The sequence below is a fragment of the Bombyx mori genome, chromosome 14, assembly GCF_030269925.1.
Source record: "Bombyx mori chromosome 14, ASM3026992v2".
Taxonomy (NCBI): domain Eukaryota; kingdom Metazoa; phylum Arthropoda; class Insecta; order Lepidoptera; family Bombycidae; genus Bombyx; species Bombyx mori.
In genome coordinates, this window is record NC_085120.1 from 8,484,252 (window position 1) to 8,728,267 (window position 244,016).

Sequence of the window (244,016 nt, forward strand, 5' to 3'; positions counted from 1 at the left end):
AAACTTTGTAATAACGTACAAAAAATAACATATTTTTGAAGTGAAAACTTCTTTAAAATCGTTGCGATTTCAAACCGGATGCAACGGAAAAAACGACAGGTAAGAGACACAAATACAAAAATGTGTAGGATGAAGCCAGCAAAGAATGAGACAGAAATATACATACTATTTAATACAGCGCCATCTGTGAGATTTTTTAATACTAACGTGTGTATGAAAGCTCTTGTAGTGAATTTTAATTTAGGATTATACGTGAAATTAAAATATCAATTCACAGAGGGCGCTACCTTACAATTATTTACTAATAACAAAATTTTACATATACTTAAGACGTTTAGGATAATTGTATTTTAATTTTGGAAGGTTTCATTTCTACCACGTGTGAATTGCACACATTTTGTTTTTTTTTTATCATTCATTGACCACGATCTCAGAGCGTTCGTTTGCGCAATACACTAACTCTTATGCAAACAACCGTGAATGAAGTGTACCACAATGAGTTCGCACGTTACCGTGGGTTGTTACCCAACCTCCAGTTTTATTTTCTTTATACCTCGAATAGAACTTAAAATTAATATTTTTATAATAAGAAACTTCGTTCCTATCCGCTGTCCCACGACACCACACATTTTTTTTATTGCTTAGGTGGGTGGACGAATATACGGCCAACTTGATAGTGAGTGGTTACCGGAATTCATAGATATCTACAACGTAAATGCCACCACTTACCTTGATACATGAAATGTAAGGTCTCAGTTTTTACAGTACAGATTCCTTAGTCTTAAATATTAGATTGGCTTGGATATTCCATTAAAATGCAAGGCTATAAAGCACAAAATATCCACTATTGGCGTTTTTCGATAGAATTGCGTTCCGGTCATAGTTCTCGTCGGACCCGTCGCATGCGACTAAGGGCTCTACGAGTAAATTAACCCTGAGATACAGCTGAGTTTTTCGCCGGATCTTCTCAGTGGGTCGCGTTTCCGATCCGGTGGTAGATTCTGCGAAGCACAGCTCTTGCTAGGGTTCGTGTTAGCAACATCGTCAGGTTTGAGCCCCGTGAGCTCACCTACTAGCCCGGTGACGCTGACATGTTCTCTGAAATAGACTCTCAGCTTAGGTAGGAAAAAAAAATTGGTGTTTCTCGATAAAATTGCAAGATCGAAAAAGAACAACTCGATTAAACATCAAGTATGTAAATACAGTTATTTACACAACTACAAAGGAACACTCAGCTCTTGCGAAACAAGAAATTACTAATGAAGGCCTTAACAAGTTCACGTGTTTGATTCAGCACGAGTTTGATGCAGTTATAGTCAATGTTCTATAGTAAATAAATTACCGTTTCTACGGTACTGTGATATTCATTCGTCTATGGAGAGTTTGTTTCATAATTTATTTAAGAATGAATTAAATCGTGGCACGAAGACTTTGAGTGTAGTGTTCACAAGAAGTAATGGTTTAGATTGCATAGATCTTGAAGACCATACGTAGGTGTATAAAATTTCTACAAGCAAGAAACACTTAGATGGTAGGGCCTCTTGTGAGTCCGCGCGAGTAGGTACCACCACCCCGACTATTTCTGCCGTGAAGCAGTAATGCGTTTCGGTCTGAAGGGTGGGGTAGCCGTTGTATCTATACTGAGACCTTAGAACTTATATCTCAAGGTGGGTGGCGCATTTATGTTGTAGACAACTGTATCCGGTAACACCAGCTGTGAGTTCGTCCAAGCATTAAGGCAAAAAAAGGACTTCGATTCTCCCTGTGTTTGGTACCGTATGTTATATATGAAATATTCCTAGCAATTGCTTAGGATGATTTATCTCTCGTTTTTACCATAGCACCGGTTGTCATCGGAGCAGATTTCATCCATATTAAGTAGAACCACTGCGTTTAAGACAGTGTAATGTTTCTTGTTTTTTTATTGCTTAGATGGGTGGACGAGCTCACAGCCCACCTGGTGTTAAGTGGTTACTGGAGCCCATAGACATCTACAACGTAAATGGGCCATCCACCTTGAGATATAAGTTCTAAAGTCGCAGTGTAGTACAGTCGTCGGTTCTAACTGAAGTAATACTTAACTGATTACAAACCCCTTAAAAGATGAACGCATGCATAGACTACTCGACTTTACTAGAAGTAGAAAAACTTTGATTGAAGCATAGTTAAAAATTTGAAGCCAATCTAAAAATCTAAATAGTCTTTTTTGATTCTGGTGGTATGGTGATATTTACCACTACACGCCCCATATTACACTAAATTTGAAAATGAAATTGGTCTTAAATAGCTTTCTTACATGTTATGGTTTTTACAAAATTTCACATGCACCAAATTGTTACTATCTTTCAAAATTTGCATAAAAATATCATCTAATTCCCATGTTATTAACAACTGCCACCTCGGAACAATTCTTCGTTATTAGAGGTTATTGAGACAGTTTATATAAAAAATTCTCACGTAAACCAGTATACAACTCGGACTATTTAAAATCGATTGATGACCGATTAGCTCTCCGCTGATTCCTGCCCTGACCTCGTGAGATCTCTCCGCGATTAAACACCCTTTGTCCATTCACAGTTCACCGAACCAGTATAGCACCTTCGTTAACGAAGTCCTAAAAATAAATTAAGCGGAAACTTGGACAAGGTTTGGTTTCCAGTGAAAGCATCTAGCGATAACCAGACTTTAATGGCGGACATAAAGACAAGCTATCTGGTATCAATCATGGATATGTCAGTTAAGAGGGACATTTTGAGATATCGCGTCAATTGTAATCATTATTATTGTTGATTTCCTCCTCCAATTAAAAGTTAAATTAGGCAGTAACTATCATTAAGTATTATAATTAATAAGCTCAGAAAGTGTATCGTGAAGGAGACAGAAAGAGGAGGAGAAGAGAGAGAGAGAGAGAGAGAGAGAGAGAAGGAGAGAGAGATAAAAAGAGTACATATCCGTTTTTTTATCTAAATAAATTCTGAAAATGATACCGCAGATACGTAGGCGTGTTCCATTATTAGCAATATTCAAAATGATCTATCAAAAATAGACCAAACTTTTTCTCACATTATTAAATGATAAATAGAACAGATCGTAATATGAGGTGCAATCGACAAAATACCCCCAAAATACCCTTAAAATAATAGGGTATTAAAATACTTAAAGCCGAGCGAAGCGTTTATATTAAAAAAGTTATTCAGTGGAAATGCGTCTTACAATTCCGGTTCAGTAACGTAAATACTTTTCAATCACGTTTCGGTTCGTATCCGGCTATTCGGGACTCTACTGACCGGATATGATCCTTCTACTGACCAGACGATTCGCATCCGACCGTTGCAAGTATGATTGAAATTAACAATATACTTAAAATTACTATTTACTGAACCGTTATTGTGTATTCATAATAATAAGTTACGGCACAAGTAAGATAAAAATAGTAGAATTTCCATAATGCTGGGAGTCCTCAACAGAGCGGTACTTCACCGCTGGACAAAGACTTTTGCTTTATAAAGCACAAGTCCGACCTCGCGTGGGGTACTGCTCCCATCTTTGGGCCGGGGCTCCCAAAGACCAGCTTCTTCCATTTGACTCCATACAGAGGAGGGCCGTTCGGATTGTCGATAATCCCATTCTCACGGATCGTTTAGAACCTCTGGGTCTGCGGAGGGACGTTCCCTCTGTATTTTGTACCGTATGGAGTGTTCTGAGTAATTGTCCGAGATGATGCCGGCATCTCGTTTTTACCATCGCACCGCCCACCACCGGAATAGAGTTCATTCATACTATCTAGAGCCACTGCGGTCATCCACAGTGCGTTTCCAGAGGTCTTTTTTGCCACGTACCATCCGGCTATGAATTGAGCTCCCCTCCACGGTGTTTCCCGAGCGCTACGACGTGTCCTTCTTCAAACGGGGCTTTTCCAGAGTATTAAACGGTAGGCAGCGGCTTGGCTCTGCTCCTGGCATTGCTGAAGTCCAAGGGCAACGGTAACCACTCACCATCAGGTGGGCCGTATACTCATCTGCCTACAAAAGCAATAAAAAAAAAGTTAAGTAAAGATACCTTGTAATTAAAAAAAAATAACATTGTGCATGAACGCACCTGTTGAATACATGATCTGGACGTTTGTTCCAATACCTGTGATGTCAAATATTATATGAATGCGCAATCTAACGCAAAGTTAGGTGAAGTGACGTCACACAATACCGTTTACCTCGCACATCATGTCTTTTATTTATTACATTGCGTGGTAAAATGGATCAGGAAACACGTGTTTTTTTTTATGTGGTCTTATCAGGAGTCAACAGCGTTCTTCATTGGATACTACTAAAAGCAGAGTATACCAATAATCACCGAAATATTTACCGTAACATATTTTATAGGCGTATATCCTAAGTATGGCCATAAATTTTGTGGATCAAGTACTATTTTATGCTTAGTTAATTTTATTGAATGGAAACATTTTATCACAGTATTATTATATTACTAGCTTTTGCCCGGGACTCCGTCCGCGTGAAATAGTTACTTTGGCATAACGCTAAATTTTACCCCCTACTTCATTTACGTAGAAAGTGAAAATATTTTTGAATTATAGAATGTTAAGGAGCCATTTAAACCCGTACTTTGAAACATTCTTTATTGGTGCTCCACTTGTATTGGTCTTACCGTGATATATAGCCTATAACCTCCCTCTGTAAATGGGTTATCTAACACTGAAAGAACTTTTCAAATCGGACCAGTAGTTCCTGAGATTAGCGTGTTCAAACAAACAAACTCTTCAGCTTTATAATAATAGTATAGATTGTTTAAGACATGCTGACGATAGATCATGAACCGCTTTTAAATCAGTGGTTACTGGAGACCAATAAAGAGCATGCCATCTGCTACTAAGCAATGTAAGAGTTAAAGCAATAATCTCTATTTTAGAACGATTACTGTTGCTGATAACTCTATTTCTGTAATCTGACGAAGCGTGTTGCGGATAATAACATGTACTTAGGTTAGAAATATTATGTTCTTTTTTTAGCCTATAGCCTTCTTCAACAAATGAGCTATCTAACGTTGAAAGAATTTTTCAAATCGGACCAGTAGTTCCTGAGATTAGCGCGCTCAAACAAATATACTCTTCAGCTTTATAATATTAGTATAATAGATTTCGTTGTTTATATTTAGAATTCACGTACACTAATTGATTTATGGATTTTTTATTTATTTATTTAATGTTTTGTAATCAGTTTGACTTCTGTCAACGAACAAAATGTGTTTCCATTCTAGCGTTTCGTTATTACAAAATCAAATCTCTCTTTACAAAAACGACATCTGAAAACAAAATCAACGATAGCATCCTAAAATGAAACATTTCAAAATTTTACAATTTCGCTTTGAGCTTTCCACGTAATTCTTTCACGTTTGTAACTGACATCTGTCGGCCGTTATCGAACTTCTGACATTTTATTTCGGTTCAAAGTTTAATTTTACGGATCCGTTTCGGTTTTCTTAATTTCGAATATTTCGGATGGTTCAATTTTAGATTGTGCTTTTGGAATGAGACATTAGTAAAGTTTATTGAAGTCGTCAATCATAATAGTCTACTAGATGCGGACGTATAAGCAATTTATCCTTCATATTTCTCTGGTACTCATTGCTTTATTGTAATTGGTAATTATGCTCGACTTATTTTCTTTCCTAAACCATAATTTGTATCTTGAGATGAACAGGTACGCTGTGTATCGTTTTATCAAAAAATAAATTATGGGTTCTAGTTTTAAGGATAAAATGGTCACTATTCAATTCAATGTAATTACGACTTAAGTGATTACGAGCGTTGACAACCAGTTAAAGTCAGATAGACTAATTTTTTTGCTTAGATGGGTGGTCGACCTCAAGGTCCACCTGATGTTAATTGATAATCATATGCTATAAACATTAACAACGTAAATGCCCCCACTTACCTTGAGACATGACCTCTAACTATTAGTTTTGCAGCACGGCTCCGCGACCCTCCAAACCGAAACGCATTACTGCTTCACGGCAGAAATAGGCAGGGTGGTGGTACCTACGCGTGCGGTCTCATAAGTCGCCCTACCACTAGTACTACGATCTAAACAGTAATTTATTGATTATAGCATTAAGTATTTAATTAACCATTTATAATATAACAAAAAGATGTTCCCAACAATTTCGTTCCTACTTAAAAAAAAAAATTCATAAAAAAGGAATATTATATTTTTCCCGCGAAAAAAGCGTTGCTCCATAAGTTACGGGTTCATTTGTAAATTCGTTGATACGTAAAATCATGAATCAACGAATACACTGTCATGTTTATTATAGCATATACATATTCCCGGTGCTGCCCGCGTTATTTTATGTACCATGACAAAATATATAGCATGTATTTAATTCAGGCGATAAGCTCATTCTGTGCGAAATATCATCAAAATCGTCTCTCGTTTTCGAGTTATCAAGTAATAAAAATCGGAAACATAAAATTTTTATTATATTTATGTAGATTCTTAATAAACTATAAAACTAGTTAGGGCAGTTCGTAATCGTAAAAACTTCATAATGCACAAAGTCATAATATTGTTTTAGAGGTTAATGCAAAATACCACCGCTTGCGACGGGATAGTAATTTTTCACATGAATTTTTCATTCGTTTACATGCATGAAGCCGAAATGAATTTCCGTGCCACGTTTACTTTGTCAAGAGATTTAGTATGAACTTACTTATTAACATATGCGGTTGCGTATTTACAGAACTCAAGTGAGTATATTTCTGTGTGTTCACACACTATTGTAATCATCCACATATTACCGACCTACTGCATGTTTATTCTAAAGTTTGGAGTCGAAGATTTCCATAGACACAGAGAGACACTTTCAGCTAATTCAGCCCACTGAGTTTCTCGCCGGATCTTCTCAGTGAGTAGCGTTTCCGATCCCGTAGTAGTTTCTGCGAATTCTCTTGCTAGGGCCAGTGTTAGCAACACTTCCGGTTTGAGCCCCGTGAGCTCACCTACTAGCTCGGTGAATCTAGAATAGCCCCTCGAGGTAGGAAAAAAAAGGTAATACTTGAAGGTAGCCATGTCCTTTCTGGCGATTGCTTCCATAGAGGAGATCGAAAACCAATTCCTAAAACAAGAGAGTCTTTACCATATTCTCGCATTATATATTTTTGTTGCACTGCATAGGCAAATAAATTCCCCACCTACCTTACATCTGATCGATAGAAATAACCCATCTGTTCAATACAATAAGTCTTATTCTTTCGTTCTTCTTTGGAGGTAACTATTAGTCAAGCTAGGGCATTGTTGGCCAGGGTAGGAATGTGCCCATTATTGAAAATTAGACCTTATATCGAGGGAAGAAAGACTATTTGGTTTAAGAGATATTCTTGTAATTTATCGAGTGAGCAATTTAATGTTTAAAATTTGGAGCCAAAAATCATAAAAAATAAACTTCTTTAGCCAACAATAAATGCCCTACCTTGACTAATAGTTTCCTCTAAATCCAAACAATTAGGCTTATTGCATTGAACAGGTTTTCCTGACATCCTCGAAACAAAAAATGGGTAGATAGAAACAAGACAGGATTGAAAGAGTTAAAGCAACATTTCACTCGGCTAAAGTCAATTGAATGTAAGTAAACAGTACACGAAAGTAAACTTCGCTTAGCAATAACACTCGGCACGTATTCGTTCTGTTTATTTACGCATTTTTATATTTCCCTTCTTTATTTATATGATGTGTTGAGTGAAATATTCATTTAACAGTATTGAATAAGGCGTGTTTGGAATTTGTAACATCTAGTTCTAACCGCAAATGTTGCGAGAGCCATTTTGACGATTTCAATTTGATGATGGATAATATTTAGTAAATTGAATTTAATTGACTTAGGAAAAAGGTTTTTTTGCTTCCATTGGGTTTTATTGGGTTTGCATGGGCGAATGAGCAAAAATCTCACCTGATGTTAAGGTTAGTGTAGTCTAGAATCATGACAATCCATAGAAATAGCAAACTTGGTGGTTAGGTGTGTTGTAGGCCCAAGCGGGTGGTTACCACCGTCCTGCCTAGTTCTGCCGTGAAGCAGTAATGCGTTTCGGTATAAAGGCTGAGGAGCCGTTGTACTAAAATAATTAGAACTTATGTCTCAAGATGAGTTGCATTTACGTTGTTAATGTCTATGGGTTACGATAACCACTTAACACCAGGTGTATCGTAAGCTCGTCCACCTATCTAAGCAATAATAAAACAAAAAAACTTCGATACTTTAAGAGAAAGCAAAAGGTTTTCTTTTACATGTATGTGTCAATGGTCATCAAAGCCTATACGAATCACAGCGTGATCGTTGCCATACATTCAATGGAATAGAGCCGAAGTCATATCTCTCCTTTGGCCGGATCGCATGATTGCTTCTTCACTTCTACACCCTCCACCATACGATATATCTATATTATATATAAAAATGAATTGCTGTTCGTTAGTCTCGCTAAAACTCGAGAACGGCTGAACCGATTTGGCTAATTTTGGTCTTCAATTATTTGCGGAAGTCCAGAGAAGGTTTAAAAGGTAGATAAATATGAAAATGCTCGGAATGAAATAAAAATAACAATTTTGTTTTCCCTTTGATCCCACGCAGGACGGATTCCCTTTTTTTGTTTTAAGTTTATTTTATACAAAAGTTTAGGTCTTTTATTTATCGATTGAGGCACTACGAAGTCTGCCGGGTCAGCTAGTTTTATATATATTTTATACGAACTTACGACCCGCTCGTCTTTGAGATTAGATATCACATCGTCTATCTAACCAAGCGTAATCAAAACGAACATCCGTTTTTTTTTTTAATTTACATAAATTTAACAGCGGGACGTAATTCATAAAAAAATCGTAAAAAAAACCCTTTTCTTATCTGTCGTTCGTACAAAACATCCGGGTCCGGACATTAAAGCATAAAGCCGAAATCTGTAGGATTTTTTGACATTATTTGAATTATACTGAGCGCTTTAATCTTTTTACAAGATAAGTAATGGCAATCCTTTTATAGATAGAACGATAACAGAAACATGTTTTCACATCGCATGTTCCACGGGGAGTGTTCTCTTTGAGATGATATCGTCATCTATTTTACTACATCATTATAAGAATTTAAAATCACTTTGTTCTGCATCCAGACTTCTTCATAGTTTAAGCTATTGTATATGTGATCACAACCAAGGCGATATTGTTTTGATTAGAAGGGTTTTTTTCTTACCTGTGCTGATAGCCTTGAGAAGCTATATCAGCGTTACCCTAACGTGTAGGTGAGCTCTCGGGGCTCAAGCCGGAGGTGCTGTTGACGCTAGCCTTAGCAAGAGCAGTGCTTCGCAGACTCTACCACCGGATCGGAAACTGACCCACTGAGAAGTTCCGGCGAAAAACTCAGTGGCTTCATAAGGGTGACTTCATACTCACATACCAGTTGATTTCATGATGATACCAGCGGGGTATAGGTTATCCCTACTAATTGGAACCACTGCGTGTGGAGGATCTTCGGAGATAATTTTTGCAATGTACAATTCGCCTTTTGAAAGGTCCGGTGCTGTGATTTGACCTACTTCAGATGAGGCTTAAAATGTGTCTTTAGCGGATAAGCATTGGTTTGTCTATGTCTATCTCCTGGTGTTGGCTGTCATCTTGAGGAGAGGTGATCATTAACCATCAATTAGGATGTGTGCTCGTCTGCCTACGAAAGAAATATCTGAATTTGAATGACGGCATCCACGTTGCGATGTCTAAGGATTGACCATAAAATCCTTCACCACTAAAAGTGGTAAATAAAAATCTTATATGGTAATTAATATCTTTAATTACATTTCGAACCGATTTTCGTAACAACTTTGAAATTTGAATCAACAACAAACAATAATTACAATTTACCCTGGATGAATATTAATCAGCTTGACCTATTAAGATTAGGTGTTAACATGGCGAATTGAAACTTACAACACTAGGTTAAGGGTTGAATTTGCAATAAATAAGTAATACGTTTCGTGTTAATAATATTTACTTTGATCTAACGAATTGTAAACCTTACTCGAGGTTTTTTTGTGTTTATTGTATTAATTTTACTATTTCTAACGTTTTTAACTAGATTTTCTATTAATTACATTTGCAAAGAGGCAAAGAGTACGACGTTCAATCTGACCTATACATACATCACCCCGCTGAATTTCTCGCCGGATCTTCTCAGCGGGTCGCGATTTCGATCCGGTGGTAGATGCATACGCGATGCAGCTGCCTTTGACCTGTGTGCTTAGGGCGAGCTTTTTAACGTTCTCCTTCGGAGATTCTCGGGCAACTGTTAGCAAATCTTACCCCTCCCTGCTGAGCCCATGCACGCCCATCTGCCGTGGTGAAACTCAAAAGGTCTCAGGGCTACTTCTTTCAGTAATCCTTCCTTCCTAAAAAAAATCGTCTATTTCTTTTGGAACTTGTTACAGAAGATATAATGTGAAACAGTCAGGATTGTGGTACCAGCCTATACGGCCTTGCAATACGCCTTTTTTATTGCCCTTGTAGGCAGACGAGCATACACACCACCTGATGGTGAGTGGTGCCGACGCCCATGGACTTCAGCAATGCCAGGGGCAGAGTCAAGCCGCTGTCTACCACTTAGCGTGAGATGGTGGATTTCGTCGTTACACCATGAACCTGTTATTATAACGTATGGTTTTGATATTCACGAAGAGAAGCGTTATTTAAGTTTCATAAATATATTTATTCAAAGAAAAAGTATACTAAAAAACTGTTAACCATACTTTATCCTGCTCAAATGTCCCATTGAGCCATCCATTTGTAGTTTTAATTCTATTTGGCCACTTCAAACCCTCCACATCAGCATACATGAGATTAACTTGTGCCAAAAAAAGGAAACATTCAGTTAGTTCAAAGAGGAACAACTATTTCTCGCGAATAACTTGTTCCGGTATGAAGATGTCTATGATTTCAGAAATCGTCAAAAAAAAATAAACGCAGTGAACTCGCCTTGAGGACAGGAAGGAACGGATGAGCATAGTCCAAACAGAAGTGCTTCGTAAAGGTCATGACTCTTAGCCCTGAAGAACACTATCCAAAGAGAAGGAATTCGTCAGCAAATCTGCAGTAATTAAAAAGTTCTTTACGAATCTTTTGCTACACAACCATAAAGGCTATTTTCGTCTAACACTGCTTAGGAATACCCTAGTAGGTATAATGCCCCTCAATGGATGTTCTTCGTCTGGTTTAAGTATAACAATATAATAATATAACATATTTTGCTTGTCACTTGTAGCATATAGAAAAGCTATTTTAAAACATTTATAAGATGATTTAGCCCGGTAAGTAGTATAGTTGATGTATAAAATAATATGTGCGTATTGTGTTGCTTTTGTTTTTTTGTAATTTAAATTTCTAAATTTCTCTTCTTCTTCACTCTCTACTTATATGTGATTTTGATTGTGGAAACATATTTGGTTATTGTTTTAGCTATATTTTTTTAAATATTATATGTTTGTATTGTACTGTTTGTTTCCCAAATAAATAAATAAATAAATATGCGTTGTACACACAGAAAGTCGTACGTACCCTAAGGCTTATTGTGGTGCTATTTACGTTCGCAATAAACGCTGATATGAAGGCTTTCATTAACTTGGTGCATGATTTACGGGGCGCGCGCGTGTCAAGGTGAATTCGTAGTTATCTGGTAACTACAAATTTAATATAACTATTTTAGTATGTTTATGTGAATATGAAATTCATGTCCTTCGCTTTTAGTGGGTCGGTGATATTATTAAAATTACTTTTATGTTTTAATCACGGATTTTTGGAACTAAGTTCCTTATGGGACGATGCGGAGGGGTACCTTAACCGGGAAAAAACGTCCGTAACGTAAGATTTTTATTAGTAATTCAGTTCACAGTGTACGACTTAACTTTGTAATAACGTACAAAAAATAACATATATTTTTATCATTCATTGACCACGATCTCAGAGCGTTCGTTTGCGCAATACACTAACTCTTACGCAAACAATCATGAATGAAGAGTACCACAATAAGTTCGCACATTACCGAATGACCGTGGGTTGTTGGGAAACCTCCAGTTTTATTTTTTTTATACCTCGAATAGAACTTAAAATTAATATTTTTATAGTATGAAACTTCGTTCCTATCCAGTGTCCCAAGACACCACACATCTTTTTATTACACTATTTCGGTATTATGTCGTTCAACCAACTGAGATTCCTCATCTCTAAAAACCCGCATCTTAAATTAGACTGAACTCAACTGAGGCTGGCGAAAGCTACAGTGGCCGGTTCAGCGCGGAGAGCATTAATTTTTGTCATCCTACTCTCATTGAAAACTGCACGAACTTTGTGGCACGAACACTGGGCCTCACGGACGGCGGGCCATCCGAAGCCTGTCTAGGCTACACCTCCTATCCCTGGGACACCTAGCTGAGAACTGGAGGTAGAACCTCTTGTGAGTCCGCGCGGGTAGGTACCACCACCCTGCCTATTTCTGCCGTGAAACAGTAATGCGTTTCGGTTTGAAGGGTGGGGCAGCCGTTGTAACTATACTTGAGACCTTAGAACTTATATCTCAAGGTGAGTGGCACATTTACGTTGTAAATGTGTATGAGCTCCAGTAACCACTTAACACCAGGTGGGCTGTGGGTTCGTGTACTCATCTAAGAAATAAAAAAAATAAAAAACTTGGGCAAGGAAAAGCAGCCTTTCATCTCCCAATTACTCTTTTGCAAAATACTTATAGAGCAGCTTTCACGTCACCGTCTTAATTGTACTGTTACGGGGTGGGTCCAGGAGCTCTTTTTAAAAAAGGACACGGCGACTGGCACGGAGTTTATTTTATTAAAGAAGTAGTACAAATGATGTGTGTTTCCGCTACTCAAGCCAAATCTGTTCTGCCGCGCTTTAGCAATATATCGTCTTTATATAGAGACAATGCATTCAAGAATGCCTTAGTCGGCATTATTATTTATATTACGTTATTATTGAGGGGCATATGTAACATCCCCCTCCTTAAGATTCATCGTCACCGATGAATGGTCACGGACGTTGACGTTGAGATAAACTAGAGCGGTAAGTATAGAATTTGGCTTTTGTTTTGGATAACAAAATAGGAAAACTAAAACATACGATACAGGATAAAACAAGTAAGTACTTAAAATAAAATAGTAACTATATCTTAAAGAAATAAACGTTAAGTACAATATCAAAAACACTTAAGTAATTATTAAGTAAAATACGAAAACAGGATATAGTAAGTAAATCTATAATTATTAAAGGTCTTAATTATAATTATTAATTAAACTTATACAATTTATTTAAAAGAATATAATGTATTATAACGTTACTCGACGACGACATTATTAGACGAATTTGACAACATAAGATTTCTCCTAAAAGGCCTAGGATATGAATAGTCTTTTTCACTATTTATTTGCACAGTTTGTGTAACATTATTATGATCGTTTTTACGATCTTTGTTGCATTGATTAAAGATTTGTATACAACAATGAGAATTATGTTTACTTGAACAAAACCATCTACGAAATCTAAATATAAGGTACAAGAAAAACAGAACAGTAAGAGAATAACTTATAGACATATAATGAACAGCATATTTTTGAAAGTGCGAAGGACTTTCCAAATGATTTAATTCTTTTTCTAGGGTATCTAGATGAATACTGGCGTGTAACAATGAGTCTAAATTATTAAGGTTATTTAATTTTAACAAGGGAAGTCTAGCTAAAGTTTTATTTAGTTTTGTACGTTCGCAACAATCATCTTCCAAAATGTTGAAGTTAGCTACTTGAGTTGTTACATTAGAAATAAATGTTTCACTAGACGAAAATTGTAAAGTTTTGAAGAAAGCTTTACAGTCTTTAAACAGGGACATTATTCCTGTTCCTAACAAAACATAATCATAGTTGAGACTATTACTAGAACAAGTTACATGTAATTTTCCAGGCTCAGATTGAACAAATATCCACCTATTTTTATTAAGTTTAAAGAAGGAATCTACGTGACCCCTTAAGAGTTTTACCGAACATGAACTTGGAACCTTATTGACAACTTCGGTTAAGATAACTGTCTCACACGTTGGGTTCGCAAGCGTCGAATACACATTACCTAATTCACAAATATAACACTTTTCACTCACGAATTTGCACTTGTCTAAGTCTTCTAACAGTGAGTAAAGCATACGATCTGTTGTTAATGCCATGTATGGCTTGTTTGGTGCTATAAGTGCATAAGTGTCTGGTTTTGTTAAGTCATAAGGAACTGGCATAGGAACAATATGGTAAAGATTATAGACTTGAGGTAACACGAGGGGTATCTTGATTATAGTGATAATACGATTATTATGATAGTAGCATACTAGTTTAGAAATATCGATAACTTCGTGAATGTTCTGTAAAGATATTGATATAGGAAGTTCGCAATGCTTAGGTAAGTCATTTATATGTTTCTCCAACTCGACATATAATTGATATGGGCTGAGTACAGTCGGGTGCAAAATATTCATTTTACTAAATAAAATAGCGTTGTTTATGTCTTCGATATCGAAAGACAATGCAATGATTATACTTTCTAAGGACTGGAATAAAGAATTAAATTTTGTTTTTATTTGTAATTTATCGTTAGAATTTATAATATATTCGAATGCCGAATTTATGATTTCTAGATTTTTATTTAGACGTTTCTCGTTTTCACTGAATTTTAACATTGAATTATTAAATGTGGAAATTGTAGATTTTATCACATGTATATTATCACGCATAAGATGCGCTAAAGCTTTTTCGTCTGACTGTACTTGGTCGATAGCATCAGAGAACTTGACACCGTCGTTGGAATCTAGAGTGCCAAAGAATGTTTTAAGAACAGAGCCACCAAAGTCGAGTAGCCCACGTTTTGATCTACTTTGTCGACTACTAGTAAGATAGGATACAGATGCAAACTTTTTGATGTTATTATCGTGTTGACTTTGTAATGACGAAATGGCGTTCATGCAATCGAACTGTATTTTGGAGGACTCGAAGTCCTTACAGAAAGAGTTTACTTTTTCAAATAATTGATCTACTTTATCAAGATGAGACTGTATGTTATTAGTATTTAAATAAGTTACAACATTCCAGTTATCATTAGTAAATTTGACGTCAGATAGTCTATCGTAGTATAGACCGGGACTATCTGTTATCTGGGTTATGATTTGATGACTTGTACATAGCACTAAGATGGGCCTGAAAGGGAACAGAAATAGTAATAAGTAAGCATTCGTTTATTATCACCAATAAATCAAATATTGTAAAATAGTAAACATATAAAATAGTAAAAGTTTCAAATAGTTATTCAGTGTAAGATTATTATTATAATTATAATATAATTTTTTTCTTTTTGAGTAAAAGAATTAAGTATGTTCGAAAATAAAGGGATTATTTAAACGAGTTAGCTTTAATAAGACTATAGTGCGTCGTCATTTGCTAATTTTATTTCATCATAATGGTGACGCACGTGTTTACGGTTCATTAATAAGGTGACCGTGTGGTTGCCGTTTATTTTTATGATTTTGTATGGACCCTTCCATACAGGAGATAAGGCTTTGTTTTGCTTATGATGGCAACGGACGTAGACCATGTCACCAATATTATAGGTAATCGGTTTCGAGTGAGAGTCGTAGTATTTTTTTGATCTTTCTTTTGACGACTCTATATTTTGTAAAGCTTTTTGACGGCTGTAATATAACCGGTGATTAAGTGCTCTTATATAATCGCTGTATGTATTAAGGTCGAGAGAGTCTATACTTTTAGGGATGTAGGGTTTAAACCCGAATAACAGTTCTAATGGTGAAAAGCCTGTGGTAGAGTGGATATTGGAATTGTACGCTAGCATTGCTGTTCTAAGATATAAGTCCCATGTATGTTGGTTTTCAACTATATACGACCTAAGATATTCTTTCAGAGTCGAATGACTTCTTTCTAGGGCGCCACAAGTCTGCGGGTGATATGGAGAAGCAAAAATGTGTTTTATTCCGAATAAACGCTCTAACTGCTTCATTACTTCGGAAGAGAAGTTAGCACCTTGATCTGTAATAATGATCTTAGGGATACCGATATGGGAGATATACTTTACTAATGAACGAGCTGTTTCTTCGGCGGAGCATGTGACCATGGGATATGCTTGAGAATATTTAGTGAGATCGTCTTGTAACGTAAGAATGAATTTGAATTTGTTATGGTGTGTTTCGGGTAATGGCCCCACTAAATCTAGGAATAACTTTTCATTAGCTCTAGTGGCGGTAGACGTGATTATCATTGGGGAGCGATTAACTTGGCGCAGCGGTTTGTTTATTTGGCACGATTTGCAATTTTTGACATAGTTTTCTATGTCTTGTCGCATATTTTTCCACCAATATAGTTCTTTTATTCGTCCTAACATACGAGCGACTCCGGGGTGACCTGCAGTCGTGGAATCATGGTGATCTCTTAATATTTTTTTGATTTCGGAAGGCGTAGGATATTGGATATTGTTATGGTAAATATTTACTTTGATTTGAGTGTCATGAAATAGAAACGCAACGATATTGTAAATTTTTGTAAATGACAATTTCGTGTAAGGGTCTGAGAAATCTGATATAGCACATTCTTTTTCCTCGCTATACCATGTAGTTATCATGTCACGGTAACAACGTAAAACATTAAAAATATCTTTATACGTAAACTCATCGTAAAAATGAACACGGACAAACAAATGTGTAAATAAATGACTGGCGTTACCGGTAGAATAAAATGAGTACAGTTCTCTCTCCACTTCACGTATGTCAGGCATAGTTGTGGACATTTCTATGATTTCTGAACAATATGGTACAGACTCATCAAGGTCAATTGAGGTAGGGTAGGCTATCAGCTTACATTTAGCTTTAAGTAGAGAGTCGTTAAATTCCTGAATATTTGTGTTAAACGGATCTTTCGATTGTCGGGACACTTTTAGATATTGTTCATAGGTTTCAGGAGTTGACGGTGACGGTTGCGAGGGCAGTGATGGAGAAGGGACTTTTGTAGGAGGTTGAGTAGGGTGGCTAGGCATTTCTTGTCCAAGAGGGGTTTCTGAAGGGACGGAACCTGGGGCGTTGAAGTCTATGGGGGGTGGTAACGGAGACAAGTCATCGAACGTAAGGGGCTCATCTACTCGAGACTGTTCATCAAGGTATGGGGGTGGTTGTAAAACGGTTGGTTCATCGAGAGTATGAACGAGGTTGCGAGATAAGGAATCTGCGTTACAATTTAACTTCCCCTTTTTGTATTCAATCTCGTAGTCGAATTCTTCTAATTTTAACCTCCACCTAACTAACTTAGAACCGGGGTCTTTGCAGTTAAATAGCCACTGCAAAGGTTTATGATCGGTCACGATTTTAAACTTGTGTCCATACAGATAAGGTCTGAAAACTTTTGTGCCGAAAATGATAGCTAAACATTCTTTTTCGGTTGTAGAATAATTTCCTTCTGATTTGTTCAGGGTTCGAGATGCGAAGGCTATTGGGAGATCTTGACCTACTTCGCCTTGAGAAAGAATAGCAGAAACAGCGTAATTGGATGCGTCTGTTGTTAGTACGAAGGGTTTAGTAAAATCAGGGTACTGAAGGATAGGAGCCGAGGTTATTTTGTTTTTCAGTTCGTCGAAGGCTTTTTGTTGTTCACAACCCCATTGAAACGTAGCGTCCTTTTTTAGAAGGCTAGTTAAAGCTTTAGTAATATGGGAGAAATTTTCAATGAAGCGACGATAATAACCAACTAAACCTAGAAATGATTTTATATCACGTGGAGACTTCGGAACTGGGAAGTTAGTAACACAGAGAACCTTCTTGGGGTCAGGCATTACTCCTTTATCTGAAATAATATGTCCAAGATACTGTGCTTCTCGACGAAAGAACTCACATTTGTCCGGTTGTAATTTTAGGTTGTGTTCACGGAGCTTATGAAATATGTTTCTGAGGTTTTGACAATGAGACAAGAGATCGTGGTTGAAAGCGACTATATCATCTAAATATGTATAGCAATGAGTGCCTTGAAGGCCGCTTAGTACTATATTCATGAGTCTTTGAAATGTGGAAGGAGCATTTCGAAGACCAAAAGGCATACGCGTGAACTCGTAATGGCCCGAGGGCACACTAAATGCTGTTTTTTCGGTATCTTTCACCTTGACTTGATGAAACGAAGACGCGAGGTCAAGAGTGGTAAAGTATTTACTGTGGCCTAGCTGGTCCAGGATATCCGTGATGTTCGGAATAGGATAGGCATCACCAATTGTTACTTGATTTAACTTCCTATAGTCGATAACAATACGCCACTTAGGTTTACCGGAGGAGTCTTGTTTTTTTGGTACTACCCATATAGGTGCTGACCATGGTGAGATAGAGGGTTGAATGATTTTTTGACGTAGCATATCATTTATTTGTCTATGTACTTCCTCTTTATGACACTCAGGGAAACGGTAACTTTTAACAGCGATCGGTGTGTCAGATGTAGTGCGTATTTCGTGTTCAAGAGTTTTTGTACACGTGAGGCTGTCGCCTTCAAGAAAAAACACGTCTGAGAATTCGGAACAGATACTGCGTAAACATGTTTCTTCCTCCTTATTTAAGTGTTCGCACCGAATGGCATCTTGAACTCGTTTTTCCCGGACTGAGTTAAAACTAATTTGGTAACAGCATGACTCGTGAGTACTGTCGGAAGTATTAGACGGAGGGTCATTTTCTAGAATCAGAGACACGGGTTCGAGGGTGAAAGATAGGTCATGTAACCTTACTTCCGACTCAGAGGTATTCAGGACAGACAAATTAATTTTGTTATTTGGTTTAACACTAACTAGACATTTAGAAAAATACACACTAGGATAGTCTACATGCGTGTTTTTTAAAATTAAACCTTCCTTTAACTCCGGGTTAGTAACAGCGCATTCAATAAACATTTCGCTTCTTGGCGGAACGATATAGTAGGGTTGTGACATATGTAACTTGAAACGCTGCGTAGAGGGGCTAAGTATGCCCAGGTATTTCTCTGAATAATTAATAAATGCACTATTTTTGTCTAAAAAATCTGATCCTATAATACCATCGTAATCCAGGTTAACATCTTTAACTACGTGAAAATAAAAAGGTGATAGATTCGATTGGTTAGTTTTTATTGACAAAAGGAATTTGCCCAGTGATTCACAGTGTGAATTTACGTCATTGATGCCTTTGAATTTTATTTTGTGATTTTCAAGAACTGGTAAACAAGGAATACTGGTACTTTTTATAAGAGATATTGAACTTCCCGTATCAACTAATAACGAAATAGGATTCGTGGTATGGGATGTATGAACAAGTATGTAAGGTAACGGTGTGTTTTTATGCTGAGAAATATCGTACACTGTCGGCAAATATTCTTGAGATATCGCCGATGGCATCGTTTGAGGGGTAAGTTGACTGATTGATTTACGAGTAGTATCTGGCTTAGCGGATATCGGGGTTGACTTATCATGTGACTTTGTAAACGATTTAGTAGAAGGCTTGGTAACCGGATTAGTAGACGAATTAGTAGACGAATTAGGAGACGAATTAGTAGACGAATTAGTAAACGAATTAGTAAACGAATTAGTAAACGAATTAGTAAACGAATTAGTGAACGAATTAGGAGACGAATTAGTAGACGAATTAGGAGACGAATTAGTAGACGAATTAGTAAACGAATTAGAAGACGAATTAATTGGCGAATTAGTGAACGAACTAGAAGTAGTTTTGCACGCTTGTGCATACGACCTAATAATTTCTTTGCATTGTTGCGATTTAGTAGAGTTACGTAATTTTGTGCCTGTTTGGTTTGCAGGCAATCGCCTGCACATTTGCGATACCTGACACGTTAGTTTAAATTACTGTCGGTTTTCTCGATTTCGCAACATTTAAAAGGCGAAGATTCCGAGTCAGGTGGAATATGATTAAGCGGGCGATATTTATTATACGAATTATTACGTAAGTTGTTATTGTATTCGCGTTTCTTACATTTCGCAATGTGATGACCTGGGTTTTTACAGTAACTGCAAACGATTTGAGGTGGAATTTTTTGTTTTGTGTCTATTTTTGTTGAATTAAATGAACTAGCTTGTGATGATAATTTTGGCTGTTGATGATGAGTTGAATGAGACTTAGCAACGAAGTTCTGGATTTTTTCCTCTTCAATGGCGATATTAATTGCTTCGTTAAGATTTTTGGGGTTACGACATCGCACCATGTTACCAATACGAGGAGTCAGTCCGAACATAAAAGAGTGTATCGCCAGGTCCTCTGTCATGGCAATACGACCTGATAGGTCTTTTTTTGATGTATTAGAATTATGGATTTCGGTCTGCATCTCGGTTAGGCACGTATCGATTCGTAATGAAAATTCAGACACAGATTCGCCAGCACGTTGTTTACATGATTGCAAATCGAAAAATAGATGACTGTAGTGTTTAGTTTCTCCAAAATTTTGACGAAGAAATTCTCTCAACGATTCGAAGTTATCGAATATTTTATTTGAGCATGCTATTCTGGCTTTTCCTTCTAGCTTTGAAATTATAAATTTCAGTAATAGTCTTTTTTGACTGTCTGATGCAAGATCTAACGCATCCTGGCAGTTAGTCAAGAAGGCCGTAAGGGTCTCCCGACTTCCATTATATGGGTTGATAAAATTACATAGTACTTGAATAGGATATTGTTCGCTCAAGACTATTTCACTTTTAGTAGACATTATTACGAGTATTCGCTTTTGACAGTAACAAAACAGACACTAGCAGAAAGAAAGTCAACTAAAAAAATGTAGTAGTTATACGAGACGAATGATTCACTCACCGCAAGAATATCAGAGCTGTTAACTTCATCGGAGAACGCACGGATGATGGGATGGCAGCAAGGCGTTTGGCAGGCTTATACTGGAAGTCTTAATGTCGCAAACGGCAGGAACCGGCTTAGCAGGAACGAGTCAGCAGGAACGTTGCAAACGGCTTAGCAGGAACGAGTCAGCAGGAACGTTGCAAACGGCTTAGCAGGAACGAGTCAGCAGGAATGTTGCAAACGGCTTAGCAGGAACGAGTCAGCAGGAACGTTGCAAACGGCTTAGCAGGAACGAGTCAGCAGGAACTGGTGCAGTAGGGACGAATCAGCGGCTTGAATTTTCACGGGTACTGGAGCTTCGGGCGAATCTTCGGGCTTGTTTCACAGGAACCAGCAGGACGTCTTATTGGTTTTTGCGTGTTTTTGTCAGGTTGACACCAGCCGATCAATACTGACCGGCACGAGCGGGTATGATGTGGCAGATTTTTGTAAGTTTTTCTTTCTCACGATGTTGAAGATGGCGTTGAAGATATTTTGCAGGTTTTCTTCCTTTACGATATTGATGATGAGAGCAGCGGCAATGAGCGCAACGTAGAATCAAGAGCTCAAGACAATCCGGATAGCCAGTGTAACGTACTGACTATCCCACTTCTGACACCACTGTTACGGGGTGGGTCCAGGAGCTCTTTTTAAAAAAGGACACGGCGACTGGCACGGAGTTTATTTTATTAAAGAAGTAGTACAAATGATGTGTGTTTCCGCTACTCAAGCCAAATCTGTTCTGCCGCGCTTTAGCAATATATCGTCTTTATATAGAGACAATGCATTCAAGAATGCCTTAGTCGGCATTATTATTTATATTACGTTATTATTGAGGGGCATATGTAACAGTACCTCACCGGTTACCAAAGTGACACACGACAGGAAACTTAAGAGGTCTCGATTCTGAAAAAGAAGGTCGTTCTCTCTCACGTTTCACCCTCCGCTTCTTCATCATACGGTACACGCGAAGAAGTAGAGCATTACGACAGCCTGCTATTAAGCATTACCGCCACGATGCTTGCAAGTGACAAGTCGGTGCCGGGAGGATATCAAAAGTGGATCTAATTCAAATCTCGTTTCCTACATAAATGTCTGATATCCTAACAATTACATACGTTATAAATAGTTAACACGTAAAAACAATAACCCACGAAAGCCGTAAATCGCGTTGGTCGGTGGCCATAAAAGCGCTACGTGATCTGAAGGAAAAAATAATAGGAGCTTCGGACTGATATCCACAATACACCCATCATTGTCCATTGAAAGCTTTAAATCAAAAAAGGCTTACCACAGCAATATCTAAGTACTTACAAGCTTACCTTGCAATTATACACGTACTGAAAATTTTAAATGAGCTCACGACCCATTTAGTTTAATACATAGCTATTTTAGCTCATAGTTGTAACAACGTTAGAGCCTTCAATCTTGTGACATTAGGTCGAAATTTGAATTGCATTTTATAATATCACATCTACCCTACATTCCGGAACTGTATGTTTCACAGTATCGGACAAAGTACTTACGTACTCGCTCTCCGTGTGAGCTCACTTGCCTACAGTAGATCATATCTTTAAGTTATTACGTCATTTTACTATACAAGCACGTGCTTCTTTTATTTATAAAAAATATTTTTTGTTCTTTAAAACTAATTTGGTGTCATAAAGACGAAACACGACTGACATCCAATCGCATCGGGACGCCGTTAATAATATAACGACAATAAAAAATGCTAGATCAAACTTTAAAAGTAGTTTCAGCTGACAACTAGAGCCAAAGAAAATATTCACGTTTTTTGTTGTTTTGTATGCAAAAGCGATTAAAATATCGAATCTATACTAATATTATAAAGCTGAAGAGTTTGTTTGTTTGAACGCGATAATGTCAGGAAATACTGGTCCGATTTGAAAAATTATTTTAGTGTTAGATAGCCCGTTTATCGAGGAAGGCTATACTATTTATAGCATCACGCTAAGACCAATACAAGCGGAGCACCAATAAAATATAATGTTTCAAAATTGGGGTTTTTATTCCCTTTTGAGAGCTTCCGCTGCGTGCGCTGCAGAAACGGTTAAAGTTTCGCTAAATAATTTATGACAAAATTGTTCCCCTTTAAAAGATCTTAAAAAAGTCCGCAACAGCATATGTTAAGATTGGCTCACTTTAACGTTTTTTATGCTAAACAAATTTGTTCTAAAACAAAGCATTATTTGTGAACTATTCCACGCGGACGAAGTCGCGGGCTAAAGCTAGTTATTTATAAAATACTCTTATTTAACGGGTTCTCCGATGTTCTTAATTCTATTAAGTTCAATATACATGCAGTAGCATTCAGTAGCATTCACCCTTGGTGTTTCCTGAGCGCTTCCTGCTCTTCCTTAAACGATATTTGAAATGGCTAATCAGCGGTAGACAGCGATTTAGCTATTCCTCTGGAATTGCTGACATCGATGATCGATAATTACTACCCACTAAACTTATGTCTATTGTCAATATTCCCTTGGTCTATTTTCGAATGCTATCAATTTACCAAACATAAACCCATACAAATTAATAATTACTAAAGTTAAATTAACATTATTTATTATTATGTAGACTATTTTCAACAACCAATAAATTCAAAATCAAGCTTTTTAAGACCAAGAAAACTCGAAAGCCAATTAAAAAGTTTCGTAAACTGTGTAAAAGCTCGATAGGTTGTCTTTGTTACTTGGAGATTTAACTTTAATTATAACGGTAATCAGACGCTTGTCCTGCAAACTTATGATTTAAAGCTTTTCTTTCTCCTTTTGATCAGTTTTCTTTTACGCTAGTTAGGTGATTTTAAAGCAAAATAAATTGCTACAGATTCTGAGAACAAAGCTTCAATAAAAGAACAACATCGCTATTATTTTCTCTTATATTATGCTACCGGCAAAAATATACGACGAAAGAAAATTAACATAATATAATCTGTAAGAATTAAATAAAATAACTCGGGAATTAAACTAGAAGTTTTGTTATATACAGATGCCACTAAAGCAAAGAGACAAGTTTTTTTTAATACGCTTTTATTAGCTTCAGACGTATGTGTGTATGTTTGTAATGGAATCTTTGAGCATGATTTTGACCCCCTTCAAAACGTCGGATTAACTCGAAATTTTGGTATACTTATTAAGGACCGACAACAATTGATAATTAAAAAAAATTTTCAAAAAATATTGAATAAATTCAAATTAAACTAAAAAATAAAAAAAATATAATAGTTTAAAAAAATAACGAAAAATCCAACTAAAAAATAGAGAATAAATTTTAATAAATTTGAATTAAAAATAGTGTAAGAAATAATGATTTTATTGTTAAAAAAGCGTGGGGTGCATGGTATTAGTAGTTATAAATATTTTATGAACAGATATGAGCAGAAGGGTTATTTTGATAATATCCTGAAAAGCACCCCACGCTTTTTTACAATAAAATTATTTTTTCTTTTTAGTTTGATTTTCTATAAAAGCGTATTTTGTTAGTTTTTTTAAACTATTATTTATTTAGTTGGATTTTATATAAAAACGTATTTTACGTTAGTTTTTTAAACTATTATTTATTTAATTAGAATAAGTGTGGGAAAAACTGAAGCCACAAAAATATGTATATGAGCCTACCGGTTGGCAGCAACATCTTGTGTATTTTTACGGATCCCGTTTGCTTTCTGGCTTAAAAGTGTAAAGTGTGTCTGTGGTAAGTCCCATTGAGACTTTGACTCCATGACTCCCCCCCCCAACTGGAACACGGCATTCACATTATCATTTTGTAATCGCCAACCCATTTCTGTACTGGACTGTACCCGGCGGAATGTTCCAGAACATCAGGTGCCGCAAATGGTGGATTATTCCCGTAAATTACACCCGTAATTAGAACGCGACTAATTACTCTAGTCGTACATGTTTCTTGGTTGCACACGGCATAATTGAAAGTATGTCGTTTCTGTAATATGTAAATACGGATAATATTTAAAATTCTTCATCGGCCATCATTATTTAAACGTCAGATGTTTTTTACTGCCCTTGTAGGCAAACCAGATGGTGAGTGGTTACCGTCGCCCATGGACTTCAGCAATGCCAGGGGTAGAACCAAGTCGCTGCCTACCGCTTAATACTCTCTAGGATTAGATCATCATCATAAATAGGGGCTATAATGAAAAATTTGAATAGTTGAAAAACTGATCACGGTGAATGAATTACCTTAGTAATCCATTGCTTAAAATGAAGTCGAAGTGTGTAAAGGTAATTTTTTACTTGATAATACTATACTATTAAATAGTTTAACTCGATTCATAATTACATTTTTAAATTACACAGTCAAAAATTATCGGAAGTGGATTTTACTACAACTAAAAATAGACTATAGCCCAGTATTTACGTGCAAAACAAATATTCAAATACCGATTTATGTTCCTTTTTTACGAGTGTACTCAAAGATTTTCCGCCTTGACACACAAAAGGATTTCGTCATATTCCTACGTGGTGGGTATATCTCAAAAATAAAATTCAAACGACGAACATCGAATATGTACGTACTTGCAATTGTCGTTAAGGAAAAACCATTTAAGTAGGAAACGCTGTATCTCTATATGCTACTGTGTGGACGAGATCGCAATATTTTGGTTTATGTAGTATTATTATTCCTCGAAATCTGACATATTTCTTCCACGTGGTGTTTCGCTTCAGGGTTCCCTATCAGTGAGTGCGTATTTGCGCGGATTGCTTGTGGATTGGATTTTAGGGTTACGTGGTTATTTTTAAGCAAGGAATACAAGAATTATTTTTTAGTTCAAAATTGTAGTATTATTTTTCTGATTACTGTATTAGGCTTAGTCCATATGGATCCAATAAGAATGGATGGATAATAACCAAGAATACTACTCCATTTTTTTTATTTGTATAGATGTAAACCAATACTTGGTATTTGTATCGAGGTAAACCAAAACCAATATACAATAAAAATATCGAAGTTTTTAAAATTGGAGACCCCCAGCTCAAGCCTGGAGCTTGATATTCAAACATTATACCAACTGTACGACATCCGATAATGTATATGGAACAATAAACATCACAATATTAATATCACCCATACAATCTTCCTGCGCATTTATTTTATTTTGTTGTATAATCCTCAATCTTCTAAAATCTATTTTACTTAGAGTTCGGTCTGCTAGAAGAGAATTCGTGTAAGAGTAGAGCTTATTTTTGTAAAAATTAAACGTATTTGTTAAAGCTTTTCAAGCTTTTAGCATGGTAATCAGCTGATGTATCTGCCATTCTAAATATGACAGTGTCCTTTGGTTTATAATTTTATTGACCAATGGATGAACACATTGTTTGATAATAATATGTAAAAGAGTCAAAAGCAACTCCTTAAGAAAATGCAACCTGTTTCATTGTATCCAAATTACAAATCTCGTGTGAGTGAGCCTGCTGAGTACGTCCAGTAAAGAATAATATAAATTTTGTTGAGAAAACGGAACCCAAGTAAATATACTTTTACGATTTCACTACAAATAGTAGTAATTCTTCGAATGTGTGTTCGAATTGTTCGAGCCTCCCCTTTGCACATGTACGTACTATATTGTATTATACTATAATTGAATACATTGTTATGTTTACGTAAAGATGAAAAAACAAATGAAGACCAAGTTCAGTAAGTTTTCACTAGAAGAATATGTACAGTGGCTTGAAAAAGTGCTTGGAAGGTATCACGAAAAAAATTATACTTAATAACGTAATACCCACGATTCCACATAATTTAATTATTTATTTATTTGTTCGTAATAATTAGATTCATGGATACATTCAAGGTATTTGTGTAGCTGACCATATGCATGCTTATATGGTAGGCACCGACTTGGCAGTGCTCCTGGCATTGCTGAGGTCCATGAGCGACGGTAACCACTTACTAGCAGGTGGGCCGTATGTTCGTCTGCCAGAAAAGAGAATAAAAAAAATGGTTATAGGTAATTCGTAAGACAACAGTAACTTTCTAGTGTATTTTTAGTAATATTAGATAGGCTGCCTTCGAAGTGTCTTCCCATCTATCACAAAAATAAATTTTACATTTTCTTCTTTGGATAAAGCAATTTCATAATGGCAAGAATCATATTAAATTATTTTAACTAGAATTTGTTTTTCATTTCACAATAAGTACACATGACAATAGTCCTTCCGTAGTTTTCCATGAAAACATTACCTTTGATATATTCTTCTAAGTTACCTGTTATAAAAGCATTGAAATCCGGCCACACTCCGCTGTGATATTCACAACGTTAGTTCAATGAAAAGTTTATCAAACAAATCTTATCTGTTGAAGAATACAATGAAAATGTAATCGGCCAAATCTCTCGAGCTCTTCTCGAGTAGTTTCGTTATACATTAGGTAGTTCATTTTTTAGTATATAGATATAGATCGGATGATTATATCAAAACACGTAACAACGTTATAGTCGGATAGAGATTTGCAAAGGTATATATTATCTAGACAGTCACGAACTAGGTAATATTGATAACTACTTTGATAGATCATTACTAATGTTCTTAATAGTAGCACACCGCAACATACCTACTGTATCTTTTTCAGAATATCTCTAAAAAAAATGGATATCTTGAAGAGATCGCTTTTAACGATTAAATTACCTATTTACCTGCGTATTGAATCTCTCTCTCTCTCTCTCACTCTCTCTCACTCTTTCTCACTCTCTCTCACTATCTCTCACTCTCTCTCTCTCTCTCTCACTCTCTCACTCTCTCTCACTCTCTCTCTGGTTATATTGTGAACTCGCACTGATTGAGACTTTCACTTTGCCTGGTTAAATCTATAATATCTAACAGCCACTTAACTGCATATGAGGCGGGAGTTGAAGAACTACAATCAACTTATTGTTCTGAATCAATGCATATGCAAATTCACCTTCTTACTCGAGAGTTGAATGATTGTGACTCACTACAAATAAATAGAATGGGATTGTTATCTACGATCATTGGGCGTAGCGATTCGTAGCGGCGTGCGTAGCGTATTCGTAGAGCATGTGTTGTGAAAATAACTATCGGTTTTATTCGTTACAGAATTTAGGTATTCCCGTTTATCTCTAGCATCTGCTTATTTTTCTTAACTCTCCTCGCTTCACCACTTCGTCGCTTATCTTTACTCTGATAATTTTTCACCTGAGTGGCACTGATCTTTCTTCTTAGTGTACCAGTTTTAATGTATAGTGTAAGCCTATTCGCGTGGGTATTTGATAGGTGGTGTAGTCGTATTGCAACACAGTGAACTCTTCTGTTCTTTGGTCCAGAGCCAAAGGTCTACAGGCCCTTTCAGCTTTACTAGGACTGGAGGGCTGACACAGACTCAGCTAGGACGAGATGCTAACAGCTGACCAAGCGCCTCCAAGCGAGACCTAATATGGGAACGGAACCGCGATACACTGAGAAGATCCGGCGATAGATTTGGTAGGCTCTGGTGTATAACCGTAGATGGTAACATTTTTTTAAAGTTCAAGTGCTTAAACAAACGTCTTTGGTTATAACATTATATGTATTTATTTCGTGATGTTGTACAAGAAACTAGTTAGAAAATTGAAACACCACAAAGGAGTCTTCACACTGCCGGAGGCTTAAAGCCGTTACATTCAAACTTCGCGCTTTGTGCAAACTGTACATGAAATTACCGCTCTGTCGCTCTCAGCTTTTGAATAAAGGAAAATGAATTTAATATTTTCACTCACAAATATCAATTTTCCTCGCCCTTTAAGTTGGTCGTTTGTCCTTTTGGATCTGACGTTAAGGACGTTGTTTTGTGATAGTCTTGTCTCTGAGTTCAAAGCATATGTGAAATGTTGGCAAAGTTATCTTTGTTCGTTCTTCAATATTTCAACAGACGTGACGAGGCAATTAAAGTGAAATGGAATATTTCGGAAAATAAAGTAATTATTTATATTATTTATAGCCACTGATATAAATACATAAAATTATCTAAAGAAACGTATTCTATTGTAGCATTGAACATAGGTCACACAATATATACATATCATGTTACAACTGCTTAGATTGGAACATTCTATATGATCATTTGTCATCTAATATAAAGTGATTACAGAATTCTCTTTCCGATTATTATCAGCGATGAAACGGCATTTTTTTATTGCTTAGATATGTGGACGAGCTCAGGGCCCACCTGATGGTAAGTGGTTACCGGAGCCCATAGACATCTACAACATAAATTCCACCACCCAGCCACCCATCTTGAGACATGAGTTGAAGGTGACACTTCTAACAGTACAACGGCTGCCCCGCCCTTCAAACCGAAACGCATTACTGCTTCACGGCAGAAATAGACAGGGTGGTGGTACCTACCCGTGCGGACTCACAAGAGGTCCTACCACCAGTAATTACGCAAATTATAATTTTGCGGGTTTGATTTTTGTTACACGATGTTATTCCTCCACCGTGAAGGTCAATCGTGAGCATATATGTCTAGTACGTATTTCATTGAAAAAATTCGTACCTGCCGGCTGGATTCGAACGCAGATGCACCGCTACATAGGAATGCACCGGACGTCTTATCCTTTAAGCCACGACGACTGGCTTTCGAGGACTCAATGTTAATTTTTTTTTTTACAACAACGAGAGGCAAACGAGCAAGACGGGTCACCTGATGGTAAGTGATTCACCGCCGCCCACGGTCACCAGCGTTTACGCCAGTGCGTTGCCTACCCTTCAGGTAAGAATATGCTCTTTTCTTGAATAACCCAATGTCGCAGTTGTTGGGGAAGACCGCTGATGGCAACGAATTCCAGAGATTTACTGTGCGTGGCAGAAAACTGTTTTTAAAACGCATTGTAGTGGAACGCCAACCATCCAGATGGTGCGGATGATAGTTCCGGCGAGACGATCGGTTGCGAAAATCAGCGGCTTCTATTAAATTGAACAGCTCCTCGGAACACTCCCCATTGTAAATATAATAAATGATATTATTATTATATTTGAGCTGTTCAGATTGGAACATTTTATATGATCATCATTTGTCATCTAATATTAAGTGATTACAGAATTCTCTTTCCGATTATTATCAGCGATGAAAAGGCATTTCGAGAGCTCAAGCCACGACTATTTGAAATTGCTGAAGAACTTACTTGTTTTTATTATGTTTTTATTGTTATTTCACCCAAGACGGGGCTGGTATTTTCAATGGCAATTTCTCGTGTCTGTATATCTCTGCCATTTTGGTAACAATAATTGCGTAATCACTTCAAGGTTACATCGGACACAATACGACGAGGACTAGCGTTTGTTATCCGCAGCGAAGACACGATGCCAATCTGGAAAAGTGCCAACGCATTTCGTTATTGGAAAATAGAGTGCCTATCTGTGGCTATCTGTTTTAGGTAACGGAAATAGTTAAGTTTGGTAACAAAATCTATTGCTAATAGAACCTTTTTTTTTTTTATAGCTTAGATGGGTGGACAAGCTCACAGCCCACCTGGTGTTAAGTGGTTACCGGAGCCCATAGACATCTACAGCGTAAATGCGCCACCCACCTCGAGATATAAGTTCTAAGGTCTCAAGTATAGTTACAACGGCTGCCCCCTAATTGCGTTTCTCCTGCTAGTGATTAATTAGCGTATATGATGGCTGCGAGATATGATTTCCGGTCAATAACTACTGAAGATATTTAGTGCTAAGAGCCTAGATGATGTTATTTCATTAAGCCTTCCGTTCATAGTGTATGATTTTTTTTTTATCGCGATTTAAAATGGGTACTTTTACGCAGCATTTAAATAGAAAAAAAATAAGAGGTTCTTAATTCGGAACGTTCAGGATGAGTTCGTTGTCCGAATTCCATAAAAGTCAAACTACCAAAACTTTTAATTCAATTTAGGTAAGCGTTAATGAACTCTAGTTTTTCTTTAAATTACGTAAAGTCGTACAAATATCCTTTTATATACACAAAGATCGAATGTTATATACCAGTCAACCGTTCAAACCTAATCTACAAAACTATGGGCTTGTTTGTGTTCCATAAGTTCGTGTGTCATTTACCCCAATTTAGTCGAAAGCTTGTATGACTATTAGCACTCGAAGGGAGGTATGCTTAGCGCTAATTACAAGGAAATGTGCCCGGGCTTGAATAATTAAAATCGGGCTTTTTTATTTATGAGTAAATATATAGCTGGGAACAAATCACGCACGATCATCCGGACCCACTTAGGATTCCTTGATTTATGCATACCAGAGACTGACATACTTATATACGTTTTAAATATAAACATATATCGATAATAAACACCCAAATAAAGAGCAAACAAAGTTGTTCATCACACGAACGTTTGCTCGACATGGGAATCGAAGCCACGAGTCAGTCATATTTATATTTTACTGGCTCAGTCCCGCGATGTTACCCGTGGTTATTATGGTACCGCGGGTGACGCTGCGGGGCAAAGCTAGTCGAAAAAAAATGTAGCCTAAGCTACTCCTTATATCATCAGCTACCTATCCTAGTGAAAGTCCCGTTAAAATTGGTCCAGCCGTACCAGAGATTAGCCGGAACAAACAGACAGACAGACATACCAATACATTTTTACTAATGCATTTACTAAAAAGTGGTTATTTTATTATTACAAACAGACACTCCAATTTTATTTATTTGTATAGATTACTTATGAAGTAGTTACTGAAACCCATAGATATCATGACCGGATACCACAATCCAACTTGACATATGAAGTTGAAGTCTATACAGCATTTTTAATAGCTATCCCACCATTGAAACCGGAACACATGACTGCTTCGTGGTCAAATTAGGCAGGTTAGTGATACCCTAGACATGCGAGCCTGCAATGCAGTCTGGTAGTTCCAAAAGGCCAGTTTATTCTATAATAGTCAAAGAACTTTACTATCCATTGACCGGTGAATTCTTTAGTTCCCTTTTATAACACTTGTGGGTAGATATGAAGCGATGCTATTCTAATATATAACATAACCATTTCAGCAGGACTCGCTTACGCTCCAAGCAAATGCAATCGATAACTATAATGAATACTCTCTCTCTACTTCTCTCTCTCTCTACTCCTCTCTCTCTCTCTCTCTCTCTCTCTAGTTATCTCTCTCTCTCTCGTATACTTTCCGGATCTGTGTTACAAAACAAAAATAATATCTACGACACGCGAAAGAGAATACTAACTATATTATAATATAAATTTGAATAACAGCCGAGTCACCGGTGACTTAGTTTCAATGCTCAGGCTCTCCTCTAATCGGACCCTAAGCACACAATGCCACAATACACCGAATGAATGGCATTGTGAAGGGTTTAATTCAGCCGACACCTAGATCCGGTCTCGGCACAATAGAAATGGGATTTTCCAGTTAATGGGAACGTACGCTGCGCTCGTTAAGTTAGGCCCGGAATTTTATCATTTGCTTTTCTGAACTCTTTAGCGCTGGTTATACGTTAATTAATAAATATCAAATTCGTTTATTTGTTGACGAACATTTTGACGTGACAACGTCTTATAATTCGATGGAACCGGCTGCACGCAAGAAAAAACATGACTCATGCGGCGTTACCTGCTTCGCTCTGAGGCGTTCCATTTAAGGCTTGAAGTGCAAGCGAGAGCGCGCAACAAGCGGCAAAGAGGCACAATCGGCCTCCGCGTTTGGCAGCGTTCGACATCTGTCTCTCTCCTACTTGAATGAGCGATGCAACTGCGTGGACAGCTGCTTTACAATAATATATTTACAAGTTTTCGTCAAGTATGAAGTTCAGTGAAAAGTGAATGTGGTGTCAATTGTGCATACAAAATAACTATCAAACAAATAAAATTAAATTTTTCTTTTGAAAAATGAAACCATTCCATCAGTATTTTCTTATGACGTTGTCACGTTCAACTATCGTCAGTAAGCCGACTTTACAGAGAACCGATTTTTTGGAATTGGGATTTGGGATGGTATGGACATGTGATGAGACGAAATGAAAATGAGGTTGGTAAGAGAAGAGGTTGTTAACTATGAATGTGGAAGGATATAGAGGAAGAGGTAGACCTATGAAGAAATGGATGGATTGCGTGAAAGACGATGTGGGTAAGAGGGGAGTGAGCGAAGAAATGGTATATGATAGAAGAGTATGGAAGGAGAAAATATATTTCGCCGTCTCCAGGTGACTAGGAGAAGGGCAGGATAATGATGAATGATGATGATGTTGACGAACATAATCAGTCATTTACATTATATGAGTTTACTCGATAATGGAATAATTAGAGGAAAATCTATTTTTAAATTACTTTTCTATTGCCCGTTTTCGAACGAGATAACCAGTCTTGATAATTAACTCTCTGATCAAACTGACTGATCAAATTAGAACAACAATGGGTGGTGGTCAAATCTGCACCTTCAATGGCACGACGACCACTATGTCAAGAATTCTATAGACTGATGATGTCATAATGATGATGAAGTTTCAACAACCAACCAACATTCGAAATATGGGTCCATCCAAGGGTGAAAAAGGGTCATTAGATCGCCTACCCGCAAATGCAAAAAAAATAATCTCAACCAATATTTCAGTTCTAACACTTCCGCAAACGCACAAATTAAATGAAGGAAAGCTTTCAGCACGCAAAACTTCAAACAAAAGCCATCAATCAATGTTTAAAACAATCTATTGTAGGCGTTTCGCTTCAAAAAACTTTTGTTTAAAAAATAACATCCGTTATCGACAGCGGATAGTTGTTTTTTTGTTTGTTGTCGACATATCGTGAAGCGGAAATTTACACGCAAAAGCCCATATGTGATGTTTCATGGCTTTAGTCGTTTTCCAAGTATTTCTCAATCAAATCAGCGTTTAGTTTTATGCTTTACATATTAATTAAGCTTGAATGTACTTTGTGGATTTGTAAGCACTTGGAATCGTCGATGTTAACACTATTAATAAATTGACAATAGGCAGCCTGCGTATTGGCGTCAACCTATCTATTCCTTCAGCGAAACTGACAGGCGTTTCGGGAAGAAGTGGTGGTTTTGGAATGAAGTTCCTTATGGGAGGGACAATGGGGACAATGCGGAGGGGTACTCTAACCGGGAAAAAACGTCCGTAACGTAAGTTTTCTATTAGTAATACACACAGTGTACGACTTAACTTTGTAATAACGTACATGTAACATATTTTTTTTATCATTCATTGACCACGATCTCAGAGCGTTCGTTTGCGCAATACACTAACTCTTATGCAAACAACCGTGAATGAAGTGTACCACAATAAGTTCGCACGTTACCGAGTGACCGTTTGTTGTTGCGAAACCTCCAGTTTTATTTTCTTTATACCTCGAATAGAACTTAAAATTAATATTTTTATAATAAGGAACTTCGTTCCTATTCGGTCCGACACCACACATCTTTTTTTTTAAAGTAGGATATGGCGTTCACTTTTTAATGCATTCCTTATGTTACCGAAGGAATTAATAGAAATAGTATTCTAGGAATTCGACCATAATCAATGATGATCTCAAGAATTAGATTTACTTGATTTATGATATCGTCATTTGGCATTAAAAATTTGAAAAAATCAGCCTTATTCCAAGATTTTGCTATAACATAACTCTAGTTTTCGTTCACAGCTACTAACAAAAAAAGTTTGAAACCCTAAAATAGCATTACTTTCTGTATTTAAACACTTAATCTTCTTAATAAAGAAGTATGTAAGTATTACACTTCCATGAAACAAACTGTTTATATTTAAAAAATATTTTGTACGGTTCCGTACAACTTTTTTTTTTTTGTTGCTTAGGTGGGTTGACGATCTCACAGCCCACCTGGTGTTAAGTGTTCACTGGCCCATAGACATCTACAACGTAAATACGCCACCCACCTTGAGAGAGTTCTAAGGTCTCAGTATAGCTACAACGGCTACCCCACCCTTCAAACCGAAACACATTACTGCTTCACGGCAGAAATATGTAAGGCGGTGGAACCTACCCGCGCGGACTCACAAGAGGTCCTACCACCAGTAAAATCATGTTAAAAATCCTTTAATCAGACCAAAAAAAGATAAATTATTGGAACGAAGTTCCTTATCGCGCGTTGTGAAAGGGGGCTAGACGGAAAAAATTCTTACGAAAAGTTGTCACGACACATTTTAGATCCGTCATTCTGACCAATCAACGTGTAGGCGCTTATCGCGTGACATTGCTCGTATCCGATTGGTCCGCGTAATGAGTTTAGTTCATAGTATTGTTTTTTTCTTCTTCATAATGCCGTAATTTATTATTATAACTTAAAAAAAAAATACAATTCCTTCACTAATTAATCGAAAGGAACTTCGTTCCATCCGGGTGTCCCTTGACACCTCTGAAGTTTTTTTTATTGAATATTTATAATAAATATCTACTCAAAACTTAGTTGAATCCAAATATGTTTCCTATTATTTGTAATATTCCTTAACAAAAACCATTATGATTCCTTTGTTCTATTCAGTGAGTGATGGAGGCGGTCGCTTTTTCAAACTTGTTTGTTGTTTTCTGTTCGGAGATTTAAACTTGCTTGATGTGAATACAAATTGTTAACTCCGAATTGTTGAAACTTTGTCCGCTCGGCAAAAATATAGTAAAATTTTTGCCTGAATTTAAATGTATTGTTATATATGTAATAACATCGGATATTCAGATCCGAAATGTGGTATCTTTCTTGCTATTCTTTTTTCGTTGCTTAGATATAATGTATGTATGTAATTTTTTTTATTACCCTTGTACCTGATGGTGAGTGGTTACCGTCGATCGTGGACTTAGCAATGCCATGAGCAGAGCCCGTCCGGCTACCGAAACTTATAGATATCAACAACATAAATGACGTCACCTACTTTGAAATACGAGTTCTAAGTCTCAGTTCTATTGTACAAGGACTGCCCCGCTTCAAACAGGAATGTATTACTGCTTCGCGGCAGGAATAGGGGTACTGGTGGTGCATCGACATGACGCCCTACCACCAGTCGTCTGATTTGAAACCAAAAAACAGCTGATGAATGAATAAAATTGTTGTCATGGTCTTGAAGAAGTCACATTTTGTAGTTGTTGTTTTTAACTTCGACAATAATTTCGGAATAGCCGTGATCTAAACTACAGATCGCCAGACAGTTCCAATATGGCATTAAAATACCGCAGACAGATATATTTTTTTCTAAGAAAATACATATCTAACGAGTCTTCTTGAAGGAAAATACAATCGTACAGTAAAAATGTAACGTGCTAATTTTATAAATTTTCTTATTTATTTATCACGGTTTTTATTATTGTGAGCCCACGCAGTGCTAAATACAGATAAGCTGCCTATTTTCAGCGCGAAACAATTCACGTGTTTTCGATTGAAAGGTGAAAGAAACATTTGTTATATTACACAAAAAAATTACATTGACCTTTCAGGGTTCATTTCTATGGAAGAAAGTAAAATAAAAAAAACACTACGCAAAAAACTGTTCGCACCTTCTTTTTTTTATTGCTTAGATGGGTGGACGAGCTCACATCCCACCTGGTGTTAAGTGGTTACTGGAGCCCATAGACATCCACAACGTAAATGCGCTACCCACCTTGAGATACAAGTTCTAAGGTCTCAAGTATAGTTACAACGACTGCCCCACCCTTCAAACCGAAACGCATCACTGTTTCTCGACAGAAATAGGCAGGGTGGTGGTCCCCACCCGCGCGGACTCACAACAGGTCCTACCACTAGTAATAAAAATTTGTTTAATCAAACCTAAAACTCAATCAATTTCAACAACACTCAATCAACAAATCAATCAATTTCAAATCTAATATGAAGTTATACGTGTTATGGTAGTAGAAATGTTAAGAATTTAAATAACATTTAGAGACTAGGTATAAATTGTTCATACGCGTTAAAATTATTTGCCAAATCTTTATATATATGTATATTTATTCTGTACGTGTGTTTGTCACTAAACTACTCTAAAGCGGCTGGACCGATTTGAATGATTTTTTTGTATGCACTTGGGTGGCACCCTGGATGGCTTAGATTCACAAATCAGCCCGGCAGATGGCGCTGCAGTCGGTGTATAAGTTATTTATCTTTCCTTTATATAATTTATATGGCAAAACAGTATTTGCCGGGTCAGCTAGTATAAGCATAAAATCATTACAATTTTAATACGCTTTTGTTAGCTTTAGACGTATGTTTGCTTGTAACGGAATCTTTGAACATGATTTTGACCCCCTTCAAAACGTCGGACTAACTCGAAATTTGGTATACATGACTGATGATGGACATGATGATGACAGGACTGATGACAATACAATATTAAAAAAAATGAAAAAAAAAATTGGGAAATTTTACATTCAACTAAAAAATTAAAAATGAATAATAGTTTAAAATAACTAACAAATTACGCTTTTATAGAAAACCCAACTAAAAAATATAAAATAAATTTAATTAATTTGAATTAAAAAAAGTGTAAAAAAAAATTATTTTATTGTAAAAAAAGCGTGGGGTGCATGGTATCAGTACTTATAAATACTACTAAGGTATTTTATGAACAGATATGAGTAGAAGGGTGATTTTGATAACATGTTGAAAAGCACCCCACGCTTTTTTACAATAAAAAATTTTTTTCTTAACACTTTTTTTAAATTCAAATTTATTAAAAGTTATTTTGTATTTTTTAGTTGGATTTTCTATAAAAGCGTATTTTGTTAGTTATTTATTACATGTGAAATTTATATTTCGCGGGAGTTTCATGTTGGTCTGTAGCCTGTTACCGATATTTGGTGGGTACACAAACATATTTAGTCTACTGCGCAGAAAGTGTAGGTAAACATTTCATACCCAGGACGAACGAAAACAGAAGCTGCAACGTAATATTGTTCCAAAGCAAACAAACGCGGATGTCATTTGATGGTTATATACATATATTATATAGTGCTGTTTTGGGTGAGTTTACTTATGTTGAACACGTAATGGAATACACCGATAATCTGAAGTCGTCGTGGCCTAAAAGATAAGACGTCCGGTGCATTCGTGTTGAGCGATGCACCGGTGTTCGAATCCCGCAGGCGGGTACCAATTTTTCTAATGAAATACGTACTCAACAAATGTTCACGATTGACTTCCACGTTGAAGGAGTAACATCGTGTAATAAAAATCAAACCCGCAAAATTATAAATTGCGTAATTACTGGTGGTAGGACTTCTTGTGAGTCCGCGCGGGTAGGTGCCACCACCCTGCCTGCTTCTGCCGTGAAGCAATAATAAAAAAACATGTCTTAATATTCTGATGTCACTGCACTCTGGGAATACCACCACCCCGCCTATTTCCGCCGTGAAGCAGTAATGCGTTTCGGTTCGAAGGGTGGGGTAGCCGTTGTAACTATACTGGGACCTTAGAACTTATATCTCAAGGTAGGTGGCGCATTTACGTTGTAGATGTCTATGGGCTCCAGTAACCACTTAACACCAGGTGGGCTGTGAGCTCGTCCACCCATCTAAGCAATAAAAAAATAATAGCAGAAAGTTAGAAAGCACGTTAGCCCGCTGATAATTCAGTAGCGATAAGAAGCTGCTACTTATCGATACCGCGCTAACACTGCATATACCTAAAGTTCAAAGACAAATAAAAACGAAGTTAAGACCATATTCAGAAGCTCATCCTAGAAAATACATTCAAAATTGAAATCCATTCCGACATTATACATTCGCAACGAAAACCAAATAAACTGTAATCTAATTCCATTTACCCTTATAATCCACGAAACAACATACAATCTAATATCTCTATTATTATGAAGCCATTTTCAAATTCACACGAACACCTGAAGGGTTTCTAATAATTACACCGTTTTCAACAAAACGTGAGATCATTCCTCTGTATATAGTGAAGCGCTTTTAAACTTACACACAAACGAGCACTGTGTGACTCTGTGTTGAAATCTTCTTCCACATGCCGTGAAGTTGGCGGTAGTTGGAAAACTACGCTATAAAATATAGCCCGATTCATTTAGAATGCATACCGTGTTCCACGTCGGAGTTCTGCGTTCCAAAGCGTTTTCCCTTTGCAGCATTAATTATTGAGGTAAACTAAAATTTCGTACAAATGCCTTTAGGATTCATTAGTTCGTTGTTAGTAATTGAGAGTGGACTAGTTTTTCGTCGGACGTTACATACACATATTTCATTATATTTGGCAGTTATAGTTAGTAAAGTTTCTAAAGCAATTTTGATAATCCGATTTTTAAGGATTTGTATTTTGTAATCAAAATTTCGATGGATATCATTTGAGTCGTCTATTATCAAAGGTGGCAATCTGTGCATTTGGACAAAAAATTTTTATTGATATGTCAATACAGATTGATTTGAATATAATCGTCTCCTTCAAAGAATACGGTTCAAAACCTGCATTAAATAAAAGTTAATAGTTAACCTGTTATTTATCTAAGATGTCGTTCCGAAGAGTTTTGTGACTGCCAATGGAATACAAAGTCAATAATTCGTTTTTCTGATTTACCAATCATTGTCCAAAAGTCAGATTGCCGGCTTTGATAATAGTCGACTCATTTTATGAAAATGTCAATCTATGATGCACTTCAGTTATATTTACGAGAAGTCCTCGTTTTGTTTCCTCATTCTGTTCTTTCAAAGTCGTCTTGGTCTAAAGGGTAAGACGCCCGGTGTCCGATACGATTATGGCGGTTCTCAAATTCCGAAGTTAGACATTAAATATTCTAATGAAATACATTCCTCACGTTCGTTCACGAATGAATTCCGTGATGAAGAAATAATATCGAGTAATAAAAATTGATTCCAAATAAAATTATGAATTGCGTAATTGCTATAAATCTGAAAGATACGCTTCTAGTATCAAGGTCGATGGTGGCTTTCACCAAATGGACGCGTCTATGCAAGAAAAAGAATCCACAATAGACCCCCAAACTGAGTTTTTAGTGTGAACTAAAACCACCGTTCTTGTAAGTACAGTGTTAAAAAAATCTCTGCAGAACCCTATGCATTTTTTCGTCCTAATTGGACTGGAGGCACTGATGCCAACTAACAAAGTCCAAATACTCGATAAAGAAAATAAATTAATTCCACATTATGTTGGCGCGAGGTTACTAAAACGCCCTAACTTTAATAGGAAAGATGACTGTTTTGTTGAAGTTCCTCTTATACCGAAGATATTAATTTTATCAAACCAATCCCTCAAGGTTCTATTTGTTGGTTCCGTGTAAAATGAAACATAAAATCTGAGAAATAATTTTTATAGAAAAATTGACGGTAGTTAGCAAAATCTTCAATTATACGACGAATGGTCCTATCCCTAGCCGTTCGTGACTATGAAAACTGTAAACTATTCGAAATTTTCCTAAATAATATAACGATAATATAAATAATATAAAGGCAGCGGCTTGGCTCTACCCCTGGCATTGCTGAAGTCCATGGGCGACGGTAACCACTCACCATCAGGTGGGCCGTATGCTCGTCTGCCTACAAGAGCAATAAAAAATATATATATATATATATGTGGGATTTATGAATGGTAGGAAGCAGATTACCGCAGAAATTCACACAAAATAATTAAAACAATCTTAACGTCGTACGATCCTTTACTTCTTCTTTTGACAACCCTTTTCTCATCTAATTTTACTTGACAGTGACATCTATTAATATTATAAAAGTGACATAAAAAAAATAAGAACAATCAGAATCCCACATATATAAGCATCTATTTGCTATAGTACAGTCTCGAATGGTTGATTTCTTCGGACACGTTTCGCGACGAGATGGCCGGTCCATAGAACGCCTCGTTGTACAAGGAAGCGTTGATAGTACAAGACCGCGCGGGAGGCCACCAATGCGGTGGACCGACCAAATTAAAACTGCAATGGGAGGTCCCCTAAATGAGTGCAGTAGAATGGCCTCGAGCAGGGAGAGATGGCGCGACATCGTGAGACGCATCAAGTCTGCCCCTTCCAAAACTACATGACGATCACAACCACTCTGTCAAGAGTGACACGATTGAGAAGAAGAATATAACGACAATAAAAAATGCAAGATGAAATCGTAAACGATGTAATATATCATAGTTTTAAATACGTTTGCGACTCGCTAATACCAAAGAAAACGCAATGTTCTAATGAAATTAATACTTAATTAAAATTTTCACTTAATCTTATCGCATAGATAGAGAAGGGGTAGCCGAATACTGAGACCTTAGAACTATATCTCAAGGTGTGTGGCGCAACTCAAACCCGCAAAATTATAATTTGCGTAATTACTGGTGGTAGGACCTCTTGTGAGTCCGCGCGGGTAGCTACCACCACTCTGCTTATTTCTACCGTGAAGCAGTAATGCGTTTCGGTTTGAAGGGTAGGGCAGCCGTTGTAGATGTCTATCGGCTCCAGTAACCACTTAACACCAGGTGGGCTGTGAGCTCGTCCACACATCTAAGTAATAAAAAATAAAAAATTAATAATCTAGAAATTCTATAATAAAATTTAATTTCGTCCCCTTACCATGAACTGCAATAAAGATTCCAGTTTCATTACTTTCAGTTTAGTGCAAAGAAACCTTTATTAATGTAAAAATAGCGAAAACAATTTATCTTTCTTACGTTTGGAAGGATACTTGCAACTTCATTATTTGGTTGGATCTCAGTTCAAATCGTTAGAAATAGCATTAAATATTAACATATTTTGCATACAGTAACATCAAGAAATTTAAATTAAAATGAGCACAGACATTTAAAATATAATTGAAAAATAAAAATAAAAATAGAGCTGATGAATATTAATTTAATTATGCAGTATGAATATAACAAATCAAAATAATGTAACATAAATCAACTCACACAGTAGAACAAATCTTGAAAGAGGCACAGTTCCCAAGATACTGGCTACGTTACCTCGTTGGACAGCCAGACTCACTCTCTGTGCAAAGTACCAGCCAGCCTTAGCATCACGTGTAACCTCCTTTAAGCGTTTGGAGATTTCTGATGAATATTCAAACTGAAATTTTGTTTAAATTTTACTAAAACTCAGTGCCTATTACTAAGAAATACTAGACAAGAAGCTCCATGGATAAGAGAATGCTCTAGGATACTTACTGCTCTGTGCAGATGGAATGGCGGTTATATAATCTAAATCTAGCTTAGCGGTTACTAGCAAACTGTTCCAAATAAATATGAAAAATAAAAATTGAATGTGGATTTATTACGAAAGCACGTCATAATTTTGCAAAGAACAAAAGAGAAAAAGTATCAAAAAATTGCATTTACATAAATTAAATCGATTATTTTTTTATGGTTTGATGGATGATTAAGGTCCCAATCGACTTAGTAAGATGGTTTTCAGAGGTTTTGGACATCGCAAATCTAATGCCCCCTTGAGACATGAGGTCGAAGACTCAATTGTGTCGTACAACGGCTGGCTCTTCGAAACAGCGCGAATAACTAATCGCGGATAATTATATTTGAGCTAAATTCGAAAATACATATGTTTTTGTTTTTTATTTTTAAGGTATTAAGGCCTAGTGGTGGTTCCCAGGTGGAGCAGAGGGCATCAACAATTAGTCATCATCGCGATTGATCTTGAGCTACGCGCTTTACTTCGGGCCAGTTTAGCCCTAATATTTCTATTTTCTTCATCTCCACCGTCACAGTGCGCTGCCAAGTCTGCTTGGGACTTGCCTGCTTATACTGGGAGGTTCACTCCATCCACTTGTATATATACGCGATATGCTACTATCTATCTATCTTTATTATATTATATATATAACAGTGAGCTGTTCGTTAGTCTCGCTAAAACTCTAGAACGGCTGGACCGATTTGTCTAATTTTAGCCTTGAATTATTTGTGGAAGTCCACAGAAGGCTTAAAAGGTAGATAAATATGAAAATGCTCGGAATTAAATAAAAATAACGATTTTGTTTTTCCTTTGATGTGTCGGACGGATTCCTTTTGTTTGTTTTAAGTTTATTTTATACAAAAGCTTAGGTCTTTTATTTATCGATTGAGGCTCTACGAAGTCTGCCGGGTCAGCTAGTAAAATTATAAAGATACCTGATTAAACTGTATTACTGTAACTATACTTATATGTACTGTATACCTAAAGTTCTATTCATCTATTCATTTGTATCCAAAGACTTATAAATAGACTCCCATTATGAATTAATTAATATGATCCATTTTCCTTTCATAAGGAAAAAGAGAACACATGTATGTACAAGTAAGACATAATAATACCGAAAGACAATTAAGGTTTTCACAACTGACCTATAATTAAACGAAAACTGTGTCATTACTTTGACTTTTTAAGAAGTCGTCGTGGCCTTAAGGATAAGACGTCCGGTGCATTCGTTGTTGCGATGCACCGGTGTTCGAATCCCGCGGGCGGGTACCAATTTTTCGAATGAAATATGTACTTAACAAATGTTCACGATTGACTTCCACGGTGAAGGAATAACATCGTGTAATAAAAATCAAACCCGCAAAATTATAATTTGCGTAACCACTGGTGGAAGGACCTACTGTGAGTCCGCACGGGTAAGTACCACCGCCCTGCCTATTTCTGCCGTGAAGCAGTAATGCGTTTCGGTTTGAAGGGTGGGGTAGCCGTTGTAACTATACTGAGACCTTAGAACTGATATCTCAAGGTGGGTGGCGCATTTACGTTGTAGATGTCTATGGGCTCCAGTAACCACTTAACACCAGGTGGGCTGTGAGCTCGTCCACCCATCTAAGCAATAAAAAAAAAAAAAAAAAAAAACTCCATTTTAATTTTATTAGTTATTTTGATGACACAAACAATTACACCGCACAAATGCTTATACCGCAACCATCCGATACAGACATCGTACAAACAAAAACAATATGTCGCTTGAAACACAATCTAAAAGTCGTAAAACACGGTCCAACTGCAATTGAAACGGTCGTTTTAGCCGGTTTAATCAACTGAACTGTAAGGCCTCGCATGAGTTAAGGACGACATACACTCACACTTTTGGTGCACGATTTTATTTATTTATTTAAGGATTACCGACAGGGTTTACAGTAAGACATAAAATAACATTGACACGTATAGAGCAATCGATAACTGCAACTCTAATTAGAGGCAATCACAGCATGCATTACATTAATATATCAATAGAGAATTAACAATACTATTAATAATAATAATAAATTAAAAACAAAAGAAAGACAACAAGGACAGTAATACCCGAATAATCAGACCAAGGCTGAGGCTGAGGTTCAACAACAACTTTTTATAATTTTGTTCTTGAATATTGGAAGGGAATCGCCAAATATGTCAAGGTTTTCAACTTTTCTAACAAGATTATTATAAAGGTTAGTTAGACGAGGAGTAGGTGAGTGCTTGCCTAGATTGGTTCTGCTAAAGCGGGTGCTGAAAAAAGCAACTATAAAAGCATATATACCGAAAGTCTTAGTTAATCATTACTAGAGGTCCCGCAGTAGCCGAAATTCGACTATAATTAATTGGAATTGTAAGTTAGTACACTATTATGATTGTATTTTATACTTCTATAATCACAAATTACGCCAAGGCTACACTATAAAAAAATATTAATAAAGTCAAACAATATTTAATCTATTCTCAATTTGATCACAGACGTCAAGAAGGACTTTTTGGCGGGAACGCGTGGAGTGAAGTTGTGTGATTTGTTTTATTTTGTCTATTTAGTGTTTCTTCGGGTTTAAATGTGTAATAATGGTGGTTTATTAACCGTTTAATATCTGTGAAAGTGCACAAATGTGGGAAAATGAAACAAAGGCGCTGGACGAAACTTCTCGGGATCCTCCAAAAAGTCCACTGAAAAAATCTTAGTAAATGACCACCATTTTACTGAGATTAGATTTCATCTCATATCATCTCATTTAATTTCATCCCAGTTGATTAATGTCTCAAATTAATCATTTTCATTTCATTTCACTCCATAACATAATTTTTCATAAAATTAAGAATATACATTAAAATAAGACATGACTTAAAGGTCTCAGTTACCAGGTCATAAAATCTCTTAAAAAAAAAAGAAAGACGTCAAGAACAAAAGTTTGACAATAAATAGTATGCATGCGTGTGTGCGTCAAATACATGGTATGTAATGTGTGTGATGTTTTCTTTATTGATTTAATGTATTATTTAAGCATTATTTAAAAAAAATATTAGCATTGTGCACTTCTTCTCTATATTCTCTATAAGTGTAGAAAATTTCATACTCTTCCTTTTAGCGCTTTTTTCGTAAAAAGGGATACAAAGTTTTTGCTTATCTTATTTAATATATAGATTTCTGGAGTCCATCTGAAGATGCGATACTGTCCTTCTAGAACTACTAGATGTTACCCGATTAAACTTACAATACCTTCACTCAATAAGGTATAATAAGATTTTACATTAGTGGGAATGAATATCGTGCTTGTTTTCGCGGTTACGCAGCCATTATTTCTAGAATGAACGTTATAATAATCTTTGTACCAATGCAATTAGTCTGGTTAGTGACTTATTGCTTTACTATGAGACTCAGGACTATTGGTCGCAGTGTTTCAAATGTGTCTTTCCGGTAAAATACCATAACAACTCATGCTTAGACCGTAAAAACCTTACACTTCAGTTTTATCTGAAGTTTCACATCGATATCTATTTGTATATTATATGAATTCTAATAAATAAAAACTATAAGTGGCAGCCCTATTATCACCGTTAGCGTTCACACCCCGACGGAGCAGATTAACTGTTTTCAATGACCGTAAACCTTTTTGCCTTGACTGACCTTCTGAGGATGATGCAAAAGAATGCGAAGGCAACGCGAGACTGGTCTTGTACAAGTTTCTGTAAAATCAGCCTCCTACTATGTAGATGTAGCTTTACCTGCGTGAAAGCTTGCCCGGATTAATTGTGTTAGACTAATATCCGGCCTAAATACCCATCTGGTTAACACGGATCTAGTATGTTTATATTTATTAAGGTCAGAAGTTGAAGATTGAAGTATCTTGTTTGTAACATTTTGAGGATTTCAAAGGGATTCTAAAAATTTACCCTGTGGATTATATTTGATTTTTCGAAAAGTGAAATTTGAACTTGAATTATTTTTACACAGAGCCTGCGTTTGATTATATAGTTACTAAATCAAAATAAATAACTAATAAATAGGTTAATTTATAATATCGTTATAATCACTCACAGAATATTAATAATATACGAAAAGCATTTATAATGGGAGACGATGACTCTCAAAATCTCACTTTAGCTCAAACCAAATATAAGCCTCAAATCAAATAGAAATTAGGGACTTCACGCTGAATTAAACTAACATTATCTACACCCGACTGCACTGCAAAATATAACACGAGCAAGCATCCATTCGCGTCTTTTATAGGCAGTAGTAACAAGCTACTCATTCCATAATTTTATAGATTAGAGTTAAACATCTAATAATTTTATATCGCAACCAGAACTTCCAAAGCCATAGAGCTAAAATCACGTATAGATCTAGCGATAACAAGGTGATTAATCGACTGTTTATTACTTCCAATCTATTTTTTGACATCACATTGTCGTTAGAACATCCCGGGGGCCAAAATTGAAATTTGAATTGAATGGCTCTTTGATTTTGACCAGTGTATTACAACGTAAGCTATTACGATAAAGCCTTGGGAGATCCTTGTGTCCAACAATGGACATCCATGGGCTGATTTTGATGATTTCAAGCATTTAGCGAGAGTCATGCACAATGGCTATCAGCACTTATGTTCAGATAATTCCAGTAAGGTCGGCTGTGTGCCCAATACCAAAAGAAAGAAAAAAAACAAGCCTGTAAATTAAGGTTCCGCAAATCCTTTACTTTTTTATTATTGCTTAGCTGGGTGGACGAGCTCACAGCCCACCTGGTGTTAAGTGGTTACTGGAGCCCATAGACATCTACAACGTAAATGCGCCACCCACCTTGAAATATAAGTTCTAAGGTCTCAGTATAGTTACAACGGCTGCCTTACCCTTCAAGCCGAAACGCATTACTGTTTCACGTTAGAAATTGGCGGGGTGCTGGTACCTACCCGTGCCGACTCACATGAGGTCCTACCACCACTAATAACTTAACCAAGTTCCGCGTAGAAGATTTAAGCTTTCAGCCTTATTATTTTCTACATGTTCTCAATAATCTTGTTACGTTCACATGTAATCAAGTTATCGGAGGCATTCATAACGAGGGCTAATATTCGGGGTCTCGCAAATTACATTTCAGAAATACACCAAGTTGAGTTTATCGACATACGTATCAGCCGATCGAAGTGTATTCTCGAGTGCATTATACGGTCTCTTGGTAATGTATTTTGGAAATAAGTGTATTTGTAAATGTACTTACTTTACCATTACACTGTATGAGTAAATGAGCTTACAAAACGAGTCGACGACATCACAACGCGAACGTGTATCTTAAGACAAGAGGTCGAAAGTCTTAATTATGTTGTACAATGCTTCACTCACCCTTCAAACTGGAACGAATGAATAGTAACAATATGCCCTGCCAATTATGAGTTGGTCGTTTGCGTATCACAGGCAAGCAAGAGGGGTCGTCGTACCCCCTTACGGGGGCACGGAACAGGCCTCGGGGCGAACCCCACTGCCCGGGCAGAAGCTTCCTGCCATGAAAGGCAGGGGTGAAGTTGATGCTGGGGGGACTTTGAGAGGCTATACACTATATACAAGCAAACGACAACAGTCAGTGGGTTTCAGTTTCACCTCTACAAACCTGAGGAGGAGCCACGGCACTTTATTTTGGCGCTCACCCGCTTCGGGATCTCCAGAAGGCGAACCGATTACAGGCTAACCACCAGATAGTTATTTGTAAATAAACTTTATCCTTTCAACGGCTTCAATGTTTTGGTTCTCACAGTTCTTACTTTACCCATTGCTATTCTCGTGTCGTGTAGATATGTTGATTCAACATACCACTGCTGTTATTTGCAGACCAATATCCAATACAGGTGGTAGGACCTCTTGTGAGTCCGCACGGGTAGGTACCACCATCCTGCCTATTTCTGCTTTGAAGCAGTAATGCATTTTGACTTGAAGGGTGAGGCAGCCGTTGTAACTATACTGAGACCTTGGAACTCATATCTAAATGCGGATGGTGGCATTTACGTTGTAGATGCCTATGGGCTCCGGTAACCACTTAACACCAGATGAGCCGTGAGCTCGTCCATACATTTCTGCAATAAAAAAAAATTCATCATATATGAATTTAAGCGACCACGATTTCTTTTTTTTTTAAAAAGATTGAAGTTATTAATTTGCATCTCAAAGATCCCAAATAGAAGAACAAATACTACATGCGAATCCGTTTAAACAAATTTTACAACAAGTATATATCAGCCTTGTATCTCGTTAAAAACCATTTTAAGTTAACAAAGTTATGTTCGTCGACGTGCCGATAGCGAAGAAAAAAAACAGTTAGAGCGACGATAAACAGGACTAATTAACCACAGCATTAAAATTTAACGGCCCCTCAACTGAAGTCGTAAAGTGGCTCATGAATATTGACCACGGGCTTAAAATGACTTTCTTGAAGCAATAATTAGAACGGTAATAATAACTAGGTGGTTCTTTTTATTTGTTTAGGATATAAGATTAGGGACACCGCCGTACTCCATTAAAAGCATTGAATTTTCCACTTCTGCATTGATGAATGAGATCCAACTTTCTATATAATTGCAACGTCTGCTCATCCCCTCAAATCGGAATTTATATCTGCTTCTTGGCAGAAATAGGCGGGCTACCCCCCCTATAAAAAAATAATTGATTGTTTGGGCATTACGTCGACAACATAATACAAACAAACAAGCATAACACAAGCATAGCTTTCCCAGTCAGGTGGTAAAATGGTTAAGACGAGAATGAATACAATAAATATTAAGACTTTTTTTTCCACAGGAGAAAATTGCCGGATTCCCACCCGCATGGCAGGTGGAAGTTGAACCTCACAAAAAACTCCTGCTGCTCCAAGCCGGTGCCCTACTCTGGACCGGGCCAGAGCCCAGTTGGGGCTATTGAAAAGGCGGCACAGGGTTGACGCAGAGCATATAACATCCATCCCGCCGTCCCCCAGACACCGGACCGGCGGCCGCCGGCGACACGACCACCGGTTCCTTCAGTCGGTGGGCCGAGAGACCACCTTGATGGCACCGCGCTGCACCTTCCCCACCGGGGAACGCGGTATGTCATCACCCGGCTTCCTATTACGGGAGAGGGGGCCCCACGCCTGGGTCCCCTCCCCGCATTAAGGGGGTGGAGCTCGAAGCTTAACTTAGACTAAGCACTTAGTCCAAAACAGAACTGTGCAGCTCATGTCTCGTCCATGGTATTTCGGAGTTTAGAAATAGATGAAACTTCCTTCTCAACGATTTCATTGTTGAGATATCCCTCGTTTTATTTACATAGGGCTGGTTTCAAAAAACCTCAAAGCCGTTTTATTTTAGCTTACCCCGGTAAACGAGTTAATCTGAATAAACAGAAACGTTATCATAGCCAGCGGTAGTACGTGACGCTCGTATTAATGGAATTTAAAATTCGGTTTGCTTTCTTACGACCTCCCTTCAGAACCGGACCAATTATAATGATTACTTTACGTGTACCGCAGTACACTTTACTTCAGTGGCATTTCTGTTGTGATTATCGACTCCAGCAACAGATTGCTATTTAAAAATGATGATTCCACTATAGATCTTGCATCTATTAATATTATTTCATTTAAATACTCATATAGCATATGTGAGTCTGCAGCGTAGCCGTTCCACTGGCTTTTTGAATGTTTATGAACTCTGAGTACTTCCACGGTAGTTTATCCACTACTCTTGGCAAAATAGGTAATGTAAGAATGAAATCTGGTTCAAGTTTGTACAGTAATAAATAGAGAAGATAAGTAATTATTACTTCAGTGACTGCCAGTTTGATGCGCATATTTAATAGTGAAATTATTTGAGATGATTCCATCATCTCGTTTTATTATAGCACCGCCCGCAACCGGAGTAGAGTTCATCCATACTACCTGGAGCCACTGCGTTCATCCACATTGCGTTTCCAGAGATCTTTTTTGTCACGTACCATCCGGAATATACCACCATAAAAAAATAAATAAAAAAAAATTGCAGAAAAAGAATTTTTGAATGAAAATTCTTATCAAACTTTTATAACTACGTACCATTAATATGGACAACAAAGTTTGATGTTCCGAAATGCCATACCTCGTATGCAACTCTGTACACCGAAAAGCCATTTGAGAAACACAAAACATCAGCTGTTAAAAATATTGCTATATGAAACAGCTTGGTTGAAAAATTACTTGCAGGGCTAACAGAAAGTTTTGGATAACTCGCACGAAATAAAGATTAATGATAAAAAATATTGACCTTTAACAAGAGAAGCTATTGTTAGCGAAACAAATCCAGATCTACTAATATTTTGTAATTTTAAAAATGTATAATTTCGTACTACAAATATCTGCATCGAGAACACAGAGTTGTTAATAAAGGAACGCTATTCATCTGTTTCTGTACTTTGAATATACATTAATTTTAAAAGGATCAGTCCCTGGATTAACTCCAAAGGGCACATCCGTCACATTTCATCCGGGTAAATACGTACGTAACTATAAAAGTGCCATTAAAAAAGCACTTGTTTGAAGCTCTGTCATTTTACGATATACACAACCCAACACTTAAGTTTTTCAATAAATTTCAAACATTGTAACGGTTTTTTATTATGCCATAAAACGTGTTACCATATGTTTTTGAAGTCAACCGTCTTTTGTTGTTCGCTCGTAAAGCGCGACTGAAAAGTAATGTTGCAACTATACGTATATAACAATTGTGGGTCGTCACTGCATAATTATAACCTTAGCGGAAAGTACTGGTAGTCTTGGAAGCCCGCACCACCACCCCGCCTATTTAAGCCGTAAAGCAGTTATGCGTTTCGGTTTGAAAGGTGGAGCAGCCGTTATATGTAAAAATTGAGACCTAGAGCTCATGGTACAAGATAGCTAGTGGTATTAACCCGGTTAATGACAATGCGTTCCGATGACCACTAACACTAACTGCCCGTCAATCTTAGCAATAAGCAATTTAAGGCATTACTTAAAAAAATACAAGCATCTTCCGCGATTCCTACTGTCATCGGAGACAGTGGATAAATTTTCTATATACCCATCTCATGCGATGAACCTTTTGCAAAAATAGATACCCTTTTTTGGGGATCTTTATTGCCATCTAGCTTCAGTTTCAGCTACCCTAAGTCACTAAGCTCTCTCGCTACGATAAGATACACCGAAGATCCTAGAGCAGACTTTTAGGAAGCCATGTGCATTTTAGCCTATTTCATTGTCTATACGTAAGCTCAGGCTCAAAAATATTTATTTATTTATTTATTTATTTATTTATTTATTTAAGGATTACCGACAGGGTTTACAGTAAGACATAAAATAACATTGACATGTATAGAGCAATTGATAACTGCAACTCTAATTATAGGCAATCACAGCATGCATTACATTAATATATTAATAGAGATTTAATAATACTATTAATAATAATAAAAAATTAAAAACAAAAGAAAGACAACAAGGGCAGTAATACCCAAGTACTCAGACCAAGGCTGAGGCTGAGGTTCAACAACAACTTTTTATAATTTTGTTCTTAAATATTGGAAGGGAATCACCAAATATGTCAAGGTTTTCAACTTTTCTAACTAGATTATTATAAAGGTTAGTTAGACGAGGAGTAGGTGAGTGCTTGCCTAGATTGGTTCTGCTAAAGCGGGTGCTGAAAAGAGCAACGGGGCGACGAGGTAACCTAGATGGCACCTTCAAAGAGAATTTATTGAGGATGAATTGGGAGTCGACAGTACCGCTCATAACTTGATGTAAAAAACATAAGCCTAACATATCGCGGCGATCACTCAATGTTTGCATTTTAAAATATTTAGCCCTATCAACATAAGATTCAACATAATTAGGCGGCCTAAAACGGTACGACATGTGGCGAAGTAACTTTTTTTGAATTCTCTCAATCCTGTTAATATGGGTTTTGTATGTAGGACACCACACAGTGCTGCAGTAATCAAGTTTGCTTCTAACATAACTGTTGTAAAGCAATAGCGTAGTGGAAACCTTCTTAAACTCCTTACCATTCCTAAGTACAAAACCCAGTGATTTGTTCGCGGCATCTATAATTTTGTCAATGTGCTTAGTGAAATTCAGCTTGGTATCAAGCTCCACCCCTAAATCACGAGTCTGAGAAACTTCACTCAAGCATTCCCCTGAAATATGATATTGTGTTGGTATTATATTGCGTTTTAATGTAAATTTTATATGTAGACATTTCGAAATATTCAAATACATTTTATTAATTTGGCACCAATCAACCAATTTATCAATATCTCTCTGTAATAGTTCAGCATCATTCACATCATTTATAACACGCATTATTTTAAGATCGTCAGCAAATAGGTAACAGGTAGAATATTTAAAAAGATTTGTAATTTCGTTGATAAAGATGTTAAAAAATAGTGGACCCAAGATGGAACCCTGAGGTACACCCGAAGAAGCTATGAATGGATTGGAACTGTGACCGTCAATAACAACCTGTGATGGCCTTTGGTTTAGATACGAAGAACACCATCTAAGCAGAGGAACTTCGATACCAAATTGATGTAGTTTTTCTAGTAAAATGCTGTGGTTAACTTTATCAAAGGCCTTAGAAAAATCAGTATATATTGCGTCAACTTGCCCAGAGTTGTCAACGATGACCGCAACATCATCTACGTATTGAAATAAATTCGTATTTGTGGACCGCTTCGTCATGAAGCCATGCTGAAATGGGGACAGCTGGTTTCTTACATGATTGTAAATATGAGTATAAACTAAACTTTCAAAGACTTTAGCAAATGTACAAAGGATGGAGATGGGCCGATAATTAGTTATTAGATCTTTTTTCCCATTCTTATGTATGGGAACTATTAGGGCTTCCTTCCACTTTTCAGGGAAAATCCCTGATAATAATGAATGATTGAATATTAAAAACAAGGGTGTGGAGAGTTGTTCAGCACATTTAACGATAAATTGTGGTGGGATATTGTCTGGCCCCACTCCCTTGGTTAGATCCAGATTTTCCAACTTCCGTCTGACACTGTTAATTTCAATATGAACAGCCCGCATACTACAATTTGTGTCTATCCAGTCAGCATTAATATTGCTGTACACATTGTCATCAGCTTCAAACACAGAAGAGAAATATTTTGCAAATAGATCGCTGATGACATCTACACTGTGACCTTTTGCGTCGTTAAGACTCATAGTGGGTGGATAGTTAGAACTAAAATTACGTTTCTTTTTAATGTGCGACCAGAAGTATTTAGGGTTCTTGGATATTAAAATTTCTAAAGAGATTATATAATCGTTATAACATTTACGCATGACCCTTTCACAATCAGCACGCAAGTAATTGAATTCTATTTTGTCTAACGGATTTCTATGTTTTTTGTATTTGGTATGGTATTTGTGTTTTAGCTTTAACATTTTTACTAAGGATGGTGAGAACCAGACAGGGTAATTTTTATATTTAAATGTGGGTGTAAATGGAACATGACTTTTTATAATATTTCTGATATATTTACATTACTGCAATCATTAAATTCATTATTCCAATTAATATCACTTAACTCATTGTTAATAATTTCATAATTAGCTTTTCGGAAATTATATTTCGGTTTGATTGTATTCTGACTAGTTTTGTTAATAAATACTGTCGTTGCTATAGATATGTCTAAGGGGGGATGCAATTCATCAATATCTCTTAGTGGGTGAGTACATTCTTTGACTGTAACATTATTGTGAGTATTACTGAGAACAAGATCAAGTATTTTATTTTTACTATTGGGAATGTGATTGTGCTGAACGATATCATTAAGTGCCATAAAGTCTATCAAACTGCTATTCATTGGGCAGGTACCATAATTGTTCGGTGTAGTGTAGGACTCATCATCATTAAGCTCCCAGTTTATCCCGCTTAGATTAAAATCGCCTAATATAATCGTGCTACAATTTTGGTCAAAACCTACGCTACATTTGTCTAAATAATTATCGAGAGCTGTGACCGTGACGGGGGGTGGCAGGTAGACTGCACACAGATTAAGTAACTGAACATTTGAATTACGACTTTTAATTTTGATCCACACGTCCTCACAGTCACTCTCCCATTCAAACATGCGCCACGCTACAAACTGTTTTTTTACTGCGATAAGAACACCGCCTCCCCTTCTCCTAAAATTATACATAGATGAGCTCTCTCGGTCTCTTCTAAAAACCTCATATCTGTTGTCAAATACCTCCAAATCTAAAATACTACCATTGAGCCACGTTTCAGTAAATATTATAATATCATAATTGTTTAGTAACAGTTGTTGTTGAATCTCCACAGTACTCAGTCTAAGACCCCTAACATTTTGATAATAACAAGATAAACTATTTAATGAGATCATATTCGTAAGCTGACAAGCGCGAACTGCAACTTGACAAGAAATCAATTTGTAATTAAACAAAAATATTATTATTTTAGACAAGGTCGGGTAAATAAAATGAAGTAAAGAATCAATCAAAACAATACTTAAAATTAGGTGAATTTAGCACATTCGATGAGTTAAGTATAGAATAAAAAATAAAAATAAAATATTTACAAAATACAATATGCTGAAGTGTAATTAAACACTTCAACAAAATCGAGCACATTAAGTTACTTAAGCTTTTAACAAATTCGTTGTTTATTCACTCTAATAGTGATAAAGATTCAACTGATTTAATTAACTTGTATTCTGAAGATTCTGTTTTGCGCATATAGACATTACCGCCTTTGACCCACACGAACTTATAATTTAGGTCCTTAGCTTTTGCTCTAGCAGCCGCATGAACATTTTTCATAGCAGGTGTCAGGTGCTCGCAGACGTAGATAGGACGTCGCTCGCCCGCTATTCCCAGGTGACTGGAGTTGAGCTTGTCAGCTTTGGAAGTAACCCTCTTGTTGAACGTGATGGTGGCAGCCAGGAACTCGTCGCGTACTCTAGGGCAGCTAAACTTGACGAAGACGGAGCGGGGGCGTTTGTTCTCCTTGCTTAACTTGGATGTCCTCTTGCAGATATGGATGTCAGCTTCATTCAAATTATAATTTATTGTATTAGCAAGTTGCTTTAATGTTGAGTTCAGGTTTTCAGACTTAAATTCGGGTATACACTGTATTTCTATGTTGCTTGATCGTGAGTACTGGTCGATCCTAGACAACCGGGAGCTCAAGTCCATAATTGTGGATTTTAAATCTTGGTTTTCAGATTCCAGGATGGTGATTATATTCGTTTTGTCACTGAGATCCTTTTTTACCTCTTCATATTTTACCTGTAAGTTACTCAGAGCATCATCAACACGACTCAGACGATTCAATACTTCAGTGCTTTGTAGGTCGAACTGGCGGAGAATGTTTGCTCTAAATTCATCCAACAAGGTGGACACCTCTTCACGGATCATTGAGCGGAAATCATTTAAGCTCGTATGAGTAATAACAGCGTCCTTCTTGCGCAGAGTCACATGATGTTCGTAAACGTCAGATTTAGGTCTCTTGACCACGCACAACGGACAGATCCACGATGATTTAACGTCAGCTGAAAGGTCTTTGAATTGTTTTTTTCCAGGTCCATCAATACATCCGTAGTGGTGTGGAATCTTGCATTCACAACATTTCAGTACCTCAGTGGCAGCAGCTCGACTGGAACAGCAACCGTATTTATGCGTAGGAGACATGTTTTATTTTATTTTTTGGTAAAGTGACCAGTATCGCCGGATAGCAAGCAGTGCACAAAATCAGTCAAACGTCGCTCAGTAGCGACCTCTTTTGATTGGTAGCACTATTCAGCATTCACCCGATAAACGTCAGTAGATGGCGTCTGAGCATAACAATATTTTGGGTTTTGCAACGAATTATTTGATTATTTTGAATATAATTTCTAAAGATGAATATTTTTACTATCACTTTTCTTTTTCGTCTTAAGACGTACTTGAATGCACAACAACACAAATAACACAACACTGAACTGGTTCACGATGACTTCTAATAATTATTTTGACGGGTAATTAGGTTATTAGTTGCAGTTCGCACCCTAAGAGCTCACAAATTTTTTAATTCCGACACATTATGGTGAGATAACACTTGATGATAAAAAGGGACAATAGTCCTGACTATTCATATTGTATTTAATGTAAATAAAGTGGTTATAATATTTTAAAACTAAAAATTAAAACAGAGAAGCACTAGGTTGATGTTTGTTGAATAAACGTCAACGTCAAATTGACCATATGATGATTGCGTGCAAAATTTACTATTTTGTAGTGACTTTAGTAATTTTAAATGATAAAAATGCAACAACGCTTCGCAAAAGATGCAGAAAATATGCCTTTCTTAAGTTAAAAACGAAATGTGTAATTTCGCACGCCATGCTTACAATTAATATCCTTAAAACATTTTCAATGCCTCGAGCCAGCAGTATGATGTAACTAGCAATAACATGAATATGACTAAACACATATTTGTTCAAGGCGTCTTCGGTCAAGGACGATTCATATGTACATGCCGAGCGTTCCGTCTATAGGGTTAACTCCGCTTTTTTTTTCCACTCCTAAAATGAAGAACCTGGTGGTAGGACCTATCGTGAGTCCGCGCGGGTAGATACCACCAACCTTCCTATTTCTGCCGTGAAGCAGTAATGCGTTTCGGTTTGAAGGGTGGGGCAGCCGTTGTAACTATACTTGAGACCTTAGAACTTATATCTCAAGGTGGGTGGCGCATTTACGTTGTAGATGTCTATGGGCTCCAATAACTATTTAACACGAGGTGGGCTGTCTGTGAGCTAGTCCAACCATCCAAGCAAAAAAAAAACAATAGTCTTTTTCAAGTTGGTGGGTTTTTAGAACTCTATAGATACGTCTGTGAAATCTGCTGAGCTAGTTACGATACGTTTTGTGCATTAAAACTGTTACTGCAGCCATCGATCCTGGTTTGAAAACAGTCGTTCTAAAATAGAGATTGATTATTTTAACTCTTACGATGCTTAGTAGCAGATGGCATGCTCTTTATTGGTCTCCAGTAACCACTGATTTAAAAGCGTTTCATAATCTATCGTCAGCAAGTCTAAAGCAATTTAATATAATTTAAATGAAACTAGCTAAGATTCATTACTTTGGAAAGGCGATTTGAGTTGAGACATAGTACACAGGATTAATTTTTTGATCGCTTACTGAATGGTAGGGCTTTTGGTTTATGTGTGACATTGGGGAATTAGACGTCCTAAGTGTAATGGGTAAATTCATTACATAGGTACATATTTTTAATGAAAATTCTCAATTTCAACACCATACACTACATTAATAATAAGTTGTTTATTGACAAATAACAATTACTTAGTTTACGTACGTGACAACCCTAATTTTTCAGCATTTCTCCGGGTTCTCATCGCTGATATTTTGTTTGTTGCTTCGTTGCCAAATAATAGCACGCACTGTGATGTCATCAGCTGTTTGGTTTCAGGCTTTCCGATAGAATTTACAGTTGGGTAAAGAGACGAAAATTAGAAAAAATAGATATTAATCACATTTAAAAGCTAAGAGCTATTAGTCATTTTTAATACGCTTTTATTAGCTTCAGACGTATGTATGTTTGTAACGGAATCTTTGAACACGATTTTGACCCACTTCAAAACGTCGGATTAACTCGAAATTTGGTATACTTATTAAGGACCGATGACAATTAAATACTTAAAAAATTGAAATTCAACTAAAAAATGAAAAATAAATAATAGTTTAAAAAACTAACAAAATACGCTTTTATAGAAAAATCCAACTAAAAAATAGAAAATAAATTTCTACTCAGGAAATTTCTACTCTACTAAGGATGTTATCAAAATAAATAACCCTTCTACTCATATCTGTTCATAAAATATTTATAACTACTGATACCATGCACCCCAAGCTTTTTTACAATAAAACTATTTTTTCTTACACTATTTTTAATTCAAATTTCTATTTTTTAGTTGGATTCTCTATAAAAGCATATTTTGTTAGTTTTTTAACTATTATTTATTTTTACTACAATTTGCTGTGTGAATAATATGAATTTCAGGCCTTTCGATACATTTTAGTTTTAGGGAGGTAATCCCCTTTTACAATACATTTTCCTTTGTTTACGACTGTAACTTGAAGGCTGTATACAAAATGACATCTAAAATCTTTTAATTTTAAAATTAACTTTTAACTTAAAAAAAACGCAGCAACGTAAACCAAGCCCAAATAGAATCACGAATTTACAACGTTTTTAAAAGGGTAAGGTTTAGTACAGCGACTCGCCCTGGAACTGCGAAATTACCTGTTTGAAAGGAAAAGGGACACTTTTGGACACCACCTGTAATTACACCCGCACAGGTGCTCGGCAAATAAGGGTTTTTTGTAAATTTTTACTTTGATCACCGAAATTGAGAGGTTCAGTCCATAATTTGAAGCTCTCCGGAATATTCTGTAGGGCCAGATTAATTGTATAATGGAATTTTTGGTGAATTTAAAAATGATTTATGTCCGATTATATGAAAACTAGCGGCCCGCCCCGGCTTCGATTGGGAAGTAGAGCACACGACGTAAAGAATTTTAGGTATTTTTTTTACACATTGGGTTACATTATTGTAGTTTCAGTAAGGATCCCTATTTTTTTGAAAATATAATAAATATAGCCTATGTCACCCGGGGATAGCGTAGTTTTCCAACAGTGAGAGATTTTTTTAAATCGGTTCCGTAGTTTCGGAGCCTATTCAAAACAAACAAACAAATCTTTCCTCTTTATAATATTAGTATAGATTAACGCAGGACAGATACTGAATTAACTTCTAGCCTATCGTTTAATCCTGAGTTTATAATCACATAGCAATAAGAATAACTTTGACAATTGTACTGGAATTAAGAAAACCGTGACAGTAAATTCCTTAGGCATTCGCAATGCTACCTTTTTTTTATTGCTTAGATGGTTGGACAAGCTCATAGCCTACCTGGAGCGCATAGATATCTACAACGTAAATGCGCCACCCACCTTGATATATAAGTTCTAAGGTCTCAGTATAGTTACAACGGCTGACCCACCCTTCAAACGGAAACGCATTACTGCTTCACGGCCGAAACAGGCAGGGTGGTGGTACCTATCCGTGCGGTCTCAAGAGCTCTTACCACCAGTAAATAGTTTCACTGTAAATACGATGATTTACGTGATTAATGTACCGAAGTTAGTTAGTTCAATTTGTAATGTATTGCACAACGAGATAATAATTAATTGTACAAGCACGCTCGAAGTAGTTCCGGGCGCTTAAAACGCCGGAATTTCCATTCCATTCATCTTAAGCTCTTGAGTTATTTAGATTGTTCATATATTATAGCCCTTTGCAGTTTAAGCTATCTGTGATAGAGAAACGGGAAGATGAGAAGTTTAATCAATGATATTAATACGTGAAGCAAAAACTTTGTATCCCTTTTTACGAAAACTAGAGGTCCCGCAGTAGTCGAAATTCGACTATAATTAATTGGAATCGTAAGCTTGTACGCTATTATGATTGTATTTTATACTTCTATAATCACAAATTTCGCTAAGACTAAACTATAAAAAATATTAACAAAGACAAACAATATTTAATCTATTCTCAATTTGACAACAGACGTCAAGAACAAAAGTTTGACAAATAGTATGCATACGTGTGTGCGTCAAAAACATGGTATGTAGTGAGTGTAATGTTTTCTTTATAGATTTAATGTATCTTCTATGCATCATTTAAAAAAATATTAGCATTGTGCACTTCTTCTCTGTATTCTCTATAAGTGTAGAAAATTTCATACTCCTCCGTCCGCACAATTTTCGTAAAAAGGGATACAAAGTTTTCTGCTTCACGTATTAATAATAATATATAGATTAAGACGGCTGATGCGTTCGTATTGAGCGATACGACTGTGATGGCGTTCGAATCGTCCAGGCAGGTATCAAGTTTTTTTTATTTCTGAAATACGAACTTTACAAATGTTCCTCAGTCACTTCCACGATGAAGGAGTAACTTCGCGTAATAAAAAGTAAGCCTGTAACAATTCTAATTTACGTAATAACTAGTGGTAGGACACCTTGTGTACTCCCTTGAGTAGGTACCAAAACCCTAATTCTACGACGATAATGCTACGCAGTAATGCGTTTGGGTTTGAAGAGTGGGACATCCTTTGAAGGGTGTAAAGACGTTGTACTATAAAAACGGAGCCCTAGAACTCATGTCTCAAGGTAGGGGGGCGGCATTTACGTTGTTGATGAGCTCCGGTTACCACTTAACGCCAGATAGGCCGTGAACTTGTTCACCTATCTAAGTAGTATTTTTTCAATTAAAAAATATATTTTTTGATAATACACAAAACCATAAATTACTTCAAAGCAATTTGTTTGTCTTTGCGAATCAATACGTAAAATCGCCCGATTTTTTTTTTCAATTAGGAACCCCTGTTTTACCGAATTCAAAAAGGAGGAGGTTCTGTTTTCGTTATTTTTTTTGTATGTCCGCCAATTTCTCCGCCATTAGTAAACAGATTTTGTTTGTTTATTTGAAAGGGTATTTGTTACCCTCGATGTTGGCGCATTTTTAAGTTTAATTGATACATTTCACTCTAGATTTTTGATTATATCGACGCTTGAAAGACAAACGTGACTAAGCGACAATGCGTGAACATTTACAGTAGACTAAACTTGAAATATCTGAAAACAAAATTTATTTTAACGAATCTAGCTGTAGTAGAATCTAGCTAGTAGCTGTAGGATTGAAATGATTTTAATAGACCTAGAAATATATATTTTTTGCGCATCGAATATGGTTATTGCCTATCATTTATGTATAAAGCGGTTATTGTCACTTAGTCACGTTTGCCTTTCAAGCGTTGATGTGTATTTAAAATTACAATTATTGAATTTCATTTCTGTAAACTCGGACGACTTTAACTGGACTAAACAATGTTAAATTCAAACATCTGACTAATACATCTCTCAATTATTTTTTTACCTAAGCATAGCCTTCAAAGGCTATGCCAGCCTAACCTAGGGGCGTGGCTAACACTAGCCCTAACAAGAGCAGTGCTTCGCAGAATCTACTACCGGATCGGAAACGCGACCCTCTGAGATGATTTTGCGAGAGACTCTGTGGGCTGTGTGTGTCATGGGTGTTCTCTCGAATAAGCAATCCAATTTTTTTATGAATCTTTACTTGATGATCGTTAATTCTAATCAAACATTATTTAATTTTTCTAATGTAATTGAATTCTGATGAAAGATGTTTGCAGATCCGAAAGACCAGATCCGCGTAGAAAAAAGTTAAGGCGCATTCTGTTTACTCTTCACGGGTAGAAGCGCCGATGGTGCTCTCATTCAAAGCAAAAACACATACACGACTTATCGACGACGAAAACTCTAAATTGTTCGAAATATCGAGATAATAAATTGCCAAACACGATATTATACCGTAAAAGTGGATTTGTGTCTGAGATTGATTAAATTGATGAAAATACTAAACATTGCTTTGTGGAAAAAAGAAGACGTAATATATAATGACATCTCGTTATCATCGTCCCGCTGAATATTTCAGGATATTTTGGTTCAAGCCGGAACATCAGTGAAGAATGCGTCGATATCTGAGTCTGTAACAGAGTCCGGAAATTGCGATACTTTAAGACATATTTTTTTTGTATTGAAACTAGCGACATCTTGTAGTAGATGCCCCTAAATTTATATGTTGTTAACGTTAAGGCATTTAGTGATATATTTTATATATATTTTATATAGTTTATAACTAAGCACGGAAAATAAAAAAATTATAAATAATACAAGTCTTTATTTGTTATAGACAAATTTATTAAATGTTATCAATTTGTGGTTTCTGAAAATTTACGAAATCCTTCATTATAAATAAAATATAAGATAGCTAATATGTTTTTGCCATCTACAGGAGCAATTAGAAAATAATTGAAGGGAAGCCATCTAGTGGCAGACACCCGTAAACATTTTTGTTGAGTGCTTAAGTTGCTTATCTATAACTAATTTATGTGTATTATCTATGGTCATATTTCGTCAATACCCAATCTATTAGCACGGTCAAAGATATAAGGAATGGTTCTATTAAATGTCATTGTACTCAGTCTTTTTTTTATTGCTTAGGTGGGTGGACGAGCTCACAGCCCACCTGGTGTTAAGTGGTTACTGGAGCCCATATACATCTGCGACGTAAATGCGCCACCCACCTTGAGATATCAGTTCTAAGGTCTCAGTATAGTTACAACGGCTGCCCCGCCCTTCAAACCGAAACGCATTGCTGCTTCACGGCAGAAATGGGCAGGCGTATTGTAGCTTATTACAAGCGATGTATGTCTGCGTTCAAATCCCGCAGGCATGAAATATATTCTTTTTAATACGCTTTTATTAGCTTCAGGAGTATGTATGTTTGTAACGGAATCTTTGAACATGATTTTGACCCCCTTCAAAACGTCGGATTAACTCGAAATTTGGTGTACTTATTAAGGACCGATGACAATTCAATATTTTAAAAATATATTGAAAAAATTGAAATTTAACTAAAAAATTTAAAATAAATAATAGTCTAAAAAACTAACAAAATACGCTTTTATAGGAAATCCAACAAAAATATAGAAAATAAATTTTAATAAAATTGAATTAAAAATAGCGTAGCAAAAAAATAATGATTTTATTGTAAAAAAGCGTGGGGTGTTTTTCAGGATATTATCAAAATAACCCTTCTACGTAATAATATCTGTTCATAAAATATTTATAGCCACTTATACCATGCACCCCACGCTTTTTTTACAATAAAATTCTTTTTTCTTACACTATTTTTAATTCAAATTTATTAAAATTTATTTTCAATTTTTTAGTTGGATTTTCTATAAACGCGTATATTGTTAGTTTTTTAAGCTATTATTTATTGTATTTCATAACCTAAGTTATGGTTATGCTAATAAAACAAAATAGGGAATTTTAAAAACCCCAACCTGATAAGATCACGCTATGCCCCGACCTCTGATTTGCTTAGGAGCGGCTGGGTTACTAATTACTCAAATGGATTAAAACTGGGCGAGCCGTGTTTATGAAGCCGTGTTCACTATTCATATTTACAATGTTTAAGTATTATTGCGTATTATTGTTGAAAGGTTCTTCTTTGTTTTTAGTGGGAAAAACTCTTTACAAATTTTCCACGACGGCGGTGCGCTGGTTCAATATTTTTGAAGGAAGTTTTTGCGGAGGCGAGTATCGCTAAAGATGCACAAAAGAGGGGAAGGCCGAGGCTAGGCTATGAGGAGTAGACGTACCCGCCAACCCGTCGCTAGCTTCTTCCAGGCTGCAGAATTCGACGTCAGTTTTTTTTCGATAATTGTGTGCTTAGTGAGAGTTTTTAACGTTCTCGATAACGTAAAAGTTAACTCATATTTTGTATGGAATGGGATAATTTACCTACGTTTGCCGCTAGAGGCGCTGTTCCAACTGCATACAAAATTGGGTTAACTTTTACGCTATCGAAAACGTTAAAAAACTCGCACTAAGCACGCTGGACTTGTGAAGGATCTCTCACGGTCCGCTCGGTTAGTGGTCTCTAAATGTCGCCTCTTTAAGCCATGGGATCGAAGTGTCGATTGTAATCCAATGTTAATGAATTATTGGCATTTTTTTTAACTTGGGAATCGCTTGACCGTTTGTTAAAGGTGTATTACTTTAGAAAAATCGGTACTTGCGCGCTATCAAGTGAAGTAGCATAGTCGCAAGCTTAAAACTATGTGTAGGTAATTTGTGATTTTATGTAGTTATATTCTGCTCATTTTTGTGTATCCATTGCATGTTTGCTTTTTGTAACTTAATTCTCCTATTAATGTCTGCGTTTTGGTCTGAAATCTGTAGTTCGATATTAACTCGGTGGGCTATAAGTATTTCGTTCTATTATTAGTAATAAAATTTATATGTATTAAAGTATTCTTTAAAATTGAATAAAGACATACCTACAACAGCTGAAAGGTGGGAAAATCGTAGTAATAACTCGAGTTGCATCATAATGTGATAAAAAAAAAGAAAAATGACCTTTATTATCCTACAAATTTTATGCAACAACAAACATAATAGTTATAATAAAAACGTTTGTAATTTAAGTTCAGGTTTACGAATTCAAATACAACTATCGCCATCTATGGTTGAATAGACAAACAAATACTGTGCGAAAAACTATCTAGATGTCGTTACCGGTATGAACATTAAAATACAATAAAATGCCTAAAATCAAATTGTTAACTAAATAAAAATATTGCAAATATTATTGATTATGTATAAGTTCTATTTTTTTAATATTCAAGAGCCGTTCGATGTTCATATTTTGAACAATGCCTCATTAGTTGACCCTGGTTTTACGTCAGTGTGCGCCTGGCTTTTGGCGCGGATGGTCGCTGTTAAAGAGACTCTATTACATTATTCTAAAATATTATAAACATCAAGTATACTGATCGAGTGCTGTAAGGTTTCAGTGAAGTAATATTATTATCATTACATTTTTAAAGCACACTAACGTTTTGTTTGTGGAAAAGGTATGTATGTAAGAGCTTAAAGTGTTTTGTTTTCTGTAAAAAAAAACCAAATTTGTAGAGAAATATTTACATTCTGAACAAGAAAATTTCATAGGGTCACAATGATTTTTTATTACTATAAACATATTTTATTTTGGATTATATTTTTTTTGTTATTGTGAAGTTGTTGCTGAGATTAATGTTATTAGATATTTTTAGTAATCTCGAATTTGTTTCAGAATTGTTACAGTAAAAAAACATGTAAAATTTAAGAATCGTATTTTCAAATAACATTATTTTAAGACAAAACAGGAAACTACGCCATCTAGGGGGCAGTAAAAGAGTTTTCAACATGTATTCTCATCAGATTTATGTTTTAGCGCCCTCTATCCGAGGCTTTTAATTTTTTGGTTTCGCTAGTGATTCTAGGTGAAGTTTTTCACACAATTTCATAGGAACAAACAATATTTTCATTACTTTATTGAATCAAAGCACGTTATATTTTCAGGTTAACAGGTCAAAGCGCCAAGATGGTAAATTACATTCAATTATTTATTTATTTTTATTAATTCAAAGTTACCCGGGTACTGAAAAATAATTTAACTTGACTTTTTGTTTTCAGTATGGGTTCGTTAATTACGCTCTTGAGCTGCTCGTGATAAAAACATTTGACGAAGAAACATGGGAGACTATAAAGTGAGATAATCCTTCTCTAACTTAAAATTACCATAACTTGCTTTCGTATACTGAAGAATCCTTTAGCACAGTTGTGATTTGAAGCACAATAAATCGGAAATGAGACTCAAATAGCGTCACTCTTATATCTACAGAATTTATAGCCACTAAACAGAATCGCAATAATGTGCTGCCAATCATTAAAAAAAATTATTCCTAACTACATAATGCATACTGCTGTACTAGTCGTAGCAAACTATAGTATTGGCTATTGTGAAGTTTTCCTAATCGTATTCTTCTTTATAGGAAGAAAGCCGACGTAGCGATGGAGGGCAGCTTCCTTGTGCGGCAGATTTATGAAGATGAAATCACGTATAATTTGATCACCGCCGCTGTGGAGGTTCTGCGTAAGCATTTTTTATTCCTATCATTATTTTTTAATTATCATCGAAAATTTAGATTGTTAAAGACAAATACAATCGGTTTGTGATTGTTTTAGATAAGTAATTTTGGTAGGCAGCGGCTTGGCTCTGCCCCTGGCATTGCTGAAGTCCATGGGCGACGGTAACGACTCACCATCAGGTGGGCCGTATGCCCGTCTGCCTACAAAGGCAATAAAAAAAAAAAGAAGGTAAATAGCGATTGAGCTGTACATTTTTGGTTTTATTCAGGAGTTTGTTGTAGACAGCGGCTTGGCTCTGCCCCTGGCATTGCTGAAGTCCATGGGCGACAGTAACCACTTACCATCACGTAGGCTGTATGCTCTTCTGTCTACACGGGCAATAAAAAAGGGTATACAAATTTTCAGTCCATTTACTGGGAAAAGGTCTTATCTTTTACCAAGAATGTTTATCTACCGCATTATAAACACTATTGGTCTAGTGTCTGATTGCTACACTTTTTGGCCGAAATACGAACAGCGAAATCTAATTTAATTCAGTCTGTTAATTAAGTGTTCTCACAGACTTACGTTCAGGTAAACGTTTAGTAATGAGAATGATGATAGTGGCATTTAGCATCTGTGGAAGTGCCCAATTTTTAGAAAATGAAAATACTTCGTTGGACGTTCGGGTTCTTCCAAAGAATCTACTAAAATCTCATTTAAACCCCACAGTTTTTTAAGTAATTTTGTTTGATTTAACATTTCATTCCATGTCCAGCTTGAATTAGCTTTTCATTTATTTTCGCTCTGCTTGGTTTTACACAGCAAAGCTTATCATAATTGAAGATTTTATAAATTGGACGCTGGTATTATTGATATCGCAAGTAACCGGTTGCCATGCGATTAAGGAGAAGTACAAAAAATCGGCGGAGCTGCTATAACGATTGTGGGCAAATTTTGCAGCCGGATCCACTGTTTTTTTTGTTTAAGTTTCAATCGGGCTGTAGTGAATGATGCTCATTGAATGTTTATTTTTTATTAGAAATCCCAGCCGACGCGATTTTAGAGTTGTTCGGGAAGACATTCTTTGAGTTCTGCCAAGATTCGGGATACGATAAGATACTTCAAGTACTCGGTGCGACGCCGCGGGACTTCTTACAAGTAACTATTATTATTAGCTTTTTTTCTACCTATGCTGATAGCCTTGAGAGGCTATTTCAACTTCGCCCTAACATGTAGGTGAGCTTACGGGGCTCAAACCGGAGTGTTGCTAACACTGGCCCTAGCAAGAGCAGTGCTTCGCAGAATCTACGACCGGATCGGAAACGCGACCCACTGAGAAGATCCGGCGAGAAACTCAGTGGGCTGTGTCTATGGGTTAATTAGCTCGTCGAGCCCTTCGTCGCAAGCGACGGGTTCGACGAGGACGGTGGCCGGTGCTTGTGGTACCTAAAAGCACCGTTAATGGATCGGGATAATCCGTAATGACCATTCGGTCAACAGTATCGGGTATGTAATTCGTCCAGCTAGCGTGGGATAGCGAAATATATTTCTTACATACCGGCAATTCACCTGTGATCTGTTACTGTGTAGCGGACGCAGTAAATGGTTGTTTTTTTATTATTATTTCACAATACACATTACAATTCATAAATATTTTCTATTCTGTCTATTATAATTTTTTTATACATTTATCTAATAGTAAGATTACAATTTCTTGCCAATTCTTCTGAGTGATAAAACTTCATTCCGGTCATAAATCGATTACAATTGAAAAGCGCTTGTGAATGCTTACTTAAATATAAAGCATTTTTATTTGATTTTATTACTATCTTGCTTATTTTAACGATGATTTACATTTGCTACACGATGTTCTTTGCATCTTGAAAATGTTACATAATTTTTTTTTTGGAATGTGCCAAGGCTGTATTCCCATCAATAATTACGCAATATTTTTTCCTATTTGATTTTTATTACACGATGTAACCTCTTCATCATTCAATCTATTCGTAAAGTGTCATTTCATTTAAAAAATTGATAGATGCCCACGGGGGATTTGAACACTGGAACACTCCTTACGAGTGCACCAAGCGTCTTATCCTTTAGGCCATGATGACTTTCTTAAGCTATACTTGACTTACCTATTTTTTTTCTAACAGAACCTGGACGGGCTACATGATCACTTAGGCACGCTGTACCCTGGCATGCGATCGCCTTCGTTCCGATGCACCGAGAGACCTGAAGACGGGGCTTTGATTCTACATTACTATTCAGATAGGCCAGGGCTAGAACACATCGTCATCGGAATAGTAAAAGTAAATGTTTTTAATTACATTTTTGATTTTATTCTACCGTCACTTTCCGTTATCACCTAGCTTATTTATACTTACTGCATTACAAATTTTCTAGAACCGTTTTTTTTAATTATTATGTCTTGAAATTTTTAATCACTACATGAAAAAGTTTTACTGAAGTATTAGCAGAAACAGCTGCGAAACGGTCGTCACAAATACGATTTTTTTCTCACGCTATGTGATAAGATGTCATAAGAATAATTAGTTAACTGTTCGCTCTGTTGTTACCTACAAAAAAAAACATTTCAAATAACAATTATTTTTCTTTCGTTTTTAAATATGAAGATTAACATCAACACTCATTTAATATTACTTGTATCTTATTACTTTTTCAGACCGTAGCAAGCAAGCTTCATAACACGGAAGTCAAAGTGGAAATCTTGAAGACTAAACAGGAATGTGACCACGTCCAGTTTTTGATCACCGAAACTTCTACGACCGGTCGAGTTTCTGCTCCGGAAATTGCTGAGATTGAAACTTTGTCTCTTGGTTAGTCACATATTGTCTTCAACCTAATCTATTACCAACAAAAGCAGATAGTTTACATACCTACAACACAACTACAAGCTAAATCCGGTTTAGGGCGACTTGATTCAAATATTGCAAAATATGCAACAAAATTTGCTGGTATAAATAAGTGGGAGAGTTTTATATACAAAACTTACTGGTGGTAGGACCTCTTGTGAGTCCGCGCGGGTAGGTACCACCACCTTGCCTATTTCTGCCGTGAAGCAGTAATGCGTTGCGGTTTGAGGGGTGGGGCAGCCGTCGTAACTATACTTGAGACCTTAGAACTTATATTCCAAGGTGGGCGGCGCATTTTATGCTGTAGATGTCTATGGGCTTCAGTAACCACTTAACACCAGGTGGGCTGCGATCTAAGAAAAAGAAAAAAAACCTAGCCCTGAAGAACATATACAATATATCACTCGTTACAATGTAAATTAATAAGCTCAGAAAACATACAAAAAAAAAAATATTACTTAAAATACATAGAAGCCTTAACCGTTATGAAGTAGATGTAGCCACATGTGACGTTGGACAGCATTGTACAAATTATTAAATATGTTTCAATTAAGAAGATTAAAAATTCAAGAGGCTTTTGTTTGATTTTTCTTAAGATATAAGGCTCAATCTTCGCTTATAGCTTGTGAATAGCATTTACTCAACTTCGTTTCAACTCTACTCTACTCAATTACCCCAGACATAGGTAACATAACGTCGTTGTCAAACCAAAATCTGCTATGTGCACTTTTTGAGATATTTACTTTTTGACCTTTTCGTATAGTTCACAGCCCTATCTACCGTATAAAAAATCTGTTGTGTGTCTATAGCTTTAATATTTATCTATAGCTTTCATTTGATATAGTTCTTAATAATTCACCTTCATATAAAATTTTATACGAAAATGTTTTTACTCGTTAATTCAAAATAGAGTTTTTGCACATAGCAGATTTTGGTTTGACAGCGACGATAAGCTTCTCGAGGTTGTAAGAGCCTGTAAATATTGACACTGGATAGCAAAAGTGTGTTTGTAATTTTATTTTTACTGGTGGACCTCTTGTGAGTCCGCACGGGTAGGTACCACCGCCCCGCCTATTTCTGCCGTGAAGCAGTAATGCGTTTCGGTTTGAAAGGCGGGGCAGCCGTTGTAACTATACTGAGACCTTAGAACTTATATCTCAAGGTGTGTGGCGCATTTACGTTGTAGATGTCTATGGGTTCCGGTAACCACTTAACACCAGGTGGGCTGTGAACTCGTCTACACATCTAGGCAATAAGAAAAAGATGTGGTGTCGTGGGACACCAGGTAGGAACGAAATTCCTTCGGCTAATGTAGAATCGACACAATTTGCAAAAAAAAAAATCGTGCTCAATTTTATATAGGTTTTCTTGATTTTTCTCTTAAATTTTGCTGATTACTTTTTATTTAAGTACAGGAAAGTATTTAGGAAATTCAGTATTTTAGAAATTCAGTATTAATAATTACAAAATAGAGAGAGAAGGGATGAGAGAACGAAAAGAAAGAAGGAGAAAGAGAAAGGTATTATACCTACTCGCTTGTGTATACGACTGTCGCGCCTGCGCGCGTCTCATTTAACGGTTTTATTCCACGGACTTTTTCTTACGATTTACTATCACATTTTTTTCACTTCGGTCGCGTAGCAAAATTCCTATCTCCTCCAAGCCTGCCGTAAGGAACTTCGTTCCAAAAAAAATTGAATTACTCTTTAAAATAAAATGAATCATTTATCTGCAGAAGTAACTCAAATTCATACTGCGTCATCCTGTCCTTAAAATGTACCTATTTATATATTTCATGTCATTTATTTCCAGCTTACAAATAATATTATATCTGAAAATGCACGTTGAATTGTATAGAAAAACATATTAAAATTATCAACGATATTTTGCTATTATTCCAGAGCCAAAAGTCAGTCCTGCGACATTCTGCCGTGTTTTCCCATTCCATTTGATGTTTGATCGTGAACTGAACATCATTCAAGCTGGAAGGACCGTTTCTCGTCTCCTACCAAGGATCACCAGACCTGGATGCAAGATTACCGACGTTTTGGATACGGTAAGCGGAACCTATAAAGAATGGATATCATATCCACGGATCAGATGGAGTGTTTGCTTGTGGGCCGTAAAAGCAATAAATATATTTAAATCGTTTCTTATTGTAGGTGAGGCCTCATTTGGAAATGACATTCGCTAATGTTCTGGCCCATATCAATACTGTGTACGTGCTGAAGACGAAGCCAGAGGAGATGAGAGCCACCGATCCTCAGGAAGAGATTGCGTCTCTCCGCTTGAAGGTTTTCTTTTATGATAAACAAGAAATACAGATCCACTCCGCTAAGCGACTGTCCCATTGATGGTTCACTGTCCACTTGATCGTTCTAGTTGAAGGAGCTCATTAATCGCCTTCTCTCAAATTATTACTGAATCACCAGCCATGAGTTCGAAGTCTCAACTATATTATAAATGCAAGAAATACACAGATCTGTAGCAATAATTTGCGTATCGCCAGTCACAATTTAACAGCAATCCTAATATAACCTTTCGTGACATGTACCGACCGAGTTTTTCGCTGGATTTTCACAGCGGGTCGCGATTCCGATCCGGTTGTAGATTCATTCGCGAAGCAGTTGCTCTTGAGTTGTTAGGTCTCCTTCGGAGGCGCTCGGGTAGCTGTTAGCAAATCCCACCCCTCCTGATGGAGCCTTTGCTCACCCACCTGTCCTGGTAAAACTGAAAAGGCCTCCGAGCCACCAGTAATCCTTCAATCATAAAAAAAACATACAGTATCGCTCTGTCTCTTTATAGTATGGTAGCGTTAAATGTTCAACGCAACCTTGTTAGAAGTTACATTAGAAGTTTCACTTCAAAAGGCTGTGTAACTTTATGTTTTAGGGTCAAATGCTCTACATTCCTGAAACGGATGTGGTAGTATTTCAATGCTACCCGAGCGTTACCAACTTGGATGATCTCACGCGGTAAGTAAATCTGTAGTATGACCAGTAAAAATCTTCTTCAGTTGTATTGCGTTTTCAGACTTTCTATGTATTACGTTATTAGAATTATAGACCACGTTTTTTAACGTTCTTATTAGTTTGACCTATAAGTATATACATGTATTTATCGAAATATTTTAACGTCATTTTTACCAACTTCAAGACGTACAAAACTATAATTTCTACATGAAATATCGATAATCATACAATTTAGTCTAATAAATCTCGACTTGGAAAACCAGTATAAAAATGACAATTTTAATTTTAATATTAGTTATTATTATAGGGTATATTTTTAGTTTTTAAACATTTTGTACGATTAGAAGTATGTATATATAACACAAAGGTCCACAAGTATCTAGTATCATCTATATATCTTCTTCTTCTTCTATCTTCTACCTTCTTCTTCTATCTTCTATCTTCTATATATATAAAAATGAATTGCTGTTCGTTAGTCTCGCTAAAACTCGAGAACGGCTGGACCGATTTGGTTAATTTTGGTCTTGAATTATTTGTGGAAGTCCAGGGAAGGTTTAAAAGGTAGATAAATATGAAAATGCTCGGAATTAAATAAAAATAAGAATTTTGTTTTTCCTTTGATGTGTCCCCCGTCGGACGGATTCCTTTTGTTTGTTTTAAGTTTATTTTATACAAAAGTTTAGGTCTTTTATTTCTCGATTTAGGCACTACGAAGTCTGCCGGGTTAGCTAGTTTACATACATTTATTTATTTGTATGATTCGAAGCATGTTCATATATATAGTACAAATGTCTATAACTATCTAGTATCCATTCCCAGAAAATTCTAGACTAGTTAGTAGACTTAGAAATGACAATGCTCAGTGTTCAATGCTATTTAAGTATTTTAACAAACGCTCCATTTGTGTTAGTCGTGGACTCTGCATTTCGGACATTCCACTTCATGACGCGACCCGAGATCTCGTACTCATGTCGGAACAGTTCGAAGCTGACTACAAACTAACGCAGAACTTGGAAGTGCTGACCGACAAACTCCAGCAGACCTTCAGGGAACTGGACTCGGAGAAGCAGAAAACGGATAGGTATTTAAGAATTTAAACATAATTATTGCAATATTCTCGTTCTCTCGTTCTAACTCTAATAGTCTTTTTCTTGGGCACTATCAATACTGTCTAGCTAAAATCAAAATCTGAAATTGAATTCGCAGGCCTGTTCATATATTTTTTGTTGCTTAGATGAATGAATTTCATTAATGCAAAATTTTACCTGCTAGCTTGAAACATAAATATATTCTACTTGTAAACGATCATAGTTAACAGGATCGTTTAACTAACTTGCTGCAACATAAAACTGACACAAGGTCAATGTCCAAAGGTAAATTTGAAATACCCATGGTACAAAATTACTATGGAGATAGAACGTTAATAAAACGAGTTCCATACTTACTCAATAGTTTACCCGAGGACTTAAGACGTGAGCTTATACTTGCTAAATTTAAAAGTTTATTAAAAAAACACTTGTTAAATACGTTGCAACCATTTACGTAAATTAATTGTATTAATATAACTTAATTTAATAATTTATAAGCGATGTTTATATAAAGCGAGTTACCTGTGCAGTCAAACTGCGTAAGCAGTTTTGCGGGGCATGGTTTAAATGAAAGTGTAACTTTTTATGAATAAATATATTACATAAATACATACACATGAATGAGGTGGCAGTCCACCTCATGTTATATGGTTAATGGAGCCCATATATATAAACAATGTAAATACTGCCACCTACCTTGAGATATGAGTTGTAATTCTCAGTTTTTACGGTACAACGGCTGCCCCATTCTTCATACCAAAACGCGTTTTTTTTTGTTGATGCTTAGATGTGTGGACGAGCTCACAGCCCACCTGGTGTTAAGTGGTTACTGGAGCCCATAGACATCTACAACGTAAATGAGCCACCCACCTTGAGATATAAGTTCTAAGGTCTCAGTATAGTTACAAGGGCTGCCCTACCCTTCAAACCGAAACGCATTACTGCTTCACAGTAGAAATAGGCAAAGGTGGTGGTTCCTACCCGCGCGAACTCACAAGAGGTCCTACCACCAGTAATTACGCAAATTATAATTTTGCGGGTTTGATTTTTATTACACGATGTTATTCCTTCACCGTGGAAGTCAATCGTGAACGTTTGTCGTGTACGTATTTCATAAGAAAAATTGGTAACCCACCTGCAGGATTCGAACACCGGTGCATCGCTCAACACGAAAGCTCCGGACGTCTTATCATTTAGGCCACGACGCCTTCAAACTTCAGACGCGTTACTGCTTCACGGTAGAAATAAGCAGAGTGGTTATTTTTACAGTGAAGTGGTACCTGCCCGTGCGAGTCCACAAGACCCCCTACCACCAGAAAACAAGATATAGAAAAAAATCAATATCTCTAAATAAATGTATTGTGAGTCTCCGGTCATCGTTCTCGTCGAAACCGTCGCTTGCGACGAAGGGCTCGACGAGTAAATTAACCCTCAGACACAGCCCGCTGAGTTTCTCGCCGGATCTTCTCAGTGGGTCGCGTTTCCGATCCGGTGGTAGATTCTGCGAAGCACGGTTCTTGCTAGGGTTCGTGTTAGCAACGTCGTCAGGTTTGAGCCACGTGAGCTCACCTACTAGTTAAGGTTCCGCTGATATAGCCTCTCAAGGCTATCAGCTTAGGTAGGAATTAAAAAAAAAGTGAAACCCGCTATGTTTCTGTTTTAGACTTCTGTACTCAGTTTTGCCGATAAGCGTAGCGACAGAGCTGCGTCATCAACGTCCAGTCCCGGCACGCCGCTATGATCCGGTCACTCTCCTCTTCAGCGGAGTCGTGGGCTTTGCCAACTATTGTGCTAGGAACTCTGACCATAAGGGAGCTATGAAGATTGTGAGGATGCTGAATGACCTGTACACAGCCTTCGATGTTCTCACGGATCCGAAGAGAAATCCCAACGTTTACAAGGTACAGTGCTGTTTTTGGAGTAAAGCAAGCGAAAACGGCATGATCTCTAAGCATTTCAAGTCAAAGAAAATAAGGTATATCAGTTAACTGGATAGGTCGTAATAATAGATTATTATGCTCATTTATCCACAACTTACTAAGAAGGAACAGCATAATGGAAGTTCAAATGTTTGGATAAATAATCTGCATACCAATTTTGAAGTTTATGAAAAAGAATAGAAGATTTGTATAAAATATTATTATCAGTTTGGTTATTTTCACTTTAATTAATGCACCTTTTTTTTTACCACATGATTCTCTACACCAACCTTGGTTTCTCATGATTCTCTACACCACATTGTACTTGTGTGCATGAAGTTAAATAAATAAATAAATATAATAGTTCCGGGTTTTTTAGTTAATTTAGAGGTTTTTATTCCAATTTGAAAATCATTTTAAAATGCATAGGTGGAGACAGTAGGGGATAAGTACATGGCGGTGTCTGGTCTGCCGGAGTACGAAGTGGCCCACGCGAAACACATTTCTCTTCTGGCTCTGGACATGATGGATCTGTCCCAAACCGTGACCGTTGATGGAGAGCCTGTGGTATGTTCGAGGACTTCGGGTGTTTTTTTTTGAATACGATTTTATTAGGTTCAGATGTATGTAATGGAATCTTTGAACATGAATTTGTCCCCCTTCTAAACGTCGGATTAACTCGAAATTTGGTATACTTATTAAGGAGCGATGACAATTCAATATTTATAAAAAATATATATTGAAAAAATAGAAATTTAATTAAAAAATGAAAAATAAATAATAATCTAAAAAACTAAAAAAAACGCTTTTATAGAAAATCCAACTAAAAAATAGAAAATAAATTTTAATAAATTTTAATTAAAAATAGTGTAAGAAAAAATTATTTTATTGTAAAAAAGCGGGGGTGCTTTTCAGGATATTATCAAAATAACCCTTCTACTCATATCTGATCATAAAATATTTATAACTACTGATACCATGCACCCCAAGTTGGATTTATTTTAATTTAATTAAATAATAGATGTAGCATTTTCATCGATTTCTGCAAGTCGTCTTATATAACTAAAATTACTTTTATGATTTAATCTCGTCTTAATTTTGTTAATTTTATAATTTTTTATTAAGTATAAAATTTTATAAAATTTTACTAATTAATTGAAGACAGTAAAATCGAATCGACGGGGCAGCCGTTGTCGAAAAATATAGTAGTTGAGTCTTAAATCTTACGTCTCAGTGTTGTTTTACCTTCCAGGGTATCACTATAGGCATTCACTCCGGGGAGGTCGTGACAGGTGTGATCGGTCATCGCATGCCTCGTTATTGCCTCTTCGGCAATACGGTAAACCTGACCAGCCGCTGCGAAACTACTGGCGTTCCCGGGACCATTAATGTCAGCGAGGATACATACAAGTAAAGATTGTTTTGTTGTCTGTTTTCGGGTCTACCTTTTTTCTATTGCTTAGATGGATGGACGAGCTCACAGCCCATCTGGTGTTAAGTGGTTACTGGAGCCCATAGACATCTACAACGTAAATACGTCACTAACCCTGAGATATAAGTTCTAAGGTCTCAGTATAGTTACAATGGCTGCCCCACCCTTCAAACCGAAACGCAATACTGCTTCACGGCAGAAATAGCCAGGTGGTGGTACCTACCCATGCAGACTCACAAGAGGTTCTACCACCACCTACCTGGTTTTGAGTTCAGTAAGATTTCAGTTAAGGGCTTAGTTTTCTAAGAATTAATGTAAGCTATGCAGAATTGACCCTTATGGAGAGCATTGGGGAAGTCTGCATCCAGCAATAGCAGTAGTCATCTTTCGATTAATGATGAGGATTGTTTTTAGATTTTCGATATCACTTTCGTCTGCTTAGGATGTGTTTAAAAAAAAAAGAATTTCAATTCCTTTCGATATTTATTGTGTTTTTAGTTCAAACAGGCAGTTCAATTACTCTATCATAATATTATTAGCATTGTGTTGATTTTAAACATCTTTGCTTTAAAACAAAAAGTAGTGGAGGGTTCATCAACGCAGCTACATGCATTCAAAATTTAATCATCCAATAAATCTAAATACTTCTTCAACGAATCCGGGACGGGTAATTTTTCTATACCGAACGGCAATTCGAAATTGCGCCACAATATCTCTCTCACTTTGCATCTGCAAATGTGCTTCAATTCAACCGGTTTTAAACCACACCTCGTGGTTGGAATCAAATGGTCCTCTAAAATTTCTCCATACTTTTCGAGTGCCAGTTTCCTTTGAAAATTATACCCTTCAGGTAACTCAAGGTATTCAGAAGCGTTTGCGTCGATCGTGAATGTTATCCTCTCAGTAGCTCTCAGAGCTATTTTCAAACATGAAATCAATTCGTATGGATATTTTCTGTTATATTCCAATAGCTTATCTAATATAGATTCTATTGGATTTGTTGATACTTTATCTGCAGTTATCTTAGCGCCGAACCTTAGTAGTATCAGCAGTATTTCCGAAGCTCCCATTTGAATGACAACTCTGACTGGAGAAGCTCTTCCGCAGCTTTCTAAAGGAACGTCTATGAAGCGATACTTTTTATTATCTTCTGTGTATTCCAAACAGGCGTTCGTTGCATGATCTAAGAAGAAAACTAAAGCGTGAATGTTTTCTTCCCTGTTCGAGAAATCCGATTTCCATCCAGCCAAAAAATACGGTGCTGAGGTGCCAAAAATTGCTCCTGGAATGAACAAATATCAAAATAACTATTACGATAACTAATAACGATTTTGACGACAAAATTACGACGAATTTACAAAAACCAAAGTGCCTAAGTATAAGTGCCTAAACATGATTTGTGTAGTTTTTGATGGAAATATGTACATAACTGGTGGTAGGACCTCGTGTGAGTCCGCGTGGGTTGGTACCACCGCCCTGCCTATTTCTGCCGTGAAGCAGTAATGCATTTCGGTTTGAAGGGTGGGCAGCCGTTGTAACTATACTGAGACCTTAGAACTTATATCTCAAGACGGGTGGCGTATTTACGTTGTAGACGACTATGGGCTCTAAAAAAAAAAATTTTTATTTAAGACTAAAGAAAACCAACCTAAAAATATCCTCTCGAATGTACGTTCACACGCGTACAATTCGTCCAATAGAGCAGCTACAGTTCCGTTGTCTTTTAGACCCCAATCAAAGGCCAATTTTATAGCTATATACAGAAGATTGTGATATTTTCCCATAAGACATACATCACCGTTGTCAGATTTCCGATCGTTGTGGTACTTTATCGCTGACAGAACAAACTTTTTACATGTTACATCGTCTGACTTGTTTTGTCCTGAAAATTTTGCAAGACAATAAAACGGTTAAGCTTAAGGTTTTTATTATTTGAACGCAACTTAGATCTTTAATAGTCTTAATTATGTCCTATGCATTAAATTGTTTCAAACTATTTTTTCTGGTAATATGGATGCTACTTTACTGGAAGGGTATCTTGTGAGCCCAAAGGATATGTACCACCACGATATATGTATTCCAGTCATAAAGCAGTTGTGCGTATCGGTATATCTGGGGCAGCCGTTCGGTTTGATATCTGGGGCAGCCGTTGTATTGTAAAAATTGAGACTGAAGGTGGGTAGCGGCATTTACGTTGTTGATATCTATGAGCTTTGGGGAACACTTAACGCCAGTTAGGCCGTGAGCTCGTCCACCCATCTTAGCAAAAAAAAATATTTTGCCAGACACATAATAAAATGAGATTGAACATAACAATAACCCTGGCGCCCAAATGATAAATTTCTTTGCAACGATACTCAATCCCGGCTATTGAAACCTATACTATCTGGAGCTTTGTGGTAAAAATAAAATCAGTAAGCAAGCTACCGAGGAAATCAATATAAAATGTAACACATTAAACTAAAGTGAAGATCGTTTTGATAAGTATTTTATCCTTAATTATCATTATACTTAAGATCAGTATTTTGTAATTCAAAACGACTTGATTCACTTTACGTATATAAATTCAATCAAAAAATAAAAATTCCTTGTTAGTGATTTCTATTTAATAGAAAAACACGAAATGCTTATCTGAGAAGTCTCTGTTGTTTAGAAAAAAAAAAGATGTACAACCTTTAGCACAGCCGTCGATAACAGTATTGAAATATTCAACAAGTTCCTTCCTTTTGATTCTACTGATCAAAGCATCACGATCTAAATTTTCGAAAACCTCTTCAAAATACAATTCCATGAATGCGTCCATTTGCAGCAGATTTATAATTTTCGTTATCCATTAAAAAAAAACATACTTTCGTGAAACATTAAATTTTAATGATCCCAAACTTTAGATGAGTAACTTCATTATTAATTTGAAACTTTCACGAATGTCTGCCAGGTATTTTCTCTTTGTGTATACGTAATTAAAACAATGAGGTCCTATCCAATTTTTTACTAACGAATTGAAAACCTTTTTGCAAATATTAATATACGAATGATACGTTCAATGCAAAACCTCAAGGGTGAATGATGGAAATACAATAAAACAACCCAGTGTTTTCTTTTAGAATCCATTGAAGTGTCCGATAATCTACTTATGTCTGTTGTAGACTAATGAAACCATACAAGATGTCCACATTTATGTTTCAAAAGGCATTGTATTAGATTTTTTGTGAAATAACGTACTGGTTGCTTGGTATTTAAGAAACATGCAGATAATACTTTATGGCTTTTTGATCATTAATTGAAGGAGACTGCTGGATATTTCAAGGTTTGCCATAATTACCTTCACCAAATCGGTGGTCCATCTTGTGGGAGGCCTATCAATGCTGCACGTTTTTTTTTTTTTGTTGCCCTTGTAGGCCGACGAGCATACGGCCCACCTGATGGTAAGTGGTTACCGTCGCCCATGGACTTCAGCAATGCCAGGGGCAGAGCCAAGCCGCTGCCTACCGATTGCAATGCCAGTCGCTTATCAATTAATATTGCGTATCCCAACAATTCAATTTAGGAAATTCTTAATATACATAATAATATCTAGTTCGTTTTAAAGATGATCTTTAAGTTTGATTTGCCAATGCCAATTTCCAAAGTCGTTCATTGTTACAAAAATAAAGTCATTAATTGTTATAAAAATTAGAATTTTAGTTTTAGACGAAGTCTAAAAGTGGCACCTCTGACAGAGAAGCTGAAAAGTGCGCGTTTGGGATGGTATGGACGTGTGATGAGACGAAATGAAAATGAGGTTGGTAAGAGAGTGTTGACTATGAATGTGGAAGGATATAAATAAAGGAAGATGTAGACCTAAGAAGAAATGGATGGATTGCGTGAAAGATGATATGTGTAAGAGGAGAGTGAGCGAAGAAATGGTATATGATATAGGAGTATGGAAGGTGAAAAACTGTTGCGCCGACCCCAGCCGACTGGCCGAAGGGCAGGAGAAATAAGAAGAAGAAGAATTGTTATAAAAATATTTTTGCGTGAAGATGTAATTAATTTAGTGGATCCGCCGCATAAACATAGTATAAATGTATAGAGGGGCCATTTCGCGCCAACGTTATCTTCGCCTTTTCGGAGAACCAAATTATGCTCAGTATCATTTTGTTGTTTGGCCCTATGAGGCTTTAACGAATTATTAAACAATATCGATATATTTTATAGTAACAAAGCCTTTATTAAAGCAATTTTTTTTGGGGGGAATCAACTTAAACCTTCAGACATTGCAAACGCCCGCTTGATGATTATTGGTCACCGTCGCTCAGGGTCATCAGCCAAAAGAACAACGGCTTGTCCACTTCAAGCGTTATTGTTTCTGTATACACCGCGATTTTAATTGCAGATACCTCTTCCATCCGAACGATTTCCTCGAAGGCTGTTCAGTGCTTAAAGACTTCAATTACTCTTTCAGCTATCTCATGCGCGATGACAACCACGATGACCAGTTCGAGCTGACGTACCGCGGTCACGTGACCATGAAGGGGAAAGCCGAACCGATGCAAACCTGGTTCCTGACACGGAAGACGATTAATTAAATAATTTATTACAAAATTCTCACATTAAATAATATGTTTTAGAGTTCTCGTAGACCACATACAATCATTTTGTGTTCGGCTGAGAATAATGGGAAGTGTTTGTTTTTAGAAAGTGATCACGAATCGTCGATATAAAATAAGTACTAGTTTAAAAAAACTAAAAAAATCCCCTTTAATAGAAAATCAGACTAAAAAATAAAAAACATTTTTTAATAAATTTGAATTAAAAATTGTGCAGGAACAAATGATTTTATTGTAAAAAAAGCGTTTAATTCAAATTTATTAAAATTTATTTTCTATTTTTTTGTTGTATTTTCTATAAAAGCGTTTTTTTTTACTTTTTTTTTTAATTGAATTTCATTTTTTTCATTTTTTTTAAATATTAATTTGTCATCAGTCCTTAATAAGTATACCAAATTTCGAGTTAATCAGACGTTTTGAAGGGGGTCAAAATCATGTTCAAAGATTCCGTTACATACTAACATAATAATATAACAAAAGCGTATTAATAAGAACGAGTTACGGCTTAATTTCAATTCATTCTAAAAAGGTAACATGGTAAATAACTGATACATAAGATACAGATCATAACACCTTCAGAATACTTGCAGGAAAAAAAACTGTATCTAACATAATCGAGAAAACTGCTTATCAAAAGTCAGATTAAGAAACAGTAAAAGCCAGAAATCAAACCGTTATTATTATTATTATCATAAATATGTTCATAGGTATTCGTGAAAAATATATAAATATGTGTTTAGAAGTAGTTTTAAGGTTCATTGTCTATCGAAAAATATCATACATTCAGTTTTAGAACAAGAGTAATATGTCTTAGACAAAAATAATTCAGTAGATGTCGGTGTGATCAGCGTTCACATAAAATTATATTTTAATGCGTTAAAAATTTTGCTGATATTCGTAATCATTAAATCAACATTTTAAATATCCACACCTTTAGAATTGTAATCGAAGTAAGATGCTTTGTGCGATTGTGTCTACGATGTGTTATTTGCTTTCGCCAAAAATTCTCAGCTTCCATTAAATTATCTTTTGTATTTACTGTTGAATTTTAAAGCTATTTGTTTATTTGTGATGTAACTCTAGACAATTTAAATAAATTTTATCTAGACTGGAATAAAGGCATTCATAAAAATGCTCCGAAGAGAATCTGCCTACTTTTAAGACCAGTTTGCTTAGTGCGAGTTTTATAAGGTTCTCGATAGCGTAAAAGTTAACCCAATTTTGTATGCAGTTGGAACAGCGCCCCTAGCGGCAAACGTACGCAAACAATCCCATTCCATACAAATATGAGCTAACTTTTACGCTATCGAGAACGTTAAAAAACTCGCACTAAGCACACATTTCTCTTTTAATTGTCGTTACCAAAATCGGTAAACAATTTAAATATTTAAGATAACCAACATTTGCTTTAAGTGCTGCTAATACTTATCACAGCTGCTTATCGTACAATCACTTACGAAGCGCATTCATTACACGCTCCGGAAATGAGTGTCAGCTATTTTATTTGTTGAAAAAGTACGTAAATTCTAAGAGCCGATGTCTCGCTCGGAACGTTTTTCTTCTTTTTTATTATGTAACTGAAAAGTCATTATTCTGAATTTTACTTTGAAAACGATCTTAGGCCTTTCCAGTTTCACCAGGACAGCTGGGCGAGCAAAGGCTCAGCCAGGAGGGGTGGGATTAGCTAACAGCCGCCCGAGCGCCTCCGAAGGAGACCTAACAACTACTGAATCGGAATCCTGACTCGCTGAGAAGATCCAGCGAGAAACTCAGCGGGCCGATGCATGGGTTAGGTTGCACTTAACGAAGTCCCTGAGCCTGCTCCTAGTGTTAGGCGAGCTGAAGGCGTCTAATGTAAGAGTTATTGGATCTGATCGATGCGTAAGGACGTGTCTAGAGCCTTAGGCATTCTCTGTAAGCTTGAATAAATTGTGTTGTGGAGATTTTTAAAATAGCGACATCTATCGATGTTTTGTAGTAATATAATAATATATTGGTAGAAAATGAAGCTGCTACTTACTGCTCATTGAAATTCGTATCATATTAACACCATTGTATCTTCTAGTCCTAGTATTAAAATATATAACTACCACAAATCGGTCTTTCATTTCAGTAAACAAAAAAATCGCAACAAAGCCAAAAATGTGAGAGAAAAGACATTAAATCGACAACAATAATTTCTTAGAAAATATTGCTGTCTAAGAAATCGATTCAAAAGTTTCAAATATCAACGAACTGTCATTAAATCCCAATGTAGAAGTAAAGTAAAAATGTGTCTGGAAGGAAGCGATAACAGTTTGTATGTAACTACAGAAGTTATCAACATCTCAACTATTTTTGCGGCGAAGCAGACATGCGTTCCGATTTGAAAGGCTTTTTTTTTTCATTACTTTTAAGGGCAGATGAGCATACGGTGAGCGCTTACCATCACTCAAGGACATTAGCAATGTTAGGGGCACAGTCAAGACTCGTTAAGACTCGACAAGATTAAAGAGTCAAGACTCTGTCTGCCGCTAAGTACTCTCCACATACCTATACAATATAATTAGAAATTCGACCTCACGCCTCAATGTGGTGCGTTTATATAATATCCACAGGCTCTATTAACTACTGAACAACGGGTAAATCGTGAGATCATTCATTCACTTGTGTAATGAATAGGAAAAATCACCCTCTCTTCCGGTTCATAGCTCATTAAGAACATGAACACAACGCATATTAATTAAATCCTTACCTGATTTAAATTATTGATTTTAACTTCTATTATTAGTAATAAAACGTTTTTTTTTATTGCCTACATGTGTGGACGAGCTCACAGCCCACCTGGTGTTAAGTAATTACTGGAGCCCATAGACATCTACAACGTAAATGCACCAAACACCTTGAGATATAAGTTCTAAGGTCTCAGTATAGTTACAACGGCTGCCCCACCCTTCAAACCGAAACGCATTACTACTTCACGGCAGAAATAGGCAGGGCGGTGGTACCTACCCGTGCGGACTCACAAGAGGTCCTACCACCAGTAAAAACGAATACGGATAATTATGTATTTTAATATTTGAAATAGTATGAAATTTTGAAATTGAAATATAAAAAACGAATTAGCTAGATAGCTTTAAATTTCCTGATAGCTCAATAAACAAGCCCTTTTCATCTCATGACGTTGTGGAATGCTTAAAGACGAAGGGAAAGATCTTACACCGAGCGGGTAATATTGCTCAGTAGACCGACGCCGCGACGGTCCGTTTGGGGAAGCAGAGCTGCCATGCCGGAGATGTGTGACCCCAAGCGTTGATGATCCGGTCGTGGGCTGCGATGAACTGTAGCGGCGTTATGAGGCAGTGAAGTTGCGTGCCGTAGAACCAGGAAGCGCGGTGAGTCGGCTGCGATGGTCCTGTTGAGGCTGCGATGCTGGCTTGCTGTGAGACGACTGTCAATGACGTGCTTTTATCTGCGTGAATGCGGGGATTGTGGTAGCCGAAGTTCTTGATGCGCTGATGATGAATCAGAAGGTTGCGTGTTCACATCTCGTCGCAGGTCACCAGTTTGTGAAGATATACGACAAAGGGAAGATCTTCCACCGAGCGAGTGATATTGCTCGGTAGACCGACGGTCCGAATGTTGTTGTTCGGAACTTGTATATATGCGCTTTATCTTGAAAATGTCGTAAGCGAGATTCAGGCATCTGTCAATTATCTTGCGTTGTATGATGGCTACCCGCCACAGTCCGTATGTTTTTTTTTCTCCTACCTATGCTGATAGCCTTCAGAAGCTATATCAGCGTTACCCTAGCGTGTAGGTGAGCTCTCGGGGCTCAAACCGGGGGTGTTGCTAACACTGGCCCTAGCAAGAGCTTCGCAGAATCTACCGCCGGATCGGAAAGGCGACCCACTGAGAAGATCCGGCGAGAAACTCAGTGGGCTGTGTCTATAGGTTAATTTACTTAACTTTATATTAATACGTGAAGCAAAAACTTTGTATCCCTTTTTACGAAAATTGCCCGGACGGAGGAGTATGAAATTTTTCACACTTATAGAGAATTTAGAGAAGAAGTGTACAATGCTAATATTTTTTTAAAATAATGCATAAAAGATACATTAAATCAATAAAGAAAACATTACACACACTACATACCATGTATTTGACGCACACACGCGTGCATACTATTTATTGTCAAACTTTTGTTCTTGACGTTTGTTGTCAAATTGAGAATAGATTAAATATTGTTTGTCTTTGTTCATATTTTTTATAGTGTAGTCTTGGCGAAATTTGTGACTATAGAAGTATAAAACACAATCATAACAGTGTACAAACTTACAATTCCAATTAATTATAGTCGAATTTCGACTACTGCGGGACCTCTAGTTTACTTAACTTTACGAGTGCTTGGCACGGAACCTAAACTGCTCATCGATTAATAATTATTTTCGGTAATGAAGTCCCAGAGGCGTTTCCGAAGGAGTCAGCCCTATCCGTATGTTACTGTCGTAACTTGTATACCTATAACTATATACAAGCTTATCTTGAAAATGTACTAAGCGTGATTCAGGCATCTGTCAAATATCTTGTGTTCTGTGATGGCTACCTCCACAACATCATCGCCATTGAAGTAGGCTGCTTTGTATAAATCACCCAACCGTTGTTCACAATTAAAAGTATCAATTAACACGCGATGTTAAACAAAACAATATTTTTTAGTTTATCGTAATTCCCAAGACGGTCGGAGAAAAAAAAATAGACATTCATAATGAAAAAAATACTGTTTTTTTTTATAGGTATATACATAAACAAAGACCATACCGTTGTATTATCGAACTGCTAAAAATAATCACCGAAGTGGAATGTTGTCTGGCGACCTCCAACGTCCGCCTGTCGCGATCTCGCCAATACATAAAACGTGTTTATGAATGTTTGATTTCACGAATACTCCGATCGAAACTCGACGGTGATGTTTTTTTTTATTGCTTAGATGGGTGGACGAGCTCACAGCCCACTTGGTGTTAAGTGGTTACTGGAGCCCATAGACATCTACGACGTAAATGCGCCACCCACCTTGAGCTATAAGTTGTAAGGTCTTAAGTATAGTTACTTTTTTTTTCTACGTAAGCTGGTAGCCTTGAGAGGCTATTCCAGCGTAACCTTAACTAGTAGGTGAGCTCACGGGGCTCAAACCTGACGACGTTGCTAACACGAACCCTAACAAAAGCCGTGCTTCGCAGAATCTACCACCGGATCGGAAACGCGGCCCACTGAGAAGATCCGGCGAGAAACTCAGTGGGCTGTGTCTGAGGGTTAATTTACTCGTCGAGCCCTTCGTCGCAAGCGACGGGTTCGACGAGAACGGTGACCGGTGCTTGAGGTACTTATAAGCACCGTTAGTGGATCGGGAGGATCCGAGATGACGTGTTTTGGGCGACGTCGATTGCTTTCCATTCTTTCCGCAGGATCGGGAATGTAGTTACCGGCGGCCACGATGAGAGGGTTCTCGTGTCGTGCCGCTTTATCGAAGTGTGTATAGTTACAACGGCTGCCCCACCCTTCAAACCGAAACGCATCACTACTTCACGGTAGAAATAGGCAGGGTGGTGGTATCTACCCGCGCGGGATCACAAGAGGTCCTAGCACCATTAAAAATGATGTATGAGAGCATAGAGCTCTCACAAATAAATATTTTGCTATATCGAATTACAGTGCAACAATACCAGAATAAAGACAATATTGAATGAATTAATGAATGATTTATTTTATTTCAGACAACAATAAGTCCATATGTGTACATAGTATCATTGAAACATACTTAAAATTAACAAAACCAATCAAAAAAAAAAAAATATTTATTAAAAGTAGTTATCAGTGGAATACATTTCAAATATTCCATTCCACTAATACCTACTTCGAACCAACCATTATTATTATTATTATTGTTTAGTCCGCAAGTGAACCATGGTACAATGGTTCAAGTACCGACAGTCATAACGGTCTGTTAATGCCTTCAGGATGCTGTTAGGGCTGATTATCTTCCTTCGACCTTAGAGTCAGTGAGATACTCCAAATTTTTAAAACAAAATTAATTAAATGCTTAGTGCTTATAAAATTAAATACTAATTGTATTTAATTTCTTTTTTTTTAAACGAACATTTTCTGGTAGTACCTAACTTCATAACACTAAATTGTTCATGAATTTGTCCGCCGTTAATACAATACGTAAAGCATATTATTATTATATTAAGGATACCAATAACCTATTCGTAGTATAAAATGAACGTAAATGCTTAGGTATTTATATAGTCAAAAAAATGTATGAGTTGAATAAACTTTCTCAGAGCCATTCTAAGAATGTTTGCTCACAGTTTCCTTAAGGCGCAACATGTATGGCACCCAGTACTAAATCAAAAAAATCAATGTCAGTAGAATATCGACTACTACTCTTCAAACCGACGATATCGTATCAAAGTTAAGCTCGGAATGGATTCACGTAGTTACATATGTAACAGATGTAGCTTAACAACTAAAAAAATACGCTTAAGTAACAAACCGAACTCACAAATAATCTCCTTTTTTTATCTTGTTCATACTGATTAAGATAATAGAGTGAAGTTATAATATTTTATACTGTCATCGGTTCTTGATGCTTGTGCAAATTTTCAAGTCAATAAAATGTCCTAATAATACTGCCAATAATCTGGACTGCCCAATAATGCAACACCGGACACGTGTGCATGTTGAGCACTCTGGATCCAAACCAGCCTTTAGGTTAAGGTAGTTTTGACGTTAATTTTGAGTTTTGTTTTGTTATTATTCTTTAATTTTTTTGTTATATTATTATTATTATTGCTTTTGTTCTATTCCGAGATTGTAGTTATTGTTTTTATTTAATTCTGGTATACTATATGAAATGTTAATGAATGTAATATGGATGCAATATCTGAAGTAAATGAAATAAATAAATAAATAAAATAAATGCTAATAATGTCTCTGTTACATACATATTAATGACGTTCAAAGATTCCGTTACAAACAAACATACCAAGTTAACATAAGTATGTTAAAAACAGTACAATGCTACTAATCTATATATTAATACGTGAAGCAAAAACTTCGTATCTGTTTTTACGAAAATTGCGCGGACGGAGGAGTATGAAATATTCCACACTTATAGGGAATATAGAGAAGAAGTGCACAATGCTAATATTTTTTTTAAAATAATGCATAAAAGATACATTAAATCAGTAAAGAAAACATTACGCACACTACATACCATGTATTTGACGCACACACGCATGCATACTATTTATTGTCTAACTTTTGTTCTTGGCGTCTGTTGTCAAATTGAGAATAGATGAAATATTGTTTGTCTTTATTCATATTTTTTATAGTGTAGTCTTGGCGAAATTTGTATAAAATACAATCATAATAGTGTACAAACTTACAATTCCAATTAATTATAGTCGATTTTCGACTACCGCGGGACCTCTAGTTTGATTTATAACACAACGAAGTCGCTTTATTATATAAAACAGGCTTCAATTATTTATTCAGTCTCTCCTTTCTTCCCTTCTTCTTCAGCATTGCGAATTGCAGGTCTCTTTCAAAAGCGTCCCCCTTGTAATAAAACTTGTAAATAAGCATTTTGATTTCTTTGGTACAGCAGCCTTTGTATTGATTTTACGTTATTGTGTTTATAGCACCGCTAATGTCAGCTGAACAATGAACTTGATTGCAGCCTGTTTTTTAATATAAAAATCATAGTAATTTCTTCGTTTTTCCGGAGTCTTATATATCACTTTTTTACTGGTGGTGGGACCTCTTGTGAGTCCGCACGGGTAGGTACCACCACCCTGCCTATCTCTGCCGTAAAACAGTAATGCGTTTCGGTTTGAAGGGTGGGGCAGCCATTGTAACTATACTGAGACCTTAAAACTTATATCTCAAGGTGTGTGGCGCATTTCGTTGTAGATGTGTAGGTAGGCTGTGAAATCGTCCACACATCTAGCAATAAAAAAAAAAGTATCAAAAGTCGTAGATATAAAGCCACTTTTACGTTTTGGTCTTGGGTTTTTTTTTATACATTTTATATATAGGGTAAAGCCGAGATAGATGCCCCACTTTTTGAAATAGTCATGTAATTTTGAAAATATTAATTTTATACGAATAATTTCCATTAATGTAGTTAGCTCAATCCTTTATGTTTAATTAGTATACATTTTTTTAAACCTATCAAATACAGATTTTGCAGAAACTCGTTTTTCGTAGAACCTTTTTTTGGAGGATAGATGCCTACCTGTATGGATAGTTGCCCCACCAAGAAAATTCTGAGTAGGATAGATGCCTGCAGTGCAGGATAGATGCCCTTTATACCGTGTAAACGAAAAAACCAATCCAAATATTAAGAAGTTCTATTCCTAACAGAGCAATTGTCTCCAAGAAACATGGGTCATAATAATAAAAAATATTTTGTATTTTTTAAGTCTTTCAATGTTTATAATTAAAAGATAATTCTCATATCACACAAATGATCATAATTAAATTTTTAAAGCGTTAAGTAAGCGTAAGCTAAACTACATTTTTTTTAGTTTCAACATGCATTATCCTATTTTTTTATTAAATTAAATTTTACAAATATTTATTTAACAAAAATATAAATTCTTAATTGTTTATAAAATATTCACATTAAGTGTCAATGTGTACATTGCAAAATCATATTTTTTTAATTAAATTAACACAATACAGATATCTTTATTATTTTGTCAAATTGAAGTTTAACTGGATAGTGCTTTCAATTTTCCACATCTTCTACATCATTTCTGAAAAACACGTTTCATGTAGCTAGTTCTGAAACATTAAACATTGAATCCAGTCGGATTGCGACTTCGTATTTTTATAGTTTTCAAAACATTCAATGCAGATATATTTACATGCGTTTTAGGTTTATCCCTTAGATTTCTTTAGGGGAAAATCTATTGTTTTATTTCCTTTCATTTTATAGTTAAGTGGATTGTCTTCATATTCGCTGCTTGAACTGTAAATCATTTATTTGTGTTTTATGTTTTCGTGCCATATTTCAGCTATATTCTGAAATGGCAGAGTATAGAGGGATACATGCCCCTAAAGGCACCTATACCCCAAAAAATCAGGGCAACTATCCTTTTTGATAAGGATAGATACCCAAATTTTTTGTAAATAAATTATAAACATAATAGCATTTATTTACACCTAGATGCAGACTCAATGAACCAATATATTCATGTAGTAAAAAATATAATGGAATTTTACACTAATTATAAAGTTATACCACGCTAAATATTAACCTTTAAATCTTTGACGTGTTCGTGAAATTCCGCGCGGAGAAAATTACATGCACGAGGAAAATACTTCGTCACCACGCGATTCTCAAATGGTACATAAGGTATATGGTGACTGTGGTTCCTACTTCTTCAATAAATTTTTTGTCATGAGTGCGGGAAGTTAGGTTTTTAGAACATGAGGCATCTATCCCGCTGCGGTATCTATCCAGGTTTTACCCTATTATTTCTGACGTTTAGAAAATTCCACGTTGTAGCTTATATCTAAATAACTATTCACGGTAGGAAGCGGCTTGGCCCTGCTCCTGGCATTGCTGATGTCCATAGGCGACGGTAATTATTCACCGTCAAGTGGACCGTATGCTCCTCTGCATATAATGGCAATAAAAAAAGACACGAACGATTTAAAGATTTATTTTCATCAACCTGTCTTCGGATTTCAATTACTTTGTCCGTTGAAAAACCGGGTCGGATCGCCCCGATGCTTTACCCATACAAGTTCAGAACGAGCTCCTTTAAGGATGTTTTTTTATTTGCTTAACCAAACGTTGAACGGTCAGGGTTTACTAGGTAACGTCAGTGTTCGATTGAAATAAACAATATGTGGTCCATTGCGGGCTATTAATCACAATGGTATTTGGGAAATTGATCGAATTGTGCCTGGTCTTGTGTTTATTATTATTTTATTACCAATCGAATAATATTATCAATCAATACGATTGTTTGTTAAAAATATGTACTAGGTCAATTTTTTTTTTTATTGCATTGATTGGTGGACGAGCTCACAGCCCACCCGGTGTCAAATGGTTACCGGAGCCCATAGACATACAAAACATAAATGCCGCCACCCACCTTGAGATATGAGTTCTAAGGTCTCTGTATAGTTACAGCGGCTGCCCCACCCTTCAAGTCGAAACGCATTACTGCTTCACGGCAGAAATAGGCAGGGTAGTGGTACCTAACCGCGCGGCCTCACAAGAGGTCCAATCACCAGTAATTACGCAAATTATAATTTTTCGGGTTTGATTTTTTGTACACGATGTTATTGCTTCACCGTGGAAGTCAATCGTGAACATTTGTTAAATACGTATTTCATTAAAAAAATTGGTACCCGCCTGGGATTCGAACACCAGTGCATTGCTCAACACGAATGCACCGGACGTCTTATCCTTAGGGCCGCGACGACTTTCTCGAGATCTTTTTTGAATTTAAAAAAATAACAAATCATAATTTCAACTCCATCGAATAAAAGACACATAATCGCTGAAAATACGAACAAAAAAGCAATCATTCATTCAAATGAATAGTTGAATCTGACGAATGGCTTAGGTACGCGAAGAGGACAAACAGACACATGTTCATTTTAATATTCTAACTACATATACATATATCACGGTTTGGTTACGATTTATTTTTTTCTTTGCGAAAATCGTATTATGTCGTATTTATGTAGACAAAATGGAAAACTTGCATCTTGCCTATTAAACGAACTTTTGTTAGGGTGATTTAAACGAACTTTTGTAAGGGTGAAGCAGCACTACCACTACAGCTTCTACAAGAGTATGGTGATTTTTACTAAGCTTTGGAAGCACCTAACGCCGGGCTTCTGCAATCGGTAACGCTTTTACATCAGTATTAAAAACACAAAGACGCAATGTATGCCGTACAAATGTGCACGATCGGCAGCCGATGAGAGAACTTCGAGAGATGTCCGAACTCGTGACATCATTCTTAAGAATCGTTCATACGATTCATAGAACGGAAAGTTTTATATCTTTTCATGTTACCCAAACGAGCAATCGAATTGATTACGTGTTAATTTTTGTTAAGGCAAAATCAAATATTGTTAAACTGAGTTCGTACTAAACAGAATTTAAATGCCAATATTTTTTTTATGTGCCTTCGTAACTGTAGAACATTCTATTTGTTTTTCCTACGTATACTGATAGCTTTGAGAGGCTATTTCAGCTTCACCCTAACGTGTAGGAGAGCTCACGGGGCTCAAACCGGAGTGTTGCTAACACTCCGCCACCATCCTCGCCGAACCCGACGCTTGCGACGAAGGGCTCGCCGAGTAACTTAACCCATAGACACAGCCCACTGAGTTTCTTGCCGGATCTTCTCAGTGGGTCGCGTTTCCGATCCGGTGGTAGATTCTGCAAAGCACTGCTCTTGCTAGGGCCAGTGTTAGCATCACCTTCGGTTTGAGCTCCGAGAGCTCACCTACACGCTAAGGTAACGCTGATATAGCCTCTCAAGGCTATCAGCATAGGTAGGAAAAAAACAAAAAAGAAGGATGCCATGTACACACTCATCCTCGACCTGTCTCGTAGTCTCGACAAGCGTGTACAGCCGGTGTAAGAAATAGCTCGAAGCGCATTGTTGTTATTCAGTAGTTAGTTTTATCATGGGGATAATAATATGCTCTTTTCCTAGCAAGTGGACTACGATCCGATATGTAGATATGCAACCAAAACGGGGTAATTTTTTTTAAATTGTTGTTTGAAAATTGCCGCCACCCACCATGAGTCATAAGATCTAAATCTCAATTGTATAGTGTAACTATTCCACCCTTCGAACCTGAAAGCATTACTGTTGGCAGAAATAAACAGAGTAGTGGTTATTTATCCGTGCGCGATCACAAGTCGCCGCACCACCAATAACATCAATTCTCCCACAAATGATGTGGGGGGAGCGACAATTCAAAAAAAAAAACATACACAAAAACCACTTAAATCATTTAGTTGAATACAAAACTCAAATGTAAAGATTTATCGTGATACTTTTTTTTTTTGGCTGTCTGTTTTATCCATTGCAAAGACTTCAACGCGCGCAAATCATTACACTTCTGTTTAAGAAAATGATGACAGAGACACATTCGAATCATAAAAGTATGTTTGTCTAAAAATAAAATGTTGATACAATATAAGATTTATTTATTTTTATAAAAAAAATGTTGGCGGGTTTTCTTTTTTATTTCTACCGCAGCTTCGGCAACGGAATTATAATTAACATGATTAACCAAGATATTATTACGAAGCCAAGTATTAAAACGATTTAGGACTGCAAAAAATTATATCTCGTGCGCATGTGAAGGCGATCGAGGTGGCAATGTATTAATCTCGCATTCCCAAACGTCATAACGACACGCGTTGCTATTCAAAATGAACATTTATACTGAGCGCGTTAACACCGAAATTGGTACGTATTAATTAAGTTGACAGTGTGAACGGACGTGTCCCACTCATTCGAGAAGCTGACTCAGTACGCGTCAAGCCTCCACCGAAGGAACTCGTGTAACGGTAAATTTTCAAAATTCGAACGTTCAATTCGAACCGGCCAATAGCCATCGTCCAATCCGATTTTTTTGCATACAGAGTGTTCCGTTAGTGTTTATGTGAATCTACAGGGTGCTCTAGTGTCGGATAAAGTGGATATTTGACTCGCGTTGACCCGGTGAGTCTTCATGGTTTTGTTATTTTTTTTTTAATTCTATTTACAGCTAATTACGTAATTTGTATACAACGTGATTTTAATTCTCACGTTCATTAAAAAGTTTGTGTCGTAGATTCGTAGTTGCGAGATTTTTTTGTTTGATTTTTATCTGTTTTTTTTTTTCTTATTCAAGAAATAGTTATGAAAGTTCATTGCCATGTTTTCGTTACTGAGGTATGCATTGATAAAGATGGAATGATATCATAATGTGTAATTTTATGTCACAATAGACCTAAAGAACTTAAGTAATAACTTTACAAAACTTTCATATGTTGTTATAATTTAATAGGTGTTTTATTTTATTTATTTCTCCATCTTATTTTTGATTGTTTGTGCAGTAGAGGTTTAAAACCTTGCAAAAATCTTTTAAAAGTTTTCAATTAAAACTTAAGCATCTAATTTGCTATGCTTAATCCGGTACACAAAACTGTAACAAATTCCAGGTCTGGACGAACATTTGAAATTATAATTTTTTCTTCTACCTGATACTTGCAAAGAAATTTTTATTTGAAATTTCTATACATTATAATTACAATGGAACTATCTTCTTTGACATTTCAGAATGAATATTTCAAACTTTAATTGGTTCTAAGCTCGTAAAGCTTAACAGTTTTTGTGATCATTTCTTAAACATTATTATCTCAAATATTATGATCTCACTATCGAGAACATTAGAAAAGCTAACAGATCGCCCACGGACCCCTAAAAAGTAATCTTCGCCATAAGTAGACCTCTTTATGTTTTTGTGATGTCTGGGCTAATTTCCAGTTGCCATGGCAACAGTTAACAAGTACGATAATAAGATAATGTTATTCCTATTATAATAAATTCGCATTGTTTCAAATACAATGTAAATTAAGAATCTCATTTAAAAATTTAAATAGAACGTGTTTATTTCTGAAGTTCATATTAAAAAACACATGTTTGTACGTTCGTAATATGTGTTGTACACATCATCATAATCATCAGCCTTTATCTGCCCACTGCTGGGCATAGGCCTTCCCCAATGCCTGCCACATAATGCGATCCTCCGCCTTCCGCATCCAACACATAAGAAAAGTTAATTTCTAACTTGGTAAACTTGGAAAATAATTGATCGAAGTAAACACTATTTATTACATAGATCCCACTTCGAATATAAACAATACGAATATCGAGCTTGTTATTAACTGACGCGTGACGTCATAAAATTCTAATGAGCCAAAACAAAACATCGCAAGCAGATTCTCGAACACGTGTCAAATTACCGTAGAACCCAAAACACCATAATCGAATGTAAACTTAAATCCACAACACTAAAGTTGAAGGTCGTATGAACATCACAGTAATTATGACAATTATCGACCGTGCGCCGTTTATCCGTGAGGCCATCTCTGCTTGACCCGGTAATGATCCGCCGGGTACTCTTACGAACAGCATTGTGTAATAAATTCGAACTCACCAAATTGTATTTTTGTTTAATTAATAAAAACATGGCATGTTAGGTTTGTAGAATTGAATGTAAATGTTATGCTTTACTAGTGGTAGGATCCCTTGAGAGTCCGCGCGGGTAGGTACCAACCACCACCCACCAATTTTTCTAATAAATTTTTCAATTTTTCTAATAAAATACGTACTTAACAAATTTTCACGATTGTCTTCCGCGGTGAAGGAATAACATCGTGTACTAAAAAACAAACCCGCTAAATTATAATTTGCGTAATTACTGATGGTGGGACCTCTTGAATGTCTGTGCAGGTAGGTACCACCACGCCGCCTATTTCTGCCGTGAAACAGTAATGCGTTTCGGTTTGAAGGGTGGGACAACCGTTGTAACTATACTTGAGACCTTAGAACTTATATCTCAAGGTGAATGGCGCATTTACTTCGTAGATGTCTATGGGCTCCAGTAACCACTTAGGACCAGGTGGGCTGTGAGCTCGTCCACCCATCTAAGAAATAAATATAAAAAAATCCGCGAAGCAGTCATGTATTCTAGTTTTGAGGGTAGGGAAACTTTTACACATTTCTATTAAGACTGGTCTTTTCTTTATGAAGGAAGGATTACTGGAGTACTTTCCGGTAGGACAAGCGGACGAACAAAGGCTCAGCCAGGAGGGATGGGGCTTACTAACAGCTGCCCAAGTACCGAGACTGGCCTCAGAGAGATGACGTCATTTATACAGATCCGCGAGTCGATTTTGAACAAAAAAAACCCTATTATTATTCATCAACTGTTTGACTGACAAGCAAAAATTTGAAAAACATTTTTAAGTTCCATTAATCGTTGTTTATGGCCTTCAGATTATTTGTTGAATATATAGACAGCCAATTTATGATTCTACTATAGGTAGATATGCTAAAGCCAGCAAACTTAGCGCCGCTAGCAAAAAAAAGATCCTAAAGTTTGTTTATTTCGAAGTGACTACAGATTGAAGCACATTTTTTGTTGAAACAATGTGTGTGTGTACTCGTTAGTGTTAGCAACGTCGTCAGGTTTGAGCCCCCTGAGCTCACCTACTTATTAGGCTACGGCAATATAGCCTCTCAAGGCTATCAGAATAGGTAAGAAAAAAAAATCTAAGAGAAAAACGTGAAGATTAGGAAGCCAAACAGCTGTAATAGTAATAATAGCCCTAAGGACGTCATTACGGATCCTCCCGATCCATTAATGGTGCTCTTAGGTATCTCAAGCACCGGGCACCGTCCTCGTTGAACCCGTCGCTTGCGATGAAGGGCTCGGCAAGTAAATTAACCCATAGACACAGCCCACTGAGTTTCTTCTCGAAGATCTGTGATCTGAGATCTTCTCAGTGGGTCGCGTTTCCGTCTGGTGGCAGATTCTGTGAAACACTGCTGAAACCTCTTGCTGGGGCCAGTGTTAGCAACACCTGCGGTTTGAGCCCCGAGAGCTCACCTACATGCTAAGGTAACGCTGATATAGCCTCTCAAGACTAAGAGCATAGTTAGGAAAAAAAAGTAATAATAAAAATAAAGGTTTTTAAATTTAACAAAACTTGTCTGACTGCGAATTTACTGTATGACGTCATTTGTGGGGTGAAAAATAAATAATGTATTAATAAAATTATAATGATAATGCATCCGTGCCGTTTGACAACGGTGTTCTGTTTCTGCCAATGTGTTGTTTCTGATGCATTTAATACACAAAATATAAAGAACAATATACACAGAATATAAAGAAAAAAAAAACATATAAAATCATCGGTTGTGATGCATGTTAAAATCTGTTATCTAATTATCTGTTTAAAAGCTTTTATCTACACAAATAAATAAATCATTCTAGGGTCTGTTTTTAATGTAAACATATCGTAGTTTTACTTACTACTATACTAAAAAGCGCCTAAGAAACATGTGCTGTACTTTTAACAAAAAAAAAACTATTATCATTTATCTTATCTGTTTATTTAGCAGCATTTTACTATTATTACAGCGCGCTAAACAAAAATTAACCCATGAGACATTGTTGAGAAAATTAAATTCATATAGAGGAATAAATAATACGAAACGAAGCCACCAAAGCTTTGCCAGCAAGGGTTCAGCATTCTTTCAAATTACACGAATATAGTGACTAGGTGTGAAATTTGACTTAGTTAAAATACTTATAACCATTTTTTAGAACGTTCTGTCTGTAACGTTCGGTTGGATATTTCACAACGATACTTGAACTAACTATACTTGAGACCTTTGAACTTGTATCTCAAGGTGGGTGGCGCATTTACGTTGTGGATGTCTATGGGCTCCAGTAACCACTTAACACCAGGTGGGCTGTGAGCTCGTCCAAACATTTTAGGAAAAAAAAAAAAAGATCCAAAATTCGGCTGAAGAAATTCGATTTTTCGCTAAGTTATACAAGTAAAAGTTAAAGTAGATTAATAGCGTAGCTGTAGAGAGAGCCAGCATACGAGGCCTTGGAAAGTAGCTTAGAACGCATTTCTGAATAATCATAAGTTCGACGTGAAAACGTATTCTCGTAAAAATCTGGCCCGCAAAGAATATCCGGTATAACATATTTCATATTGATAAAATAGAAGATTTTCTATTAATTATTTAATTCTTCTATTTTTACTGGTGGTAGGACCTCTTGTGAGTTTACTGGTGGTAGGACCTTTTGTGAGTCCGCGCGGGTGGGTACCACCGCCCTGTCTATTTCTGCCGTGAAGCAGTAATGCGTTTCGGTTTGAAGGGTGGGGCAGCCGTTGTAACTATACTGAGACCTTAGAACTTATATCTCAAGGTGGATGGTGCATTTACGTTGTGGATGTCTATGGGCTCCAGTAACCTCTTAACACCAGGTGGGCTGTGCGCTCGTCCACACATCTAAGCAATAAAAAAAATAACAAAAAAATGCTTCGTCGCTGTCAAACCAAAATCTGCTATGTGCAAAAACTCTATTTTGAAATAACGAGTAAAAAAAACATTTTCGTATTAAGTTTTATATGAATGTGAATTTTTAAGAACTATATCAAATGAAAGCTATAGATAAATGTTAAAGCTATAGACAGATAACGGTTTTTTTTATACAGTAGATAGGGCTGTGAACTATACGAAAAGGTCAAAAAGTAAAAATCTCAAAAAGCAGCACATAGCTGATTTTGGTTTGACAACGACGATTTGCTATTGACAGTACCATAAATGAGCGGACGGGCTAAAGGGAAACTTACCAAGAGCCCATAGGAACAAGAGCACGTGACAACCATGGCAATCTGTAGTAAAGCATATGATATATTTCGTGTAAATCCATTGTTATTGAACGACTTGTAAAACTATTTCGAAGTCTTCGGGTCGCTTTGAAATTAACCTTTCTTATTCCTTTTGTCGGTAAAACGGCCCACCGCGCCGGATGCTAAGAAATCACTGTCGCTTATGTTTGTCAGTCAGTCAGTTAAGTGTAGGCCTTTATCGCATTTTAGTGAGGTTTTCATTATTGCCATCCCAGTTCCTTCGAGAAGATAATCAGCCTTTTAATACGTGAGTAACCTCGGGGTTAAGCCTATTAAAGTATTTTTCCGGTATTCTATACTTCATCGTAACGCGTGAGGTGTGTCATCTGCCCCTATAATATATGCTCTACGAAGACTGTCACTAGCACATTTAACATACAAAATCCTTGGTGAGTAGAATACGACCTCATAAGACCGTACGATCAAACCAATAGACATATTTCTGCCGTGAAGCAGTAATGCGTTTCGGTTTGAAGGGTGGGGCAGCCGTTGGGGCAACTATACTTGAGACCTTAGAACTTATACCGCAAGGTGGGTGGCGCATTTATGTTGTAGATGTCTATGGGCTCCAATAACCACTTAATATCAGGTGGGCTGTGAGCTCGTCCACCCATCAAAGCAATAAAAAAAAAAGCTTTAGACATCTGAGCATCCAACTTATGTCCCGTGATGCAGAAGTTAGACAAGTCAATAAGACATGCTAATAAAACAGACCAACCACAGTAATCTCGTAACAGGTTGATATTTATATATATAGATTGGAAGATAAAACGGTTCTTGGTTGGTATTCGGTTAAGCGGAACGTCAATAGTCCGACTTGACTATATTAACTATTTACTTTGACTATATTAGCTATATTTATTATTCATTCTCAATCCGTAGACACAGCCCAGTGAGTTTCTCGTCGGATCTCAGTGGGTCGCGATTCCGATCCGGTGGTAGATTCTGCGAAGCACTGCTCTTGCTAGGATCAATCGTCGGGGCGAAGCTGAAATAGCCATACTAACAATGAATAGGTAGAAGAAAAAAATATAAATATAAAAGCTGTTTTCGTATTAACCCAAAGAGTAATTGAGATGTAGTGTGCCCATTTTTTTATTTTATTTATTGCTTCGGTGGGTGGACGAGCTCACAGCCTACCTGGTGTTCAGTGGTTACAGGAGCCCATGGACATATACAACGTAAATGCGCCACCCACCTTGAGATATAAGTTCTAAGGTCTCAGTATAGTATAACGCCTGCCCCACCCTTCAAATCGAAACGCATGACTGCTTCACGGCAGAAATAGGCAGGGCGGTGGTACCTACCCGTGTGGACTCACAAGAGGGCCTACCACCAGTAAGGGTGATGTTGCTCTGTAGACGCGGCGACGGTTATTTCCATACCTTGTATACGTCTGCTGGATACTAGAATAATAACGTCTGCACATACGAACGCGTTCCGGTGCGAATTAGTCGTCAGTTCCAGATCGAAGGCAGGAAGGAAGGAATGAATCTGCATAGTGATTGTGTAATTGATATTTTAATCTGAGATAGGTGTTTAATATCAAAATTATTGTCGTTGTTTCATAAGGTAATCTATACTAATATTATAAAGAGGAAAGATTTGTTTGTTTGCTTGTATTGAATAGGCTCCGAAACTACTGAACCGATTTGAAAAATTCTTTCACTGTTTGGAAGCTACACTATTCCCGAGTGACATAGGCTATAATCTTTTTTGAAAAAAATTAAGTATCTTTACAAAAACTCCAATAATGTAAGGTCAAGGTGTATAAAAATTATCTAAAATATTCTTTACATCGCGTGCCCTGCGAAAACTATTGATGATAGAATAAATTAATGTTCTACGACTTTGTAGAACACATTACTATTTACAAAAAGTGTCGCGACAGCATATGTCTAACTATTGTATTGTTATGCCGCAATAAATGTTTTTTTTTATTTAAAAAAATAAAACAACGTCAAATATCGTTAAAATTTTTGTTAAAGACCCGAGCGGAGCCGGAGAGGGCCGCTTGTAGGCTATATATCCACGTATACAAATACATGGAACTTCGAACAGCCACTGTTTTACTTCAGGGCTAGTTTTTGTCATCAATCTATACTAATATTATAAAGAGGAAAGATTTGTATGTTTGTTTGTTTCGAATATGCTCCGTAACTACTGGACCGATTTGAAAAATTCTTTTTCCATTAGAAGCCGACAGTGTCCCTGATGAACATAAGCTACTTTTTTTAATTTTTTTTTTTTGTTTCATGTGTGTTTTAATGTTTCCGAAGCGAAGCGAGGGCGGGTCGCTAGTACGTGATAAAAGAGTAGTTTAATAAATATGTATATTGTTTTTAGCGTCAGTCGCAGCAAAACGTGGATCGGTTATAATTTAGCCAATAAATATTCGCTTGCTTTGACACAAAAATTAAATCGCATACTATAAAACTTAAATATATGTAATAAAATATATTATGTAACAATGTTATATATTAAACATTAGACGTTGAACCGTTGTTTTAAAATAACTTTTGATCTCGATACTGCGACCAAAATATCGTTTGTGACGTAATAAATTAAGAACTGAATTGCTAGTTATATAAAAACTGTAAAATGAATTCATAGTTATATATACCCACTACATGTATCTAATCAAACAATTCATTTTTTTTATTGCTTAGATGGGTGGACGAGCTCACCTGGTGTTAAGTGGTTACTGGAGCCCATAGACATCTACAACGTAAATGCACCACCCAACTTGAGATATAAGTTCTAAGGTCTCAGTATAGTTACAACGGCTGCCCCACCCTTCAAACCGAAACGCATTACTGCTTCACGGTAGAAATAGGCGGGATGGTTGTAATAACTATATTTAATTAGTTAGTAAAAGGTTATTAAGACAACTGTAATGAAACGCATAAGTATTCACACGCGCCATGTTTATTCTGTAGTGTCGTCCCCCGTACATGTCAACCACAGCTTATACCAATAAGTATCTTCACATGACATCTCCCTTTCTTTACTCAAATAAACCTACAAAGTAACCAATTTGAAGTTTTATTTAACTTAGATTCTAACTTAATATAAGACTTGACCCTTTAGCCAACTTGGTTGTTTTACCTGCCTTCCAGACCTTGTTTGCCTTATGTCAGTATTTACATTTTCCAAAGTTACTGACTTCCTATTGCTAGTAGTGTCATTAGACTGTATATTGTCATTGTCACTCTCAATATTGTCATTTTCACTGCCAATGCCACTACTACCAATTGAATCTTCTATATCACCACTGTTATAGTTTCTTTGTCTATTAGAAGAGTCTTTGTAAATATTGTATCTATTTCTTTTAATCACTTGTCCTTGCTCTGTTAGAATATTGTATGCTCTATGATTGTTTTTTTGTATTATTTTCCCCCTAAGATTTTTATTTTTACTATCCCTTATAAACACATTTTGACCCTCTGTAAACTCAATTCCTTTTTGATTATTTCTTCTATCATGATAATATTTGTATTTAATTTGCTTTTTCTGCAAACTATTCCTAACTTTCTTTAATTTATTTTTACCTGGCAAAGAAGATCTGGTAGGTAACAAAGTTACTGTTTGTCTTCCTAAGAGTAACTCATTAGGAGACATGTTAATTTCTGAATCTATAGGTGTGTTGCGATATTCCATCAAGGCCATATAAATATCTTTCTGATCAAAATCACATTTTTTAAACATTTTTTTAACAATCTGAATGTGCCGTTCAACCATACCGTTGGACCTCGCATAATATGGACTAGATTTAACTAACTGAAATCCCCATTCTTTCACAAATTCTTGAAATTCGTAACTATTAAACTGTGATGCATCATCTGTACATAGCTTTGTTGGAATACCCCATCTCGCGAACATCTGCTTTAATGCTAATATGTGACTTTGCGTGGATTGATCCACCATATTTATAATTTCCACATATTTAGTTAAATAATCTACAACCATTAAGTATATATTATTTTTATAGAAGAACATATCAGCTCCTATTATATCCCAGGGTTGTTTCGGTATGTCCCTTAGAATTAGGGTTTCAAATGAATGAGATTTTTGATATTTCAAACATGCTTCACAGTTTCTGATGTGGTCTTCCAGCTCTTTATTCATAAATGGCCAATATAACAATCCTCTTATCTTATTTTTGCATTTTTCTAATCCTAGGTGGTTGTAGTGAATTAAGTTTAATATTTCTTTCCTCAGTGACTTTGGTACAAAAACTGCATTATTTTTAAATATTAACCCATTTGCATAATACAAATCCTCTTTTATAGAATGATAATATTTTAAATCTGTTGGTAATTTTACTTTATCTGGCCATCCCATTTCAATATTTTTTATAATTTTTTGACATTCTTCATCATTTGCAGTTTTTTTTTTAAAATCTTCTAATTTTTGTTCTGTGAATTTTAATCCTTCCGTTATCAAGCAAACATGCAATTCTACATGCTGATCCAAATCTTTATTACATATTTTGTCTGGTAAGCTATTCCTAGACAAGGCGTCAGCTACAAATAATTCTTTTCCTGGTTTATATCTTATTTCCAGGTCATACCCTTGAATTCTCAATCTAAGCCTTTGTAGTCTTAGTGGAGTTTCATTGATTGTTTTTTTAAATATGTATTCTAAAGGCCTATGATCAGATTCAACTATTACATGTTTATCATAAATATATTGATGAAACTTTTCACATCCATATACTATTGCCAACATTTCTTTTTCAATTTGTGCCCATGACTTTTGGCACTCTGTCAAGGTCTTTGACCCATAAGCAACTGGTAAATTATCCTGTAGGAGTACCGCTCCCAACCCTGTGGAACTACTGTCGACTGAAAGAGTCACTGGTTTGTTGACATCAAAGTATCTGAGCACTGTTGCACTAGTGAGAAATTGTTTTATTTTTTTAAAATCTTCTTTTTGTTTGTCACCCCAAATGTACTCTACGTTTTTTTTTAGCAATTGTCTTAGTGATTCTGTCAATTCTGATGTATTTGGTATAAATTTAGAAATGTATGTTATAATACCCAAGACAGTTTGTAATTCCTTTTTTGTTGTTGGCTCTTTCATGTCCACAATAGCTCGCACTTTTTCTGGGTCTGGCTTAAGGCCCTCACTAGATAGGATATGACCCACATATTTAACCTCTTTTACACCTATGACACATTTCTCTTTATTAAACTTGACCCCAGCCTGCCGAGCCTTTTCTAAAACTTGGAGTAATCTTTCATCATGTGTTTTTTTCGTATCTCCCCATACTAATATTTCATCAACATAAGTTACTACACCCTGTATATCATTGAAAATTTCTGAATAACACTTAGTAAATACCTCAGGGGCAGAATTCAGGCCAAATGGTAACCGCTTAAAACAATATCTTCCAAATTGACCTGCATTGAACGTTGTTAGCAGTTGACTTTCTTCTGCTAACAAAATCTGATAAAATCCTTTGTTTGCATCTAACACTGAGTAATATTTGGCATCAGGCATGGCTGAAGTAAGTTCCTCAAAGGTAGGTATTTTATGACGTTCTCTAATGATACATTTGTTTATATTTTGTGGATCTAAACACAATCTAATTTTATCTTGACTTTTTTTTACAATCACCATAGAGTTAACCCACTCAGTTGGTTCTTGCACTTTCTTTATTACATCAAGTTGCTCCAATCGATCAAGCTCATTTTTTACTTTATCTACTAATTTAAAAGGAATTTTCCTTGGTGGCTCCACTATAGGTGCACAATTGTCTGTTAATTTAATTTTGTATACATAGTTCAATTTTCCTAAGCCATGAAACAAATCTTTGTATTCACCAATGTCCTGAACTACATATTCCTTTGAAATATTTTCAACTTTGTTTATTAAACCCAACTGCACAGCAGCTTTATAGCTCAGCACATTAGTAGTTTTAAATTTTACCACATAAAAGTCAAGTACATATTTTTTTTTATTGAATTTCACTATAGTTTTAGTCATACCTACTGTTTCTATAGTTGAGCCATCAAAGTTTTTTAATTTTGTACAAGTTTCTGTCATTTTTAAGTCTAGTTTTTTCACTATAGCACTAGTCAAAATATTAACCTGCGATCCTGTATCCACTTTGAACTTCATCTTCTGTCCTCTCACTTTTGCCTCAACGATCCAGTCCTCTGTATCAACCTGGCCCACAGTTACTGACCCCACTACTAATGAGTCATCACTATCATCATCGCTGACATACACAGCACCAACTGTTCTGCACATCTGCATGTAATGTCCATATCGATTACACTTAGCACATCTCCTTCCAAAGGCTGGGCAGGATCGATGAGAATGCACTCCTCCGCATCTTTCACAATTATTATTCTTCAACCTTACTGATCCTTCTGCACTCTTACCTAGATGTTGTTTATTATTAAAACTGGTTTTATTCTGATTAGGCATTCTGCTTCGAGATTCTTGTTTTCTTGTAACAGCTTCAACTGTCTTTTCTGTCATGACTTGAACCTGTTTTGCAGCACTCTCAGCCACTTTACATATTTTCATGCAGCTATCCAATGTTAAGGTCGGTTCCTTAAGCAATCTTTCTGTTAATTTGGCATCATTTAAGCCTAATATGATTTGGTCTCTTATTAAGCTTTCTTCTAGGTCTGCAAACCCACAGTCTCCCGCCAATTTTCTCAACGTACAGAAAAATTCATCAAAACTTTCTCCATCTCTCTTTTTTCTGCTGAAGAAGACATGTCTACTAAAAGTTTCATTTCCGGGTGGCGAACAATATTCATTAAACTTCTGTTTTACTTCCACATAAGATAACTTTTCTTTGTTCTTAAAACCATTGTATATGGTTAGTGCTTCTGCACCTAGGCAGTGCAAATAGATTGCCTTTTTCTGCTTATCTTTAATTTTTTCATCACCTTCCGTCCCGCTAGCAATCATATAAATATCATATTGCTGTGTCCATTTTTGAAAATTTTGTTTCAAGTCGCCCATGAGGCATAATGGTGGCGGTGGTTTTAACGAATCCATCTTCCGTTTACAACGGTTTACTTCCACTTAGGTTTTTATATTTATCTCAATAAGTTCTTTAAGTCCTCAGCGCCATGTAATAACTATATTTAATTAGTTAGTAAAAGGTTATTAAGACAACTGTAATGAAACGCATAAGTATTCACACGCGCCATGTTTATTCTGTAGTGTCGTCCCCCGTACATGTCAACCACAGCTTATACCAATAAGTATCTTCACATGACAATGGTGGTACCTACCCCTACGGACTCACAAGAGGTCCTACCACCCGTTTCATTTCTTTGTTTCAATTTTTCCGAATACATTACAGCTTTCGCAGCTGCTTACGACTATGGTATTTGGTTCGGAGACATTTGATATCATAACAACTACCATCTATTAATTGCGACCAATGTAGAAGAATTAATTGTCTATCTCTTGTTTTATTTCCGTCCATTTGTTTGTTTTAGCGGTCGGTAATGGTAGTGCGATTGATTCTTTAAAAAAATCTCTAAGCAGAATGACAATGTTCATCAAGTTTTATTCTTTATTTTTATTTCGCGAATGAGCTAATTAATTACCGCCTACTATTGCGTGTGGGCGCGTATATATCAACAACGTAAAAGACGCCACTAACTTCTGTAATATGATACCTAAGTCTCAGTTCTAGAGTATAGCAGATCTTCCCCACTCTTCAAACTGGAACGCACATTCCTCGCGGCAGAAATGCACAGAGTGATGGTACCTTCCCGTGCGGGCTCACAAGATATCCGGCCACCAGTAAAACCATCCCTATAGTCAAGTCTAATCATCAAATCATATTCTAGAATTGTTTACTGCCGTATTTGAAGCGCGGGCTACCTCACGCTATGTGGTTGTAACATTTTGAATACCGCTATAAACCATGAGATCCGTTTACTAATAACAAAATCCAATACTAATTCACCAAGTCGCTTCCAGTGAAACTAAAAACGTAATAAGTAACAGATAGTGACTAACCAACTCATTATGAAGTTAAATTCATTGGTAGTTATTTTAATCTGAACATTAAAATAATGATGTCTAACTAATTCCGTCCGTATCATCTTTTATTGCACTTTCTAGAAACTTTGTCGCTTCGTATTATAACAATTAAACCACTCATGCATTCTTATCTGCTGTCGATCATAAATATTTCTAGTGTTATAAAACTTCAGAAGTGAAACGTGAAAGTGTTTATTTAAGTCCGTGTTATATGTGTTTATAAATAGTACTAGGACAGAGCAGATTAAATATACGCTAGATTTACATATTATATAATTAATATTTCTCTTTTGTGATATTATAATTTTAACTTTGAACTAATTTTAAGTCTTGAAATAGATGTTTTTTCTAATTGTCTTACAGCATACAGAAAAAATCTGTCAGGGATAATTTCCTAACTAAATATAATCAAATTTAGTGAGTTAAATAAAAAAAAATCTAATAAGGGTAGATATCAATATTTTGTTACTTAGTGACAAAGTATTATTCTGGATTTTATTTTTCTTAAAATTACTCATTGCGTTTTTACTTTTCTAATTTCAAGATGTCTACTATTGCACTGTCGATTGCATCTATAATTGAAGTAACATATATCATGTACTTATTGTCAATCAATCAATGTTTTGTAATGATGATCACTTTATTGGTGCAACTAAATATATAAATAAATAATGCTTTGATCATTTTGTGTTCAGTCTTTAAAGGTATTTGCGAACTTTTTTTTTTTGCTTAGGTGGGTAAACGAGCTCACGATCCATCTAGTTTTAAGTGTTTACCGGAGATCATGAATATCAACGACCTAAATGCCGCCACCCACCTTGTAACGTGAATTCTTAGTGGCAGTTTTAGAGTACAAGGGCTGCAGCATCCTTCAAATCGCAATGGATTACGGCTTTCCGGCAGAAATAGGCAGGGTCGTGGTACCTACCCATGGGGGCCCACAAAACTCCCAACCACCAGTAATTACGCAAATTAGAATTTTGAAGATTTTTATTTTTATTACACGATGTTATTCCTTCACCGTAGAAGTCAATCGCGAACATTTCATAAGTACGTATTTAATTAGAAAAATTGGTGTCGATTCGAACACCGTGGCTAAAGTTTTGCATTCTGATTTGATTGATGGGATAATTGCACTGGCGATATTCACGCTGTTATGTTTAAGATTTCCGTTGCCAGCTTAATATCAGGTGGGCCGTGAGTCTCGAAGATCATTGATAGGGATTTAAAAATAAAACGAGCAGCAATTATGATCACTGATTAACAATATGTATGATAATTTTTTCTAGTTCCTTCTTAACATGAAACCATTTTTAACGGACTTCTTATTACTGGTGGTAGGACCCCTTGTGAGTCCGCGCGGGTGGGTACCACCACTCTACCTATTTCTGCTATAAAACAGTAATGCATTTCGGTTTGAAGGGTGGGGCAACCGTTCTAACTATACTTGAGACCTTAAAACTTACATCTCAAGGTGGGTGGCGCATTTACGTTGTAAATGTCTATGGGCTCCAGTAACCACTTAACACCAGATGGGGAAACTTTTATTTTTACGCTGGGGAATCCGTTTACCAATACCCGGTCAAGGGGGGTAAAAGGTCGGCTTGTCGGATTGCGTAGTCTCCATAGAAAAAGACGGGGAAGAGAAAGACCTAGGTCCTTGTCCTTCTCCAATTCCTCCCAGGAGGCTACGCCTTGAAAAAGGCGCCCGAGGTACCCACCCCGCAGAATCGAATACCGCCTAAGCCGTATCGAGCTCACCACACCGGCTAAACGAAACCTACGGTACCACATAGTGCGTGCCGAAACCCCACCTTCGCCAATACCCGTCCTGGTAATAGGACGGGATTTTATTCCCGGGAAAATCTCGAAAGACGTCGTCGAGGAGACACTATGGGCGGCGCACGGGAGCCAGATGCGCCACTCTACCGGACCGACAGTCGAGTACCGGGCGCCCTCGTACCCGGTACATGATACCCGGCACCGGTATACCTACTACTAGTTTAAAGCACTAAGCTTTTGAAACAGTATTTTTGTTTTATCTCATACGAATTCCGCTGCTTGCATACATAAGATCCTTTACTTTAGAACGACGGATGAGATGCGGAATTAGTACTATAGGTTCAACTTGATCAAAGTTTTGGCAGCGAGATGTCTAGAATAACATCAATCCCCCGCAAATCAGTCTCGTACGATGCGTGAGATGACTGAGCCTCTCCGTAACCCAAAAACTTACGTAGAATTACGTCTCCGATTACACTACGCGTATTTTCACGCTTTTAATAAATATTATGAAACATCAACTAACAATGGGCTAATTCGTGAAATTCGCTTTTTTCTCGCTTCATTACGTGTTAGCCATTGTTGTGGGACCCCACCTTCAACACTATTGTACTAGGTAAGCGCGTGTTGTTGAGAAATGAGGATACGTATTGTTGCAATTTGGGAGCGGCTGGATCAACGATGGGAGCTTACGTTCGCTTTGCTAGAGGATACTGAGCGAATCCATCAAACAAAAATGTCACATATAATGTTTGAACTAAAAATGTATGAAATAACTTTCAGCTAGAACAAATTCTAGAGCCTGTTTATTTGCTTACCAGAATAGAAAACCAATAGTATATTTTAAATAGCAAACCAAAAAATAACAAACTTAAACTTTCTATTTTACAAGATTTGTTAATTAAATGGTAATTTAAGCATTACAAAGTTATTTGTTGTGCCTTCTGTTCAATAGATCTTAATTAGTACCCGACATTTACTGGTGGTAGGACGTCTTGTGAGTCCGCACGGGTAGGTACGACTATCCAGCCTATTTCTGCCGTGAAGCAGTAATGCTTTTCGATTTGAAGGGCGTGGTAGCCGTTGTACTGTTACAAATTATTTATTTATCGTATGGCATTCGTTTACACTGCGTGGTTATAATTGAAATTTACAGTTTGTGATTAGGGTTTTATAATTGACGCAGTGTAGTTGGAACCGGGAGATCCTCAGGAGGACAGTTCGGTTGCCAGGTTGTTGCACTATTAGCACCACCCAGGGGTCACGTGTAGGGTAGCGGTGGGTAATCTCCTACGGACGTTATGCAACTTCGACCCCCAAATGAGATCTTAGAACTCATGTGTCTCAAGGTGGGTGGCGGCATTTACGTTGTAGATGTCTATGGGGCCTATGGTATTCATCCAAGCAATAAGAGAAATAAAAAAAAGATACATTAAAGCTCTACCATCGATTTAAAAAAATTTAAATCGTATAATATCATTACCTTTTTTGAACCACCCAAATATCAACGACTTTTTAACATCGCTGGTTTCGTTAACCAATAAGATTACGAAGTTACAAAACCAGCTTTGCCGCCTTGGGAATTATCCGTCTGATGATTTAAGCAGGCGTCATTCACTGCACTTGAATGTTGATTTGTCCACTCGAATACATAGAATAAACCGAACGAGCGCCTAATTAACATGCTGTTTGCCCAATCTTGGTTCTTAAGAGTTTCTTCTTTATTTGGAGTGGGGCGTTATGTAAACCCATATAATTACCGGTATCCCGGCTGTTTAAAATTACTAGAAGATGACCGAGCTTTACTCGGTTTTTTTTTTGATAACGCCATCTTGTCGTGTCTATAAAGCGGTTAGTTGCCCTCAATTAAGAAAAATAGTATTATTATTCGCCAATAGATGTCGGGAAGAGTTGATTATTGAAAACACGAATAAAACAGCATTTTCTGAAAATAAATCGTAGCTAGATCGATTTATCGCCCCCGAAATCCCCTGTATACTAAATTTTATGAAAATCGTTGGAGCCGTTTCCGAGATTCAGTTTATATACATTTAAATTAATATACAAGAATTGCTCATTTAAAGGTATAAGGTATGACCAGCTAACCTAACTCCAACCTTCTTTCTCCGTTGATTTCTGAATAGGAATAGGCGAAGGGGCTTTTTCTGGAATAATTCTAAAGATGAATCAAAAGCATTCAATAGAAGTAGCCAAGATTAAAATATGGATTTTTGATTGATAGTAACAACACTACGTAGATTATTTACCTATTCATATCCGATCACTTAATTTTTATAAATGTTAATATTTTGCACTGTGTCATTGGAAAATACATCGACCGAGTCAATCAGTCGCACGATTGGACACGGTAATTACTGCGGTTTCAGGAAATAGTAACATTTCCAATTCACAAGGTGAATTTACGCCATTCTCTTCCTTACGGTAATTTTAATAACCGCATTTAATAAGGCATTAACTTTTTTGTAGTTTAGGATTAAACAAACCATTTTTATTGCCTATTTTACGTCCCTTACTATCAAAGTAGTATCAACCGAAATATACGATATTTTGTCCTTGACAACGACATTCGATTTCCACGGTAAAGGAACAAAAATCAAACTAGCACAATTTTAAGTTTACGTAATTCCTAGCGATAGAGCGTATCGTAAATTCTTACGATTGGGCACCATTATCTATTAACTCGTATTGCTAAACATTCACGGGTTTCTGTTTGAAGAATGGGATCACATGTTATGGAATACATTCAATCACAAGGTGCATCATTATGCCAATGGATTCCGGTAACCACTTATAGCCAGGTGGGTGCATCTTTGCGAAAAAAGTATGTTGAATAGACCTTCAATACAATTTTTTTGTCTTATAATACGGTTTTTGTAATATAATACTAGTAGAAACCTTTGCACTTTTGTTTGTATTCAAATTAGCTCGGCACCACTGCCAACAATTTTATGAGATTTCTCAAAGTCCAAATACTCGATGAAGAACACAAAATTAATTTCACGTATGTGGACGCACTATGTCACTAAAAAGTCAAGACAAGCCCCTCTCTGATTTTCATCAAATGAATTTCGGCATATATTTTGGATAATCAATAAATTGTATGAAAATTTGCTTAGCAACAAGAACTTCTGAACGGTTCATTTGTTTTATAATTGTGCAGTAGCCAGCGACCTTGAGTGCGCACCGGGGTGATTGACCTCAGCCAGGACTCGAGTCCTCGGTCATCAAAAACCAACGCCTCCGAACGACCGGTCCGGTTCGGTTTCAACTTATATTTATATATATTGTATTAAAGATTCTGTACAGGTTTTTCGGTGAGATTCATCAGTGTTTTTTTTACTAAATACCGCATTTCCTTGGACCTACATGTATGCTTTTGAGATGAGGTGCTGGAGAAAGATGCTCCGTATTCCGTGGACAGTATTTCGGACTAACGTATCAATTTGGCAAGAACTCAAAATCTCCTCGCGGCTGTCATCCGAGTGTCTTCGCAGAGTCCTTGAATATTTCGGTCACATTGCACGGAGGGATGGTAGCAATCTCGAGAGGCTCACCGTGCCCGGTAAGGTAGATGGGAAAGGCCTCAGAGGTGCAGCCCAATACGTTGTTCCAACCAGATCCGCACCGCCCTTGATTCCACATTTCACAACGCCCTCCACACCGCCAGAGACAAGAATAGATGGAGAAAGATCGGGCGTGCGAAGGTGATACAAAATGGTGGTCACGACCCTCAGCAGTGAGGAATACGACGCAAGGAGATCATGTATGTACATATACAAATCTCAATATCAAAATCTGAAAGTCGTATCTGTCTACGATATTCCTGAACGGTAGATGTCATTTGAAACTGATTTCACGGTTTTATCACAATTTTTTTTTAATTTATGGAAACAGATGGTTGTCAACTCAATACTGTAATAATGACGAATGCTTCCCAAGTTATTAGTTAATATTCGAAACGGCGGCAATAATGAAATGAAACAAATAAACAAGAGATTAAAATTTAAAAGTGGTTTTAATCATAATTATTTTTCTAATATACTTAAATTTTTTTTATAGAATTCCCGTCTCCTCTTCACTTATGATTTGTAATACTTTAATCAATTTCATTCATTTTAAGGCCAAATAAGTACCGTAAAATAAAAGTAAATCCAATACTCGCTTAAGGCTTACCACAACTCATAAACATAACTAAATAAAGGCATACTTTGAAATAAGGGATGAAGATGTAATTTTGTTTTCTAAGGACCGTTCCATCCTTTGAATTAGAGCCCTGTGCTCGCGACAGAAGTAAGTAACGGTAAGCTTAGAATATGCTGCGCAGTCCGGAAGCTTCACTTAAATTATACGATATCATCTTTTCAGCTTAGAAGTCGTTAGTGAACCAAAAAAGCTCAAACCGGCCCAGCTGTTTCAAAGCGATGCGATTAATTAAATTAAAATACAGTTTATCTATTATCTTATAGTCGACGATAATTAACATAAAAATTATGTGTTATTATTTAATTAATTTCTTAGCCTATCTTCCAGACGTGGATTTGGCTTGTTAGGTATTTAGTTGTATTAATGGTGTTTTAGCTCAATTACCTTCGGTGGTTGTGATTTGGTAGGTGGTTTTAAATAATGTAGGTACACTCCGTACACAAACACAAACAGTTTATTTAATCACATACACACAAGAAGTTAACAAAGAGAAAGAAGGAGTGACAATCACAGAGATAGGTTAAACAACAACAAACAAATTATCGAAAAATAAATACTTTTTGTCCGAACGATATGATGTGTAAACAATTCCAATCTTTTAACTAACTGCCCTCACACTGGCTCACACATTACACCAATCTCGGTCGTATGACGTAGAATTGTTCGTTTCCATTACGTCGTCGCCTCGTCCGGCAGACTCGTATCTAACGTACATAACGTAAAAGTATTTTGTTGTGTGAATGTATATAGTACATGTATATATTATTGTTATATTATGTGTGTGTAATTATATATAGTAAATTAATATATATTATATATATCTCTCATGTTTATATATTGTATATAATAAATCCAAAATAATATTTAATACTTATGTGGAGTAAGCCCACATCACTCCCCCCCAGCGTCCCGGTTAGGGGCGATAATAATCTGGGAATCGTACCCGTCGTCCCGAACGTGTTATTTTGGATGTAGGAGTTAAAGATGGGCTAGATTTTGGAGACGGCAGATCACGATTAGTAATTGGTGGTTTTGAAGCAGGTAGTGGTTGAGGTATATTCTTCCCTTGTGTACTCCTATCGTCTGCCAGTATGAAAGCGGGTTTAAGGCGATCTACTGAAACGGATACTGGTTTCTCTTTAACCAATATCTTAAAGGCTTTGTCTCCTCTAGTGAGCACCCTGTACGGTCCCGAGTATGCTGGGTGGAAGGGAGGTCGTGCAGCGTCTTCACGGAGGAAGACATGCTGAGTGGACTCCAGTTCTTTATGAATAAAGACAGTGTGCTTGCCATGACGTGAAGCTGGGACTGGTTTCAGCTTTTGGACGATCATGTGTAGGCGCGCCGTGAAATCTGTTACATCGGATGTTGTAGGTGTGCTCGAATCGAAAAATTCTCCCGGTAGTCTGAGCGGTTCGCCATACAGTAATTCGGCGGGGGAGGATTGTAAATCCTCTTTGAAGGCACTGCGAATGCCGAGGAGTGCCAACGGCAGTACTTCGGACCAGTTGGAGTCAGCGTGGCACGTTATGGACGCTTTTAACTGTCTGTGGAAGCGTTCCACGAGTCCGTTGCACGCTGGATGATAGGCGGTGGTGCGTTTATGCTGGAAACCCGATACTTTTGACAAATATTGAAACAGTGCGGACTCGAACTGTCGTCCGCGGTCTGTGACAATATCAATTGGTACACCGAATCTGGATATCCAGCCGGATATTAGTGCTTTAGCCACCGTTTCTGCAGTGATGTCTACTATTGGTATGACCTCGGGCCACCGTGTAAATCGGTCAATGGCCGTCAGGCAATACCTAAATCCCTGGGAGACAGGTAGTGGACCGATTAAGTCAATGTGGATGTTAGTGAAGCGTGCGCGTGGTAAGTCGTAAGTACCTAGCGGTGTATGCACGTGACGGCTTACTTTTGCGCGTTGACACGACAAACAAGATCATGCCCAGTCTCTGCAATCCTTCCTCATCCCGGGCCACACGAAACGCTGAGCTACTAACTTGGCTGTAGCGTTAGGGCCGGGGTGACAGAGTGAGTGAAGACTTTGGTATACCTGTCTGCGAAACTGTTCGGTAATGAAAGGTCTAGGCACCGAAGTGCTAACGTCACAGAATAATGGTTTTTGACTACCTGGAAAGTCCATCTTCTGAAGTCGCAAAGATGAGTTATGAAGGTGTTCGGCGAGCTCTGAATCATTATGCTGTGCTAGACTGAGGTCCGTCAGATCAATTGGAGACTCCAATTCATCCACTCGTGAAAGTGCATCAGCAACGATGTTATTACTGCCTGAAATATGTCTGATATCGGTGGTGAATTGGGAGATGTAGTCCAAATGTCGGAATTGTCTGGGCGAGCAGTCATGCTTCCGTTCGTGGAAGGCATAACTGATCGGCTTATGGTCCGTGTAGATTGTGAAATGTCTGGCTTCTACCATGTGCCGAAAGTATTTGATGGCTTCGTAGATCGCCAGAAGTTCACGGTCGTAAGGAGAATATTTGGTTTGGCTTGGGCTCAATTTCCGTGAAAAATACGCAAGAGGCTGCCACGCTTCATCATCTAGCTGTTGAAGAACAGCGCCGATAGCCGTGTCTGACGCGTCTGTTACCAACGCTAGTTTGGCATCACATTTTGGGTGAGCCAAAAGAGCTGCATTGGAGAGGCTTTTCTTGGGTCTTCGAAAGCCTTCAGAGCGTCGCCGATGAGACTGATGGGCGTGGACCCTTTTACTGACCCAGTGAGAAGAGCGTTAAGAGGGGTTTGGATTTCGGCGGCCTTGGGCAAGAAACGCCGATAAAAATTGGCCATGCCGAGAAATCTTCTCAGTGTCTTAACGTTCTGAGGTGGGGGAAAGTCAAGTATGGCACGTACTTTGTCTTCCAAGGGCTTGGTGCCGCTCTCCGATACACAGTAACCCAAGAAGGTTACTTCAGGAGCTCCGAAAACACACTTGGAAGCATTTATGACCATTCCATAGTCTTTGAGCCTGCTGAACACTTGTCGGAGGTGATGTTCATGCTGGGCCTCGTCTCTGCTAAAAATTAAAAAGTCATCGATGAAACAATAGACGAAATCAAGGCCACGCATCATCTCATCGATAAAGCGTTGGAATGTTTGACCCGCATTTCTTTGTCCAAAGTTCATGAATGGGAATTCAAACATTCCAAACGGGGTGGTTATAGCCGTCTTCGGTACATCCTCTTCAAATACGGGGATTTGGTTGTAGGCTTTTACCAAATCGATCGTGCTGAATACACGACAACCTGCAATGTTATGTGTGAAATCATGTAAATGTCTGATGGGGTACATATCCGGTATTGTGCGAGCGTTGAGTTTTCTATAGTCGCCACATGGACGCCACCCGTTGTCCTTCTTAGGGACCAGATGTAATGGGGACGACCAAGGGCTCTCCGACGGCCTAGCGGTGCCGTTTGCTAGCATCGCTTCAAATTCGGCTTTCGCGATCTTTAGCTTGTCGGGAGCAAGACGTCTAGGCGCACACGACACGGGAGGACCAGGTGTGGTGCGTATATGGTGTTGAGTGTTGTGTGGAATGCTACGCTGCGTACCAGCCGGACGTGTGACTTCAGGAAATTCTCGCGAAAGTAATTGATGGTAATGTGTGTCACCAGTATGAACTTTTACAGACAAAATTGAATTAGATTTACTAGCCAGTGAAGCTGGAGCAGAGAGAGTGGTAGTGTTGTCAATTAATTTTTTACATTTACAATCTACAATAAGGTTATAATACGCCAGAAAATCAACACCTATAATAGATTTGGTGACATCAGCCACCACGAAACGCCATGGGTAGCTACGACGGAGTCCGAAATCCAACGTCAGGTGCACATACCCATATGTGTTAATTGTAGTTCCGTTGGCCGCCATCAGCTTGTAAGAGGTGGATGCTCGACGCTCTTGTAGTTGAGATCGGGGGAAAACACAGAGGTCGCTACCCGTGTCGACCAGAAACTGCATTTTCGTTCCGCGATCTTTGACGAAAAGGCGACCTGGGGTGGTGGGGCAATCTTCCGTCGCCATCACTGATTGCCCGCTGCGTTTCCCGACTTGTAGTCACATGGCTTTTGGCATTTGTGTGCCCTCGACGCGAACTTGGAGTGGTACCAACAAATTGGGAAGCGGCGGTACATTGAAGCTGAACGAGTTGAACTGCGCGAGTTTGACCGGCGTCGCTGCGGCGGGTTGGTTCTACGAGGGTGCCGGGACCGTCGGGTGTGCTCATCGAGTTTGAGCGCGAGGTGCTCGACCATTTTTCTGAGCTCAGCGATTTCGCCCGATACGGTACTGCCAGGTCCAGTGCTGCCCGTTTCTACAACCTGCGCCGACGTTGCTGCAAGCTGAGGTGGGGACGTTATCTCCTGTATGCGATCTGCCAGTTCTGCTAAGTCCTCCAGCCTCTGAGACGACTGCGATGCCAGTACTGTCTGGATGCTGGGCGGTAACCGGTTGCTCCAAATCGACCTCAGGAACTCCTCTGGAACATCCGGTCCTGCTAAATCTTGCAGGTGTCGGAGAAATTGGGATGCTTTCCTGTCACCCAGTTCCTCATGTGTCAGCAGCTGCCTGACCTTGTTCTCGTGCGAGGCGGTGAGACGCTTGATGAGCTCGAATTTCACCTTATCGTACCGGTGTCTTGCAGGAGGGTTAACGATAATATCCTTGACGGCCTTGGCGTGCACGATATCCAAGTTCGTAATTACTTGGTTGAACTTCGCATGGTCGTCAGTTATGCCGAAGTTTTCGAACTGTCCTTCAAGTAATGCGAACCAAATCTCAGGATCGTCCGGTGAAAATGTTGGGACTTTAAAATTTAATTTTCGTACGTCAAATGACGTCTGTGGATCCGGGTCCATGGAAACGCGCTTCGTCTTTGTTCGACGGGTGGTGACGTTTCTCGTCTCTAATTGCGTTTTTGTGGAACCACTGTCGGTAGTTTCACTATCTCTTGACTTGCTCATTATTAATTTTTTTTTTTTTGATGCTCGTAAGGGGTCACCAATTTAGTTGTATTAATTGTGTTTTAGCTCAATTACCTTCGGTGGTTGTGATTTGGTAGGTGGTTTTAAATAATGTAGGTACACTCCGTACACAAACACAAACAGTTTATTTAATCACATACACACAAGAAGTTAACAAAGAGAAAGAAGGAGTGACAATCACAAAGATAGGTTAAACAACAACAAACAAATTATCGAAAAATAAATACTTTTTGTCCGAACGATATGATGTGTAAACAATTCCAATCTTTTAACTAACTGCCCTCACACTGGCTCACACATTACACCAATCTCGGTCGTATGACGTAGAATTGTTCGTTTCCATTACGTCGTCGCCTCGTCCGGCAGACTCGTATCGTAACGTACATAACGTAAAAGTATTTTGTTGTGTGAATGTATATAGTACATGTATATATTATTGTTATATTATGTGTGTGTAATTATATATAGTAAATTAATATATTATATATATATATATATCTCTCTCATGTTTATATATTGTATATAATAAATCCAAAATAATATTTAATACTTATGTGGAGTAAGCCCACAGGTACATATTTGCATAGGAAAATAGATGCCCGTGATAATTAATTCCAGGCATATTATGATTAAAACCAGTAAGCATATGCCCGTGGAAAATAATTCCCGGCATAGTACGATTAATATGAGTAAACCTACCGGGCATTTAAACGGTTAGGCCATCGATGGTTATGTGACGAAGGCGACATCGGTTTTTGTTTTTTACATTATAATTTGTTGCAAGTAACGGCTTTTCATAGCGTGATCGACAATGATCGTTACTGCTTCACGGCTTGAAATCGAACGTGCAACTTTTAATTTAGACTCGGGGTTTGTACCGTATCTTTATGGCATAACTATGGTAACAACGTTTTACGGTAATAATTGAAAAAGAAAAACTTGTCGTCGTTATATATCGTACTTGAAGGGAAGTAATTAAATAAAAAAATTAAAAAAAAAACCAGCGAAATAGTATGGACTGTGAACTCAAACATCTAGAGTATATATACATATACATATAACATAGACATTTAGAAATATAATATATGTGGATATAAATGTATATTATTGGATATAAAGTCAGATATGTTCAAGGAATGTTTTTCGAAAAATTACGCTCATCGACAGTTCGTTTTTGAGTATATTTATCGAATTCGGCCCACGTAGCGTTGACATGATCTTCCACTTTGTTAGCTCCTCTTACCACCGCCCAAAAAAGTTGAGAATACCAAGATAGATTATTACAAATGAATACAAAAGGCAGGACCTTTTGTAGGTCCGCAAAAGTAGCTACCACCATCCTTCGTATTTCTACCGTGAAGCAGTAATGCGTTTCGGTTTGAAGGGTGGGACAGCCGTTTTTCTGTAAAAACGGAGACCTTTAAACACATGTCTCAGGGTGGATGGCGGGATTTATATGTTTTTAATATCTATGGGCTCTGGAAACGACTAAGCAAATCCATCTAAGAAATAACAAAAAAGCTGTAAATAACAGAGAATTTTGGATACTTCTGATAAACAGTCGAATAAAGCCGATAATTAATCAGCATTTAATGATCGAGGTGTATAACCATAAACAGACATGGCGCTATAGATATGATCTCTCGTCGTTGTCAAGCCGCGGCGCGTCTCCGATGCTCATAATAGTCAAAGAGGCTCCGAAGTCGGTTGGTTAACAGTAAATCCATTAGTAATACCCGACTCAGACATGTCTGCATAAAGTCTGAGATTACCAAAGTTCAATGACGCATGTACGTGACCGGCGATTCAGTGCATGTCGCCGGTGCAGAACTAATGGAATATTCTAGATTAATTCGATTGTTTTTAAATTTAACTAGCTGCACCTGTTTCTTGTCGATATTTCCAGACGTCCAGTTTTTCTAGAGCTCGAACGTATTCCTTAGACTTTGTCTAAAATTATGTTTACTCGACTATTACGAAAATTTTAAGCTAAACATATACATCGGTTCGATTGCATTTAATTCTTATTTAAATATTTTAAAATTATAATATAGGTATTCATTTATATCCCTATAGTATTATCTATACATATAAATAAAATTGGAGTATATGTTTGTAATATTGAAATAACCGCTTTTTACTACATGCATATGAATATATATACCGTACATACACCAAAATAACATTTTTCACAATTTTTGTCTGTCTGTCTGTCTGTCTGTCTTTCTGTCTGTTTGTTCCAGCTAATCTCTGGAACGGCTGGACCGATTTTGACGAGACTTTGACTAATAGGTAGCTGATGATATAAGGAGTAATTTAGGCTACTTTTTTTAAAACTAGCTTCGCCCCGCGGCGTCCTGCGCGGTACGACAATAACCGCGGGTAACATCGCGGGACTCAGCTATCAATAATAAAATTTAATGTTTCCGAAGCGAAGCGAGAGCGGGTCGCTAGTTTACAATAAATTTACACGTGCTATACGTTTTCTATCTACTTTTATCTTCTAAAATTGATTATTTTTGGTGAATCTATTGGCCATCGGGAAGATATCGCTTTGAGCGATCAAGTCAATTTTAGAAATATTCATTTAAATAAGTAAGTAATTTGGGTAAGTCAACAAGCTTACTACCCACCGGGTGCTAAATGATTTCCACAGCCCATCGCAACATGAATGCCGACATTCACTCAAAGCAAAGTAGTTTTATCGCAATTAGAATATTTGAAATTTTAAAATATAATAACAGTAAGAGAATGTAAGAAGGTAATAGTCTTTGCTCTGTTTGTCACGATAATTGCGGTTAGAATTTAACCGCTTTGTTCTTCACACGGAGACAGATTCAAATAGTCCATCGTAGTACCAGACGGTATGACTGATGTGTTAGAAATGCAAGTCAACGTAAAAGTTCATGAGCTTCGTCGTTCTATTGAATTCGATAGGAAGACGTCGCAGTTCGGCTGGTTTTAAGTGATGACCGTAAAGATAATGTAGTGAAAGTCTTAATAGCAACTGAAATACAGCTATCTCGATCTTCAGAATGCAGGCTTTGCGACAGAAATAGACGGGATGGTGGTACATACAATTTATGTGCAACAAATTAACGGGCCAATATCAATATTCATATAAGATGTTTTTTTCCCTATTGCCTAAGGGGCTATTTCAGCTATGTTAAGATGGGTAGGTGAGCCTACGGGCTTAACCTGAGAGAATTTGCTAAAACTAGCCCTAGCAAGAGCAGTGCCTCGCAGAATCTGTCAACGGATCGGGATTGCGACTCACTGAGAAGATCCGGCGAGAAACCCAGTTGGCAATCAGAGAAGTAGTAGTTGAAAGTCACCAAAGTCGCACACCTGTGTCACGGGTAATCCCCAAATACAATAGCCTCAGATTAAAGACCTAAATCCAATTGAGAATCTCTAATTCCTAATACATTCTAACTGGATGATTCCGAACAAAAACGGGAATCCAAACAAGCGTGAAAGCCTTCGATATATTCAATTAATCAGTCCCAAAACGCCACGACGAATCAACATTACACCGACAATCGAATAAGACCAATAAAACACGAAGTTGTCATTGAAAATCCGCACAGTGCATTAAATTTTCAACCTTACTGATCACGTGGATATGGCGCTAAATCGCCCGGCGATTACCAACAGAATCGTGACTCGATCATTTTAAAATGAAACAATTTTTAAAAGTTGCATAGTGCAAATGTGTTCGTCAAAATTTGTAATTGTATTCAAAACTGTTGAAATCGTTTGTAATAATCTCTTATTTAGAATTGTAAATGCATTTCTGCAATTTTATTGATGAATTTGATTTCAAGTAACATGAATCTTCTTCTAACGTTTTATTGACATGACCTATTTTATAGTGAATCTGTTATCGCGCGTTCAATGAGACAAAACAATTGACAATTAAAACATTAAGAATCTTAGAGAAAACAGCTTAAAACTTAAAAATAAAGCTTAACGTTCAAATATGCATGACATAATAACCAGAAATTAACCAGGAGAAAAGGTTAAAACCGGCGAGTATATTGGCCCCGTCAAACTATCGTTACGCATCGATGGACTAAAAACCTTTCTTTATCATTCATTTCGCTGTTTCAAGCGAAAGTGGCCACAATAATTTTGAAATGGTCACGTGAAACGACCGCTAATACAGTGTGTTGTCGCCATTATTTCCTTATTAGTAACGGACATATTGTTTTGTACACAAGCTATTATATACGTAATACAGGAAAGTGTCGTATTGAAGTGCTGAATCGTGAAGCACTTCGATGAGGCTTGGTGTTTTCGTATTTAAGTCGCAGTGAAATAAAAACTGATGGAACCCTTGAAATTTCATATATTAAAGATAACTATATAGATATCGTATACATAGAACAGGGTTTACCTGTTTATAAACAGAAATTAATTAACTTTATGTTGACTTTTAAAAGAATATGGATCTATTTACATATCTTTGTGATCGTAACTGGGCATGTGGAGGTATTCACCATCGGTCTTGGGCTTGCGTTTTACTTCGGGCCAATAGCCCGATTGTGTTTTTCTCTACTGGTGCAGTGCATCGCTAAGTCTGCTTAGGACGGCATACTTTCCATTTGCCCTAGAGAATCCACTCCAGGGCTTGCCTCGGTATGTGTATGGGCTCTCCCCTGAAAGTATGTTTGAAGTCGTTGTAGCCTAAAGGATAAGACGTCCGGTGCATTCGTATCTAGCGATGCACCGGTGTTCGAATCCCGCAGGCGGGTACTAATTTTTCTGACGAAATACGTACTTAACAAATGTCACGATTGACTTCCACGTTGAAGGAATAAAATCATGTACTAGAAATCAAACCCGCAAATTTTAATTTGCGTAATTACTGGTGGTAGGAACTCTTGTGAGTGCGCGCGAGTAGGTAACACCATCCCGCCTATTTCTGCCGTGAAGCAGTAATGCATTTCGGTTTGAAGGCTGGGGCAGCCGTTGTAACCATACTGAGACCTTAGAAATTATATCTCAAGGTGGGTGGCACATTAACGTCGTAGATGTCTATGGGCTCCAGTAACTACTTAACACCAGGTGGGCTGTGAGCTCGTCCACCCATCTAAGCAATAAAAAAAAACCTACCTCCTACAAGTCTGTGAGTAACAGTAATAACCCCTTAGGCTACCAGAAATCATGTAAGCAAAAAAAACCACACGGATGAGTACCAGCGCTCTGCCTATTTCCGCTGCGAACCCGTAATACGTTCACATTTAATGGATAGGACAGCCATACAGTATAAGGTACGATTCATTCAGGTTACAAATAATTTCTAATGCTAAAGATGTTTCATTTGATGACGTAGGGTGTGAATGACCGGCCTGCGATCGCCTTTAGTGACGTGATATCAATAGTTTAATATTATTGTCGATCAATCAAATTAATGAGGTTCAATACAAGATCAAAGAAATGGGCGTTGACAGAGAAACATGTTGTCTGGAGTAATTGGCAACAGATAGGACTTTGAATTACCCAGATTCACGGTCTCCAAGATTACGTAATGCGTTCGCTTTGAAGATTATGTTATGGATATTCTGTCTAATGTAATTCTGATAATGACGTCACGTCTCGAGGTTCCGTTACTAATAGGATCAGATACACCACTAACACTAACCCCCTAAATGCATTTACTCACGTCAGAAAGAAGTGGCGACATAATTTCGTCTGTAATTTAAAATGTGAATTTGAATTATCGCCCGTAACCGCCAAAGTATAAAGAATCCGAAACTTTGGTAGTACTGAGAATAAAAAATGCGAGATTGAACTGTAAAGATCCTTTTAATTATGTCCAATCTAAGAATTGGAATCATTATCATTGATTAACTCATGTGCCACGAATGGATGTATAGGTATGTATGAATACAAAAATATATCAATTTATCTTACTACTTACTTATTGGTGTAGTGCACCACATTTTTCTTCATAATATGAACAAAATTTAATTTGTCTTCATTTTAATGAAGCTATTCGTTTTTTCTATCGATATTCGATAACTCTGTGACGTGCACCCGGCCCTACGTTTTACATTCATTCTCCGAACGGGTAAGCAACGAATATGGCTCTTCGATCAACTTTCTTATTTAATAGCTTTCGTTTTTTTTTGTTTCTAAAACCATTTACATGAATTTTTTATTTGTCGATCTCGTGCGACTACATGGCAAAGATATTTTTCGTTTTGTCTCAATTATTCAGTCCAAATCAGTCTAGTCAAATTATATATTGTAACAAAATGACCAACCATTTTTAAAGTCTTTACGTATTTGCAACTTCTCATTTCCTTTCAGATGTTAAATCAAACCAAAGATTGATTAACGAAATACATACACAATGAAAACAAATAAACACTTATTCATTCGGACATTACTTGCTTATTATTCATTTAAAAACAGCTATTGAATCATCTTGAGATCTCTAAAACTATCCACCCGATAGACTTAAAATTTAGCATACCTACTCTTTCTATGAAGGTGCTCGCCAATAACGGATTTTACGTAAATCCTATCAAGGATTGATTTTTTATCTGAATAAGTAGTAGCAACGTAAAGTCATAGTAAGCCTTTATCATGGTAACTATAACAACAACAACTATTAGTCCCGGAAGCCATAGTAAACCGTTGTCATAGTAACCATAATCAGAGAATGACAAACAATTATTAGTCCCGGAAAAAGGCAATATGTTACACTGTTTTAGTATAACAAAATTTAAAACAGGTGAAACCACGCACGCTTAGTCGTCAGAGAAAAGTTATTTGTCAAGTAACTTGTTACTTGACCAGTAACAGTTGTATCGTTTGCATTCATACAAATATATTTTTGTTTGGTTTTTAATTTGAAAATTGTAATAATCAGCTCCTTTGGAATATATAACTAATTAACTTTATGCATATTAAAGTTTCCTAAATTTAAGTCATCGCTTTCTCCTTGTGTAGTTTCCGCAAAACCTCAAAGGCATTGAAATATTAGATGACTCCAATTATGAATTACTATTTTCTTCAGTTTTCATGTTTCGTAATCTTGTTTAAAACAACGTTTGCCGTCTCGAACAGTTATTACAGTTTTCGTATTTGCTGTAATAAGATTACTTTTTATACTAGAGAACTTTTTAATTAATTTGTTTTAGTTTCGTCATAAAACAAAATCACTTTCGATCGATTCAAAAGATCGTAATCGAAATAACTGAGATGCAATGACGTCACCGATGTACAAAGACTCTTTGCTATTTTCGTGGTGAAAGTCTCGATATCGATACCAGTTATCGATACGTTGGGATGCGACACGCAATCGATACGCATGTATGTGGGTCAGTTGGTTTGTTATGATCGGGCTATGAATTTCTCCGTTGTGGTTTCGTTCTAGTTAACAGGTTTGCCTTGAGGCAATCGGTGGAAGGTGGATGGAGTTTTTTCTTAATTATTATTTTGTGGGTAGAACGATAACGTTTTTGTATGCATTACACATAGATAATGATACTGATTCTTTTACATCAATGCACAATGTAAGCTATTAGAAGTATATGCAGGATTTCACAATCTTGCCTATTTCTGCATTAAAATCCACATGAAAAACATAAATCCATACTAAAGTTGAAACACTAGCCTTGCTTTTCAAGATTCCCCCTGAACAGTCCTGTCTGTTCGTTGATAGCAATGAAGAAGCAGGTAATACCAGCGCTTGCTCATCTAATAGTAAAAGCTACACGATCAACTAATGGTTCTCGATATCTTCGCAACGTATTTAACACACAAACATTTGGTTTCTGTTACAAAAGATCTTTTGCGTGTTCGAACGCAACTAGGATTACGATATTGACATTTAGAATTTCGTTAAAAAAAAATTGAGCAAGCTGTTTAATTGGGGGGGAACACGAAATGCGAACTAGGAAGTGAAAAGATAGAATTTTTTAAAAACAAATAAAAGTATTTCTGACGTGTATTCGAAACTGATTTTATGTAAATGGACGAGACTTCAGGTTGCGCGAGATTCGAACGTCAAAGAAGTTTAAATCAAATCAAAATGGTAATAAAATTATATTATATTGTAGAACAGTAAAACATTTAAAAAGTGATGAGCACACAAACTTTCTAGCAGTAAACATAGACCTTAGAGACGGCGAGTTAGCATTACCAACTCAATTATCTGCAACCAAATACATCATATTTCTCAGCCTTTTAAAACTTCCGTAGTTTTAAAGGCTAAGATGCTCGGTGTATCGAGCGATACAGCGATACAGCCGATGTTCAAATTCCATCAAGGTGCCAATTTCTCTAAACACATAGGTATTTATAAAACACGAATTACTCCCACGAAGAACTTTAGTGATTGGGCGTATTGTAAACCCGGACGAGTAAGTATGTGGCTATCCAGGCTATTTTTGTTGCAAAATAGCCAAGTATCCCAGTTTGGAGCGTGGAGAATATATTATACAATACAATTCTTCAATTATATCTAATTTTAAACCCACCAAACTAAATTATCGTATTGTCATCGGTTCTTGATGGGTGTGCAAATTTTCAAGCTAATCGGGCGTTTTAAAGTGCGTAATAATTATGTTCAAAAACCCCGTCACGTACAAACAAACATACATACCAACAAGCTATTAAAAGCTTGGTAAAAAGAAAGAAAATAGGTGTCTTACGTCATTCAGGTCATGGTTATCTATGAGATTCGACGACACCAGGTAAATTTTTTCGCCTGCCCATTTTCTGCAAATAAAACTACCATAAACTATTTATAAACCATTGTGACACAACTTATTGCTTCTTTGAAGGTAGATGAGGAGAAGAAAACCTTAAAACGAGAGAATAAAATTGCTCGGTAAACCGAAAATCCATATGTTATTGTTAGGAACCTTTATATACGCAAGCTTATCTTGAAATTCTCTATCATCTGTCAAACATCTTATATTTTATGATAACTACCCGCTAGATTTCCATTAGGACAATTCCCACGTTCACCCCAATAGAGGTTCCCAGGATATTGTATGATCCATCCATGTGGTTTCGCACAATCTAATGGATGAGTAATATTACAGGCTTTTTATTAGCATGGATGACCAGACGAAGCCACTACCTTTTCTTGAGCTTTTTATTTATTTATTGCTTAGATGGGTGGACGAGCTCGTGGCCCACCTGGAGTTAAATGGGTACCGGAGCCCATAGACATCTACAACGATAAATATCGCCACGCACCTTGAGACATGAGTTTTAAGGTCTCACTTTTAACAGTACACCGGCTGCCTCTCCCTTCAAACCGAAACGTTTCACGGCAGAAATAGGCAGGACGGTGGTACCTACCCGTGCGGACTCACAAGACGACCTACCGCCAGTAATAAACCAGAGCTGTCATTGAACGCCGCAACCTCAGTTGGGTCTTAGGTCGTGTCTTAGACCCCAATGTACACGAAACAATGAGATTACGCCAATGTCAAAACACGAGGCGTGTACTAATTTTTGTTTAGCGAAATACGTACTTAACACCCTAGTAATAATGCTTGACTGCTTCACGGCAGAAATAGGTTGAATATTCGGGTGACCGGCTACCAATACGAGCTCATAATACGCTCTGTCACCAGTATATACATATATATAGCATTAAAAACATGAATGTATGCATCTTTGAATATTAAATCATTTCAAGTGAAGCGTAATATGAAACTCGATAAATATTCGTAATGCTCGGATACAGGTAGTCGTTTCCGGTTCACCGCGTCATAAACGGGAACAAGGTGTAGGCGATTTTATTTTAAATTATTATAAATTTCAAAATTGTTCTAACAATATTGTCGCTTATGTCGTCTTTCTTTAAATGCGTTAAGAAACGTATGCTAAATATAAAAACATCTGGATTGTGCAAGAACAGTCATGACTATTTTTACATCAGCTTGGGTGTTGTAGGACGAGCTCACGGCCCACCTGGTGTTAAGTGGCTACTGGAGCCAATATACATCTAAAATGCCGCCACCCATCTTGAGTGAGACTTGACGAAAGCTCCAAAGGTCTCCGTTTTTAAAAAGCCGAAACGCATTACTGCTTCATGGCAGAAATAGGCCGAATGATGAATAACTACCCGTGTGTACTCCGAAGACGTCCTACCACCAGCAATTATGCAAATTATAATTTATATAATTCCTATACCGCGTAAGTCAATCGTGAACATTTGTTAAGTATGTATTTCATTACATTTTTTTTTACGTGCCAGCGGGATTCGATCACTAGCACAGTCGTATTGCTTGATGCTCGCTGCACCGGACGTCTCACCCTTTAGGCCACGACGACTTCAAAAGTACTAGAATCCCATTGTTTGAAATAAATATAAGCAATCGATAAAAATAAAGGAGTTTCTACATCAGATCTTATCGATATATCAATGACAGACAAATTTCAGCGTGAATATTTTTTCACTAAAAATACATTAAATGATGATGTTAATGACAGAATGATAAATACAGAATAATACCAATGCTACTTTCAAAACTTATACCTAAACTATACGTACAGTATAACTCCCTTCCTAACTTAAAGTTTCCATTCAATTAATTATAACTGGACAATTAAATAAATTCAATTTAAGTTTTTTTCTGTTAATTTCCACGCGAACTTAGAATAAGGAAGTTGCAATTGTTTCAATAACCGTCACTAATCAAATCTAGAATTAAGAAATACTTTGTTTTTTTTATAAACAAGGAAAATTGTACCTTAAATGCATTCGTATAAATTTTGAATTCTCAGAATGCAATCTAATGCAATTCGAACCCGGATAACAAGTCGCTGATTCATACATTCCCAAAACGTCACGTTATCTGAGCAAGGGCGTGACCACTCAAGTGTGATTATGGTGCAAAGGATAGGCGCATAGAGTTTGATTTCGAAAAGCAAGATGTTATTTGAAAAGTTACTATTGTAATATTAAAGATACAACAGCACAATGCCTCGCAGGTAAAATGAGTAAGATAACGCTGGTACTAAACAAAGAGGTGAGCAAGTAATTGTATACAAATGTCAAAAATAGTGTCGCTCATTGTTTTATGTGTTTGTAAAATTCCATTTACGGTAGTATCTACTACCAGTTATGTGCTTGCCACGATTTGACCTGGAGTAGATTGGATTGGTTTTTTCGTCGTCGTGGCCTAAAGGATAAGACGTCTGGTGCATTCGTATGTAGAGATGCACCGGTATACGAATCCCGCAGGCGGGTACCAATTTTGCTAATGAAATACGTGCTTAACAAATGTTCACGACTGACTTCCACGGCATCGTGTAATAAAAATCAAAACCGCAAAATTATAATTTGCGTAATGACTGGTGGTAGGACCTCTTGTGAGTCCGCACGGGTAGGTACCACCACCCCCCCTATTTCTGCCGTGAAGCAGTAACGCGTTTCGGTTTGAAGGGTGGGGTAGCCGTTGTAACTATACTGAAACCTTAGAACTTATATCTCAAGGTGGGTGGCGAATTTACATTGTAGATGTTTAAGGGCTCCAGTAACCACTTAACACCAGGTGGGATGTGAGCTCGGACGAGGATGGAGGATGGGTGGACACTCATCTATGCAAGAAATAAAAAAAAATAGTACATCCAGTCGTTTTGCTATGTTGACTCTCACATCTCTACAATGAGTTGACTCTCGATATTTGTTCGACGAATTAATCAAAAAAACAATTGTTGTGGTGTACCTGTAGCTATCATACAACACAACATATTCACCAGACGACAGATGCTTGAATCACGCTTAAGATATTATCAAGATAACCTAGCATATATACAAGCGTCGTTAAACCTTCCAACGGCCTTCGATTTTTTATGGAATACGCATCTCAATTGTATAATATTTACTAGATATACGGGCTGAAAGACCGCACGGAAGTACATGGTCCTACTTCAAAAAGTTGAAAAAGTGATCACCGCAAATTTTGGTTTAAGTATGATGGTAAGCTCCCCCAAACCCCTCGCCCGAGTATTCGTGACTCCACGAAATAGAACTAGGAAAAGTGAGAAGAGCTTCCACAATTCACACTGTAACCAGACGCCATACCAACATGGTTGTCGGCGACAGCGACTTTACTTCGGCCATCATTGTCATAAGGAGACGGGCAATGTAATAAGAATGATGCTCTACACGAGACATTATTTACTTGCGTTAAACACAGGTTTATTTGCGTCAACTGTTTTTGCAATATCGGTGAAATTATATTGTTACAAAGTCCAATATCTCATCACTTGTACCACACTTGTACACACACGCACACAAAGTGGTCAATGTCGATGAAAGCCGAGACGTGAGTCGTTTTCTAATGTCTTCGAACTGTCTATCTACGCTTTCAAGTTCCCAAGCCTTTGGTAGAAGATTCCCAACAGGGACACATACAGAATGAATTTTATTTAGTTGTACAAATAGGTTTTCTGTGCTGTTAATATGTTTTCTGGTAACGTTATTTTCTTTGGTAAAAATGTACCGACTTATTCTATTATAATTTGAAGCCGTGTCTTACTGTTTATAAGGCTGGGTAGACGCTAAGTAAAATAGATTGAATGTCTATCTAACTCAATATATCATTCATTTATTAAGCGCATAACTTCATGTGTCTTTGACTTTTACCTGTACTAAAAAATAGAGAAGTTTAATTTCGAAATAATTTAATATATCTGAGTAGATAGTCTAAAATTTCACATCATTACCATTTTATTTTTATTTTAGGCAGCAATGGCTCTAAATTATTTTTTTTGCCAATGTTCAAACGCAAAGTATCCGGTCTATTTCTGTCAGTCTGGTAGTTAAACCAAGTTGTTCAACCGATCAACTGATTGTGAAGTCTCCTTGGGCAGGTAGAAAATTTCTAAGCGATTGACGTGGGTTATTGTTATCCCGACAATTTCCGATACGTTTTAGAATTCGTAAGCGTAAAACTAAAAATGTTCAGAAATGCATTGGTCAATTTCTAGAATAAACAGCGGCTCACCTAGCGTTGTATGCAAGATATTTATATTAGACAACTAGCTGACCCGGCAAACATTGTTTTGCCATATATAAGATTTCTAGGGAATTTCTAGTGTAGAAAAAAAAACTAACTTATTGTAAGTGTGTAAGGATGTGGTAAATGAGTGAAAGAGGTATATAGTGCTGTGAACGATGAGGGAATATATAATAAAAATAACAAAACCTCATTCAACCACATAATAACATCATTATAACCAAAAAAAATGTCCAAATAAAAAAAAATGTTAGGGGTGGACAACCCTAATCACTTAGGGGTATGAAAAATAGATAGTAGCCGATTCTCAGGCTTACTGAATATGCATAAAAAATTTCATGAGAATCGGTCAAGCGGTTTCGGAGGAGTATGGGAACGAACATTGTGACACGAGAATTTTATATATTAGATATATTAAAAATTGCGAAAACAAAATTGAATTGATACGATTTTTAATTTACATTGACATTTAATAAAATGTTCGAAAAATTATAAATTTCAAAGGTCATCGAATAGATCGCATTAAAACAGGTTTCTAAAATTTTAATATGATGTCAAGTTTTAGTCGTGATTATTTTCGATGCGTTCATTCGAATCTTCTAGAAAAAAAAGCATTAAACAAATCCAGAATGTAATCACAGAAATGCTGGCTTATTTGAATTTTAATGTCATTAATTTAATGATGTTTTTGTTTGTTTTTCGCAACTCTCAAATATTCAGACAATTATTTTTCAATTTATCAGTTTAAATGAATCATATATTAATAACTACCACTTAGAAATACACAATGCTTCCAACGTTAATATTATAAGTTAAGGAAAGATAGATAGAAGGTAAATATGAGATATCGTAAGATAAGTTGAATACACTACGTCGATAAAGTCAAGATAATTCAAAAATCCGTTCAAAATATTTTAAGTCAGGAAAAAATAATATCTGAGTCGAGTACTCAGATATCATTCAACAATTCATTCAACATCAAAATAGGCGCAATCTGTGGATTTTGATGTCATCACTATTATGACGCAGAAATTAGCTAGACCCAATAAGTTTCTCGCCGAATCTTCTCAGTGTGTTGCGGTGGTAGATTCAGCGAAGCACCGGTCATGATAGGGCAGATGTTAACATTGTGTCTCTGACTGACTCCCGTGAGAACGCCAGTCCAGTGAAGCCGCAAAAGCCACTTGAGGCTACCAGCGAAATTAGGGCTAAGACAATAAATTTGGCTAGCATGAGAAATCAATAGCAAAATTATCACGTTCCTACAATAGTTATCAAAATTCATAAATATAATTTCAAAGCTCTATTCATAAAAATAAAAATGTGTCTAACTTTTCATAATACGAAATAACTTTCTAAATAATAAAAAACAAAATTTTCCTAATTTTCTTGAGTGTTTTACCCTATAGTGCAGGTCTCAATGTCACGTCAAATTGGTTTACCTTGAATCTATCTCACAGTTCGTTATTTGCATGAAATTTGATATTCTATAATTCGAATTCGAAACAAATTCTTTTTGGATTAAGTGGGTCGGGTTGTGTCTTTGTTTGACAGAGATACTTGAAGTATATATTAAATGGCTATGGGGGCTCATTGATAATCTCAAATTGTGTGAAACGGTAGTGGACAGAAAGACTAAACATAATAATGTAAAAAAGGTAATAATTTCGGGGAGAAAACCTAATAAAACTATACTAGTCATAACATGTTTTTCAATGTTAACTTGTAAGCAAATCTTAGGGGTAAATAAATTATCCTGTGCGATTCCTTACATGAAACTATGAACGAATTCATCACGTATCAGATAAGTAACGGATCGATACACCAATAACAATTAACATTGGTATTCATTCAAAAAAAACGATGACTATAAAAGCTCAAGGCTTGTGAAGGATATATAGCACCTTATTTACATGTATCAAAGGTTATTTTAGCACGCTATTATTAGCTTGGTAAGTGTGTATATTTTTTTGGTGTACAACGGAATCTTAGAACGTCATTTTTATTGACGTCCAGAAGTCGGACTAACCAGAACACTAGCACATGCATTTAGGACCGATAACAATACAATAATTTTGTAACTTCGCTCTAATACCCAAGCCGGTAACATCAGGATTTAAAAGAAAAATTAAATTATTTTTACTGGTAGCCACCTCTTGTGAGTCCGCGCGGGTAGCTACTACCACCCTGCCTATTTCTGCCGTGAAGCAGTAATGCGTTTCGGTTTGAAGGGTGGGGCAGCCGCTGTAACTGTACTGAGACCTTAGAACTTATATCTCAAGGTGGGTGGCGCATTTACGTCGTAGATGTCTATGGGCTCCAGTAACCACTTAACACCAGGTGAGCTGTGAGCTCGTCTACCCATCTAAGCAATAAAAAAAACAATTGTTGCTGGTTTCGTTTGCTTATTTATCGAACGCGACTAGCATCAACACGTGACTACCGCCACCCTGAGATCAGATTCGAATCTCAGTTGACATGGAGCGACGTGTGCGCAATTGTTTCACAGCTTCAAGTTAATCAGGAAACTGAATCGTGCATGACCGCCTTTACGAGAATTGATTAGAGCATTTCTTAGAACTACGTACGACCTCATTCGACCTTGACCACGCAACCGATAAATGTCGGCAGACAAATGCTATCAGAATTATAAACATATATTATTATTATGTTAATTTATATTACATGTTGTTCAAGTCCTATTTCGGTTTTTTGGTCCTGTTGTTATTTTATTTTATTATATATTTTTATTATATATTTAAGGCGAGCTCGATAAGATCCTAGGGAGTCTTCTAAATGTCTTCTTGTCTATCTAAAAATCATATGTAATTTAAAAATTCAGCTCAAACTTTTGAATCGTATTCGGTAATTTTTTGAAGCGATTAAAAAGTAATTGACGGCTTTCAATGATTTGCTTGAAAAAAAACAGCAATTAGGTGTGACGTAATTTCTGGCCAAAATGTACAAATAACTAATCAGCGAATACACGAGACAAGCCAAACAAAATAACACGTAGGTACGTATGTTTGTTTAGTTAGGTTATCTTCAAAATGTATTAGAGTCATTTAAACAAATAAATATGTTGGGATTAAAAGTATGTTTGTATTTGCATACTTTTTTATCTTGTTATGGTGACGGGTGTAGATAGCAGTAGTTCACTTAAAATTTGAATTCGCATGGTTAACATAGTAAAAAAGTTTGGTCCGCGGGCGCGAAGATATCTTTATTATCGCGTGAGAATTAGGCCATCAATCAATGTATCGTTCGAATTCCGAAACGTTCTTGAGTGTAACTCGATAAAAACCATTTCAAAACTCGGCTTATTTTTAGAATATTCAATCAAATTAAATTGGGTAATGGCTTTAGGTAATTAATGGCACGTTATTAATGACTTCTGAATACAATAAAACTTGGTAGCAAACGTGTGTTACTTTTTTATGAAGTAAGGCTTACTGGTGGTGCGAAGGCCTTTCCAGTTTCACCAGGGATAGCTGCTTCGCGAATGAATTTACTACCGGATCAGAATCGCAACCCGCTGTAAGGATCCGGCGAGAAACTCAGTGGGTTGTGTCTATGGGCTAGGTTGCACGTCGAACTCTTCGTCGAACGACGGCTTCGACTAGTTCGACTAAAACAGTGACCACAGAACCCTCAAGCCAAACTTGTTCGCCACACCGGTGTTTGCCCGACGTGGAAATCGAACCCAGGACCCCAGGCCCAATGAGGGTTTTAACAACTATACCAATGAATCAGTCAATAAATGAATCGATTTTAATTTCGATCTGACACATGTAGTAGTAATTTTGAAAATATTGCTAGACATATTTTTTAAACTTTATATTTATAAAAAAAAATTGTTAAATAAAAATGCAACGTTTTCATAATGATTAAATCGAATTATGTCGATAATATTTCATCTATTTCATAGTTCGAAGGGTGAGTTATTATAACAATGCTTCGATGTATGATGTGCCTATTACGAGTACACTCACAAACGACCCACACACTACAAAAAAGGTACATAATGCTTTGCTTCACAATAATATTTCGCTTTCATTCGGTTCGGTACCACAATCATATCTTTTCTACAACTAAATATACATAGAGATTAGAGAAAAATAGCCACTATTCAAACGTAATCCTTCATCTAAGTTTAGCTTCATTTCGCAAAGGCATCGGAGTTTACAGAGTAATAGTTATAGGCTTTGAAATCTGGCCCACATTACGTTGCCTCTTGGCTAATCTATACATTTTGTCATCATTCTACTGGGCTATGAATACAGATAGGTACCGTGCTATCAATTTGATCCACAAAGCAATCATGCATTCCAGTTTGAAAGGCGAGACAGTTCTTATACAAAACAATGGAGATTGTGACCTCACGTTTCAAGGACAGCGGCATTGAATTTGTGTGGCTCATAGACACGTAACTCCGCAATCAATCCTCAAAAACAATTTTCAATGACAAAGTAAAAAAATCAATAAACAATTTATCGATACATTTTAACTTAACTTCGATTACGAATGAAATACGCGCAACAATGAAAATGGCGGAAAGCATTATGAAAATAGACCAGTACATGTATTGTGTTGTAAATGATATAATTTATTGTATTGCAAATATTGTTTTCGGCACGTTCATGCGTGACAATGCTACGTTAGCTATTCGGCTTTTGGCTGGTAGGTACTAGTGAATTATTCTGTTGGAGATAGGAGATAGATAGATAGACATATTTTGCTAATAAGCATAAATAGTAATAATATTAAAATTTACCGTTTAGCACTTGACACAGTTGAAGAAAATCTGTATATTATATTTATATATTTATACGTGAAGCAAAAACTTTGTATCCCTTTTTACGAAAATTTTGCGGACGGAGGAGTATGAAATTTTCCACACTTATAGAGAATATAGAGAAGAAGTGTACAATGCTAATATTTTTTTAAATAATGCATAAAAGATACTTTAAATCAATAAAGAAAACATTACACACACTACATACCATGTATTTGACGGACACATGCATGCATACTATTTATTGTCAAACTTTTGTTCTTGACGTCTGTTGTCAAATTGAGATTAAATATTGATTGTCTTTGTTAATATTTTATTTGTGACTATAGGAGTATAAAATACAATCATAATAGTGTACAAACTTACAATTCCAATGAATTATAGTCGAATTTCGACTACTGCGGGACCTCTAGTTTTACAAATTTTACAAAAAATACGAGTGTTTGTAAAGAAAGGTTTTACTTACGCCAAGATGTATCTCAAATGTTATTCGTATCAAATTAAATTTTATTTACTTGGAACAGTATAAAAAACATTTAATGTACAAAGCACGGCTCTTCGCATACCATGTAGTTTAATAATATGGATGTAATATATTATGGATATCAGGAGTAAGCCTGCCACGTAGTGGATCGACGACCTAGTGAAGATTGCGGGATCCACTGGATGCAGACAGCGTAGGACCGGTCATTATGGCGAACCTTGGGAGAGACCTATGTCTAATTTTGGACGTTCGTGACTGGTAATAATGATGATGATGATGAAGTTGTGGCTTTCTTACCCATCCACTTACCGGTTGCCTTTAAATTTTAAAATTTCTAGGTATATTCGGTTTGAAGGGTGAGACAGCCGTTGTAACTATACTTGAGACCTTAGAACGTATATCTCAAGGTGGGTGGCGCATTTACGTCGTAGATATCTATGGGCTCCAGTAACCACTTCACACCGGGTGGGCTATGAGCTCGTCCACCATCTAAGCAATGTTTGCCATGTTCAAAACGTTAAGCCTTTACATCAATGTATCATTGTATAAGATGATTTATGATATTTCGAAAAGTGTGTATCCATATTTTTTAAAATAGCATTTAGAGTAAACAGGGGAATGACCTGCCATATTTCACTGTGCTTAGAGTAAATGGTGATGGCTCTGGTAGTAACCTCCATACACATTGTTTCTTGAGCGCTATCACATGTTATTCTTCGAAGGAGATTTGCGGAGAGTCATTGGCACTGCATTAGGCTTTGGCTTAACTGATTGGTTGTGTTCATGAGCGGTGTGATGCCTGAGGGCTCCAATAACCGCTCAACACCAGATGATCTTTGAGCTCGTTCACGCGGCAATACAAATGCATATACATATTTCATTTAGTGCGTTCGCATTCACTATCTAAAAAAATGTTTACTGTAAAATCAAACAAAAATAAATTATAGTTTAAAAAAACTAACAAAATACGCTTTTATAGAAAATCCAACTAAAAAAATAGAAAATAAATTTTAATAAATTTGAACTAAAAATAGTGTAAGAAAAAATGATTTTATTGTAAAAAAGCGTGGGGTGCATGGTATAAGTAGTTATAAATATTTTATATACGCTTTTGCGTATTTTGTTAGTTTTTTTAAACTATTATTTATTTTTCATTTTTTAGTTAAATTTCAATTTTTTCAAATTTTTTTTTTTTTAATATTGAATTGTCATCAGTCCTAATAAGAAAACCAAAATTTCGAGTTAATCCGACGTTTTGAAGGGGGTCAAAATCATGTTCAAAGATTCCATAACATACATACATACATATACGTCTGAAGCTAATAAAAGCGTATTAAAAACATGCCAGTCGTACTCCCAGTGATAAATCCTTCGAGCACGCATTCGAAATACAATAATTATTCGTCGAATGATAAATGTTGCAACATGCGTCAGTAATCGCTACTTCTTGGTAAAACTGCGCTCAGCGCGGCAGGTCCTACGTGCTAATCATTAATAGTTTCTGCTTAAGTAGTCCGTACGTTAATTACGTATCTGGTATCCCACGATTGCCTCACAGCCCTGCTCATAACGATATCTAAATGGGTAGCTGACTAAACTATATATTAGAAGAGAATTTCAAAGCGTGCTAGTTTTTTTTTTTTTTTAAACAATTACGCCACGTTAACTGTTCCCGTGATAAGTTTGTAAAGAACTTGTGTTACAGGTACCAGATAACGGATATAAATGTAAGATTTTTATTATACACATACATATATTTAATATACATCAATAACCCTGGAGAAGACATTTATATTTATCATACAAATATCTTCCCTTGGCGGGATTCGAACCCACGACCCCCTTGTGTAACGGCCGTTTGATGTGTAAATTTTGTCTAAGCATGGATTCATAAATTTTTTTTGTTCGTTAATAACAAAATCTATTGCGAATAGTCGTCGAATATTGAAACATAGTTGGTTGCTATGACCTAGAATCATTAACAGGGTATTTCTTGAAATGTCATTTTACCCTTAAAATTGTTTCACGCCATAATAATTATATACCAGTGGTCCCTCGGTAGTCAAATTCGACTACAATTAATTGAAATTATAAGTTTGCGAACATCATTATGGTGCTATTGTCAAAGACTATTATTTAATCATATATTTCGCAAAGACTAGATAGTAGAAAAATAATATTAAAGATAAACAATATTAATCTATTTGACTTTGCTTATTCTCAATTTTACCATAGACTTTAAGCAATAACAAAAGTTTCGCAATAAACGAAGAGTATATATATGCGCGCGCGTGTGAGTTTTAAGCATAATTTAAAAAAAAAAAAAACATTCTGCACTCCTTGTCTATATTCTCTATAAGTGTGAGAAATTTCACATTCCTCCTTCCGCGCAATTTTCGTAAAAAGGGGCTACAAAGTTTCTGCTTCACGTATTAATATATAGATTTTTCAAGAACACTTCAAAATATCGCGATTAACAATAACGCAATTCTGTTCAAAGCATCACCAATCTGTATATTGTCGGACAGCCTATTTATAAACAGACAAATTCGTGTCATCAATTCCCAATATCAACAAACAACGTTAGGTCCATTAGTTAAAACGTGAAACGAAATTTTCAACACTTTCGTTAGGCAATAAAGAAATCCCTCCAGCCCACACTACGGAGAAAGTACGTAGTTATATTGTCAACGAACCTGTTCAGTTACGTAATATTGCTTTTGTTGATTTGCTGTAATTCAATTTGTACATACGACATTTTGTACATACCCAGCGGATGTTTGAAGTCACTTTAAATGTAGAACAATAATTTATAATATTTTTCGCATTGCTGTACATAATTTTGGTTAATTTAATTTTTTTAAGTAGAAGTAGAATTTAAAAAGAAATAAGTAGAATTTCTTCTTCTTATCAGCCCACAGACGTCCACTGCTGGACATAAGCCTCCCCCAAGCCTCGCCACAAAGACCGGTCCTGCACTGCCTGCATCCAGCGGATCCTAGCGAACCTCAATAGATCGTCGGTCCATCTAGTGGGAGGCCTACCCACGCTACGTCTTCCGGTACGCGATCACCACTCAATAACTTTCTGGCCCCAACGGCCATCCGTTCTACGAGCAATGTGTCCTCCCCACTGCCACTTCAACGTCGCAATCCTTTGGGCTATGTCGGTTACCATGGTTTTAAAAGAATTTTAAGTAGAGTTCATCCATACTACCTGGAGCCACTGCTTTCATCCACAGTGCGTTTCCAGAGGTCTTATTGCCATGTCCCATCCAGTTTTGGAATAAGCTCCCCTCCACAGTGTTTCCCGAGCGCTTTGACATATCCTTCTTCAAACGAGGCTTGTGGAGAATGCTTAACAAGGGCAATAAAAAATATATTTGTTTTGTTTGCGGGTTGAGGGAGCTATACCACAAAAAGTGTTACAGTGAAAAAGAGACCAAAAATTGACATCTCTCTGCAGTATTTTTTTCGCATATTGGGGGCACTTTCCGATCACCTAGGAAACTGAAACTTTTTATATAGATTCAACTTCCATTTCGGCTTCTAATTATCCAAAATTGCAATACCAAATTTATTCACATTTATTCACATTTTACGATTCGTTTAATTATTTTATACGGACTCTTTATATGTTGCAAACGGGTGTCCGTATGACACCTCTCCCTTTTTTACAGCTAAGTAAAACATGTAGGTAACAGGATCTAAATGTCATCACATTGAGATGCGAGGCACATTATAATTATTTTTAACACACTTTAATCTGTTTGTTATGTATGTATACCTATTTTTATGTAACGGAATCTTTGAACGGCATTTCCACCGACTTCAAGACATCGGATTAACTTGATTATTTGCACACACGTATCAAGGACGAATTACGGTAATACAAATAATTTTATAGCTTCTAACTTGAATATCTTGACCAGTTTCAACAGGATAAAAAAAATAAGAGTAAGTTAATTATTAGTTGGGTTCTATGTTAAAGCGTGTTGCTAAAGCTTCAATTTGAAAATAATATTCAATTTTCTAAACGAATAAATAATGTGTGATAAAGCGGGTGAAGCTAACCTTAATGTTACTTCGGTTAGGACCCCCGACGCGTCATCTGTGTTCATTATACGTCAAGTTACTGCTAGCATGCATATACAATTGTAAATCCATCACTACCATAATTTACTATTCTCTTGTTTCCTACCTATGCTGATAGCCTTGAGAGGATATTTCAGCTTACCCTAGCGTGTGTAGGTGAGCTCACGGGGCTCAAACCGGAGAGTTGCTAACACTAAGCAAGAGCAGTGCTTCGCAGAATCTACCACCGGATCGGAAACGCGACCCACTGAGAAGGTCCGGCGAGAAATTCAGTAGGCTGTGTCTGTGGGTTAATTCGCTCGTCGAGCCCTTCGTCGCAAGCGACGGGTTCGACGAGGACGGTGACCGGTGTTTGTGGTGCCTAAAAGCACCGTTAATGGATCAGGAGGATCCGTAATGACGTGTTACTATTCTCAAGGGATTGTATAACACAAGCAGCAATATGGACATAATAAAGAAGTCAAAGGCTACATACAATCCATTAATACCACGTCATTTTTCAAGTTTGTATACTTGTAATACTTTGTTAGTATTAAACGAGGTTAATATGGGATAAAACTATGTTGTAAGTAATTTCGTGGGCTGTTTTAAGCTTAAATATTTACACTTAATATTTTAAATCCAGGAACACCAGTGAAACGTCTTGTGACAATTCGAAAGTGACAAAAGAAGTTTACCAATTAAACAATCATATTTACCCCTTTTTTAAGCTGACCTTTTTATATAGGGATCTGTTTCGATTTGAAACGAAGCTGTGCTTATTCTTATCACTACATAGTATAAAACAAAGTCGCTTTCTCTGTCCCTATATCCCTATGTATGCTTAAATCTTTAAAACTACGCAACGGATTTTGATGCGGGTTTTTTTTAATAGATAGAGTGATTGAAGAGGAAGGTTTATATGTATAATAACGTCCATTAAATAGTGGAGAAATCAATAATAAATAACAGTTTCCGGAGCGAACAGAGCGCGGGTTGCGAGTCTTGTATATTTGGAACTCTGAAAGCAGTCTTAACGCAGAGCCACCTGGAAACAAGTTTCACTGGGTGGCGAATTTTACACGTTAATATCCTTCGATCTGACATTCTGTCATTTTCCTTTTTCTACCAACACTTGTTCAGTATCTATTCCTAGAACAAAATCATAATTTATATGACTGATTACATCATAAATTATCACATTATGAATCCAAATATTACACATTAATTAATTATCCCACGACCAATTTTAGCCTTAAGAAATAAGGCTAAGTTTACAAGTTCTCCGTTCGCTAATAACTAACTTTCGCAATAAAGGAGTGGCGTGCGTAATATATTCAATATTTTCTAAACATTACAAAAAAGCGCATATAAAAATCTAGTTTTAAATAAATAAATCATTTTAACATAAGATTGGTGATTTTGTTTCGAAAACATTCGCAAATTAGTTCTAATTTATTATAGCTTACACAACGAGCCCATCTAGTAGGTATTGAGTTCAAATATCACTATCAATTTAATTCAGCTACTATACTTTTAAGCTAATAATTTATGGTATTTGAATCTTGCTGTCTTTGATATCGTCTTCGTAAATGAATTAAACATGTTTTTTTTTGAAAAGATCAACGTACGGTTTACATAACGGATATTTATTTTTAAGCGAACTCACGATTTTGCCGCCTGCTGTGAAGTTGTTATTAGAGCCCATGGGCATCAATCAATCACAACATTATTTCCTCCACATATACATTCGAACACGTGCTTTAACCTAAAATTTAAGCTTTAAAATTGCATAGGCACCCTAATAAAAGAATCTATGAAGAATGTATTTCTATTTTATCTTTTTTTTTTTATTGCTTAAATGGGTGGACGAGCTCACAGCCCACCTGGTGTTAAGTGGTTACTGGGGCCCATAGATATCTACAACGTAAATGCCCCCCTCACCTTGAGATATAAGTTCTAAGGTCTCAGTATAGTTACAACAGCTGCCCCACCCTTCAAACCGAAACGCATTACTGCTTCACGGCAGAAATAGGCAAGGTGGTGGTACCTACCCGTGCGGACTCACAAGAGGTCCTACCACCAGTGAGTTATCTAGTAATATGTTTCTTTTTTAATTCGTCACTGATCTCGCCACCGAAACGGAAGGCACTCATTAAGTAGACGCATGTCATATTTGTAACCTGTCAACTGATCGCTACGATCGATCAAATTACGTATTATGTATAGAAATTCGATATGTCAAAATCGATTTATCAAAGTTCGAGGTGGTTTCTGAAAAGTGTCAGTTTGTGAGCACGATCATAATATGACATGTAATAATTAACCAATCCGTATCAAAAAAAATTACCCATTGTCGATGCAATATTATATCGTACTGATAGAACATTTATATTGCACACGAGTGAATCATTTGAAAAAAAATTGTTGGCCTGCCAAGAAATTGATATTAAAACGTAAGATATTTTAATAGTTTTCTAAATTTGTCACTTAAGTAAATTGGATTTTTTTTCTGAGTGACGAGCCGACAGCCTTAACATGTAGTATTGCTGCTGTTTCTACCCACTGAGTTTTTCGCCGTATCTTCTCAGTGGGTCGCGATCACTGCTCTTGGTAGGGCTAATGTTAGCAAATTCCCCCAGGTTGAGCGCGTGAGCTGACCTACCGGTCCCCACGATGTTGGAATAGGCTACCAACGATGAGGTACGGGGAAAAAGGCACTTTTTGGCGTCCATAGATATCGCAGCGGGAATGGTTATTGAGACTGTTGATCTAAGTTTTAAGCCATACAAGCCTCAAAACTGAAATACATAACGCAGTTTGGGACAGTTAAAAACTATTGGCGTTCGGATTTCCATGTCTACATAATCACATCCCCTGAAAATAACCGTGTGCATAATTCACACCGCGATAAAAATATCATTATTTTTTTCTTACTTATTTAATTATTTAATTTTCTTTTTTCTTTTAGCATTAATTTTAGCATCAATGTTTCACATCACTATAATATTATGTTTAACTTGTTTGGCGTTCAAATGCGTATTTCATTTGCAGATATTTTCCGGTATTTATATCGCAAGAACTTCAACCTGTTTTTGTTTCAACTTCGTTGTCCGTAAAACATTATAAATATAATGATGATCGCGAACATGAATTATGTTAGTGACTGGAGCGTGTAACATTAAAACAAAAAAATCACGTCTAAAAATATCTTCAAAATCATTCTCTCATACTCTAAGGACTTGGTCTAGCTTAGATTTCTAAGTACCCAATTGTGTAGTTGATCGATTTCGGACCTTGTTTAAAATACAATTAGATATATTATTGATTCAAATTTTCAATGATAATTGACATCTTCTTTTGTCCCTTTCCCGCAAACTCTAATGCTGTCATACTATAATTGATATCGGGCTGTCAAAACTTGACGTCAATATACAAGATTGTGTGCGCTTTGCATGAAATTAAGACCCTAATACAAGGAATAAATGTACATACATGGAATATTATTTCTAAATATTCGTATTTCTTCAATCTATTTTCGTAAATGAGTCGACTATTATCAAAGCCGGCAATCTGACTTTTGGACAATGATTGGTAAATCAGAAAAACGAATTATTGACTTTGTATTCCATTGGCAGTCACAAAACTCTTCGGAACGACATCTTAGATAAATAACAGGTTAACTATTAACCTTTATTTACTGCAGGTTTTGAACCGTATTCTTTGAAGGAGACGATTATATTCAAATCAATCTGTATTGACATATCAATAATTTTTTTTTGTTAAAATGCACAGATTGCCACCTTTGATAATAGACGACTCAAATGTACTATTTGTTTTCCTATCTTTTCATCAATAGCGGAATTATGTGACAGTCTTTGTAAATATATTTCATATTACATAATATATTTAGACGTGCGACTGTAAACTGTGAAGTGACTGGTTTTATTTATTTACAAATAATTTTAATAACGAGCGTCAGCATAGCACCCGAAATTCGACCATAATCATTAAGTTCTCAAGATTTAGTTTCGTTTTACGTACCACAAAATTATTCTGTTGTGTTTTGTAACTAACATTTTGACGAAATAAAGTAGATGTAGGTGGTAGTCATTTTTTAAACCTGATGACTGGACGCAAATAATATTATAATATATATTGAAATGTCATCAATCCTTGTATTGTGAGTCAATATTCAAATGGGACGTGTCGAGATTAATCGAAAATATGTTGAAAGACTCTATTACATAGGTCGATACAGGTCAAGCTAGTAAAGGCGTGTTGAAAACTGACTACTTAAAAAAAGATATTAATATTAATATAAGATATTAATATTTTAGGCAGCGGCTTGGCTCTGACATTGCTGAAGTCCATGGGCGACGGTAATCACTCACCATCAGGTGGACCGTAAACTCGTCTGCTTACAAGGGCAATAAATAAAAAAATAGTAACAACAAAACATGTCAAATAAAATCTATTATCCGACTGTCTTAGCGTATTTATATTATATCATTAAAATTTAGAGCATCGCATCGATATTAACCAAATGAGCTATGCTACAATAGACAAATATCTCTATTTAATTACATAGCAATTAAAACTGTCAATGAAATAGCAATCACGATCGCTATCGAAGTACTTAATGCGGTATTTGTATGAATTAATATTTTCACAAGAAAACGTCTTCACGAATGCAATACTCCAGAGGAAAGTGCTTTCGTCTCGGTATTGCTCAAGCAAACGATTTGTAAGATTTTGTAACGAGCTGTAACTGTAATTGAGATGCCTTACTATTTAATAGACTAGGAAATTTATTACGAAACTAAACGCGATATTTTGTAAGCGGGAAAATGAAAGTTCGGCTTTTTGGGAAACTGTGCCATTTCTTATTTATGTAGATGCCTGAATGAGCTCACGACCCGCTTGTAGACACAGCCTATAAACATCATAATGTGAATTCTGCCCCCCCATCTTGAGACATTAGGTCGAATGACATGGCTGCTTCGCGATATAAAGAAGCAGAATGGTTAGATTAATACTGCACCATGACTAAAGTTCAAATTATTCTTCTTTGGGTGCATTTAGGAGAACAGATCAGGAGAACAGATTTTTTACTAGTGGTAGGACCTCTTGCGAGTCCGCACGCGTAGGTACCACCACCCTGCCTATTTCTGACGTGAAGCAGCAATGCGTTTCGATATGGTGCAGCCGTTGTAACAATACTGATACCTTAGAACGCATATCTCAAGGTGGTGGGGAAGGCATTCACGTTGTAGATGTCTATGGGCTCCAGTAACCACTTAACACCAGGTGGGCTGTGAGCTCGTCCACCTATCTAAGCAATAAAAATAAAAAATAATAGGAAAACTGGGAGTTTTCGTGCTAGATCGATCAGGAATGAGGAAACTCGCAGGAGAACCATGATAATCGATACAGCTCAAAACATTGCGAGGTTGAAGTGGCAGAAAAGTTCTAGAGTGGTGACCACGTACCAGAAAACGTAACCTTGGTATGTCTCCCACAACGTAGACCGATGAGGTGTTGAAGGTCATGGAAACCCGCTGGATGCAGACAGCGCAGGAGCGGTCATTGCTTCGAGAGCTGGTGGAGGCCTGTGCCCAGCAATGGACGTCAGTGGCCTGATAGATAAATAATGACATGAACAATTAAGGTCATTAAACTTATTACATAAAAAAACTGTTAAAGTATGCACGGCTCTTAAGATCTTCAAATAGGAGGAAAGTTTTCTAGACCATAAAATATTTTACTTCTCATAGATTTTCTTCACAAAAATCATTAATTTTACTTCGACTTCGGAACCAAAAAAAAATAACTTGTCATTTTGTTCAATATTTATAATCAAATTAATTTTATCAGTACTTGAATCGAGGCTAATTAGTTACGTAAGCACTCATTGATTTTACGGCAAAAAATTCAAGAATTTCAACGACTTACGTGACATTTTCACATTCGGTATGTAGGACAGAAAATGTCACGCGCTTAAAATTTAAAAAATCGCACACTCTGCCCACACGCGTACGGCTTCAAACAATTCTCTTTAGTAGTCTTACAACTAGCTCCCAAATGCTTTGAAAGTTTACAAACAATTAATAGCACACACGGTCATCAGCTGGCCCCGAAGAAGGATTTCCTGGATTATGAGGGAAACAAAGACTAAATAATACACATACTTACTTATATACGTTTAAATATAAACATAAATAGATATTAAAAATTCAGATAAAAAGCAAACAAATCTATTGACCACATGAATTGCAAGATAATGCATCGCCGCGTCAGTCAAAATTATTAGTGACTTCTACGGTTATTAATATTTTATCGCTTGTTTCAAGGACGATTATTTTGACATTACTAATAACGACGTGTTTTTTTCTTTGCAGGTGTAAAAACATCGTGAACCTCATCGTGCATAGTTGACCCATTCACGAACCGACGCCGGAAACATTATGCCTTATACGTACAACAGTATCTGAAGACGGACCTGAACACCTTAACAGTCGAGACACCGTTAATTATGCCAATTTATTAACACGATCCAACATGGAAGAAGTAGCCGCGCGTCCCAGTTTAGAGTACATCCCTCCTCTGCCCCCCAAAACTAAGCAAAGGGGCTCGACTACATTCACACAAATAAGAACAGAAGATACAAGTTCGAAATCGAACGGTATTAATGCTGAACGCAACATGGATTCGCTGAGTTCAATGCACTCGCTCGTCCTTAATTCTAAGACCCCATCCACAACGGTATTCATAGCGGCGACCCAGTCAGAACGACCCGCGAGCACGCCAACCACGGACGCTCTCAACGGTCCACACGTGGTCACAATCAGAATCAACACCGATTCAAACAAACCGAAAGCCCCCAAAATATCGAGCGTGCACCTCAAAAGCGACATCGACTACGATCATTTCAAAACAAGCGACGTATGCAGAAAAAGCAATAACAGCCTCGTCAGATTGAACGTCGATGAGACTACACCCAAAATTATTGAAAGAGAAGAAAATAATAAGACTGATATAGCTCCTTATATATATTGTAACTCATTCAGTTCGATGACCAGTATGGTTATGTCGAGCGGTCAATGTTCTCCGAGTGACACTTTAGATTCGGGAACTTGCAGCGACCTTGACGGTACCCCACCTCCGCTACCCAAAAAGAAGTCATTCAAATCCAATTCCGCAAAGAAAATTGTGTCGGTAACTTTGATTCGCAACGGCAGCCAAGGCGAACTAGATTTTGAAGATAACGACTCGAACATATCGTGCGATTCTCTAAACAGCAGTGAATTCAGCGGGAGCGTTCACACCGACGAAAGTCACAGTGAGTATGGCAAGAAAGATAAGAAACTCGATATACCAGTCGCGCCGGTGATGCCAGTGTTCAACAAAACGGCCGTCAAAGACAGCTTTCTGCCGCAAGGTCTACTTCAAGACATCAGAGACCGCTCGGCCAAACTCAGCACAGTCGAAACGGAAAGTCAAAACAATGAACACGACAACGAGGAAACGAACCAGAATATTAATGAAGATGCTAATGTCCCTAAAGAAAGTGCACAGCTCACTTCGTTCCGTCTGGTTTCGCAGTTTGATAGACAGACAAAAAACGTAAGCGAGTCATTACCGAACCTCTGCTCCCAAACGCCTCTAATAAACGAAAGTACTTACGAGGAAAGAAAGAAAGAGGACAAAATAAAACAAGAGCAAATGTTTTATAGCAGTCATTATTTTGATACGGACAAGTTTTACGATTTCCATCTAAATGAGAAGCAATTTGACGAGAATGACTCATTGAAAAGTGTGAGTGTTAGCAAAGTGGACAGTGAAGTGAGTGATTTAGAATATTTCGCCGGCGTCAAGGACTTCAAGAACGAGGACATGCCCTCGACTATTAAAAGTTCAAAGGGTACGATCCGTGGCGTTAAAAATCGCGTCCGGGCCGGCATAGCGACCTTCATACAAATGCAGAATACGACAAAGGTAATTTTTGCACGCTTAAAATTCGTCTGACCTCTAAAAATGTATTGCTTGTGTGCAATAATACGTAATATAATAAAAAATTCACTTTTACGATTTAATTTCGCGTTTTCGATTGTAATTTTATTATTTTCGTTAAAGAAAACTGTAAAGTATTAAAATAATAACCGTGTTCACGTAGACTATACATGAGAGACTGTATAGCCATAATAGTAAGACTATACATATTAAAAAATCTTACGTTATGGACGTTTTTTCCCGATTAGGGTACCCCTCTGCATCGTCCCATAAGGAACTTCGTTCCAAAAACGAGAAATTATACCGTAAAAGTAGTTTTAGTTATCTACGACTCGCAAAATGGCATTGGAGCATTCCAATTAGATTTTAAATCGGATTTTATTTGTTGTACCATGAACCTTAGCATTTGTTTGTATTATAATACGGCACTACTGAGCTTATAGTGTAGTATCTGATGATGATGGTGGATAACAAGGCTCTGTATCGATCACTATTAAAATTATTTTTAAGCCGTTTGCAAATGTTGGTTCTTTTTCGTTCGTTTCAATGTCTTTACACACGTTCGAATTTTAGAGGTCACTCTCGTAAATTTTGAAAGTTGACACGACTGGTGGAGATTTCGCGTCAGTCGCAATATTATTGACTAGCTTTTGCCCGCGACTTCCGTCCGTGGAATAGTTACTTTGACATAAAGCTAAATTTTACCCCACACTTCGTTTACATAGAAATGAAGATATTTTTGAATTATAGAATGTTAAGGAGCTATTTAATTAAACCCCTATTTTGAAACATTCTTTATTGTAGCTCCACTTGTATTAGTCTTCCCGTGATGTTATATAGCCTATAGCCTTCCTCAATAAATGAGCTATCTAATACTGAAAGAATTTTTCAAATCGGACAAGTATTTCCTGAGATTAGCGCGTTCAAACAAACAAACAAACAAACAAACAAACAGACTCTTCAGCTTTACAATATTATTAGTATAGATTATCGGAACCTTCACGGTGCGTTCTCTCGAACAACGGCCGACAGGGAATACCGCAAATAAACAATTGAAATACGTCGTTTAATTACAATTCATGATTAGAAACAGACGCTTTTTAGCCTCTCTCTTAGTTCCATTGAAAACAAAATAATAAATGCGACAAAATATTTCTAGTAAGTTGTTTTGTTGCGGAGTGTATTGGCCGGTTGCTGATGATAAAGAAAACTTGTGCCTTGTGCTACAATACGGTTTATTTGTATGTTTATACACTTGATATTTTATTAATATGACTAGCGACCCGCCATCGCTTCGCTTCGGAAACATTAAAACACAAATGAAAAAAAAAAAAAAAAAAATTTAAAAAAGTAGCCTATGTTCATCAGGGACAATGTCGGCTTCTAATGGAAAAAGAATTTTTCAAATCGGTCCAGTAGTTTCGGAGCCTATTCGAAACAAACAAACAAACAAATCTTTCCTCTTTATAATATTATTATAGTATAGTATAGATAAACAGTCCGCTCGAAAAGTAAAAAAGGAAGAGACTGACATGAACAATGTTGCCAGTCATTTAATTTTATTTTCCATACTAAAATATTGGAGCTGCAAACATAAGTTTTACTTAATTCTTAATTATACACGAGGACGGATGTGCGCTAAATATACAAAAGTGCCGAGAAATTTACAGATTAGGCTTATAAAAGTTAAATCGCTGCCTCTTAAGAAAGCAAAAAAGTCGGATTCGATATTTCGTTTTTCAATCAAATTTTTTATCGCGAATGTATCTCCCCTACCTACCACCTTTACAACGCCAATTACACCAATTAGTCATTCACGCGTCATTGTCAATTGATTAGTAGTTTCTCTGATGCCTCCTTCCGCTTTCCTAGACCGGTTTTAATTGCAGTAAAACATAGTTTTCCTACGTCTGGTTGTGTATCGGAAGTTTTCTTCTGAACGCATCAATAGAATTACTCGGCGCAAACTGACATGGGTGAAAGTGACACGGAAAAGGTTTCCTTCGAAAACTTTTTTGTGGAGTTCGATATATATTTGATTATTTATAGTACCATTTTAATACGATCATATAATAATACTAGGTGACCCGACAAACGTTGTTTCCCCGTATAATTTATTTCTAGGAAAGATAAATAATCAAAATACCGACTGCAGCGCCATCTGCCGGGCTGATTTGTGAATCTAAAGCATTCAGGGCGCCACCCAAACGCATACCAAAAAAATCGTTCAAATCGGTCCAGCCGTTTAGGAGGAGTTCAGTAACAAACACACGCACAGAATATATATATAAAGGTCCGGTGACGTCATCGAATGTTACAAGAATCAACGGCACACCTGTTGTTATGTGGCTAGCGTAAAAACCACAACTTAAATACCGCCGATCTTAATACACAGTGACGAATCTCGCAAATATATAACATTAATTTGTCCCTACCCTTCATGCGTGCTCACTCTAACCGGCGCCATCTAGGCGGGCTTCGGATAGCCTGCCGACCGAGAGGGCTAGTGGTCGTGGCGCCGACGACCGCCGGTCCGGCGTCCCGAGGGGGAGGGTGATGGGAGAGATGTGCTCCGCACTAAACACTTCACTTTCCCCCCTTTGCCTCTTCATGAGTTCTGTCTCATGCGAGGTTTGGACGTTGGTTGTTGAGCGACAGGAGGTTTTAGTCAGTTCGACTCTGACATGCTCCGCCCTCTATCCCCAGTGGAGGGCGGAAGTCCGGCGATTTCCTCCTGACAAAAAAAAAAACCCTTCATGCGTGCAGGTATGAATTCTGTGCGATGAAAACATGTAACGAAAAAGAAAACAACCTTCGACAAAATTAAATGAGAATATTATGAATGTAGTTCGAAATCAATTGATTAGGCATAATTGAGGATATACTCAAAAACCACTGGTCAGATGTTATGAAAATTTTATTGGGGCCGCAGGAGAAGCAAATCAAATCAGTCAATACAGTTGTATTGTTTTTTTCCCCTACCTAGGCTACCTGTCGTAGGCTATTGGTAGCGGCTATTCAAACAATGCCCGGATTAAGTTAGCTAACGGAGCTCAACCTGGAAGAACTTACTAACTACTACTACTAGCCCTAGCAAGAGCACTGCTTCATTGAGCTTACCGCCGGATCGGAATCCCGACCCACTGAGAAGATCAGGCGACAAACTCAGTAGGTTAAACAAATTAACAACATCTTTCTTTTCGGTTGAGGTCAATTTAAAATACGCAGGATTATGGTTCCACTCCATTTTATATATGGTACAACAATGACACTTCCTAAGCACCTTCCGCGTGTATCCGACCTTCTGATACATAGCAGCCGTTCACTTGATTACATTAAGACGTGTTGAATCTATTAGTGGGAATGTCGACTGGTTTTTTTTTTCACAAATAATTTACTGTTGTCCAAACACATTTAAAATGCGATAGACAAACTTTTCTTGGTTTTATGTTATATATAATATAGTTTTTGTTTTGTGATTTTAAATATCTGAATTTTATGTCCGTTCATTTTGAAGAGTGACTCAAAGATTACAGGATAATTACATTTTATTGCTTCAACCGGTGGTACTTCACAAGGGATCTTTTTAGGAAGCTTAGTGTCGCGCAGCAATCTATGGAGAGGGCTATGCTTGGTATTTCTCTACGAGATCGAATCAGATATGAGGAGATCCGTAGAAGAACCAAAGTTACTGACATAGCCCGTAGGATTAGGAAGCTAAAGTGGCAGTGGGCAAGTCACATAGCGCGAAGATCAGACGGCCGATGGCGCAGAAAGATCCTCGAATGGAGACCACGTACTGGCAAACGCAGTGTGGGACGGCCACCTATCAGATGGACCGACGATCCTATGAAAATTGCTGGGTCACGTTGGATGCAAGTGGCCACGGACCGGCCGCACTGGACATCAGTTCAGCAGTGGACAGTAGACAGGCTCATGATGTTGATGACCGGGGAACGAGCTCACGGCTCACCTGGTGTTAAATGGCTGCCAGAGGTCATAGACATCGACAATGTAAATGCCGTCACCCACCTTCAGACATGAGTTCTAGATCTTAGTTGTATAGTACAACCGCTGCCGTACCCTTCAAACCCGGAACTTACTACTGCTTCTCAGCGAAAATAGACGAGGTATCGCCAGTGTAAAAGTTTTACACATCCGTCCAAATTCTTTGTTACTACATTAGAGATTAGAATCTTCAGTAATAATGAACAAAAAAACATGTAATTGAAATGACATTTAGCTTCACAATATTAACATCTGACCAAATCCGAATGATTCTAGAACGGCTAGCCAGCGAATTTAAATATAAGAAGCTTTAAGAACCTAACCTATATTCGTTGTTCACGAGAGACCTTGACTTTTCGTTTGCAATGCAAGAACTTTCGTTCTGTCAAGCGCTAAGAATTAAAAATAAAAAACGTATTTGCATACATTGCTACACGTTTTATTTCACTCGTCTGTTGAGTGCCTCGTATAATTGTGCGGTTGGCGTTTCTTTTAATGTTTTCTATGTTGAGAATATGTATGATTCTTTAATGCATTGATCTATACTAATATTATAAAGAGGAAAGATTTGTTTGTTTGTTTGTTTCGAATAGGCTCCGAAACTACCGGACCGATTTGAAAAATTCTTTTTCCTTTAGAAGCCGACATTGTCCCTGATGAACATAGGCTACTTTTTTTTAAATTTTTTTAATTTTTTTTTTTGTTTCATGTGTGTTTTAATGTTTCCGAAGCGAAGCGAGGGCGGGTCGCTAGTCTTTTTTATAACTACAGACAATAGCGTTTAAAATGTTTAGTTCAACGGATATATTCCAAGCCAACCATTAGCTCTTAAAACGAAATTAGAATATATATTTTTTACCGGTGGTAGGAACTCTTGTGAGTCCGCACGGGCAAGTACCACCGCCCTGCCTATTTCTGCCGTGAAGCAGTAATGCGTTTCGGTTTGAAGGATGCGGCAGCCGTTGTAACTATACTGAGACCTTAGAACTTATATCTCAAGATGGGTGGCGAATTTCCGTTGTAGATGTCTATGGGCTCCAGTAACCACTTAACATCAGGTGGGCTGTGAGCTCGTCCAACCATCTAAGCAATAAAAAATAAAGTTAGAAATAGCTTCCGTTTTCTCACTGAACTTATATTTCCCATTTAATATACCTAATGATAATACTTATAGAAGGAAAAGGTAATCGAATCGATATTACTGATGTAGCTTTGATCGTCCGTGACCCGAAAATCTATACCGAAACGTTCAAAACTATGAAACGTACATAATAAATATGTGATTAAGCCGAAAACAGTTTAATCTGAAATATAATGGTACTTAGTATTTAGATACCTACTTCGAATTTCGTATCGTTTTTTATTACTACCAAAAGCTGCGCTGGTTGCGTGTCCTCCGCTTTAAAGTTTGTGTAGGAAGTAATTTTATTTATTTATTGCTTAGATGGGTGGACGAGCTCACAGCCCACCTGGTGTTAAGTGGTTACTGGAGCCCATTGACATCTACAATGTAAATGCGCCACCCTCCTCGAGATATAAGTTCTAAGGTCTCAGTATAGTTACAACGGCTGCCCCACCCTTCAAACCGAAACGCACGTTTCACGGTAGAAAATAGTCGGGGTGGCGGTACCTACACAATAAAACTCATTCTCCTTTTATTCTATCAATTGTGATTTTCTTAATACTGGGTAAATATTTATCTTATTTCCTTAATTTCATTCCAATCTTCATTTTTTAGTCGAAAGAAAAATGCATATAAGTTCTAAGGTCTCAGTATAGTTACAACGGCTGCCCCACCCTTCAAGCCGAAACGCATTACTGCTTCACTTCAGAAATAGGCAGGGTGGTGGTACCCACCCGCGAAAAGTATCACTTCAAAGCTTACTAAAATTAATAACAGTTCAATCGAATTCAATGATTGAAAAAACTTCATAAGTGTCCCAATCATGAACTAAGCATAGCGTATTCTTTATAATAACATTAGAAGATTCTAGAAAACATACATTAAATACATAAATATACTGCCACTGATAATATTTAGTAGCGTTTTTTTTTTTTTTAAAGATTCCGATTTAGTGATGAAAACTGAATTTAAATATCTCCAGGATACACAACGCATGTCGACCCTTGTCGAAATCTTTAATGACGTAGAGCTCAAATGACAAAATAATGTCATTTCGCTTAGTGAGGAGTGCATCTCTGCTCTAACAGGATGTTAGACCTGAACGGTCGTGACATTGACAAAAACACTTAAGGATTTATTTCTACAAAACAATTCCTCGATGCAACATTGAATAAATTTCTCCATTAATAACATTGTATGTGTATCGTAAACACTTAGCTATGAAGAAAGCTTGGAATTTCAACAGAACAGGTAAAAACCTCAAACCGCGTTGTGAAAGCTTAAAGCTCAAAGGGCGTGCCGAAAGTAAATAACTTATTTCGAAACTTTGGTTAGTTATTGCGTTTTCGCCTAAGAGATAAAAATCTCTCTTGCTGTAACATCGAACAAGTAATGAGTCATAATTTTATAATGTACTTTTAATTTTATAATATCATTTTGCAAAGCTTTTTATTTGAAATCGCCTCTACGGATATTTTGTGGCAATAGTTACGCACTGATAAATCCTTTACTTCTGACAAAACTAAGGCGAACACGAAAATGATAATACATCAAAAGAATTCAAAATAACATAACCACAACATAAGTTTGAATATATTGTACATATTATTATAATTTAAAATGATTTACACCTGTCGATACATTCACGTAAGACCTACGAAATATGGATGAGGTATCGACTCGCAAACGACATCAAGTCACGTTCTATTGATATGCGTTATAAATGTTCTTAAATGCATATACATAATGTAGATATGCATTGGTTTTAGCTAACGCACCAAATTAACACGTACTAAAAACAAATATTATTAAAAATAAAACAGCGCACGAATGATTGAGTAATCCAGAATTAAATTCGATTATCAGAAATGTAGTGTATTTATGGAGAAAACCTGTAATAAGCTCACAGATTCACATAGAAAGGTCAGCCCTATTTCTACGCCAAGACGTTAGCGCGTTTCGATTTGTTGAATAGCAGAATATACTATTATAACAGTTCATTTTGTTGTTACCTCATTTATATATGGAACCTTGAACTCATTACATATCTATATATATAAAAATGAAACCCGTTTTCCGTTGTCACGACATAACATGAAAACGGCTTGACCGATTTGGCTAATTTTGGTCTTGAATTATTTGTGGAAGTCCAGAGAAGGTTTAACATATAGATAAATATGAAAGTGCTCGAAATTAAATAAAAATAACAATTTTGTTTTCCCTATGATGTCCCCCCCGTCGGACGGATTCCTTTTGTTTGTTTTAAGTTTGTTTTATACAAAAGCTTAGGTCTTTTATTTATCGATTGAGGCACTACGAAGTCTGCCGGGTCAGTTAGTCTTTACATAAAAATCGACAACTACACAAACTGAGAGAAGGAACTGAAAAAAAAACTGTAATAAAAAAAAACACAACCCCATTATTTCAAGAGAGGGCCATAAAATTATAATGCCATACAAATCTTTTTAATGCGAAATTTTAAAAGCTTTTATTTGAGTTTATATTATTTTCTTTTATGCCGCATCCATTACATTCCTGCATCTCGGTGAGTACAACGGACCTGTAGGCGCATTGTGGGCGGTTCCAAGGCAACCAGAGTATTTTACATAACTCACGTAAAATTCAAGGTTATAATGAAATATTCCATTAATAACTAATTTATTGAAAAATATTTATATTATGTCAGCGTGAAGCCTTTATCGAATTGCATAATAAACTTTAAGTTTGATTTAAAACTTTTTTTAATTTTTTTTTATTGCTTAGATGGGTGGACGCGCTTACAGCCCACCTCGTGTTAAGTGGCTACTGGAGCCCATAGACATCTACAACGTAAATGCGCCACCCACCTTGAGATATAAGTTCTAAGGTCTCAAGTATAGTTACAACCACGGAATAGATAAATAACCTTATTTATCTATTCCGTGGTTACAACGGCTGCCCCACCCTTCAAACCGAAACGCATTACTGCTTCACGGTAGACATAGGGCAGGGTGGTGGTACCCACCCGCGCGGACTCACAAGAGGTCTTTCTAACTTCTACTCGTTACGCTCGTGAATCAATCATAGAATCCTTCGCTTGCTCGGGTTTCAAAATCAGCACTCGAATCAAAAAAAAACTTTGCTCTCTTGTTACACAAATAACTATTGCTGTTCTATTATACGAATGCAATATTTATCAATGAATATAACTTTGCTTTGCAAGAGCAGTGCTTCGCAGAACCTTCATTCAAAAGTGTCAGATAGCCGTTGTATTGCACAACACAAAGGGAACTTTAGCCTCATGTACCAAGATGGACGACAGCAATCTTTGTGCGTTTACCGGCTCCAATTCAATAAGAGCTATTCATCCATTTTTGAAATGCAACGGAAATATTTACCAAAGACACAAATTCACACACCGTTCACCACGAGACTATACAACGATGCATATAGCTGTATAGATTAGCTGTAATCGATTATAGTTATCTCATGAATCGAATTTGCGCTTTACTCGATCGATCATTCGATTCAGTAATTTTTTTTGCTAACACTAGCCCTAGCAAGAGCAATGCCTTGCAGAATCTTCATTTAGAAGTATGAGATAGCCGTTGTATTGCACAATGCAAAGGGAACTTTGGCCTCATGTACCAAGATGGATGACAGCAATCTCTGTGCGTTTACCGGCCCCAATTCAATAAGAGCTATTCATCCATTTTTGAAATGCAACGGAAATATTTACCAAAGACACAAATTCACACACCGTTCACCACGAGACTATACAACGATGCATATAGCTGTATAGATTAGCTGTAATCGATTATAGTTATCTCATGAATCGAATTTGCGCTTTACTCGATCGATCATTCGATTCAGTAATTTTTTTTGCTAACACTAGCCCTAGCAAGAGCAATGCCTTGCAGAATCTTCATTTAGAAGTATGAGATAGCCGTTGTATTGCACAATGCAAAGGGAACTTTGGCCTCATGTACCAAGATGGATGACAGCAATCTCTGTGCGTTTACCGGCCCCAATTCAATAAGAGCTATTCATCCATTTTTGAAATGCAACGGAAATATTTACCAAAGACACAAATTCACACACCGTTCACCACGAGACTATACAACGATGCATATAGCTGTATAGATTAGCTGTAATCGATTATAGTTATCTCATGAATCGAATTTGCGCTTTACTCGATCGATCATTCGATTCAGTAATTTTTTTTGCTAACACTAGCCCTAGCAAGAGCAATGCCTTGCAGAATCTTCATTTAGAAGTATGAGATAGCCGTTGTATTGCACAATGCAAAGGGAACTTTGGCCTCATGTACCAAGATGGATGACAGCAATCTCTGTGCGTTTACCGGCCCCAATTCAATAAGAGCTATTCATCCATTTTTGAAATGCAACGGAAATATTTACCAAAGACACAAATTCACACACCGTTCACCACGAGACTATACAACGATGCATATAGCTGTATAGATTAGCTGTAATCGATTATAGTTATCTCATGAATCGAATTTGCGCTTTAATCGATCGATCATTCGATTCAGTAATTTTTTTTGCTAACACTAGCCCTAGCAAGAGCAATGCCTCGCAGAATCTTCATTTAGAAGTATGAGATAGCCGTTGTATTGCACAATGCAAAGGGAACTTTGGCCTCATGTACCAAGATGGATGACAGCAATCTCTGTGCGTTTACCGGCCCCAATTCAATAAGAGCTATTCATCCATTTTTTAAATGCAACGGAAATATTTACCAAAGACACAAGTTCACACACCGTTCACCGCGAGATTATACAAGGATGCATATAGCTGGATAGATTAGCTGTAATCGATTATAGTTATCGAATTTGCGCTTTGATCGATCGATCATTCGATCCAGTAATTTTTTTTCCGATAGCCACTCAAAAGCCGATATGGATCTTGTACTAAGTACATTAATCGATTTCTTACGCAATACATTAACGTGGTCTGTACACTTAATATAAACATTGGCACACTTACAAGTTCATTTCAAAATCATCATCAGACATCCGTGATGTTATATTGGCACGACAGGTTTATCAGGAAAGTCTTGATTGCACTATTTCAAATACTATTTAGCCACATCTCCAATTATCCTTAAATGGCCCACGCAACCAAATTAGATACACAATAACTAATTTATTTGAAGTTTAATTTTTATCAATTGCACTGATTTAATTTTAAAGCATGAAATGATGGTTTGTGTGTTGTGGTGGATGTGTGGAGTAACGAGAATGGATAGAATACGGAATTAATATGTTAGAGGAAGTCTGAAAGTGTCACCTGTGACAGAGAAGCTGAGAAGTGCGCGTTTGGGATGGTATGGACATGCGATGAGACGAAATGAAAATGAGGATGGTAAGAGAGTGTTAACTATGAATGTAGAAGTATATAGAGGAAGAGGTAGACCTAAGAAGAAATTGATGGATTGCGTGAAAGACGATATGTGTAAGAGGGGAGTGAGCGAAGAAATGGTATATGATAGAGGAGTATGGAAGGAGAAAACATGTTGCGCCGACCCCAGGTGAATGGGAGAAGGGCAGGATGATGAATAATGATAGACTGGTAATTAATTGCCTAACTTATATTTATGAATCATTTAACTCTTGACAGTGTTCGTGATTGTTATTTACAATTATGACCTCAACCAACGTATGCGTTTCGTTAAATGAATAATTCAAATACAATAACTGCATTCTATTCAAATTTCAAATCACAAACAAATTGTGGATTGAATGAAAACTTTAGTACGAGGCTGCGTTAGATAATGATAAAATATCTATGATCGATCTAGAAATACTCGATTGGAAACAATAGTAGTGGTGTCCTTCCCACGCTTTCATGTTACACCGAACCAAGAGCACAAGCATCAAACGTGACAAACGTATTTAAGTAGGCTACATGAATTGTTGCCTGATAATTAACTCACTTAAAAGAATGGCAGAATTTTAAACTGTTTTTATTACGGCACAACTGACCAGCGCACGCGGACATCAAAGCGCTTTTTTGAAGTGAAACTTCTTTAGTCGCGTTGAGAGTAAAATTTAACTCGCTACAGGTTCGTTACGGCTAGAGAGAAAAGATACAATTTAGGACGAGAGAGAGGAGAACGAGGAGATAGAGCGTCTCGCGAACTACTCAACCTTGGAGCCTCTCTCCAAGAAAGCGAGTTAGGTCGTTTCTCTTACATTCTGTTTACGGGCGTCAGCCACTAGATGGCTTGTTATTAGTTTCTCGTTACTACTGTAGATGGCAGTAAAATACTATCCTATATTTTATTTTTAATGCATTTTAATTTAATTAAATTAACTAAAAAATAATTAATATTCTAATATATAATTTAAAATACTATATAAATGATGAAGAGGTAGTTTCTCTTATACACAGCATTTCCTATTACAAGATAAATTTGATTTAAGGATGGAAAATGAAGAAAACCACAATACTAAACACCGCAAAAGAAGTTTCACTTCTTCCACGTGCACCAAGTTGCACGCGCATCTTTTTTTCTCTTTCTGTCATATTTGAAACTGTCTGTTTAATAAAAGAGACAGACGCGATGTAGCCGTCCGGTTTTAGCAAGGACCACATTTGTTCATTAAGGCCAAACAACATTTAGTTAACACATTTAAATTATATTATATATGTAAGTACCCCTTACCGACAACAATCCTAAAATTACTAAATGTAACTAAGCTCATTGTTCCATACGAGTTATTAAATTTGTACATATATTAAAAGATCTAACTGAAAGTAAAAATATTTTAGTCAAATATAAACATTTGTACCTGTTGAGAAATAAAAGAGGTTTTTCCTACATACAACCGTAAGCTGTTGATTTATTTTATACATAGTAATAAAATAAATCAACATAACGTAATAAAAACCATTTTAATTTTGTTTCAAAAGAAAGTTAATTCCATATCAGACACAATCGAAAATGACATCCGACTTTGAACCTTAAGGTCTTGAAGCCTTAGATAATTTTCTAAGTAACGCAATGGAAGTACACTTTAACAAATAAAATACAATATTAATTACAAATAAACATTAAGTAATATTGTATTACAACACGAATTGTTTTGAAATACACCAGTGTTGCATTTCAAGTCCTTGTCTACGGTAATTTGTGTAATAAAACACGGAACGTTCTTAGACACAGTGCTCCAATGGCGCGTGAATAATGTTAACGCATTATTAAAACAATCACACTTCTAAAAATGTTTTTGAAATCATAAGCTCTTTCGCATAACATCGTTAGCACCGTTGCTGTTTTAAATTCGAAGAAACTGAAATTATACTCGGAAAGCGACACTTCTTCTTCTTGCTTCGGTTCCTCAATACTGAGGGTCGTGACCACCTCCTCGCAACAGGAGTTTATTACGGACCATTTCACGCCATTTGCCTCTATCTGCCGCCGAGTGTAGAGCACCGTGAACTGTGGTGTCGAGGGTAGTGCGGATCTGGTCAGTCCAACGTGTCGGGCCTCTACCTCATAGTCTTCTTCCGTTCAACTTGCCAGTCACCATTAGCTTCTTCGAGCTGCCGTGATCTTTTCTTGCAATGTGGCCAAAGTATTCCAGAACTCTACGTAGGCAGATGGTACAAAGCCTCGACTTTATCTGGAGTTCTTGGAGGATCGACACGTTGGTGCGATGTGCTTTCCATGGAATTCCTAGCATCTTTCGCCAGCACCACATCTCAAATGCATCAATTCGGCCGAGATCGGCTTTCTTCATGGTCCAGCTAAAAATGGTAAAAAGAGACAAACGTATATATGAAACTGTCCTGCCACAATGAATGAGATAGAAAACTTCTGAAGGCTGTCCACGGCGCGTTTATGTTTCTTTATTGCCTTAGTTTGGCGCATGAGGTCATGCTCTACGTGCTATTATCTCGGTTTCATTTTTTTATTGCCTTTGAAAAGCATACAGGCCATTTGATGGTCACTGTCGCCCATGTACGTCGGCTAGGGGCCTAGACAAACCATTGCCTACAACCTACAGTTAACTTTTACGCTATCGAGAACGTTAAAAAACTCGCACTAAGCACACTGAAGACTGTCCTCAGACCTACTTTGGAGATGGATATTTCATAGCGCTAGGAATAGAAACGCCTAGCTCGCCGCGTCTACTCCGATGGTGGGCAGGGTGATTCTAAAAGGAAGTTGAGGAATCACAAACAACTACCCACAGCACATACAGAGAACCGAAGTCCCTACGTAAATCCAGAGGCTCCAAACAATTCACGAGAACGATTACTTCAAGGGAAGTAGGTTAGAATACCCGTTCTATTATATTATATACTATATTATTATTATTATTAATACTTTATTTCACTTTCTTTTTTTTTTAAATACATAACATTTTTTAATAAGAATTACTTATAATCTATGTTAGTAACTTAAAAAATCTAACACATAACTATCATTATATACATTTTATATCATTACATTTATTTATTTATTTTCTCCTTTCAAGTGCCTGCTGCGAAGGCTATTAATCAGCAGTCCCTCGATTTTGCTCGATATGATTTTCAAAAGATTGTTGCCACTGTCACGGACTCGACGCAATAACGATGCGCTTCTCTTCCGCATTATTGCAAAGAAGTCATCCGTGTGAGATGTCGCAAACATTGTGGATGCGCTACAAAAGCGCGGCAGTGACAACATCATCCTAAACGCATTATTATATTGAACACGTAGGGCATTGTAAGCCCATCGCGTGTATGTGGTGTATTTACTGGTGGTAGGACCTCTTGGGAGTTCGCACGGGTAGGTACCACCACCCCGCCTATTTCCGCCGTGAAGCAGTAATGCGTTTCGGTTCGAAGGGTGGGGTAGCCGTTGTAACTATACTGAGATCTTAGAACTTATATCTCGAGGTGGGTGGCGCATTTACGTTATAGTTGTCTATGGGCTCCAGTAACCACTTAACACCAGGTGGGCTGTGAGCTCGTCCATCCATCTAAGCAATAAAAAAAAAATAAAAAAAATGTGGTCCACAGACTACTGGCGTAAAAATTCCGGCAATAAGCTTCTATAGATCTAGGTTGCGAGCCGAAGCGAGATGACTATGCAATAAAAAGATTAAAAAAAAAACATTACAAGCAAATCCTTGTTAACCGTACAACAACTGACATTGCATCTTGTTACCTCGTTACCCCGTTTCGGAACCGACAAACGACTTCGCCGGTTAGGAGCTTAAAAATTCTTATACAGTACTAACTAGGGTTGCCAGTTTTTTTTTTCAGCCTATAAGGGGCAAATGCTTAAATAGGCAAAAAAGTACGGGAATTTAGTTTTTTACCCGGGACAAATAAAAATGATATAGTGACATTCTTGTTTTTTTTTGATATTTCTCCAAGGAGCAAGTCAGTTTTAACATGTTCTAATCGGTTTTAACATATTTCTAAAAATCAATACAATTACAATCGTACGGTTTGAATACGGGACAGAGTCAGTCCCGCCGCCCGAAATTTTTAGCCAAGCCTAAAATACGGGACGTCCCGGTAAATACGGGATGTCTGGCAACCCTATACAGTACATTAACACGGTAAGACGAACATTAAAGCCATCAAGTCACGAATCGTGATCCAGCTAGGCGACCTTGCGAGAACACGTCTTGGGATCCAAGTAAATATTTACATTTTTCAACGGCATGATTATTGCGGTACATTTTATTTATTCTGGAAATTTCCGTAGGCCGTGAGTAGTAAGTAGCCTTGAGTTCGCATTATTTTAAACGAGCAAGCGAATAAAACGTGCAGCAAAATGATGAGTTAGCAAATGGAAACATCTAGGAATCGCAAAAATAAAACTTTTTTTTGCAAAAAAAATCACCAAACGATCTGTACTGGCAAATTACATTGGTCGGTAGGCAGCGGCTTGGTTCTACCCTTGGCATTGCTAAAATCCATGGGCGATGGTAACCATCACCATTCGGTGGGCCATATGCTCGTCTGCCTACAAGAAAAAAAACCATTCCGCCATGAGCATGATCGACCTCACAACCCCTCTGGTGTATCGGTAATGGCTGAGGACTTCTTCTGATCTATTTTCATCGTCGAAAAAACTAATGATTCGTAAGAAATCATCAAGCTCTAAAGAAATCAACCGAATGTTACTTACTAACACTAAGTTTGAATGTTGACCTTAAATGAAAAGTTAAGGACACGGCTCATCGGGCGTAAAGTTATCACAGAACCGCTACATACTGCGATTGGGACTTAGTGTTTCATTCAAGACTATTAGCGGAACTAATGTAGTGATATCCAAGGACCTTTATTTAAAGGTAGCCGCTGCACTATTAAAACTATGACTTAGAACTCATGTCTCAAGCTGGGTGGTGGCATTTAAGTTGTTGATGTCTAAGGGCTCGGGTGATAGCCATGAGCACAAATTGGGCCGTGTAAACCAACCATATAAGCAATAAAAAAAAACACATATCCACAAGTGCACCGAGAACTCGTTGGCCATTATAAACAAATTAAGATAAAACAATAAGCTAGTCAGATACAATTGAGCCATTAATTAATATCTAAGTAAAGAGATTTTGAACATTAATTAGTACAACAATCATAACTTTCGCAATTTTTCCAAATATTCAAAAGTCAAGGTTACGTTGTATAACTACATACATTATAATATGTAACTACAATTAAATTGTCGTTTAAATGTATGTTTAAAAATTAATAACATATATTTGCGTGTGTCCTTATGTGTTTTCCTTGTCTATTTAATGCCGAATAGAGGTCAACTTGAGGCCTGTGTCTATTTTTGACAAGCATTCTAAAATTTTAATATTTTTTTGTCAATTGGAATGAATAATAAATTTAAAAAAAGTGAAAAAATAAAACCACTGGTGTTTAGGAATAGAAAATTGATTTGAAAGAGAATTAAAAAAGTACAAAAACAGATTGCCGAAACCCGGGATCGAACCAGGGACCTTTAGATCTTCAGTCTAACGCTCTCCCAACTGAGCTATTTCGGCTATGTCAATTTGGTTGAATTTTACATTTGCTTACTGGCAACAACAGGTTATAATGACCAAATAAACATAGTCGTGACGGCTACGCTTTAATACTATTTAATTAAATAATAGCATTTACGAGGAATTCACTCAGAATTACTAATACAATGCAATACAGATGTGCCTAACTACAAATTGGTAGTAACTGGAATTTATTGAATGTGTTTTTTTAATGATTTTTATGTAGGTACCTTAAACATCGTATCAATACGAAAAAAATTAGAAAATTCTGTTAAATGAAAAATTATATGAAGCGAAATAAAATGAATTTAATGCATTTGAGATTTAAATTAATTGGAAGGAAACTAAATGAAACTAGATGAGATGGGATGAAATAAGGTAAAGCCACAAAGCCACAAATGGTAATTATTTACTGAGAGTTCAGTGGACTTTTTTTAGAAGAACCCATGTAGCCATCTCCAGCCAGTCGGTATCTTTCATTTTCCCATATTTGCGCACTTTTACTGATAATAAACCCCAGATAATAGGCTAAGAAGCCAATAAACCACTATTACACATAACATTTAAATGAGAAGAAACACTAAATTAAACAAAATAAAACAATTCACACATCTTAGTCCCTCACGCTCCCGCTAAAAAGTCGTTGAAGATGAACGGTGTGTTGCAAGCCCGCATAAGTAGAATCTTCCAAGTTTTAGGCCACGAATAGTTCCTGCGCTCGGGCTCGAAGGGCGAGGTAGTTCTTATACGCAAATAATACTTCGATCTTCGCTCAAGATCGACAGAGGCACTCAGATTATTGTATTTATGAGCTTCGGTTCTATGAGAGCCTAATAAAAACGATGAGTGCATTAGCACTTATATCTTAATGAAATTATTAAACTTTTTGGGAATGTGGGACACAGAAATCGTATGAATTGAGTTATAACAACTTGTAAAATTTTAGCGTTTGTCGCGTAATCTTATTGCTTCCGTGTTGTTATAGTGTGTGAAAAGATCTGGAAAACAGAAAAAACATTAATAAATATTTGTTGATATTATAAATTTTAAAATATTCGATGTGTCTTTAGAATGCTTTTTTTACAAAGAATCACTAGTCTTAATATAATTTTTGCTGAAGCTAACTAGTAAAACTCAAAAAACAAAACCTCATTTATACATCAATCTAACTTAATTAAGTAAACGATTCGATAACAGCCAAGCTGAACGTTAAAAGTATTAACAGGTCTCAATTTTCATAACATGGCAACACAGGTAATTACAACCCGACCAGTTATAAAACACCTGTTCACAGTTCAACAGCATAAGTTTAACAATTCACTTTCGAAATTGTTAAGTTAGTTGGTACTATTTTCATGTACAATGATGTAAGCAATGATGGGCTAATAAATTTGAATAATGAATTTAATTTATGCGATTCAATCCCATAAAATTCATCTAATGATAATCTATGTGCTTCGTTCTTTAATTACAAACTCTTACCTACTAAATTATTGAGTTTAGTCATAACTTAAAGGAGTCTTGTAAATTTGATTTTAAATATTTTAATCTGAATTTATTATAATGATCACAGTTTAATTTTAGTGCAAATTATTTGTTTAATATGACAAATTATTATTATTGTTCTAGCCGACGCCAGTGAATTTAATGTGTAAACATTTAACTAAAATTTATTAATTTATATATAAAAAAATATACATAAAAAAATATAGCAATATTTAATTTTATTGTCAACGGGTCGTATGGTTTCCTCACCATTGATCTGACTGTAATGAAACTTGGTACAGACAGGCGTGTTTTGACGCTCTGGGGTAAGTTTCCGTCGTAGTACCGTCAACGTACGATAGATGGCGCGTGAACAGTTTTCAAGAAACCCGTGTTTTTCATACAATCAACCATAGTCACAGCGAAGCGTGACCAGTGATTTACTGATAATTTATAATTTAAACATTACGAAATTCAAATTCAATTACAAAAGCATCGCGGAGCGTGTGAACCATCGATTTGAGAACCGCTCATTATGCAAGACTGTAACAAATTCGATTAAATGTTTGCAATTTCTGTATTAAGCTTTTTATTTATTGCGCTTACGGACGAATCGGCTCACGGCTCAGCCTTAAGTTGTTAAAGGTACGTAGACATTACTGTGCGAAAGCCGTCAAAGCTGTGAGACATTGCGTCAAAATATCGACGGTATTGTGTACAGCTATGAACAATTCTTCAAATTAGAACGCCTTACTGCTTTGCGGTAGAAATTGCCACAGCGGTGGTACTATGCTGTCTAACAAGACTGCCTACCACAAGTAATTACGGCATTAAATATCTTGGTATTATTTACCTGTGTGCTTAGTGCGAGTTTTTTAACGTTCTCGATAGCGTAAAAGTTAGCTCATATTTGTATGGAATGGGATCGTTTGCGTACGTTTGCCGCTAGGGGCGCTATTCCAATTGCATACAAAATTGGGTTAACTTTTACGCTATCGAGAACGTTAAGAGACTCGCACTAAGCACACTGATTATTCTTTTGGATAACGCTGAGTTACGCTAGCACGTATGACAATGAAGCGGGTACTCGCCTGCCTTCGACGAAAACAAAACGGGAGAAGCCTTACGACACGCCGCAATGTATGCGTATACCGACGATCAATGTATTCTTTTGTGTCCTGCGTCTGCTTAGGATACTATAAAGTGCAAGGTCGTTGAGCATCCGCATTCCTGATGCTGTGCCGTTGTGAATAGAAACAGACCTATTAAAAATACGAATAGACTAACTAACCTACTCTAAAATCAATATCGATATACATGTATCGATATGACAACTAATTAAACCCAATCAAAATGAATCTAATCAAATATTATTTATATTTTTTTCTCTAATTAACTGTAGTTTTTATAATTTTGTTACGTAAGTTTTTTTTTCTTCCGTACCTATGCTGATAGCCTTGAGAGGCTATTTCAGCTTCTTGACGTGTAGGTGAGCTCACGAGGCTCAAACCGGGAGTGTTGCTAACACTGGCCCTAGCAAGAGCAGTGCTTCGCGAAATCTACCACCGGATTGGAAACGCGACCCACTGAGAAGATCTGGCGAGAAACTCAGTGGACTGTGTATGTGAGTTAATTCACTCGTCGAGTCCTTCGTCGACGGGTTCGACGAGGATGGTGACCGGTGTCTGTGGTAACTAAAAGGACCGTTAATGGATCGGGAGGATCCGTAATGACGTGTTTACTTAAGTGAAATTTTGTTATTATTCAATTATTCAAACTAGGATTTTTGGTTTTGAAGACACGTTTGTAGCAAATATAATGTGAGCTGTAATCTTGTCTTCTTAACTGCAGCTTTAAATCAAATTAAGGGTCTACCAATGTGACCAGTTGGTAAAGCTAACTAACCTTAAAGGAAATTACTAAATTAAGCAAAGATTTTGTAGTGTCTGTCCTTACAATATATTCTAAGGGGAGACGTAAGCATAACTATCTTTTATGGGACACAAATTGAAAAAGTTTCCCAATGTAAGCAGTGAATAACAAGTCAAAAGACCACCAAAATACCGTTAGCTAGTGGTATGATATTAACGTAGAAATTGTAAACGAAATGAAACCTGCCGAGCTTAAATCTATATCTTAATATATAAAATTCTCGTGTCACAATGTTCGTTCCCATACACCTCCGAAACCGCTTGACCGATTCTCATGAAATTTTTTATGCATATTCAGTAAGTCTGAGAATCGGCTACTATCTATTTTTCATACCCCTAAGTGATTAAGGTTGACCCCTAACATATTATTTTTTATTTGGACTTTTTTGTTTGTTATAATGAGGTATTATGAGGTTGAATGAGGTTTTGTTATTTTTATTATATATTCCCTCATCGTTCACAGCACTACATACCTCTTTCACTCATTTACCACATCCTTACACACTTACAATAAGTTAGTTTTTTTTTTCTACACTAGAAATTCCCTAGAAATCTTATATATGGCAAAACAATGTTTGCCGGGTCAGCTAGTATGTATATAAAAATAAATTGCTGTTCGTTAGTCTCGCTAAAACTCGAGAACGGCTGGACCGATTTGGCTAATTTTGGTCTTCAATTATTTGTGGAAGTCCAGAGAAGGTTTAAAAGGTAGATAAATATGAAAACGCTCGGAATTAAATAAAAATAACAATTTTGTTTTCCCTTTGATGTGTCCCCGGTAGGACGGATTCCTTTTGTTTGTTTTAAGTTTATTTTATACAAAGTTTAGTTCTTTTATTTACCGATTGAGGCACTACGAAGTATGCCGTGTCAACTAGTATTCAATATATTTTATTATACTTTTTATGAATCACACCACCTGCGACGGTGGCGCCACACTAATCAGTTACTATTAAAAAATTTTTTTAAACATACAGATTGTGGTCCTTAATTCTACTGTTCATGACCTATATAATAATAATGTACGGAAAAGTACGATATATTTTGTAAAAAAAAAAAACATGATAATATAAGCTAGGTTTGAATAACAGATTAATTTGAAGTATAGAAATTATAAAATTAAATGCGTTTCGTAACTTTTATTGTTCGCGCGTTGTTCCCACGGTGCGCGTTGCAATTATTAGTAATTAAATTCGCTGGTTGATTATGTGCTGTTGTCGCCTTGAACTTGATGAGATGGTTTGTGGATTCGTTGTCGACACCATCTTTTGATGACCATTTTTTTTTATTAAAGTTTTTAAACATCTAATTTAATATCTATATATTAATACGTCAAGCAAAAACTTTGTATCCCTTTTTACGAAAATTGCGCGGACGGAGGAGTATGAAATTTTCCACACTTATAGAGAACATAGAGAAGGAGTGCAGAAAGCAAATATATTTTTTAAATTATGCATAAAAAATATATTAAATCACTAAAAAAACATTATACACACTACCATGTGTTTGACACACACACACGCATATATGCTCTTTTGTTTATTGTTAAATTATGTGGTCAAATTGAGATTAATTAATATTGTTTGTCTTTACCATTATTTGTCTATAGTGTAGCCTTGCCGAAATATGTAAGAAGTTAAGTCTTTGACAATAGAACCTTAATAATGTTTAAACTTATAATTTAAATTGGTTATAGTCGAATTTCGACTTTTTTTTAATGATTGAAGGATAACTGGTGGCCCGGAGGCCTTTCCAGTTTCAACAGGACAGGTGGGGGAGCAAAGACTCAGCCAGAAGGGGTGGGATTTGCTAACAGCTACCCGAGCGCCTCCGAAGGAGACCTAACAACTCAAGAGCAGCTGCTTTACTACCGGATCGGAATCGCGACCCGCTGAGAAGATCCGACGAGAAACTCAGCGAGCTGATTCATGGGTTAGGTTGCACGGCGAACTCTTTGTCGAGTTCGACGAGTACGGTTACCGAGGTCCCTAGGCCTGCTCCTAGTGTTAGAGCTGAAGGCGTCTAATGCAAAGGTTATTGGATCTGATGGATCCGTAAGGACGTGTCGAATTTCGACTACTGAGCGCTAGTACCATTAATTAATACAGCCTTAAAGAACACTTGTTATGTCACCTGTCGATATACGAAGCTACACGTAACACGTAAATTGTACGTAATATCAGATTAATGTTTTTTATTGAGTAATGGTTAATGAAATTGAACTTCGTACGTACCTATAACTTAAGCGATACTTTCGCCATTACGCAGTCATTATACCTCCAGCGACGTCCTAGATTTGAACAAGGTAACTTACACGACCAGTCTCGAACGTTCGAAGAAATATCAATTAAAAAAAAACACGAAACAATACGTTGTGAAAGGTTATGAAATTGTTTTAAAATCCAACGGTTGCTATTGACATCGCTTACGTGACAATTTAATGCAATTATGTTTTGTAAAAGGACCAATCAGAAACTACATAAATAATTGGGAAAGAAAATCATATTTTCAAACCACTAACTTGACATAAATTAAATTTTATATTTTGACAACTAACCTGCGAAGTCTAATGTGATGTCGCATAGCTATCGACATAGTTAATATTAGACTTGATATTTAAGAGCCATCAAGGATCGAAGTTAAGGAGCACACCCTGTGAATGAAATTAAATATTGCCCGTCAAAAAGCGACAAATTAACAAGTAATTACCATAATTATAATACGTGAAGCAAAACCTTTGTATCCCTTTTTACGAAAATTGCGCGGACGGAGGAGTATGAAATTTTCCACACTTATAGAGAATACAGAGAAGAAGTGCACAATGCTAATATTTTTTTTAAATAATGCATAAAATATACATTAAATCAATAAAGAAAACATTACACACACTACATACCATGTATTTGACGCACACACGCATGCATATTATTTATTAATGTCAAACCTTTGTTCTTGACGTCTGTGATTAAATTGAGATTAAATTAAATATTGTTTGTCTTTATTAATTTGACAAAATTTGTGATTATAGAAAATAATCTTTGACAATAGAATCATAATAGTGTACAAAACTTACAATTTCAATTAATTATTGTCGAATTTCGACTACTGCGGGATCACTAGTTACCATAATTACATTAAATTTTTGAACTCGGCAGACTTCACTACGTTTACTACGTTCATAGCATACCATTCGTGACGCAAGCGCTATTTATGTGTGTTTTTATTTGTAATTTACTGATTACAGCTCCCATAAAACAGTTCTCCTTTTTTTATTGCTTAGATGGGTGGACGATGTCACGGCCCCTGGTGTTAAATTGTTACCGGAGCCCAGAGAAATCTACAACGTAAATGCCGCCACCCACCTTAGGACATGAGTTCTAACGTCTCAAACTTTTACAGTACAACGGCTACCCCACCCTTCAAACGAGCCCACTGAGTTTCTCGCCGGATCTTCTCAGTGGGTCGCGTTTCCGATCCGGTGGTAGATTCTGGGAAGCACGGCTCTAGTTAGGGTCCGTGTTAGCAACGTCGTCAGGTTTAAGACCCGTGAGCTCACCTACTAGTTAAGGTTACGCTGATATGGTCTTTATAGACCATTAGCTTATAAGGAAAAAGGAAGAAAAAAACCTTCAAACCAAAACGCATGACGGCTTCATATTAGCAGGACAACGCTACCTTTCTGCGTTGGCGGCAAGTACCCGTGTTACTGTTATTTATAGTTTTAAACCAGTAGCTTCGGGAGGCTATTCTGAATACACCTATGCTAGCTCACAGGGCTCAGTCTAAAAAGCAGATAGAATTTAAATGTAATTTGTGCAAGATTATTTAAAGAAGCCACAAAACATTCGTTTGCCTCTAAAAATGAAATGACAGAACTCGCTGAAAATTTCGACATTCTAAAATAACATCTCATTTACCGTCATTGGTCAGTCAATAGTACAATTGCATCATTGACAGTCCATCTTCGCAAACGCCATCTGTGCGTATTGCGTAATACTGAAGTCGGTACGGTCTGTAAAAAAAAATTTAATTAGTTTTTTTTTTCCGGCTATTTATGATAATTGATTTTTTTAAATTATAGTTAGTGAACTTAATTAATGATTAAAGAGTTAGTTTGGACAGCAACAAACATCGAAGTTGATAATCATATAACATAATGTTCGTACCTAAACAACCTCATTTAGAAATGACAATTAAATACTTTATAAACAAAGCAAGCAATACACCAGAATGAACTATATATAGTGATTACTTGATCACAATCCACACATAATAATATAAGCAAAGAAGAAATCAATCAGGCAAAAGTTAAGAAACAAAAAATTGTAAACGCGAAACAAATTTAGGTCGCAAATAAACCAATTGCCGTCAAAATGTGAATCGAGCATAAATAATTAAATAATATCTTGTTACGTAAATGACAAAACAAATTAGCTAGTGCTGCGTATTTTTTTGTTGTTCTAATTAAATTAAGGAGAAGAGGGAGTTAAATTAAACAGCTTTATTACCTAACAAATTATTAATCTACCAAGAAATAAAAAAAGATTAAAACTGACTGATTTCTATTAATTCACACTGCAAATACAGACTGTGTAAAATACACAAAAATAAGGTTCGCAGGCGCTAAACTTAAATTCTCAAGGATTTTAAATCATAGTTATGAAGGATATAGTACAAAACTATTTGCTAATAAAATCATATACATTTTTTGGTTAAGATAACTTCCATTAAAAAAACCGCATCTTCAGTTCTGAATATGTTTATTGAAAAGAGCATTAACAATTCCGGAATACTAGTACAACGAAGAATTCATTATCACGGTACTGTTTCTTTAGATTACCTAATCGCTTAGCAAATATTTTGACCCGAGCGTGATAATTAGATATTGGATAGGCCGATTACTCGTATTTCTCTGTAGTTTGATAGCACAGTAATTCGTTGCGTAATTAAAATAAAAAAAAACGCGTAGAAAATAGATATATGTACGATTACATAAAATAAATGTAATTAAGTGAAGTGCGTTGTGTGTGTAAATTTGGTTAATGTTGTTACCCGTAGATTGTTGCAGATTTACATTTAACTAGTGGTCCCGCAGTAGTCGAAATTGAGTTAACTTCGAAAACTATTTTTGTGGCAAACACCGCGGAACAACAATATTTGAATAGTTCTATTCGAGTAAAAGAATAAAAATTTAATTTTAGTACTTTTACAATACGAATATTATATTTCCGTGACTACAAAATAAATATCAATATTTAAACTGATTACTAACGCTTCCAATTTCAACAATTTATATCGGATTACCGAATCATAAATGCATCTATAGATAATATATACTTTAGCAATATGTTACGAATATTTAAAAAAAAGGGTGCGTGTACTTATGTACGCGCGTAAGAAGTTATAGGTACTTTATTTTTATTAAATTTATTTCTTTTTTTATTTAAATTTTAATCAATTTGAAAAAAATCGATTAAACAACATCCTCAAACACGCATATTGGACATCCCTTTTCTTGAGATCGTATAAATTCGGTAATTCTCGGTACGGTTCGGAAAGTTCGCTTGCGGCTATATTCAGACTCGCCAAGTTACGTCGGTCGTATTGTAATGAGCGATTTAGTGGGCAACTTCGTTCTGTTAGTTTTGTGTCACGGTGCGCGCGCATCGTAAAATTTCACTCTCGTCAATTTTTCATGGCGCGCCTAAAGAAGTATAACTTCAAAAAACAAATTTATAGCTTACCTTTTTTCTTGACCTTACAAAAACACCGAAAGGAAATTGTGTAAGTTTGTATGTACATGATGCCAAAGATGCGAAATTCTAGTTGACAGTTTGACGTTATTGCATTCGTAATCACACAGTGACCTGGTTTGTTTTATGCTCTTTTGGTATGTGCCTCGTAATTTAGCAAATCAGTAAATATTCAAACAAATAATACTAAAGCCAGTTCACACACATTCACAGGTCGTTGTGGTTTGGTTATGAGTAAATATTTAATTGACATTTGTAAAACTAATCGTAATTTAATTTAATTTAGATTTGTAATCATTGTGACCTAAACGATTTGACGCCACACATACTTGTATCAAGCAACGCGAATATGCCGGTGTTCAAATCGCACAGGCTAGTACCAAATATGTTGTCAGGTTTGAGCCCCGTGAGCTCACCCACTATAATAGTTAAGGTTACGCTGATATAGCCTCTCAAGACTCTCAGCTTGGGTAGGAAAAAAAAAACAGTAATATATTTTTGACATTCAGACAAAGAGGCAATGATATTTTCGAAGTCGTCGTGGCCTAAAGGATAAGACGTCCGGTGCATTCGTATCTAGTAATGCACCGGTGTTCGATTCCCGCAGGCAGATACCAATTTTCTAATGAAATACCAACCTAAAAAATGTTCACGATTGACTTTCACTGCGAAAAATAACATCGTGTAATAAAAATCAAACCCACAAATCTCGAGGTGTGTGGCGGCAGTTACTTTGTAGATGTCTATAAGCTCCAGTAACCACTTTTTTTTTATAGCTTAGATGGGTGGATGATCTCACAGCCCACCTGGTGTTAAGTGGTTACAGGAGCCCATAGACGTCTACAGCGTAAATGCACCACCCACCTTGAGATATAAGTTCTAAGGTCTAGTATAGTTCCAACGGCTGCCCCGCTCTTCAAACCGAAACGCATTACTGCTTCACGGCAGAAATAGGCGGGGTGGTGGTACCTACCCGTGCGGACTCACAAGAGGTCCAACCACCACTTAACACCAGTTGGGCTGTGAGATCGTCCACCCATCTAAGCAATAAAAAAAACGTGTTCACTAACGATATCCGCGATTAAAGTAATCACATCGTGTAATAAATCTCAAAGCCACAAATTTTGTAAATTTGTATAACAGACAAGACGAGAAATAATTCATTTTGACTTGTTGACATGTCTCAAGATGGATGGATGTATTGAAGTGCTTTGGACCTAATTTATACGTCATTTATATTGCCTCAATAAACCAGAACGAAAACATTAAATCATGTTTCGGAAAAGTAATGTTTAACTCTAAGCTTACTCAGTTTTCAGTAATAATATCTAAATAACCACTCATCTATATATATAAAAATGAATTGCTGTTCGTTAGTGTCGCTAAAACTCGAGAACGGCTGGACCGATTTGGCTAATTTTAGTCTTGAATTATTTGTGGAAGTCCAGTGAAGGTTTAAAAGGCAAATAAAATGCTCGGAATTAAATAAAAATAGCAATTTTGTTTTCCCTTTGTTGTGTCCCCCGTCGGACGGATTCCGTTTGTTTGTTTTAGGTTTATTTTGTACAAAAGTTATTTATCGATTAAGGCACTACGAAGTCTGCCGGGTCAGCTAGTTTTAAATAAATGATTAAATTTAAGACGATGTATCTAAATAGATGACAAAAATTTCTATTCACTATACTCGTCATACTCGTCAATTCACGACGTTATTCTTACAAGAATTTCGCATTCGACCATTTTCGCGCATTCTTACAAGAAGTACGAGGGCGGCACTGAAAATTTCGGGAATTAACGAAGTGACACAACATTACTATTTAAAAATGTATTTATTGCTTTTCGAAGTATTCTCCGCGAAATTTGACACATTTTTCCATACGATGGAACCAATCATTGAAGCAACCATTCCATTCGGAAGTTGGGGTCTCCAAAATGGCCGTTTTGTAGGCGTCCACAGCTTCTTCAGGTGATGAAAATCTCTGTCCACGCAATTTATTCTTTATTATAGGGAAAGTATAGAAATCATTAGGGCTTAGGTCGGGGCTGTACGGCGGATGGTCTAATAATTCTATGTTTTCTTGCTCTAAAACTCTTTTGTTCTGTGCGCGGTGTGAGAACTCGCATTGTCGTGATGGAGGATGATGCGGCGGTTGCAGTTCTCTTTACGGAGTTCAGAAACGACCTGTGGCAAACAAATGCTAGCATACCATTCTGCATTAACCGTTCTTTGTCCCTCAAGAGGAATAGTCGTAACATGGCCGGTTTTGGAGACAAACGTGGCCACCATTTTTTTTGCAACACTCCGTGAACGAACATTTTTTGTTGGCTTTAACTCATTTTCGAACACCCAAACTCGTGACTGGTTTTTTGTTTCGGGTTCGTACGCGTATATCCAGGATTCGTCACCTGATACAATGTTGTATACAGCATTTGAGGATCCTGCGTGGAATCTTTCGAGAGTTCTCACGCACCAAGTAACGCGAGCCGCTTTTTGCTCTTCACAGAGCGAATGCGGTATCCATCGGGAAAACAACTTTTTTACACCTAATTGTTCATGCAAGATTATTTGTATTTGACTCATGCCAATGTCTAAAGTTGCCTGAATTTCGCGGTATGTCACATGTCGATCTTCCTCAATCAGCTTACGCACAGCATCAACGTTTTCTTGGGTGACTGCAGTTTTTTGACGACCTTGACGGGGATCATCACTGAGCTTGACACGTCCACGTTGAAACTCAGCAAACCAGCGATAAATTGTGGTTTTGGATGGGGCTTCATCACCAAATGCAGAAATCATCCGGTCAACACACTTTGATTTTTTTTTTCCTACCTAAGCTGATAGCCCTAGCGGCTATGTCAGCGTAACCCTAACTTTAGTAGGTGAGCTCACGGGGCTCAAACCTGGTGACGTTGCTAACACGAACCCTAGCAAGAGCCGTGCTTCGCAGAATCTACCACCGGATCGGAAACGCGACCCACTGAGAAGATCCGGCGAGAAACTCAGTGGGCTGTGTCTGAGAGTTAATTTACTCGTCGAGCCCTTCGTCGCAAGCGACGGGTTCGACGAGAACGGTGACCGGTGCTTGAAGTACCTAAAAGCACCGTTAGTGGATCGGGAGGATACGAGATGACGTGTTTTGGGCGACGTCGACTGCTTTCCATTCTGTCCGCAGGATCGGGAATGTAGTTACCGGCGGCCACGATGAGAGGGTTCTCGTGTCGTGCCGCTTTATCGAAGTGGCGTCAACACACTTTTTTTGTGTTAAACCACTTCGAAAGTCATAATAAATCATCGCTCTTGAATTTTCTCGAGTCAATTCCATTTTCTCAACGACTAAACAAGTTTGACAAAACCTCGTGACAAGACCGAGAATCTTTTTTTAAATAAATAAATGGTATTCGATTTTTAAAACCAAGGAGTTTTCAATTAAAAAGATTTTAATATGACAGGAACAGTGGAAATATTCCATTCCCGATACTTTTAGTGCAGCCTAGTAGTTTTGCTTTATGAAGGACAGGACGTTTTAAGACAATTTTATTATAACCCTGCCCTGGTGAAATAAAAAGAAATAAAAAAAATAAAAAATAGAAAGGCCTCCGGGCCACCAATAATCCCTCAAACACAAAAAGACAATAATAATATCGATATAAATATATTTATTCCCATAAAACTATTTTATATAAACGAATTTACATTAGTTTAGCACAATTTTGTAGTACAATGCCATCTACTGAATAAATACTGAACTTAAACGTATTGACGACAATAAACAGTTTTTTTTCAAACCGCATATTTAGTTCAAGAAAAGTTACGTAGATGGCTCTGTTAATTTTTTTTTCAAATGTAACAAATTCAAACTAAATATAACGTGTAAAAAAACTTCGTACCAAACACTACTGTTTATCATTCGTATAATTAATTCTATATAATGGAATACGATACATAAGGTACTTGTTTTTTTTTTTTTTATAGCTTAGTCGGCTGCCCTACCCTTCAAACCGAAACGCAATATTTCTTCACGGCAGAAATAGGCAGGGCGGTGGTACCTACCCGCGCAGACTCACAAGAGGTCTCACCACCAGTAAAACGTTTTAAATGAAATTATACGTTAGAACAATTTTAGTAATTTACTGTAAATTTGTAGCACGTATCTATTTAATTTTTATTCGTTACTAGCTGGCCTGGCAGACTTCGTAGTGCCTCAATCTTCGATCAATAATAGTACATTATTGATCGAAGGCCTCAATCGATAAATAAAAGACCTAAAATTTTGTATAAAATAAACTTAAAGCAAACAAAATGAATCCGTCCGACGGGGGACACATCAAAGGAATAACAAATTGTTATTTTTATTTGATTCCGAGCATTTTCATATTTATCTACCTTTTAAACCTTCTGGGGACTTCCACAAATAATTCAAGACCAAAATTAGCCAAATCAGTCTAAACGTTCTCGAGTTTTAGCGAGACTAACGAACAGCAATTCATTTTTATATAATAGAGAATAGATTCGTTGTCCATTTTTTTTTAAACACTAATATCATACACCGTGGTCAGTTCATCATGTCTTTAAAATTTAAATATTAAGAAGATACTCCGAAAAACGTATTATATTACGCTCTGAAAAGAGGTAATACAATATGTATTCAAAATAAAAATTTATAAAATATAAGAATAACAAATATCCTCTTGTTTTACAGAGTTACAAAGAAAAAGACGCGGGAAAAGTTGTTGTCTACACGACAACAATGGGTATCGTCAGATCAACATACCAACGCTGTGTCCTCGTGAAGAAAATACTTCGGAACCTCCTCATCAAGTATGATGAGCGAGACGTCTTCATGAGCATCGAGTATCAAGATGAAATACGGGACCGGATGAGGAGTGAGCAGATTTTAGTGCCACAGCTCTTCGTGGATGGACAACATATCGGGGTGAGTGGATATTTTAACTGTATGAAACCTTTCCAAAAAACACACATGAGCATTCACTACAAGCAACAATTTAAAACCCCAAAAACGTTAGTGTGTTTCGAACAAAATCTTTTCTGAAATACGAAATGTTAAAAATCCTGAAACGGATTTAATAAAACTGTATCTATTATTTAAAAGGATTTTGAAGTTTTTCTGGCCCTAAGGACAAAACACCCTTTGTACCTAAGACGCTATTCCAATTATGCACGGTTTGGTAGGTAAGCTCACAGGGCTCGAACCTGGGAGGATTTGGTAACACTAGCCCTAGTAAGAGCAGTGCTTCGCTGAATCTGCCACCGGATCGGAATCGCGACCCACTGAGAAGATCAGGCGATAAACTCAGTGAACCGTGTCTATAGGCTAGGCTGCACGTCGCATTCGATGAGTCTGACAGGGCGGTGACTAGTGCTTGGAGAGTTAAAAAGACTGGTAATGGATCGGGAGATTGCAACAGCATGTGCTTAGGAGGACACGGCTTTGCCCGTCGCCGTCGTCTGAGTCGCCACGATGAAGAAATATCGACGCGCGATTTTTTCTAATGAATTACGTATTTACTTAGTTGAATAATACTCACGAATTACTTCTCCGTTTTAACAATAAAACATCTTGTAATAAAAACGTAACCGGAAAAACCTTAATCGCGTATTTAAAATACTAATTGAAATACAGACAAGATTCACGGTGGTTCGAAAGCCGAGTCGGGGGTACCACCGCCCTGCCTATCTCTGAAGCGTCTTTATTCCTTATATCATGGGCGTTCCAGCTTGAACCGTCAAACTATTTAACAAAGACATCATCATGTGTGATGTGTGATGACTCTGTAATGAAAGTCACTTTGTTGATGTTATTTTTGCTTAGATTGGGGGACGAGCTCACGGTACATCTGGTGTTAAGTGGTTACCAGAGCCCATAGATACTTACGACGTAAATGACGCCACCAACCGTAAGACAAGAGTTCTAAGATCTCACTTTTAACAGTAAAACGGTTGACCCGGTTAAAGGGTTTCAAACCGAAATGCATTACTGCTTCACGGCAGAAATAGGCATAGTGTTGACTCACAAGAGGTCCTACACCAGTAATTATGCAATTTATAATTTTGCGAGTTTGAGCTTAAGTTACACGATGTTATTCCTTCACCGTGGAAGTCAATCGTGAACATTTGTTGAGTACGTATTTCATTAGAAAAATTAGTACCCGCCTGCGGGATTCGAGCACCGTTGCATCGCTAGATACGAATGCACCGGACGTCTTATCCTTTAAGCCACGACGATTTCGAATGAAGCGAATATAACAATGCATTCAAACACAATTCGCTTATATTCCTTATAATCCGAACGCCATTAACGCTATACAGATGATAATATAACCGTCGAAGGCAAACAAGATCTTCTCAAATCTCTTAATACCCTACGCAAGGACTTATCTTAAAACCCTTCAAGGATTTTGTGTAAAACTTAGAAGGCTAATTAATACAAAGTATTATAATACTATGAGAAAACTATGTGAATAATATATGTACATATAAGATATGCTTACATAATATGGGTGAAATAGAGAGAGATTATACTTTATTGCAGCTTGAAACATAATTAGCATTGAAAATCAGTCAATAGGCGATATTATATATATTTCACTGGTGGTAGGACCTCTTGTGACTCCGCGCGGGTGGGTACCATCGCCCTGCCTATTTCTGCCGTGAAGCAGTAATGCGTTTCGGTTTGAAGGGTGGGGCAGCCGTTGTAACTATACTTGAGACCTTAGAACTTAACATATCTCAAGGTGGGTGGCGCATTTACGTTATATATGTCTATGGGCTCCAGTAACCACTTAACACCAGGTGGGCTGTGAGCTCGTCCAACCGTCTAAGCAATAAAAAAAATCTTATAAAATTTGATTAGTCTTCATGCGTAAACAATACAAATATCACAAAGTCAAAAAAAGTTCGAGAGTATTAAAATTACAAATGAAACATAGTAGTATGTAAAAAAGAATTTCAATTGTTCAGTACAAATCGGTAATTTCACACTTTAAGCCCTAATATCTATATATTAATACGTGAAGCAAAAACTTTGTATCCCTTTTTACGAAAATTGCGCGGACGCAAGAGTGTGAAATTTTCCACGCTTACAGAGAATATAGAGAAGAAGTGCACAATGCTAATATTTTTTTTAAATAATGCATAAAAGATACATTAAATCAATAAAGAAAACATTACACACACTACATACCATGTATTTGACGCACACACGCATGCATACTATTTATTGTCAAACTTTTGTTCTTGACGTCTGTTGTCAAATTGAGAATAGATTAAATATTGTTTGTCTTTGTTAATATTTTTTTATAGTGTAGTCTTGGCGAAATTTGTGATTATAGAAGTATAAAATACAATCATAATAGTGTAAAAACTTACAATTCTAATTAATTATAGTCGAATTTCGACTACTGCGGGACCTCTAGTATATATTAATACGTGAAGCAAAAACTTTGTACCCTTTTTACGATAATTGCGCGGACGGAGGAGTATAAAATTTCCCACACTTATAGAGAGAGAATACAGAGAAGGAGTGCAGAATGCTAATTTTTTTTTTAAATTATGCCTTAAAAATACTTTAAATCAATAAAAAAAAACATTACACACACTATTGTCAAAATTTTGTTATTGTTTAAAGTCTGTGGTCAAATTGAGAATAGATTAATGATGTTTGTTTTGAACGACCTGTAGTCACAATAATAATTTTAGATAAAGTACAAACTATTACGTACACATGATCTCGCGAGCTCTCGCAACTAAACAGAGTAATATGAATGCAGTTTTAAACAAACAAAACTGGGATGAATTGTAACAAAGTTGAACAGAATGAGTTGGTTACGAGTTTGGCGTGTGAGAGAGAGGAAACGAAACTCATTTGTGAAGTACATAGAGCTGCATTAATAGCTTAACGCATCTGGCAGCTATATCTTATCTATATATAGGTATTAATACGTGAAGCAAAAACTTTGTATCCCTTTTTACGAAAATTCGGACGGAGGAGTATGAAATTTTCCACACTTATAGAGAATATAGAGAAGAAGTGCACAATGCTAATATTTTTTTTAAATAATGCATAAAAGATACATTAAATCAATAAAGAAAACATTACACACTACATACCATGTATTTGACGCACACACGCATGCATACTATTTATTGTCAAACTTTTGTTCTTGACGTCTGTTGTCAAATTGAGATTAAATATTGTTTGTCTTTGTTAATATTTTTTATAGTGTATGTAGTCTTACCGAAATTTGTGATTATAGAATTATAAAATACAATCATAATAGTGTACAAACTTACAATTCCAATTAATGATAGTCGAATTTCGACTTTTTTTTTTTTTTTTTTTTTTTTATGTTTGAAGGATTACTGGTGGCCCGGAGGCCTTTCCAGTTTCACCAGGACAGGTGGGCGAGCAAAGGCTCAGCCAGGAGGGGTGGGATTTGCTAACAGCTGCCCGAGCGCCTCCGAAGGAGACCTAACAACTCAAGAGTAGCTGCTTTGCGAATGAAATTTCGACTACTGCGGGACCCCTAGTACCTTTAAACGAGCAATTCTTGTATATTAATATATAGTATGTATATAATCTGAATCTCGGAAACGGCTCCAACAATTTTCATAAAATTTAGTATACAGGGGATTTCGGGGGCGATAAATCGATCTAGCTACGATTTATTCTCAGAAAATGTTGTTTTATTCGTGTTTTCAATAATCAACTCTTCCTGACATCTATTGGCGTGTAATAATACTATTTTTCTTAATTGAGGGCAACTAACCGCTTTAAAGACACAACAAGATGGCGTTATCATCTAGTATTACATAACGCGTCTGGGAGTATCGTGAGCTGCTATCGTCTCGCCTATATCTACCGCGAAGGCATAATGCGTTTCGGTTTGAATTGAAACTTTATAACGTTATAACACATGTAGGTTTCTTCACAGACAAACGTGCCAAGATGTGATTTAATAAATGTAATAAACATCCTTCACGTTTATTTGATAGAAAACTCGAAAACTTATTGCTTATTTATTACTGGCGGTAGGACCTCTTGTGAGTCCGCACGGGTAGGTATCGCCACCTGCCGTGAAGCAATAATACGTTTCGGCTTGAAGGGTGGGACAGCAGTTGTGAGACCTTATAACTTATATCTCAAGTTGGGTAGCGCATTTACGTTGTATATGTCTATGGGCTCCAGTAACCACTTTACACCAGGTGAGCTTTGAGCTCGTCCACCCATCTAAGCAATTTTTTTTTTAAATGCCCACGGTATTCACTTTTATGTTTTTAACATGTTTTATAAGCTTAATTTGTTTCTATCTATTTTGTATTATGTAACATCATTTCGAGCTTCAAGAAGTCCGATTAACTTAAAGCTTTGCGTACGTGTCAACGACAAATGAGAGTACAATTTTCAGTCGTATTCTATGTGCAGGTGTTCACCAATGCACACGTTTCGTAGCCTGTTAACTGTTGAATATAATTGAATATGCAATTTCGAAAAGGGCACATCTCTGAAAATGCAAAATGTTCAGGAAATGAAAAAAAAACTGATTATCTTCTAAAGCAGTGTAAAATTTAAAATATTAACTTTTGAGATATATTTTAGTGTTAATTAGCAATTGAAAATTACTGGAATTATTATAAAATGGGTGTAGGTAAGCCTCAAAACTACATGTATATGAAAAAACGTATGTGACAAAATATGCGACATGTGCCCTTTTCGAAATTGCATATTCATTTGCTTATGATATAATAGAAAGGTCGCATTAAAAATACCGTTTATTAGTCTATTTGTGTTCTTAATAAAAAAAAAAAAAAGCTACATTCGTTGTGGTACAGATGTTCCCGCAAAATCGATATCACCTTGGTCTCAACCTGTTGAACGAAGATGCACACATATAAAAGAGAACACACAAGCTCCAAACGTTAAAATCAAACTGGGATTACACGACGCCATAATATATATTATAGTTTATTTATTTATTAAAAATGAAAGGAATCTTGATACTAACTAAAGAATGTGTTGATTCGCCCAAATGTTAAAATTCGAAAAAGTAAATAATTAAAATTACTTTAACTTTAACATTTTAAGCTCGAGTTTTTTTTGTTGTTATTATATTATTATTTCCCACGTTTCGTATACTCTACAATTTTCGAGTTTACGTGAAGCTTTTCATTAAGAATGTAATTAAACCATGCCAATAATTATGAACACCTATTACATTTTTAAACAACACTTTTATGCTAAAGTTGTAGTAAAATGCAAACAATGTCACATGGGAGGTATAATTCTTTTTTTAAGTTATTGACAAAATTATTGACAAAATTATTTCTATTACAAAATTATCAATTTTTTTTTTTTAAATTATTGACAAAATTATTGACAAATTCTATTTTCCAATAAACATATTTTATATCACAAAGTATTAAAACCGAAAACTATATGACATAATGTAGTTAAAGTATATCGTTTCATTTATGCACATTCTAACACTACAGCTGTACACGCATACAGAGACAACATTGTTACATCAAAGTGCTTAGAGACAACATATTACTATGGTGTTGATCTCCTTTAAATACATACTCACTTTAGATCGCATCTGACTTTGAAGTGAAAGCACTACATATTATAGTATTACTAGCTGTACCCGTCCGCTTCGCTGGGCATTTAAAATTAGCATTATTATTTCTCACCCCCACAAAGATTCTCATCATTAACGTCCCCGCAACTGGTGTAGAGAGTCCAACACTCATATAAATATTAGCCTATCCATTAGGTACATGTATTTTCTACATGGATACCAAGTTTCAAGTCAATCGGATGCGTGGTTCAGTAGTTATAACGGAACATCCGTAAAAACTACTGTAGATTTATATATTAGTATAGATTGATTGAGCATTTCCGCGTCAGATTCAATTTCCAATGATATTGGTGGTATTGTGAGCTTACCAAACTATTAACACCATTCTGCCCATTTCTCTAGCCAAGCAGTCATGCGTTTGAATGGTTGGTGAGCTATTACAAACTTTTGTAATTTCAATTTCTCGATAACGCTCGGGCATCGATAGAACGCGGGTACCTTTGACATATGTATGTGTCTTTAGATACTTGTGCGATCATGGAATAGGACAATAAAACCTATTCATGCTTACTAGAAGTCGCCCAATGTTGATGGCACCATTTAGATTTTGCTTTACATTTTTTGACTTTTTCTGTTATTGACATTGTTTTTTGTAAAGAACGGGAAAATATGTTTATTTTTTTATTGATAACACTAAAGCCTATAGGTACTAAGAAAAACGAAATAAGTGTACTGAATTGTTTTGTATTAGCCATTATACTTAGAGTCGTATCCATAATGAAGTCGCTGGTTTAAATCCGGCTCGAAGGACCAAAACGTTCGGGTCTAATGACAGTAAAACACAGAATTACATAGAAGTGAATGTAATAAAAAAAATGTGCCAGAGAACACATACGGTGAACACTAAGAATGCACTACCTCATTGTCTATGTGACACGTGTTTATTTATTACTTATTATACAACGTATAGGTTATTTTGTACATTTTTTCGTATATGAAGAAATTAATATTATTAAGTAATACTATACTACTACCTTGGTATTATTAAATTTCATCATTTACCTGTGTAGAGTGGAGTGGAGTATGCTTGGTTGTCAATATAATACCAAAACAAATACACGAAATTAAACAAAAAATATACAAGTAGTCTTATGGCTAGGAGTTTAGAAGTCGTCGCGGCCTAAAGGATAAGACGTCCGGTGCATTCCTATCGAGCGATGCACCGGTGTTCGAATCTCGCTGGCGGGTACCAATTTTTCTAATGAAATACGTACTCAACAAATGTTCACGATTGACTTCCACGGTGAAGGAATAACATCGTGCAGTAAAAATCAAACCCGCAAAATTATAATTTGCGTAATTACTGTTGGTAGGACCTCTTGTGAGTCCGCACGGGTAGGTACCACCGCCCCGCCTATTTCTGCCGTAAAGCAGTAATGCGTTTCGGTTTGAAAGGTGGGGCAGCCGTTGTGACTATACTGAGACCTTAGAACTATATCTCAAGATGTGTGGCGCATTTACGTTGTAGATGTCTATGGGCTCCAGTAACCACTTAACACCAGGTGGGCTGTGAGCTCGACCACACATCTAAGCAATAAAAAAAAAAATAGGAGCGAGTTTTACAGACAATCAGAAAAGAAAAGATAACCGCTCTATAGTTACTGATTGAAAAAAATCTCACAATAATATATTTGAAAAAAAAAATTCTATACATAAAAAATAAATATTTTTTTTATAAATATCACGACAGGTTAATCGATATCAATCTTTGTATAAAGTAATCGAAACATACAGACGAGACGAGAATTGAAATTGAATACTACAATTCTGAGCTTGCAATAGGCAAATCTAATGCGCATGAGAAAATAAAATAAAACATGACACAAACACACAATAAAAATCATCCGATAAAATCCTGAAAGTATTTTGAATTGACACCTCTTGAACCGGCGATATACGTCGGGGTGAATGCCTTCACGAGATCAGATCAAAACCCTGTAAGTGCTTGTCATATGTGCGTTTGATATTTACAACCCGCCTTGTCGTTCATTCGTTTTTTTTTTTATATTATCACAGAACCGGGTTCGATGTTGAATAATTTTTTAAAAATATTACGTGTCCCTTTATTCTTGTCTTAACTATTGATGAGACCGTTTTGAGGCTTGGAGTCTCGAGATTTCTTAGGTTTTGGTAACTGTCACGTCCTTAGTCAATGCGCTCCCATCTTACTTTTTCAATCGATCGCTCATTGTTGAGCATCGTGTTGCGCCCACCTGAGGACCTTTTCGTGTGATCTGTAGCCACTTATGCCAGCTAGTAACACAAAAGCATCGTTCAGTTTCGCGTCCAGATATTCGGGTACTAAAAGCGCTTTAGTAACCACTCAGAATCGGACGAACGTGAATTGGACTGTCCATAATTTTAATAACAAGACTAAATCTGGGATAACCACAGCACGTCACGGTTCGTTACCCTATTTAATAACAAATATGCTAAAGCGGCGTTAAATATTTAACGTCGAAGTACTTTTAAGCTCTTATTGAAGAGCCCTGTCGTTCGTGTAAACTTTATAAGCCGGGCTTAAGGAGCATCGACGAGACGAAACCTTCGTATCTACAAGATATTATGTATTGTTAACAATTCGCTGGTGAGTTTTTAAGTGGTAATTTTTTTATTGCTTAGCGAGGTAGATAATCTCACGGCCCACCTGTTACTGAAAAGTTAGTCGAGCCCATAAATATCAAAAACATAAATGGCACCTTCTACTTTGCGACTTGAGTTCTAAGCAGCCTCACCTTACAAATCGAAACGCGATACTACTTCACGGCAAAAATTGGCGAGGTGGTGGCTCCTACCCATGCGAGCTTACATGACGCTTCTTTTTTCTTAGCCGGGGTCCAAAACCTCCTACGAGGTTCCCGCGTCTAGCGCGCGGACGGTTCGCAGATGTTAGAAGCGGACCGCAGGCCCAAGGATGGTATTTAGAGCCCTACCCACTAAACGACTCCTCCGCAATCTCGCCCTAGATCCGATTCTCCAAAGGTCAGAATTCTGGCGGGGTAAGAGGGTCACCGCGATCAACATTGCAACCAAATCTGTTATAAAGGCTAATAGGTGGAAACTTTTGTACACGATCTGAAGTGAGACGGGCTGCAAGGAAACCACCATCCAGAATATTTCATGTTATGGATCACCCAGTATTGCACACAATAGGTCCGAATCTCTGGGCAGTTCCACGGAAGGAATATACACCATTGAGACATCAGTGAATTACCAAAAACATCAGAATTTTTGAACGTCCTTGTTGTCTTACGCGTTTTTCTTTAAATAATTAAACATTTTTGGTGAACCAAATTATGAATCTAAACCAATCTTGAATGTAGATAGAATTCAAGTAGTAAACAAACCCAAAAAGTATTATCAAAATCGGTCTAGCCATTTGGAAGGAGCTTAGTCATAATATAACAGTTCAGCGGTAGGCAGCGGCTTGGCTTTGCCCCTGGCATTGCTGAATTCCATGGGTGACGGTAACCACTCACCATTAGGTGGGCCGTATGCTCGTCTGCCAATAAGGGCAATAAAATAAAAATAAAGTTGGGGTGAAAAATTCCTAGGTTAGCATAGAATTTTTTTTGATACAATTTGATTTTATTATTCAGTATTCGCCTTCGAGGGCGAGACAATGATTATAGCGGTCATACAATTTTTCGATACCATTTTTATAGTGCGATTTGTCAAAATAGGCTTCATTTTCAGCGATTACCTCTTCACAGCGCAAAATTTATGTCAAGCGGACATCCTCTTGAGGTCTGAGAACAAGAAAAGTCGCTAGGGTTCAGATTTGGAAAATACGCTGGATGCAGAAACAATTCGAAGCCAAATCTTGCAATTTTGCCATCGTTTTCATTGATTTGTGACACGGTGCATTGTCTTGATAAAACAGCACTTTCTTCTTCAAATGAGGCGGTTTTTCCGTGATTTCATCCTTCAAAAGGTCCAATATCGCTACGTAATCGTCACTATTTATGGTTTTTCCCTTTATAATATAGTTTATGAATATTATAATATACGCAACAAGGCTTGGCTTCAGTAGTATTTTTTTTACCAAAAAGCAATGCTTTATTAACACACGAAATCCACTTAAAAACTCACCACCGAATTGTTAACAACTAGTGGCCCCTAGAAGTCGAAATTCGACTTTAATCAGTTGAAATTTTATGCTTAAACATTATTATGGTTCTATTGTCATAGATATAGCCAAAACTACACTATAGACGAATATTAATAAAGATAAACAATATTAATCTATTCTCAATTTGACACAAACTTAAAGCAATAACAAAAGTTTGACAATAAACAAAGAGTCTATGTGTGTGTGTGTCAAATACATGGTAGTGTGTGTAATGTTTTCTTTATTGATTTAATGTATCTTTTATGCATTATTTTAAAGAAAATTAGCATTGTGCACTTCTTCTCTATATTCTCTATAAGTGTGGAAAATTTCATACTCCTCCGTCCGCGCAATTTTCGTAAAAAGGTATACCAAGTTTTTGCTTCACGTATTAATGTATAGATTATCAAACTAGTAAAAATTTCTACACTCAAATTGACAAACTGATAGTACAACAGCTGTCAAACTTATACACGTGTCTTTTGAAGGTTAGGGCTAACTAAAAATCATATGGATTTAATAATTGTAGCGCCATTTATGTATCAGCTTACGAACTTTTCAGTCCCCTGTTACACACGCACAAAGTATTATTTATTTAAGATAATAATATAATAATAATAAATAAATATTTACTAACAATCACGCCACGTAAACTGGTCCCGTGATAAGTTCGTAAAGAACTTGTGTTACAGGTACCAGTTAACGGATATAAATGTAAGATTTTTATTATACACATACATATATTTAATATACATCCATAACCCTGGAAAAGACATTTATATTTATCATACAAATATCTTCCCTTGGCGGGATTCGAACCCGCGACCCCCTTGTGTAGTGACCATGTCACTTACCACTACACCAGACGGCCGTTTAACGTAACGTACGTAGATGTACGTGCACATAGTCCGGCTTAACGAGAACCGCTATTACGGCACATTTGATATGACAATATGCGGTCCGGTAACATCAGGTGTGCCGTGAGCATAAAAAATGCACAGGGTTGAACGTAAAAACAAATTTTCTAAAGTCTTGCAAGGAAATAAAACAATTGGTTTTTTTTATGACTGAAGCACATGCTCGAGTAGTGAATTAAAGTTTAACTGTGGTATTTCATTTTACGATTGCATTAAAAGCGTAGGACACGCGTTAAGCTGGAAATAGTTTTTGTTTAAGACTAGACGTATCCTGCTGTTTTGCCCGTTTAATATCTTTTTTTTTTATTGCTTAGATGGGTGGACGAGCTCAAAACCCACCTAGTGTTAAGTGGTTACTGGAGCCCATAGACATCTATAACGTAAATGCGCCACCTTGAGATATAAATTCTGAGGTCTCAGTATTGGTACAACGGCTACCCCACTCTTCAAACCGAAACGCATTACTGCTTCACGGCAGAAATAAGTGGGGTGGTGGTACCCACCCATGCTGGCTCACAAAGGTCCTACCACCAGTAAGATACCACCACTATACATTCTTGTTTGAAATTTAGCACAGCCGTCAAAAGAGATGTCTGAAGGAGAGTGGCGGTACTCCAGGCTCCAGTAACTACTTTACACCAAATGGGCCATTAGCTGTTTCAATCATTAAACCATAAACAAAGATACGACTTATATTTAACATTTCCATTGCCGGCTATAAGCCTTTCAAAAAAAAAAAAAAGACTTAATACGTATCACGTGGACTTAGCGTGTATAAAAAACGGTATCCATAGTTCATGCGTTCGACAAACGAACACAACATGGATTATTAAAATTAATAAAATTAAAGAGACAAAAAACGTTAATTTCAAAATACGTACCTATTTAAATTCACGGTAGATCCTAAATTAGATGTTACTATTTATATTTTTCATAGCACGTAATGTAATTCAAATAGGTAGCTGAAGCGTGGTTCAACGGGAGAACGAAAACGTGTGTCAGCTGTAGTCATTACGTATTACATTACGCGCTGACAAAATATGAAATTATTAAAAAATACCTTTTAAATTTATTAAATGTTTAGTAATTTGTTTTATTGATTAGATGGGTGGACGAGCTCACAGTCCACCTGGTATTCAGTGGTTACTGGAGCCCATAGTCATCTGCAACGTAAATGCGCCACCCACCTTGAAATATAAGTTCTAAGGTCACAGTATAGTTACAACGGCTGCCCCACCCTTCAAACCGAAACGCACGTTTCACGGCAGAAAATAGCCGGGGTGGCGGTACCTACCCGTGCGGACTCACAAGAGGTCCTACCACCAGTAAAATTAGTAAATGCTTTCAATTTATTCGAAGATATTATCCCCTCGCTCTCTTCCAACGTTCCAATACCACTGCAGGACTAAGCGGATCCAAAACCCGCAGCAAATTTAAATAAGAAATGTATATTAGAACTTCGAGTTCGACTTACTTCCTACCTTTTATGTCAGGGTAGCAACAGCCAATAGTAACTGGTTAAAGGGATGCGTCGTCATAAAACGGTAAAAACCTGAATCGCGCCAACGACATTTACAAGATCATAGGGACCGTCTGTGTAACGATCAACTACACTAGTTTGTTGGGACAATCTTTCATTGCCGTTTCCCCTAAGGTTTATCATTAAACTGATGATAAATATTTTGATTCACTAACTTTGTATTATATCCAATTCTCGAGTTTTTCTCACTATCTATACCGCTATAGTACATTACAGACAGTATGGACAAATTAAATTACAAAAAAAAGTGTGTGTGTCCGCTCCGACGCACGACTGGAGTTTACTGGATATAAAAAATTAAACGAAACAATACGAGAAATAGTTCTATATTACGACAACACGATACACTACAGATTATTAGCAAATTAACGAGACACAAAACAAACGACTAACAAATATATGAAAATACAATAATGAGAGAAACGCGCGATCAGTACGAGGCTTTGTGGCGGACTGCCGGCGCAGCAGCCCGGCGCGCATTTCGTGTGACATGCGCAATCAGGCGCATAACGCATTTCGTGTGACATGCTAGTACGATTTTGGTCCCCATAATTTTCATACCCCGGGCCTATATATGTAAATCGATTCTAAAGGAGTAAACTCCAAAAAAAACAAAGTTTTGACTAAATTCAATTCGAATTCTCAGCTTTAATTAATTGACTTCGAAGTTACGATAATTTTAAACCAATAGCTGTTGTAGTTACTACACAATAAAACTCATTCTCCTTTTATTCTATCAATTGTGGTTTTCTTAATACTGGGCAAATATTTATCTTATTTCCTTAATGTCATTCCAATCTTCATTTTTTAGTCGAAAGAAAAATGCATATCAGTAAAAAAAACAATGATTTATTACTAATCTTAAAAGGTACAGTAAATTTTCGGTCAAAGTTTAAATACTTAGTTTCCAAACATTAAAAAAAGGGTGCGTGTACTTATGTACACGTACACGCGCGTAAGAAGTTATACTTTATTTTTATTAAATTTATTTCTTTTTGGAGTTTATTGGAGTTTACTCCTTTAGAATCGATTTACATATATAGGCCCGGGGTATGAAAATTATGGGGACCAAAATCGTACTAGCATGTCACACGAAATGCGTTATGCGCCTGATTGGCTCCTGATTGCGTGATGCGTGCGCGCGCCAATCAGGAGCCAACGCGCGGCCGCGTTATCGCAGGTGACGCCGGGCTGCTGCGCCGGCAGTCCGCCACAAAGCCTCGTACTGATCGCGCGTTTCTCTCATTATTGTATTTTCATATATTTGTTAGTCGTTTGTTTTGTGTCTCGTTAATTTGTTAATAATCTGTAGTGTATCGTGTTGTCGTAATATAGAACTATTTCTCGTATTGTTTCGTTTAATTTTTTATATCCAGTAAACTCCAGTCGTGCGTCGGAGCGGACACACACACTTTTTTGGAGTTTACTCCTTTAGAATCGATTTACATATATAGGCCCGGGGTATGAAAATTATGGGGACCAAAATCGTACTAGCATGTCACACGAAATGCGTTATGCGCCTGATTGCGCATGTCACACGAAATGCGTTATCGCAGGTGACGCCGGGCTGCTGCGCCGGCAGTCCGCCACAAAGCCTCGTACTGATCGCGCGTTTCTCTCATTATTGTATTTTCATATATTTGTTAGTCGTTTGTTTTGTGTCTCGTTAATTTGTTAATAATCTGTAGTGTATCGTGTTGTCGTAATATAGAACTATTTCTCGTATTGTTTCGTTTAATTTTTTATATCCAGTAAACTCCAGTCGTGCGTCGGAGCGGACACACACACTTTTTATTTTATTTAAATTTTAATCAATTTGAAAAAAAAATCGATTAAACAACATCCTCAAACACGCATATTGGACATCCCTTTTCTTAACATCGTATAAATTCGGTAATTCTTGGTACGGTTCGGAAAGTTCACCTGCGGCTATATTCAGACTCGCCAAGTTACGTCGGTCGTATTGTAATGAGTGATTTAGTGGGCAACTTCATTCTGTTAGTTTTGTCAATTCATTTCATCAATTTTTCATAACGCGCCTAAAGAAGTATAGCTTCAAAAAATATTTAAGCGGCCCGAAATTACCGCATCCATGTTGTCCATCGTTTTTATGATCCACGACTAAGTAGGATGACGTCGATAATACCCGAACAGCGCTGAGGATTGGAAACTCGGAGTCGCATAACGACGGATAATGTCATATATTCCATTACTTATATATCGTGTACGCTTTCATATAACTCATAACGAAGCAGATTAAAAATCGACTTTACGACTTGAATATAAGCGTTAACGGCCGTCTGGTGCAGTGGTAATTGACATGGTCACTACACAAGGGGGTCGCGGGTTCGAATCCCGCCAAAGGAAGATATTTGTATGATAAATATAAAAAATGTCCTTTCTAGGGTTATGGATGTATATTAAAGATATGTGTGTGTATAATAAAAATCTTACATTTATTTCCGTTATCTGGTACCTATCTGTAACACAAGTTCTTTACGAACTTAGCACGGGACCGGTTAACGATAGTAAATATTTATTTAAAAAAAAATATTATTATTATTTGAAACAAAAAAATAACGTTTCATACAATGAGACAATACAGTAAAGTGTATCTACATATTGAAGATAAATGTATGAAGAGGATGAACTAACAGTTTTTAATCCTGTTGTAACGTGCCATAACATTAGATCGAAGTTAACAAATTATGATATTACCATCAGTTGTTGAGACGTGTACACATTTTTAAGTTAATCATACGTCTTTCATGAAATGAAAAGGACGATCAAAGATTCCTTTAATGAACCAAACGTATGTTTTTTTTTTTGGGTAGATGCAGCGGTGTATTCACACTAGGGGCAGTCGGGGCAAGTAGACAAGGCGGCAATTTTTTTTAGGGCGGCAAAATTTTGAACGTGAAAAACATTTAAAATTGTTAATAAAAAAAACTATTCTTTTATTTTGCCCTTGTAGACAGACGAGCATACGGCCCACCTGATGGTGAGTGGTTACCGTTGCCCGTGGACTTCAGCAATGCCAGGGGCAGAGCTAAGCCGCAGCCTACCGCATATTATGTTTTGGAACATATAATATAGATTCTACAATAAATTAGTTATTTTAATTTTGAAAAATAAAATATAATATAAACTATAAGTTTAAGTAAAATGACAGTATTGGGGCGGCTTTTTTTCCGGTGCCCAGGAGCGGCATTAAGTTTAAATCTGGCCCTGCTTAGATGGTTGGACCAGCTCACGATCCACCTGGCGTTAAGTATATATAACTATACTTGTAATACTTGTAACTATACTTGAGACCTTAGAACTTATATCTCAAGGTGGGTGGCGCACTTACGTTGTAGATGTCTATGGGCTCCAGTAACCACTTAACACCAGGTGGGCTGTGAGCTCGTCCACCCTACTAAGCAATAAATAAAAAAAAGTGGTTTTTGAAGCCCATAGACATCTAAAACGTAAATGTCGCCACCCACCTTGAGATATGAATTCTAAGGTCGCCGTTTTTAAATTACAACGGCTGCCCCACCCTTCAAACCGAAACGCATTACATAATATGCGCAGACATTTTCATCTAATAAGTCGACTTCCCTTAATAACGAAAAGCTCAAAAGTTGAGTTTAGAATCGCGCAAAATTTTTCACAGAAAACTGCACGAGAGTTCGAAGTTGAAAACTTTTAATTAAATCATCGTTTTGTCGTTGATTTCAGGATGCGGAAACCGTAGAGAAACTTAACGAGAGCGGAGAGCTGCGGAAAATGCTGAAGCCTTACAAGGTAAACAATTCCTGGCCTTCATCTTCTACCATTCTTTTTACTGGTGGTAGGACCTCTTGTGAGTCCGCGCGGGTAACTACCACCACCCCGCCTATTTCTGCCGTGAAGCAGTTATGCGTTTCGGTTTGAAGGTTTGGGCAGCCGTTTTAACTATACTTGAGACCTTAGAACTTATATCTCAAGGTGGGTGGCGGATTTACGTCGTAGATGTCTAGGACTCCAGTAACCACTTAACACCAGGTGGGCTGTGAGTTCGTCCACCCAACTAAGCAATAAAATAAGTCTTCTTACCCAAACATGAGATAGAGCTTGAAACTATACACAGTTTTATGATTAGCGACGTTGATCCAATGTTGGATCAAAATCATAAAATTTACAGTTTGATGTTACCGGTTATAGTTAGCGAGCATTAGTGGGTAGTTTTTATTTATTGCTTAAACTCTTAATCGAGTTCACGGCCGACCTGGCGTTAAGTGGTTAGCGGAGCCCATAGACATCGACAAAGTAAATGCCGCGACCCACCTTGTGACATGAGTTTTAAGTCTGAGTTCTATTACAACGGCTTCCCTACCTTTTAAACCGGAACTCACTGTTTTACGGCAGAAATTGGCATCAATTTGTACCCGAACGGGCTCACAAAATGCTTCACCAGTCATTACGCAAATAGAATTTTTAAAGTTTGACTTTTATTCACGACTAGCTGACCCGGCAGACTTCGTAGTGTCTCAAACGATAAATAAAATACCTAAACTTTTGTATAAAATAAACTTAAAACAAACAAAAGGAATACGTCGGACGGGGGACACATCAAAGGAAAATAAAATTGTTATTTTTATTTAATTCCGAGCATTTTCATATTTATCTACTTTTTAAACCTTCTCTGGACTTCCACAAATAATTCAAGACCAAAATTAGCCAAATCGGTCCAGCCGTTTTCGAGTTTTAGCGAGACTCACGAACAGCAATTCATTTTTATATATATAGATAAATGTCCTTGCAATAGTAAACCGCCGTTATCTACATTGAAGACTTCGAATTCATGTCATTTACATTATCACTTATATCATAGATTATACACTTAATATATGGAATCCAGTAATCCTTAGATCCCGTCGCCGCTGACACAGAGCGTTATCCATACCTATTTGCTAAAAAAAATTGTCGGTATTTGTTACATACCTAATACTTTAAAGGTACTTTCTAGTTAAAATTTCGAATATTCCAAATATGCTTACGTTACATATTCAATTGGTAAAAATTTAATATCGGATATTCAAAATCCTCGTCTAAATAAAATACATTTTGACATAAAGCGGGCTGTGTCACCTGTCACCTCGCTTGTTTTTGGCGCGTTTAACCAAAACATTTCTTCAGTGTCAATCTATGTATATATATATGTAGGTAAATGAATTGCTGTTCGTTAATCTCGCTAAAACTCGAGAACGGCTGGACCGATTTAGCTAACTTTAGTCTTAAATTATTTGAGGAAGTCTAGAGAAGGTTTAAAAAGCAGATAAATATGAAAATGCTCGGAATTAAATAAAAATATCAATTTTGTTTTTCCTTTGATGTGTCCCACGTCGGACGGATTCCCTTTGTTTGTTTTAAGTTTATTTTATACAAAAGCTTAGATCTTTTATTTATCGATTGAGGCACTACGAAGTCTGCCGGGTCAGCTAGTTATACATATTTTTTAATTTATATATTATTATTTGAAAATACTTTAATTTTACAGAGCCCCGACGCGTGCACCACGTGTCAGATGTGCGGTGGCTTCCGTCTTCTACCCTGCAGGATCTGCAATGGATCCAAGAAGAGCCTCCACCGGAACCACTTCACTGCCGAATTCGTGGCTCTCAAATGCATGAACTGCGATGAAGTTGGTCTCGTGAGGTGCGAGGCTTGCTCTTAGTACAGAAACCGTTTCAAGGACGCGAGCGACTTGTGATAATTAACAAAATTTCAATAGATTTAAGATTATAAATGTATTTGTAAGTAGTTATAAAGTTACAATACTAAACAATAGAGCTTATAGAATATATTATGTTGTTTAGCCTAAGACCGATAATGCGTTGTTTAAGCTGCTCAACACGACGGATAAAGTTTAGCTATGTTAATAACATCGCTGGCAGTGGAAAGTGTCAATGCTTTCGACTCAAAACTTTTCATTCAATGTAATCGCTACAAAAGGGTACGAGAATGATGTACTACCTCAGTCTGCACGGAAAATGGGACCTTGTTATTAGAAGCACAAGCTTAGATATCGATAATGACAAATTTCGGATTGCGATCGTTTACACATGTATTCATTCGCACGATATCGATTTTTGCGGGATCACATCGGATCTGTTTCATTAATGACGAGCCATTCGATACACTCGGCACGCGTAACGTTACAGCGATTCCAGATTTTTTGTGAACCCGTTTATAGATGCGGAAACCGCTTACCCGACTCGTGTGCTGTTAAAGTAACTAGTTTTGTTTCGGCAGTCGAGATGCGACCTTATTGACAGACGCCCGAAGATACAGAATCGTTTTATTGATACCTCTTTTCATCTTTGGTTATTGATTTTTATTTCGCATTAAAGCTTAAGATGAAACCGGCTTACAATTTTTTTATTGAGCATCCAATATCAATGAAATGGGGAAGATTGGTTAATCTCTTTCGTTTTTCCCTATTTATTTACATGGACGTATACTTACAGATATATAGTCCATTACGTTCTTAAAGTCCTAAAGTCGTTGTGGCCTAAAGGATAAGACGTCCGGTGCATTCGTATCAAACGATATGGCTTGGTGTTCGAATCCCGCAGGCGGGTACCAATATTTCTAATGAAATATTGAAGGAATAACATCGTGTAATAAAAATCAAACACACAAAATTATAATTTATGTTTATGTTATTTATCTGTGTAATTGTGTATGTATATAGTTTGATATTATGTATTAGTGTTTTTTTAGTAGTATTTTTGTTATTTTTATTGCTAATTAGATTGTACTCATCTACCCACTAATGTAAAGCTTTCCTTCTTTGAGAACGGTTAGCTGGTAGATAACTCAATTGTTGAGTTAAGCTCGCCATTTTTTATATCTTATCCCAATTAATGTATTTTATTATCAGTGTGTACAAATAAAGAATAATAATAATAATTTACGTAATTACTGGTGCTAGGAACTCTTGTGAGTCCGCACCGCTAGGTACCACCACCCTGCCTCTTTCTGCCGCGAAGCAGTAATGCGTTTCGGTTTGAAGGGTGGGGCAGCCGTTGTAACTATATTGAGACCTAAGAACTCATATCTCAAGGTGGGTGGCGCATTTACGTTATAGATGTCTATGGGTTGCAGTAACCACTTAATAAAACACATAAATAAAAAAAATCTGTCTAAAATGTTGAGTTGCTAACGATGTACGTCGCGTTATTCTCTAACATTGCTATTTGAAGAAACAGTAGGTTGTGAGAATTTGTGCAAACTTAACCTTTGAAGGAACGGCTTCTCGTCAGAAGTTTGCCAGATAAGATGCGTTGATTCGTCGCAATAGCCCAACGTAAAGTTGACGGATACGTGCTGTAGCTTCTGCTAATAAAAACTTAACGGATAAAATCACAAAACTACGAGTAAAAATAAATAATATTATTACAATAAATAATTTTTACTGGTGGTAGGATCTCTTGTGAGTCCGCGCGGGTGGACACCAGCACCCTGTCTGTTTCTGCCGTGAAGCAGTAATGCGTTTCGGTTTGAAGGGTGGGGCAGCCGTTGTAACTATACGTGAGACCTTAGAACTTATATCTCAAGGTGGGTGGCGCATTACGTTGTGGATGGGCTCCAATAACAACTTAACACCAGGTGGGCTGTTAGCTCGTCCACCCATCTTAGCAATAAAAAAATAAAAAAAAGAATTGTTAAAAAAACCAAAACACACGCTTTATATAAAATTCAACTAAAAATAGAAAATAAATTTTAATAAATTTAAATTGAAATTGTGCTTTTTAAGATATTATTGAAATAATAATTCTTCTACTCATATCTGTAGATTTTTTTTTATAACTAATAACACCATGCACCCCACGCTTTTTTTACAATAAAATATACTTTTTTTACACTATTTTCAATTTAAATTTATTAAAATATATTTTTAGTTGAATTTTATATAAAGCGTGTTTCTTAGTTTTTTTAAACTATTATTTATTTTTCATTTTTTAGTTAATTTTTTTTTTGCAAAGTGATAATGGAATATCAAATTAGTGTATTGTCATTGTCCTCGATAAATTTATAAAGCTTGAATGAAATGTGGCCGTTTAAAGTGGGTCAAAATCGTGTCTAAACGAGTCAGTTACAAACATACAAACATACATACAAGTGAAGCTAATATAAAGTGTGTAAAAACCTTTGGTTCTTGATGAATATTTTATATAATAACACAATGTCGTCAAACATTTTGGCAAGCGTTAAAATGTTATATTTGTCTCCCTCTTTCGGTCTAAGTTTGAGCGTGTAATTTTTTTTTTTCACTCTGCTTAGGAATAAATTTCAAAGTTGTAAATAAAATTATGTCATTTCGAAAACTGAATAGACATGTATCTTCTATTTTAGATCTATTTAAGCTAACTTTAAATCAAAGATGAGGAAAGATAGTGACGCATGCTTTTTTTTAACAAAAACACTATTTTATAATTGAGTTATTATTGTCAATTTCGAAGCACTGTCTTCTGTGTGTTTCACAAGTACACGAGTGAGAAAAAGAATTAATAATTTCATTTATATATTTTAATTATATTATATTATAGTGTTTTAAAAATTTTAGAATATTAAAACAATCACAATTTTATCTATTTTATTTAGGGTAAGTTTTATTTTTATGAAAATATGATTTATGTTACAGTTTTTGCTCAAAAATTACTACGGGCATTTTAGGTTTTACCAACGTAAGCTAATGTAAGTATTTCCTTTATTTTCAAACTGTATTGTTATCTATGAGACCATTTTTAGGGTTAATATTTCTTCAATTAATAATTTATACTACAATAAAGTTTATACTACAGTCAAGGAAGAGTTTGGACCTCAACATATGTAAGAGCAATTTCCAAAAACAGTTACGAACTGCTCTGATACAAGATACGAAAATTTAATTAATGTTCGAATCAATATAATAGGTTGGGGGAAAAGTTTCTTCGCATTGTTTAAGAAAATTCACTACATTTTTTAAAATAGTTTATTTACATTTAACTAAAGTATGTAGGCACCATTTTGTTCGATAACTTTTTACCATCTTGTACGTAGGGACATGATCCCATTGCTATAGAAATTTTGGGGCTTCTGATCAAAATACCCTGATAATTGGTTTTGGCAGTCCTCTCGTGATGTTAACCTGACACTGCCTAAAGAATTCTGAAGAGACCGAAACAGGTGGAAATCTGAAGGTGCAAGGTCAGGACTATACGGCGGATACATTAACACCATATTTTTTTTATATCGAAACAACATAATGTATGTGAGAATATGTTTTCTAAGCCAGCTCTGATTGGACTTTCGTTTTTACTACGCTGTTATTACAACGACCCAATCACACCCAACGGCACTGAACAAACAAAGTTTAGTTTAGTTTAATAAAAAAAGTGTTTAAGTGTTTGTTCTTGTTTGCTGCACTTATTACTAAACTAAGTTATTACTAGACTTAAAGACAAAAACTAATTTATTGGTCCTTCATGGAAGATTTGCCGTAGTTATGTCAAAAGAAAATGGCGGACATTTTTAAAAATGAAAATCGCTTAACAAATGAAAATCAGCTTTTGGCATGCGTACTCTTCATTCGGAGCTCACAGGTACGGTCACTGGTGCTCACGATAGACAGGGTAGGCTAACCAAGTTAACTAATAGTCGAATTCGAAGCGAAGTTGACTATTTGACGTTAAGTGAAGTGAAGAAGATGTGAAGTTTAAATTTAAATAAAGTGTTTCGCATTAAAATTGGGGATGATAAAATTAAGCTGATCCAGAGAAAGCACCTGGCTATCTTAGCCTTGTTATTATCATTATTGTCATCATCATTATTATTATATTATTATTAAACATTAACTTAATTACTCAAGAATTTTGCTTTCGCTTGATGGCTTTAGTAATAGTAGTACTCCGATAAATTAATTCGAAATAAATTTGTAACACACTGTATTTGTTAGATAGATTATGAAGTTAAATGAATTGTATGATCGTTTAAAAAAATATAATATATTAAAATATACTCTAAATACTCGAAAATAGTATGCCATAAATAAGATGCAATGTTGTTTTCTATTTTTCTACAGAATTAATTCTAGATTTCACTAAGCACTTTGTAAAAAAATATTCTAACGTATTTGTTGTATTTTTAAGTAATAATTGTAATTAATTTTTTTTAGAAAATAAACTATCTATTACTAAGATTTTCGTCTTTTATTTTCGTGATAAACATCAAAACTGTATGCTAATGAAACTATTGTTCCTACCATATATGTAAAATCTTTCCTTACCCTTAATCTACACTGCCTATTTCTGCCGTGAAGCAGTAATGCGTTTCGGTTTCAAGGGTGGGACAGCCGTTGTAACTATACTTGAGACCTTAGAACTTATATCTCAAGGTGGGTGGCGCATTTACGTTGTGAATGTCTATGGGCTCCAGTAACCACTTAGCACGAGATGAGCTGTGAGCTCGTACACCCATCTAAGAAAAGAAAAAAAAATTACGATTTATGGGACGTGGGTGGCAAGAACTGGATTACAGAAGCCGAGAATCGTGCTCAGTGGCGTACAATTAGAGAGGTCTATGCCCAGCAATGTCCTCCTGTAGGGTGATGATAACGATAATGACGTGTAACAATTTAAAATAGCCAATCGAACGAACGACGTGACATAGTTATAATATTAACGGCCGTCAGGTGTAGTGGTAAGTGACACGGTCACTACACAAGGGGGTCGCGGGTTCGAATCCTGCCAAGGAAAGATATTTGTATGATAAATATAAATGTCTTTTCCAGGGTTATGGATGTATATTAAATATATGTATGTGTATAATAAAAATCTTACATTTATATCCGTTATCTGGTACCTGTAACACAAGTTCTTTACGAACTTATCACGGGACCAGTTAACGTGGCATGATTGTTAGTTCTTTCTGACTTTGAGATTTTTAAGTATGTTCTAAAATTAAACAACTAATGTTTATACAAGGGTATTAAGCGAAAGTGGCCATTATTTATTTAACCCGAGATGTACCGCGTCCGAACTGTCTGTGTCAAGAGCGAGAACGTGTTCGGAATTATTTCATTTTTAAACTATGGCTTTTTCGTAACTTCACAAGGCTCAAATAATCGTCAAACAAAGGGTCTCATACCTGTGGACAGTTAAGCAGGTAAGGATAAACCAATTTACGGAAGGTACTGTTACGAGGTGAGTCTAGGAGCTCTTTTAAAAAAAGGACACAGTGATTGACACTGGGTTTCTTTTATATAAATAATAGTTTAAAAAAACTAACAAAATAAGCTTTTTTGGAAAATCCAACTAAAAAATAGAAAATATTTTTTTATTAAAATTAGTTAGTACTAAGGATGTGTGGTTCCGCTACTAAAGCCAATTCTGTTCTGCTTCGTTTTAATAATAAATTGTCTTTATGTAAAGACGATGCATTCAAAAATGCCTTGGTCTGCATTATTATTTATATTGCGTTATTATTGAGAAACATATATAACAGTACGGAAAGTTGTAATGCTGCACGTCTGGGTAGCGAAATCCTGCCTACTTCTGCCGCGTGGTCATGCTTTCAGGTCTGAAGTGTAAGCTAGCTGTTATGCAATACAACTATATTGCCAAAGGAGTCTTAAGCTCATGTATTGCCCGTGTGCTATCAATACCCTAGCGCCTTCTAGTAAGCGCGGTAACAATAGAATATGCAAATGTAACAGGTTTTTTTGAAAGTGCCGAGACCAACGCCCCTAAAACTGCTGCTTCCGTGCGTTACGCTCACCCTGCTCCATAGATAAGGACACCTCTTCATGCTACCACCAGCAAATTTTAGTTGACGATCGGAGTACTGAGGTATAATATTCAGAGAACGCGCTTGGTTATTTTCTGGTGAATTGCTTAATCGCAAACGACATACGAGAAGAGACGGTCTGGTTCTGTACCAAGCCAAACACACATTTACCACAACAACACCATAATGCTTTAAAAGACACATCTACGTCCGTATGTAGCCTCTAATGTCATGTTGTAACGGTAGGTAGCGACTTGGCTCTGCCCCTGGCATTGCTGATGTCCACGGGCGAAAGTAACTACTCACATTTAACTCATTTTAACGCTTTTAATTCAATTGAACGCAAAATCATCTCGTTGACCAAACTAATCACAAGCTATCCGCATCTGATATCCTAATCTACAATAATTAACCACATTTAGCTTTCCAATTCCATGAGAAAACATCTTTAAATTATTAGTTTGTATATTTGTTTATAGAATAGTAATAATCTATATTAATTTATGATCTCTTTTTAGTTTCTTTAAGTGTAGGTACACATTGCAGATCGTAAGAATTACCGGGGACACAAGCTTACTGTTGGTCAACATGCTCGGTACGGTCGTGGTAACCGTTTAATAAGGTTTGACAAAATTCATATACTCCCTATAGAAACCAAATAAATCACAAGCAAAGTACGCGAAGCCATTGAAACGGAAAAATATATCCAAATATTATTAGAGAATATGGTTCGTATCTAAGTAGATAAGTATCTAATAACTAAGATTGTGAAGATGTGAACAAACAGATTCAACAAACTGCCAACAAATCTCAAGATACATAAGCAGTTTCTTTTTGGAGTTCGTCAAATTCATTATGAAAATTCAAAGAAATCAAAAGTCAGATTTTGAACAGTCGACGGCATTTGAAATTCAAAAGACGAATTGGAAGCTCAGTCATCTGTAAATTACCACGAAATCTTTAAAGTACCTATACAAAACGTCAGAAATTATAAATTAAAAATACTAAGCGTGAAATTTAATCATTAAAAGGGCTTTTTTTTGGAGTCCATAGACATCTACAACGTAAATGGGCCACACACCTTGAGATATAAGTTCTAAGGCCTTAGTTAGTTACAACGGCTGCCCCACCCTTCAAACCGAAACGCATTACTGCTTCACGGCAGAAATAGGCGGGGCGGTGGTACCTTTTTTTTTTTTTTTTTTTTTTTATGATTGAAAGTTTACTGGTGGCCCGAAGGCCTTTCCAGTTTCACCAGGACAGGTGGGCGAGCAAAGGCTCAGCCAAGAGGGGTGGGATTTGCTAACAACTGCCCGAGCGCCTCCGAAGGAGACCTAACAACTCAAGAGCAATTGTTTCGCGAATGAATCTACTACCGGATCGGAATCGCGACCCGCTGAGAAGATCCGGCGAGAAACTCAGCGGGCTGATGCATGGGTTAGGTTGCACGTCGACCTCTTTGTCGAGTTCGACGAGTACGGTTACCGGGGTCCCTAAGCCTGCCCCTAGTATTAGAGCTGAAGGCATCTAATGCAAAGGTTATTGGATCTGATGGATCCGTAAGGACGTGTCTAGGGCGTCGACGGTGACTGGCTCCTGCATGATCAGGATTCGGGGAGTAGTCAGCGGCGGCAACGATAAGGCGATTATCATGACGCATAGCCTTATCGAAGTATCGTTCCGACGCTGACTTCATGTATTTCCGAATTGATTCGAGGCCCAGGTCGTCGTGTAGGTCAACGTTCCTCACGAACCACGGAGCCCCGACAGCTAACCTGCAAAAGCGGGATTGTAGGGATTGGAGGGTGTCTATGTGTGTGCGGGCCGCGTGAGCGAACACCACACTCGCGTAAGTCATGACGGGCCTTATGCAAGTTTTGTAAAGTGTCACCTTGTTCCGAAGGGACATTTTACTCCGCTTACAGATCATGGGGTAGAGTCTACCGAGAATAAACGCGGCACGGTCACGGACTGATTTTATATGCGGGCGGAATGTCATCGATGCATCCAGGGTAACGCCCAGGTACTTGACCTTCCTGGCCCAGGGTATGGGTTGTCTAAAGAGAGTAATCGGGGGTGTGAGATTCCTCCTCCTAATCCGGGAGGAAATCCGTGTGGAGCTTCCCCTCTGAAATAGCACCGCAGTACTTTTCGCTGGGTTGATGTCTATGCGCCATTTTCGGAACCACTGTCCTAGGGCTAGGGCTGCGCTCTGAAGCTTCTTCGCGATTAGGGACTTATTTCTACTAGAATAGTAAACAGTCGTGTCGTCGGCGAATAAAGCTAAATGGGTCGGCGGCGACCGGGGAATATCGTTGACGAATAAGCTAAATAGGAGGGGTGAGAGGACAGAGCCTTGCGGGACTCCAGCTGTGAGAGGTCGTGGGGAGGAGCGGGTTCCCTCGACTCGATATCGAAAAGAGCGGTTCGACAAGAAGTCCCGTATGATGAGCACGAGACTATCCGGCACGCCCATGTTGAATAGTTTGAAAATCAAACCATTGTGCCAGACGCGGTGGTACCTACCCGTGCGGACTCACAAGAGGTCCTACCACCAGTAATTACGTGAAAACCGGTCAAAATACCAAACTTCTTTTGTTTCAGTAGACTATGGTCAAACATTATTCTAAGGGTCAAACTTAAAAATTATTTCTGTCTTCTTTCGTTCGAACCCTAATAATTGTAGCTTGAAACGTTACGTAAACGAATCTCATAATAGGGCTCATTACTTATAATAAGATGGCAACAAAACTTCTTGTAACTAATATTTTTCATCGACTCTAAACAATTATTAAGTCTTCATTCAACGCTTTATTGGTTAAAGTCACAATCGTAAACCAGCTCGGTAAAGACGTTATGTACAGACAACGAATTGTACTAATTATAACGTAATATTCACAAGGGAACAATGTAATACGCCTGTTGCTTTTGTGATGAAAATCAATGTCACGCGCACGGCGAAGCTTGCTGCATAACGACCAGTACGTATGGGAAATGTGCCGGTAGGTGTGTGCTGTAGTGACATGCGCCAGTTTTAGATTATTTCAAAAACGTCTAGTTTATTTTACAAATACAGTTCTCGACTTTACAGCATGATATCTTAGATTCACTCGCGAAGCAGCTGCTCTTGAGTTTGCTCGGGCAGCGGTTAGCAAATCCCACCCCTCCTGGCTGAGCCTTTGCTCGCCCACCTGTCCTGGTGGAACTGGAAAGGCCTCCGGGCCACCAGTAATCCTTCAAACATAAAAAAGCATGATATCTGTGATTTCGACTTAAAATTCCAATCCATTTTTTTTAAATATAAACGACCAATCAAATATTATAGTTATGAAAAGAAAGATTAAAAAAAAATTACATTAATTTGTAGCTGATATACATATATGTGTTGATTTGAAACTAAACGACAAAATCAAGGTTTTTCACCGACCAGGTGAGAGAGACTTCTCGGTAGACCGACGCGGCGACGGCCCGAATGTTATTGTTCGGAACTTTTATATATGCAAAATAATCTTGAAAATGTCGTTAGGGCGATTCAGACATTTCAAAGTCAAATATCTTGTGTTCTGTTTTAACTACCTTCTACATTTTATTGATTTTTGCAGATTTTTTATTTTAATAGGCAAAGACTCTTTGCATGTGGTGAAATGATGTTTATCTATTTTATCAAACTGTATCTTTACTTTTTTGGTTAAGCTTCCTAGGATAGTACTTTAAACTGTGCCATGTCTGTCCAGTCAATCTGTGTTTGTTTTGGAAGCAGTTTAGTAGAGCTTAAAAATAAGTTTAAACGTTATAATTTACTTGAAATCATGAAAACAAAACTAGTTCCATTATAAATTAATACAAATTTGATGCCCGGCGGATACTGCCGCCGGGTACCGTCCCATCGTGTTGCTGGATGAGGTGGGCAAGCTGCTGGAACGCATTCTGGCGGCCCGCATCATCCAGCAACTGGTCGGGGTGGGACCCGATCTGTCGGCGGAACAGTATGGCTTCCGAGAGGGCCGCTCAACGGTGGACGCGATCCTTCGCGTGCGGGCCCTCTCGGAGGAGGCCATCTCCAGGGGCGGGGTGGCTTTGGCGGCGTCACTCGATATCGCCAATGCATTTAACACCCTGCCCTGGTCCGTGATAGGGGCGGCGCTAGAAAGACACAGAGTGCCCCCCTACCTTCGCCGGCTGGTGGGTTCCTACTTGGAAGACAGATCGGTCACATGTACCGGACACGGTGGGATCGTGCACCGGTTCCCGGTCGTGCGCGGTGTTCCACAGGGGTCGGTGCTCGGCCCTCTTTTGTGGAATATCGGGTATGACTGGGTGCTGAGGGGTGCCCTCCTCCCGGACCTGAGCGTAATCTGTTACGCAGACGACACGTTGGTCGTGGCCCGGGGGGGGAGTTTTGCTGAGTCTGCCCGTCTTGCCACCGCTGGGGTGGCGCATGTCGTCGGCAAAATCAGGAGATTGGGCCTCGACGTGGCGCTCAGTAAATCCGAGGCCATGTGGTTTCACAGGCCCCGGAGAGTGCCACCTGTCGATGCCCATATCGTGGTTGGAGGCGTCCGTATCGGGGTCGGGGTGCAGCTGAAGTATCTCGGCCTCATTCTGGACAGTCGTTGGACCTTCCGTGCTCACTTTCAGAACCTGGTCCCTCGTTTGTTGGGGGTGGCCGGCGCGTTAAGCCGGCTTCTGCCCAACATCGGGGGGCCTGACCAGGTGACGCGCCGTCTCTATACAGGAGTGGTGCGATCAATGGCCCTATACGGGGCGCCCGTGTGGGGCCAGTCCCTGGCCGTGGGGGTGGCGAAGCTGCTGCAACAGCCGCAACGCACCATCGCGGTCAGGGTCATTCGTGGTTATCGCACCATCTCCTTCGAGGCGGCGTGTGTACTGGCTGGGACGCCGCCTTGGGTTCTGGAAGCGGAGGCGCTCGCCGCTGACTATCAGTGGCGGGCTGACCTTCGTGCCCGGGGCGTGGCGCGTCCCAGCCCCAGTGTGGTCAGAGTGCGGAGGGCCCAATCTCGGCGGTCCGTGCTGGAATCATGGTCCAGGCGGCTGGCCGATCCTTCGGCTGGTCGCAGGACCGTCGAGGCGATTCGCCCAGTCCTTGTGGATTGGGTGAATCGTGACAGAGGACGCCGCACTTTCCGGCTCACGCAGGTTCTCACTGGGCATGGTTGCTTCGGTGGGTTCCTGCACTGGATCAGAGCCGAGCCGACGGCAGAGTGCCACCATTGTGATTGCGACTTGGACACGGCAGAGCATACGCTCGTCGCCTGCCCCGCATGGGAGGGGTGGCGCCGTGTCCTCGTCGCAAAAATAGGAAACGACTTGTCGTTGCCGAGTGTTGTGGCATCGATGCTCGGCGACGACGAGTCGTGGAAGGCGATGCTCGACTTCTGCGAGTGCACCATCCCGCAGAAGGAGGCGGCGGGGCGCGTTAGAGACGCACAAGCCCGCCGCCGTCGAGCGGGGGCCAGGAAGGCGGATCTCGCCCAAGCCCTGGCCCTCTAAGTGTTTCGGGTCCCCCTCATATGTAGGTCTGGGGACCGGCGAGGGGGACCTAAGAAGACGTCGTGCAAGCTGCTCTGCACGCGTTTTACGCAAGAGCATCCGGGTGATGGAAGGCCGGCTATCCTCGACCGACGCTGGTTCTGACCCAGCGGGGTATTCCGTAGGGTAGCTCACTCTAACCGGCGCCATCTAGGCGGGCTCCGGATAGCCTGCCGACCGAGAGGGCTGGTGGTCGTAGCGCCGACGACCGTCAGTCCGGCGTCCCGAGGGGGAGGGTGATGGGAGAGATGTGCTCCGCACTAAACACTTCACTTTCCCCCCTTTGCCTTTTCATGAGTTCTGTCTCATGTGAGGTTTGGACGTTGGTTGTTGAGCGACAGGAGGTTTTAGTCGGTTCGACTCCGACATGCTCCGCCCGCCGTCCTCAGTGGAGGGCGGAATGTCTATTCAAATTAAAATTAAACGCCGTGTACATTAGAAATACTATCCAGTCTAATCCTATTTAATCAAACATGATCGACAATTTACATGACATGATCGTATCTCTATCGTTTGTCTAGTTATTTTGCAAAACACCGTGTTCTGTAAATTCTCGGTAACACAACTTTATCGATAAGGAAACAAACGCACACATGAAAATTTCAGGGTCTGGATCACGCACACGAACGTAGAATGGATACGGATAGCTGCAGCTAGGTCGCGAATGACGTCATAGCCGACAAGGTCAATATCACTTGTCGTGACTCTTCTAGCGCGTTGGAAGCACATCTTGCGTCCTTTTCTCTCTGGTGGGCTCGCCCGTCCGTCTGGGCTGGATAATGCGCGAGTGTGAGGTTTTTGTGTATGTGTGTGTAAAAAGCTCCTCGCAGTACTCTCCTAGTTGCTGTTTTCACTAAAACATGTTTCTGCGTGCACATATTGTCATTATTCATATTTATTTGTATAAGACTGATTAATTCTGCTTTAGATTAAAAGTTTAACGAAAATTGCGCGGACGGAGGAGTATGAAATTTTCCACACTTATAGAGAATATAGAGAAGAAGTGCACAATGCTAATATTTTTTTAAAATAATGCATAAAAGATACATTAAATCAATAAAGAAAACATTACACACACTACATATCATGTATTTGACGCACACACGCATGCATACTATTTATTGTCAAACTTTTGTTCTTAACGTCTGTAGTCAAATTGAAAATAGATTAAATATTGTTTGTTTTTATTAATATTTTTTATAGTGTAGCCTTGGCAATACAATCATAATAGTGTACAAACTTACAATTCCAATTAATTATAGTCGAATTTCGACTACTGCAGGACCTCTAGTGTATATTAAATGCTTCAATGCTTGAATTGTTTATCGGTCTTCGACAATAACCAGTTTACGTGTGAAAATTTCCTTTTTTAAGTTCGTTTCGAACTTCGTGAATTAATCAATATCTGTTTTTATTGTTTCTCAGAAGTAACTACCATAATATTAGGTAGGGAATTGTTAAGATTCTAATATACAGATCAACAGTACCAATAAAATAGCAACCGGATTGCCGAAATGAAAAATCTAGAGTACTTTCTTAGATATTCGCCAATAGTTGAGATAATTTACTGGTCGTAGGACCTCTTGTTTACTGGTGGTAGGACGTCTTGTTTACTGGTGGTAGGACCTCTTGTTTACTGGTGGTAAGACCTCTTGTGAGTCCGCACGGGTAGGTAGCACCGCCCCGCCTATTTCTGCCGTGAAGCAGTAATGCGTTTTGGGTTTGAAGGGTGGGGTAGCCGTTGTAACTATAGAACCTATAGACCTTAGGACTTATATCTCAAGGTGGGTGGCGCATTTACGTCGTAGATGTCTATGGGCTCCAGTAACCACTTAGCACCAGGTGAGCTGTGAGCTCATCCACCCATCTCAGCAATAAAAAATAGTTAATTATCTATACATATAAATAAAATTGGAGTGTCTGTTTGTAATATTGAAATAGCCTCTTTTTACTACATGCATATGAATATATATACGGAACATACACCAAAATAACATTTTTTCCAATTTTTGTCTGTCTGTCTGTTTGTTCCGGCTAATCTCTGGAACGGCTGGACCGATTTTGACAGGACTTTCACTGATAGGTAGCTGATGATATAAGGAATAGCGTAGCCTTTTTTACCCTTTTTTTATTTAAACGCTTCACTTTCCCCCCTTTGCCTCTTCATGAGTTCTGTCTCATGCGAGGTTTGGACGTTGGTTGTTGAGCGACAGGAGGTTTTAGTGAGTTCGACTCTGACATGATCCGCCCTCTATCCCCAGTGGAGGGCGGAAGTCCGGCGATTTCCTACTGACAAAAAAAAAGAAAGCCTTTTTTAGACTAGCTTCGCCCCGCGGCTTCACCCGCGGTACGAAAATAACCGCGGCTACTCATCGCGGGACTCAGCTATCAATAATAAAATTTAATGTTTCCGAAGCGAAGCGAGGGCGGGTCGCTAGTTACTAAATATATTTACTTCGATCTGTGTATTACTTACAACAGATGTTCGTAAGCTTATAAAAATGAGATTCAATGATATTCCTCACGGGCGACGACACGTAGTAAGTGACAGACGTAAAGATTTCCCTAACACCCGTAGTTTATCCACGTCTCGTTCAAATGGCGCGTCTGCTTCACTAATGGATAATGCCGTCTGTGTCCATTTTGACACAGTGCATTTGATTTTCAGTCGTACACATTCGAAGATCGAATTTTTTTATCGCCATCATAGGTCAAAGAGGCGATTGTGATAAAGACTGGTAGCGTTTCCAGTTACGAGAAAAACTTTAAAAAGCGGTTTACAGAACTTCTTGGTTTTTTATTGTGTTTCAATAGATGCAGAGGCGAGCTCATAGTCCATATCGTGTCGACTTTTTTGCTATGGTCAGAGACATAACTAAGCAAATATATGCACGGTATGTGAAATATATATTTTTGTGTGTAAAATATTGAATACTCTCTTTCTTTCCCCCGCTCTCCCCTCTCTATCTCTCTTTCCTCTTTCTCTCCCTCTCCATCTCTCTCCTCTCTCTCTCCCCTCTCTATCTCCCTCCTCTTTTGCTCTCTCCCTCTCTCTTTCTCCTTCTCTCCCCCCCTCTCTCTCTGTCATGGTTGCTGTGGATGCATTATGAACATTTGAAATAAACGAAAGACTTTGGATGTAACACAATAGAGCTCTTGGACCCTAAATGACATGGTCTGAGGTTATTTTATTCATTGTATAGATTGGTTAGAAATGAACTTAGCACCCCAGTGTACACGTTGTCTAGACCTCATAAACATAATAGAGTGAATACCAGCACCCACCTTCAAACAAGAGCACAAAGTTTCAACTGTATAATCTGAATTGCATTGTGACGCTGTCGATAGCTCCAATCACCTTTTAAGAACAAACCGACGCTTGTAAATGAAAAAAAAAACGAAAGTTGGCTCAAATCTACTCCTATAAGGCAAAGATTTTAATGGCACAGCCGTAATTTTAAGTTTTGAAGTACAGATGAGCTATTTTTATTGCAATTTGTGCCCGTCCCGCAAAAACAAGCATTTTGTTATTATTACACGAACGTGCTGTTGAGTCTGGCCTGGATTATTCAATTTAACGGGTCCCGTGGTGTAAAAAAAAAACAGTAATGTTCTTTTGTTCTTAAATTTGCAACCACTCAACCTTATAGACGACTTTTTGCAACTAATAAGATGGATACAGCTATAACTGTTCCATTGTGGGGTTTAAATTTTGAAATCTCCCGCCAAATTGCCCGGTACCCGCGGAATCAACTGAGCGCGATACTAGCGCCAGGCGTTGCCGCAGTTTGTGCAACATTTGAAAAAATGAGTCGTGAAATTATTAGCAGTTGGCGATAAATCCGTATTTCTTTAAAACTTTAAAGATCATTAAAACTGAACTACCACTGTTTGACTAAAACACTCGGTGTTCTTCAAATCAAAGATCAACTGATATTTCACGATGATATTCTGTGTTTGTATTAAGTTAGTTTACCTTCAAAAATTAACGTACTGTCTGTCCGTACACTGTGTCCGACTAAAGGTTGTTTTCCAAGAAAAATGATATGAATGACACTCACCTTGAAATATTTTTCTAAGCAAATGTGCAACACAAAATCGTCCTTCTTCCTTCAGTTTAAGGTCGTATAGAAATTTTAGTATTTTTTCACTTTTTTTTCCTTTTGTGTCATTTAGATGTTGCATTCGTGAAATCATAAAATACGAACAGTTTCAGACAAAACTAATTTCATAAATTTAGTCGCATTTAAGTTTTTTTTTTTCACTATTATTTTTGATCTGCCATTATAAGATGAGCTCTGGATCAACTTGATGCTGAGCGGATAACTGAGTTATTGAAGTCGTTGTGGCCTAGAGGATAAGAGAATCGGTGGTATGTAGCGACGCATCGGTGTTCGAATCCCGCAGGTATGTACCAATTTTTATAATGAAAAACGTACTTAACAAATGTTCACGATTGACTTCCACGGTGAAGGAATAACATCGTGTAATAAAAAAAGTCAAAGCCACAAAATTATAATTTGCGTATATGTTGGTGGCAGGACGTCTTGTGTGTCGGCACGGGTAGGTACCACCACCCTGCCTATTTCTGCCGTGGAGCAGTAATGCGTTTCGGCTTGAAGGGCGGGGCAGCCGTTGTAACTATACTTGAGACCTTAGAACTTATGTCTCAAGGTAGCTGACGCACTTACGTTGTGGATGTCTATGGGCTCCGGTAACCACTTAACACCAGGTGGGCCGTAGGCTCGTCCACACATATACGGAATACTAGGCTGCACTAAAAGTATCGGGAATGGAATATTTCCACTGTTTCTGTCATATTAAAATCTTTTTAATTGAAAACTACTTGGTTTTAAAAATCGAATACCATTTATTTATTTAAAAAAAGATTCTCGGTCTTGTCACGAGGTTTTGTCAAACTTGTTTAGTCGTTGAGAAAATGGAATTGACTCGAGAAAATTCAAGAGCGATGATTTATTATGACTTTCGAAGTGGTTTAACACAAAAACAGTGTGTTGACCGGATGATTTCTGCATTTGGTGATGAAGCCCCATCCAAAACCACAATTTATCGCTGTTTTGCTGAGTTTCAACGTAGACGTGTCAAGCTCAGTGATGATCCCAGTCAAGGTCATCCAAAAACTGCAATCACCCAAGAAAACGTTGATGCTGTGCGTAAGCTGATTGAGGAAGATCGACATGTGACATACCGCGAAATTCAGGCAACTTTAGACATTGGCATGAGTCAAATACAAATAATCTTTCATGAACAATTAGGTGTAAAAAAGTTGTTTTCCCGATGGATACCGCATTCGCTCTGTGAAGAGCAAAAAGCGGCTCGCGTTACTTGGTGCGTCAGAACTCTCGAAAGATTCCATGCAGGATCCTCAAACGCTGTATACAACATTGTATCAGTTGAAGAATCCTGGATATATGTGTACGAACCCGAAACAAAAAACCAGTCACGAGTTTGGGTGTTCGAAAATGAGTTAAAGCCAACAAAAATTGTTCGTTCACGGAGTGTTGCAAAAAAAATGGTGGCCACGTTTGTCTCCAAAACCGGCCATGTTACGACTATTCCTCTTGAGGGACAAAGAACGGTTAATGCAGAATGGTATGCTAGCATTTATTTGCCACAGGTCGTTTCTGAACTCCGTAAAGAGAACTGCAACCGCCGCATCATCCTCCATCACGACAATGCGAGTTCTCACACCGCGCACAGACCAAAGAGTTTTTAGAGCAAGAAAACATAGAATTATTAGACCATCCGCCGTACAGCCCCGACCTAAGCCCTAATGATTTCTATACTTTCCCTAAAATAAAGAATAAATTGCGTGGACAGAGATTTTCATCACCTGAAGAAGCTGTGGACGCCTACAAAACGGCCATTTTGGAGACCCCAACTTCCGAATGGAATGGTTGCTTCAATGATTGGTTCCATCGTATGGAAAAATGTGTCAAATTTCGCGGAGAATACTTCGAAAAGCAATAAATACATTTTTAAATAGTAATGTTGTGTCACTTCGTTAATTCCCGAAATTTTCAGTGCCGCCCTCGTAATAAAAAATAAAAATAAAAACCATAACAAAAGCAAATTTTAACAAGCTACCGTAGATGTATGTGCAATCTGAAAGTGTTAGGAAAACATAAATAATTCATCCCAGTCTACTCAGAAAATTCTCCATTAAAATATAAATAAAGTTTTATTCCAAATTCCACATTATTTTATTCCAAAACTTTATTTTCAAGTCAACATCAGATGCCTCGACTACAAACATATACTGTTGTGCTTATTTATTTTGCTTGCTAAAAAGGAAAATAGAAAAACTTAGCCTTTACTTTCTTTAGTACATATTTTGGTAACAGAGGCGTAACTGGCAATTGTTAGATTTAAAAACTACTCACGATAAAATGCTTTTTGAGTTTGATTTTGATGATAAATTATTTTGTATTGTTACTGTTATACCGGTAAGAGCAACGCCATCTATCGTCGAATAGCAGAAACGAATAAGAAAAGAACTAGTAAAATCGAGAACGCTCCAAAAGTGCAACGCCATCTGTTATCAAATAGCGGAAACACATAACGAAACTACTCGACTTGTCACGTTGTTCTCGACAATTCTAGGGATATCGAAGCGACTATAATGGCGGAAGAACTGAATTACGAATTGTAAAGTGTTATGTGAATATTCTAAGTGTTAAATAGGGTGTCAATTTGTACTTCGACAGAATTTTCAGTTATCCCCTTATTTTTAGTTTTAGTAATCCCTTTTTAAGTTTGAGGGATTACTGGTTGCCCGAAGACCTTTCCAGTTTCACCAGGACAGGACATTGGCCTTCCGAACCCCAGCGCGTAACATTACCATCTACTCAATTGCAGGCGGCCCATCAGTCAATAAAAACTTCTTTCCAGTAAGTATCTCGTTTTAGGGGTCTGTAAACAACGTTAAATGAAGATTAGACAAACCAGCCAATTGAATAACAGCATTTATACCTCAATGCTCAAAGCCATATCGTAATGCTGCAAGCAATTACTGAATAAAAATTTAATGCTAATGGTATTGTTATGTAAGTAGCACATCATTATACATATGAGTGGTGGCTGTATGCGAGAGCTGTCTTGTCGTAAATTTTAAAATGTTCTTTACGTTTCTTTGTACTGAATATGAGGTCGTTTGTCATTTATGATCGGGTTGTCTGCAATGAGAGCTCCTGAGTGTCATGAAGAAAAAAAAACTAAATTATAATTAATGTTTTTTATTTTCTTGCTTAGATGGGTGGACGAGCTCACAGCTCACCTGGTGTTAAGTGGTTACTGGACCCCATAGACATCCACAACGTAAATGCGCCACCCACCTTGAGATATAAATTCTAAGGTCTCAAGTATAGTTACAACGGCTGCGCCACCCTTCAAACTGAAACGCATTACTGCTTCGTGGCAGAAATAGGCAGGATGGTGGTACCGACCCGCGCGGACTCACAAGAGGTCCTACCACCAGTATTCACGCAAATTATAATTTTGCGGGTTTCATTTTGATTACACGATGTTATTCCTTCCCCTTGGAAGTCAATCGTGAACATTTGTTGAGTACGTATTTCATTAGAAAAATTGGTGTACCCGCCTGAGATTCGAACACCGGTGCATCGCTCAACACGAATACACCGGACGTCTTATCCGTTAGGCTACGACGATTTCATAAAGTTTCTTTTCAACTAAATGCAGTATGCGTGTATCTTGATAATACTCGTATAGTACGTAGGGCGTGCTTTGAGAAACCATACTGGACACTAACTTTTTATGCTATTAAAAAGTTGTCCGTTTCGGTTTGAGGGTAGTTTAAGCGTGATTACAATATAAATGAGTTGACTTTTTGGCGGGAACGCGAGGAGTGAAGTTCTGTGATTTGTTTTATTTTGTCTATTTAGTGTTTCTTCAGGTTTAAATGTGTAATAACGGTGGTTTATTAACTGTATAATATCTGTGAAAGTGCACAAATGTGGGAAAATGAAACAAAGCCGCTGAACGTAACTTCTCGGGATCCTCCAAAAAGTCCACTGAAAAAATTTCAGTAAATAAGCACCATTTTACTGAAATTATATTTCATCCCATATCATCTCATTTCATTTAACTTCATCCCAATAGATTAATGTGTCAAATTAATCATCTTCATTTCATTTCATTTATCTCCATATTATCTTTTTTCATAAAAATAAGAATATAAATTAAAATAAGACATGACTTAAAGGTCTTAGTTACCAGGTCATTCAATCCCTTAAAAAATATAAATGAGTTTTACAATTCAAATTAGCTCTGTGTACTTCGAGCACTCGCCTGTAGATCTCCAGGAATACAAAACAAACAGCACAACCCTCAAATGTTGCTGCATCATCAAAATTTCGTTTGATATTTTCCACGTCACGAAACTCGTGTTCGAAGCGTCATCGTTCTATCGATCGCGATACAGCGGAAGCAATTTCCCAGCCCTGGCCAATGAGTTGCATTACGTGAGCTGATTTTGGGATAGCCCCGGGGCGATCTGACTTCAGTAATGACAGTCTGAGTCGTTAATGTAATTAATAACAAAATAAACATTAAAAGGCCTGTTTATTTTATTTTTCATGCAACGAGAATTCGGATTAAAACCAATTTTGTTTTACTTCGTACAATGTATTAAAAATATGTGTGGTGTCGTGGGACACCGGATAGGAACGAAGTTCTTTATTATAAAAAAATATATTTTAAGTTCTATTCGAGGTATAAAGAAAATAAAACTGGAGGTTTTGCAACAACCCACGGTCATTCAGTAACGTGCGAACTTATTGTGGTACACTTCATTCACGGTTGTTTGCATAAGAGTTAGTGTATTGCGCAAACGAACGCTCTGAGATCGTGGTCAATGAATGATAAAAAAATATGTTATTTTTTGTACGTTACTACAAAGGAAAGTCGTAGACTGTGTGCATTACTAATAAAAATCTTACGTTACGGACATTTTTTCCCGGTTAGGGTACCCCTCCGCATCGTCCCTTAAGGAACTTCTTTCCGATAATGTCGACATCGCTCTCATAACGTCTATCAATGCGTATCAATTCGAATAGAAACAAATTCTAGTAATTATTTTATTTAAAAATAACTTTCATAAAAAAAAAACATAAATCGATTTTCCAATTACCCTTGACCAGGAATTGAATGGGAGACCGGTCAAGTTCAGACCTTTGTTCGACGCGAGACGAGCACGTGGGACGCCGGTGTTCTGTCTGTGACATCCTGAGGGGTTCAGGGTGAGCCCACGTGAACGATCGTTGCATATAACGTCAATGGAAGATCTATACTAATATTATAAAGAGGAAAGATTTGTTTGTTTGTTTGTTTCGAATAGGCTCCGAAACTACTGGACCGATTTGAAAAATTCTTTTTCCATTAGAAGCTTTTTTTAATTTATTTTTTTGGTTTCATGTGTGTTTTAATGTTTCCGAAGCGAAGCGAGGGCGGGTCGCTAGTTTAAAAATAAATTCATTATCAAATTATGAGGATGTCGATATTAATCGACAGTGGTAGTGTGGGGACAGTGAGTCTATGGTAATCTGGTATTTTATTGTTGGATTTCGCTAATAGTACGGGCTTAATGAAAACTATTTTTACATTTTGTTCTTTCTTTTTTTTTATAGTTTCAAACGATTACATAATGCTAATTAAATAATATATTTATCTAATAAATTATAATAATTTTAGTTGTTTGTTTCAAGCTTCGATTCTTGGTATTCGAAAACTGTGAAGCGCTTGAAGTTGTATTTTTTTTTATTTCTAAAATAGTTTGATGAACTCATCTGGCTCATCTGGTTTTGAATGGTCACCGCAGCCCATAAAAATTAACCACGTTAATGCCGCCACCCAAAACCTCAGTTTCTACAGTACGGTTGTCCTACCCTTCAAACCGAAACGCATTACTGCTCCACGGCAGAAATAGTACGCGTAGAAACGCAGTAATGCGTTTCGGTTTGAAGGGTGGGGCAGCCGTTGTAATTATACTGAGACCTTAGAACTGATATCTCAAGGTGGGTGGCGCGTTTACGTCGTAGATGTCTATGGGCTCCAGTAACCACTTAACACCAGGTGGGCTGTGAGCTCGTCCACCCATCTAAGCATTAAAAAAAAGTTAGTTTCGTTCAGTCACGCTCTATTTATAAACTATAATACGAATAATACTACTAATACTAAATTATAATACTCGTATTTTTTTTAATGTACTGCTAATGCATTTTATTAGACCTTATATTGATTAACAATCTATTTTCAGAACATAAAACACATTATTTACATGTGTTTTATGTTGACTCACGTGCATTTTTATGGATATGAAATGAGAATGTAATTGTAATATAGGGACTCAATTTGAGAATGAATGTTACTGAAAAATTCAATATCTTTTAATAATATCGAGTAGGTACACTATAAAATATAATTTGGAGCTATTTGATTAAATTTTGTTACACTTGCAAGAGATTGTTAAAAATATGTATGTAATAAAACGCAAAAAATTCAAATCGAAAAAAAAACACGATTATATTTTTCAGATCATCCAAGTTGAATAATAAAAGTATGTGTAGAATTAGAGAGCTTTTGTGAGTTCTAAAACTTTTTTAATTCATTAAAAAATATAATAACGCGTTTAGGGTGCTGGTGGTGCTGCCCCGCTTTTGTAGCGCATCAGGGATGTTTGCAGACGCGCACATAGATTGTTTTTACGCTACCATGCGTAAGAGGTGTGCATCTCTGGTAAGCAGAGTGAGGGCCAGCTCCAACAGTATCCTGAGCATGATCGCAAGCAGGCTGGACTGTGTATACATGGGTCGCTGTGGTGCCATCTCCCGTGGGATATTACGACAGTAATTCATTGTGATGTAAATATAACTACTAACATAGGTCTAAGTCCTATTAACAATTTATATGAGTCATGGTTACTTGCAATAAAAACATTATTATTATTACTATTATTATTAAGTCATTAACAACACTATTACGTAATGCATTAAATAAGTACTATTACCAATTCCAACGTATATCTTACTACCTCAAATGATTCGCTTTTGTGGGCACGAAAACAGTGTCCAAATATAATAATCCTTTTGTTTCTGTCGAATTAGTCCTTGTATGCGCAGATTCTACCAATTGCCAATTGTTTTCTCAAATTGGTGCTGTGTAGAGTAACTCACATAAATACTACCGGTAACTATGTTTTTATATAAAATAATAAATAATGAGATTGATTCCTAGCTATCTTCTTTCCAAAATTTCATTTAAATGTAGTTGTATTTCCGCGCGTTCGACGCGGACGAAATATCTATCTAACGAATCTAACTCTTTTGTGCGTAGATCATGTAGGTTATATGATACTAAGTTATCTAATGCTGACATCTTTTACTTGTCACTTGTAGCGTATAGAAAAGCTATTTTGGAATATTTATAAGGTGATTTAGTACGATGAGTATTATAGTTTTATAGTATAAGTTGATGTACATAATAATATGTGCGTATTGTGTTGCTTTTGTTTTTTTTGTAAATTAAATTTCTAATTTTCTCTTCTCTGTTCACTTTTTTTTATTTATTTTTTATTGCTTAGTTGGATGGACGAGCTCACAGCCCACCTGATGTTAAGTGGTTACTGGAGCCCATAGACATCTACAACGTAAATGCGCCACCCACCTCGAGATATAAGTTTCACTTACTACTTAAATGTGATTTTGATAGTAGAAACATGTTTGGTTATCGTTTTAGCTTTTTTTTTTAATATTATATGTTTGTATTGTACTGTTGGTTTCCCAAATAAATAAATAAACTATACTCACTTAAATCAATAGATCAGCGTCAAACATTGCTGGGTAAATTGTACATTACTATGGAAGATGATTAAGCTATCAAATTAAATATTAAGCATTATTTTAGCCTATAATTAAGGAAAAAACTTCCAAAATTAGTCTATTCATTTTCAAATGCGCTCGCAATTCAAACTTTCTCCCACCTTTCCCGAATTCTGTCTTGGATGAGAAATTCGGGCGAGTGTGCAGGGGAGTCATTTTTTGGGTGGCTTAAGCAGTCCTATAAATCACGCGCGACCTATTGACATGGAGATCTCTTGAGGAAATCCGCCCTAGCCCAAAAAAGTAATGGCCACTCAGGACTTAGCTATAGCAAATCGCTAGTTATTCAAAACAAAAAAACTTCTTATTGATTCATCACAGAGAGCCATGTTGCAATGCTAGTTTTCTTTTTATTGTAGAACGCCACTATTTTGGTGTACGACAAAGTAAATTAAATATAATACAAACACTTTTACGTATTATTAAGTTAAAAGCATCAAGAAAGTGAATTCGCTAAACGAAAGAAAACAGTAAGTGGTGGCCTTAAATAAAAATTATTCTTAACATTTATAGAACTATAACAGTATACACTATTATCTATATACTATAACAGTCCTTTTAATACTCTATAAACTATTATATGTATGTATGTGTGTACATATGTATGTATGTATGTATGTATATGTATATGTGATTTCGTAAATATGTAGATATACTTTTTTTTGTATCTATTCGTAACCTAATATAAATTTCATTGCACCTACCACTATTTACTCTGCACTACCTTTGGTTGACTGGTCGAGAATGCCTTAGGCATTAAGTCAGCCAATGTAAATTTTACATGAAGTGTAATAAATAAAATAAATTAAATAAAAACAGTATCTTCATTTTTCATATAGCAAACGTCAATTGTTGTCTCCGTAACAATAGGTCCTTAAAGCACCCCTGAGCAAAACGTTGATATAACAAGGAATGAATCTCGTTAGCTATATGTAGAAGGTCATCACAGCCCTTAGGGGATGCTCGCCCTTGTCTTCCATATTTTGCGAGGAAAATAAACAATTATATTAATTTCATAACATTTTCGGTGTACCCTGTATACCAGAGTAAGGACGTTTGCTTGTAAACAAGAGCGGTTTCAGGATCCAAAATTGTATGTCTAATGGAATATTTTATAAATGCTAATTTTGAGAGAAGTGTCCAAGAAGAAGATAAATTATTGAAACAGCTACAGTCTTATCCAAAGCGACGGTGAAGTGGATCGTACTGTGAGGCACAGAATTGACGCAGGATGGATGTAATGGCGGCAGGTCACGGGCACCACATGTGACTCACACATTCCTCTTCCCCTAAAAGGGAAGATATAATTGTATGATTGATTGAATGATGGTTAACAGAATATTGTTCTAAGCTGCACCTTATTTATGCCAAGGGGGAAAAACTCGCAAATGATGGGGACTTAGCACAGCTTAATAAGCCGTCGGAACACCATGGTACATGAGGAATTTTAACCTTCACAATTGTCCAAATTTAGAAGCGATACGTAACAATTTTAAAGTAGCGTCAGAACGCTACTTCGAAACAGCGGCGCGACATGATATCTCTCATATCGTCGTCACCGCTTGAAATATGTCTTGTCAGATTCCCGGATCGAATCTCGGTGCTTTTAGGTCCCTCAAACACCGGCCACCGTCCTCAGCGAACACGACCATTAAGACGAAGTGTTCGACGAGACAACTAACCCACACGGAGTTTTACTCTAAACACGTGCTGCGCGACTCGTGCCGTAGTCACGTTTTCAGGGTCAGCTGTCCGAAACCCAACTACACCCTAACCTTCGAATACACTAATAGGTGTCTTATTACGTGATCAATCGATAACGAAACTCACTATTTGCAATCAGTGTAATAAAACAATTTAGGTGCCAAAGTCCGCTAGCCCAAATTCTAATGAGACATAGACCAGTAAGGGACATCGAAGCCGTTTTTTTTTTCACATTACCTTTTTCTATCCACAAACTCTTTTAAATAAATTTAAATGAATGAATACAATAAAAAAGCTATAATAATTTAAATGACATTAATACTCAAGTGTTCAATTTCAAGTAATATCAAAATACACGCTGGCTGCTTATACTTATATACCATATTGATGTGAAAAAGCGGCGTACCATCAGCTGTCTCACTCAATAACACGCTCCGCCCCACTGTCACAGCTACCAAAAATTATTCGATATTTTGTCGAATGGTTCAGCAATAGACTCTGACAACACGAGCCCGTCAAATGCGGGTTAGTAATTAATGATAAATCGAAACCGGTTGATTGAATTCGATTCTCAGAGGAAAATTTTACTCGATTGACCCGATGATTGATTACCGTTAATACGTATACAATATCGATATTAATCACGACTCGAGACGGGAAACAACGTTTCAAATAGTTAAGTTCTCCACTCACTCTCTTTAGCGAGTTTATTTAAAATTGACGGTAAGTTTAATGGCAGTTTTTTTTCTATCGCACTGATTACTGGAACCCGTACTTATCACATCATGGATTCCGATACATCTTGATGCTTGAGGTCTAAATTTCAGTTGTATGGTATAACAATATATGGTTTTGCTTTCCACTGGAGTGGAAGTGGAGTGGAGTGGAGTTGGAACACTGAGATTTCTGGTTGCAACAGAATTATGGAAAGCGGTCGTACCTCTGCTGTAGCCTTGCAATATTCCGTACACAAGTAAGTATAATCTCATCTTTTTTTGCTATAACGTGACGACAAATTGAAGTAATGTAATTAATGCGATTGTAAATTGTACATATTTGTGAAGCATGTGAAATTGGCATCCTCCTCCTCCTTGCGTCGATAATCCTCAGTGCTGAGGGTCGTGGCATCATTAAGGGATCTAATCGCAGGTAATTATTAGTCGGTCATTCCACCTCGGTGACCAACGAAAGCGATCCGAAACGAAATGCCTCGTAAAATTTCAAACATACAACCAAAAACTCGCTCGAGTGTAAGCGTGTATTCAATTTCCCCAAAAATTTAATGGATTGCGAAAAACATTTGCAAATTTTTGAATTTTTTAATTCTTGAGGTACCGTATGCGAACTATCGTTATTGCAAGCATGTGCTTAAAAAAACACTCTGACTGAATGATTCATATGATTTTTTTTTATTTTTTTATTGCTTAGATGAGTGGACGAGCTCACAGCCCACCTGGTGTTAAGTGGTTACTGGAGCCCATAGACATCTACAACGTAAATGCGCCACCCACCTTGAGATATAAGTTCTAAGGTCTCAATTATAGTTACAACGGCTGCCCCACCCTTCAAACCGAAACGCATTACTGCTTCACGGCAGAAATAGGCAGGGTGGTGGTACCTACCCGTGCGGACTCACAAGAGGTCCTACCACCAGTAACTCAATTATAGTTACAACGGCTGCCCCACCCTTCAAACCGAAACGCATTACTGCTTCACGGCAGAAATAGGCGGGGCGGTGGTACCTACCCGTGCGGACTCACAAGAGGTCCTACCACCAGTAACGTCACGAAATTAATTTCATGCCACTAATTTCGTAATGTAAATTCGCCCTTAGGCCGGTTTACCCCACAAGTCGGTTAATTTTTGATTGTGTTCCATTGCGTGCACTATCAAAGTAATGGTGAGATACACGAATACATCTTCAATCGTCGTTATCTTATAGGATAAGTCGAACGATGTGTTCTTATCAAGTGATATAACTTTACCAATGTTCCAATATACGATTTTTAAACACCAAAACTTTTACTTGTCTTCTTTTTTTATTTTTATTTTTTTTCTACCTATGCTTGATAGCCTTGAGAGGTTATATCAGCGTTACCGTAGGAGACCTGTCTTCTATATATTGTCTTTTGAGACCAATTATAGTACTTTATAACTTAGAATCAAATGTTGTTTTTTGTTAGGAGTCCTTTTCAATTTCACCAAGACAGGTTGGCGAGCACGGGCTCAGCCAGGAGTAAGGGAATTCTGGTTAGGATTTGTTAACAGCTGCCCGAGCGCCTCGGAACGAGACCTAACGACTCAAGAGCAGCTGCTTCACGAATGCATCTACTACCGGATCGGTTGCACGTCGAACTCTTTGCCGAGTTCGACGAGTACAGTTACAAGGTTCCTAAGCCTGCTCCTAGTGCTAGAGAAGCAGCCGTCTAATAATATTGTTAGTGAATCGGAAGGTATATTTTTTATATAACTCGCTAGAACCATTATTAAGCGCTTTGATATACACTGGTTGGTTAAAATTTGCGCACAGTCTATTGAATGTTGGTACTATTTCAAGAACGTTCACTTCATTGTAGTTTTAATATCGAATGTGATTCTAACAGTTATTGAGTATTCATAAAATATAACATAATTGTAACGAAAAAGGAACAGACAGTAAATTCACTCTTAATAATGTAAATGCGCATAAAACATTACAGAGTTTCATGAAATCGCTTCGAGATGCTTCTCTTCCTCAATTCTAAGCATCAACGTTGCCTTAAGACGAATATTTTATGTAAATAACGCGGAAAAAACCCAGTCAACAATTCCATGTAGCGTAATAATTATTCGAAAACATTTCTTTAACGCAATTGTTGATCTGTGTTTTGAGAAAGGAAATCAATTAGTCGGGTTGATTGAAAGATTTTCAGCGAATGATAGCTGAGGTCAGGTGTGAAATACCACCACATCACTTATGTTGACGTAAAAGTACATTCAAATCAGCATACAGAGACCTAACTATACTGAGACCTTAGTACTTATATCTCGAGGTGGGTGGCGCATTTACGTTGTAGATGCCTATGGGCTATAGTAACCACTTAACACCAGGTGGGCTGTGAGGTCGTCCACACATCAAAGCAATAAAAAAAAAAAGTAAATTTTTTCTATTGCTTAGATGGGTGACCGGACTGACGGCTCACCTACTGTTAAGTGGTTACCGTAAATGTCGCCACCTTGAGACAAGAGTTCTAAGTCTCCGTTTTTACAATACAACGGTCGCCACACCCTTCAAACCGAAACGCATTGGTGTTACAAACAAGGACTTTCTCCTGTATTATTTATTGCCGTCCGGAATTCATACACAACGAATATAAGTTTGGATAATAATAATAATAATAAAGCCTTTTTATTTCCAGTAAGTTTACATAACTTAAAATTTATGTATGTGTTAGTTTCTTTTTTTCTTCTTCTTTTTTTAATAATAATTATATTTAAATAACTTTGGATACTGAACACTAAATATCTTTCATGAGTCCGACCGTGCAAAACTGGATCACTCCGTATACAAAGCAGATATAGCTAAGAATAGTGTATGTTATTATGAAGAGTAACTCGAAAGTCGTTTTGCTATAACGAAGGGTCTTAGCAACCCCGGAAACGTAAGCTTTAAGCTCGAGACAACAAAAGTAAGAACAGGTAAAGTGATGTGCCTTCGGACCTTATATGACCGGCTGTGAATTCTTTATCGTGGGCTCACAGAACATTTTTCTTTTTACTAATAATATGTTGAAATGAGGCGTTATCAGCTCTGGATTCACATTCGAGTTTCTAGAAGAGATACAGTTTTTTTTTTAATTGCTTAGATGGGTGGACGAGCTCACAGCCCACCTGGTGTTAAGTGGTTACTGAATCCCATAGACATCTACAACGTAAATGCGCCACCCACCTCGAGATAGAAGTTCGAAGGTCTCAATATGGTTACAACGGCTGCCCTACCCTTCAAACCGAAATGCGTTACTGCTTCACAGCAGATATAGGCACGGTAGTGGTACCTACCCCCTGTGGACTCACAAGAGGTCCGACCACCAGAAAAAAACAACAACAACAAATACACTACTTTTTCATAGATTGATATCCCTTTTATCTTGAGAAATATAGATGATTGGACTTCGAATACGAACTACATGCAAAGGTACAGTCTAACACCAACGGTGGTCCCGAAATATTAAAAAAAAAAACATCGCGGCCTTTTGAAGTAACCCGATAAAGCCCATTCCGATTCAGTGACAAAAAATCACTCAACCGTAGTAAACATAATCGTACAATTTCTCGTAAAAGAAGAAATAATAATAAAAAGAACAAAGCAATAAGCCTCTTTCGTTCAAAACGTTAATTTTGGAAGTTTTATAATCTATTAAAAGCTGAAGATTTATCTCTTTTTGCAACTACTTAATCTATGCTATTCATCTATATATACATCTATATATTATATAAAAACGAATTGCTGTTCGTTAGTCTCGCTAAAACTCGAGAACGGCTGGACCGATTTGGCTAATTTTGGTCTTAAATTATTTGTGGAAGTCCACAGAAGGTTTAAAAGTTAGATAAATATGAAAATACTCGGAATTAAATAAAAATAACAATTTTGTTTTCCGTTTGATGTGTCCCCCGTCGGACGGATTCATTTTACTTGTTTTAAGTTTATTTTATACAAAAGTTTAGGTCTTTTATTTATCGATTGAGGCACTACGAAGTCTGCCGGGTCAGCTAGTCTATAATATAAATTATCTGTAATCACAAATTAGGTACTATCGTTCTACCTGTTTCTGTCGCGAAGAAATCAAATATTTTATCCTGAAAACGGAAGAGTTTTTATACAGCTCTGACCTCAACGTCATGTTTCAAGGCGTAATTCACATTGTAAAGTCTGTAGGCGCTTGTGACAGTTGAAAGAAAAGCATTTCTTAATTTTATTGTATTTATGAAAATTTAAAAACACGTAACTTTGTTGGTTTGTCTTTTAGCCCGCAGCATCAGAGACCGAACTGACACAATTTCCTCAACACGAATAATTTACGGACGGCAAAGTGAGAAGAATAATTTTTATCGCAAAAAAAATATTTCTTTTATTGGAATGAAACTACGGTACACTTCTAGTTAACTAATTCATCGTAGCGTGATATAATAATTACAAATCTACAACTGACATTTAATTCTTCAATCAGTCTTATTTTGAATCCTAAAGTAATCACAAAACACAATTTAGATGTTGAAATTTTGAAAATACGAATTCAATAAATATAGATTCCAGATTCTAATTCGTATTCTCTAATTCTAGAGCATGTTGAATATTTCATAGATTTTGTTTTAATCAAATTTCCAAATATAAAAACATTTTTTTTTGACAGAGCCATAAATGGCGCCCTTCGTTATACTTACGTCTGAAAACGTAGCGAAGGGATCATCGACAATTAAGCCAATTAAACTTTTGAATTCACTAAATATTGTTCCAGAAGTTTGTTAAGATTCTTTTATAATTCCTCTCTAGAAGTATACGTGTTTATTCCCGAAAGTAACAAATTATGTGCGTAGGTATATTGTCATTTCTATTACATCTATTTGATGGTTTTATTTTGTGGCTGAAAAACAGTCCTTGTATTTATTGCCCTTGTAGGCAGACGTAAGCTTCATGTTGAATGCATTCAGTGCATAAGCACAACAGTGCATTGACAGTTGTTGATGTTCCGAACCAAGGGACGGCTCGATACAGATCGAATAAATAATACTAGAGGTCCCGCAGTAGTCGAAATTCGACTATAATTAATTGGAATTGTAAGTTTGTATACTATTATGATTGTATTTTATACAAATTTCGCCAAGGCTACACTATTAAAAAAATATTATTAAAGACAAACAATATTTAATCTATTCTCAATTTGACCACAGACGTGAAGAACAAAAGTTTGACAATAAATAGTATGCATGCGTGTGTGCCTCAAATACACGGTATGTAGTGTGTGTAATGTTTTCTTTATTGATATAATGTATCTTTTATGCATTATTTAAAAAAAATATTAGCATTGTGCACGTCTTCTCTATATTCTCTATAAGTGTAGAAAATTTCATACTCCTCCATCCGCGCAATTTTCGTAAAAAGGGATACAAAGTTTTTGCTTCACGTATTAATATATAAATAAATAATATATAACTGGGATCAAATTAGGATTCTCTGTTATGGGTATCAAAGACTTACATACATACTTATATACATTTAAATATATAGATAATAAACAACTAGAAGCAGAGCAAACATACCTGTTCATCACACGAATGTTTGCCCGACCTGGGAATCGAACCCTCGACCCTCAGCGCACAGTCAGGGGCGTTCTACTCCACCACCGAGTCAGTATCGGAGACCCTGGACTGTTATTATAACAAGACAATTCAAAACAAAACCCTATGGTATAAAATGTATATAATGATAGTTATGTGTTAGATTTTTTTAAGTTACTAACATAGATTATAAGTAATTATTACTAACAAAATGTTATGGTTTAAAAAAAAAACTGAAATAAAGTATTAATAATAATAATAATAAATCCTGCATGTGCAAGTTTTCTATTTTTTAAAACTCGACTTAGAAATATTATACCTACAATAAAAGATTACTTTTCGTCCTTCAAACAGATCTTTTCCGTTGGCTTCACAACTGCGCACTTCGTTCCACGTGTAGGTTTTAACGACTACGACTCGGTGGAGTTAATTTTATCATTCGTAGATGAGATTGAACAAACACTTAAAGGTGATATTCTCAAGAGAACTATCGGGAAGTTAAAGTTACGTAATATATTATCTGAGTTGGTGTGTCGGCTGTGTTTGTTTGGTCTTTTATAGTGAATTGTGATCCGAATGAATATATTTTTGGAGGTTCCATTTAGGACTTTATTTATCAATTAAGGAGCAAACAAATTGTTTTTGTCAAGACATGACGCCGTTAATAGTTGTTAATTCTTTATTTACGAGAATACGAAATATGAAAAAGATTTGATATTATCGAAGGACTTCAACACCGATATTATTATGACCAAGCAGAAATCCAAAGAAAGGAATTGTCGTGTTATAATGTCAATATTTCAATTGTATTTATGCTACTCTTGGAAAATATATAAGTTTGCATATTGGAAAATGGTTTCTCAGGGGTGTATGATCGCGCTCTGACAATACGCTTCAATAGAAAAAAAATTTAGGAATAAAGTATAAATTATTATTATATATAAGGTTAGGTCAAAAATAAGGCTTAATCACTATTACAAACAGTATTTAATGAGTTAGTACAATATCATGAACATGAATATAATCTCTATATATAAAAATGAATTGCTGTTCGTTAGTCTCGCTAAAACTCGAGAATGGCTGGACCGATTTGGCTAATTTTGGTCTTGAATTATTCGTGGAAGTCCAGAGAAGGTTTAAAAGGTAGATAAATATGTAATTGCTCTGAATTAAATAAAAAAACAATTTTGTTTTTCCTTTTTTTTGTTTTAAGTTTATTTATACAAAATTTTAGGTCTTTTATTTATCGATACGAAGTCTGCCGGGTCAGCTAGTCAGCAATAATTAAAGCAATCATTAAACAATTGCGATAAGTGTGTAAGTATTTTCTCGGATATTGTATGCAGCGGTAGACTGCGATAGAACTGTTAGCTGTGGGCGAAAAACAATATAACATACCAGCTTTTGCCCGCGACTTCGTCCGCGTGGAATAGTTAGTTACTTTAGGCTAAAGCTAAATTTTACGCGATTTCATTTTCATAGAAGATGAAAATATTTTTGAATAATAGAATGTTAAAGACCTATTTAAGGTACCAAAATCACGCTTTTTAACCGACTTCAAACGAGGAGATTGTTAATTCGACCACCATGTATAAAATTTCACCGATTTCTCGAGAATGCTTGAACCGATTCTGATAAGTCTTTTTTTCATTTTTTGTTCGAAAAGATAGACTTCCCGAATGGTCCTGTAATCATCAAGATCAGTATTTGATGATGGATCCTGGAGAAATCCACAAATTTGGTTAGCATAAACCTTTATAATAGCCTTTTTAATGGCATATAACCTTTATAGTGAGCAAACCTTAAAATATAGATATAACTAGCGGACCCGGCAAACTTTGTTCCGCCAAACGGTTTGTTTCAAACACACCAACCGGTCAACTTCAAAATTCTACTATAATTAACCAAAGAATATATTACGTTTAGCTGTCAGTTGCGTTTTGTTACACCACGTTTTATGTCAAGTCCCTAGGGAATGTGATAAAAAGTATCCTACGTCCTTCTCCTGGCTCTAAACTACCTCCTCACCAATTTTCAGTCAAATCAGCTCAGCCGTTCTTGAGTTATAAATAGTGTAACTAACACGACTTTCTTTTATATATATAGATTAGCGCGTCCTCCATACATCGATTTCCTGTACAACACCGAATAGCCTTCGGTTCTCAGCTTAGCTTAGCTTAGCTTAGCTTAGCTTAGCTTAGTTCAGCTTAGCTCAGCTTAGTATAGTCTTAAAATCTTACGCGGTTCTCAGCTTGAGTATAATACTCATTTCCTAATGGAACTTTGCCGGCATGCCGTCGTTTCTCTTATTTGTAATCTAGCATTATCGTCATTATAGACAGTATTCAGTTCTGATAATATGAGGCATCAATTTGGGTGCGGCACTAGTGGCACGATACTAAATAAAAACACGAGAATGTGTATTGTCAACTTTTTTTTTATGTTGATTGTAATATGTTTCTTCACACCTGTCTAGAAACACAATAAATTCTATTCAATACCGGTTATGTTTATAAAATGATTAATGTCTGAGAGAAATGAAGTAGATGATTTTTATACGGTTTTGTTAGGTCTGTATTTAGCTCGTGGATTCTGAAATGATTCAGTACAATTGTTTGATGATATCTTGAGGCTATTCAGGTTTGTCTCTTCTCTTGCTGTTTATCCGATTGGCCTTAAATCATTATCAGCTATTGAGAGCACTTCAGCTAACACTTCAGAAAAGGCTTAAGGTATAAGACCAGGGGCTAGGAACCGGATTTTTATTATCTACTATGCAGTCATAGCGGCTCGAGACCGCGATTTACTAGTATTAGTAAATAAGTATCTCGCATTATAGACATAATGAATTGAATTCATGATCTTATACCGATTCCTTAAAAATATTTGCGACCATTTTGAGTTAAGATTTCTTTAAAAAGTTGATTACAAGAGGCCAATACTTCGATTTTAAAAAGACTGTATATTTTTATGTGAAGGTATATAAACCCAATATTAAAGCCGTAGCAGGAGGTTTATGAACAAGAACTGCCAAAGACAGAGAGGAATGGAAAAGGTTGGAGGAGGCCTTTGTCAATAAATGACATACAGACGGGGTTATCGATGCTACTCGTAAATACAGGATAGAGTTAAGCCTTTGATATATAAAATACATAAAAATAAAATTGTTAACAAAAAGAAAATTAAGATATGTACATGAAATACTGTCTGAATAAAGGCTATTATTATTATTATTTATGGATATATTTTTTTTCTCAGCTAATGCTGGTAAGTGTGAACCTAGCACGGGCTTACGCCAAGTGAGTTGGTTCATTGTGTAGTGTTGTAGGGGTTTGAGTAGTGGATGTAAGGAATCGTCGCACTATGGAACAGGTGTCGATTATTACAGATTTTTGTAAAGCGATGTATGAATATTTATTAAGATCAAGTTCTGAGAGCGATGTGTGTAATGATTTTGGAATGAGTCCGGTTAATGAAATTATTATGGGTATAATTTTAACGGTGTGTTGGTGCCACATTTGTCGTATTTCATCTGCTAGTGGTATATATTTTTGTATTTTCTCAGTGTATTTTTTCCTTATATTTTCAGAATTAGGTATTGCAATATCTATTAAGTATGTAATTTTTCTATCTTTTAGTGTTAGTGTAATATCCGGTCTATTATTTGTCGTGGTTTTGTCGGTAATGATGTCTCGGTCCCAGTACAGTTTTACTGACTCATTGTTGAGTACACTTGTAGGTTTATATTTGTAGTATGGTTCTGCTTCATCTAATAGGTTATATTTAAGTGCTAACTGTGAGTGGATTTGTTTTGCAACGTTATTATGTCTTTCTGTGTACTGTTTATTGGCTAAAAATGGACAACCCCCTGTTATATGTTCTATTGTTTCTTGATTTGAGTTGCATAGGCGGCATCTATCTGAGACTACTGATGGATCTTTAATTTATTATTATTATTATTATTATTGTGTTTCTCGAAATATTTTTAAGATATTTCGGTATAATGAAGATCACGGGCCTATGCCAAGTGAGCTTCATTTTCTACTTGCAGAATATTTAAGTCTTCCTGCAAGAATTGACGGATTATACGGCATGTGTTTAATATTGCGGCTTTTTACATAGTCATGTACGTGTTCTCTGCTATGTCTAATATTTTTAAAGATTGGAGTAGGTGTTTAGGTATAACGCCTGTACTGGATAGCACCAGTGGTACAATGTAGACTTTGTTCATTTTCCAGATTCTTAAAATTTCTTCCTTTAATTCTGTATATTTATTTACCTTTTCAGCTATTGATTTCTGTATATTATTGGTGTTAGGAACTGCTATGTCTATTAAATGCACTACTTAATTTATTTTATCAATTAGAGTTATATCTGGCCTATTATTGTGTATAGTTTTGTCAGTTAGTATGGCTCTGTCGAAGTACATCTTGTGCGTGGCGCCCTCCAGCACAGGTTTTGGGGCGTATTGGTAATATGGTTTTAGTGTGCTTTCTAATAATTTATATTTCAGAGCTAACCTTTGGTGAACTATGTGAGCTACCTGATTGTTATTATTATTATTATTATATAAACACGATCCGTAGGCTTCCTTTTTTGATTAAATGCAAACAACTCTATCTCTTATAGTACCAGCGATATATAATCATATCAAACGTAAATCAAACGAATACGGCTACAAATGCAATATTTGTTCTACGTAAGATTGTATTGTGTGCCAGCGTTGGGAAATTTACACTCGGAAATAATTTAAAAGTTAATGTAAAGGTCAAAGCGCTTTAGTTACTAGTTCATTTTAAGGCTCAAAATCTCAAAGTTCACATGAATAAATTTTAAAGGATTAATTGTGAATAGTGGCTGTGGTAGACGGCTAAGAATATTTAAATATAACTAAATTAAATAAGATAAAAAAATATGACTATAAAGTTTTGATCCGCAAATAAGTAGGTACAAAAATCATAATTATAATCTATTATTAATATCAAAACTTTCTAACACGTGCAGAAACCTTCGTTAACATAAAATAACATAATGATTTGATAATTATGAATATTAATTAAGTTAGAAGTCAAGGCCTCCTGTGAGTCGAAACCCACGCATACACTTCGTCTAAAATTATAACCAGAATATAAACGGAATGTATGTCAAGATTAGAATTTTTGGGTCTAGTTATATCGCTTGATTAATCAACCCAGGTTTTGAGAATACGACTGATGTACTGGCGTTGGTACATATCTCTTGTATGAACTATATATCATATAGGGGTTCATTATCATGAAACTGGAAAGGCTTTCGGGCAACCAGTAATTCTTCCTTCCTAAAAAAAGATTGATATATGTACACACTTTTATACCTACACATATGGTACATATCCATATAGAAATTAAACACCAAGTCAACGAGCAAACAAACTCATTTATCGCATGAATATTTGCCTGATGCGGAAGTTAAACTCAAGACGCTTGGTGCGACAGGAGTATTGACTACTCGTACTGCACCTTTTATTTTATACCTAATCTGATAGCCTTAAGAGGCTATTTCAGCGGAACCTTAACTAGTCGGTGAGCTCACGGGGCTCAAACCTGACGACGTTGCTAACACAAACCCTAGCAAGAGCCGTGCTTCGCAGAATCTACCAACGAATCGGAATCGCGACCCACTGAGAAGATCCGGCGAGAAACTCAGTGGGCTGTGTCTGAGGGTTAATTTACTCGTCGAGCCCTTCGTCGCAAGCGACGGGTTCGACGAGAACGATGACCGGTGCTTGAAGTACCTAAAAACACCGTTAGTGGATCGGGAGGATCCGAAATGACGTTTTTGGGGCGACGTCGACTGCTTTCCATTATTTCCGCAGGATCGGGAATGTAACTGCACCACCGAGTCAGCCCGTGTGCTTAGTACGAGTTTTTTAACGTTCTCGATAGCGTTAAAGTTAACTCAAATTTGTATGGAGTTGGAACAGCGCCTCTAAAGGGCTTGATAAATACTGCAAGTTTCTTTTGTATTTGAAAACCAAAGTGATCGGTTAGGTTAAAGAGCCACGCTTTTTTTAACAAAATATCTTAAAATCTAGTTAATTCGCTAATTTTGATCTTCCGTGTAAATTATCGCATTTTATATATTTTGGAATGAAAATGTCAAAGTTGATAACAATTATTGATTTCCTGATTTTGGCTTGGTTCGAATGGCATAGTACGATAGGGCCACCGGTGGGCCGCAAAGCCTTCAACGCGCAATAATTTTAGGGTTTAATCTCGGTTTATTATCTCGGTTAATTTTCGTTATTTAAAAATCGTAATGATATTATTCTATAAAGCGAATTGGAAATTCACATTTTGTTCAATTTAATCAGAAATTTCGTTCCATTCCGTTGTTTATTTAGGTCTGTCCATTACATACAATTCTTAGGTAACTACTATTTTTCCTCGATTTCCTTCGAGATTAAGTGCTCGTTACACATGATAAATATATTTTTAGAGTAACCGTGGATCGCTTTTGGTCGTAAGGTTATACACGTCCATTCGATCTCGGGAAGGCTAGAATCAGTTAGTTTCTTTACGATTCACTTGACCTACTACTGGTCTGGTGCATTCACTCGTCACGCGAGTGGGCGTCTTACATTATAGTAGGCTGCAATGTTTAGAAGGAGGTCAGCAGAGACCTTTTTATCCTACCTATTTTAGTAACGTCGAGAGGCTATTCTAGATTTACCGAACTAGTAGTTGAGCACACGGGGCTCAAGCCGTAAGTGTTGCTAACACTGGCCCTAGCAAGAGTAGTGCTTCGCAGAATACTGGATCGGAAACGCGGCCCACTGAGAAGACCCGGCGAGAAACTCAGTGAGCTGTGTCTATGATATGGTGCAATTCTATGGTATAAAGTAGAAACCTTACTCTGGGTAACAAGTAAAGACCTCAATGACAACACGTGATCATGTTTGTCAATAATTCGTCTACCTTCTCAAGCATGGAAAATTTACATGTCTTTGATGTTCTAAAAGCAGAACACATTAATTATAAGACCGCCAATTGTATTATCCTTTGTTTATATTTAATGTATCGCATTGTTTATTTATTTTTTGGTGTACAATAAAGAATACTCTCTCTCTCTCTTTTTCTCTCTCTCATATTTTTAATAAAATCTGCGGAATCGTAGCACTCCTACTAAAGTATTCACAACACAAAATATAACCCTTGTTTCTCTGAAACTACACAAGTCAAAATAAATAAACAAAACAAATTTGTTATTCTGTAACTTGTCCGCTCACCTTACTGTAAATGTCAAATGTGTTTACCATGTACACGATTATATCCCGCGGCGTTACTCGAACAGCCAGATTGCTTTAATGCACCAGCAATTGTTATTACTCTCTAGAAATTTCTACATTTTTTTCTAACGGACCATTGACGGACAAATCGATAACTCGTCAAGCTATCGTGACGTCCAAAGACACTTAGATTCGATATCATTATTTACAGCCGAAAAAAAAATATGGTTGTAATGTGTCAATGTCATACTGATCATTTTGGATTACGGCAAGTAATTCGTTTGAGCCAATTTAGACAAGACGCAAGAGACCGTTAATAATTTTAAGTGAAAAAAATAAGAAATTTATAAACTACGCGTGAATATTCGTAGTATCGGTGAATTAATATGTTTGAAAATAAAATATAGAGCGAAAACTACTTAAAGCACATTCTCCTAAGTCTAACAGCATGTACAGATTGATGGTAGATTTTTATTATTTTTATTGCTTAGATGGGTGGACGAGCTCACAGCCCACCTGCTTTTAAGTGGTTACTGGAGTCCATAGACATCTACAATGTAAATGCCGCCATCCATCTTGAGATATGAGTTCTAAGGTCCCAGTATAGTTACAAAGGCTCCCCCACCCTTCAAACCGAAACGCATTACTGCTTCACCGCAGAAGGAATGCGGAGCCCGTAGAAAATATTATGATAGGGTAGAACCTAATTAGTTTTTTTTTATCACCAAAGCCCGTGAATATACAAATGTATATATAGAATGCTAATATGCTATCACAAAAATATGTCTTTTAAATAAGTTCTTTTTTTTATTTTGGTTTTAAATGATTCCAAATTTATCGACAGACAAAAGTCTAAAAACTTCAGTCCGTTTTGAAACATATAAATATATATATGTACTCGTATGTATACGATTCTAATATTAGAAAATATCGAGAGGATAAAACACGATGGTAATTTAGCAAATTAATTAAATTAACCACATACTACGTACAAACGAGAACTTCACTTAATAATACGCGAACATTTCCCCACAATGATAATAAATTTTGTGGTGAATTTAATTTGATTTAACATTAATGTTCGCTTCATATTATTCTTTGTATCATTTTCACAGACGCCCTGCATATCAAGCGTGCTATGGTTATAGAATGCTGTCAACTGAATAATAATGGAGACAGCGACTTTTTATTAATATACAAACCACGTGATAAGCGGCTACCATAATCCATAGACACTTAAGCCTTCGTCAAACAGAACGCGTACTTAGCGCGCGTCAGAGCGCTAAACTAACGCCGCGCTATGACGCCGAGATGTGTTGTACCACTACGGTAACATACCGTCAAACAGAGCGCCAGCGCTATAGCACTCACAGCTAAGTACGCGTTCTGTTTGACGAAGGCTTTAAACGTGAATGACATGCGATATTAGGATAAATCTATCATATATGCAGAAATAAAATATTTGTCCTCTATGCGTTTCTAAACCATTCATCTGATTGTGATGAAATAGTACAGCTGTTCAGGGCACTCCAAGGAAGTAATACTACTTACTATTGCGTACTACTACTGCTACTACCACGTCTTTTAAATGGTCGTCAGTAACCGCGTATACTGTGAAGTGTTTGAAACGTTAGAAGCAATATAATGACACTATAGAACACGAGATTAAACCGCAGAAGTAGTTTTGATTACGTCGACGACTCGACAAAACTGAGGAAAATTCCAGGTAAAGCTTCAGTACCATCACCGTACGATACGTGACACAACCCTAAGAAACTATAAGCCGGAAAAACGTAAGTTGTTTTAATTAATCTCGAATTATAGATTTCACGCGAGTGAAACCGCGAGGAAAGCAACAACTGGATTTTCCACTTAAGTTTTTTATTTTTTATTTGTTTATTGCTTAGATGGATGGACGAGCTCACAGCCCACCTGATGTTAAGTGGTTACTGGAACACATAGACATCTACAACGTAAATGCGCCACCCACCTCGAGACATAAGTTCTAAAGTCTCAGTATAGTTACAACGGCTACCCCACCCTTCGAACCGAAACGCATTACTGCTTCACGGCGGAAATAGGCGGGGTGGTGGTACCTACCCGTGTGGACTCCCAAGAGGTCCTACCACCAGTGGAAAATCAATTATCAACATTATCATCATCAGCCCACGGTAATCCACTGTTTGACATAGGCCAATCTACACCACTGAGTATGGTCTTCGGCTCTCCCCGTCCACGTCTTACCGGCCACCTTTCGAAGGTCATCGCATCACCTTCACTTTTCAATTATATTACTTATACTAGCTGCACCCGTCCGCTTCGCTGGGCATTTAAAATTAACATTCTTATTTCTCAGCCCCCACAAAGATTCTCATCATTAACTCCCCCGCAACTGGTGTAGGGAGTCTAACACTCATATAAATCTTAGCCTATCCATTAAATACATGTATTTTCTACACGGATATCAAGTTTCAAGTCAATCGGATGCATGGTTCAGTAGTTATAACGGAACATCCGTAAAAACCACTGTAGATTTATATATTAGTATAGATAATTTAATTTTAATGTCCATGCAAAATATTATTTGCACGTAGATATTTTATTCGTTGCGTTTTGGCTACATAGATTGCGAAACCTTCGAAAAGCCCAAGGTGATTTTTTCTGCGCCATCAAGTTCACTACCGTCTCGCGTGACCTGTTTACACGCAACAGATGTTTAGCGAAGGGCGTGTCCCTTTATATATAGCTATTAATAGTGCTGAGACACACAAACGCAAGCAACCACGTCTGAAATGGTACGTACTAGTGATGGGAACCGGTATTGTCGGAGATTGTATGCCTAATATCTGTAATAACGCAGTCGTCGACGAGAAATAGACCAAATAATTGTACCTACCCAAGCGGGTTCACAAGTAGCTCCAGTATATATGAAATTTTATCTGTTTACGATTTAATGTTCATTAAGCTGTATATCGGAATAGAGATGAAGTAGCTGGTTGTATTAGACCTTCAGCCACTTGCATTTGATGTTATATTTGCAGCAAATACTATTCAAAACAGATCTGATGTGAAACAGTGCTGCGTTTAGTCGTGTGCTTTTTTTTTCCTACCTAAGCTGATAGCCTTGAGAGGCTATTTCAGCGTAACCTTAACTAGTACGTGAGCTCACGGGGCTCAAACCTGATGACGTTGCTAACACGAACCCTAAAAAGAGCCGTGCTTCGCAGAATCTACCACCGCGGATCGGAAACGCGACCCACTGAGAAGATCCGGTGAGAAACTCAGTGGGCTAGTCGTGTGCGACTAGCTACAGAGATCTCACTGGAATCTTGGCTTCGTAAGCGGTTCGTGTCCCCATCATAATATGTCGGCTTGGGTATCAGTCAGAAACACCCGGGAAGACGACGCTTAAGCAGCTTTATAGAAGTCTTGCGAAAGAACAACCGATTTATTAGTGAACGCTTCAGATAACGCGACGACCAAGAGACCCGGTTTTTGTGGCACTGATGATCGCCAATCTGGCAGTGCCAGACAGGGCCCTGCAGACAGGGTGGCGAGAAGAAATAGGATTCAATTGTAACGCGTGATCAGCTTCCCTCTGGTAAGTTCAGTCTTGTCCGAGGGTCGGCCGTGGCTTATCAAGCAACAAGGGTTTTCAGTCGGATCAAGTCGTTGTGAACTTACCAATATTAACAAATATTAAAACTATCGATAAAACAACGCACAACTCTAAAACAACATGCATCCCTATGAAACATCAATATATCTAAAGTGGGCTATTTCTGAACTTTTCTCTTTGGCCTCCTTTTTGTGGAATTCATACCTCAGCTCTAGCGTAATTCTATTCTTTTTTTTGTTCTTCTCGAAACTTGGAGGGACTCGTCACGTTGAGAATAAACGTGTTACATATAATGAGTTTGCAATTTCACTTAAGTCCATTGAAAGCGCCGGTTTTCGCGTTCATAATCCTCATTGAAAGAAAGGAGTGCTGTAAAAGCTTTTACACTTCAAGTGCAACATTACAGTGCCTAAGTGCAAGATGTTGACCTTGTCTCTGTACAGGAAAGGACCGTTCAGAATATAGATACGCTCGGACTATGGATCGATTGAGGAGTATGCGTCTCTTTATAACGGATATTCTAACAGAAAAATTTGAGGACATTTTTGGAATACCGGTATCTATTTCCGTGACATAAGCAAAGTCCATCCAATTTTTTGCTACCGTCACCCAAGATGCGTTTGCCAAAAGGCGATTTTGCCACAAATCAACAGCTACTTCTTTTTAAATAAGTCACTGTTAACAATAAATTTTAATCACTGATGAGCAGGCAGAACATACTATGACATCGTCCTGCTTAGTTCAGCCATAGGACTGTCATACGTTCTGTTGTTTTATTGTTCGATTTGAGATGTTTGTCTGTTAATTCATAGAAGTCATATACGTAAATCAAAACGTAAATGTCGTCAATCACTTTAAGACATGACTTTCCAATCGTGAGGTAAAAATATTATAATGTCACTTTTTTCGGGCCAAGGCTGCACGTCCTTATAGGTTCCGCGTCTAAGAGGTGCGCGGAATATGTGGGACTTGGTGGCCGAAGATAGTAAAGGCCCACCCATTGAACGACTCCCTTGCAGCCTTGCGTGACGCCCGATCCCCACCCCAGACCGAACCGGGGCGAGATAAGAGGGATTTCGCGGTCAATACCACAATCAGACGCGCAGCTCTTTCCATGGTCGGCCGCAAGACGGGAAGTCGGAGCATCATAATGGCACCTATCTGCGTGAGCTTACAATACGCCCTTCCACAAGACAATGTCGCTAAATTACACTATCAATTTTTATGTCAAGTAATATAGAGATAAACTGGTCTCACGTGACAACACACAACTGGTGTCACCTTTGAAGTAATTTCCGTATCTTCGTATATTAGGTAGCGGCTTGGCTCTGCCCCTGGCATTTCTGACGTCCATGGACGCCGGTAACCACTCACTATCAGGTGGGCCGTATGCTCGTCTGCCTGCAAGGGCAATAATAAATGTTTACCTGCCTTTTGCCGAAAGGTATGTACATTGAAATAGCGACCAATTCTTTTCGACTAATGGGTGTGACGGAAATATATTACACACTAGTAGTTTTTCTTTATAACCAAAACTATTTTCCAGACATTTACAACACATTTTTTTACTGGTGGCAGGACCTCTTGTTAGTCCGCACGGCTAGGTACCACCACCCCGCCTATTTCTGCCGTGAAGCAGTAACGCGTTTCGGTTTGAAGGGTGGGGCAGCCGTTGTAACTATGCTGAGAACTTAGAACTTATATTTCAAGGTGGGTGGCGCATTTACGTTGTAACTAATCAGGTCATAAGTATTGTCACACAGTAAAAACTTTTCTTTTAGAATGCTGGCCACCAAAAAGTTTATTGAATTCGAATTTTGAATTGTTCATGAAAATAAAAATGTATACTTTTAGAATTTTACTCATTTTTAAATATGGAGTGGACGCTTAAAGAAGACCGTGTTGCAGTTATTGCGTTGCATCGTTGCGGTTACGCGCCAATTCAAATTTTTAACATACTGAAAAATTTGAATATAACCAAAAGATTCGTTTATCGTACCATCAAACGATACAATGAAGACTCTAGTGTAGATGACAGGTCAAGAAGTGGTCGCCCTCGGTCTGTTAGGACTCCAGCAGTGATAAAAGCTGAGAAGGCGCGAATTCAAAGAAATTCCAAACGTAAGCAGAAACTGTTGGCCCTTCAGATGGGGTTAAGCAGAACCACGGTGAAAAGGGTGTTAAATGAAGACTTAGGGCTTCGGGCATATCGAAGAAAAACAGGACATCGTTTGAATGCTCGTCTAATGGACCTGAGACTGAAGAGATGCCGCGCTTTGTTGAAGCGGTACGCGGGAAAAAAATATCGGGAAATTCTTTTTTCGGATGAAAAAATTTTTACCGTAGAAGAGAGCTACAACAAACAAAATGATAAGGTGTACGCTGACAGTAGTGAAGAAGCGAGCAACCGTATTCCGCGTGTCCAACGAGGTCATTTTCCATCCTCGCTCATGGTATTGGGGCTTGACAGAGGTACATTTTTGTGAGAAAGGTGTAAAAACGAATGCAGTTGTGTATCAAAATACAGTCCTGACGAACCTTGTGGAACCTGTTTCTCATACCATGTTCAATAACAGGCACTGGGTATTCCAACAAGATTCGGCGCCAGCTCATAGAGCGAAGAGCACACAAGACTGGCTGGCGGCGCGTGAAATCGACTTCATCCGGCACGAAGACTGGCCCTCCTCCAGTCCAGATTTGAATCCGTTAGATTACAAGATATGGCAACACTTGGAGGAAAAGTCGTGCTCAAAGCCTCATCCCAATGGAGTCACTCAAGACATCCTTGATTAAGGCAGCCGCCGATATTGACATGGACCTCGTTCGTGCTGCGATAGACGGCTGGCCGCGCAGATTGATGGCCTGTATTCAAAATCACGGAGGTCATTTTGGATAAACTTTAGTGTCATAAGACTCTATGTTTTGTTAAGTTTATTTTGGTATATGAATGGTTACATAATGAATAAACTTGTTTCAATTATTTTACATTAAACATGTGACAGAATTTATGACCTGACTAGGTAGATGTCTATGGGCTCCAGTAACCACTTAACACCAGGTGGGCTGTGAGCTCGTCCACCCATCTAAGCAAGACAAGAAATGTTTCGAAGAAATTCAGGTGAAGTTTGTGTTTTCATCCAAAGTAATTTGTAATTCTCAACAATGAACGACTTTCCTACATAACAACTAGCCCGTCACTGTTCGCTTCACATATTAAGCTTCACATATTAAGCTCCGCAAAATTAATTTTCATTTGTACTCGTGTTGCGCGAAATCAGCATAAATCAACAAAGACGCTTTTGCGTTTATTATATTATTATTATTTTAGTTCATTATGCACAGCAAAAGCATTGCGGCTTAGTTCGGTTATCTATACTTCTACACCAATATTATAAAGAGGAAAAATTTGTTTGTTTGTCTTGAATAGGCTCCGAAGCTACTGAACCGATTTGAAAAATTATTTAACTGTTTGGAAGCTACCCTATTCCCAAGGCTATAATCTTTTTTAAAAAAATTTAGGGATCCTTATTAAAACTCCAATAATGTAACCCAAGGTGTAAAAAAATCACCTAAAATATTTTTTACATCGCCTGCCCTGCGAAAACTATTGATGATTGAATAAAATAATGTACTACGACTTTGTAGAACACAGTATTGTTTACGAAAAGAGTCGCGACAGCATATTATGTCTAAGGGCGGATTCGACCAAACTTAAATTTAAACTCGAATAACTATACGAGGAATAACCTATTCCATGATTTTAATCTCGAGTAAATTCATAGTCGTTTTTCCACGTATACTTGCGCTAGGAATAACAATACGCGAATAGCAGAGTGAATGGTGAACAAAAATAAAATCCGGCAAATAAATGTTGTTGTTCAACGGCATAGTGTAAGAGCATACAAATCGTCAACTCGATTTTGCCGTATTTTAGTGTGAAAAAGTAGCTGTTGTGTAAGATATCCAGCTGTCAAACGTATTATTTTTATTTCTTGTTTGTTTGAGGGAATTGTCAAGTTTTGTCGTGTGGTTTTATCTTTTTTCGTTTAAACGTTGCATTCAGACTATTAATAATCATTTAGTGCATTGCGTTGACTTGAAATTAAAACAGAATAAATATTTATGAAATGACAGAAATCAGATGTTGGACTGACAGACGCCATTACTTTATTCTAGGAATAGCTCCGTTATTCCGTGCGAAACGGCGGTATAGTAACAATTCCCGAATAGGCCCACTATTCTTAGAATTGTAGTTGGTAAAACGTAAAATTGATTTACTCTCGATTAACTGACGAGTTATTCTAAGAATAAGATTTACTCTTGTTTGGTCGAATCGACCCTTACTATTATAGTTATGCCGGAATAACTGTTCTTTTATTTAAAAAAATAAAACAACGTCAAATAGCGTTGACATTTTGTTAAAGACCAGAGCGGAGCTAGAGGGGGCCGGCTAGTAATAAATAAGCACAAATGGCTAGAATGACTAAGCTGATTTTCGTTTAAAAGGCAATTTATTTTTGGTCTAACACTGTGAGAACGGTATCGAATTAAGACAGTTAAAAAAAAGAAATCTCTAACCAGCTGTTCCATTGAAAAATACAAGAAAATTAAAAAAGCAATCTGCTATATTTACAACGGTAAGCCTGAAGCCGGTATGACTCTGATAAAAATGTTATAAAGCTTAAAAATGTATATAACTTTGGATCGTATTCTTGCAGCTAAAACTCCATTTTATAGAATTAAACTCAGCACATCGCGAAATATGTTCAAAAACTTTAATAAGTTAAGCTGACGCTTTTACTCCATTATGTCCTCATTCAAAAATATTGTATGTTACTAGGTATTAAAATTTTCAAAATATTATTTTGGTATATCTTTTGAAGATCACTATAGAAATTTTATGATTATGATATTTCACTTAAATAGTTTTGCGAGTGATTTGAATACGTTTAAGGCGATTTAATAAATATAAATGTTATGCACCTACGTAATGTAACTTAAATTAATATTTATTTATGAAATACATCGCAGTCTTGAAAAATTATCGATTTAAATGAATATTAATAATCGGTCAACATTATTCAAAAACTGTACAATTAATCATTAAACGTACTTATTTCTTGTTTAAGGTTTTTTATTTTTATTGCTTAGGTGGATGGACGAGCTCATGGACCACCTGATATTAAGTGGTTACCGGAGCCCATAGACATCTACAACGTAAATGCCGCCACCCACCTTGAGACATAAGTTCTAAGGTCTTATGCCCGTATCTTTAGACGTTTTGTAAAATATTCCTCCACTCTTAACTCATCCGATGATGCTCGAGCATTCCTCTCAAACTTACTCGAGTTTGGTATTTTTAGTCGACCATTACAATATTCCTCAACTGTCCTCGAGTGAGGTAGAGAGGTGTTATTGCGTCACCACACCAACATCAGTTTGACGAAAATTTGATCAAGCTAGCATCAAACCCATAGAGTTCTGTAGTCTATGGTTATTGTTTAATGTCAAAGTCAAGCTGCCGCTGTCTGTTTGACACTAGATGAACTTGTTTGATGTTTTGGTTGCTGAGTTATTCGTAAATATGTGTGCGTGCGGTAAATCTGAAAGTGTATTATTAATTTTCTAACCTATTATTATTTTAGATTTTGGATCCGGCTTTGTATTTTTATTCGCCGCTTTTGTGTGATTTTGATTGCATCGTGTTGTTGAAGTGCTTTTCCACAACCACCAGTTTATTATTATATAAATAAAACTTATAATCGCATTGACTTTATTTATCAGGTAGTAAGCAAAATATGACTCTTATGTAGGTAAATAAAATA

The 244,016-nt window shown here is 37.0% G+C and overlaps 8 protein-coding genes and 1 non-coding gene across 9 annotated transcripts; 2 read left to right on the top strand and 7 right to left on the bottom strand.

Moving 5' to 3' along the window:
- Positions 1 to 12,862: 12,862 nt before the first annotated feature.
- On the bottom strand, positions 12,863 to 21,767 carry LOC134200110 (uncharacterized). The gene is made up of 2 exons (XM_062672117.1): positions 20,902 to 21,767; positions 12,863 to 15,277 (listed from the first exon to the last, which is right to left on the bottom strand). The coding sequence occupies exons 1-2, from the start codon at positions 20,928 to 20,930 to the stop codon at positions 13,384 to 13,386; spliced, it is 1,923 nt and encodes a 640-aa protein (XP_062528101.1). The 5' UTR covers positions 20,931 to 21,767; the 3' UTR covers positions 12,863 to 13,383.
- A 32,993-nt stretch (positions 21,768 to 54,760) lies between these two features.
- On the bottom strand, positions 54,761 to 55,783 carry LOC119629451 (uncharacterized). Its single transcript, XM_038015193.1, has one exon. It carries the CDS (start codon positions 55,781 to 55,783, stop codon positions 54,761 to 54,763), a length of 1,023 nt encoding a protein of 340 aa, XP_037871121.1.
- Positions 55,784 to 64,494: 8,711 nt separating this feature from the next.
- GC-b1 (soluble guanylyl cyclae beta-1 subunit) lies at positions 64,495 to 80,571 on the top strand. The gene is given in 15 exon segments (NM_001257004.1): positions 64,495 to 64,666; positions 65,154 to 65,178; positions 65,268 to 65,341; positions 65,627 to 65,727; positions 66,745 to 66,863; positions 67,862 to 68,017; positions 68,392 to 68,545; positions 70,483 to 70,637; positions 70,744 to 70,875; positions 71,474 to 71,556; positions 72,464 to 72,634; positions 74,305 to 74,542; positions 74,990 to 75,127; positions 75,813 to 75,970; positions 80,437 to 80,571. Coding segments are annotated over 14 exon segments (1,806 nt in total). The 5' UTR covers positions 64,495 to 64,666; positions 65,154 to 65,175; the 3' UTR covers positions 80,561 to 80,571.
- LOC101745119 (uncharacterized) lies at positions 76,457 to 78,946 on the bottom strand. Its single transcript, XM_004922631.4, has 3 exons — positions 78,666 to 78,946; positions 77,641 to 77,874; positions 76,457 to 77,274 (listed from the first exon to the last, which is right to left on the bottom strand). Exons 1-3 carry the CDS (start codon positions 78,793 to 78,795, stop codon positions 76,613 to 76,615), a joined length of 1,026 nt encoding a protein of 341 aa, XP_004922688.1. The 5' UTR covers positions 78,796 to 78,946; the 3' UTR covers positions 76,457 to 76,612.
- Positions 80,572 to 93,086: 12,515 nt separating the features above from the next.
- LOC101745273 (glutaredoxin domain-containing cysteine-rich protein CG31559) lies at positions 93,087 to 200,232 on the top strand. The gene is made up of 5 exons (XM_004922632.5): positions 93,087 to 93,339; positions 145,888 to 147,484; positions 177,499 to 177,732; positions 193,746 to 193,811; positions 195,547 to 200,232. Exons 2-5 carry the CDS (start codon positions 146,048 to 146,050, stop codon positions 195,721 to 195,723), a joined length of 1,914 nt encoding a protein of 637 aa, XP_004922689.2. The 5' UTR covers positions 93,087 to 93,339; positions 145,888 to 146,047; the 3' UTR covers positions 195,724 to 200,232.
- LOC119629452 (uncharacterized protein K02A2.6) lies at positions 101,028 to 105,122 on the bottom strand. Its single transcript, XM_038015194.1, has 2 exons — positions 101,685 to 105,122; positions 101,028 to 101,120 (listed from the first exon to the last, which is right to left on the bottom strand). The coding sequence occupies exons 1-2, from the start codon at positions 105,120 to 105,122 to the stop codon at positions 101,028 to 101,030; spliced, it is 3,531 nt and encodes a 1,176-aa protein (XP_037871122.1).
- LOC119629453 (uncharacterized) lies at positions 113,044 to 114,570 on the bottom strand. The gene is made up of 2 exons (XM_038015196.1): positions 114,190 to 114,570; positions 113,044 to 113,946 (listed from the first exon to the last, which is right to left on the bottom strand). The coding sequence occupies exons 1-2, from the start codon at positions 114,568 to 114,570 to the stop codon at positions 113,044 to 113,046; spliced, it is 1,284 nt and encodes a 427-aa protein (XP_037871124.1).
- Positions 116,174 to 117,112, bottom strand: LOC119629454 (uncharacterized). Its single transcript, XM_038015197.1, has one exon. It carries the CDS (start codon positions 117,110 to 117,112, stop codon positions 116,174 to 116,176), a length of 939 nt encoding a protein of 312 aa, XP_037871125.1.
- TRNAF-GAA (transfer RNA phenylalanine (anticodon GAA)) lies at positions 163,557 to 163,629 on the bottom strand. The gene has a single exon. It is a non-coding gene; the product is annotated as a tRNA-Phe (tRNA).
- Positions 200,233 to 244,016: the final 43,784 nt, after the last annotated feature.

Coding starts and splice junctions, on each gene's coding strand:
- LOC134200110 (XM_062672117.1), bottom strand. CDS start 20,930: ATGAAGTTAACAGCTCTGATATTCTTGCG. Junction 15,278..20,901: donor ACAGCTCTGATATTCTTGCG/GTGAGTGAATCA, acceptor GTTCCCTTTCAG/GCCCATCTTAGTGCTATGTA.
- LOC119629451 (XM_038015193.1), bottom strand. CDS start 55,783: ATGTCTCCTACGCATAAATACGGTTGCTGTTCCAGTCGAGCTGCTGCC.
- LOC101745119 (XM_004922631.4), bottom strand. CDS start 78,795: ATGGACGCATTCATGGAATTGTATTTTGAAGAGGTTTTCGAAAATTTA. Junction 77,875..78,665: donor TATCGACGGCTGTGCTAAAG/GTTGTACATCTT, acceptor CAAAATTTTCAG/GACAAAACAAGTCAGACGAT. Junction 77,275..77,640: donor ATTCGAGAGGATATTTTTAG/GTTGGTTTTCTT, acceptor TGTTCATTCCAG/GAGCAATTTTTGGCACCTCA.
- LOC119629452 (XM_038015194.1), bottom strand. CDS start 105,122: ATGGATTCGTTAAAACCACCGCCACCATTATGCCTCATGGGCGACTTG. Junction 101,121..101,684: donor TACTCTTAGGAAGACAAACA/GTAACTTTGTTA, acceptor GTTACTTTGTAG/GTTTATTTGAGTAAAGAAAG.
- LOC119629453 (XM_038015196.1), bottom strand. CDS start 114,570: ATGGTAGAAGCCAGACATTTCACAATCTACACGGACCATAAGCCGATC. Junction 113,947..114,189: donor CCGAACAGTTTCGCAGACAG/GTATACCAAAGT, acceptor CCTGTCTCCCAG/GGATTTAGGTATTGCCTGAC.
- LOC119629454 (XM_038015197.1), bottom strand. CDS start 117,112: ATGAGCAAGTCAAGAGATAGTGAAACTACCGACAGTGGTTCCACAAAA.
- LOC101745273 (XM_004922632.5), top strand. CDS start 146,048: ATGGAAGAAGTAGCCGCGCGTCCCAGTTTAGAGTACATCCCTCCTCTG. Junction 147,485..177,498: donor AAATGCAGAATACGACAAAG/GTAATTTTTGCA, acceptor CTTGTTTTACAG/AGTTACAAAGAAAAAGACGC. Junction 193,812..195,546: donor AAATGCTGAAGCCTTACAAG/GTAAACAATTCC, acceptor TTAATTTTACAG/AGCCCCGACGCGTGCACCAC.